The following is a 217,726-nucleotide window of genomic DNA, read 5'->3' as shown; positions in this document are numbered from 1 at the left end:
CAGGTTTATTATTTCTGACATACATTCAGTGACCACTTTATTAGGTACCTCCTGTGCCTATTAAAGTGGCCACTGAGGGTATGTTCATGATCTTCTGCTGCTGTCGTCCATCCAATTCAAGGTTTGATGTGTTCTGTGTTCAGAGATGCTTTTCTGCACACCACTGTTGTTACACATGGTTACTTGAGTTACTGTCGCCCTCCTGTCAGCTTGAACCAGTCTGGCCATTCTTCTCTGACCTCTCTAATTAACAAGGCAATTTTTGCCCACAGAACTGTCACTTTCTGAATGTTTCTTTGTCTTTCACATCATTCTGTGTAAACCCTAAAGACTGTTGTGCATGAAAATCCCAAGAGAACAGCATCTTCTGAAATATTCAAACCACCCTGTCTGGCAACGACAATCATTCTATGGTCAAATTCACTTAGATCACTTTTCTTCCCCATTTCTGATATTTGGTCTGAACAACAACTGAACCTCTTGACCATGACTGCATGCTTTTATGCAATGAGTTGCTGTCACATGATTGGCTGATTAGATATTTGCATTAATGTGCAGGTATACAGGTGTACCTACTTAAGTTGCAACTCAGTGTATGTCAAGAAACTTGTTTTCATGGCAGCAGTACAGTGCAAGACATAAAACATTGCTATAAGTTACAATAAAAAGTAAAATAAATAAATAAAGAGGAATAATGGGGTAGTGTCCATAGACTGTTCAAAAATCTGATGGAAAAATGGAAGATGCTGTTCCTAAACTGTTAACTGTGGTAGTAATGTGAAGCAGACCTCACCCAATCTATTCTTTCTGGACATGTGCACTGCCTATTGTGCAAAAAGCCAGTGATTGGGTACAAATGCAGACAGAAGAAAGAGTTAAGTTGTACCACCGAGGCAAAATTCAAAAGGGCAATGAATACAGGACTGAAGGTGCTGTATTTAAATGCACATAGCATTCGGAATAAGGTGGACAAACTCATGGCGCAATTAGAGATTGCTCGGTATGACATGTGGGCATCACTGCGTTGTGACTGAAAGAAGGCCATAGTTGGGAGCTTAACATTAAAGGATACATTTTGTATCAAAAGGACAGACAGAAAGGCATAGGTGGTGGTGTGAGTCTGCTGGCAAAAGATGGAATTACATCTTTAGAAAGAGGGGACATAGGGTCAGAGAATGTTGAAACTTTGTGGGTACAGTTAAGAAACTGCAAGGATAATAAAACCATTGTGGGAATCATCTGATTAATCAAGAATCCATCAACCTCTGCCTTAAATATACCCAATGACTTGGCCTCCACAGCCGCCTGTGACAATGAATTCCACACATTCACCACTCCCTGGCTAAAGTAATTTTATTGCCTTTTAGCGTGCCCCTTACAAGAGGGAAGGAGGAATGCTTACGGGAAAAGGGAAGCGTATTGAAAACGATGCAGGTCGATCAATGTAGTCGGTCCAATGGACCAACAATTTTACAAATGTTATCCTTTACAAATCCCTCTATGGTCTTGGACCACAATATATAGAAGCAGAATTAGGCCATTTGGCTCATCGAGTCTGCTCTAACATCATGGCTGATTTATTATCCCTCTCAACCCCACCCTCCTGCCTTCTCCACGCAACCTCTGGCACCCTGACTGATCAAGAACCCATCACCCTCTACTTTAAATATACCCAATGACTTGGCCTCCACGGCTGCCTGTAGCAATGAATTCCACAGATTCACCACCTTTGCCTTGTCCCTCCCCACCTCTGTAATCACTCTGGTCAATGCTATGAGATTTTTGCAATCTGCCAATTCTGGGTCCTTAATCATCCCCCAAAACTCCGCCATGGATGGTCACAAGCCCGGAGGTGAAAGGAGGAGGGTTGACCATGGGGCTAGCAACCCCATCCCATAAAACCTAATGCTAAAGAAACACCAACAGAAGCTCCAAAAACCTCATCCATGGATCTCCAATCAGCTACGCCTTGGACAGTGGATATCCCTCCAAGTAGTAGCCAAGATGTGGGGTTGAGATTGCAAAGGGAACTGGAAAAGGCATGTAATAAGGGTAATGAAAAAATGTAATAGGGGACTTCAATATGCAAGGGGATTGGGAAAATTAGGTTGATGTTGGATCGCAAAAAAGGGAATTTGTTAAATCCCTACGAGATAGCTTTTCAGAGCAACTTGTGCTTGAGTCTATTCAGGGAAAGGCTATCTTAACTTGGGTGTTGTGTAACAGCCCAGATCTCATTAGGGAGCTTAACATAAAGGAACCCTTAGGAAGCAGTGATCATAATATGATTGAATTCATACCGCAATTTGAGAGGGAGAGGCATAACTCACATGTATCAGTATCACAATGGAATAGAGGGAATTACCGAGGCATGAGAGAGGAGCTTGTCGAGGTGAATTGGAGGAGGATAATGGCGGGGGTGATGGCTGAAGTTTCTGGGAATAGTTCACAAGGCACAGGATAAAAATAGTCCCGCAGAGGAAGAAGTTCTAAAATGGCAGGGGTAAGCAACCATGGCTGACAAGGGAAGTTAAGGACTGCATAAAAAGCAAGGTAAGGACATATAAAGTATCAAAAATGAGTGGGAAGTTGGATGATTGGGAAGCTTTTAAAATCCAACAAAAGGCAACTAAAAAAGCTATAAGAAGAGAAAAGATGAAATATGAGTGCAGACTAGCCAATAATATAAAGCAGGATACCAAAAGTTTTTTCAGTTATATAAAGAGTAAAAGAGAGGAGAGAGTTGATATTGGACCACTGGAAAATGATGCTAGTGAGGTAGTAGTGGGGGACAAAGAAATGGCAAATGAACTTAATGGGTACTTTGCACCTGTCTTCACTGTGGAAGACACTAGCAGTGTGATAGAGGTCCATGAGTGTCAGGAAGCAGGAGTGAGTGCCACTGCTATTACAGGGGAAAAAGTTCTAGGCAAACTCAAAGGTCTTAAAGTGGATAAGTCACCTGGGCCAGATGGACTACATCCCGGAGTCCTGAGAGAGGTTGCTGAAGAGTTGGTGGATGCATTGGTTATGATTTTTCAAGAATCACTTGATTCTGGCATGGTCCTGGAGGACTGGAGGATTGCAAATGTCACTCTTTAGGAAGGGAGGAAAGCAAGAGAAAGGAAATTATAGACCAGTTAACCTCACTTCAGTGGTTGGGAAAGTGTTGGAGTCTATTATTAAGGATGAGGTTTCAAGGAACTCGGAGATGAATGATAAAATAAGCCAAAGTCAGCATGGCTTCTGTCAAGGGAAATCTTGCCTGACAATTCTGTTAATGTTCTTTGATGAAGTAACAAGCAGCATGGACAAAGGAGAGAAAGTGGATGTCATTTACTTTGATTTTCAGAGTCATGGAGAAGTACAGCACAGAAACAGGCCCTTTGGCCCATCTGGTCGATGTCAAAACCATTTAAACTGCCGACTCCCATCACACTGCATTGGGACCATAGCCCTCCATACCTCTTCTATCCATGTAGCTATCCAAACTTTTTGAAATCAAGCTCGCAAGCACCACCTGTGCTGGCAGCTCATTCCACACTCTGATGACTCCCTGACTGAAGACATTTGTTGAACATAATCAGAAAGCATATGATTCATTCAATAGTGAGATTATATAGTATTGATATTCAAATGCACCAAGGTATGCTTGTACTCATTAATAAAGGCCAAATAAACATTTGTAGCAAGCTAAATAGAAAGGTAAATGATATGTTAGTCTTTATAACTAGAGGGTTTCAGGAGTAAAGAAGTCCTATTACTCTAGTATAGGGCACTGGTAAGATGGCACCAATGACAATAAAGAGATAAGGGGCCCAAAACTGTTGACAATACTCCAAGTTCAGCCTGACTACTGTCTTATAAAGCCTTAGCATTATCTCTTTGCTTTTATATTCTATTCCCCTTGAAATAAATGCCAACATTACATTTGCCTTCTTTACCATAGATTCAACCTGTAAATTAGCCCTCTGGGAGTCCTGCACGAGGACTCCTTAGTCCCACTTCACCTCTGATGTTTGAACCTCCTCCCTATTTAGATAATAGTCCGCACTATTCTTCCTTTTACCAAAATATATTATCATACATTTCCCAACACTGTATTACATCTGCCACTTTTTTACCCATTCTTCCAATTTGTCTAAGTCCTGCTGCAATTGCATTGCTTCCTCAGCACTATCTACCCCTCCACCTATCTTCATATCATCCGTAAACTTTTTTACAAAGCCATCAGTTCCATTATCCAAATTATTGGCAAACAATGTGAAAGCAGTGGTCTCAATACTGACGCCTGAGAAACACCACTAGCCACTGGCAGCCAACTAGAAAAAGCCCCCTTTATTCCCACTCGTTGCCTCTTGCCTGTCATCCATTCCTCTATCCATGCCAGCCAGTATCTTTCCTATAACACCATAGGGTTTTATCTTGTTAAGCAGCCTCATGTGTGGCACCTTATCAAATGCCTTCTGAATATTTATTCTTCTTCATAGATGCTGCCTGATTTGCTGAATCCCTCTTGTGTTTTGTATGCTGTCCCATGATATGTGCATGTGAAATTACTGCCTAACTTTGTCGTAAATATTTATGACAAGAGTTTTCATGAAGTACCAGACAAGATGAGTGGGATGGTTGATCTTTTATCCATGGACTGAATGGCTTCATTCTGTACTCTGGTTTAGTTCTCAAATCCGCTGTGGATTTCAGGACATTTGGGTACAATAGGTCGGAATAGTAACGCAGGAGAGCAGAGAATGATAGCAACAGTTAGATACTGCAGTTGCGAGGAGGTAATCCCAGAGAGATTCCACGTTTGAAGGAATTCATGTAAAGAGACGGCAGAGAAGCACAGCTCCATTGCCCTGGAGTAGCCATGTGGCAGGAACCGACCCGGAAATGTCTCCGTCAGTCACAGCCAATAGGATGCGGGCCTGGTTGCCAGGTGACGTCGGCCTGTTTGAGCTGGGCAGATGGCGGGCGCCAGTCGGTGCGGGAAGCGGGACAGTGGCGGTAGCGCCTCCTCCTTCCCAGGCGCTTACAGCGGGCCGAACTAGGGCAGCTGTCGCTGTCCCTTTGCGGGGCAGCTAATGATCTAGAGCCTGCGCTGCAATCAAACTGCTGGCTGCCCAGAACCGTGCGAGAGCAACAGCCGCGCCCCTCTTCTCAGGCCCAGCGTATCAGCCGCCGCATTTTAACAGATACTGGCGACTCTGCGAACCGGTGCAGTTCTTGTCCTGGTGTCGGCTTGATCTGGTAATTCCGCTGTTCACGCTGTTAATGCTTTTGAATCTATCCTTGTGGGTCCAATTGCAACCTGTTTTCTATTTGCAAGGTTAACTTTTTTGAGGTTTTGTTGATTAAGGCTGCCAGTTATTGTTTGCTGGTCACGTGATTTACTGTCAGTTGTAAATATAACTATCTGCCCAAAAACATGGCTGTTGATAGCCGTTTACACTCTCGTCGCTTCATTCTTTGCCATGTACTACTGTTTTCTTAAAGTGACATGTTATATTTGTGAAGTTAGGCATTTCTGTATTTCACACCACATTAGTATGAGCGAGAGGCAGGTGGAGGCCATTGGGCACTTCGTGTCTGCGCTGCCATTCAATAAGATGAAATATTTAAAATGTACAACGCAGGTAAAACCCTTTGGCCCACCATATTGTGCCAAACTAATTAAATTAGTAACCAAATACCCAACTAAACTAATCCTTTCCGTTGACGTGGTGTCCATATGCTTCCATTTCCTGCACCTTCATGTGCTTATCTAACATTCCTGATAATATGTCAGCTGTATTTGCCTCCATCACCATCCCTAGCAGTACGTTCCAGATACCCATCACTGTGTGTGTGTGTGTGTGTGTGTGTGAATTGTGTCCCACATCAGCTTTGAACTTAACCCCTCTTACCTTCACAGGGCCTCTGATATTAGACATTTCAATCTGATAATCTTAGAAACCTCTATCAGATCCCCCCTCAGCCTCTGCCACTTCACGGAAAACAAATCCAGGTTTGTTTAACCTCTGACAGCATATGTTCTCTCACCCAGTAAGCTTCTTGTGCACCTTTTCCAACACCTCAACCACCTTCCTGTAATGGCACAACAGAAATGGACACTAAGAGTTTTATGAACTTAACTTCCCGACTCTTGAATTTAATTTGATACAGAGTAAGAATGCCATATGCTGCCTTTACTGTATCAACCTATATAGTAACTTCCAGGCAGATTTGGACTTGGACCCCAAGATCCCGCTGCACATCAACACTGTGAGGTGTCTTGTCATTAACAGGATACTGTCTCTTTACATTTGATCTCACAAAGTGCAGTGCTTCATATCTGGCCAGGTTAAACTTCATCTGCCTATTTCTCCACCCATATCTGCAACTGATCTATATCCGCTGTATTCTTTGGCAGTCGTCTATGTGATCTATAATACCACCACCAATGTTTTGTATTGTCTGCAAACTTACTAACATACTTGTATATGTTTTCATCCAGGTCATTTTTATCACAAGCAGCAGAGGACCCAGTACGGATCCCTGTGGAATACCTCTAGTCACAAATCTTCAGCTAGAATAAGTCCTATCCATCACTACCCTCTTTCTTCTATTAACAAGCCACTTCTGAATCCAAATAGCCAATTTGCGTAGATCCCACACACCTTAATCGTTTGGATGAGCCTTCCATGGGGGGACCTAGTCAAATGCCTCACTATAATCTATGTAGATAACATCAACAGCTCTTCAATCATCGTAATCACCTCTTGAAAAGTTCTTACTAAGTTAGTAAGATGTGGCCTGCTTTCCGCCCCTAATTAGAGCATAATTTTTCAAATGTTCATCAACTTATTCCCTAAAAATCCTCTATGTAACTTCCCTTCCACTCATATGAGGTTCACTGGTCTGTAGCTTCCAGATTTATCTTTATTTTCTTCTTGAAGATTGAACTTCATTAGCTACTTCCCAGTCCTCCAGGACCTCACCTGTGGTTGAAGAAGCCCTGAAATTATTTGTCAAGGCCCCAGCAATATCGTATTTTGTCTCTCTCAATAATCTGGGTTATATCTAGTCAGGCTTTGCAGACTTACCACCTTAATATTCTTTGAGAGACCCAGCACTACTTTCATATCTCTCTATCCTCCAAGTCCTTGGTAAATACTAATATAAAATATTCATTTAGGACCTCCCACATCCTCTTGACTCCAAGCATATATTCCCTCCTTTATCCTTGAGTGTTGCTACCTGCTCTCTATTAGTATCGGATCAGATCCCATTCTGATCTATCTGCCTTTTTGCCTTTGCTTTCCTGCATTGCTTTACCTTGACGAAAACCACACCATTTTTCATATGGACTTCTGGACTCAAAAATTCAATAGACAATAGGTGCAGGAGTAGGCCATTCGGCCCTTCGAGCCAGCACCGCCATTCACTGTGATCATGGCTGATCATCCACAATCGGTACCCCGTTCCTGCCTTCTCCCCATATCCCTTGACTCCACTATCTTCAACAGCTCTATCTAACTCTTTCTTGAAAGCATCCAGAGAATTGGCCTCCACTGCCTTCTGAGGCAAAGCATTCTACAGATCCACAACTCTCTGGGTGAAAAAGTTTTTCCTCAACTCTGCTCCAAATGGCCTACCCCTTATTCTTAAACTGTGGCCTTTGGTTCTGGACTCCCCCAACATCGGGAACATGTTTCCTGCCTCTAGTGTGTCTAATCCCTTAATCAGATTCCCTCTCATCCTTCTAAATTCCAGTGTATACAAGCCCAGTTGCTCCAATCTTTCAACATATGGCAGTCCTACCATCCCAGGAATTAACCTTGTGAATCTATGTTGCACTCCCTCAATAGCAAGAATGTCCTTCCTCAAATTTGGAGGCCAAAACTGCACACAATACTCCAGGTGTGGTCTCACCAGGGCCCTGTACAACTGCAGAAGGACCTCTTTGCTCCTATACTCAATTCCCCTTGTTATGAAGGCTAACATGCCATTAGTTTACTTCACTGCTTGCTGTACCTGCATGCTTACTTTCAGTGACTGATGAACAAAGACACCTAGATCTCGTTGTACTTCCCCTTTTCCTAACTTGACACCATTCAGATAGTAATCTGCCTTCCTGTTTTTGCCACCAAAGTGGATAACCTCACATTAAACTGCATCTGCCGTGCATCTGCCCACTCACCCAGCCTGTCCAAGTCACCCTGCATTCTCATAACATCCTCCTCACATTTCACACTGCCACCTAGCTTTGCGTTATCTGCAAATTTGCTAATATTACTTTTAATCCCTTCATCTAAATCATTAATGTATATTGTAAATAGCTGCGGTCCCAGGACTGAGCCTTGCGGTACCCCATTAGTCGCTGCCTGCCATTCTGAAAGGGACCCGTATTCAATAAGAATATAAGTTTTATCTAGCCTTCTGAACTCAAAATTGAATTTAAGAATCTCAGGTAACATGTTCTCTGTTTTAATAGAACTGCTGGTTTTGCTGTCAGTTCTCCATCTGTAACATTAACTCAGTTTTACTCTCACTGCTAATATTGACAAACATCCTAGTTAGTTCTTTTAGCTGTGGCCACTGGTTGTGTCTTGTGCTGTGACTTTACATATTCCTGCAAGAAAAATTATAATGGAAAATAAAAATATGTCAAAACCGTGATGAAATGCAATGGTTTTGATCTTACAGAATTCCTTGTATCTTGGAAGTGTTCCAGTAGATTTGAATGCTGCAAGGTGTAACCCTACTGCTCAACAGTGGAGAGGGAATGTACTACCAAATAGTTAGGATAAAGAAAAATTGAAAGATAAAAGCAATTTTTTTCTGAAAGTAAAGATTAGCTTTATTTGTCACATGTACATCGAAACATACAATGAAATGTGTTGTTTAAATCAACAACCAACACAGTTCAAGATGTAATCCTAACTGAATGTCTTTCAAATGTGGGAGGAAATTGGTGCATCCATAGACATAGGGAGAAAGTAAAAACTGCTTACAGGCTGACACTGTGAAGCATTACGCTAACCGATATGCTAAGATAGATGAGTTGCTGGCACAAATAGAAGTAAATGGGCACAATAGAAGTCACAACTTAAGACTTGGGTAAGTGTAAGGGGTATTTTTTTTACGTCACTGCATAGTCTAATTAAAATGCCTTCTTTGTTATGTTATAATTGAAAGGGCTTCTTTGTTATGTTAACTGCTGAGAAAGTCCTCCTGCTAGCAGTTTGTTTGAATCACGTTACTAATAAGACGATGTTATGAACCATTTGAGATGGTTGTTATGTTTTTGGTGTATCTGTAAGATATTGTATGCGCGCTGTTTTGGGGCAGAAGGCGGGAGAGAGAGAGACAGAGGATGGACCAGGTGCGGTGAGTCCACTAACGGGGTCGGACCCTGGGCGGGGCGTTCGGTGAGAAGAGGAGGCGGAGACGGACTCGTGTGGAGCGTCTGGTCAACCACCGTTGTTGGTCCCGGGCGGCCGGTCAAGGTGGTCTGAGGGGTCGCAGGGTGAAGAAGAAGGGTCCTGAGCTCCAACTGTTTTGTGCACGAAGAGATTGAACTTTGATAAGTGTGGCACCTTTTATTTTCCTTTTATATTTTATTCTCTATTAATTATATAGTTCCAGTAATATCTATAAACTGTAAATCATTTAATCGTATTTGGTGTATTGTCTGTTATTTGGGCAGGGTGGGGTGCATCACACAGCATCTACGCAAACTTATTACCCAGTTTGGCGGGGCCGAGGGCTGTTTCTCGATGACAGGGAGCCGAGCAACCATGAGGCTGGCCGGGGGGCTACATTGGGTGAGCTTTTATCCGGGATTGGATCTACTGGTACTCTGTGTGGTTGCTCTGTTTAAATCAGTAATGTGTGTCTCTGTGGGTTATTTACTGGTTATTGCTGTATGCATGGTGGGTGAGGTCTTTGTTCGAGTTTAGACTAGCGGGTTTGCAAACTGACCACAGCTAAACCAATCTTTATGCAAGAAGCCTGTAGGGAAAATATACGCTAGAAATATTGAGCAGGTCAGACAGTATCCATAGGGGAAAAGCAGTTAAATAGGGTCAGTAGCTTTCATGAGGTTTAAACTAAGTTAGGAAACAAATGCTTTAAACTGTAGAGAAGGGGAATGAATTTCACAGCGAACTGAAGGATCTGTGAGAGAGTGGATTGAATGACTGGCATTGGTTGTCTTGCTTGAAAAAGGATGTTATGTACTAGACAATAATGAAAAATGCACCCAGTTAAGTACAAACAGAGATATTAATTCAGTCTTCTTTCAAGTAAATGAACAGTAAGTTCAGGTATCCTTCAAATATTAAAAAAAAATTTTTGGAGTGTTTTTAAAAAAACATGTTAACAGTTGACAGTACTTCATGGTGACCAAATTGAGTGCTGTTCAGATTATATATAACTTCTCTGCTTTTATGTTCCATTCCTCTTGCAGTGAGCTCAATTTTTGTATTACTATTTCCTTAAAGTGTTGTGAGATCTAGTCCCTCTTGAGCAGCAGTCCCCACCCACCGGGCCGTGGACCAGTACGGGGCCGCAAAGCATGTGCTATCGGGCCATGAGGAAACGATATGAGTCAGCTGCACCTTTCCTCATTCCCTGTCACGCACTGTTGAACTTGAACATAGGGTTGCCAACTGTCCTGTATTTGCCGGGACATCCCATATATTGGGCTAAATTGGTTTGTCCCATATGGGACCGCCCTTGTCCCATATTTCCCCCACTAAGGTAGAGTGTTCCTATGAAACCTTTTGTGCCGAAATAGCGTAAAGCGAAGAAGCAATTACCATTAATTTATATGGTAAAAATTTTTGAGCGTTCCCAGACCCAGAAAATAACCAAACAAATCATACCAAATAACACACAAAACCAAAAATAAATAACACTAACATATAATAAAGGCAGGAATGATGTGATAAATGCACAGCCTTTATAAAGTAGAAATAATGTATGTACAGTATAGTCAGGAAGATGAAGGCAAAAGCGATTTGTGGGGGAAAAAATTGGCACGTACGCGCATGTGCACATCACATGCGTACGTCATGCATGCGCGCACAGGTGCCCGCGCAAGGCTTCATGGTCATGGTAGTCTTTCCTGGGGTAAAGTGTCCCGGGATTTGACTGCTACTTTTGTCCCTTATTTGGGAGTGAGAACGTTGGCAACCCTAACTGTAAAAGACATGTTAGTCATAGTCATACTTTACTGATCCCGGGGGAAATTGGTTTTCGTTACAGTTGCACCATAAATAATAAATAGTAATAGAACCATAAATAGTTAAATAGTAATATGTAAATTATGCCAGTAAATTATGAAATAAATCCAGGACCAGCCTATCGGCTCAGGGTGCCTGACCCTCCAAGGGAGGAGTTGTAAACTTTGATGGCCACTGGCAGGAATGACTTCCTATGACGCTCTGTGCTGCATCTCGGAGGAATGAGTCTCTGGCTGAATGTACTCCTGTGCCCCACTCAGTACATTATGTAGTGGATGAGAGAGATTGACCAAGATGGCATGCGACTTAGACAGCATCCTCTTTTCAGACACCACCGTCAGAGAGTCCAGTTCCATCCCCACAACATCACTGGCCTTACGAATGAGTTTGTTGATTCTGTTGGTGTCTGCTACCCTCAGCCTGCTGCCCCAGCACACAACAGCAAACATGATAGCACTGGCCACCACAGACTCGTAGAACATCCTCAGCATCGTCTGGCAGATGTTAAAGGACCTCGGTCTCCTCAGGAAATAGAGGCGGCTCTGACCCTTCCTGTAGACAGCCTCAGTGTTCTTAGACCAGTCCAGTTTATTGTCAATTCGTATCCCCAGGTATTTGTAATCCTCCACCATGTCCACACTGAACCCCTGGATGGAAACAGGGGTCACCGGTACCTTAGCTCTCCTCAGGTCTACCACCAGCTCCTTAGTCTTTTTCACATTAAGCTGCAGATAATTCTGCTCACACCATGTGGCAAAATTTCCTACCGTAGCCCTGTACTCAGCCTCATCTCCCTTGCTGATGCATCCAACTATGGCAGAGTCATCAGAAAACTTCTGAAGATGACAAGACTCTGTGCAGTAGTTGAAGTCCGAGGTGTAAATGGTGAAGAGAAAGGGAGACAAGACAGTCCCCTGTGGAGCCCCAGTGCTGCTGATCACTCTGTCGGACACACAGTGTTGCAAGCACATGTACTGTGGTCTGCCAGTCAACTAATCAAGAATCCATGATACCAGGGAAGCATCCACCTGCATCGCTGTCAGCTTCTCCCCCAGTAGAGCAGGGCAGATGGTGTTGAACTCACTGGAGAAGTCAAAAAACATGACCCTCACAGTGCTCGCTGGCTTGTTCAGGTGGGCGTAGACACGGTTCAGCAGGTAGACGATGGCATCCTGGACTCCTAGGTGGGGCTGGTAGGCGAACTGGAGGGGATCTAAGTGTGGCCTGACCATAGGCCGGAGCAGCTCCAGAACAAGTCTCTCCAGGGTCTTCATGATGTGGGAGGTTAATGCCACCGGTCAGTAGTCATTGAGGCCGCTGGGGCGCGGCGTCTTCGGCACAGGGACGAGGCAGGACGTCTTCCACAGTACAGGAACCCTCCGGAGCCTCAGGCTCATGTTGAATACATGGCGAAGTACTCCACATAGCTGAGGGGCACAGGCTTTGAGCACCCTGGTACTGACACCATCCAGTCGTGCAGCCTTGCTTGGGTTGAGACGTTTCAGCTGTCTTCTCACCTGTTCAGCCGTGAAGCCCATGGTTTTGTGTGGGGGAGGGTTATAGTCATGACAGCAGGGTGAGGTGCTCTTGTTTCATTTTTTTTTTAAAGGGAAAGTGCACACTTGCAATGTTGAGGTGGTTTAACCCTACTTGAACAACCGCAAACCCCCCCCGGCTTGGCCGGTTCGCAAGAATATTGTCAATGCAGTGCAAAAAAGGTTGGGGACCCCTGCTGTTGAGAATCCTTGTGAATGATAATTTCATATTGTTAGTGTATCTATTCTGTCAGCTGGCTCTATTCTTGTTTGGACTCATTTTCCAGGGAATACATTGCTTCTTTATTCTTCCTACTGAGATGTATTACAATGTCTTCATTGAAAGAAACAGCATCAAATAACTTAATTCCACCAAGTCTGCACTAACTGTTAAGCACCCAATTGTACACTAATCCTGTCCTAATCTATATCATTTCCACCAGTTTCCCACTCTCACCCTCACCTGCAACTTTACACCCACACCCCCACCCTCCATGCCCACATCCAACATCGTTTTGTCTTCTTTAAAAATTATCGATTCTCAAAATCAGAAGACCCTGGACTGTAGACTTGGGTTGCAAGTGCAGTTTCCCTTTTAAAAAAACATGAAATGTGGAATGCGTGCTGGTCTGCAAGTAAGATTGAAGGGCAGAGCCCTTACACAACCATCCCCACACCACCCCCCCCCCACCCGCATACACTCCCTGCTATCCTGCTGGTGAATATACAGTCTCTAGAAAATAAAGTTGAAGCCCTCAGAGCAAGGTTGCTATACCAGAGGGACATGATGGGCTTCTGCATATTTTGCTTATTGGAGATGTGGCTCATTCCCACTATTTCGGATGCAGCGCTGCAGCCCGAGGACTTTGCCATCTACACAGGAAACCGTCACAGAGAGAACATGCAAACTCACAAGCATTACACAAAGTCAGGGTTGAACCTGGTACTAGTAGTTCTATTAGTTGTACCACTGTGCCACCAAGCTCTATTCCAGTGAATCGAGTAAATGAAATTGTATTCAAACCAAGACAGACAAGGAATTCTAATTACTCTGTTGTGTAAATCTCTTGAAGGAAAGAAAGATTTATACTTATTCACCTACTAGCACAACCACAGGCAGTGCCAAAATGCTATAAGGCAATTCTTTAAAGTTATTTTTGTTTGAACGTGAGAAATGTGACAATCTGAATAGCACAAGTCCACAAATAGTTTCATAAAAAAGGGCCTGATTTTTAGCCCAATTGCATTGAGAGACATTCGAAGGAGGAGTAGCCAAATATGAGAGCACTGCAGATTCTATAGAGACCAGGAAGTGATATGCATTTCTAGAGGGAGTTATCAGAAGTAGTGATTGTAGATTTAATGGAGTCAGCATTGGAGGATTGTGTTAAGCGAGAGTTCTGAGCAGATTACAGGTGTGCTGGGTACGGGCATGTGGTGAGACTAAAAAGTGGTACTTGAGGTGAGCAGATTGTGGGGAGAGGGGTGCGTCAATGTTCAACTCCATTTTGCTGATTTAAAGCTTTCATTGTTCACTGATTAAAGCAACGAGGGAGATGGAAACATTGAGGCTAATGTGGAAGATGAGCACCAGCTGTCTGTCTTCTGATTGTTGGTAGGGAGCTTGTGTGGCCTGCCACAGTGCCCAGAGAACGTTATCGAGGATTTTCTGCACTTTTCAGTATGGATTTGGACTATTGCCTATGGACTTTTTTCAGTCTTATAGTTTTTTATATTCTGTATTTTTGCCCATTTTTTTGTGGGAGGGAGAGGGGACTAGGGGTTGATGTTCTTGTTGAATTTTTTTGTTAACTTTACGGGGGGTGGTGGAGTTTGGGGTTGATGATCAATGATTGTGTTGCCGTTCTTCTTTTCTTGGTTTAGTGGCTATCGAGAGAAGAAGAATGTCAAGAGTTGTATACTTGGATAATAAATGAACCTTTGAATCCTTTTGAGGTTAGTGTTCAGAAGTAGCAGGTTGCTTCCTTAAATCCTTTGAGGATTGGCAAGAGGACTGTGGATGGAAGCTATACCCTTTTCTAACATTGAATCAAATTTTAGACTGTGACAATAACTAACTAACTGGTTTGATAAGGATTTGAAAGGATAAAGTTGCTGAATATGTTGTATTAGAGCCAAGATGACAGGACTGAGGTGTTCAAAGAGTACAATGAGAAAACTAAAAGAGGGAAGGTGACAGTGATGAAAGTCATTAGAAACAGCAGCTAAAAGTGCGCTTTGGAGTGGGCACGAGGGGAAACTCTCAAGCTGACTTACGTAGGCTTTTAATTTGTATGTTTGGATGATAAAATGTGATTGTGAGTAGACAATAAGAGAAAGTCTAAAATTAAAGTTGGGCATCCTGTGTTGGAATTGAATTTGTATTGGTATGGTGGAGCCTGCTGGCGCATCACAAACCTGTTGTTTTCGTAAGTGTGGTGACTGGTGTGGTGTTGCAATAACAACCTTGTACTCAACGTCAGCAAGACCAAAGAACTGACTGTAAACTTCAGCAATCGGAAGTTGGGGAACACACATCAATTCTCATTGAGGGGTCAGCGGTAGAAAGGATAAGCAGTTTTAAGTTCCTGGATGTCAAGAAGGCGGCATCCATCATGAAGACCCCTTGCCATCCAGGACAGCAGTACAGTGCAAGACCATACAAACTTTCTATAACTTACAATAAGAAATAAAATAAGTGAGGAATGAACTTGAAGAAATCTGATAAAGGGGAAGAAGCTGCTCCTAAAACATTGAGTATGCATCTTCAGGGTCCTGTATCTCCTCCTTGATGGTAGTAATGGGAAAAGTGCATATCCTGGATGGTGAAAGTCCTTAATGATGGATGCCATCTTCTTGAAGCACCGCCTTTTGAAGGTATTCTGAAGGTGGGATGGCTTGTGCCTGTCATAGGATTGGTGCAGTCTACGACTTTCTGCAGCTTCTTTCAATCCTGTGTATTGGAGGCTCTGTAGCAGGCAGTAATGCAACCAGTCAGATTGCTCTCCAAAGTATACATGCAGAAATTTGCTAGAGTCTTCGGAGGAACACCTGACCACCTCAAACTTCTAATGCAGTATAGCTGTTGGTGTGCCACCTTCATGATTGTATTAATGCGTTGGGTCTAGGATAGATCCTCTGAGATGTTGATGCACAGGAACTAGAAGCTGCTCAGTCTTTCCTCTGCTGCCCTCTCAGTGAGGACTGGAGTGTGTTCTCCTGACTTTCCATTCCTGCACAATATCTCCTGCACAATAAAACATAGAAAACCCATAGCACAATACAGGCCCTTCAGCCCACAAAGCTGTGCCGAACATGTCCTTACCTTAGAAATTACCTAGGGTTACCCATCATAGCCCTCTATTTTTATAAGTTCCATGTACTTGTCCAGGAGTCTCCCAAAAGACTCCATTGTATCCGCCTCCGTCGCCGGCAGCCCATTCCACGCACTCACCACTCTCTGCGTTTTTAAAAAAAACTTACCCCTGACAACTCCTCTGTACCTACTTCTAAGCACCTTAAAAACTATGCCCTGTTGTGCTAGCCATTTCAGCCCTGGGAAAAAGCCTCTGACTATCCACACGATCAATGCCTCTCATCATCTTATACCCCTCTATCAGGTCACCTCTCATCCTCAGCACTACAAAGGTTACTTGAGATAATTTTGAGGAAATTGTTTGTTGAGAGTTCAATTGCTTTTGAACTTGTACTTAAATGTTAAGTAATAGCAAGCAAGTGGTCAGTCTTATGCCAATCGTATTTCTGTACTTCAAAGTTCAAAGTAACTTTATGATCAAAATACATATACTATATGTCACCCTGAGATTCATTACCTTGCAGGCATTCACAGTAAATACAAAGAAACACAATAGAATCAATGAAAAGCTACACACAACAAAGATGAACAAACAACTAATGTGCAACATGCAAAAAAAACATAATTGTAATAAATACCGAGAACATGAGTTGTAGAGTCCTTGAAGGTAAGTCTATAGATTGTGAAATCATTCAGTGTTGGGGCAAATGAAGTTGAGTGAAGTGTTGTCGTCTGGTTTAAGAGCCTGTTTTAAGATGTAGTAACTGTTCCTGAACTTGGTGGTTTGGGACCTGAGGCTCTGGTACTACCTCCCAGGTGGCAGCAGTGAGAAGAGAGTGTGGCCTGCATGGTGGAGGCATGTGCAGCATAGAGTCAGACAAATATTTATATTTCACTTTTTATATTTATTTGACTGTCCTCTGTCAAAATGTCTTTGTATTCCTTGTGTTTCATCAAGTTGGAACAACGAGAGTAAAATAGTGGGTCTCTCAGGCAGCTATTTAGCCTATCATACAATGGGTAATTGTGTTTATTGTTTTAATGACAATAAATACAATTACTCATTGTAGGCATGTCTTGATCAGTGTCCTGTTTAAAGTTCATGAACCCTGAAATGTGATTTTTTTTTATTCCTTAACCTGTGCTGTCCAAAATATATTATAGTGAGAGAATAATATAACATGGAAACACGCCCTTCCCCCAACCCGCCTACTCAGAACTTCTGAATGATATGAGTTGTAACGAGCAAGGTATTAGAGTTCTTTGTATGAATTTAAATGGGTTGTATATATGATCATGTTAAACGTCTTAATGTTTATTCCAGATTGCCTCAACCTTTTGAAAATAGTAATCAGTTTTTTTTTGTAATTCTAAATATAAGATTTTACTTGAAAATAAAGAATTAAAGTTTTATAAATTGTGGCTTCATTGTTAGCCTGAATGTACTATTACTTCAAAACTTATTTTGTCATACAGACTTAAAATCCCATTATTTTAACTGTTTCTAAAGTTTAAGTGCATATTGCAAAATAGAAGTGGATATTTATGAGTTACAGTACTCCGTTTGCAAGTTTTTACCAAATGTTAGCTTTATTTCCAAGCATATTTTGTACAGGTCAACCTTCTCTAATCCGGCACCATTGGGACCTGAGGAGTGCCGGATTAGTGAAAATGCCGAATTACAGGAGGATCACATTAAGCATAATCAGTGCCAGATTATCAAAGGAACCGGATTACAGGTAGTCGGATTAGTGAAGGTCGACCTGTATTTAAAAGGTTTAAGCCTTTTTTTAAAACCTGCCTTTATCATTAGCAAAGAAATACATGGCTGTAGTATATTTGGTATCGTATTGCTGGCTTATTTGGAATGGTGGTTACAATCTTGATAACTTCCAATTCATGTCTTTTTACAGCTATCAGGCAAACAATTAGTGGATAGCAATGGAAGACTATGAGGAGTTCTGCAAGAGGCATTTAGCCAGGATTCAATCAGAAATGATAAAACATGAAATTTCACAATCAGTCTACCAGAAGAACAACTCTCTTATTCGTTTTCATGGAATAGCTGTACTTTCTCCTTTGGTAAGATAATCTGCATTTACTCTGTGGGTAAGAAATTAGACATCATGGATTATATAATGCGAACAATTTACTAATTATATTTTCAATTTTACTCACACTATTAATTCCTTGCTGTAGGCATGTAATTAAGGAATACAGGTGTCCCCCGCTTTTCGAACGTTCGCTTTACGAAACCTCACTGTTACGAAAGACCTACATTAGTACCCTGTTTTCGCTTTCAGAGGGTGTTTTCACTGTTACAAAGAAAATCAGCGCGCGATAAAAGGCGGCGTGCGCCCCGAGCAGCTGCTGTCCCCTGGATTCGGAACGGCATTGCTTAAACACGTTGCATTGAGCAGCCGTTAGCAAAATGAGTTCTAAGGTGTCGGAAAAGCCTGAAAAAGCTCATAAGGGTGTTACACTTAGCGTAAAACTGGACATAATTAAGTGTTTCGATCGTGGTGAATGAAGCAAGGACAAAGTGATTTTGGCTTGTGGAAGCTGACGAAGATGATGTTGAAGAGGTTTTGGCATCCCATGACCAAGATCTGATAGTTGAAGAGCTGATACAATTGGAAGAGAAAAGGATAACAGTTGAAACCGAATGCAGTAGCGAAAGTGAAGCAACTGCGTGAGATTTTCACTGCAATGATAAAGTACGACTTTAATTTTGAAAGGGTACGTAGGTTTAGGGGATATTTTCAGGATGGTTTGAGTGCTTACAAAGAACTGTGTGATGTAAAAATGTGCGAGGCTCAGCAGTCAAGCAAGCCTTCCACATCAGCCACAGCAGACGACGAACCTCGACCTTCGACATCGAGGCGAGCAGTCATAGGAGAAGATGAGCTGCCTGCCCTGATCGACGATGAGATGACACCCTCGTGTCCCACCACCCCAACCCCTGGGCCCTGGACAGATACTGTACCGATTCATGAAGAATGCAACGGTAGCTGGGAGGCACACAGCACATCTTTAAGAAAAAAGCTGAAATACACATGCTAATTAATTAGGTGCCGCCTAGCATGTAATTGTCGGCCCAGATCAGAGATGATGCAATTGGCACTGATCTGCGCCGACATTTACGTGTCGGGCGGCACCTAATTAATTAGCTTGTTTATTTCGGCTTTTTTCTTAAAGATGTGCTGTGTGCCTCCTGGCTATCGCTGCGTTCTTCGCGGCAATGTATTGGTCGGCGGCCTGGAGGGTGGGGGCCACTGCACCACCCCCAACCTGCGACGACTCAGTCTAACACACCATCATCAGTGTGCCCGGCGCTGTTTTCCCAATTCCGGTAAGTGATACTACACTGTAGATACATTATTTCTACTTTATATAGGCTGTGTACTTTTATGTGTTATTTGATAGATTTGGCAGCTTCATAGTGTAAAGGTTACTGGAGAGCACCTTTATGCCAACAGCGCTTGCGTGAGATTTTCACTACGGAGATCTGTGCAGGCAATTGTTGTAGAGAAGTATTTCTACTTTATATAGGCTGTGTATTTATCATATCATTCCTGCTTTTACTATATGTTACTGTTATTTTAGGTTTTATGTATTATTTAGCATGATTTGGTAGGTTATTTTTGGGTCTGCGAACGCTCACAAAATTTTCCCTTATAAATAAATGGTAATTGTTTCTTCGCTTTACGACATTCTGGCTTACGAACCATTTCATAGGAACGCTCTACCTTCGGATGGCGGGGGAAACCTGTATAACACGTTCCTTACTACCATTGTTGCATGACTTCAGAGGACAAGTGATCTACTGCTCCTAATAGAAGTGGCGGAGCTGTGAATTAGTTGCCACTCGTGTTTTTGGTAATGATGGCACTGATGAATCTGAGCTTGATGGAGCTTGTAGTGCTGAAAGAAAAGATCCTTCCTGTAACTGGACATCTGATGAATGAGGTTTAAAGATTTTAATCGACATTTAATGGCTGGGGGGCAGGATAGCATGGAGGTTGGCACAACACCATTATAGCATGGGGTGTCAGAGTTCACGGTTTAATTCCAGTGTCGTCTGTAAGAATTTGTATGTACTCCCGGTGGAATGCATGGGTTTTCCCCAGGCCATCAGTTTCTTCCCCCGGCCCAAAGACATAACATTGTCATTGTAAATTGTCCTGTGTTTAGGCTAGGATTAAATTGTTGTTGTCCAGGGCTGCTGGAGTGATACAACTCGAAAAATCAGAAGGGCCTACTCCACACTATACTGTTAAATAAAATTAAAAATAAATAAATTTGGACAAGCTGCTTCTACCTGATAAAAGTTCCTTATAACAAACCACGTCATGAGCTCTTGTAATTTTCCATCATGTGGCCACAATCTTTGTTGGGATCATTGTATTTGTAAATGGTTATTGCTTTCTCAATGTAGTAGACTGCATCAAGTCTCTTTATGATGAGCTGTCCTTGTGGTAGTGATGTCTTGCCAAAGACTTCCTGCAACGCTTCCAACAAATCATTATTTCTGAGTTCCTTGTCCAGTAACTTTGCCAAGTTATCCTATCGGTTTCATCAAATTCAACTTCATTTAACGATTTGAAAATCTTCAGAGTGACATTTATAAACTCAGAATTATGCACATATTCTGTCCACAATTTCTTGTTTTATCATTTATTACTGCTTGGGTACTATAAATCCAAAAGAGATGACGTAGACCATAGATACCTTAATATTGTGATATTAGAGCCAAAAAGCAACCTGAATGTTGTTAGTCATGTTCTTGGACATCAGTGATGAGCAATTCTCTTTGCCTAATATCATCCTATCATTTGTTGGGGAGATAACCATGGAAAAAATGTTGTTATTCAAGAGTTTTTTTGGTAGACTCTACATTAATGAAAGATTTTTTTTAGAGCCTTGAGTTCTTAGATTAAGGGAGGGTTGAGCTTGTGTTCCTTCTTGGCATACCTGCATGAATAAGAGGAAAACACTCTTTGCTGCCTTTCATGCATGGAGTTGTTTTATAACCTCTCGAGATGAACGTTCATTCAGATGTACTCATGCATGTTTGATTTGGAAAATTTCTCTGCTATCACAGCATTCATATTTGATGGTTTCTCACAGAGATGATTGTCATGCAGGTTCATATGTTTCTTAAAATGTTCAAAACATCTGTGGCTGGCTTAGAATATATGGGCATCTTCAGAAGACCCTCCTTCACCGCTCTCCAATCTTTGTTTTTTTTCAAATTGTGGTAAAACAATCTCATTCTTATCCTGTTCATCATCAGGGATGCGCGCCATCAATTCTAATTTTCTGACTACATGCTTAACTTTTTTTATTCCCCCCTTTCTGTTATAACACTTTGCCTCTTTCAAAATGTGATACATTTTCAAGATTAGTATGTTGCAATTAATGGAGGCTAATTTCCAATAAACAATTGTGGTCTTGCAGCTAATGCAGCTGATGTAGCTTTACTGTCCTGGGGTATGATACTGATGTCGGGTCTTGTTTGTGTTCCAGTTTCTTCCCACACCTCATGTTGGTAGGTTAATTAGCTATTGTAAGTTAACACTATATATGTGGCTAATGAGATTTAAAGTGCATTTATTATCGAAGTATGTATACAGAATACAACTCTGAGATTTTGTCCTCCCGCAGACTAACACGAAACAAAGAAACATCATGGGACTCATTCAAACATCAAACATTTGATATGCAAACAAAAAAAAATTGCACAAGTGGCTGAACATCAAGCCAGTAGTATTCAATTTAATACAGTTCAGCACTGTACCACTACCCAATGCAGGCCACAGGGCCAATCTTCGCCGAAGCACACCAGTCCGCATCGATCACCCCAATCAAACCGCTCAGAAACAGCAAAAAAAAAGTGTAACCAGAATTCAGAAACACATGCAACAGGAACCTCAAAGTTCCTCCAAATGTGTCCACAGCCTCACTGATTATATAGCTGAGAATATATACAAAGAAGTAGGTGGGCATAATAGAATTGTTCTGAGAGCTGACTTTAGATGAATGGCAAAGAAAAAGAATTTCAGGATGTATATTGTATACATTTCTCTGACATTAAGTGTACCTATTGAAACCTATTTCATTAGAAAAATATGAAAAATTGTGTCAATAGTTAATTGTGCCATTAGGCTCCAGTTTGCTTCAATAGGTACTTGTGTCAATGATATATGTAAACAGCAGCCTATTTCAGAGCATTCATCAAGTGGATAGCAACCTTTATTGACACATTTGTGCCTGGGATTTGAATTTTTATTGCTATTATTGATACAATCCTTCTTCCTGGCTCCTAACATTAAGGATTGCTCATTATAGCAAAATCTTTAAAAAAAAGTCAAGGATATGTACCTAAAAGAATCAATTGTGTTATAGCAAAAGTAATTGAGCAATGGGTGGCCTTCAGAGTGAGGATGTTTCTGTTACCGTTTATATTTCTTCCTATGGAGAGAAAATAAATCAAGAGTTTAGGATGGCCAAAAGAGTCAAATTGAACAGAAGGGCATGTGACAGATGCTATGTTATTATGAGAAATGGGAACAAGGCTGATTATGTGGGAAGAAAGGAGGAGAAAGGCAGTTGTATTTCCAATGGTAGCTGTTAAGAGCTGGAGATGAGTGTTTGAGTGATTGATGAACGAACCAAAATATTCTGGAAGGAACTTCTCTGGAATGCTGAAAAATTTGGAAAAGGCTTGATTGTTTGGAGTTAGCAAAAAATGATCCACTGAACCTGGCACTCATAGAGTGCAAGATTATAGTTCTGTATAGGACGGAAGGAGTCAGCAGAAATTTCATTTGTACCAGATCAAGTTAGTGAGGCTAGATGACAAGTTCTGGCAATAGATCCAGTTTGATCCAACCCTGTACATTTTGACTAAATTGCAGTGCCACTGTATTTGTTTACTCTAGTGGATAAAATGCATTCAAATCCAAACCATCACATGTACTCTAAAAAGCAGATTTTATTTGTCATTGGATTACTTTGTAAGCATGGCGTCCTTTAAATCAGTAAAAGCCTTTTGCATAATAGTTAATCATAAGCTTTTGAAAAACTCGTCAGCTGCCTGGATTAAGCTGGTTATTCGATCACCACCTCCAAGCTTCAAGTTACTCATCACCAAACAAATGGACCGAATAAGTTGTCATCACAATAGACGGTGGAGTTACTTGTTCTGATATAGTAAGACTGGGGTTTGAAAATACTTTACTATAGTGAAGTCAGTTATGTTGAAAACTTATAAAACATCAGACTGAATGAAGCTAATTTTCCCTTTTTGTAGATGAAGGCTGAAAGAAAACTGGAAATGCAGCAGTACAGACAAAAGGCCATGGAATTGGAGCTAGGTCGGTACAAAGCAAGAAAAAGTGCCTTACTTACCCGTGTGGAAGAAATTATCGAAAATATACAGGTTAGCTACTTTATTACTTTTGCTTATGGTAAAGAATTTTAAAATTTAAAATGCCTGAGTAAAATCGAGAGTTTACAGGAAGTTATATAATTTCCTGCATTGTCATTCTGGCACTTCAAGATAGTTGACTACTGTAATTCTGATCTAACACTTATCATATTCTGTGCAAATAAGTGATTAGTAACATTCATGAGCTATGTTGCATGGTAGTGATGATAACTGCCACATGTTAAAATAAGAATGCAGAGTGTGAAAGCAATTTTACCTCTGAGTAATTGGTTTAAACTGCTATTGATTGCATAATGCAAGTTTCATTGTCCTGTTGAGACAGCTGTCTTTTTGAATAAGTTGTTGGCTTCCTGTTGGATCCAAAAGATGGTGTGGCTTTTTTTGTGCTTCATCCATTAATGATGAGCAATGTAGATGATTTCATCATTTAGCTCATATAAGTACATAATTTACTACTGGTTTTGTTAGTTTTCAAATAGTTTATGCAAAGTAATTGAAGCTGTTCCCCCAGTACAGTATTATAAAATTAGACACAGTACAAAAAATGAATACTTCAAATTGGTGTTGAGGACAATAACTTGCAGCAGTGAATAAGCTCAGTGAGCATTATGTATTTTTCTCATAATACATTGATATTTTAAAATATTCAGTCTGCAACTCAGATTACTAGGACCTATGCCAATAAATACTGTATATTCTGACTATCGTGCTTTAAAAGATGAGGTTTTCTGCAATTTTTGTAATTTCTAAACTCTCATGACAACTATGAAATATGGAAGTGGTAGTTATGGGACCACAATAAAATGCAGACAATAAAATCACCAATTAACTCTCAACATGATTTTAATGTGAAAATGCCTCTTAACAACGTAGCTGTTTGACGTGTCATCATACCCCAGAGGCTGATTATGGTCTGTGAGGTGTTAAAGGAGTTTTATAAATGACAAGTTGTCATAAATTTCAAAATGAAGATCAAAATTTGGCTTTCTATAAGGAGAAAATGGATAGAACTGATTAACTTAGCTGTTAATTGGTAAATAATTCAATAGTAAGCTTCAAATGTATTATTTTTGAGGCCTCTACTCTCCTGGACTATCCACAATTGATGGGTAACCTAATAAGTGAGCCTAGAAATTCGTTGTTGGAGTGAGAAAAAAATGTGTATTCAATTAGCAAAGTTTAGAACCCTTCTTAATTTTGCTCAAGCTCTCCATCAATAAAGTTGAGGCCCTTGACATGCAACTCTATTCAAAGATACTTTTCCATCATAAATTTCACTTGTAACCTCTGCCCTTGTCTTTCAAATGTGCAGATTGTGGAGATGGGAGGCGCTGATGGAGAAACATCGGTGATTTTTAGATACTGTTTCATAAGTAATATACACTACAGCCCCTGATGCAGGGAGGTAAATTATTGGGCTTGTAAATGAAATGTTCATCAAGGAAAGTGTTTATTCTAGATTGCATCAAGCTACTTGAGCTTTGGGGTGGCACTCATCCAGAAAATGGGAGAGTATTCAGTCATGTAATTGTACTTTGGTGGTGAGGGACTGGGAAGTAAGAACAAGAGTCTGACGACTTCATGTAGCTACGTTACTTATCTAGTTTATCCATTTGAATTTCCAGTCACTGGTGATAATTGAGATGTTTTTTGAGGCAGGGATGATGGTAGTGAAGTTGATTATGTCAATACGATGATCAGATTACATTGTTCTCGATGGTGATTGTTAGATACTTGTGTCTTGAATGATATTTGCATTGAATCTGCTCAGGTTCAATATTCTAGTCTTGTTTCACATGGATGTGGATTTATTCACAATCCATTATCTGAGGAATTGCTAGTACAGCTGTTCAGTTTGCAAGCATCACTGAATAATCCTATTCTATGCATGATAGGTAGAAGGTCATTCATTAGGCACTTAAGGATAATTATGGAAAAGAATCTGCCTGAAGAAATCCATGGAACAATGTTATGACTGAGCTATCCCAAGATCTCTAGTAACCACAATCATCTTTCTTCATGCCGCCTGCTATTTGAGTGTTTTTCCTGATTTCCATTTTCTTAAGTTTCATTAGTATTCCTTGCTGCCATGTTCACTCAAATGTTGATTTCAATAGCAGTCATTGTCACTTTGCTTTTAGAGTTGTTTTGTATTCATACCGGGATCAAGTTTGGAATTGGATTTATATAGTACTGTACAAACACATATACAGTGGCATGCAAAAGTTTGGGCACCCCCGGTCAAAATTTCTGTTACTGTGAATAGTTAAGTGAGTAGAAGATGAACTGATCTCCTAAAGTTAAAGATGAAACATTCTTTTCAATGTTTTAAGCAAGATTGGTGTATTATTTTTGTTTTGTACAATTTTAGAGTGGGGGGGAAAAGGAAAGGAGCACCATGCAAAAGTTTGGGTACCCCAAGAGATTTGAGCTCTCAGATAACTTTTACCAAGGTCTCAGACCTTAATTAGCTTGTTAGGGCTATGGCTTATTCACACTCATCGTTAGTCATAGTCATACTTTATTGATCCCGGGGGAAATTGGTTTTCGTTACAGTTGCACCATTAGTAATTAAATAGTAATAAAACCATAAATAGTTAAATAGTAATATGTAAATTATACCAGGAAAAAAGTCCAGGACCAGCCTATTGGCTCAGGGTGTCTGATACTCCTGTGCCCACCCAGTACATTATGTAGTGGATGGGAGACATTGTCCAAGATGGCATGCAACTTGGACAGCATCCTCTTTTCAGACACCACCATCAGAGAATCCAGTTCCATCCCCACAACATCACTGGCCTTACAAATGAGTTTGTTGATTCTGTTGGTGTCTGCTACCCTCAGCCTGCTGCCCCAGCACACAACGGCAAACATGATCGCACTGGACACCATAGACTTATAGAACATCCTCAGCATCGTCCGGCAGATGTTAAAGGACTTCAGTCTCCTCAGGAAATAGAGACGGCTCTGACCCTTCTTGTAGACAGCCTCAGTGTTCTTTGACCAGTCCAGTTTATTGTCAGTTCGTATCCCCAGGTACTTGTAATCCTCCACCATGTCCACACTGACCCCCTGGATGGTCACCGGTACCTTAGCTTTCCTCAGGTCTACCACCAGCTCCTTAGTCTTTTTCACATTAAGCTGCAGATAATTCTGCTCACACCATGTGACAAAATTTCCTACGGTAGCCCTGTACTCAGCCTCATCTCCCTTGCTGATGCATCCAGCTATGGCAGAGTCATCAGAAAACTTCTGAAGATGACAAGACTCTGTGCAGTAGTTGAAGCCCGAGGTGTAAATGGTGAAGAGAAAAGGAGACAAGACAGTCCCCTGTGGAGCCCCAGTGCTGCTGGTCACTCTGTTGGACACACAGTGTTGCAAGCACACGTACTGTGGTCTGCCAGTCAGGTAATCAAGAGTCCATGACACCAGGAAAGCATCCAGGTTTATCGCTGTCAGTTTCTCCCCCAGCAGAGCAGGGCGGATGGTGTTGAACACACTGGAGAAGTCAAAAAACATGACCCTCACAGTGCTCACTGGCTTGTCCAGGTGGGCGTAGACACGGTTCAGCAGGTAGACGATGGTTAGGAAAGGCCAGGTGAAGCAAATTTCAAAGCTTTATAAATACCCTGACTCCTCAAACCTGTTCCAACAACCAGCAGTCATGGGCTCCTCTAAGCAGCTGCCTAGCACTCTGAAAATTAAAATAAATGAAAGAAGATAGCAAAGCGTTTTCAGGTAGCTGTTCCCTCAGTTCATAATGTAATTAAGAAATAGCAGTTAACAGGAACGGTGGAGATTAAGTTGAGGCCTGGAAGACCAAGAAAACTTTCTGAGAGAATTGCTCGTAGGATTGCTAGAAAGGCAAATCAAAACCCCAGTTTGACTGCAAAATACCTTCAGGAAGATTTAGTAGACTCTGGAGTGATGATGCACTGTTTTATTGTGCAGCGACACCTGCACAAATATGACCTTCATGGCAGAGTCATCAGAAGAAAACCTTTCCTGCGTCCTCACCACAAAATTCAGCATCAGAAGTTTGCAAAGGAACAGCAAGACAAGCCTGATGCATTTTGGAAACAAGACCTGTGGACTGATGAAGTTAAAATAGAACTTTTTGTCCGCAATGAGCAAAAGTATGTTTGGAGAAAAAAGGGTGCAGAATTTCATGAAAAGAACACCTCTCCAACAGTTAAGCACCGGGGTGGATCGATCATGCTTTGGGCTTGTGTTGCAGCCAGTGACACAGGGAACATTTCACTAGTAGAGGGAAGAATGAATTCAATTAAATACCAGCAAATTCTGGAAGCAAACATCACACTGTGTGTTTAAAAAAAACAAAGCTGAAGAGGAAAAGAGGATGGCTTCTACAACGGGATAATGATCCTAAACACACCTCAAAATCCACAATGGGCTACCTCAAGAGGCGCAAGCTGAAGGTTTTACCATGGCCCTCACAGTCCCCCAACTTAAACATTATCAAAAATCTTTGGATAGACCTCAAAAGAGCAGTGCATGCAAGACAGCCCAAGAATCTCACAGAATTAGAAGCCTTTTGCAAGGAAGAATAGGCGAAAAGCCCCCAAACAAGAATTGAAAGATTCATAGCTGGCTACAGAAAGTGTTTACAAGCTGTGATACTTGCCAAAGGGGGTGTTACTAAGTACTGACCATGCAGACTGCCCAAACTTTTGCTTCGGGCCCTTTTCATTTTTTGTTATTCTGAAACTGTAAAAGATGGAAATAAAAAAGTAATCTTGCTTAAAATATTAAAGAAATGTGTCATCTTTAACTTTATGCCTTTTGGAAATCAGGTCATCTTTTACTCGCTTAGCTATTCACAGTAACAGAAATTTTGACCAGGGGTGCCCAAACTTTTGCATGCCACTGTATAGCCAGGGTGCCTAAGACTTTTGCACAGTACTGTATTACTGCTGCCACAAAAAAAATATTGCACAAGTGGGTGATGATAAATCTGATCTTGATTTGAGTCTCTGTTGTGTACTGAGAGTGGGAAGGGGGCAGGGAGGGAGGAATAATAGTTGGGGAAACAGGGGAAGGGAGAGGGAAGGGAGTGGGAAGCACCAGAGAGACATTCTGTAATAGTCAATAAATCAGTTGTTTGGAATAAAATGACCTTGCTTGGTGTCTTAGGGATAGGCGTATTTGCATCTGTTCCTCTATCTTCCACCCACCCCCCACCCCTGGCACTCCTTCTCTGCTACCTGTCTCGCACTCCTCCTTTGGTGCTCAACCCTCTCCATTCCCAACATCCTTTGCTTCTGCCAGACTAGCTCTCTGCTCCATGTTGACAAATACAGTACTGTGCAAAAGTCTTAGGCACCCTAGCTGTATGTGTATGTTTATAGCCCATTCTTTAGTTAGAGCCTTCAGCATTTTGGGCATCGAGGGAGAGAGGAAGAGGAGAGCCATCCACAGTACCACCGATGCGGCAGAGAGGGCCTCAAGATGGCTGTGGCTCAAAAGAGGGGAGCCATGGAGTCATAAGTAGCTAGCCATCTGGGCACTAGCTGGGGTCTGATCAGCCCCGGCTGGGTCACCTGGAGGAGGTTGTATGATGTTGAAAGACCCGAAACACCCGATGATTCCAGGAACATCACTGAAGATGTGTCTCGAAGCATCAAGAGACGTAGGTACACAGCATATATATGTGTGTGTGTGTAACTGTGATAGCACTGTATTTTGTTGGTGTTTGAGCAAACAAAATACAAATGTCTCAAAATTTAGTGCAAGCATAACATTAATGTATATTGCTTGAATATAGTGTAGGTAATTTTCACCTTTAGGTCCAGGATATGGATCTAATGTAGGCAAATGGATTAGTGAAGAAGAACAAAATGTGATTGGCATTGCCACGATGGACCAATTTCTGTGCTATACAACTCTGACTATGACTTTAAGCAGCAAATAATTTTACTATGTAGGTTCAGCCAACTTCAAGTGGACAAATCTTGAATTTCCAATTAAGATGGTGTATAATTCTGCTTTGGTTACGAGCATAGGTGTACCATGACTGTAAAATGAATTGATGTTATTTGCCTTGCCTACAAACCCATGACATCTTCCGCTAAAGACGATAAAGACAGTAGGTATATGTGGACACCATCACCTGCATAGGTTGCACACTGTCCTGATTTAAAAATACATTTCAGTCTTTCATCACTGCAACATCCAAATCCTAGAACTTCCTACCCAAAGTACTGACAGTGGTGGCTTTTACTACTACATTCTGAAGAGCAGTTGGGGATGGTCCTGGCTTTGCCATCAATGCCCAGATCCAAAAAAAACAGAATTTAAAAACGAAATTATGTATTCCTAGTTTTTGAGCTGTTGCTAATATTTTATTTAACACAGAAAGAGTGTAATAAAACAAAATGCATTTCCCTAGAACTCAGATTGGCACTGGGTCTTCACTAGAAGCATGTAATGATTATTCCTAAATATACTGTTATTGACAAGTAGATTTGTAACTAGAGGTATAATTAAAGATGCAGAGAAATTAAATTATCCTAACACTGGATCTTTCACCACATGCTGTATCTTTTTTAAAGCTACGTCATCTGGATGACCAATTTAGTTGACGGTCCTATTACTTGAGCTATTCTTGATAATGACATTTGAAATCCCCCTTCTAGAGTAAATCATGTATGATGATGGAATTCTTCAGTATTTCTGTGAGCTTTTCGTCGTGGAAGATTTACTGATTCATTAGGTGAAGGAGGGCAGTTGATGTTGATCGTGCGATGCTATGGTGTTTGGATTTGGTATTGAAGCCATTTCTCTTGCCCATACCCACTTCCAATGAGCACACAATATCTTTGCACTATCCTGCTACTATGATTAGACAACTTCAACGTCAACAAATGGATGATATTAAATTGAAGAAAAAGTCATTTTGGAAAAGTGGTTTTGGAAATTGGTAGCAGGCCAGAGGATTAAAAAAAATAAAAACTACCAACACAAAGGAAGAAAGTGGATTGAGAGTAAGCATTCTTTTTATATACAAAATTAAGGTAAGTTCCTTTGAGAATGAAACACTGCTATTGATAATAGAAATTAAGCCAAAAGTAGAGATTTTGAACAAATATTTTGTGTCTACCTTGAGAGCACAGAACACTAAAAGCATCCCCGTATGAATAGAACACCTCAGAACAAAAGGAACTTGATTATCATTAGTTAAAAGGTAATAGCCAAACTAATGGATCTTAAGGCTGCTGTTCTCGAAATTTGGTGACTGCTATCTTGGGGTCTTGAAGCGCTCTAGATGCTCTGGAATAGTCCCAGTGGATTGGAAGATAGCAAATGTAATGCTGTACTCAAGATGGAGGGAGGCCAGACAGGTGGCTGGTGGCAGGTTAGCCTGACTTTTCAAAGTTATCTAGGCCTTTCGGGCTATCATGTCCAACATTTTTGCCTATATACACTATTCTATTTCCCTGCATCAGACTGTTTCCTTCTATGCCCTCTATTATTTAAATGTTATTCTAAGTTTAAAAATTCAAGGCTCAAAGTACAAAGTAAATTTATTACAGAAGTACATGTATATCACCATATACAACCCTGAGATATATTTTCTTGTGGGTGTACTCAATAAATCCAGTAACCATAATCGAATCAATGAAAGACCACATCAACAGGTGGACAACCAGTGTGCAAAAGGCAACAAACTGTGCAAATACAAAAAGAAAGAATGATACTAATAAATAAATAAATAATAAGTATCAAGAAAATGACGTGAAGAGTCCTTGAAAGTGAATCCATAGTTGTGGGTACAGTTGAGTGAAGTTAAAAGTGCTGCTGGAACATAGTATTTATATCTGATTTTACCACTTTCTTTGGCAGCTTTTTTCAGACATATACCACTCTGGAAATTGCTGAAGACAACCTTTAAAGGTGTAATATCAGGATTTTAAATATCATGATACATTCTAGTAGAATCAGCATTGTTTTATGAATAGGAAGTTGTGTGTGCCAAATAAGGTTTTTGGAGGATGTAACATGTAGGTTGGATAAAGGAAATGGTGAATGTAGATTTCCAAAAGGCATTTGATAAGGTGCTGTAAGCTAGGAACTCATATTGTTGGTACAAGGGTGGGTAGATAACTAGGCCACTTTCAGCACAGCAAGTTGTTATTACTGGCGAGCCACAGTGTTAATTTCTGGGGCCTTGTCCATATAATTACTTGTAGGAAGGGATAGTGTTTTTTGCAGCCAAATTTATTCACAGCAGAAAATGGGAATGCATGGTATTTGCAGAACAGTCACTGCAGTATGTTAAATAGAAGGACAAAAAATTTTGACAGCTGTAGGGAAAATGAGACCTGAGAAGCTAAACGGCTGACTCCTGCTCCTATTTGTTTGTTAAGTTAGGTATAGGGATGGTGATGATGGGTCTGGGACTTTGAGTACATGGCTAGCTGTTGTTTGGCTAGTTTGTGAGAGTGTTTTCACAAATCTTGGAATAAAACCAAGACAAAATTTGCAGGACTGATTGAGCTGATGATTATTTGTCACTTTGTAATTGGATCCCTAGGTTGAAGCTATAGTAGAGACACAAGATTTCATATGTTGAGATCTGGAGCAAAAAACAAACAAGCTGCTAGAGGAACTCAGTTGGTCAGCCAGCATTTATAGAGGGAACAGTTGATGTTTCAGGTTGAGACCTTTTAATCTGGATGAAAGAGTTGAGGGGAGATGGCGATTATCAGGAGACAGAGGGGAAAGTGGGGCAAGTTCTGACAAGCAATGTGTGGATTCACATGAGAAGGGCTAGATGGACAGATGGAGTTCGGTGAGGGACAGATGGGTTTTGATAGCGATAGAGGCATCAAAGAGCCCTACATTGGTAAGACCAACCACAAACAAAGGGACCTCTTTGCTGACCTTTGCATTCTGCCTGTTAAGCCCATCTGGTTGCAAGCCATTTTAATTCCCCTTACCATTTTCATGCCCTCTTGTCTGTCCTCTGCACCCTCCATTGACAGAATGAGGCTAAACACAGGCTAGAAGAACAATGCTTAATATTTTGCCTGGTTGATACATGAACCTTTAAATTCATCTTTTTGCAGGTAGCCTGTCCCCTCTTTTTCTTTCCCTCTCCTTATTTCCAGGCCCATCCTTCTTTCCAAGCCACCCAGGGACCATCTAGTTTCTTTCCACTCACCTACCTACACCGTGGCAATTGACATGCACTCCTTCCACTGGGTTCCCTCCCCTATTATTCCCACCTGCCCATTATACCTGCGTTATTTAGATTTTTTTCACCTTCCTTTTTTAAGCAGGTTCCTTAATCTGCAGTCCTTTGCCTCCACTATCACTTCCTAGCCCTGTCCTTGCCTCCTCAACTGACTTCTGCCATTCAAACCCTCTTCACCTGGATCCACAAATTGCTCTTGTCCCATCCCGCCCTTTACCTGTTTCACTGGTTACCTACTATATTATCCCTCCATCCTTAACATCTATGTGAAGAGTCTTGACCAAATTGTCTGTTTTGCGGTGCAGATACTGCCTATCTTTTGAGTTCCTACTCTTTGAAGCTTTAGTGCTTTGGTGTATTTACAAAGGCATATTCTGCTATGGAATTAGAATTGGATGTATGTCAAAAACAGTTAACAGTTGATTGGTAGCTTCCCATGATATTAATGCAGAAATTGATCTTTCATGACAACTCTTACTGTACAGATGTTTCCATTGTTACCACTTATGTACCACAAGAGAACTTGGTATATTCAGGTAATCAATTAGCCTTTGCCTTGTGACCACAACCATGTTACCAAAGATTTTCGTCATGAACATTGTCACTGTCTCTTTAAAAAAAATTACTCACTTTTTACAGTAGTAACTCAAGATGCAATGTTGGAAGCTGGTAGAAAGGACTGGATATCACTACTAAGTTAGTTGCATTGTATTGTTGTGTTTACAATTGTTCACTTAGATACCAAAAGCAAAACATTACATAATGTGATTTTATTAGGTTACAGTACCATTGGTTACCAATAAACATTCAAGTGTTACGCTTCACTTCCAATGGACCTCCAGAACATAGAGCTGATGCTTTTCGTATTTGCACATTATTATAATAAATTTAACTTTTTAAATTGTTAAATGTTGTTCAAAGTACTTATACAACTGGAAAATCTTTTAAATAGGAAAGAGAAGTAGCATCTAAAATTATTAAATTTAAAACTGTTGTCCTGATGCTCTTGTTTTAAAACACTTTCTTTTAAAGGTATGTAAAGTGCCAAGTAATGCTGAATGTGCAAAAGATCCACTTACCCAACCTGCAGCAAGTGATTTCAAAACAATACAACATGCTAACCGTTCTTCAGTTTCACCAACGTCTACTAAAAAATCAGAGGATCTTGATCAATCATCTAAGCCATTGTTGGAATTAAAGGAGAATAGTTCCAGTGGAATTTCTGATGAAAGATGTACTCAAATAAGTGAGCTTTCCAAATCAACCTGTAGTACTCAAACTAACGGCACTAGTTCAGTATTTGTGAGCACTACAAAAGAATCAAAGACTGATGTACTGCCACCTGAAAAGGAATCTCCTGATCATTATGCAATGAGTCTCCAGAACCTGCTTAAAAAGTCAAGGGAATACATAGAGAGAGAACAAAATCGACGTAATGGGAAAAACGTTTGCAAGGATGGTACAAATGAAAGCAATTCAGATAAAGAAAATGAAGGTATTAAAGTCAATGACTGGGAAAATGAAAGAAACAAAGTTTCTAAAAGTCAGAGTCCTGTTATAGTTGATAAATCAAGCAGTGCAAGGTCACCTTTGCAATCACAAGTTGCTTCCATGATAAATGAAAGCTTTGAATTGCCTGATAAAGCAGCACTTAGCACATCTATTTCAGATTTACATACAAATTCAGATTTAGCAGCAAAGTCGAGGAAAGGCTCATCTAAAGAAGTTGAGTCAGATGAGGAATGGATAAACAGCTCGGCATGTGAATACGAAACTAGTTTGTTTAAAAGCCTAACAGGATCTTATGCCAAACTGCCCAATCCTGAACCAAGCCGTAGCCCTAAAATACACCAAAGACGTCCCAGAACTTCAACCAATATTGTTATTAATAATCCAGTGAATGCTTATGACCTAAGCCCAAAAGAAAAATTCAGTGGCCTACCTGGGACCAATCAAGGTCAAATAAATATTGGTGGCCTTGATGTAAGAAGAGCTATTCCAAGTGAGCTTCGAGCAATTGCCAATCAAGAAGAAACTGAAAGAAGTGTTGCAAAACTACAAGATCTTTCATTGTCTTTGGGAAAGATAAATGATATAGTTACAAAAAATAATTCACAATATACCTGTACAGAATTTTCTGAAAAGTCTGAACTAAGTAAGATTAGAAATATGGTTGATAATGAAGTTAATTTGCCAATAAGGAGCTTAATTCATAAAGATTCATATGATTTGGAAAGGACTCCTTCATTACTTGCAAGTAGACGAGAAATAAGTCAGCTATCAACAGCCCAGAATGAACTTAATCTCAGTGGCCAAAAGACTAGCAGCCTGATTGAAAAGACTAAACAAGGTTCACCTGTTATTCTTAATAAATCCTATGATGTCAAACATCCATCTCCAGTGCTATTGCAAGCTCATAGTACAAGGCAACAAACTGATTTCTTGCTTGGATCTTCCGAAAGTGAAGAGAGTCCACAAAGCAACATGGACATTAAAGCCAAACGCAAGTTGGATCTGGAAAGCAAACAATCTGCTGCAAAAACTACAACCTCAACTCTCCAGGAGCTGAACATGTTGATTCAAGAAAGGCATCATAGAGTTCCTATAATCAGGAAGGAAAATGAAGTGCCCTTAAATAACCACATCAAGACAGTAGGTAAGGACATTTTTTATCTATGCATAGAGAGAAAAATAATTTTAAATAGATCCTCTAAAATAATACTGGATGTCTGATTATCTCAGTGCACCGGTACTGATGAGGTCAAGTAGATATGTACTAACTGCAAAATAGTACATAACATATTTGTCATCTTTCTATAAAGTAATAGAGATATTATATCCACTGGTTTTAAATGTAATTTATGGAAATTTGGGCACATTTGTATCCATCTATTAAGTAATAATTACTGCTGAACTACCTTTGACCTGTCCTGCTTGGTGGTGCAATAATATCAGTGCCGGACTCCGGAGTGAAGGTTCCCAAGTTCGAATCCAAGTCGGGTTGAGCGTCGAGCTAGCAACTCGGCTTCGTAAAAACAAGAACAGCTTGCTACAGAAACACCATCAAAAGACAGTGCCCCGATAACTCCACTGCCGAGTTAAGGGCTATTCTTCTTCTTCTACCTTTGACCTGACACATTAATTTTATGATTGTTTTCAACAAAGAATAAAAATATTGCTTTTTTAAAAATATCTTTTTAATTCTATCACTAAATCAAAGTGAATAGTTTATTTACTCTACAGTGATTCAAACATAATCTATTTATCAAGATGTTTGGTCCTGAATCATTTATCATATGTCTTTAAAATTAGTGGCAGACAAGGTAGTGATACGTTGGTTTTAATATTCCAAAATTCCCTAGATTAATGGAAAATTCCATTGCAATTGAATAATAGAGACTAACATTATTCAAAAAAGGAGACAAAGTAAGCAATTGTAGAACAGTAAAATCTGACTATGTTAAAAGTTATAATAAAAGCTGTTGTAGCAGAGCACTTGAAAAATTCAAGATAACTAGGTTTTGTCAAAGGGAAATCATATTTGACCAATATTTTAAAGGCGTAATCTGTTGTGAATGAGGGAGAAACTGATAATATTATAAGGTTTTGGATGTATTTGACTAGCTGCCATATTAGAGGAAATAAAAGCAAACAATATAAGGGATAACATACGGATTGCTGACAGGTTGGCTAATAAAACATGGAGAATAAGCATAACTGGCCCTTTCTCTGGTTGGAAAGACGTAATGAGTGGTTACTTTTAATGGGGATCAGTACTGGAGTCTCAACTTTTTACAATGTGTTTAACCAACCTGGTTGAAAGTATTGAAGGTAAGGTTGGTAATTTTGTGGATGACATATGGGTAAATAGGAATGTGTGTTAATAAGGAGCATGTTAGGAAACTATGTAGCAGTTATAGACTGAGTGGACAAAGATCTAACAATTGGATTATAATGTGAGAGGACGTGAAATTGTCCCATTTGGCAGGACAGAAGAAGAGTGTTAATTAAATGGGGAGAGAATACAGACTTCTGAAATGCACAAGGGTTTGGATGCTTTATTTATGTAACGCTCAGCTATATTGGCTCGTATTTATCTAGGGGAAACCCTGTCCGCCATGCAACCGTGTCTCTCGGTTGCTGTGCAATGCCACCTGGTACGACCTCAAACATCAAATATCAGACAGCACACAATGTACACTTTACAGATTACACTTTATAAATCTTACTGGGACTATGAGATTAATAGGGATACAATATAAAAGAAAAAGGCGCCAGACTTATCAAAGTTCAATTTCTTCATGCACACAGTTGGAGCTCAAATGCCCAGGGTCTTCTTTCTTCAACCTGCGATCCACTCCGACCCCCTTGGCTCGCTGCTCGAGACCACCCAAGGTGATTGAACAGGGTGCTTCCAGCACGTCCGTCTTCTCCCGGTCTCTCCTGAGAAGCCCGCCAAACACACCGGTTCCCAGCCATATGAGACAGAATATCACCCCAGAAAAGAATAACATGGACACGCATTGGTTCATTCCCTCCTTATCATTATTGATAACCCAAACAAGCTGCTAGCTGCTAGAAAAAGAATCACTGTCTCAGCAGTTAACATCACAGAGAAACCATTTTAATTATAACATAACAAAGAAGCCATTTTGATTAGCATACGCAGTAACATAAAGGAAGAAACCCCTTACACTCTTCCCCCCCACCAAATAAAAGTCATGCCCTTATCACATTAAAGGAGTTCACCAATGCTCCTTGCAAAACACAAAACCCAACCCAGGTGCATAAAGCAGTGACATAACTTCCCAGGGCACACCCTGTTCTCCTCGCACTGCATAGGTCAACCTCTCAGGGGGATGCCTACTTCTCTGAGACCTTCGTACCTCCTCTGCCGACCCTTCCGGCTCAGACACCATGGGAGACACCCCGGGCCTACCTGTCGGACCCTCACCCTCTCCCTCACTGGGACCCCTCGTCACCTGTGAGCCCTCGATCTCAGGTTCTGGTTCCACCCTTTCTTCCCCCAATGCCGGCTGTCTCTCAGGCTGCTCCTCAGCATCCTCCCTCCTCTCACCTAACTCAGCGGGGAAAGGGTCAGGAGCCTCTTCTTCCAGTACAGGGGAATTAGCGAACGGAAGTAGGTGCCACACATCCGAAACATCGTCTTCCGGTGACGTATCCCTTCTCGAGGTGGGGACCGGCCCCGTCTCCTTCGCAGTGGGCTCTTCCCTCGCCCCGCGCCCTCGCAGAGTCCTCGTACTAGGCGTAAACTCCCATTCGGGCTCTTGGTCTACCTGCACCTCTTGACCCAGGGGCAATAGGTGGTTCCGATGGAGTACCTTGACAGGCCCCTTCCCATCCTCTGGTCTCATCCGGTAAACAGGTAGATTCGGCATCTGGCTCTCTACCACATAGAGGGTGGCCGCCCAGTGATCCCCCAACTTGTGTTTACCAGGTAGTCCTAAATTCCGTAGGAGGGCCCGGTCCCCCGGCAATAGTTGGGAGAACTTCACTTTCTGATCATACCTCCTCCTATTCCTCTGACTCTGCTTGGTGGCTGCCGCCTCAGCCAACTCGTACGCCCTTTTCAACTCTCTCCTCATATCGGACACATACTTCAGATAGGGCTTCGAAGGTAATTCACCTGCTTCAGTCCCAAAACACAGGTCATTAGGCAACCTCGCTTGCTGGCCGAACATCAGATAATAAGGCGAGTACCCCATAGCGTCATTGTGAGTACAATTGTAACAGTGAACCAAATGCCCAATGTGCTGACTCCACTTACTCTTCTAACCGATATCCAGAGTCCCGAGCATGTCCAACAGGATCCAGTTAAATCTCTCGGGCTGAGGATCACCCTGCGGGGTGATAGGGTGTGGTCCTGGATATCTTGACCCCAAGCATACCCAGTAATTCATGGATAAGCCTGCTCTCGAAGTCCTGACCCTGGTCACTATGAATCTGCCGGGGGAGGCCATAATGAACAAAGTACTTATCCCAACACCTTCCCCACTGTAGTCGCTTTCTGGTCCTTAGTGGGAAAGGCCTGCGCATATCTAGTGTAGTGGTCCGAGATGACTAAGACATTTGCGGTGTTGCTGGTGTCTGGCTCAATAGACAGGAAATCCATACACACCAGGTCCATGGGTCCTGCACTCTGCAAGTGGATCAGAGGAGCCACCTGCGCAAGCAGGGTCTTCCTCCGGATGCAGCGACTGCATTTCTTACAGTATTCTTCAACCTCCCCCCTCATCCGGGGCTAGTAAAACTGGTCATTGAGTAATCCATAGGTCTTTTCCACCCCCAAGTGCCCTGAATCATCATGTAGTGCCTAGAGCACAGTCTTCCGATACTTCTCGGGCATGACCAGCTGCCAACGCCGGGGGTGGTCCGGGGGCAATGTGACCCGGTACAAGATTTGGTTCTTCATCTTCAACTGAGGCCACTCCTTCAGTAGTAAGGGCATTGAGGCGTGTTTCGCCTTCTCCGCCTGAGCCATATCCCCCTTTTTAGCTACGTACCAGATAGTGCCATTGCCTAGGTCATCACGCTGAGCTGCCCCCACTTCCTGGGGGCTCAACTCCGGCAACTGCCTGTTCCTCAGAGCAGTCAAATTATAGTAAACAGTGGTAGTGTGTCATCATCAGCCCCCAATTAATCCACTGCCTGATCCGGCCCCATTGGGACTCCTGCTTTAGCATCACTTGCAAATTGACACATGGCCTTCACTCCTGGGGCAGGGATGCTCTCCCACTCCTCGTCCGTGCCCGAACCCTCATGCACCCGATGAGATAAAGCATCTGCATCGTTGTTCCAACTCCCCGAACTCATAGGCAGACAAGGCCGCCAACCACCGATGCCCAGTAGCGTCCAGTTTTGCCAAGGTCAGAATATACGTGAGAGGATTGTTGTCCGTTCTCACCTCAAACTTGGCCCTGTATAAATAGTCGCTCAACTTGTCCACCACCGCCCATTTCAGAGCCAGGAACTCCAACTCGTGAGTGGGGTAGTTTCTCTCAGATGGCGACAAACTTCAGCTGACCCATGCCACCGGCCTCAATTCGTTGCCCTGTTCCTGATACAGGACAGCCCCCAGACCCTCGCGACTGGCATCAGTGTGTAGCACATACGGCTTCCAGGGATCAGCAAAAGCCAACACCGGGGCTTGTGTCAGCGCCCTTTTTAGAGATTGGAACGCCTCCTCACATTGAGCATCCCACCTCGATCCAAAAGGCTCCCCCGGGTTCAAGTATCCTCCTACCTCCGACCCTCAGTCTCCCTTCCTTTTCTCCCCCACAGGCGGATAGCCACACAACAGCTGGTTCAATGGGTGACTCATTTTAGCGTATCCTTTCACGAATCACTGGTAATACCCACAGATCCCCAAAAACGAGCATAATGCACTCACCTTCTGAGGTCTCGGCCAGGTGGTTACTGCGGCTATCTTAGCCGGATCAGTAGCCACTCCATCTCGCGAAATTATGTGTCCAACATAGCTGACCGATGTCTTACAGAACTGGCATTTATCCAGGGAAAGTTTCAACCCTCCTTCCTTCAGCCGGCTTAACACCTTCAGCAGCTGCTCCTTATGTTCTTCCAAAGTAGATCCAAACACTATCAGGTCATCCAGATACACCAACACCTCGAGCAAGTTCATATCCCCCACCGCCCTCTCCATGAGCCTCTGGAAGGTGGCTGGGGGCCCCAATATGCCTTAGGGCATTCGTTTGAACTGAAAGAATCCCAGGGGACAGATAAAGGCCGTCTTCTCTTTATCGGCCTCAATCATCGGAATTTGGTAATACCTACTCCGCAAATCCAATACACTAAACCACTGGGCACCACTCAGACAGGTCAATGAGTCTTCAACCCTCGGGACCGTATACTGGTCTGGGACAGTGTGCCGGTTCAGGGTCCTGTTGTCTACGCACATGCGTACCTTCCCATTTTTCTTCCTAGCCACTACTATGGGGGACACGTAGGGGCTTTGGGACTCCGCGATAATCCTTGCATCCTTCAACTGCCGCACATCTTCCACATCTGCTGGGCCAACCACCATGACCTTTCTCAGAAACGGGGTGTCACTTGTCACCTGGATAGTGTGACGAGTGCTCTTGGAACAGCTCACATCAAACTCGCCCTGAGAAAAGACATCCCCTAGCTTCAGCATCTTCTCCACCAGCCTTCTCTTATACTCTGGCGGTACAGTGAAGTCCTCAAAATTAAAGGCCTCCTCGGTCAGCCGCCCCCTGTTCTCCAATAGTTTTCCTCCAGTGGGCCTCACGGAGGAGCTAGACATCACTGTCACGGGAACAAGTGCACGAGGGGCATCCCGCACTTAGAGGTGATCTCCCTCTCCGTTGTGTTCCTTACAATCACCCCCACCCGGCGTGCCTATACAACCAAGGGCCTCTGCAATTCAGGTCTCACCAGTACCCCAGCCGGGAACCGGGACTCCCCTTCAAGGTCTTCTGGGGTGTCTACTAACAGGGCTTCTCCCGCCAGTACTCCGGGGAATCTGGGGGTCCCCATCACTAGTGCTACCTCCCCTGGCCGTATCACTTTAGGCCTCCCCTGAGTACACCACACGGTCCCTCGTTTGAACTTAGGATCCAGCCCCGTGGGGTCACCCGCTTCTTCGAACACCGCTTGAAACGCTGTGTGTACCGAGAGGGTCTCCAGAAAGTTCTCCCCCGCCTTCTCCTTACAGGCTCCCAGGAGCCATCGCACCAGAGGGGAGTTAGTCCCCACCAGGGCAGCACCACCTGTTTCCACTGGATGCGGACAAAGCAACACCAACGTCTCAAGGGCTTCAGCCACTCCCACATCGCCCTCCGAGAATTCCAATCTCACTGACAGGTACCCATCATACGGGTAATCACCATCACTTACACCACAAATCTCCAGTGCATTAAACGGGGTTACTGGCAAATGTTTTAGATTACTTGTTGTAGAACAACCGATACAATAAGGTAACCTGCGACCCTGTGTCAAGGATGGCTCTTGCAAAGATTTCCTCTATCCGTAGGGACATGCTGGAACGGGGTCCCACTAATCCATCCAGAATAAGGGCTTGGGCTTTTGGGGGTCCCATGGCTGATTTCTGGGAACGTGTTCCACCCGAGACTCCAGTCTGTTCCCTCACTGAGTCTCTCCTAAGTTTCTCGACACCTCTTCCTTCTTAGTTGCCTGGGGGCTTGCCCTCCATAGGGCGCCTTGGCTCTCACAATCCCTCCGAAAGTGTCCCTGTTCCCCACAGCTGTAGCACGTCCCTGGCCGCTTACATTCCCGCCAGAAATGCCCCTCTTTCCCACAGTTATAGCGCATGTTACCCACTGCCCCTCTCCTCCCTAGACGCCTGCCACTCCCAGCCCACTGCGCAGGTCGTCTCCCGAAGGGGGTACTCTCCCTGTCCATCCCCTCAAGTAAGGGGTCCCTATCCCCCTGGGACCCCTTGGGTTTCTCGGTTCTCAATCTGGCCACCACCTCCTGTACCGCTGAGGATCGTCCCCAGTGCCAGAGATTCTAGTACTAGGTTCTGCAAGTAATTAGGAAGCTAACAGAAGGTTACCATTTATTATAAATCCAATTGAATACAAAAATATGCCAATGTTGTGCTTCAGTAATATACAGCATTGAAAAGAACACATCTAGAGTGCTGTTAACCATATTGGTTTCTTTATTTAAGGAAGGTGTAACTCATTGTATCAGCTCAGAAAAGGTTTACAAGACCAATAACTTTATTGGGTGGATTGTCTTCTGGGCAAAGCTTATAATGATTAAGCATTAAGGCTGCAGTTCAAAAGAACGAGGTGGCATGATTCTAACGTGAAAGATCTTAAAGGCCTTCAGCAGCATTAATGTGAGGAGGATGTTTCATCTTGTGGAAGATTCTGGAACTCTACATGAAAGGCCGATGGAAGTAGGGTCTTTGAATATTTTTAAGAAAGGTTATTGATAAAAGGGAAAAATGTTACTGGGTATAGATATGAATGTGGAATTATGATTACCATTATATTGGTCATGATCTAATTGAATGAAAGAACAGGCTCAATGGGGTTCTTTTGTGTACCCTACCTAATTTATAAGTTTGTATGATTGGCTGAGAAGTCTTGCTCTTTCCTGCTGACAGATCCTGCAGAGGATGCCAAATTGAATCATACCCTCAGACAATGGTAATGCCCACTGATGAGCCCTCAAAAGTATTTGCACTATTGTTTATGAAGTGAATGGTGAAAATCATTCCTTTGCTACTAAGAGGACGTACAGATTAATAAATTGTAGATATATGAGATTGCAGATGCTGGAATTTGGAGCAAGAAATAAACTGCTGGAATTTGACAGATAGTTTATTTTAATGTGGGATACAACAAAGCAGCATAGCCACACTGCATTAATGTGAGTTCCAATCAACTTATCTAAAAGGGCTGAATTATCACTTTGGTTTTTTTTTTAACCAGAATCTGAGATCTACCATAAGGTCATATCTCTGATAGCTGTCTGTATAATGCATGTGTTCTTGGGTACCTCAGTGTTTATCCTTTATTGGAATTGGATTAAATGTGTTTTATTTGCTGTCTGATGTAGAAGGTTGTGGGCTATAGCTCTAACTTTTCAATAATTAAGGTTCTTAGTAGATCTGTCTGTTAAGCCATTGCTGAGCGGAGCTTAGTCTGATTAATTCATTGTATTTGAATTGATTTCTTAAGAAGACGCTTTATACCTATCCTCTTCAAAGATCTGTAATGAGATAGTTTCCCCCTATTTTTCTAATTGTGATGTTAGGTCATCTAATTGGTTAGCAGAATTTTTTGCAAACTAATATACTAGATTGGTTTCTTGCGCTCTCTCGCGCTCTTGCTCTCACTCTCATCCTCATGCTATAGCAGCTATCAGACATCCATGCTTGGGTTCTTCCATGTCGAGTCATTGTTGTTATAAGGAATGGAAATCTTGGTTGATGTACATTCTCTTTCCAGTCTTAAACCACTTGAAACCACTCGACTGAATTTATCCAGAGAACTGATTTTCTGCAGAAACTAATTTTCCATTCTGCCTTGAGTTACGATAGCAACTGATGTAAGCTGAAAATTTCTTTATCTATCTTGTTCAGCTGCCCAGTTGATAAATGGGCTTCCAAAAAAATTATTACTTTCAGGGTAGTACTTAGAGTCTCTACTCAGGCCACATTTCCTGATAGATAGCAGATAAGCAGTCTTTAAGAAAGCTGCTCAGAAACTCATAACAGTTCAGTAGGCAATTTGATGATGAAACGCTTTTATTCTCCATAATTCCTGTAGATAAGCTATATAAAATAAAATGTAACTGCTTTTCACTGCATCTTGTTACATGTGACAACAATATGCCAATACCAGTACCAGTTCTATTACTCTGAAGAAAATATATAATTCTGATTTGAGGAGCGACCAAACCTATTTATTCTTTTTTGTCACTATTTGAGCTGCTCAGAATGAGAATTTGGAAGTGTGGTTAATATATGATGTATCAAATCTATTGAAAGTGAAAGCAATCAAACTTGCCTATACCTCTTCCCATCCTGTTAATTGTTTAAAAAAAACTCCACTCCCTTTTCTCAGTTCTTTCATCTCTGCCACATCTATTCCAAGGATGAGGGTTTCCATAAGACCAATAGACCATATCCTTTCCGGACATCAGAAATGTTTTCCTTCTTCAAAGAATGGAGCTTCCCCTTCTCAACCATTGATGTTGCCCTCACCTACATCTCCTCTATTTCTCGGATGTCCTTCTTCACCCCATTTTCCCACCACCTGACAGGGATAGAGTTCATCTTGCCCTCATCTACTACCACATGGACTTCCACATCCAACACATCATCCTCTGCAACTTCCACCATCTTCACCACCAAACACATCTTTAACTCACCCCACTTCAAGACTCTCTGCTTTCCGTAGGGATCACTCACTCTGTGATTCCCTTGTCCATTCTTCCTGGCACTTACTCCTGCAAGTGGAAGAAGTGCTACATCTGCCCATTCACTTCCTCCCTCATCTCCATTCTGGGCCCCAAACAGTCCTTCCAGGTGAGACAACAATTCACCTGTGAATCTGTTGGGGTTACCTATTGCATCCGGTGTCCCTGATGTGGTCTCCTACACATTGGTGGGACCCAACATAGAATGGAGGACCTTTGCTCCACCTGCAACAAACAGGATTTCCTGGTTGTAATTCCAATCCTACTCCCATTTCAACATGTTGGTTCATGGCCTCCTCTACAGACATGAAGAGGCCACTCTCAGATTGGAGGAGCAACACCTCATTTTCCATCTGGGTAGCCACCAACTTGATGGCATGGCATAGATTTCTCCAGCTTCTTGCAATTCCCCCCCCCTTCCCTTTTCTCCTTTTCCCCACCCTGTCTCATCTTTTGCCTCTTCTCTCCTCACCTGTTTATCACCTCTTGGTGCTCCTCCTCCTTCCCTTTCTCCTATGGTCCACTTTCCTCTCCTATCAGATTACTACTTCTGCTCTTTACCTTTTCCTCCTATCACCTCCCAGCTTTTCACTTCATCCTGGCTTCACCAGTCACCTTCTAGTTTGTACTTCTTCCCCTCCCTCCATTTTCCTATTCTGGCTTCTTTCCCATCTGATGAAGGGTCTCAGCCGAAACATTGACTGGTTTTGCCTCTCCTAGATGCTGCCTGACCTGCTGAGTTCCTCCAGCATTTTGTATGTGTTACACTGAAAGTGAAAGCAAGTTAAATTTCTTTGTGTTGAATTTGTTTACTTTGAGTTCAGTTAACTTTCACTTCCCCATTTTAACAGATTTGGAATTTTGAAAGAAATTCATGGTCAACGAAACATGTACAAAGCTCAGTTTTCAGATGCTCCTAGTATAGCATGCTAGTGATGGACTCAGCAGACTGGTCAAGTGGTTTCTGCTGTTATATAACAGGGCTACTCGTCATCAGATTTAGAAACAATCTGTGTTAACAAAGGATAATTTAATGTTGATCTGTTAAACATATTAAAAAGTCCACAAGTTTAAATAATAGAACAGGAACAAGATGTGCCAGGTCACTGTGCCATTTCTTCTATAGCTGAATGCTGTGCAGATATACAATATTATGCCTTCCCTTAATTTTGTTTGGAATATCATTCTTAAGGCCCTCCACCATTGAGAAAACACCTAATGAGGCTAGCTACTGTATAGAAATTGTGTGGGTAAGTGCAGGTCAGAATCAAGGGTGAGTCTCAACCTGACTCCTGAAGCCTTTCTGCTATCAACAGGGCACACCAGGAGAGTGATAGAAATATTCTTCGCTTCTCTGAATAAGTGGGTTCAGTGCTTCTGGCTATGATTGCAAATGTTTTAGCTTTTAATGCTTACCTCTTATTTAATTTGTTTTGTACTCTTTATTTGTGTACTTTATAGTAATTTTATGTCTTTGTAATATATTGTCACAAAAAACAAATTTCACATCATGAATTGGTGATAATAAATCTGATTCTGAATTCCCGTCAGCTATTTATTTGTCCATCACTATTCACTACTAGATGTGGAGATGTGGTCATTTTGGAGAAGTTGGATCTAATCTATTGATTGGATGATCACCTAGTGTGAATGAAGTTGAGGTTCTCTTGGTTCCGAATGGAGGTGATGTAAATGCAAATTACAGATATAAAAAGTGTGTTACTTGGAGCAAGCTCAACAAACTTGATGGATAAGAGTACTGTCCTATTATGACTGATGATCTTCCTCTATATAAGCAATTATTTTTCATTGAATATAAGCCCTGTCTTTTTTAATCTTTCAGATGAAGAGATCATCACAAAACATATGATGGCTTTTGTAGAAATGCGAAAGCAACTGGAAGAGCAACACAGCTTGCAACTCTCTATGCTAATAGCCGAACAAGAGAAGGAGCAGGAGAGGCTGCGAAGGGTAGGGGAGCAGTTCATACATTTAAGTGAGATTTCCCTTTTAAGTATTATTCCATAAAACATTATTTAAAAGGATTCATTGTCAAATGTTGGGGAATTGGTATTTCCATTCTTCAGTGCTGGACCTCAGATGGATAGGACTTTGTTAAACATTCTGCATTGCTAATATAGATTTCTAAAACTGACAGCCGTATTAGATAAGACATAATAAAAATGGGAAAAAGTTTAAACTTTTATATGATACATGGCCTACTTTAATTGTGCCCTACTTTATCTTATTCCTCTACATTGTGTAACATATCACTTTGTGATTCATGCTCCTTACCCCATGCTTTTCTTAACTTAATTTTATTATTTTTCCAGATTAGCAATTTAGGAAGTTTTGATCACAAAAAAAATGTCGCCTTGTTCTAAACTGAAGATTGTTCTAGGAGAGAGAGACAATAGGTGCTTTTGTTTATTCTTGTTACATTTTTCAACTTCTGCACATTTCCAAGTTCTTCATGAGAATAATTACACAGTTTTCAGATAGTTGCTTGAGGTAGTGTTTTTGCTTCTGTGTCATCATTTATTACTGTTAGTAAACAGCCCTAAAACCTTCAAAAATTTTCCTGAATAAGCTGATGTAATTTCATTTCAGAGACAAATGACATGGTAATGTTGGTGAAGTTTCTCGGGTCTCTTTTTCATAAAATGACACAGCTGAGAAATTACACCTGAATTTTCATGCCAATTACTTTTTGGAAGAAGTGAAATTTGATCATTTAAAATAATGTTTATTTAGGCATACAGGCCCTTCCAGCCCGTGCCACTCATCACACACATGTGATCTACTAACCTGTGGAATGGAGCAGGAGCACCCGGAGGAAATCCATGTGGTTACGGGAAGAACGTACAAACTCCTTACAGTGGAATTAAAACTAGTTACTGGCTCTGTAATAAAGTAACGCTGATAACTATGCTACCAGCTTTTATCTTCATTTAATGTATTGACCAGATGGCTGTTACTTGGTAACTGTCTGCATAACGTCAGCAGAATTATCTCCCATCCTCTGACAGGCACTCTTTTTCTCTCCCCTTGTCATCCACCCAGTGTTATGCTGATCTGGGCTAGTCTTCTGGCCAAAGAAATTATGAATGTGAGACATAGTAGTTTTGTTTAATCTTCATCATACATGAGATTAAATTTTTTTGTGTCATGACAGCCAAATTTTACATGCAATTTAATTTTGGTTAAACTTACCAGGTAGTAAATGAATGGAAAGTTTCCATTATATGATTTACACGTTTTTTAAAGAACTTTGAGAAATCCAGTCAAATGTCTGGAACGTGCTTTAATTGTGAAGCTATTTTAGAAGCATTCGGTGTTCATATCCTCATTACTCTTTCCCCCTCCCCCCCATTATCCTCATTAAGAATGCAAACTTAAGCTTTTTCTTATCAGAAATATTAGTCATGTCCTTAATATAGTATATTAAAGAAATGTTAAAACCTAATCAAGTTGAATGCCCATTAACATCAGTGTAGGTTTTGGACCTTCAATTTTTGTATCTAATTGCATATTGGGAATTCTGGTGAAGTGATATTGTAATCTGGAAAACTGACTTGCTGTTATTCATTCTGGAGAATTTTGGAGACCTATGCATTTGGAAGAGGAAACTTCATTGTGACTCGTTTGGAAATGATTTAAAGTTGTATTAAAGATAATAATGAAACATAAATTAGAATGTTAAAGTTCATCTTTCTAGTTACAGACTTTCAAAGTTTCATATTTGGTTAATTTTAAAAAGAAGGAATATTCTTAATCATTGATTTACTTTATTCATTTTTAGGAAATAGAAGAACAAGAAAGGCGACTAAGAGAGCAAACAAGTTTTGTGAGGGAATCTTCTGAAAGCTGTTCAAGTAGAGAAACCTCTTTAGATTGGAAGAGAATTAGCGGAAGCTATCTTGTGTCTTCCCTAGTAAACAGAGTGGATGGCAGTCACTCTGGTAAGGTGGTAATTAGGATTTTAAGTGACAACTTTCTTTCTCCCTGTAATTTTAGAATCTGATTGGTTGCATGAAACTCAATGCAGCTGTGTAACATTTTAATACTATGTTTTTCTAAATAAATTTAAATCAAGTTATTAATTATATTTAAGCATTAAATTTATGTACATCCTGCTCAGTTTAAAGTTTATAAATAGTTTTAAATTAGAGCAAAAATGACATCATTGTCAATTATGTCTGTATTGTAAGTGAATGTTAGTATTTTAAAATTTTGGTGTAACTCAGTTGCAAACACTTTTAATCTATGAGTCAAGACTGCGAAGACTTGAATATATAGTCTGTTGTTGCTGATATTCGGTGTAATACCTGGAGAATTAGAATCGAGTTCATTATAATTTTTTTTATTTACTTAGAGATATAGTGCAGAATAGACTCTTTCAGCCCTTCGAGCTGCATTGCCTTGCAGTGCCCAACAGACCCAATTTAACCCTAATCTAATCCTGGGACAATTTATACCGACCAATTAACCTACCTGGTAGGTCTTTGGACTGTGGGAGTTAACAGAAGAACCCGGAGAAAACCCATGCATTCCACAGGGAGGACGTGCAGAGACTCCTTGTGGAGGGTGCCAGGATTGAACTCCGAACTTCAATGCCCCGAGCTGTAATAGCATCACACCAGCTACTACACTACCATGACGCCATATGTTGTGAAATTTGCTATTTTACAGCAGTAGTACAGTGCAATACATAAAATGTACAATATGTTATAATATGAAATGTATATGCAGTGCATTCTGGTCAAATGGGACCCATTAGTCCTGACGAAGGGTCTCGGCCTGAAATGTCGACTGCGCCTCTTCCTACAGATGCTGCTTGGCCTGCTGCGTTCACCAGCAACTTTGATGTGTGTTGCTTGAATTCCCAGCATCTGCAGAATTCCTGTTGTTCCCATTAGGACCAGTATATTTTGGCCCAATTAAGCAGCTGCCCCAATTAGCCGAAGTTTCATGGAAATAGTTTAGGTGGACGTGCCCCAAATCTCCTCCATTTTGACTTTTCTGTGCTCCAGCTCCAATCCTCAAACATGCCTTGACATCGCTCTTGCATGCACACTTTGACTCTCAACTCAGCCTCGGCTCCGTTCACCTCTTTATTATCTGCGATGATCATTTACCATAATTTCTTTTACAGAAAGTGTTATTAATAAAGTATTTAGTTATATTTCTTGCTTTGAATACCAACAGTAGGTTGTTGCTTGTCCTCAGTAGCGCCATATTAAACTAGATCCAAGTTTAATAATAAAATCATCTTTTAAAATGCTTAGATCCCTAGACTTTAGAAAAAAGTTAGCATTTTTTGTACTGCCTTGACTTTTGAAAGATTTCTTGCAAATAGATAGTGTGTGAAAAACAGAATACTGTTGTGCATTGACATGGTGACCAGTATATTTTTTTTGTGCCAATATTTTAGAACATAGAATAGTACTGTACAGAACAGGCTTTTCAGCCCACAATATTGTGCTGATTGTGTAGCCTACTCCCCAGATAAATCAACCCCTCCCTCCCACATACCCTTCCACTTTTCTTTCATCCATGTGTATATCTAAGAGGTTCCTAAATGTCTCTAATGTGTCTGCTTTTACCACCACCCCAGCAGCAAGTTCCACACATCTACCACACTGTGGCTTAAAAAAAATTCTACCTCTGGTGTCTCTCCTCCCCCTTTACTCCCCACCATACTTTCTTTAAATCACCTTTAAAATTATGTCCCCTTGTTTTAGCCATTTCCACCCTAGGAAAAGGTCTGTCTATTATCTTGTACACTCTGTCAAGTCACCTCTCATCCTCCTTCACTCTAAAGAGAAAAGCCCTAACTCACTCTGAGACATGCTGTCTAATCCAGGCAGCATCCTGGTAAATCTATAATGAGGCAACCAGAACTGAACAGAATGCTCCAAGTGTGGTCTAACCAGAATTGTATACAGCTGTGACATTACCTCACGACTCTTGAACTCAGTCCATTGACTAATTAAGACCAACCCCTTCTTAACCACCCTATCAACCTGGATGTGATTACCCTAATATTTTGATAATGCAACGAATAAGAACAGTTAAAGGAAGTAGCACCTTAGGTTTACAACACATAGAAGGTATGAGTGCCTCACAGAATTATTCAAAACATTGAACAAATTCAGTAATGGAAAAGCTATCCCGAACATTTGGAAATTCAGAGGGTGCAATGTCAGTTGATTTTAAAAATTCTCAATTCTTAGGAAGCATAAAACAATTTACAACTGTCAGAGGCAAAACATTTGGAAGTTGAGTTAATTAACTTACAATAATGGTTTGCACAGATTTTGAGAGTTTTACTTCTCTTCGTCAGAAGGCAAATTGTTCTCTTTCTGCTTCAGCAACTTCATATCTTTTTCTTTGGCGTGTGTCTGCATGCATGCGAGTCTGTGCATGTGCGTCTGTGATGATGTCTCTTTCATGACTTTCACAAGGCGCAGAGCGAGAGAGAGACTGTGGCGCGTCACTCCTCACAGGCACCGATGTCATTGCGCCACCAGCCGGCCCAGCAACTTAATATCTATAGTTCCTTGCTCTTTCAGGAGGGTAGGGTCATTCTCGGAGGCTTATCTAAAGAGTTTTGCACACATATATTGCATTATATGGTGACTTTTTTTTCAGTGCTCACCAGCAATTCGATACGTGCTGACTCTTCCTTCAGTCGTTGGGGTCTTGGGGATGATGAAGTGCAGTCTTCCAACTTCATTGGCAGACTGAGGAGTAGGTGGTTACAGGTGAGAGGAAACTAAATAGTTTATCTTTGTCAGATGTATTCCTAGAATTTGGAAATATACTGAGAGGATTAATAAACATTACGTTCAAGCTGTTCTTGATACCTAGAGTGTTTTTTACTTATGATTTAATAGTCAAATCTCATTTAAAACAATTTGGATGTACTTGTATACTAATTCCATGCAAAATCAAACATTTTAGTATATAAACACAAGCGATTCTACAGATGGTGGGAATCCAGAGAAACATGCACACAACACTGGAGACAGAGAGGTCCTCTTTCAAAGAACAGGGTTTTCCTTCCTCCACCATTGATGCTGCCTTCACTTGGCATCTCCTTCGTTTCCTAGATATTCAAGCTCAACCCATCTTCCTGCTGACTTAACAGCAATAGAGTTCCACTTGTCGTCACGTACTACTCCATGAGTCTCCCCATCCAACACACCATTCTCTGCAACTTCTGCCACCTTCAATGGGATACTATCACTAAACACATTTTTACCTCCCCTCCCCTCTCCCCCAACTGCTTTCGCAGGGAACTCTCCCTCTGTGATTCTCTTGTCCATTTGTTCTCCCCGCTCCCCCCCAATAATCTCCCTCTGGGTGCATATCCCTACAAGTAATCAAAATGCTACACCTGCCTATTCACCTCCTCCGTTACCTCCATTTATAGTCCCAAACAGTCCTTCCAAGTGAGGCAACACTTCACCTGCAAATCTATTGGAGTCGTCCATTATATTGCGTGATCTCAATGCACCCTCCTCTATGTTAGTGAGACCCGATGGAAGTTGTGGGACCTATTGGCCGAGCACCTCCATTCCATCCACAGTAAGCGGAATTTTCTGGTGGCCAATGATTTTAATTGCTATCCCTATTCCCATTCCAACATATTGCTGCATGGCTTCCTCTTTTGCTACGATGCGGCTACTCTCAGAGTGGAGGAGCAACACCCGAGATTCCATCTAGGAAGCCTCCAACCTGATAAACATTGATTTCTACTCCCAGTAATTTTCTTTCCCTTCTCCATCCATCATCTTCTATTCTCCATTCTGACTTCTTTCTTCTTCTCACCTGTCTATCACCTCCCTCTGGTGCCCCTTCTTTCCTTTCTGCCATGGTTCACTCTTGTAACAGATTTCTTCTTCTCCAGCCCTTTACGGCGTTCCCACCCACCTGGTTTTACCTATCACCTTCCAGCTAGTCTTTCATGTTCCCCACCTTTTTACTCTGGCATCTTCCCTTTTCCAGATCTGAAGAAGGGTCTCGACCCAAAATGTTATTCATCTCTGTAGTTGTTGCCTGACCTGCTGAGTTCCTCCAGTGTTTTCTGTGTGTTATTATAGTATATTATTATATTCCATGTGAATAATATGCAGATTTTAACTTGGAGATACTAAATGCAGTGCTTAATTTCTGTTTATCATAGGACAATTTCCTTTTAAGGTACTAAATTTTTCATTGAGATTAAAGAGCATGAAGACACAAGAACTAGTGCTTTTTATTTGTAGTTAACAAAATTTAATAAGTTTTCCTTTTGTTGACAATGCAATCTTTAGAAGTAAACTATATATACCTGATTTTTCAGCACAGAATTCACTTATTTAAGATTATGCAAATAAGGGAATATGACAGGTAACAAGAGAATAAAGTAAGCCATCTGTCAATTCAAATTTTCACCATTTGATAAGATATCATACAGCCATGTACTTTGAAAGTTGTTATTGTACCTGCCTTAACCACAACCTCTAGTAGCGCTCTCTGCATGAAGAATTGGCCCTTGGGTTCCTTAAATGTTTCACCTTTCATTTTAAACCTTCTTGTTCTCTAGTTTTTTTGTTGCCCTTCCCTGGGAGAAAAAGATTGTGCCTTATCTATGCCCCCATATTATATTATACACCTTTATAAGGTCATTCTTCAACATTCCAAAGGAAAAAATACTAGCCTGATCAAATTTTCCCTATAACTCAGGCCTTCAGGTTCTGGCAGCATCCTCATAAATACTCTCTGTACTCTTTCCAGTTTAATTTCTTTCCTAGAATAAGACAACCAAAACTATACACAATGCTTCAAGTGCAGTCTCATCAACATCTTGTACAACTGACAATTTTCTTTAGAGCAAATGAAAAATAGACATTTGTAAGACCTACTAGGTATTTATGATACCATCCATATGAAATAACTGTCTTTCAGATGAATGCACCAGAAATCCATCAAAAATTTAATAAGGTTACAGCTCTGGCAAAAGGATTTCTAACTCGAAGACTGATGAAAACAGTGAAATTAAAACAGCTTCAGCAGACTGTAAAAGTAAGAAATTTAAAACTTACACTATTTTTGGTTGTAGGTAAGAAATTATATTCAAAGAAATAGTTTGATATATTACTTCATTCCCTGTCTTTAACAGCTTTGTCCAGTTTGACACCTTTCCTGCTCTTTCCTATCTAATTCCCTTTTAATATTTTCAAATAGAGTTGGGATAAAACTTTTGTTTTTAAATTTTTTTTTGCACATCAAGATTTTATTGAATTTCTAACAGTGCTGATGATTTAAAAGCTTTGTGTAACTTTTTTTTTGAAGGATACCATGGAGTTTATAAATAACTTTCAGACAGAAGCACCCTTGAAAAGAGGTGCAGTTTCATCACAAGATATTTCACTGCAGGAAAGAGTTGTTGCTCAGGTATTTAACTAAATTGGTTACAAATGAAAGCAATAAGCTTGTGCAGACAACAAGTATGTAACTTTTTCATTCTTTTTCCAGTTGCGAGCTGCACTTTATGAGATACATGACATTTTCCTTGTATTAAGTCCTAATGAAAGAATGCAGATCCTATCTCAAGATCGGGAAATTCGTAAAGAAAAACAACTGAGACAAATGGTAATTTTTTTTTCTGTGAATTACTGAAGAATGAATTTATGCAGGTTAATTGGCTGTAAGCCTATTACTTTAAAAATTTCATTAAATTTCCAAGCATATCTTTTCCATGATATGAAAAGGGAGTAAGGATAGCAGTAAAATGGCCTTAAATCCTTATTAAAATCTTCCAGTCAAGATGGTGCCTGCGCACAAGGCTCCCGTGGTCGACATCTTCTGGTTTGATCATGAAACAATTTATTTCACTACTTTTAAGTCTTTTGCATCTGTTTTTCATCTTGATTGTGATTCTGGAACTGTTAGACACGAGAAAATCTGCATTTGCTGGAAATCCAAAGCAGCGCACAAAACATGCTGGAGGAACTCAGCAGGTCAGGCAGCGTCAATGGAAACGAACATCCAGTCATGTTTCAGACCGAGACCTTCATCAGGATCTTGGCCTGAAACGGCGATGGCTTGCTCTTTTCCATTGATGCTGCCTGGCCTGCTGAGTTCCTCCTGCATTTTGAGTTAATTTGAATGGTCATATCTGGAAGTATCAGAGCTCTGGATGATAATTCAGCTGAAAGTAATGTGAGGCAGCAGCAGAGATGGCCAATTAGTATGTCAAGAACTCTGTAAGCCATTAAATGAAGCAAAAGTAGGTGGTTGACATTCTTTATGTACCTTTTTTGTTTCCCTCGTTCCTTGACAATTTTCTCCTTTCCTGCACAGGAGAAATGGAAGAGTCCTAAAGAAAAAGTAGCCCTTTCAATTGCAACACAGAAATCTTTAGACAGAAAAAGGCAAATTAAGTAAGTGTCAGTAATGTAGTATCTAAATATTTATAGTGACTCATTTGTATTCATGAGGAGCTGATGGAAAAACATGCTGGTGCTCTTGCTTACCAAGCTCTGTTTGAAGAAAAACACACAAGAATGCATTTTATCTCATCAGAATTTGATTGGTTTTGTCTTTTATCTTTAAGAGCTGCTGAAATGGGAATAAATAGTAAACAAAAGCCACAAGGAAAGCAAAAAGCTTCATGTGAAACCAGGTATTAAGAGAAATAAATCTCTAGAAAAATATTTGTTGTACAAAACAAAATCTCACTTTTGTATTACTTCATATTTACAGAATTCTTCAACCAAGTCAGGGACAGAATGCCCCAGTTCAAAGGCTACTACACAGACAAGGGTAAGGGGCAGAATGGATATATTTTAGTTATTTTTCACTTTATTTTTGGTCTGTAAATCAAAAAGCTTTGAAAAATACCATGTGTTCTAGATGGTTTGGCATTTCGTACCAGAAACTGATTACTAATAGATTTGAATGTTACCTGTTGCAAGATAATTTTGTGAACCCTTTGCAAATACTTTGTTTTCTGCATTACTTTACTCATAAAATATGGTCTGATTTTCAAAAAAAGTCACAAAAATAGACAAACACAATCTGCCAAAACTAATAACACACAAACAATTGTACTTTTCATGTCTTCATTGAACACAGCCCAGGCTGGAAAAAGTGTGTGAACCTTTGTAGTTAATAACTGGTAGAACCTCCCTTAGCAGCAGTAACCTCCATCAAACATTTCCTGTAGCTGCTGATCAGACTTGCACAACAGTCAGGAGAAATGTTTGACCATTCCTCCATGCAAAACTGTTTCAGTTCATCAATATTTCTGGGATGCCTTACATGTTCAGCCCTGTTCTGGTCATGCCACAGCAACTGAATTGGGTTAATGTCTGGACTCTGACTTAGGCATTCCAAAACAAATTTTCTTCTTTTGAAACCATTCTGTTGTTGATTTACTCTTGTGTTTCTAATTATTGTCTTGTTGCATCATCCAATTTTAATTAAGTTTCAGGTGACAGACCACTACCCTGACATTCTCCTGTAAAATGTCTTGATACAATTTTGAATGTATTGTTCCTTCAACAATTGCAAGCTGTTCAGGCCCTGAGTCAGCAAAGCAACCCCAAGCCATTTTGCTCCTTGCACCATACTTCACAATTGAGATGAGGTTGGTATGCACTGCCCTTTTTCCTCCAAACATAGTGGTGTGCATTTCTGCCAGAAGGTTTAACTTTTGCTTCATCTCTTCACAGAGCATTGTCCCAGAAGCATTGGGACATCCAGATGGTCTTTAGCAATCTTGAGTCTTTTTCTTTGGAGAACAGTGGTTTCCTCTTTTTTTTAATGGCGTGGACAAATGAACAGAGACTTTAGCAAGTTCTAGAGATTTCTGCAGGTCTTTTGCTGGTATCTTGGGTTCTTTTTCACCTGCTTCAGCATTGCACGTTGTGCTCTTGGTGTGATCTTTGCAGGAGGCGCACTCCTAGGGAGAGTAACAACAGTATTGAAGTTCCTCCATTTGTAGACAACTTCTCTTGCTGTAAACTGGTGACTACTTAGGCCTTCAGAAATGTTTTTTTTTGGGCCTTTTCCAGCTTCATCCATCTCTATAATTCTTCATCTAAGGTCCTCTGAAAGTTATCTTGATCGAGGCATGGTGCACATAAACAGATCTTTCTTGAGAAGAGCAGGTTCTGTCAGTAACCTGATTTGGTGTGCATTTTTTTAGGGCAGGGCACCTCTACAACCCACATATCCAGTCTCATCTCATTGACTGGAGCACCTGACTTGAAACAGCTTTTGTAGAAGGCATTACCCCAGAGGTTCACATACTTTATTGAACCTAGACTGTGGTTGTTTAAATGGTGTAATCAGTATTGATGAGAAGTACAATAGTTTGTGTATTATTAGTTTATGCAGATTGAACTTGTCTAATATTGTGAATTGGATGAAGATCAGACCACATTTTATGAGTAATTAATGCAGCAAATCAGGTAATTTTAAAGGGTTCACAAACTTTCATGCAACTGAATGTTAGACATTGCTATTAATGTAAAAATGATGAATTTTTTTGTCAGTACTTTAACTTGTGTGGGTAATTACTTTTTTAACATTATTTTTAAGTGCAGCTCTGAAATCTTGATTCCTTATTTGGTTCTAGATCAATTCATATCTTAAAGTTTAGAAATGAAAAAGTGTTGGTCTAGAGCTTAGTTGCTCCTCAGCCAAAAGTTGTTGGTTCTGAAATTTCCATTCCCAAATTATTTCGTGCCATGGAAGCTGACACTTAAGCATGGTGCCTGCGTTTATTTCTCAGTTAAGACAAGTTACTTGTTCATCATTTTATTGGTATGCTTAGCTAATAATTACCATATTAGCATATAAAAGGGCCATGACCTTGCGACAGGAGAAATTCATTGCCTATAAAATACTGAGATATCCTGAGCGTGGGGTAGTTGTAGTGTGAATACAGATTTTCGTTTGTATGGTTAAAGATTACTTTCTGCTATCAGATTATCTTTTATCAGTCCTTCTATGTCTATACTTTATAGATCAGCGGTAAAGTTTTCTTCACCTGCTCTTCTATTATCTGGCTCTATATGAAGTCGTGTTTTAAATCAAATTGCCAGACCATGAATGTAATAAGCAAGGTCAAATTGCAGAGTGGATATACTGTTTCCTTGCTTCCTACCCTAAAGTTATCAAAATCTCTATAGTAATTTATATTTTCATCTAAAGATATAACTCCATCTTTATTGATTAATCTGCTTTGACAAATCAAAAAAAATTAACTTCAATTGGTATAAAGCCTCTTAAAAGTATTCACCCACCCCCACCTCCTTGGAAGTTTTCATGTTCTATTGTTTTACAATATTGAATCACTGTGGATTGAATTTGGATTTTTTTTGACACTGATCAACAGAAAAAGACTCTTGTGGCAAAGTGAAAACAGATCTCGACAAAGTGATCTAAATTAATTACAAATATAAAACACAAAATAATTGATTGCATACGTATTCACCCCCTTCAAGTGAATATTTAGTAGATGCACCTTTGAGTCGGTGTGAATAGGTCTCTATCAGCTTTGCACATCTAGACACTGCAATTTTCCCCTATTCTTCTTTACAGAACTGCTCAAGCTCTATCAGGTTGCAAAGGGATCATGAATGAACAGCCCTTTTCAAGTCCAGCCACAAATTCTCAATTGGATTGAGGTCTGTTCTCTGATTTGAGCATTCCAGGACATTAACTTCGTTGCTTTTAAGCCGTTCCTGTATAGTTTTGGCTTTATGCTTGGGGTCATTTTCTTTTTGGAAAATAAATCTTCTCCCAAGTGGCAGTTCTCTTGCAGACTGCATCAGGTTTTCCCCCAGGATTTCCCTGTATTCTACTGCATTTATTTTACCCTCTACCTTCACAGGCCTTCCAGAGCCTGCTGCAGTGAAGCCTCTAAACAGCATGATGCAACCACCGATGTGCTTTACGGTAGGGATGGTGTGTTTTTGATGATGTGAGGTGTTTGGCTTATGCCAAATATAGCATTTAGTGTGATGGCCAAAATGTTCAATTTTGGTTTCTTCAGACCATAGAATCTTCTTCCAGCTGACTTCAGAGTCTCCCACATGCCTTCTGGCAAACTATAGTCGAAATTTCATATGAGTTTTTTTTTCAACAGTGGCCTTCTCTTTGCCACTCTCCCATAAAGCTACAACGGGTGAAGCACCCAGGCAAAAGTTGTTGTTTTCGCACTCTCTCCCATCTCAGTGACTGAAACTTGTAACTCCTCCAGAGCTGTCATAGGCCTCCCTCACTAGTCCCTTTCTTGCACACTCAGTTTTTGAGGATGGCAGATTTACATATTCTTTCTATTTCTTGATGATTGACTTAATTCCAAGGGATATTCAGTGACTTGGATATTTTCCTGTAACTTGTGCTTTTCAATAACCTTTTTGTGGAGTTGCTTGGAGTGTTCTTTTGTCTTCATGGTGTAGTTTTTGCCAGGATACTGACTCACCAGCAGTTGGACATTCCAGATACAGGTGTATTTTTACTACAAACAATTGAAACACCTTGACTGCAAGTGGTGATCTCCATTTAACTAATTACAGGATTTTTAAAACCACTTGGCTACACCAGTGATGATATGGTGTGTCATATTAAGGGGGGTGAATACTTATGCAATCAATTATTTTGTGTTTTATCTATGTATTTAGATCACTTTGTAGAGATCTGTTTTCACTTTGACATGAGTTTTTTTTTCTATTGATCAGCGTCCAAAAATTCCAAATTAAATCCACTGTGATTCAATGTTGTAAAACAATAAAACATGAAAACTTCCAAGGGAGGTAAGTACTTTTTATAGACACTGTTTATTGCAGTAAAGGAAAATTCTGCCTCTTGGATTTGATTTTCAGATAGCCAATCATCTGTGGTGTCTAACTCTCCTAAGCAAATTATTGAGAAAACCCATGCATCTCTTCCTTATCTATTTACCCAGATACAGAGAGCCCAGATTCTTTAAAAAGTTAGGACTCTTAGAATAAACATGGGTGTTCAACCCAATGTCATTTGATTTGCAAATTCTGCTGCATAATCTAACTAGGGCCACATTTCCCAGTTAGGCCTTACTACTTAAGATTATTTGAAAATGAGTGAGAAGCCTGAACCAGCGTGAACCAGGCTGGCTTGTTAATAATGAGTATCCTGTAATGTCAGTACAGGCCTTGATTCCCATGCCGCTCTGCTCCAGCTGCAGCTACTGAAGCTGAATGTTTGATGAACAGCTGGATAGGATGTAAGAGAGCCCTGATGCAGTAAAGTAAATTATTAAAAGAGCAAGGAGGAGAATTTCTGTCAATAGGTCACATTCATTTCACCCGTTTAGGGCATATTTCTCATATGCGAACCTTGGGAATTGATGTGCAATATTTCTGGCTTTACTAATGACAAGCTCATTAAATACTTGCCAATGACAGCAGCTGGCTCTCCAGTCTCCATCCAGGATCAATACTGCAGTAGCTGTGAAAGTGGTTGCGATTCTGCTTGAGTTATTTGCAACAATTATTCAGTTACTGTATTAAGAAGTTTCACAGACATTTGAAATTGTTTTGAAAGCAACATTGGTCCAGATGTGTTGTAAAAAAAATTAAGCCAGTGGTATGTAGCTCGAAAGTGAATTTACTGGGTAATTCTGTGCACATTTCTGATTCAGTACTCGGAAATTCATTTTCCCATTTTGTACCAATTTTAAATCTACATTGTTTATTATGCTGTACCACTTCCCAAAATGATGTGGACAGTTGTATAACATACAGGTTACAACCTTGCTAGTCCTAAAATAATTACATATTTACTCAAAGTAATCAAGCTTTATTAAGCAAAGAACCAACATCCAAAACTGCACTATTAAAGCTCATTGAGATCTCAAACATCTTTCCTAATCTTCTGTGCCTTAACTGGTTTGCCATAGAAATATAGATCGTTTATGTAAGCTTCATAACTTCTGGATCACTCCAGGCTACTTGCTGATTCTCATCTCTCCCACATCTGCTCATTCCTGCACAAGTTCCATTCCCAAGTAGAGAAGATTTTGTTTTCTGTCAGCTCACAGGAGCTGGCAAAGTAGATGCAAGCATTTGCCCACATCACAGACTTCACCGAAGTGTAGGCATTCAGAGAGTACTCAGTCCTGGCAGCTTCCTTTTAGGAACACCTGGTTGTGGCCCTTGCAGATCTCTGAGCCCCTACACCAACCCACCTGAACCTCTCGTGAAATTCTTGCTCTTTGAAACTTCCAAAATCAACCATAGGATGACCCACATCTAGCAACTCTGTATCCCCTTTAAACATACGGTGGTTGGAGGGGTGGGGGGGTTTTGAGATGTGGTGGTGTTAACAGTTTCTGGTACCTGTATTCTGTACTCCTTTAAACTCGCCATATTAACTGGAAAATTTGTTCTACCCCATTTTAAAAAAAAAGTTAAATCTTAGTCAATTAAAATGATGCCATGGTAGCATAGTGGCTAGTGCAGTGCTATTGCAGCTCAGGTGTCTTGAGTTGGAGTCAATCCACGGTATCTCCTCAACATGGAATGCATGGGTTTTCTCTGGGTGCTCTGGTGTATTGGGTAGGTTAATTGGTTTATTATTAAATTAGGGCTAGATTGGGCAGTGCAGCTTGAAGGGCCTATTCCTTGCTGAATCTTTTAAATAAATAAACATTGATAGGAGTAATACCCAATGGTCTGGAATAGCCACCAATTTGACCTCGCCAGTCTCAAGCCTACTGGACTATTTGAATTTTATTCTATTAATATTATCATCAATAATTTTGAAAACTTTACAGTAAAAATGCATGGCTTTCATAGAATTACCAATCTTGAAGTTCTTTTTCTCATAGTCCAAATTATTATAACAATGATGCACCAATTAACTTGAATTCTGTTATCTAATGAACCAGCTGCAATATTTTGCAAACAACCAAAAGAACAATAAGTTATCTTAAGAGATCTTGAAGTTGTACTTTTTCTGCATTTATACTCATTTTCAAAAATATACTGATGGCTTGCAATTTTTTTTACATCATCTTCAAATATCTTAAGTTAGATGGAGACGTAACATAAAGACTTTTACTCCTCATGTATGTGAAGGATGTAAGTAATAAAGTCAATTCAATTCAAAAGTTCATCGGTGTGCAATTTTTTTTATGTAGCCTCTCCAATACCATTTTTGGTTACAGGAGACTAATCTGATTTTTTTTCTATATAAAAGAAAGTGTGGGGAGACAGGTCAGGAAAGGTGATAGATCTACAACGTCAAGAAGTATATATTTTTGTTGCATTTTCAGATTTGTTATTAAAATCAGACTGCAAGTCAGAAATCCAGAATCATCAGCGTAATGTTATTTCTAAGTTCCTGATTGATTGCTTTAAATTATTTTTACTTTACCAAAAATTCATGGAAATAACAAATCTGAATGACCAATAATGTCGACAATTGGGGTAATGGAGAAGATAAAAATTAGTATCTTCCATTTATTACAACTCTTCCAAGGGAGCAGGCTAATATAGCTCATTGTATCTTTCAGAAAGCTTTGTAAACACATCTTGCATAGCACATTAGATATTATTTGTGTCCCCATCTAAACTGAGGAACATGTGTACAGCTAGCTAACAGTGTGCCAGGGCACATTGTCGATATTTTGCATATTGTCTCTTTTTAAAGCAATTATTCAAAGATTATTACTGATTTTTTAAAAAATAAACCTACAGTGCTGTTGTGAAAAAGTTGCTATTAACTGCCAGAATTTCTAGATGAACACTTCTTCAATAACATTTCCAAGAATGCTATGTAAAAGTAAAATGGAGCAATAACTTCGCTGGAATCCATTCTAATTCTTTTGCAACTATTGAATTGCATTTATAGTATCCACTCATATATTTTCTTTATTTGATCAGAGTCCACACTTCTAAAAAGGGGGTGGAACAGAATAGAGAGAGGGACTCAGAAGGCAGATTTCCTAGGAAAACTGGTCCAGGTGTGTTGTTGAGTATTTCATGACATCCAGTCATCTTCTGTTTGTTTTATGCTTTTACCTTGTTAGATTCAATCGACCTACTTATTTATTGCTTCTTACATGTTTCCTGTATTTTATCATTTGCTTTTGATTATTTGAATTTCATTCTTGTTTTTAAATGCTCATTTTGCATGCTGCACCTTGTATAGGCAGGCAACTTTGGCACCACTGTGTTGATTCACCTGCTTAAAAAAGACTATCCTTGGAGGTCTCTTCATTTCTATGGGGAAGTATCTTGTTTTTACTACAAATTATGTTCTGCACTAGTTAATTGACACACTTTCTTAGAGTTACATGCTTATTTTAGTGCCTATTTTACTTGATACATGTCATTTATATTTGTTTCATTTGTTTCTCCTTCAGTTTTTCCCACCCTGCCTTGGTGGGGGGGGGGGTGGATTTCTTTCTTCAGTAGAGAAGGCTCTAAGAAATTATAATTGTTCATGTGTGCATGCATTTCCTATTTAAGGTGTATACCAGCTCGAAATAATTACTTTGATTAACAATAATTACATTGTTAATCTGGTTAGAATTTCCATTGTATTTGGAAATTTTTAATATTTTCTTCATTGACGTTCTGCCTGAATATGCTACTTTGAAGTTTAGAGAAAGTACTAAGCTATGTGATTGCCAAATAGAATTACTATGTGGCTATAAATGCTAAGCTGATTTTGCATTTTGGAATTAGAATTCTTTACTGGGGGATAAGCAACCCAATTATCTGAACCTTAAAATTTTTAAAATTGTTATAAATTATGATATAAATTGCAAGTCCTTAATGAAAACACTTTTTTTTATCAAGTTGTGTTTTCCCAAATCAAAAATAAACCATGCTACATGCTTTAAATGAAATTTGAGGGACTTCCGGAGCAAAGGAGTTCTTCAGTTTTGAAAATTGACCAAGAACTTGCACCTTTTCAACTGAGTTTTGGCTGCTACAGGATAGGCTTCTAAAATTAGCTCTTTGTTAGATCATTCTGGTTTCACTATGAATTGCTTCTTGTCTGTTTTTCAGCATGTACCTTGCGGGAATTTTATGTTTTAGGCTTGGAAGCAATGAGAGAGAGAAGAGCTATTAAATAATGACAATTAGATAGGCAAAAATAAAAATGGTTGTGAAGGAAGTGCAGTTGAGAGAAGGATTGGAGCTCCCAGTGAGAAAACTGTCAAGAAAGCCATGCATCATCTTCAGAAGGTTATTAACAGTACTATTCCAAACACCTGCAATAGGTTTGTCTCTCAGTCATTACTGTGCTTTGTCAAGTGATCTAATTAGATGTATTTTCGCCTACTTGCTTATCAAGGATCTGTACCTCTGCTTAAAAGTACTCATTTTACTTCCACTGGCATTTAAGAAAGAATTTGAAAAAAAAACTGGTGGAGAGTTTGCCTTGTGTCATAAATGCCTCCCACAACCTATCCTGTCAAGCCTCTAACTCTTCTAAATTCCAGTGGCTGCAAACCAAGCCTATCCAGCCTTTTCCCATTAGATACCCTGTCCATTCTAGGTTTTGACATTGTCCAAATTGCTGCCAGTGAATTTTTTATCTTGAATGTACCAATTCTGTACATTTATGATAATTTCCACTTGCACATTAGGGTATTTTGTTAGTTTTCTTAATTACACTGGACAACAAAGATATTGCTTCCAGAATTCTTTTAAGTGTGTCTTATGGATTTTGGGCTGCTGATCATGAAAACACCATTACATTTCCCTATTGAGGACCATTCTGTTAAAATTGCCTCTATTTGTTATTTCAATTCATAATTTAAGTTAATTAAAATGTTACACACTATGTAAGCCGAAGAGTTTTCTATCTTGTCCAGGCAATCCTGAGCATGCTTAGGCATGGGGTGGGGTGGGGAGGGGGGATGCTGCTTGGCTGGGCGGGTTTTAGAAAGGCTATAAATTTCCGTGAAGGATTTTGATATTTAAGACAGATGTTTCCCAGAATAACTGATGCCAAGTTTAAGGAAGGCATTTTTGTTGGTCCACAAATCAAAAAGATCAAAAAATGACAGGCAAGTTGAAGAACCAGAGAAAACTGCATGGAAGGAATTCAAGGATGTTGTTGAAAATACTCTTGGCAACTACAAAGCACCAAATTACATGCAGCTGATTGACAACATGCTTCAAGGATACAAAACCATGAACTACAACGTGTCACTAAAGATTCATTTTCTGCATTCCAGTGTAGATTTTTTCCCTGCAAATCTTCATGCTGTCAGTAATAAGCATCGTGAAAGGTTTCACCAGGACATTACGGTCATGGAGAATCCATATCAGGGCAATTGGAATCCATCAATGCTGGTTGGACACTTATGCAAGAAACTTCAGACACTAAGGACAAATGAAAATCATCAACAAAACCATTTTAGCATAGTTGAATTATTGCAAAACGTCAGCACATTTTGCAATTAAATGCATTATATCTAATAAAAGTTAATTTCTTGTTTCTCAAAATTCCTATGTGATACAAGTAGTCTGAAATTAAATTTGTTTTCAGCTTCAGGCGGTCTATCATAACAAAAATTCTGAAGAAACAACACTTTTGAAAAAAAATTGTTGTCCAGTGTCAGTTGTATCTGTTAATTAACCTTTTGTGAAACATACACTAGAATACCTAAATTCCTCTGCTTTTCAGCTCTGTATTTTCTCACCATTTAGATAATGCTTTTCTATTGTCAAAATGGACATTTCCATATTTTCCCATACAGTACTCCATTAGCAAGATCTTTGCCCACGAACCAGTCTACGTCCCTTTGAAACTTTTTTGTCTTCTGCACAACTTAGGCACAATATTTTTCCTATTTGTCTTGTCATCACTGAACAGGTTTTGTTGTCTACCTTCATATATGTATAATATAGAGCTATATGACACAGAAACAGACCCTTCAGCCCAGATGATCCATTCTGACCATGATGTCTGTCTATGCCAGGGGTTCCCAACCTTTTTTGTGCCATGGACCCTTGCCATTAACCAAGAGGGCCACGGACCCCATGTTGGGAACCCCTAATCTAGGCCAATCCAGTTTGCCTGTGTTGTTGCGATTAACTGGAAACTCACACTTGTTCCCCAATCATGTTTACTTGTACACAAGGAGAAACCATGGCCCCTGTAATCACACTGTTCTGATGTCTGAATGGAGAAATTCGATTTTTATGCAGAAATGACTAGCAGTTATGGTAAACGTGCCAGCCCAAACAAGTAAACTGTGTATGTTCAAATTCCTTACTTTCAAGATTAATTACTGTTCAGGATACAGATGTTAAGAATCAATAGAAACTACTAGCTAACAGCTAATGATACATTGAAGTTAGTAAAGTAATTGTCCCTTAGTTGGTGTGTGTGTGTGTGCCTCTTGCATCTATCTGTTATATTCTTATCTTGTGCCAGTAAGCTAATTTGCTCTGGTAACTTGCTGTAAAGAGGGAAGCTATGCTCTTCAAAGACCTCTCTTGCTTGGGCTGTCAGCACTCTATCTGCAATCTACCTTTGCCTGGACATTGTTAAACCCTTGCCTTGCTGCAACTTGCACACCTGCTTTTGGCTTGACTCCCTCCTTTCCTATCTAAGTACTGGTCTAAATGCCTTTCTAAATTGTAATTATATCTGCAGTAAAGCCCACCATTCTGGGCAACATCTAGTTGAATCTCTTCTGTGCTCTTGCTATTGCTGCCAAATCTATCCTGTAGTGTGGCAACCAGTACAGTTCACAATACCCCAAGTGCAGCATGACTAATTTTGAACCTAGACTGAGTTGTAGAACAGTGATCAATCTGGGATTTTGCTAAATTATTGGAATTTTTTTTTATCAGTTGCAGCATGTAACAAAATCCCTTGTGGAATTTCTATGACACACAGATCTTTATTCTGATGCATGATTGGATTTACTATAGCTTTTCAATGCTCTTATTGGTTACGTATTTCATCTTGACCTTTAATTCTGTGATCTGATGGTCAGTCATTACTGCTGAGTCAACCTAGTCTTAAGCTCTGAGATGCATAGATATTATTTCTGTATTTTACTTGGACAAAATTTGAGGAATCGTTAATTCAATTTTATTTTTCTGTTGTTTTTTTAAAGGAGTATGTCCAGGAAAAGTGCCGAAAACAAAGTCAAACGTTACGACACGCTGAGGAAACAGCACTCAGTCGGGTGAATGGTGCTGCATAGTTGTATAACACTTGAAAAGATCAGTCTTTCAGTAAAATATGCTAAAATGAAATATTGTTACTCTGTTTGAAGAAATTTTGCAAGTGTCAAACTTACTTAACATTGAATAAATGTTAACAATTCTGTACCTCACAAACTGGAAAAAGTCAGGCACTCCATGAATTTCATCAAAGTGCATCATTAACAGCTAAATTATCTTGTTTCTTGCACTGATTTTATATATTTGTGTTCAACTGAAGAGGGACTGTTGTTAGAAATAGTATCTCAAATGTATTGTCTAAATTAATCTTTCTCTTTCTGAACATTTAAAATACAGCTGTGAATTTACTCTTGAAATGCATTGCTATATTTAAGTATTAACATACAGGTTAATTCAGCCAAAACTCTGTAAATATTCCATAAATATATGCATATGAACATTACTTACTTTTAATTATCAAAGCATGCACTTGAGAAAATCTTGTCATTTGTTTCTTAAACATTATGATGAATTCTCACCTAGCTAACTAAAAGACCATGAATTTGAAAGATACCATTTCCAGCTAATGCAAATGAATTTTTCTCTGTTATATAAATAACCTCTTATTTATGTTCAAATCATATTTTGTTGCTAATTTTATTTTTATAATATTTCAATTATGTATTTATGTTGTGCATGTTGCAAAATAAAATGTTTGATTATTATTTGAATTTTTGAAGTCTTTGAAATAAAATACTTAGATTTTTGAACCTAAGTTTTTAAAGTCAAGATTGTACTGACTCAATTTCTGCTTACTTATCACAATTCATGAGTACACACAGAAAACTTATAAAAGAAATACTGACCTTTGAGCAAAAGTTCCTTCGTTTTTTGCAGGTGCAAGCTTGCAATGTGCAATTAATAGTTTTATACTTGTGTAATTTTGATAGTTCAAGATTCCTAATGTCATTTCCTATATACAGGTGTAAAGGGGAACAAAATAATTTTTACTCCAGATCCAAAAAAAGACAAAGAACACAATAATGATAATTTTTAAAAACAATAAATATAAATATATAGCTTACAGTATTGTATGTCCATAAAGTGACACTGGGCACAAGAGCATCTGTACATAAGATGACAGAGAGAAAACGATAAAATAGTGATGTTGGAGGGTGGGTTATTGGGAGGAGGTGTTGATCAGCCTGACTGCTTGGGGAAAATAACTTTGAATATGCTGGTCTTGGCGTGGATGCTACATAGCGTCCTCCCAAATGGGAGTGGGACAAGCAGTCCATTAGCAGGGTAATCCTTCATGATGTTACTGGCTCTTTTCTGGCACCTTTTTGTGTATATGTCCTTGATGGCGGGTAGACTGTTGCTGATTATGCATTGGACAGTTTCAACTGCCCTTTGTAGAGCCTTGCAATGAATCAGCATGTTAGGATGGTCTCTGCTGCACATTTGTAGAAGGACGTTAGTATAGACGTGTGTAGTTCAGTTATTTTGAGCCGCCTTATAAAGTAGAGGTGTTGGTGAGCTTTCCTGACTGTGTAGAATGTGTTCTGGGACCATGACAGGATGTGCACTCCAAATAATTTAAAACTACTTGCAGTTTCTACTGCTGTGCCGCTGATGTAGAGAGGGCTGAGTGTTGCGAGTTCCCCTGAAGTTGATAGCCATCTCCTTCGTCTTGTTGACATTAAGGAAAAGGCTATTTGCCTGGCACCAGGCTGCAAGCTCTTTCACCTCCTCCCTGTAGGCTGACTTGTCGTTGGTGATGAGCCCAATCACTGTCATATCATCAGTGAACTTGACAATGTGATTACTTGGGTTTTTGGCCATGCAGTCGTGTTTGAGCAGAATGTACAGCAATAGGCTCAGCACACAGCCCTGGGGGACACGCGTGTTGAGAATGATTGTAAGGGAAGAGCAATTGTATATCCTGACTCCCTGAGGTCTGTTGGTTAGTAAGTGCAACACCCAGTTGCACAGTGGTATATTTAGATTGAGAAGCAGGGGTTTATTCACCAAAGTCTGTAGGACATTAGTTTTGAATGCTGAACTGAAATCTAAAACCAGCATTCTGACAAATGTCCTTGTCTTTTAGGTGTTTCAGGAGCAGGTGCAAGACAGGATACTATGGCATCGGTCATAGAGCAGTTCTGTCGGTAAACATCTTGTTGAGTGTCCAATGTTAAATCTAGATTTGATGACATTAAAATTTGTTTTAAAGTGGGTGCATCCATGCAGCTGACGATCATTGAGGTGAATCTTGACATTCTTTGTGACTGTTTAGCCAACTGGCATCAGCTTCCATTTGCATTGCCATTTGACTGGTATCTGGCTACTATGGAACAAGACCTAACAGTTACTGTAAGGAAATGCTTTTAGAAAATCTCTCAGATTGGGTAATTCCCTAACAGAGCACATTTGCTTTCAGTCTGCAGCAATAGTTAATGAGCTTGCTGTTGCCTGCCACACTCACTCTGACATATCAGTCTATAGCCTCCTGTACTGTCATAGTGAGGCCCAAAGCAAGCTTGGAAAATAGCAGCACATTTTCTGTTGAGTACACAGCAAATTTTTGGACCTGTATTGAATTCCACAACTTCAGAAAATGTGATTTCTCAGAATGTATCAGTTAACCATCTTTTTCTCTTCATCTTTCTGGGAATGAAGGACAGCCTGACCAGCTGGGCTTATCCTGCTCTGCATTTCTCAATTCCCACATTCCTTTGTCTGGATTATTTTGTCTGTGTCAAATGAATAGTCTCTAACGTGAAATGTTGTTTCTCTTCCTAGTATTGTGGCCCAAGACAGATGAATTTTTTTGGGGATTTTCACTCACCTATGTTTTTGCTCTCTAATTGCTCCCATTTGCTCACTGACCAGATAAACTTGGTTACAACTTAATCCCCTGGTTTTACCCAATCAGAGACATCTCCCTCTAGTTTTACAAGCTGCTTTTCAGTTTCAGGATCTCTAAGTGTTCATTCTCTATTCCTGCAAATTGCCCTGTCCTTCCAAGAATATTCAGCATTTTCTATTTTAGTTTTGGATTTTTTCCACTACTTGCAAGTACAGCATTTTGCTCATCTTGCAATGTCTACAGCTTTTATCCTTATTACCTGTTCTGCAATTCCAGCTTGAGGTGTGTTACGTTCAGGCTTTTAATCTCCTGTTTACATTTATCATGAAACTGCTCTTTAAGTTTCTATGTGTTTGCTGATTGAGAGGTAACTTCCATTAGCTCTCTCAATCAGGGGGTGGTTTAATCTGTTCATGAATGTGGTGAACTGAATTAGCAAATCTGCAGATTACGCCAAGGTGGGATGTAGTGGACAGTGAGGAAGGGTATCGTAGCTTGCAGAGTGATCAGGACCAGCTAGGAAAATCGGCTGAAAAAAGGCAGATGGAATTTAATGCAGACAAGTGTGAGGTGTTGCACCTTGGGAGGACAAACATGACTGGTGCATTGACTAGAAGATTGCTGAGGATCACAGTAGAACAAAAGGACCTGGGAATACAAATCTATAATGCCTTCAAGTAACATCACAGGCAGATGGGATAGTAAAAAGAGCTCTTGACATATTGGCCTTCATAAATCAGAGTATTAAGTGCAGGAGTTGGCATGTAATGTTGAAGTTGTATAAGGTTTTGGTGAAGCCAAATTTGAGTATTGTGTGGAGTTCTTGTTGCCTACCTACAGGACAGACATCAAGCTTGAAAGAGTTGAGAAAATTTACATGTATGATGCTGAGGCTTGGAGACCTGAGTTACAGGGAAAGGTAGAATAGGTTAGGACTTAGTTTTCTGGAACACAGGAGAATGAGGGGAGATCCTACAGTCCAAAGTAAATTGTTTATTGAAGTACATTTATCCTACCACATACTACCTAGAGATTCATTTTCTTGCACACATAGTGGAAAATACATTAGAATTAACAATAAATATACATAGACAGTGACTGACAAACAACCAATGTACCAAAGAAGACAAACAGCAAAATATTAAAAAAAATAAAGAGTCCATGAGTTGTAATGTCCTTGAAAGATTATAGGATCACTTCGGAGTCATAGTGATGCATGCAGGTTCAGGAGCCTGATAGTTGTCAGGTAATGACTGTCCCTGAACCTGATGATATGGGACCTAAGGCTTCTGTACATCTGACCAGATGGTAGTAGTTTGCTACCCTGAGGCAAATCAAAGTGGATAAATCCCCAGGGCCTGACAAGGTGTTCCCTCAGACCCCTCAGGAGGTATTTGCAGAAATTGCCGGGGCCCTAGCAGAGATACAGTATTTTAAACATCCTTTGCGACAGGAGAGATACCAGGGGATTGGCGGAGAGCCAATGTTTTTCTGCTGTTTAAAAGAGGATCTAAACCAGTGATTCCCAATGAGAGTAGTTACGTGTACTAGACCGTCTCCAGTACGGGGTTGGTGTTGATGGCACTGCCTTGAACTAGTTCACACGCTACCTCAAAAGTAGAAGCTTCTCCGCCAATATAGGCAAATTTTCCTCTCCCCCAGCTAGTTTCTCCTGCCGGGTCCCACAAGGCTCCATCCCATTCTTTTCTCTATATACATGCTTCCCCCTCAGTCAAATCATTCAAAAACACAACACTTCCTTCCATTGTTATGCTGACGACTCACAGCTTTATCTCCCCTTGAAACCAAACGACCAGTCAAATCTAGTCAGCCTCATGAACTGCTTTGAGGACTTAAGAGTGTTGGATGGCACAATACTTCCTACAGCTGAATGAAGACAAATCTGAAGTCATCCTATTTGGCTCCCCTGACTCCATCAAAGTGATTACCAACAGTCTTGCTAAGCTGTCTACCCTTGTCAAACACCATGTCAAAAACCTTGGTGTGATATTTGATTCCGCCTTTAAGTTTGACAAGCAAGTTAATGCAGTAGTAAAAGCCAGTTTTTTCCAGCTTCATACTATTGCCAAAATCAAGTTGTTTCTCTCTTTCAAAGATCTCGAGAAAGTCATCCACGCCCTTATATCCTCCCACTTGGACTACTCCAACTCCTTGTATACTGGGATTAGTCAGTCATCCCTGTCCCGCCTGCAACTGGTCCAGAACGCTGCAGCCAGGCTCCTGATAGGTGCACGGAAGAGGGATCATATTACTTCTATCCTGGCCTCTCTCCACTGACTACCAGTATGGTTTAGAATTGATTTTAAGGTTCTCCTGTTTGTTTATAAAGCCCTATATGGGCTGGCCCCCTCCCATATTGTAGATCTTCTAACCCCTTATTCTATGCTTATTTTGACGGTGGTGTCTGAAAAGAGGATGCTGTACAAGTTGCATGCCATCTTGGACAATGTCTCCCATCCACTACATAATTTACTGGTTGGGCACAGGAGTACATTCAGCCAGAGACTCATTCCACCGAGATGAAACACAGAGCGTCATAGGAAGTCATTCCTGCCTGTGGCCATCAAACTTTCAACTCCTCCCTTGGAGGGTCAGAAACCCTGAGCCAATAGGCTGGTCCTGGACTTATTTCCTGGCATAATTTACATATTACTATTTAACTATTAATGATTTTATTACTATTTAATTATTTATGGTGTAACTGTAACGAAAACCAATTTTCCCTGGGATCAATAAAGTATGACTATGACTACTTCCAGGTCCCTCAGGTCGGCTGACTTGGGGCTCCTGGCTTCCCACGATCTAAATTTAAGTTTGGGGGGTGACCGAGCCTTTGCTGTTGTAGCCTCTAGACTGTGGAACAGCATTCCCCTCCCTATCAGATCTGCCCCCTCCATTGACTCTCTTAAGTCCAGGCTCAAAACTTACCTTTGTTCACTAGCATTTGAATCTTCCTGACGTGGCTTATTTTTGGCTTGTGCTTAGGCTCATGTGTTGTTTATTTTGTGCCTATAAGCTGTGTGCCTTGTTGTTTATATCTGTGCTCCTTGTAATTTGTGATTTTAGCTACCTGTTATGGTTTGTACAGCTCTTTGGTCAACATGGGTTGTTTTTAAATGTGCTTTATAAATAAATTTGACTTGACTTGACTTGACTAGGGGGGCATTAGGGGAAATAGAAGTCGTCAGAGTGCGTTCAAGGTTCTTGGGGGTGGGGTGGTAAGTGGCACCCTAACTTCAGGCACGAGACCTGACTGACCATTAGTAGAGCAGGCACTTCCAGAAAAAAAGAATGAAGCACTGGAACCACAGCTCTGCAGATGGTGAGCACTCATTGTCATAATGCATCTGAAACCTCACAATTTCATCCGACCTTACCAATCTAACAGACATTATTAGGGATGTATAAATTAGCAGCCCAACAATTCCCCTGGTCTCATGGCCTGGAACAAGTTCATGCAATTTAACAGTTGGTAAGTCAAGTACACCCTCTCAACTTTCTCTAGAGATCTACGGAAAGCAGGTCGTGCAATGATACAGCACTGGCCAGAACCAAAGGGTGAAATAGAACAAAACAGTGAACCTGCTGACCCTGAGAGTTCCTCATGAGGTGTTCAAAGAGATTCTCTTTTGTAAAAAATTAAAAATAAATATCATTGGAGAATCAACCTATGACAAGCTCAGAATGTGCATTGAGGATGTAAGTATTCCAATTAGGAACATGATTTCTTGTGCCATGCTGGTTTAGTGGCAGTTATAAAAAAAATAAATTCCAAGTATGTTTGCAATCCATTGTATAATTCGTCCTCAATATCTTGCAGCCAAATACCTCAGCCAATGACTTTTTTAAGCATGATTCTTGTAATATCTGCTATCAACAAAATTAAAGTTCATCCATCAAAGAGCAAAATATTTCACCAGTTATGCCAAGATAATGATGAAGAGTTTGAATGATTGCTTCTTCACACTGAAGTGTGTTGGCTGTCATAAGTCTGCTGCTTAAAACGCTTCTGTGATCTTTTTCACACTGTGATTGAATTTTTGCTCAAAGTTGACAAGAGCTTGGGATACAAAATTGAACTTCTACGTGGAGATGTGGCATACCTAGCTGATCTGTATGACAAAATGAACATTCTAAATATGAAACTAGCGTGAGAAACTCTACAGGCACTATACGACAATCCTACTGCCAGGATTAAAATCAATGGATATTTATCTAATAGTTTTACCCTAGAAAGGGGCACGAGACAGGGTTGTGCATGATCACCACCACTCTTCGCATTATATCTGGAACCATTAGCTCAATACATCAGACAAGATGAAGATATCAGGGGAATTACTATTAAAGGGACAGAGCATAAATTGGCCTGTTACGAGGATGACATTTTGATCTACCTAGGGCAACCAACATACTCTTTACCCAAATTGATGCAATCCTTTGAACAATATGGCCAATTATCAGGATATAAGATCAACATAGATAAAACTTTCATATAACTATAGCCCACCAAGAGAAATTGAAAGTAGATATCCTTGGGCATGGCAAACAGAGTCCATCAAATATTTGGGCATCATTATGCCAAAAGATTTGGCAAAATTATCAGAATGCAATTATCAGCCTATATATAAAAAAATTAAGGAAGATATAACAAGATGGAACCTAATTCTTTTTCTTGGTCTCAGTTCAAGTTTTGAATCTATTAAAATGAATATACTGCCCAGACTACTATATCTCTTTCAGACCCTACCAATAGAGATTAACCAAAATCAATTCAATGAATGGAACAAGATGTTATCAAGATATATATGGCAAGGTAAAAGGCCCAAGGTTCGTCTCAAAACTTTGCAATTAGCCAAGGAAGAAGGGGAATGGGGCCTAGCTTCTCTTAGAGATGATTATTTTGCAGCATAGTTGAGAGCTGGTGCAACCCATCATATGGCGCTGAATGGAAAAACATTGAGGAGCGGATACATTCCATCCCCATACAGGCAATTTTGGCTGATAATAACCTACAAAGTTACATAAATAATATTGACAACCTGTGGGTGAAATGGACTCTTAAAATATGCAAAAACTATTATAAAAGAATATAAACTAGAGAGAGACATTGCAATTCTTAAATGGTGTGCATATGACTCAGGATTTACGCCGAATAAACTGGATGCTAGATTTAAGGACTGGACAGCTAAAGGAATAACAGCTATTTGCAATATAATGAAAGAAGGAACACTGTTCAGTTTTGAAATGCTCAAAGAGAAACATTTTTTAGAAAAACAAGACTTCTACCGGTATTTACAGATGCAACAGTACGTTAATAGGAGGGTTAAAAATGTAACCAAGGCAAGTACATGTCTGATACAGCTACTTAGAAAAGCATATAACTCAGACAATGGTAGTAATTTCAAACATTTGTAAGGGTTTGTCAAATCTTAAAACACATTCGACTTCATACATTAAAACAAAATAGGAGGAGGAAGGAGGGATAATAATATCTGAGGAAGACTGGCAATAATATGGAGGTATCAGTGGACGTGTACCAGTTCACAGAAAAGGAGGGAGTTCGGATGGAAAAACTTGATATTTTATTACACCCTCTCAGAAATCCCATTATAATAGTAACCCCCCCTGCTTGTTGGAGAAATAGTGGAAATCAAATGCAAACCATTATCATATTTTCTGGGAATGCCCCGTTATCAAAGTCTATTGGAGTGGGATACATAATGCCCTACAAGACATCTTTAAATGTGAAATACCCTTAGAGAGTAAGACCAGTAAGACCATATATTTTGGGTATATACCTCAAGAATGGTTGAAGAGAGATAAATATTTAATGAATGTACTACTGGTGGCTGGTAAAAAGACCCTTACCAGGAAACGGTTATCTCAGGAGAGCCCAACTTTAAATGTATGGATGGAAATTACAATGGGTATTTACAAAATGGAGAAGATAACAGCATCGTAATCATAAGTTGGAAAAATTTTATTCATACTGGAAAAAATGGTTTAACTACATAACACCTCATAGGCCTGATTTTATTCTCACAAGTCAATGAATCTGTTGTAAAAAAAAAAGATCACTCCCTACTTGTACATAGTTTTCCTCTTTCGATTGGTCTTTCTTTCCTCTCCTTTCTACAAGCGTATACCTCAGACAAATATTACGTGGAGATTTGTGACAAATATGATTACCTGTATACGATATATATGTACAGTATCTGAAATACATCTTATGGAAATGTTTGTTTGATGATGAAATTCAATAAAAAATAAATTACAAAAAAAAAAGAAACTGTAGCGTGAGAATTTCAATTTAATCCAGGCAAAACGTGCAGTGTCCACTTTTCTTGGAAAATTGGAAATATATAAGCAAAACATTGGGAGAAGAATGTTCTCACAGTTTCCCTTCACGGAAAATATGGCACTCTGTTTCAGTGATTTGCAAGTGTACTGCTTACACCTGCAGTCACTGAAGAAGGAATTTCAGAATCGATTTAAGGATTTGAACAATCTGGATATTCCAGACTATGTAATTAACCCATTTATTTGCAAGTCAGAAGAACAGAAAGAAAGCTTGCAAGAAGAAATTATTGAAATTCAGAGTGATGAAGAAGCAAAAATGTTTTTCAAAAATGTCAACTTTAGTGGTATGTGGCTACACTGTCATACAAAGTTTCCTAGTCTTTCAAGAAGAGCCAAACTGCTCCTCATTACATTTCCATCCTCTTACCTTGTTGAAAGAGGCTTCAGTGCAGTGAACCACATACCTACAAACAACTGAAACTGCTTGGACATTATTATGCATGAGGACTTAAGACTTTTGCTGTCACAACTTGAACCAAATATTTCAACTCTTGCTAAAACCCATCAAGCTCAAGGATCACATTGATATCGAAGCTGCTGTACAGTGTACAGGTACTGTGTAAGCAAGATTTAAAGACAAATAAGAATTTAAATCAGAATCAATTTTCTCATGTTAGCATATGTTTTTACTATGGGGGCACGGGAAACTATATATGTGCCTAAGAGGGGCATTGGCAAGTATGAAAGTGCTTTAGGGGAGCATTGGATTAAAAATGATTGGGAAACACTGTTCTGAACAGAAACCAAGAAACTATCCAACGAGTGGACAGTCGCAAGGCTGCGCGACCGGATGGCATCCCGGGTGAGTACTTAGGATATGCGCAGCACAACTGGCAGGTGCGTTTACAGATATATGTAATCCCTGCCTCTCCCAGTGTAGAGTGCCCTCCTGCTTCAAATTATCTACCGTTGTCCCTATACCAAAAAAAGACCGAGGTAGACGCAATAGCCACCACTCTACATACCGCCTTTACACATCTGGAGAAGAAGGATGGGTATGAAATAATGGTGTTCTTGGACTACAGTTCAGCATTCAACACCATAGTCCCATCCAGGCTTGACAAGAAGCTCAGAGACCTTGGCCTTGACCCTGCTTTGTGCAGCTGGATCCTGGACTTCCTTCCAGATCGCCAGCAGATTGTAAGAGTGGGCTCCCTCACCTCCTACCCTCTGATTCTCAATACAGAAGCCCGTTAGGGCTGTGTACTGAGTCCCCTCCTTTACTGCCTGTATACCCATGACTATGTTGCCACCCACAGCTCTAATTTGCTAACTAAATTTGCCGATGACACTACATTGATTGGCTTTATCTCAAACAACAATGAGGTGGCCTACAGGGAAGAAGTCATCTCTCTGACACAGTGGTGTCAGGAAAACAACCTCTTCCTTAATGTCTCAAAAACAAAGGAGCTGGTTGTGGATTACAAGAGGAAAGGAGATGAGCTAACCCCTATTGACATCAATGGATCTGGGGTTGAGAGGGCAAACAGCTTCAAGTTCCTTGGCATCCACATCACTGAGGACCTCACGTGGTGTGTACACACCAGCTGTGCGGTGAAAAAGGCACGACAGTGCCTCTTTCACCTCAAACGGCTGAGGAAGTTTGGTATGGGCCCCCAAATCCTAAGAACCTTCTACAGGGGCACAATTGAGAGCATCCTGACTGGCTGCATCACTGCCTGGTATGGGAACTGTACCTCCCTTAATCGCAGGACTCTGCAGAGAGTGGTGCGGACAGCCCCGTGCATCTGTAGTTGTGAATTTCCAATGATTCAGGACATTTACAAGGACAGATGTGTAAAAAGGGCCTGTAGGGTCACTGGGAACCCAAGCCATCCCAACCCACAATCTATTCCAGCTCCTACCATCTAGGAAGCGGTACCACAGCATAAAAGCCAGGACCAACAGGCTCTGGGACAGCTTCTTCCACCAGGCCATCAGACTGATGAACTCACACTGATTTGAGTGTACTCTATATTGCACTGACTGTACTATTTATTATTAATTATTATGATTGCACATTGCACATTTAGATGGAGACGTAACATAAAGATTTTTACTCTCGTGTATGTGAAGGATATAAGAAACAAAGTCAATTCAATTCAATATAGGCCAGTGAATCTGACATCAGATGTGGGAAAGTTATTGGAAGGTATTCTAAGAGACCAGATACATAAGCATTTGGATAGACATGAACTGCTTAAGGATAATCAGCATGGCTTCGTGTGTGGTAAGTCATGTCTAATCAATCTTACAGAGTTTTTTGAGGAAGTTACCAGGAAAGTGGATGAAAACAAGGCAGTGGAGGCATTTGACAAGGTCCCGTTATGGGAGGCTGGTGAAGAAGAGCTATAGTCCCGGTGCAGGTCATTGGTTGTAGGCCATTTAAATGGTTTTCAGAATGGACTAGATGAGCCAAACCACCCGTTTCTGCTCTGTACTTCTCTATGACTCTGAGGGTGTGTCTCATTTGGTGGGGGTCTTTGATGATGGATGCTGCTTTCTTGTGGCAGTGCTCCATGTAAATGTGCTCTATGGTGGAGACGGCTTTACCTGTAACGGACTGGGCTGTATCCACTGTTTACTGTAGCCTTTTCCATTCCTGGGCATTAGTGATTCCATACCAGGTGTAATGCACTCAGTAAGGATACTCTCCACTGTGCTCTTATAGAATGAGAGAGGTATGAACGGCTATAGTCAGGTTGCAGATTGATGGGATTAGACCAGGCTGGCATGGATAGAGAGGCAAAGGGCCTGTTCCTGTCATGTAGTGGATGATTCTGACTCTATGAACCATCTCCTCCTTAAGGTCTTCTAGAACTGATTTGGTCCACACTTGCTCCTAAGCACCAATCCCAGTAATCCCATTCCCTCTCCTTGCTTCCTTGTAGACCAGTTATTCTAAACATCAACTCCCCATTGATTACTTCTGCCCTTAGCCTTTACTAATTTATATAAACCAATTAAGATACCTGTATATGTCTGGGGAGGTGGGAGAAAATTTAAAAGAATCCATGAGGTCACGGACAGAATTTGTAAACTCTACACTGACAGCACTGAGCTCAGGATCAAACCTGGATCCCTACAGCTGTGATGCCACAGCATTTAACGATGGACTGGAATGTCACATTCTGTTTAGTCTACCAATACTTGATTCTAAACTGTTCAGATAAGAACTTTTCATTGATGCACCAAAATAAAAAAAAAATCAAGTTAATTATGCCTTATTGTTTCCATGTAGGAATCAAAACTATTCTGAATCTAATATGATTCATCTTGAACAAAAAGCACTTCAAATGAAATGAGACTCAACTAACCCCCTTTCAGCATTTTCCTTTTACTCTCTGTGATATCTAATAGCAGATTTTGAACATTACCAAAGGCAAAAAATTCACTCAATCTATCAAGCTTTCTTTTTAGTTTTGACTCACTGGTTTTAATTGGGGACATTTGGGTCTATTAAATTCATTTAAATACTGACAATTTATTTGGGATTGCAGTTGACTTCCTCCAGACTTAAACCAGTGACCATGAGATAGCAATGACTATTATAAACCAAAGGGATATAATATTTTAATAAGAGGACCAATAATCTTTCCGTTAAAAAGTAAATGCATTTTGCAGGTGATTCATTATTTAACACCTCTGTGTTGTTCCGGAAAAAAAAGCATGGCACAGTGAAAAAATAGTTTTCTTAGTGTTTTACGACTAATTTCAGCTGTTAAAATCCCAGAAGAAAATAGAAGGTTGGAAAGATGATCCAATGAGGCCTAAAATTATGAAAGGGTTAGATGTAACCATCAGAGTGATTTAATGCCTTAAGTTTCCAGTTGATCAGGGAGAACTTGCATGTATGTCAGAAGCTTACTGTAGGTCAGACCCACACATGATGATGACTGCAGGTCAAGCCTAACGACTCTTTTTTTTTAGTTTTGTTAAGTAATGGGCATGGAAGGTTAATATATATTACTTTTGGATTATGAGGAGATATTTGATGTAGTCCATCTTAAGAATCTTAAAGCTAAGACACATTATTGATCTCGCCAGCAAACTGACTAAACAGTACTGCATGCAAAGGGCAAATATCCCACAGAAATCTATATTGGTTTGCAACCATTTATCGTATGATCTATTGAAAAAGCCACACACCCACCATGAAACACATATGTTACGCAAACAAATCATAAAAATTACTTCATGGCAATCAAGTGAATTATTATAAATTATAGGCTATCCACTTTCAAAGTTCAAAGTAAATTTATTACCAAAGTAACTATATGTCACCATATGTGACCCTGAGATTCATTTTCTTGAAGGCATTCACAGTAAATACAAAGACACAGAATAAAATCAATGAAAAATCGCACACAAGACAAGAAACAATGTGCAAAAGACAACACCCTGTGCAAGTACAAAAAGCAAAACAAAACAAAATAATAATAGTAATAAGAAGGCGATAAATATCAAGAACATGAGATAAAGTGTCCTTGAAACTGAGTCCATAGATTGTGGGAGCAGTTCAGTGTTGGGCTGAGTGAAGTTAGCCCCTGATGGGTGAAGGGTAATAACCGTTCCTAAACTTGATGGTGTGGGTCCTGAGGCTCCTGTACCTCCTTCCTGATTATAGCATTGAGAAGTGAGCATGGCCTGGATGGTGTGTGCCTTTGATCGTGGATGCTGCCTTCCTGCAACAGTGCTCCTTGTAGATGTGCTCAGTGGTGGTGAGGGCTTTCCCCGTGATGGACTGGGCTGTATCCACTACTTTTAGAGGCGTTTCCATTCAAGGGCATTGGTGTTTCCATACTAAGCCCTGATGTAACCAATCAGTATACTCTCCACTGCATATCTACAGAAGTTTGTCTACGTTTTAGATGGCATGCAAACTTCTAAGAAACTAGAGGTGCTGCCATGCTTTCTTCGCAATTGCACTTATGTACTGAACACAGGACAGATCCTCTGAAATGATAATGCCAAGGAATTTCCCCCAATGAGGACTGGTTCAAGGACCTCTGGTTTCCTCTCTTGTAGTGAATATTCAGTTCCTGGGTCTTAGCGACATTGAGTAAGAGGTTGCTGTTGCGGCATGCAGTCAGAAATTCAATCTCCTTCCTATATGCTGATTCATCTTTGATTCAGCCAACGACTGTGGTGTGATCGGCACACTTAAATATGGCATTGGAGCTGTGCTTAGCCTCAAAGTGATCAGTGTCATGACAGCCCAGTGTATCTGAGTTCAGAGTTCAATTCTGACACCATCTATAAGAGGTTTGTATGTAGGTCCCGTGAAGTGTGTGGGTTTCTCCGGGTGCTGCGCTTGCCTCCCACGTTCCAAAGACACACTGGTTAGTAGGTTAACTGGTCATTATAAATTGTCCAGAGATTAGGCCAAGGTTGAACAAGTGGGTTGCTGGGCAATATGGCTCATTGGGCTGGAAGCGCCGGTTTTGTGCTGCATCTCTAAATAAATAAAAAACTGTAAATGAATAAATAGAGTAGAGCAGGGGTTAAGCACACATCATTGCTGATGGTGATTGTGGAGAAGCTGTTGTTGCTAATCTGAACTGACTGGTGTATGCAAGTGAAGAAATCAAGCATCCAGTTGCACAAGGAGATACTGAGGTCCAAGTCTTGGTGCTTATTGATTCATTTTGAGGGGATGATAGTATTGAATGCTAAGCTGTAGTCAGTGAAGAGCATCCTCATATATACATCTTCACTGTTCAAGTGTTATACTTTATACTTAATTGTCGCCAAACAATTGGTACTAGAACGTACAATCATCACAGCGATATTTGATTCACACTCCCTGGATTACAAATATTAAATATTAAAGATATTAAAAATAGTTAAAATTAGTAAATATTAAAATTTTAAATTATCAAGCGTAAATATTAAATAGAAAAATGGGAAGTAAGGTAGTGCAAAAAAACCAAGAGGCAGGTCCGGATATTTGGAGGGTACGGCCCAGTTCCAAGAGTGAAAAGCCAAGAATGAAGAGTGAAGAGAAGTGATGGTAGACATATCGGGGCGGATCCAAGTCACTCCCTCAGCAGGAATTGACATGTTTCATCACCAACTTCTCAAAGCACTTCATTACAGTTGATGTAAGTTCTGCTGGACAATACCATATTCTTCTTGGGTATCAGTATAATTGAAGCCCACTTGAAGCAGGTGGGTACCTTAGACTGCTGAAGCGAGAGGTTAAAGATCTCAGTGAACCCTCCTGCCAGTTGATCAGCACAGGTCTTCAGTACTAGGCCACCCCATCTGGGTTGAATGCTTTCCGCGAGTTCACCCTTCTGAAGGATGCTCTCATGTCAGCCTCAGAGACTGAAATTATAGGGTCATCGAGGGCTGTGGGAGTTTTGCCGGTCAAAGCAAAGATAAAAGGCATTGAGCTCATCTGGGAGCAAAACCTTGTTGTCACATGTTGCTTGGTTTTTAACTAAAAAGAGCAGAAGAGCATTTTCTAAACTGAATAATTCCAGGAACAGAAGTCCAAAGAGTCTGGGGGAAGGAGAACTGGAGATGAATATGAACAGCTCCGTTAAGTGTTATGAATAAATATAGATAATAACAAAAATATAGTGGAAAGCTGGTATTTTATTCCTTAGAGATTGGAACAAATGAGTTAGACTTATACATCAAGTCATACTAGAATTTTAGTATTATTTCTTGCCAACATATATTCAGGACACATTGGCCACTATAATTTAAACCTGAGAATAGTCATAGTCATAGTCATACTTTATTGATCCCGGGGGAAATTGGTTTTCGTTACAGTTGCACCATAAATAAATAGTAATAAAACCACAAATAGTTAAATAGTAATATGTAAATTATGCCAGGAAATAAGTCCAGGACCAGCCTATTGGCTCAGGGTGTCTGACCCTCCAAGGGAGGAGTTGTAATGTTTGATGGCCACAGGCTGGAATGACTTCCTATGACGCTCTGTGTTACATCTCGGTGGAATGAGTCTCTGGCTGAATGTACTCCAGTGCCCAACCAGTACATTATGTAGTGGATGGGAGACATTGTCCAAGATGGCATGCAACTTGGATAGCATCCTCTTTTCAGACACTACCGTCAGAGAGACCAGTTCCATCTCCACAACATCACTGGCCTTAAATCAAATTATGAAGAGGTTAGAAGATGTTTTTTAAATAGGCAATTTTTGGTTATATTCTCTGTTATTCAAATGTTTAAGTCATGATTTCAGCAGTTTTCACAGGACTAAAGGAAAGCATATAGAATTATTTCCAGTGGTTGAAAAATTAAAATTGTGGCCATGAGGTTAGAAAACAATTAAGCATGCAAAGATTTGTACAAGTTTTGGACATTTTTGCAGATGTCATTTTATGCTACCTAAATGTTTAGGAAACACACAAGGGATATGAGGGAATTAGGTCACAAATGCAGCATAATCTCAAAAAAAAGGTGAAACACACTTAAAGAGCTAAATGGCATACTGCTGTTCCTAATGGGCAGCCCGTAAAATAAATTAAGTTCAATGTGACCCAATGGATCAATTCGGTGCAAATAAAGAAGTGAAGATATTCCCTAATAAGTCTGGGTGTTTATCTGTTTCACGATATTAGCTCCAGTGGATAATGAGAGCTGGTATCACTGGGTACTGTGTAAGGTATCAAAACTCTAAGGAACAAGCTGAAAAACCCACTGAATTATTTATGGTAAGTAATGGATAAAAGCTATACCAAGTAGCTTCTTATCCAGCTTTGTAATTCATTTTAAAACAGATCCTTGATTACAAAAATCCAAAAAAAGTCATGTTTTTATTTGCAAGCATAGTTATTTACTTACTTCTATGTGACCAAGTTCAATGTTTATGCATTCAGTGGTGGTGGGGATTAAAAACACACACAATCTAATTTTCCAGTGGAACAAGATGTCAGAGATAGTTATAGATGTGGGTACTATTGCAATGTTTAAGATCGTATACTAGCTGGTTGCATTACGGCCTGGTATGGAAACACCAATGCCCTTGAACAGAAAAGTCTACAAAAGTAGCGGACACAGTGCAAATAAAGCCCTCCGTACCATTGAGCTCAAGGGGCGTCTTTGCAGAAAAGCAGCATCCATCATCCGGGACCCCCACCAACTAGGTTATGCTCACTTCTCACTGCTGCCATCAGAAAGAAGGTAAACACCATCAGGTTTAGTAACAGTCATTCTCCTCAGCCATCAGGCTTTTGAACCAGAGGGGATAACTTTATTCAACTTCACTTGCCCATCACTGACCTGTTCCTATAACCTACGGACTCACTTTCAAGGACTCTTCATCTCACATTCTCAATATTGATTATTATTATTAATATTATACAAGAAAACTTTCTTAAAGGGCTTAGTAATGCATTTAGTTGCTTTATAAATTGCTCTGGAAATTTGAAAAGGAGGTAAATTTGTTGCGTTTAAAATCACATTTTGAAATCACTGCATTTAATTCAGGATATAATTGCAAAGTTAAGAAATCACACTATTGGGCATATTACCCCATGTACGTTATGTATGTCCTGCCATTTCTGACGATCATGGAGAAGATACCAAGAATGTTCGGGAAACTAAGAACTCTAAAGCTATACAGTATTACAGAAAGTATTTAAAATACTCAACATATACGCCTTTTGTATCAGCAGAAGAATTCCTCCAGCAACAGTATGACTAACTCTTTTAGTTTACATTTGCTCAGATCTGTCACAAGTTTACTCCATTGTTGCGCACACATCTCCGGCAACTCTAATTCCCACACAGAAGTGCGGGGCAGCTGTTATTTGGGTCATTGCCCCGCACAAATATGGCGCTCCCACTCGACGTCATGACAAGAGAGTTCATTGGAGGGTGCGGTGTGGAGCACGTGATTTGGAAGATGGCTTCCGTGCAGTGGTAAGAATCCTTTACAGCTGATTGAAACTTTCCACCGGATTTTGTGTTTTGTTATAAATGGTTACGTTTGGGGAAATTTTCGACGCCCTTAAGCTATAAAATTGCGTGTGCCTCTCAAAATTCATGAGTGTGATCTCAAAATCGATGAAGAGCTTTGTTAAGTGAACAGGTCCTGACTGATCAGGTTTATCTGATCAGTTGCTCAATTGCCTCCCCCCTATTCTGTACCTATAATACGGAGAAAGAATGCTAAAACAAACTTTAAAACAGGAAATCCTGGAATTGTACTAACGTTATTGAGGAGATCAGACAGCGTTGTGTCTTGAATGTTTTGAGGAGGTGAAATATTTTTCAGATGTAAGATGGAGCTGACTTTCTGTAGACAGCTGAATCGGAGGAAGTTGTTCCACTGTTCCTCTCAACTGATGGAGCGAAAGGCATTGGTGAAGTCAAAAAGAAAAGATTACGGGCTGTGGATGATGCTGCTTTCTGCATTTTTCTATCAGTGACCAGGCAGTGAAAATCAAGTGCACGATGCAGCTGGATAGATGGAGTATCCAGTGTAATTAACCCAACTTTTGAAAGGAATTGTGAAAGTCTTTGATGTCCCCTCCTTTTGGCAGACAGCAAGGAGTATCTTCCATGTGTACCACTGTCTGATATGGTGAGCTGAAGGACCTCTTTCTGTGTTGTACACCTCTATGATTATGACTTGCATCCTGACTTGAAGATGGTCTCTGTGCTTTGGTTGAGATTGTAGATTAACGACTGAAACTCTTCACCACCAAATTTTAGGATTTTTTTTGCAGAGATATCATCAGCTCTGAGGTGTTGTTAATTTTAGTTGGGACAGTGTTTTCTTGTCAGTCAGGAATGGTGACGACTGACCCAAATCTGTTGCCGTGGAATGGAGTCAAGGGTATAAAATCAAAATTTTTGATCTACCAAACAAAGACACAGTTGCAGTTGAGGGAGGCTTCAATTTGATCCTCCCAGCGAGAATTGATTGCTATTTTGTTTTCGATGATTTCAACCCCTCTCTTGGTTCTCATTGTGATGGGTTTTGGATGTTTGGATTATAGATGGCTTTCACAGTGCTGAAGAGCTTTTTCATGCCATGGCTATCAGTGAGTTGCTGAACCTTTTGCATTCCCTCTATTCAGGATCATCTTTAAGTTAATGGGATTTCTGTTGAATAACAGCCTTCAGGTGCTTATAGAACTGTTTGTTTTTCCATAAGGAGCAGTGATTCTAATCCAGAAACACCTTGCAGTTAATCTGTTCCTCAATCTCCAGGTCATTTTCTAGTCCTGATTGTTCCTAAGAATCTTTTTGCTGATGCCGAGTATGCGAACTTCAGACTTCACGGTGATTCATGAATTGTGGAGACATTGCTGCTCTTAAGAAGTTGTCTGTGAGACACAGATGAGACTTTACCCAAGGTTTTATTGGAAGCCCACCTTTGCTTCCTTTGAAGCTTCCAAGGTTGAGGTATATGCATTGATGTTCATAGGCTTCAGGTTATGAGTCAGTGTTCGCAGAATTGTAAAGCTGCAAGGGGGTGTTAAGATGCAGAATGCATTCTTGACGCTGAAGCTCACTCTGTGTAGATGCTGTGACTGTCCAACTGCTTTTTTCTTTCTGTAAACTGGTCATCCCCACTAGTCATGGCTTATTTTGTGCCTCTTATCATTGTCAGAGCACCTGAGTTCTTGAATTATTACAGCAGATCAGGTCTCACTGAAGATCAGTGCCAAATAAAGCTCTTGTCTTTTCCACGCTGCTTCTTAATGTTTCTTGACCCATTGTTGCTCTTCATCTACAGCAAACTTCATACAGAAGTGGAACTAATAATCTCTACTACTAATAGAAATTGAGGCAATGTCAGTGCCAGAGCTGCAGGGAGCACTTGTGTTTGCACCTACTTGGAAGCTGAATTCCAAAGCATCATTGTAATGCTTATGAAGCAGAAATGAAGATGGCCTTTATACTTAACATCTACAGTGCAAAAGGAAGAAAGGGATTGCTGATACTGAAGCGGGTTCAAAGGAGGTTCATGTCAATGATTCCAGGATTGAAAGGCTTATCATTCTGTATGTGGAGTGTTTGATGGCCTGTACTCATTGGCATTTCAGAAGTATAAGCAGGATATCTCATTAAAACCTATCGAATGTTGAAAGGCCTCAATAGAGTGGATGCAGAGAGGATGTTTACTATGGAGGGGGAACCTAAGAGCAGATTAGAGGGACGCCCATTAGAATGGAGATGAGGAGGAATTTCTTCAGCCGGAGAGTGGTGAATCTGTGGAATTTGTTACCGCAGGTGGCTGTGGAGGCCAAGTCTTTTCTTATGTTTAAGGCGGAGGGTGATAGCTTCTTAATTAGTTAGGGCATTAAGGGATACAGGGAGAAGGCAGGAGATTGGGGCTGGGAGGGAAATGGATCAGTCATGATGAGATGGTGGAGCAGACTCGATGGGCCAAATGGCCTAATCCTGCTTCTATATCTTGTGGTCTGAAAGTCCTTTACCAACTTGCTCCCAATGCACCACCTATCCCTTTCAAAATAAAATTCATGGCAAGATCTTAGAAAATGTTAAGCACTTTTTCTGTATGTTTCAAGCTATCTCTCTGTGAGAGGAAGGCGTCAGCTTAATGGCTAGCACAGCTGTTTGGTAGATCAAGGAAAATGTATCTGAAGACCGACTTCAGACCTGGTCTGAAGCTATAATGATATCTGCCCTCCAGTGTGCCTCTGAGTGTCTAAATGCAGTAGGCATCTTAAGATGTGGAGTGGTGGGGGTGAAGCCTACTTCTGCTGTCTCTGCAACATCCTCCAATTTCACTGGAGGAATAAGCAACCCAATGCCAAACATCATTTGTGTTTTTGACACCACATCTGTGAGACAACAGACGCTATTCTGAGTTCTGTCATGGGAAGAGAATTACCAGCAAGCAAAAGAAATGACTCAAGGATTTGTTTCAGACTCTGTGAAGAAATGCAATAGCTCATATTGCTCTAAGTAATCTCATGATTGCTCAAAGTGGAAAAGGAATTTTAAAAGTGATTTTGAGAACTTCAAACCCATTGCTTTGGAAACTCACAGAGGCCCTGTTTAAGAAACTGAAAGAAAGCACCACTTTACAAACTACTCACCTATCCACCTGTTCACCCTGTTTGGATCTTATGGAAGAGTTGATGATTCTGAGAATCTTCATTAACCACCTTCAGTAAGTCACCTTGCAGTCTGCCCGTTCTTTTCATTTTAATATTGTTTCATTGTGTTAGCACAGATCTTCCTCCACTTAATGAAGGAGGTTAGATTTCTAATGAATCATGATAATGGGACAGTAAACCCTGGTTTTGGTGGAGGAGGGGTGGATACCAATTGTCAGGTATGGTAAGAAAAGAATTTACAAATTGATAAATCTCTCATTTAAGGATGTAGTTAGTCAAAGTCAACAGTGCTTGTTTTGATAAGCTGAAATTTAAAGTTATTCATCCAGAAGCCACTGCTGGTAGAAGATTGCAAGTGCTTCAGAGTATTTCTTTCTATTGTAAAAGCTTTTTTTTTCCACAGACTTCCTTCTGTAAATATTATGGAAGAGTCTTAAACGTTAGTGGTTTTCACAGATGTGTTTGAATCACAGTTTCCTATGTTTCCTTGCTCTTCCTCGTTCTTTGTTGCTGTGAATGAAATCTTCAATGTGATAGATCATATTAAATAAGACCCTTTATTGTGGTGAGAAGCTGTTAGGTCAATGTTTGCTAATTGGGGAAATGTTAACGGATTATCCCCAATTGCTTTTTGATCATGGTGGATAACTAAACAACTTTTAAATATTAATTTGTAAACTTGAACTTACAGTTCCTGGCAATTCAGTTACAGAATCAAAGGAGGCAAATTACAGTAATTTTTTTTGTGGTTATTTGGTAACAATTGTAAAGGCTGCTTCTGATACTGGCTTTAAATTGAAGTCATCTGGATTTTGCAATGAGAGTGAGTGAGGCTCTTTTCAGCCTCAGTTCCAAATAGTGCAAGTCAGACCAATACTGTGACTTCCTCAATGTGCCATTAAATGAGGAATTCTGGAAGTTGTTGTCTAACCTATCCTCATCTGGAATGACATTCAACTGATATTTTGGAAGGTGGTGTCTAACCTACACTCGCCTGGAATGATCTTCAACTGACGAGAGGACGAGATATGCCAACGAGTGGAATGGTGCACAGCAACAGCCTGGCACTCAACGTCAGTAAGACGAAAGAGCTGATTGTTGACTTCAGGAAGGGTAAGACGAAGGAACACACACCAATCCTCATAGAGGGATCAGAAGTGGAGAGAGTGAGCAGCTTCATGTTCCTGAGTTTCAAGATCTCTGAGGAGGATCTAACCTGCTCGCCAAATATCGATGCAGTTATAAAGAAGGCAAGACAGCAACTATACTTCATGAGGAGTTTGAAGAGATTTAGTATGTCAACAAATACTCAAAAACTTCTATAGATGTACAGTGCAGAGCACTCCGACAGGCTGCACCACTGTCTGGTATGGGGGGCTACTGCACTGGACTGAAAGAAGCTGCAGAGGGTTGTAAATCTAGTCAGCTGCATCTTGGGTACCAGCCTACAAAGTTCCCAGGACAGCTTCAAGGAGCGGTGTCTCAGAAAGGTAGTGCCCATTATTAAGGACCTTCAGCACCCAGGGCATGCCTTTTTCTCACTGTTATCATTAGGTAGGAGGTACAGAAGCCCGAAGGCACACACTCAGTAATTCAGGTACAGCTTTTTCCCCTCTGTCATCCGATTCCTAAATGGACATTGAACCCTTGAACACTACCTCACTTTTTAAATATATATTATTTCTATTTATTGCATAATTTTAATCTGTTCAATGTATGTATACTGTAATTGATTTACTTATTATAATTATTTTTTTCTTTGATATTATGTATTGTATTGAACTGCTGCTGCTAAGTTAACAAATTTCATGACACATGCTGGTGATAATAAATCTGATTCCGATTGTGATATACTCAGTGTGCACATTCATAGTTGAATTTGCAGTATTTATCTAGACTAGTCATTCATCCTTTTGAGTTCATAGATGACTAAGGTATCACTGTTGGCTTGGTTTCTGTGAACTCATGAATTGAAGATTAGGACAATTTGTTATTTGACTGCTTGTGACACTGTATGTGCATTGAACAAGACTTCCCAAGACTCAAGTCAGTGATGCAATACTTGAGGATTAACAGGAGGGTATCCTTGTATTGTTCCTTCTAACTGTCCCGAGAGTAGCTCTGCCTCTCTGCCTCTCTGACTCACTGTAGAAAATCTTCTTTGGCAGCTGCTTATCTGGCATCCTGATAAGATGAGCAGGTTATATCATGTGGAACATTCATGTTTGTAATAGCCCCCTCTGGTCACAGTATCTAGGACCTTATCTTGACATCCTTATCAGTTTTCCTCAGGCAGTTCTTGTGAATGTAGATGAGTTTTATGACATACACAAAATGGTGGAGGAACTCAGCAGGCCAGGCAGTTTTTGTGTGTGTTGCTGGGATTTCCAGTGTTGGCAGATTTTCTCTTGTTTGAGTTTTATGACATGCTGGAGATGCAAGGGACTTTAGATGCTGGAATGTGGAACAACGTATAAAGCACGAGAGGAGATCAGTGGGTCATGCAGCATCCATGGAAGGAAGTGGACAGTTGGGTCAAAATCCTTCATACGGAATTGTGGTGAAAGGTGAACTTTTCCACTTTGAGCTTTGGGCCTACCACCACAGTGAATGGCCACATGAAAGTTTTTCCTGTCTCACAGTGTTGATTAGAAGTTCAGACAATGTTGGTTACTCGTTGCTAATGCTTAAATTCTACCAGCCATTGCTGCAGTGGCATCTGCACTGGACTTCAAGGTGAGTGGTCCAGGGTTCAAATCCAGTCAGTTCCTTGCATGCTTTCCATCTGTGCTGGGTTGAGCGTCGAGCTAGCAACTCGGCCTCGTAAAAACAGATAAAGTGCTAAAGAAATGGCAAGGTTGCCACTCAATGCACAACAAGGCACGGAAAGTAACCATGCCAACAAATGCTTAAATTGCCACAAAGAAAAAGGGTGAAGTTGGATGGTTCAATGGTGTGTGTCTTAATTAATGTTGCACAACCTTGCCACCACCAAAAATCTTGTAAGAGTAGTTTCATCCTTCAGTTTGTTACAGATCTTACACAATCGTAAAGTAATGAGCCAGGGATATAGGCTATTCGACCCAACAAGTCATGCTCACCATAGTCCCTACCCAGCTAGACCCAGTTACCTGCATTTGCTGTATATCTCTGTCAGGAGTTCCCAATCTTTTTTATCCTATGGACCAATACCACTGAGCAAGGTGTCTGTGGACACCAGACTGGGGACTCCTGCTCTGTCCTACCCCTCCATGTACTAATCCAAGTGAGATGATGGTACATGCCTTCACCACAGCTTGTTCCATATACTCACTACCCTCTGCTTAGAAAAAGTTGGCCCTAAGGTCCCTTTTAAATCTTTCCCCTCTCACCCTGAATCTACGCTTCCTGGTTTTGGTCTCTCCTATCCTGGTGAAATGACTGTTACCATCTACTTTATCTCTGCTTCTCATAATTTATAGCATATCTATGGTGTTGCTCCTCATTCCTGTACATCTTTTCTGCACTCTTTCCAGTTTAACCACATCTTGTAACAGGGTGACCAGAACTGTGTTCAGTATTCCAAGACTCAACCTGCAAATTAACCTTTAGGGAAACTGCACAAGGACTTCCAAGTCCCTTTGCACTGCAGCTTTTTGAATTTTCTCTGCATTTTGCAGATAGTCTACCCTTTCATTTCTTCTACCAAAGTGCATGACTATACACTTCCCGATACTGTATTTCATCTGCCTTTTTTGGCTATTCTCCTAATCTGTCTAAGTCCTCCTGTTGCCTCTCTACTTCCTCAAAACTACCTGCCCCTTCACCTATCTTCGTATCCTGTGCACTAAAGCCATCAATTCCGTCATCCATATCATTGATATATAACATAAAAAGAAGTGGTCCCAACATAGACCCCTGTGGAACACCTCTAGTCACTGGCAGCCATGCAGAAAAGGCTCCCCTTATTCCCACTCCTTGCCTCCTGCCAATCAGCCACTGCTTTATCCATGCTAGAATCTTTCCTGTAATACCATGGGCTCATAACTTCTTAAGCACCCTCATGTGTGGCACCTTGTCAAAGGCCTTCTGAAAGTCCAAGTACATCAACCGATCCTCCTTTGTCTATCCTGCTTGCTGTTTCTTCAAAGAATTCCAATGGATTTGTCAGGCAAAATTTTCCCTTGAGGAAACCATGCTGACTACATAATATTTTATCTGGTGCCTCAAAGTACCCCAAAATCGCATCCTTAAAGAATCAACTTCAACATCTTCCCCACTACTGAAGTCAGATTAACTGGCCTATAGTTTCCTTTCTTCTGCCTCTCTCCCTTCTTCAGTGGACTGACATTTGCAATTTTACAGTCTTCTGGAACCATTCCAGAATCTAGTGATTCTTGCTAATGTCTTCACAATTTTTTCATCCACCTTTTTCAGAACCCTTGGGTGTGCTCCATCTGCTCCAGGTGACTTATCTACCTTTAGACCTTTCAGTTTCCCAAGCACCTTCTCCCTAGTAATGGCAACTTCACACTCCTGTGTCCGCTGATACTCTTGAACTTCTGTCATACTGCTCGAGCCTTCCACAGTGAAGGCTAATGTAAAATACTTATTCAGTTCATCTGCCATTTCCTTCCCCCCATTACTACCAAGTTAGCATCGTTTTCCAGGAGTCCGATATCCACTCTTGCCTCTCTTTTACACTTTATGTATCTGAAGAAATTTTTGGCATCTTCTTTAATATTACTGCTAGCTTACTTTCGTATTCCACCTTTACCTTAATGATTTTTTTAGTTGCTTTCTGCTGGTTTTTAAAAGCATTCCAATCTTCTAACTTCCCATATATTTTTGCTCTGTTATATGTCCTCTCTTTGGCTTTTATGTTGGCTTTGACTTCTCTTGTCAGCCACTATTGTGTCATCCTGACTTTAGAGTATTTCTTCCTCTTTGTATGTATCCTGTTTCTTCCGCGTTGCTTCCAGAAATTCCAGCCATTGCTGCTCTGCCATCATCTTTGTCATTTTCAAAGATTTCAAAGTTCATTTTTTATCAAAGAATGCATAAATTATACAACCTTGAGATATATTTGCTTACATTACGGGCAGCCACAAAGCAAGAAACCTGAAAGAACTGAATTGAAAAAAACAACGCCCAATGCACAGAGAAAGGGGGACAAAAACCCACAAATCATACAAATAATTGAAGAGAACAACATTCCAAACCAAAATGAGTTCTTAGATCCAAACCTCGGAGTGGACCCAAGCCTTGGTATCATTTCATCATATTAGTGGGCATGCAGCACATCAGCCAGGGGCAGCCTTCAGAGACTCAGCACCATAGGGAGAGACGTGAACATCACAGGAGAGCGAGTGAAATTGACTCTCGCTTCCAATCCTGAACCCCTGTCTTTCAGGTATATTGTTTAAATTGTCTAACCAGCATATTGTACCTCACCCTAGGGCCTGGACACCGCTGCAGCGGGAAGCTCCAGGCCTAGAACACGCCGCCCAGCGACTTGCTCCAGGCCCAGATTTCACTGCTCGGCCCAAAGTCGCTCTCGATTTCTCCAAATAGGCTCAGCACCCAGAGTGATCCAACCTCACACCCATCAGTTCTGTCAACTTTCCAGTCAGTTCTAGCACCTCTTCTCTCATGCCTCTGTAACTCCTTTTGCTCCACTGTAACACTGATACATCTGACTTCGTCTTCTCAAATTTTAGGGTGAATTTGGCCATATTTATGATCACTCACCCCGAAAGGTTCCTTTACCTTAAGTTCTTTAATCATTCAAATCAGTTATATAAATAACAAGGGTCCCAGAATTGCTCAGCACAGTGCAGCCTACCACTGATCACTGGTCTCCATTCTGTGAACTGAACTTAGCTACCACCTTCTACTTCCCACCTCTGACCAATTTTGTATCCATCTAGCTATCTCTCCCTGGATTTCATTGGACCTAACTGCCCAGTCCAGCCTAGCATGTGGGACTTTGTCAAAAGTCTTGCTAAAATACAAATAGACAACATCCATTGCCTACCTTCATCTACCTTTTTGCTTACTTCTATAAAAAACTCTTAAAATGTTTGTCACACACAAAGCTATGCCAACTACTAATGAGACTTTGTCTTTTCAAATGTTGGTAGATCCTGTGCTTCAGAATTCTATCCAGCAACTTCCCCAAAACTGCTGTCAGGCTGACTAGCCTGTGGTTCTATGGCTTGTCCTTGCTGCCCTTCTTAAACAATGGAATAACCTTCCAGTCTTTGGGAATTTCATTAGCGGCAAATGATACCGTGCATATCTCCAAAGGGCTTTCGCAGTTTTCTGTCTAGCCTCACACAAGGTCTAAGGAATTACTTAGCCAGGCACTGTGGATTTATCAACCTTAATGCTATAAGCCTGTAAATGCCATTTCTCTGGTGATATGAATGTTCTTAAAGCATCTCCATTTGTTTCCCTTATCTTTGTGCAGGCATGATATTTTTCTTCAGTAAATACCTAGGAGAAATATTGATTAAAATTCCCACCTATGTCCTGCTGGTCAAGGCATAGGATATTCTGCTGATCTCGGAAGGGGACCCACTCTTTCCCTAGTCACCTTTTAATATGGCTATAGAACCTCTTGGGATTTTCCTTAACCTCCTGTCCTCTCTTTGCTCTCCTAATCAATCTTTTAAGAGTATTCTTAATCTCAATAAAAATTGTTCAGTTTAAGTTCCAGATTGGATGTGAAATGTTTACTAAAACGACTTGCAGTGCAAAAGCCCACAGAAAGATGGGGCATCGGTGAGTTTAAAAGAAAAGTGAATGTACAATGTTTGCCTCGAACACAAAATCTAGGCAGAGTGATTAGTGCCAAAAATCTTGGTTTATCATTCTGGTTTATAATTCAAATTTCTCTTTCCCTGACAATGATAGTTTCAGACATGGTTAAATATAATTGCTGATAAAGTGTCTTCTCATTTAATCATCCTGATTTGATCTAAATACAAATTTCAATCATTTTGTACAATGTCTTACTTGGGTTTAACTAGTTATGAATGTGGCTGGAATGTATTTTACTTTTGCATTATTTATAAACTATCTTTTTTTTAAGCTAGTTAATTCACTTAGCAACTATTACATTCATCCATTTATAAATGAGACCAAGTTTCTGGTTGTTTTTTAATCCTTGCTATTTAAGTGCCCTTACAGTTGTGCTGTTTTTTAATCCTTGCTATTTAAGTGCCCTTAAAAGAACATTTCATTGAGGTATATTATGTAGCGCTTACATTTATCTGATAATGCCAAACAACTATCTGGTAAATAGACATTAAGCAACTTGAATTCTAGCTTGTTTGAAGGCTGAAGAGAAAAGGATTCTCTTTTTTTTAACATGAAGTGAATTTGATAAGACTTAGAGGAAAAATTCTGGTAAAACAGGACTAGTAGGATTACTAAAGCTGGAAATAAATGAAAGTTAAAAATTGTATTTCTAATTTTATATTTTACTTTAAAGGCATTCCAGAGAGCGGAATTACAAAGCAGAATTGGAAGCATGCAGCCTCGAGGCTATCCCTTTGGAGTTTGGTGACTTTCATCCTCTGAAACTTATTACTGTATGTTCCTCAATAACATCAGTTCTAATATTTTAATTTATCCATAAATGTTAAAGCAAATTTATTAATGAATGATTGAATAAAAGGTAGACAATATGAGTATACTTACAAATGCTAACGTGAAGTTTGTTTGTGATGCTGGCCTCTAATTCTTTCTTTAATATTATCTGGGCTGAAATTCATGTTCTCATTTTGTACATGACATTGTAAGCAAAGTATCTAAGGATTATATATTTAAAGAAAATTGTGCATAAGAGAGTATAATAAATGTGTAAGCAAGCAGAGCATATTCACTCATTTTTCACTTTCAGTGATTCTGAAATATTCAGTAAATTTCTACAAGTTCAGGACTTCCTAATTTGCTTTTAGTTATGTCATGAATCTGTAAATACTCTTGTGCCAGTTCTGGTGAGGAAATTGCAAGGATTATTAAGGATAGTTCATCTAGAGCAGTAATATTTTTGGTAATTCTTTGTAGGTCACTGAATCAAAGACAAAAAAGTTTGCTCGTAAAGGAAGTACTTCATCTACCTCTTCTTCATCGTCTAGCTCAGTAGTGGATCCTTTGAGTAGCGTGCTGGATGGCAGTGACCCTTTGTCGCTGTTTGCTGCAACAGCAGATCCCCTCACAGCTGCATCAATGATGACAGGAAAAAACATGGTATTTTTATAATTATGTCTGTACAAATATATCTCACAAAAAATAGCCAACATTTTAGTACATGAATGTTGTTATCAATTTTACAGTTTATTCTTGCTATTTTGACTGGTTAGCTGCTGGCCAGCCAAGAATGGTTCTGGGATCAATGGTAAAATAGTATTTTTTGCTGTCAGTAATCAATGAGCTAATCTTTCTGAATTAATTAACTCTTCTCGGGCTTCCAGCCAAGTATAAGTATTGATTATTACTGATGTTTCAATGACAAACTCTTCTATCTTCATCACCCTGGGCATGTCTAGTCCAGTGGCATTTATACCCCCATAGTTCAACCCTTCTGATTAGTTAGTCCTCATCAAATCAAATTTCCATTCTCCCACCTTGTTTACAATCAAATTACAATTCTGACTTCGAGTGAGACCTTTGTAACCTTCATCTTTGTTAAAATTCCTTTCCTCTAATCTTTCTGAACTTCAAGTGAAAAGTGGATTTTGGAACATGGTTTGAGTTTGATTGTGTTAAAACTCTGCTGCTTTTGTCTGTCACTAAACTTCTTTTAGCCATAATTGTGAACCATGTTCAGGAAGACTGACTTATCAAGTTTTGAAGGCCACATGGGAGGGACTAAATGATTATAACAATATGTCTTTATTTGCTATTTTTATGTAGTAAAATGTGTGGAACAGGTTCTTAAAATTTTTTTAAATAGTGTTGCATCTTGGTATTTTGTCCTGGAAAAGGTTTCTGATTTTATATATTAAGATTACTTTTGAATTCAGAGGCAAAATAGTAGCAGCGATTGGCAGGTTTTCTGTAGTAAACATAAAAATCCAATTTTAAGAAGCTTGCTTTTTGTTTCTGTCTCTATTAGAACTGATGGCCCTTTCTCTGTGTCATATATTTTGGCTTAGTTGCTTTACTACAATTTTTCTAATACATGCCTGCTGCATGTATCCCAGAACCTTTCTATGAACAACATATAACTCTGATTAAAAAAAGCATAAGGCACTTCCAGTTGCTACTCTTGTCACATTGGCTCATTTGGCCACATCCATTCAGAGATTTCCCTTTATCAGAGTATTCCTCCACTATCTTTCCTTTCCAGTTCTGGCAAAGGTTTTGAACTTGAAACGGTCACTCTTTATCTTTCCACATTTGCTGCATAACCTGCTGAGTGTCCCAGCGGACTCTATTATAGAATCTTAGAAAAGTACATCACAGAAACAGGCCCTTTTGCCTATCTAGTCCATGCTGAAACTATTTAAACTGCCTACTCCCATCGGCCTGCACCAGAACCGTAGCACTCCATGCCCCGATCATCCACGTACCTATCCAAGTTTCTCTTAAATGTCGAAATTGAGCTTACATGCATGATAGGGGTATGGAGTGATGGCAGCTCGTTCCAAACTCTCACTGCCCTCTGTTCTGAGTGAAGAAGTTTCCTCTCATGTTCTCTTTAAATTTTTCACCTTTTTCCTTTAACCCATGACCTCTAGTTGTAGTCACACACAACCTCAGTGGAAAAAGTCTGCTTGCTTTTACCCTATCTATACCCCTCATAATTTTGTATACCTCTATCAAATCTGTCAGTCTTCTACGTTCCAAGGAATAAAGTCCTAACCTATTCAGTTTTTCCATATAACTCAGGTCCTCCAGACCTGGCAACACTCTTGTAAATTTTCTCTGTACTCTTTCAACCTTATTTACATCTTTCCTGTAGGTAGCTGACCAAAACTGCACACAACACTACAAATTACACCTCACCAATGTCTTATACAACTTCCACATAACGTCCCATCTCCTGTACCCAATACATTGATTTATGGAGGCCAATGTGCCAGAAGCTTTCTTTATGACCTGATCTACTTGTGAAGCCACTGTCAATGAATTATGGACCTGTATTCCCAGATCCCTTTGTTCTACCACATTTCTCAGTGCCCTACCATTCACTGTGTAAGGCCTACCATGGTTTGTCCTACTGAAGTGTAATATCTCACACTTGTCTGCGTCAAATTCCAAATTTCCAGCACCTCAGTCATTTTTGCTTTCAATATCCAAAATTACTTTAATAGATTACTAATCTGAGTTATTTTTCAAAATTGACCAGTGTTGGTGTTTTATAATTAATGGTATTAATGGTACATTTACTTTTATTAATTCAAATTAATATTTCATCAAAGATCACTCTTTTAAGAAGTGGATTATATTTCTACCTGTGTCGTGAGTAGCCTGCCCTATTCTTGTTTTGCTGCTTATCTTTTTCATTGTGTTACGTAGGATCCTGGTAAAAAGCAGCGTGACAAAGAAGAGGATACAGGAGTGGGGATCGATTTTGAACCATGGTCTGCGAAGCGCAGTCATATACTTGCTCGATACACAACCACAGAGAAGCTGTCCATAGTAAGGGACAATTTTCTGTTTTCTATATTAAAATTTGGCTTAATCCTTTACTACTGCCTCAAAGTCGAATAATGCATTACATTTAGTCATAGTCATACTTTATTGATCCTGGGGGAAATTGGTTTTCGTTACAGTTACACCATAAATAATTAACTAGTAATAAAACCATAAATAGTTAAATAGTAATATGTAAATTATGCCAGGAAATTAGTCCAATGGCCAGCCTATTGACTCAGGGTGTCTGACCCTCCAAGGGAGGAGTTGTAAAGTTTGATGGCCACAGGCAGGAATGACTTCCTATGATGCTCTGTGTTGCATCTCGGTGGAATGAGTCTCTGGCTGAATGTACTCCTGTGCCCACCCAGTACATTATGTAGTGGATGGGAGACATTGTCCAAGATGGCATGCAACTTGGACAGGATCCTATTTTCCAGACACCACTGTCAAAGAGTCCAGTTCCATCCCCACAACATCACTGGCCTTACGAATGAGTTTGTTGATTCTGTTGGTGTCTGCTGCCCCAGCACACAACAGCAAACATGATCGAACTGGCCACCACAGACTCGTAGAACATCCTCAGCATCGTCCGGCAGATGTTAAAGGACCTCAGTCTCCTCAGGAAATAGAGGTGGCTCTGACCCTTCTTGTAGACGGCCTCAGTGTTCTTTGACCAGTCCAGTTTATTGTCAATTCGTATCCCCAGGTATTTGTAATCCTCCACCATGTCCACACTGACCCCCTGGATGGAAAGAGGGGTCACCGGTACCTTAGCTCTCCTCAGGTCTACCACCAGCTCCTTAGACTTTTTCACTTAAGTGATGAAACAATTCACAAAATAATATAATCATACATGTTTTACATCATATAATTATAATTTTACAGTACAAAATGTATGGCCTTGTTTTTGTGGGCATAATCATAACTTTTAAGATTTAATGTAATCTCTTATTGTACACCAGGGATTCCCAGCCTAGGGTCTACAGACACTCAGTTAATAGAGGTCCATGGCATAAAAAGGGTTAAGGACCCCTTTTGTACACCAATCAGATGTTCCCACATAAGTGAGTTAGGAATGTAAGTAGCATGGATCCAATGAGTTGTTTTTCTAATTGGTATTCATTTTTCTTCAAAGTTTTGTGCATTCTTTTATCAATAGCAATTCATGAGCCTCTACAGAAAAGAAAGAAGCTATGAATGATTGATATTTGTAAAAGACTCATGGCAGTTGGTAGTTTCTTAATTCAACAATTTTCCCTGTGTGACTGAGAAAGTCAACATTACAAGAACAAATTTTGTGCAGCCTTTGCAAACATTATTCTCACATTTCATTGTCCATCCAATGTCTTAAGTTCAGATTTCCAGAACCCTAAAGAATTCATTATTGCATTTGCTTTGTTTTCTACAGTGCAACTGTATTGTCGTATTTTAGAATAGATTCTGCTTTTTACATGTCCTGTTTTTTTTGTTTACAGAATTTATTTATGGGATCTGAAAAAGGTGAGTGGCAGGAGTTTATTTATTGAAATGTTTAATTGTTAAAGCTGCATTGGAGATTTTCAGTGTTTATATTAAATGGATTTTGTTGCATCTGGTAGGTAAAGCCGCAAGTCCGGGATCAGCTGTCTCTGAAAAAGTGAGGACACGGTTGGAAGAGTTGGATGACCTAGAGGAGGTAAATAATACTGTTCATTGAAGACAACCTTTTCAGAATTGTTTCCAATAGAATAGAAGCAAATAAGAGTTCTTGTTGTCTTCAACAATTAATAAATACTGGCAATAAATAATCAGCGAGAATAATGATTGAAGGTTTATATTTTGACCTTGTAGTTTGTCCATTTCAAAATTGTTGTCCTTTGCATTTTATAGATTTTAAATATTTTAACCTTTTTACCAGAATTTCTCGGCTCAGTGGAGACACTATGATATCCGAAACAACTGGATTTGGGCACATAATCGTATATTTTTCTTTGCATATGCTGCAGTGCATATTTTTAGAAAAAGTTTACTGATGGTATTGAGGAAGTTTGCTATTGGTACTATAGAATATTGACTTAGAAATTCTGTGAGTTTGTAAATTAATCTCCATGCATGTTTTAGACATAAAGGTAACCCATGTACCAGTATATTGTATTTTGGATGAGAACTGTCTTCACCATTCTTTTCCTTTCACCCAGCTTGGTAGTTATCTTGCTGTTCTCAGGGCTGTTTGAAATAACTCTGGTGATCATTACAAAGCCTGAGGATTTTTTTCCCCCCAGCTGGGCCATCAGTAGTTCAATGCTGCAGTTAATATTTTTCGTCGTTACCTATAAACTGACTTCCAGTGGATATTCTTCCAATAAACAAATCTTCATTCAGAAACGTTGAAGACTTTAACAGACCTCATTTGGAATATTGTCAGCAATTTTAGGCCTCATATATCTCAGTAAAGATGTGCTGTCATGGAGAGGGTCCAAACAAGGTTCACAAAAATGATCCCAAGAATGAAAGGGCTGACAGAAAAACCAGGAAACCTAGCAACAAGAAGGAACCTGATGCTACCACCTGTTACCCTGTATTTCCACAATTTCTGGGAGGATCACTAGGATCCTGAAGAAATTCTGGATTAACACCATCCACAAACCCGTAAGGAAGCTCAAATCCCAGCTTCTGCCAGTCAATGATGCCCTAGGACTCAGGATGGTTGGTGTTTACAGGATTCCCTGTGAATATGGAGCGGTGTATGTCGGCCAGAAACCTGCCTCAAGGAGCACAGGAGGTGTATCTGTTTGGGTTACCTGGAGAAATTGGTGATAGTAGAACACTACATTTGCAATGACCACAGGATTGACTTTGATGGCACAGAACTACTGTGCTGTGCCAGTGGCTTTTGGGACTGCCTGGTGAAGGAAGCCATTGAAATAAGCCAAGAGAGTAAAAATTTCAACAAAGATAAAGGTCTCGCTCTTAGTAAGAATTAGACAACAATTTTAAAAAAGGTGGGACAGTGGAAACCTGATTGGTTGAGGACTAGCCAAACAGAGGGATGGACAACAGGAGTTAAGTATATATACCCCCGGACTAGACATGACCAGGCATTATCCCTGATGAAGATGGCAGAGTTTGTCATCAAAATGTCGGTTAAAATCGACCTCCAGACCTGGCTGGAAGCCTGAGAAGAGTTTATCTGCTGGGGACTTCCAGTACCAACGTAGCAAGCTCACAGCTTACTAATCCATCCGTCTTTGGGGTGTGGGAGGAAACCAGAGCGTCCAGAGGAAACCCACATAGTCACAGGGAGAACGTATAAACTCCTTACTGACAGCGGTAAGGATGAACCCTGATCGCTGGCCCTGTCAAGTGATATGCTAGCCACTACATGCTATGCTACTTCCGAAGGCTGTAGAATGAAGTTGAAAAATATATCAGTTACAGTTGAATGGTGGAGTAGACTGAATGGGCTGTGTGGCCTAATTCTGCTTTTATGCCTTAGGGTTTCGTGTTACTGTGATTTTCTTTTCTTTGCCTAAGTGTTGGACTGCCCCACAATATACATTTTATAAACATCCTATTTATATGCTGACCTATAAACTTGAGAGCTATTTAGTTATTCAAATAATGTTGTTTATGCAATAATGCATAAGTGTGACGCAGTTTATGTCTGTTTCTATGTCAGTGTCTGCATGCAGTCTAAGGGTGTGAAGATTAGATTAGCTGCAATAAGCTAAATTATGTTGAGGAAATTATGTCATATCTTCAATAATGATATTTTTAAAATTTTGTTTGACTGTTGGAAGTTAGCATTAGATCCTGCATGAGAGGTTGGTAAGGAAGGTTCAGTTGCTTGGCATTCAAGATGAGTTAATAAATTTGATTAGACTTTGACTTCACAGTGGAAGCCAGAGTGTGTTAGTAGATGGTTGCCCCTCTGAGTAGCAGCCTGTGACTAGTGGTGTACCACAGGGATCAGTGCAGGTTCCATTATTGTTTGATCTGGATCAGCAAATCTGTGAATGACACCAAAATTGGGTTTTAGTGGACAGTGAAGAAGGCTATCAAAGCTTGCAGTGGGATCTGGACCAACTTGAAAGAATAGGTTATTTAATCAGTTGTATAAGGTGGAATTTCTTCTGGCTGTCTATATTTTAATGGTGAGATCTATGCTCTTATTTCCATTCGCACTCTTTAGTTACTCTCCACTCATATTGCTTCCTGGTTTGCCTTCATATTTTCAGTAGTTTCCTCTCTCATCACTTTGCATCTATTCTGTATGCATCACATAATCTAGTTTACACAAAAAAAAACAACTGTAATTGTTATTTCCAAACTATGTCACAATTTTGTTTAAATTTAACAATCAAATTACTTGTAAATCAAGCTTCTGGAACTTCAGAATCAGAACAAGTTTCACGACATGTATCAGTGATATTAAACCTGATTCCGATTCTGACTCAAATTAATTTTAAATCTGGCTTCAGGAACTTGTAGTCTGACTGACCTCCCCAAGATTGAAAGTGAAAATTGTTAATTGAACCTTTTGCACAAATTCAGAAAGAACTCCATTGGAGATCGACGAGAGGGATCAGGAGATGAGCAAAACCACTTGAAGAGAGTGAAGGAGGTCCTTTATTAATCCAAAAGAAGAGGGGAAATGGAGAAATTATGTATTAGTATTTGTGGATCTTTTGGATATGCCTTGAATGCTCAATAGATAACTTGAGAGTTTGTTTAACTAATAAAATAGTTTGCTACTTTTTACTTGGCTACTTCAATTTTCTAATAAGTTTTGTAATTCCTAATAAAATTTTAATTCTCTTTGTGATGACTTACCAATGGGATCATGCGATACCAAACTTTGAAATTTAATTATTTTGTAGATCTTAAAGAAAATCCTAATTGCATTAAAGTTTTGCTCGTGTTGAAAGAAAGAAATCTCCCTTACAGTTGTTTACAAAAAGAAGCAATTACCATTTGCAAAGAGTTAACCATTGAAGTTAATTCTCCATCTTGTCATCAAACTGCTTATCTGTAAATTTAGTGTCCTCGGCATTTTTCTCTGTCTGAAGTTGCAATGGTAATTGCCACTCAGAAGTATTATTTTACAAGAATATATTCCCTTGTTTAAAGGGAAAAAATTTGATGTATTTTGGACCGTATGTCAAAGTAGTTTTGTTGATAAATCAATAAATCAAATGCAACTATAAATTATAGCTAAAATCTTGATTTAATTGGTTATCTTGAATGATTCACTAATAACCTTGTGACCTGCACTGGCAGAAAAAATAACCAAGCTTTAATGGGTAATAGGCTAATTTGTAGCAAAATGCACAGCATATTTAAAGTTCTGCGGATAAAGTAGTTATTCTTCACATTCAGGCTGAAAATTAGGTAAATGTAGACCAGTGAATCATCCTTAATTGCATACATGACTACATTCAGTGCTTGTGCATTAAAACAGCTTTCTGTTATTATCAGGTGAACATTAACTTTAAAAATTGAGCTGCTGGTATAATCTCAAAATTTTATAGGAACTATATAATTTGAAATTAACTGTTGCTTTCAATGTAGGGTTTTTTAATTTATTTGTTTGCTAGTGATATTTTTTGGTATATGTATACATTTTATTTTAATTAATTATCATTCTTTTTACTTACACAAGGGTTCACAGAAAGAACTTCTAAACTTGACCCAGCAGGATTATATAAACAGGATTGAAGAGCTGAACCAGTCATTGAAGGACGCCTGGGCTACAGATCAAAAAGTGAAAGCACTGAAAATAGTTATTCAGGTCAGCCTTAAGCTACAAATGTAAATTGTAAATATCCTTACTAATAGGGTCAAACTAAACATGTTCATATCTCTCTTATCAGATTCCTCCTTCTTCCATCCTTACTTTTCCCACCTATCCCTGTCCAACTTCTTACTTCATCCCCCTTCCACTACCCACTTGGCTTCACCCTTCACCCTCTCTCTTGTATTCATTCCCCCCCCCCACCTTATTTTGGCTCCTTCTCCCTTCCTTTCCAGCCCTGATAAAGGGTCGTAGCCCAAAACGTCAATTGTCTATTCCTTTCTGTAGGTGCTGCTTGGCCTGCTGAGCTCCTCCAACATTTTGTATGTGTTACTATGTTCTTATTGTTTTGCCTGTTGGATAATAATATTGTGATATCCTACCTAATGCAATAGTTGTTCATATAGCAATGCATCAGCCCACAACTAGTGTGACTAGTATTGTGGTTTGATACAGCAGATTCAGTTCATTATGTGCTAAAGGGCAGTTTGTGTACAACTCCTCAAGGGCAACTGGGGACACCTGTACATGAGTGTGATCTGACATGGATTGGGGGTCTATCTTGTCAAGAACCTTTGGTCTTTTTGCTGCAAAAGGCAAGAGCTCCCTTGGCCACCTATTTTATTTTGTCTTTGCATTGCCATTCTGATGTGTCTCTCCACATCTTCTACTGCCACAGTGAGTCCAGACTCTGGGTTCGAGGAACATACCTCGTATTCTGTCTGGGTAGCCTATGACCTGATGGCAGGAACATTGATTTTTCTAACTTCTTGTATTTGCTCCCCTGACTCCCAGCTTCTTACTTCAGAGTCAGGCTTATTAACACTGACCTCTGTAAGGAGGTATACGTTGTCCCCATGACTGTGTGAGTTTCCTCCCACAGTCCAAAGATGTACCGGTTTCTAGGTTAAGTAGTCATTGTAAATTGTCCTGTAATTAGACTAGGGTTAAATCGGGGGTGGCTGGGCAGTGCGGCTGGAAGGGCACTCAATAAATAAACAAATATGTTGTGAAATTTGTTGTTTTGCAGCGGCAGTGTAGTGCAATGGATAAAAGTTACTATAAGTTCCAGTAAGAATATATAAACAATGTAAATAAAACAAAAAAGAGGGCAAAGTAATGAGGTAATGCTTATGGACCATTCAGAAATCTGATGGCAAAGCTAAAAATGTCACCTGCCTGCTAGCACTCTTTCTCCTCCCCCCATCTTATTCTGGCTTCTGCCCTTCCTTTCCAGTCCTAATAAAGCATCCTGGCCCAAAATATCAACTGTTTATTCTCCTTTGTAGATGCTGCCTGACTTGCTGAGATCCTCCAGCATTTTGTGTGTGTGTATTGGGCAATAAATGCTAGCATGTCAACAAATCCCGAACCTTGATAAAAAATTTAAAAGTTTATACCACAATTATCTTGTTGTTCAAATATTAACAGCTTCAGTATTTTTACTTTGGAGATAAAGCCTATATTCTGCTGCCCCTTGTGTATTGACATTTGACTTTGTTCTATTTACAGTGTTCAAAGCTGCTCTCTGATACCAGTGTGATTCAATTTTATCCAAGCAAATTTGTTTTGATCACTGACATTCTGGATACTTTTGGTATGGAGGCCATTCAGAAGTTCCTTTGGCATTATTTTCAATACCTCATTTAAGTTGTAAAATAAAAGTTTTTCATATGCAATATTTTGTCATAAGTACAGTAAGTCCTATTTGAAGGCAGCTGGTATTCTCAGTATATTTGTTGTGTGGGGAAATGCAGATAAAAGTAAGGAAAATAATTCATTGAAGACTACAAGTGTAAAAAAATTTGAGTTGATAAACTTCCATCATTAAACATTTTCTTTTTAAACATTAGAATAAGTTTATCTTAATTCTACCTTTTAAATTACTGTATGGCTTAAAAGATATTGCATTATGATGCCTGCAGTGTTTCTAGGAACTGGTTGAATACTAATTTCATTTCAGTAATCACTTTCACAAGGATGTTGATTTAATATGGAATAGAATTTCCTAGTGCTCATAAATTTGTATCTTTTTGAAATTTATTTGAACCATAATATTTGTTAATTACAACAAATCAATTAGATCTTGTTCCTGTGGTTTTAAGTAACCTTACTTAAAATCACAGGAACCTGGAACCTTGCAAATGAGTAATCACTTCAATGTCTGCAGTTGAGTGGAAATTTCAACCTTTCAGATTATAGATTCAACTTTATCACTTTTAAAAGTACTGGTTTACAAATTTTTTATAGCATTTCTGATATGGCTACCTTTCGGGAAGAATGATTAAAAGATTTTATAATGATTAATTTTATTTTCACCTGTACATCGAAACATTGAAACGTACAGTGAAACGTAAGGTATGCTGGAGACAACTAAAAGTGTTGCGGTACTTCCAGCGGCAACGTAGCACGCCCACAACGTACAACGCTCATTTATACCTTTTATATTTGTGCACACATAACATTGTTCAAAGCTGTCTTGATACATGTGAGTACTAGACTTCAAGCCATCTGTCACAGTCTAAGCAAAGTGCACGGAGACTTTATTCTAATATTGAGAATTGTTCTCAGCCTTGTAAAATACTAATTAATTTAATGTCATTAAAAAGGCTATAAGGTTTAGGAGCAGAATCATGCCATTCAGCCCATCAAGTCTGCTCTGCCATTTCATCATGGCTGATATATTATTCCTCTGGGCTCCATTCTCCTGCCTTCACCTCATAACCTTTGATGCCCTGACTAATTAGGAACCCACCAAACTCTGTTTTAAATATATCCAATGACTTGGCCTCCACAGCTGTCTGTGACATTGAATTCCACAGATTCATCATCCTCTAGCTAAAGAAATTCCTCCTCATAACAACAGTCTTAGTGAAGGGGTTCAGTCCAAAATGTCGTCTCTTTACTCTCTTCCGTAAATGCTGCCTGGCCTGCTGTGAGTTCCTCCAGCATTTTGTGTGTGTTGCTTGGATTTCCAGCATCTGTAGATTTTCTTATGGTTGAAATCCCTCCTCATCTCTGTTCTAAATGGGTGTCCCTCTATTCTGAGACTGTGCACTTTGGTCCTAGACTCACCCACTAAAGGAAACATCCGCTCCACATCCACTGTATCTAGGCCTTTCAATATTCGGTAGGTTTCAATGAGATACCTCCTATTCTTCTAAACTCCAGTGAGTACAGGTCCACAGCCATCAAACACTCGTCGTACATTAACCTGTTCATTCCTGGAGTCATTCTTATGCACCTCGTCTGGACCCTCTCCAATGCTAGCACATATTTTCTTAAATAAGGGGCCCAAAATTGCTCACAATACTCCAAGTGTGGTTTGACCAATGCCTTACAAAGCCTCAGCATTACACCCTTTTATATTCTAGTCCCCTTGAAATGAATGTTTATATTGCTTTTGCCTTCAATACCACCAACTTAACCTGCAAGTTAACCTTTAGGGAACCCTGCATGAGGACACCCAACTCCTGTTGCACCTCGGATTTTTAAAGACTTCTCCCCGTTTAGCAAATAGTCTACGCTTTTTTTCCTTCTACCAAAGTGCATGACCACAGACTTCCTGACACTGTATCCCATATGCCACTTCTTTGCCCATTCTCCGAATCTGTCTTAGTCCTTCTGCAGACTCTTTGCTTTCTCAATACTACCTGCCTCTCCACCTATCTTTGTATCATCTGTAAACTCGGGCCTAAAGCTATCAGTTCCATCATCCAAATCATTGACATATAATGTGAAAAGAAGTAGTCCCAGTACTGACCCTTGTGGGACACCACTTGTCACTGCCAATCAGAAAAGGTCCCCTATATTCCTACTCTTCCTCCTGCCCATCAGCTAATCTTCAATCCATGCTAGTGTCTTTCCTGTAATACCATGGGCTGTTACCATGTTAGCAGCCTCACGTGTGGCACCTTGTCAAAAGCCTTCTGAAAATCCATGTAAACAACATCCGGTGACTCTCCTTTATCTATCCTGTCTATTATTCAAAGAATTCCGATAGATTAGTCAGACAAGATTTCCCCTTAAGAACATCATACTGACTTTGGCTTATTTTATCTTGTGCCCCCAAATACCCTGAAGCCTCATCATTAATAATGGACTCGAACATCTTTCCAAGCACTGAAGTCAGACTAACGGGCCTATAATTTCTTTTCTTCCACCTCCCTCCCTTCTTAAAAAGTGGAGTGGCATTTGCAATTTTCCAGTCTTCCAGAATCATTGCAGAATATAGTGATTCTTGAAAGGTCACTACTAATGTCTCCATAATCTCTTTAGCTACCTCTTTCAGAACTCTGCAGTGTAGTCCATCTGGTCGAGGGATGTCTACTTTCAGATTTTTCAGCTACCCAAGCACTTTCTCCTTAGTCACAGTAACTCTACTCACCTCTGTACCCTGGCAGTCTTGAATATCTGTCATACAGCTCATGTTTTCCACAGTGAGAACTGACGCAAAATACTTACTGAGTTCACCTGCCATTTTTTTGTTTCCCATTACTACCTTTCCAGTGTCATTTACCAGAGGTCCAATATCCACTCTAGCCTCTTCTCTCTTCCTTTAGCCAAGCCATTAATGTATATTGCAAAAAGTTGAGATCCCAATAAAGATCTTCTAGGAATGTCATTGGGCTTTATTCACATTCATAAGAGTTTATTTCCTTTGTGCCATTCCTCTGTTCCTTCATCTCGCAAACAATTACCAATTTCTTTAAACTAAATTTTCTGACTTGCATGTTTTCTGAGTAATAATATCCTTTTGAACAAATTAGTCCCGCTTGGTGGCGCAATAATATCAGCATCGGACTCCGGAACGAAGGTTCCCGAGTTCAAATCCAAGTCGGGTCGAGCATTGAGCTAGCAACTCGGCCTCGTAAAAATAAGAATAGCTTGCTATGGAAACACCATCATGATGGTGCCCCGATAACTCCACTGTCGAGTTATTCTTCAATGAACAAATTAGACTTTAGTGACCTTTTGGAAGACTGCTTTACAATCTTTTCTTAATGGAAAAAATTAAAACGAGTTAATTATTTCTCACGTTTTGATTACAGGTAAACTAGTATATGAGCGGATTTTGTCCATGTGTACAAGGAGTCGAATTTCCCTTTCTGGAAACTCTGTGTCAGGTAGTTTTCATAGATGTATTAAATGTTTGCTAATATATGACCTTTTTAAATCATTGCACAGTTTGACATGATGCATTCGTATAATGGATGGATATTCTAGTTCTGACTTTTATGCAAGCATGCCTGCAGCAAAGATGCTTCCAAATAAGATTATACAGGTGGTTTGTACAAAAATTGAATGTGACCTAGTTGTTTGAAATAGAAACATCTTTTGTACAGAATATCTGTGTGAAGGAATATAGTTCTATATTTCAGCCTTTTATAACTAAATATTATATTTGAAATACAGATAACTTTTGTCAAGATGATGTGAATGAAACTGCAAAAGAAACCTGTCTGAATTGGTTCTTCAAGATTGCGTCGATCAGAGAGCTCATTTCAAGATTGTATCCTTGTACAAATGAACTTCTGTGCCTATTGGAATGGACAGACAGTAACACACAACTATCTACTAATAGAAGCTTTATAAAATGAGCTTGGAAAACTGAGGATAGTAGCATTCTACCTTTATATACACCATGTCTTGGTTGAGAGTCATTCTGATAGGTGATTACCATCAAATTTGTTGTACTGTATTCATTTGTAGCTAAAGGAAATAAAAAAAAATTGTTCCTTTGATTTCAAAATCTGAATGAACATCAATAAGTTGTGCAATTTTCCAGTCAATAGAACTAAATTTGCCAGTAACACTGGATTGCTCTGCCATGTTTTGAGTTTATCATGGAGAGCCTCCCACTTAAATAGTGAACGGAATTATAAATATCCAAATCAGATTTATTGTCACTGCTATATGTTGAGACATGTCTTATTTGGCAATATATAAGAAATTACTAAAGGTTACAATGCAAAATATAAAAATTAATTCAATTAAAAAATAGTGTAAAAATTATAAGGTGGTGTTCACGGGTCTATGAAACATTCAGAAATTTGGTGGCAGATGTCACACTCTTGAGTGTGAGTCTTCATGCTCCTTTACCTCCCCTCTGATGGTAGTGATGAGAGAACAGGTCCCAGGTGGTGAGGGTCCTCAACGATGGATGCTGCCTTCTTGAGGCACTGTCTTTTGACATTGTCCTCAATGGTGGGGAGACTAGTGCCCATAATGGAGCTGGTTGAGTCTACAACCCTGTGCAGCTACTTATGATCTTGTGCATGGGAACCTCCATGCCAAGTGGTGATATAGTGGGTCAGAATGCTGCCTATGGTACATCTGTAGAAATGTGTCTTTGGTGAGATACCAAATATTCTCAATCTACTAATGATGTGTGGCCACAGGCATGCCATTCTTTGTGATTCCTTCAGTCTTGAGGCCAGGGTAAATCATTTGAGATGATGATGCTCATAAAACTCTTGATGATGGAGGCTGTATTAGCAAAGAAATTTGTGGAATGACAGTTTGGGGAAATGATGAAATAACCAGTGAATGGGAAAGTGAAGAATGGAAGGTTGGAGAGAGAGATACTGAGAGCTAGGGTGATCTGGAGTTGGATACTTGGAATGTGAGGGATGAATGTTTTGAACATGGCAAAGATTTAAGTGTTGGAGAGAAAGTGGGTAATATGGAAGTAGGAATATGGATTTGTGGGGACTGGATTCATGGGTAGTTGAGAGTATGATCAATAAATTGGGGTTTTGCAGAGAGAGAGAACAATTGAATAGGAGCTTTCAGGGAGGGGAAGGAGACTTAATATTGGAGAGAAAGACTAAGGCTGTGAGCATATCCACAATGAGGGCATAGGCCTTGGGGTCTAGAGAAAGGAAAATGGGAAATGAATTTGGTGTGTGACAGGGAAAGGTTGGGGCTCTGGCAAAAATAGAAATTGGAAAGAGGTAGATGTGACTGGGGAAGTCTTGATGGGAGAGGGACTTGAGTGTGGGAGACACATAGAACTGGACTTTTTTGGTAGGATAAATTGGAAGTTTTGGGCTTTAAGGGCTCAGAATTAAAGTTTAGAGAAAGGCTAGCTGGGGAATATAGGCTAGGGACTGGGTGAACAGGCTTGTGAAAAGATGATTGAGGAGTAGAGGCTCAAAGAAGAAGATGGAAAGGTGACAGGATGCTTGGGAGATTAGAAATTGGAAAGAAAAACAACTTGGGAAACAACATTAGAAAAAGGTGACTGGGTACTTGGAGAAAGTGGTTAGACAGTTTTGAGCAGTTGTCTTGAATCAAGGGAAGAAAGAAAGTGGATGAATTAAAGAGAAGCATTAAATACCTTTTGTGGTTGTGCATCAGGTTAGCCATTTACTTCTTTTCATATGATGAAAAAGTTATCTACCTGAAAATTATCTTAGCTATGTGGAGGTGGCCATATTAAAGTGTAATACATTCCTTTCCAAAACGTAAGTATGCTTGAATTTTTACTTTTTCCATTTCGGTACCTTCAAATCAAATGTATTTCTCATAAAATGTTAGTCAAAATTTTGATCAAAGTGTTATGATGAAGTTGTTCACTTGAAAGTTTTTCATTAATTTTCTTTGGTTTTTAATACATGGTAAATGCATCTTTATCAAGTGATGTATCTACTTTTTTTAAGTGGTATCTCTGAGACACTTCCACGTTTGACATCCATGATAAGGGGCATTGGTGATCCATTGGTTGCTGTTTATGCTCGAGCTTATCTTTGCAGGGTAGGCCACAATGTTTTCAACTTCTTAGATTATCTAACAAAGTTTGTTTTTGGCTGATTTATACACACCTTACATCTTGGCTTTGATCTTTTGCTTTCTCCTACAGGTTGGAATGGAGGTGGCACCCCATCTGAAGGACAGCTTGAATAAGAATTTTTTTGATTTCCTCTCCACGTTTAAACAAGTATGAAAATAGTTTAGACTGTTGATGAGTTAAAATAATTTTAGCCTTATTGCATTCATTGCTCAGCCCTGATTATGATAAAGTGTAGCTACTGATCTCTGAGCCTCTCTCTGTATCAACCACACCCGTTTGAATCAGAGTGAACCATTTTACATTACAGCTTTCTTTGTCTTATTATTCCTGAAGTTGCATGTATTTATTTAGAGAATCTGGAACTGTATGATCAAGTGTTTCTCAAGCTTTATAGGAGCAGAGGCATAGGAACTTAGCAATCATTATAAATCTCATTTATTTCCACACTTTTTCCAACTTATTATCTCTACAGCAAGAACAGAACCTCCCTTTTGTATATTTTATTTGTCAGTAATTACAGTATATCCTCATTATTTTCAAGGTAAAGTTGCTGCCTTTTGGCAGGATTGTTTAATTATAGCAAAGTTGTTCAACTGGGAATTAAAAGTTGTCATTTAAAAAGTATGATTTTAAAATCAGTGCAGCTCACGTAAACTCATGGAGGATTGCAGCAGGTCAGGTTAGGCAACATCTATGGAGGGTAGTGAACTGTTGACGTTCTGGAGTCTTGAACCAAAATGTTGACTGTTCATCTCCTCCATAAATGTGGCCTGAGCTGCTGAGTTGTAGCAGTACTTTGTGTTTGTTGCTCAAGGTTTGCAGCATCGGCTGAATGTCTTGCATCTCCATTTTAAAAATCAATATTTGACTTTTAAGATGTTAACTAAATTACCTGTGATGTACACCTGTGTATGGTAAGCTGCATAAAATTTGTGTACCTATTTTCTGCTTTGAAATTTCTTTCAAAATGCTTTAAGACTTTATTATTGTGGGCTGTTGTGCATTATTTGAAACCTAAAGTGGCACATTAAACCCAATATCCGTTACAATATGTTGGCTCTATAATTAGAATGCATCTTTTCATTGTATAGTTTTGACTTAATGTAAAGTCAAAGTAAAAGTCAAAGATAGAGTAAAAGATTGCAAGGTTTATGTGACTTGTAAAACAAGTACTTCAGATTAATGAAATCTTTGCGCTGACATAGTGTCAACAGCATTTTAAAAGTAACATTAGTTGAGGATTGTGATTGCTTTGCTATGTCTGTGCATCATGAATATGTTTTGGTCAACCTATGCCTCATTTTGTTATCTTGCCTCTAACAGTCGCACTGATTCTGAACTGTCACACTGGTAGACATTTTAAAACTGCAAAGGCCTGTATTGATTTCAAACTGTTTAAACTTTTCATATGATTTGAGGATGGACTTTTCATAATTAATAGTGACACTGGTACAATTGAAAAACTTAAAACATTGTAAGATATTCTTGCTGTTTATTTAGATGAATGGCAGAACAGCATCAGCAATCAACAGAATGGCAGATTCAAAATCAGTCACTTTTCCTAAGCAGTATTTGTGATCAACATCTCCACCTACTAACCCATCCCTCCATGCCTCCAACCATTTTGTGTCAGTCACCTTATGTACAGACACTCCTGTGCCTAACATCACTTTATGGATATGAATCAATCTATGCCATATTAGTAGGCCTCCACACGTCAGGGTCGACTACGGATGTTGCTTCCTAGCTACCTAGATACGCAAGCCAGGATAGTACAATATGGAGAGCAAGCTGTTGTCCATGTAGCAAGCTTCCCCTCTCCACGCATCTGATGAGCCCAAAGGAATGGCAGGACTGCTTCAGGAACTCCAGCTCTAGATTTTCCCCTTGCGGTTTACTGTTGACACCTTCCCTATGAGCGGGTATGGCCACAAGTCAGTGAAGGTTTGAGATCTGAGCTTTTTTTTCTCGTAGAAGGGTTGCCAATCAAGGCTAACGAGCCCCATCTGTCCGAAGCGACTGGTTTTAAGGCACCAGTAACCCATTTTGCCCCTTCTCCTGTCAGTCGAAGCAGTTCCACCGGACTTAGTAGCTAAGCCACACGTGAAGGTGAGGAGCTGGTCTTGGTTGTCAGAGGCTACTTGAGGCGCATACCATTGAGAGTATTTAATAGGTAGTGGGAGTTTGTCCCCATCACCACCCCCTGGCTATAACAAACTTAGAAACCAATTTATATCAGAGAGTCATTGAAAAGTACAGCACAGATACAAGCTCTTTGGCCCATCTAATCAGTGCTAAACCATTTAAGCTGCCTACTCCCATTGATCTGCACTGGGACCGTAGCCCTCCATACACATGTACCTATCCAAACTTCTCTCAAACGTTGAAATCAAATTCGCATGCACCACTTGCGCTGGCAGTTCATTCCACTCTCTCATGACCCACTGAGTGAAGAAGTTTTAAACTTTTCACCTTTCACCTTTAACCAATGACCTCTAGCTGTAGTCCCATCCATCCTCAATAGAAGATGCCTGCTTGCATTTACTCTAATTATACCCTTCATAATATATAAGCTAGTTTATGTATTTATATTTATTGCATTTTTAGAAATATTATTGTGTTTATCTTTTATGTCCTTTTTTATGCTGCATTAGATCTGGAGTAACAATTATTTCATTCTCCTTTACACTAGTGTACTGGAAATAACATGAAAACAATCTTGTAGCTGATTTTTACCATGGCATCATTTGCTAGTTTATGATTTATCTTGTGTAAAGAGAAAAAAATTGCAACTGTCACCATTCTCTGGTTGTTGCAGATTAAATCCATTTGCACCTAAAAGGTTGCATTGATGGTCACGTTGAATAGAAGGTCTTTTGTTGAGTGTTTGTAGTGTCACGGTACAATTTTCTATGAGTAGTGCATTACTCACACCTTTCCTGCAACATGAATCATGGAGTCTCTTAATGTCACTCTTGTTTTCTTCAGCTTTCATGGGACTGCCAGATTTAGTCCTTGTTTTACTCACAGTTGTAGCCAGAATATTTCCAGTTTAGTTTCTCTTCTAAACCTTGCAGTGTTTGTTTGGGAATCATGAATAATCCACCATTGACCGTTTCTTATTTAAATGTTTGACTGCGGTGAGATTTCAATTGTTTAGGGCAATGGCATGTTTCACATTATTTCTTGACCTCCTACTTGTGAAGTGGTTGTGTTAGTAAACACAATATAACACTTAAAATAGTTTCAGAGGGGTGAAACTGATGCTGAAACAGTTAGGAAAAAGTAATTAGTGGGATGAGAAAGGATTTGAGAAAGTTTTTTTGACTGAGCACAGCATGAGGAATAATTTAAAACATAACTTCAGGAGAAATTTATTCTGCTGAAAGACAAAACAAGTTGAGCTTGCCGTTAGTGAAACAAGGTGGTGAACAAAACTTGTGCTTAAGGGAAAAACTGCATCACATGTAGAGGTTCGGAAATACACACTTTCTGACAAAGAGCGAATGAAGGACTAAGATCATGGTAAGTATAACCAGGTGTACTAGAAAGACAAATAAATAACAAGGTAAAACTGCATAGCAATTTAAATTTAAATGAAGGTAGCGTGATTAACTTGGTACACAGAAGTCCTGTTACTTTGCCTCTGTATTTATCTTGGAGACTAGCAGGCAGGGTATAGTAGGAACAAAGAATTTAAGATAGAACGAGGGAAGCTAACTATTCTCTAAACTCTGAGAGAATATAACGCATGATTCAGAAGGATAGCTTGAAGTGAGATGAGATGCACTGTCCCACCTGAGCTTGATTGATAGTTCATTTGTTTGTCCCTTTCCTCCATTGTTATAAATAGTTTTGATACTTTTATGTCACATTCATCTCTGGTAAATGGAATTACACCAGAGGACTCATGGATACCAAATGTGATTTGGGTCTAGTCAATTTAACAGCCAGTTCAAGAAGAAAAAAGTGGAATGGTTCCTAATGAAGGTAAAAAGAAATGGCATAAAGACTACATTTAAGACCATAAGAATTAGGCCATTTGGCCCATCGAACCTAATCTGCCATTTCATTGTGTCTGATCCATTTCCCTCTCAGCCCCAGTCTCCTGCCTTCTCCCCATATTCCTTCATGCCCTGCCTAAGCAAGAATCTATCAACTTCTGCCATAAGTGTACCCAATGAGTTGGCCTCCACAGCTGCTTGTGTCAACGAATTCCACAGATTAACTGTTCTCTGGCTAAAGAATTTAGTCGGTTCATTTAGAATTGGGACAAGTAGCAAAAAGCTTAGGAATCTGAAATTTTCCGTCAGAAAATTGCCATAGTTTACCTGTAGTGAAACTGAAAATGTGCAAAATTTATTTCATTAGGGTGGTGCAGAGCCATTATACTTTATTGTCGCCAAACAATTGATACTAGAGCGTACAATCATCACAGCGATATTTGATTCTGCGTGTCACGCTCCCTGGAGTACAAATCGATGGTAAATATTAAAAATTTAAATTATAAATCATAAATAGAAAATAGAAAAGGGAAAGTAAGGTAGTGCAAAAAAAAATGAGAGGCAGGTCCGGATATTTGGAGGGCATGGCCCAGATCCGGGTCAGGATCCGTTCAGCAGTCTTATCACAGTTGGAAAGAAGCTGTTCCCAAATCTGGCCGTATGAGTCTTCAAGCTCCTGAGCCTTCTCCTGGAGGGAAGAGGGTCGAAAAGTGTGTTGGCTGGGTGGGTTGTGTCCTTGATTATCCTGGCAGCACTGCTCTGACAGCGTACGGTGTAAAGTGAGTCCAAGGACGGAAGATTGGTTTGTGTGATGTGCTGGGCTGTGTTCACGATCTTCTGCAGCTTCTTTCGGTCTTGGACAAGACAACTTCCATACCAGGTTGTGATGCACCCTAGAAGAATGCTTTCTACTGTGCATCTGTAAAAATTAGTGAGGGTTTTAGGGGACAGGCCAAATTTCTTTAGCTTTCTCAGAAAGTAAAGGTGCTGGTGGGCCTTCTTGGCAGTGGACTCTGCTTGGTTGGACCAAGTCAGGTCATTTGTGATATTGACCCCAAGGAACTTAAAGCTTTTGACCTGTTCCACTTGCGCACCACCGATGTAAATGGGGTCGTGCGGTCCGCTATTCCTTCTGAAGTCAACAACCAATTCCTTCGTCTTTCTGACATTGAGGGATAGGTTATTGTCTTCGCGCCATGCCACCAGGTTCTTAATTTCCTCTCTGTACTCAAACTCATCATTACCTGATATATGGCCTACAATTGTGGTGTCGTCAGCAAACTTATATATTGAGCTTGATGGAAACTTGGCTACACAATCATGGGTGTACAGTGAGTACAGCAGGGAGCTGAGTACACAGCCTTGTGGGGCACCAGTGCTCAGAGTGATTGTAGAGGAGAGCTTGTCCCCTATTTTTACAACCTGGGTCCTGTCTGTGAGGAAGTTGAAGATCCAGCTGCAGATCTGAGTGCTAAGGCCCAGGTTCCGGAGCTTAGGAATCAGTTTATTTGGAACGATAGTATTAAAGGCAGAGCTGTAGTCAATGAAAAGGATTCTTACATATGGGTCTTTATTCTCCAGGTGTTCTAAGGAGGAATGTAGGGCCAAAGAGGTGGCATCTGCCGTTGACTTGTTGCTCCGGTAGGTGAATTGCAAAGCATCGAGGTTGACCGGTAGGCTGTGGTTGATGTGTGCCATAACCAATTGCTCAAAGCACTTCATAGGAATTGATGTCAGAGCCACAGGTCGATAGTCATTCAGGCATGCCATCTCGCTCTTCTACAGCACCGGGATTATCGTTGCCTTCTTAAAAAATGAGGGGATCTTAGACTGAAGCAAGGAGGAGTTGAAGATGTCAGCAAACACTCCAGCTAGCTCGCTTGCACAGGCCCGGAGAACCAGTCCCGGGACGCCATCTTGGCCCATCACCTTCCTTGGATTTATCTTCAGGAAGGCCCTTCTAACATCCTCCTCGGTGACGATGAATCTCGATGCCACCAGGTCCGGTTCATCTGGAGGGAGCGGGATGCTCCTCTTCTGTTCGAATTTTGCGTAGAATACGTTAAGTTTGTCAGGAAGAGAAGCGCCACAGTTATTGATATTCCCAGCCTTTTCTTTGTGCCCAGTGATCTCATTTAGACCCTTCCATAGTCTACCGTCATCCCTCTGGTTAGCCTGGGCTTCCAACTTGGCTTTTTATTGCCTCTTGGCGCCCTTAATGGCTTTCCGGAGTTCACGCCTGGATTCTGTGTAGCGACTGGTATCCCCAGACCTAAAAGCCGCAGCTCTAACCTTCAAAAGGGACTTGGCCTCATAATTCATCCAAGGTTTCCGGTTAGGGAATACCCGGATCATCTTGCGATTTAATGTTTGGATTTGTATTTCTGATTTCCAATTTCAAGATTTTATAGATTATATCAGTTTGGAATGGACAGATGGTCCAAATATGTTAATAAACTTTCAAAATGGGCAATTATTGGAATTAATTTTAATACAGAATATAGAAGTACATCAAGGTAAGAAAAATGTCACTTTTTTTTGGGAAAATTAATAGAGTGAATAATTGGGAAGGCAAGAGGTATCCAGGTATGGATAAACATGTATCAGGTTTCTGAGGTAGACATGAGAGCATCCTTCAGGAGGGGGAACTCACAGAAAGCATCCAGCCCAGGTGGGATACCTGGCCGAGTACTAAAGACCGGTGCTGATCAACTGGCTGGAGTGTTCACCGCTATCTTTAACCTTTTGTTTGGGGGGTCTGAGGTACCAATCTGCTTCAAGCCGTCTTCAATTATAATGGTGCCCAAGAAGAGGTTTGAGAGGTTGGTGATGAATTATATCAACTGGGTTGGCAAGTTTGCAGATGACACAAAGGTTGGTGGTGTTGTGGATAGTGTAGAGGATTGTTGAAGATTGCAGAGAGACATTAATAGGATGCAGAAGTGGGCTGAGAAGTGGCAGATGAAGTTCAACCTGGAGAAGTGTGAGGTGGTACACTTTGGAAGGACAGACTCCAAGGCAGAGTACAAAGTAAATGGTAGGTTACTTAGTAGTGTAGAGGGGCAGAAGGATCTGGGGGTACATGTCCACAGATCCCTGAAAGTTGCCTCACAGGTAGATAGGGTAGTTAAGAAAGCTTATGGGGTGTTAGCCTTCATAAGTCAAGGGATAGAGTATAAGAGTTGTGAGGTAATGATGTACTCTATAAAACTCTGGTTTGGCCACACTTGGAGTGCTGTCTCCAGATCTGGTCACCTCACTGTAGGAAGGATGTGGAAGCATTGGAAGGGGTACAGAGGAGATTTACCAGGATGCTGGTTTAGAGAGTATGCATTATGATCAGAGATTAAGGGAGCTAGGGCTTTACTCTTTGGAGAGAAGGAGGATGAGAGGAGACATGATAGGGGTATACAAGATAATAAGAGGAATAGATAGAGTGGATAGCCAGTGCCTCTTCCCCAGGGCACCACTGCTCAATACAAGGGGACATGGCTTTAAGGTAAGGGGTGGAAAGTTCAAGGGGGATATTAGAGGAAGGTTTTTTACTCAGAGAATGGTGCCTGGAATGCACTGCCTGAGTCAGTGGTGGAGGCAGATACACTCGTGAAATTTAAGAGACTACTAGACAGGTATTTGGAGGAATTTAAGGTGGGGGTTTATATGGGAGGCAGGGTTTGAGGGTTGGCACAACATTGTGGGCTGAAGGGCCTGTACTGTGCTGTACTATTCTATGTTCTATAACTCCTGCCTGAGAATTGACTAGGATCCAGTCCAACAGGTCCACAGCAGATTCCATCTCATTGGCTCTTCACTCAACCCTGGAACACTTGGACAGCAAAGATGCATACATCAGGATGCTCTTTATCAACTATAGCTCGGCATTCAGTCCTACCAGCCCCTCGAAACTAATCAGTGAGCTTCCTCAATACCTCATTGTGCATATAAATCTTGATTTTTCAACAGTTGGTTCAGATTGGCAATAACATCTCCACAGTCTCCATTAGCACAGGTGCACCACAAAGCTGTGTGCTTAGCCCCTTGCTTTACTCACTTTACACTTATGACTGTGAGGCCAAGCAAGCTCCAACGTCATATTTAAGTTTGCTGATGACACCACTGTCTTAGGCCGAATCAAAGGTGGTGACGATTCAGCATATAGAAGAGAGATTGGAAATTTGCTGAGTGGTGCCACTAACAACAACTTCTCACTCGATGTCAGCAATGTCTTCAGGAGGAGGAAACCGGAAGTCCATGAGCCAGTCCTCAATCCGGGGATCGATCCTGGGCCCAGCACATAAGTGTAATCACAAAGAAAGCACAGCAGCATCTCTACTTCATTAGAAGTTTGCGAAGACTCGACATGAAATCTAACTCCTTGGCAAACCTCTATAGATGTGTAGTGGAGATTATATTGACTGGTTGCATCATGGTCTTGTATGGAAACACCAATGCTTTTGGATGCAAAACCATACATAAAGTTGTAGATATGGCCTGGTCCATACAGGTAAAGCTTTCCCCACCATTGAACACATCTACAAAGAGCGTTGTTGCAGGAAAGCAACATCCATCATCAGGGACCCCTACCACCCAGGAAATGCTCTTTTCTCATTGCTGCCACTAGGAAGAAGGTACAGGAGTCTCAGGCCCCACTCCATCAGGTTCAGTAACAGTTAATACCTCTCAACCATCAGGCCCTTGAATCAATGGGAATACTTTCACTCAACTTTGCTCAACTTCACTTGCCCCTTCACTGAACTGGTCCCTCAACTTATAGACTCACTTTCAAGGACTCCTCATCTCATTTTCTAGATATTTATAGCTTATTGATTTGTTGCTTTTCTTCTTTTGTATTTGCAGTTTGTTGTCTTTTTCACATTGTTTGTCTGTCCTTTTGGGTGCATCCTTTCATTGATTATGTAATGTTACTTGGATTTACTGAGCATGCCTGTGAGAAAACGAATCTTAGGGTTGTGTATGGTGACGCATATATACTTTGATAATAAATTTACTTCCAGCTTTGAAGTTTGAATAGTAATTAATTTTTAGGCAGTTTTTAAAAAAAGTCAATAATGTACCTGAGCTCATTTCTAGATAGACAGAATTGAAAAGCAGAAACAAAATGTTACATTTATCTAGAACCTTAAAACACTTTTCACAATTCAGGTTTCCATATTATGAATTCTTAAAAGTGCAAAGATGAAGGAAAGATTGAATAGACTGCCACTTCCCAGTATATAAAATTATATGAGTCATAGAGAGGGTAGATAATTGGAGTCTTTTTCCCAACAGTGAAAATGTCTAATACTAGAGGGTACTGTATAGGTTTAAGATGAGAGAGTGAGCATTTTAGGAGACTATCAAGACAAGAATTTTTGACTGGTAGGTATCTGGAATATGCTGCCAAGGGACGTGATAGAGATATCATAAAAAATATTTAAGTGGTATTTAGACAGACATGAATAGACAAAGCTTGAGGGATATAGGCCTTTGCTGATCTGTTCCTTTATTCAAATGGGATAATTTAAAATTGTGAAAGGCTTTTACTGAATAGACCTAGCAAAGTCATTGCATTCTCCCATAAAAATAATAGTCACTGACAATCTAGTAAGGAATTTGCCGGGAAATGTTCTCTACCCAGATGCTACATATGCATAGGATTAAAGTACTGAAAAAGTGAATAGATTTTAAACAGGAAAGGAGTGGTAGGAGCATAAATTGTTGCAAACATAGCTCGGACAAAGTGAACACTAAAAAATAGTGGACGGTAGAATCTGAAACAAAAACTCAAGGCCAATCAGGATCTGTGGAAAGAGAAACTAGTCCAATTTTGGGGTCAGTTATCTGCCCTCGGATCTGGGGTGGGGTGGGGTGAGGGGAGAATGACAGGTTTACAGTTTAAAAGCAGAGCTATGGGAGGAGAGGGGTGCAAGACAAAATCCTGTATGGAGATGGATCAAGGCATATCAGCTGATTAGGAGTATGAGTATCACCTTCAGTTTGGGTAGACATATAGAGAGGTTGTACTGTGTTTTGTGTTGATTGCTTAGGTGATTAGTGACAGACATTGATTTCTGAGCTTGCTGGCTGGACATTAAATTTAATAGGTTGGAATAGTTATGATAAAAGAATAGTCAACACAAAGTTTATACTGGCTGTATTTACCCCCTCTGTTCCTTATGAGTGGATGGGACTTTCTTGAACAGAAGATCATTTATATGAAACTGTAGAATAGTTTTGTTTGTGGTTCAGTGGTTGTAGCTCTATAATTTTCTGTAGCTGTGGAACTGTAGAATATTTCCTTGTTTTCCCTACCTGATGATTTGGTTGTGGAGATTGTGTGTTGCTGTAAGACCTTGGGCAAAGTTACAAGTGTATTACATTGGTGGCCTTAATTTGAGACTTTGCATGTGGCAGCTCCTTTATTTTCATACAGTGACTCTGGGAGGGATGTATATTATTAGCAGTCCCAAGGGCATCAATAGCAAAGCCTTTCTCAAATTGCCTTCAAGCCAGGGAATTTACTATTGTTTCAGGAGTTATGAGTGAACCATATGCTGTGCAGCTGTTGTCACATGTGAGTCTGAAATACAATGGGAGATATCTGTCCCTAAAAGCCATTGAATTGGTTCAGTAGTTGTATGGCCATATTTAGTGGTGTAGCTTTTTATTTTTGGTTTTTATTTCATAACTGAATTTAATTCCTTCATTATTGTCCAGTCTGGAGTTACTTCACACCTTTGGATAAGGAGAGTTAGTTTGTTTTTCCCAGTATCTTTGAGATGTTGAAGCTCCATGTATTGTGGTGAGCCTTTGGGTAGTGTTGTAACGTAGCTTTGTGCTTGCTTACGGATTGTTTTCAGTGGTTAGGCCATTTGGGCTTGCATTTTCAACCACCTTTTCAATGCATATGCATTGGTATTTATTTATCGAGTATTATGTTTAGGGTCTGATTTAGCTGAAAGACCGATTGGTTTGGGCATGGATGCAAGGGAATTGTTGATGAATGCTGTGGAGAACCAGCCTGATTACTGTTGTAACATTTTGTGTGATATCTATTAAGATTATGTGTGACACCAACCTTTTAAGGCGTTATATGTGATGGATTTGCCTGATTTGGAATCATAGATCTGCACAGTACAGAAACGGGCCCTTTGCCCCAACTCATTCCTGCCAATTGTGATGCTTATCTATACTAATCCATTTGTCTATATTCGGCCCATATTCCTCTAGCCCTTTCCTGTCCAAGTACCTGTCCAAAAGACTTTTAAACATTGTAACTACATCTACCTATACCAGTTCCTTTGGTATCTTATTTCCATATATTCGTCCCTCTGTGTGTGGAAATACTTGCCCTTTAGATCTACCCTAATTTATTCCATTCTCACTGTAAACCTTTGTCTTCTAGTTTTAGATCATCTAGGATTTACCATCCAGAGTGATACTGTCACTCTGCTTGGGTCCTTGCTTTTAGTCGTAAACAAAAATTGGGATTCCTATATTTCTTTAGATTTCTGCTCCATTGTCAAATCTCGTCCGAAGTGTTTGGAACTAGTCACTGGTCCACATCATTGGCCATTGCAAACCAATCTAGTTTTTTTTTCTCACAATTTCTCTATCTACTACCTTATTGGTGTAACAAAATTAATATTCCCTTCGTTGAGTTGACACTGTTCATAGAATCTGTTCTCTGAATGACTTTGGATTGTGTGTATTGTAGTTGATAGTTTTACATCAGGCATTCAGTATTTCATTTCACTGGTTTGAGATGGATTGGTTGAGACTGATAAAGGGCCATCATAATGAATACAACAAGTGGATAATTAGCAAGTGTATTGGCATGTTCTGGGTGTTCATGTACATCTCTTAGAAAAATCAGGTTAATAATAAATACAGTGTTCCCATATACTGAATACTTCTGTTAATTTTATGGCAGCAACAATATAATTCCTTAGTAACTATCATTTTATTCATACAGATCCATGGTGAAACAGTTCAGAACCAGTTGGCTGTGCAGCGGGTAGAGATTCCAATTTACCTTACGTTGTATTCTCCTGCTATAGACTGGATTCTTCAGTGCATTGCATACAGAGCACCTGAGGTTCATTTTAATTTTCTTTACTTTTCACAATAAATCATACTTAGCATTTCTGTTTTAAAAGTTTATTGAATGTCTTTTTTTTTAATACTTTTAAATCATGTTGTAATTGACACTGCAAAAATTAGAAACATGGGATTCTTTCTTTCCCCTTCTGTGAGTGAACATTTGTCGATGTGCGCACTGCCATAACCTTGGCCATCTTTCCTCTTCTCCATCCCACTGCCCTCCTCCCCAGGTCCTAATGTAGGATCACATACTTTTGTCTTCACACGTGCTGTGTGACCTCCTGAGTTCTTCAAGAAGTTTACTTTTGTTCCAGTATCTGCAGTTTCTTTTAACTGTTCTTTATCTCAGCTCTTTGCTTCTCCTCATTCCTTATACCGAATACACTACTTGTCATCTTACCAAGTTTATTAATGTTGTCATGTGTTCTGCCACATGCACTTCCTGATTTATTTATTGTACCCAGCTTTGAAGCCAGCTGAAATTTTTCGAAAGTGATCTTCTGATTTCTGGGACCAAATCAGTCATGATAATTATGGGTGGCAGTGATCACAACACTGAATTCTGTGATTCTCAACTTCCGAACTTGTTCATTTCAACCTTGTTTTCAATTCTGCATTTTGTTTTCGAACCCACATAATTTGACTCCAGTCTTTAGTTCACTCTGTAGTATCATGTTGAAAGTTTTATGTATTGTCTTTCTGTATTTTCCTTGCTACTATTTCTTACAAATCAAAGAATTCATTTAGGATGTTCAAGCAGAACCTTTCTGAAACCCAGGCAAACTGCTCTTTGTACTTTCAGACACCAGATCCTTTGCTGAGTAAATGTTTCATAACTAATGTTAAGCTAATTAGACTATAATTATGTTTTATTTCTCTTTTTCAATGTATTCTCCAATAAAGTTTTCAGCATGCACGAGTTGTGTTCAGTAGATAAATTTGCCTGGTATCCTAATCTGATTCTTCAATTGAACAATATAGTTAATAAGGTTAATGCATTTTTTTTATAACCTTAAAATATATTGTTTTAAAAAGTTATGTAAGGTAGTGAATAATGTAATGATTTTGAACTAGAAAGATTAAAATAATACTGAAATGTAAGTTATACTTCAAAGATTAGCTGCTTGGAGAATAAAAAATATTATGGCTGTTTACAGGCCTTACTTACAGAAATGATGGACAGGTGCAAGAAACTTGGAAATAAGTAAGTAACCCAGAACATTTCTGTGCATGTAGTATTTTATTTTGATGTACAAAATCATGGCTGTCCTTTCCTCATGAGTTTGACCTTTTGTTCTATAATTTCTAATAGCGCTCTGCTGTTGAACTCTGTAATGTCAGCATTTAGACCGGAATTCATTGCAACAAGATCTCTGGATTTCATTGGCATGATAAAAGGTTGTGAAGAATCTGGTTTTCCCAAGGTAAGGAAATATGCAACATGGAAAAACAGCAACTCTTTCTTGCAGATTTCCCCCCTTTATAATAGAGCTTTGAGCTATTAATCTATATATTTTGGCACTATTTGAAACAGAGTTGAGAGCTTTTCCGGTGCCTAGACTGCATTCTTCAGAAACATCAAAAAAGCCAATTACATCGATATTAGTTTCATTGCTTGCTATGCTCAACCTGACAATAATAATTATACTGTGAAGATAATTTTCATAAAACCATTTGAGGTATTTTTCAAAATAATATGTTACATATGTAGCAAGCTATTCTTTTCAGTGAATGGAATTTCAATCTACAGTATGTCAGTTTGTTTGAAAGTAATCTAAATTTAGGGATGTTTTGTTGGTTAGGTAATTTGACAGTTGTTACCATTGGAAGAGACATAACCAGCCAGCTTGTTTGGAGAATGATTACAATCATCTTGCCTTAGAAAGTGCAACAAATATAACATTATTTAATTTGGTTTTGCTATTAGATTATTAGTATTATAATTTATCTGTTTATTGGAGAGGTCAGTAATATTTTTAATCCTCAATTTGAGTGTTCTCAGAAGATGCAGAAATTAAAATGTTGGCATGTAAACTGTGTAATGAGATTGCTGGCATTAATGAAGTTATATGTTTTGTTTTGTGATTTATAGTTGTGTTAATTGTGGTTTCTGGGTAATGTGGATTTCTGAAGTTAAAATTTCAGGATCAAGTTCCAGAGCCTAAGATTCAACCTGAGGGAGATGCGGTGTTGGACAAGACCTCTTTCTGAGAGAGTATAAGCTGAGGACTTGGGTGGATATATGACATCTTGAGGCAATATGTCTCTTAAGTGTTTAATAGGATAGCTTTATTTCTCAACCAATGAGAAGAATAGTCTTTCTGGTCATTGTCCATTATTGATTGTGGGACATACATGCACATTTCTACATTATATCAGTGACTACTCATCTCAAGTATTTTCTAGTGGCTGAAAGGTACTTTTAGACTACAAGGCTGTGATAGCTACCATATAATTGCATACATTGTTATTGCACTTGTAGTCATAAGCCTTGTGTGTTGATACTGCTTGAAGGCAGTTGAGGATAATTTACTATGATCTTGTTTTTGATTTCTTTTGTATTGCAGCATCTTCTTTTCCAGTCCCTGGGGTTGAACTTGGCATTGGCTGATCCCCCTGAGAATGACAGGCTACATATCCTTAATGTGGCATGGAAAGTTATTACCAGACTGAAGAATCCCCAGGTCAGTTGTCCATTCAGGTGTCCTTTAGAGAAAGGAAACCCATTTCTGAACCAAAGACGTGTGAGCCTCTTATTACATGTAGTTACAAATGAAATATTAATGAATTGGATCGGCATAAATAGGTAGCATGTTTTGTGAAGGTGGTCTATAATTGTTAGAAGATAGGTTTTATTGAAGTAACAGAAACTCATTTGAAAAGTCCCAAAAAATGCGCTGTACTAATTACAGTACAAGAAACATAACAGTTAGTGCTGCCTATGCTGATCACGATGGCTTCTGATGTAGTCAGCACTAACCACACTATTGATTGAATGCACACACCAAAGAGGGATTCAAAATCCATACTAACTAGTATTTCTCAAGCTTCTTAACACCTCATAAAAGAAAGATGGTAGGAGTTATGCAGGGAGTTAACTTGTCAGAATGCAGTGACAGATCGCACATTTTGGCAGGAAAAAGTTGACTCCCATGTTTTTTTAGTGCTACACCTGAACTCTTGGACACGGTGGAAAAGATGGAGGTGCCCTTTTTTCATGATGGGACAAAAGGCCCTCATTACAGAAGGTCAGATAGCAATGGGAACAAATAGAGTAAGAGTTAGTTGCATTCATTCCTCCCGAGAACGATGAGAAGATGGTGCTTCTTGCAATGTGTGATTGAGGTACCTAGCATAGGTGCATTTAAGGGGACATTCTAAACATAGAAACATAGAAAATAGGTGCAGGAGTAGGCCATTCGGCCCTTCGAGCCTGCACCGCCATTTATTATGATCATGGCTGATCATCCAACTCAGAACCCAGTCTTCCCTCCATACCCCCTGACCCCTGTAGCCACATGGGCCATATCTAACTTCCTTTTAAACATAGCTAATGAACTGGCCTCAACAGTTTGCCGTGGCAGAGAATTCCACAGATTCACCACTCTCTGTGTGAAGAAGTTTTTCCTAATCTCGGTCCTAAAAGGCTTCCCCTCTATCCTCAAACTGTGACCCCTCGTTCTGGACCTCCCCAACATCGGGAACAATCTTCCCGCATCTAGCCTGTCCAATCCCTTTAGGATCTTATACGTTTCAATCAGATCCCCCCTCAATCTTCTAAATTCCAACGAGTACAAGCCCAGTTCATCCAGTCTTTCTTCATATGAAAGACCTGCCATCCCAGGAATCAATCTGGTGAACCTTCTTTGTACTCCCTCTATGGCAAAGATGTCTTTCCTCAGATTAGGGGACCAAAACTGCACACAATACTCCAGGTGTGGTCTCACCAAGGCCTTGTACAACTGCAGCAGTACCTCCCTGCTCCTGTACTCGAATCCTCTCGCTATAAATGCCAGCATACCGTTCGCCTTTTTCACCGCCTGCTGTACCTGCATGCCCACTTTCAATGACTGGTGTATAATGACACCCAGGTCTCGTTGCACCTCCCCTTTTCCTAATCGGCCACCATTCAGATAATAATCTGTTTTCCTATTTTTGCCACCAAAGTGGATAACTTCACATTTATCCACATTAAATTGCATCTGCCATGAGTTTGCCCACTCACCCAACCTATCCAAGTCACCCTGCATCCTCTTAGCATCCTCCTCACTGCTAACACTGCCACCCAGCTTCGTGTCATCCGCAAACTTGGAGATGCTGCATTTAATTCCCTCATCCAAGTCATTAATATATATTGTAAACAACTGGGGTCCCAGCACTGAGCCTTGCGGTACCCCACTAGTCACCGCCTGCCATTCTGAAAAGGTCCCGTTTATTCCCACTCTTTGCTTCCTGTCTGCTAACCAATTCTCCACCCACACCAATACCTTACCCCCAATACCGTGTGCTTTAAGTTTGCACACTAATCTCCTGTGTGGGACCTTGTCAAAAGCCTTTTGAAAATCCAAATATACCACATCCACTGGTTCTCCCCTATCCACTCTACTAGTTACATCCTCAAAAAATTCTATGAGATTCGTCAGACATGATTTTCCTTTCACAAATCCATGCTGACTTTGTCCAATCATTTCACCGCTTTCCAAATGTGCTGTTATCACATCCTTGATAACTGACTCCAGCAGTTTCCCCACCACCGACGTTAGGCTAACCGGCCTATAATTCCCCGGTTTCTCTCTCCCTCCTTTTTTAAAAAGTGGGGTTACATTAGCCACCCTCCAATCCTCAGGAACTAGTCCAGAATCTAACGAGTTTTGAAAAATTATCACTAATGCATCCACTATTTCTTGGGCTACTTCCTTAAGCACTCTGGGATGCAGACCATCTGGCCCTGGGGATTTATCTGCCTTCAATCCCTTCAATTTACCTAACACCACTTCCCTACTAACATGTATTTCGCTCAGTTCCTCCATCTCACTGGACCCTCTGTCCCTTACTATTTCTGGAAGATTATTTATGTCCTCCTTAGTGAAGACAGAACCAAAGTAATTATTCAATTGGTCTGCCATGTCCTTGCTCCCCATAATCAATTCACCTGTGGATGAGGATGAAATGGATAGAGGTTTGATTGATGCATCTAAGTGATTACATACTTGGGCATAATCCCTTTTGAGTTGAATGGCCTCTCTTCTGCTTTAAATATTCTTAGTAATTTCTGACTGTAATATATTCGGACCATATTACTGTCTATTGGTTGTAACTTTGACTTCTGATATTTTGCTTAAAATTTAAATAGTTATGCAGTTTTTTAATAAAATAGCCAATATGTGTGGTGCACACTTAAGACTAAATAACAAGCTGAAATAATACTGTGAATTTTCTTCATGGTGTTCAAAATTAAAATAGTCTTTGTAAGCTTGAATGAACCTCCCAATCCTAGAAAAAGCACCTTTGGTAATATATGGAAGTACTGCAACTTTCTTTTAAGTTTTGAAATTAATATTATTTTTGTCTTTTTTTAGGATTATATTAATTGTGCTGAGGTATGGATAGATTACATATGCAAGCACTTTACAGTAAGTAGGATTTCAGCTATTACGCAATTGACATTTTCAAGCCAATATTTTATCTGAAATAATGCTAACACAAAGATCTCTCATTTGACAGAGACATGAAGTCAATACTGTGTTAGCAGATGTCATTAAACATTTAACTCCAGACCGAGCTTTTGAAGATGCATATCCACAGGTAACGGGGAAAGAATTTTGAAAAATACCAGCAAATCAGTTTTTATTAAATATATAAAATACTGTTTTATTATGTTATCTTATAATTTTTATCCTTTTTCTTATGTCATAACACTTGCTTGTAAAAATACAGGGTGAAATCACATTTGAGGTATGATAAAACTCTACTGAACCTAAGTGAACTTTTTACTGAAATCTAGGCCACATCCAGCGACTTTTGTTCAAAGTTACAGTCCATTTCGAAGACTTATTCTAGTGGCGTCTACAAAGCATATTTCACCAGGAAGCCTGCAATATTGTGCAAACTTCAACTGTAAGATGCATTCAATGGCCACTTTATTAGGTACATTTGTATACCTGCTTGTTAATGAAAATAAATCAGCCAATCGTGTGGCATCAACTCAGTCTATAAAAACGTGCAGACAACTCAAGAGATTGAGTTGTAGTTCTGACCAAACATCAGACTGTGGAAGATATGTGATATTTGACTGTGGAATGATTGTTGGTGCCAGGTGGGGTGGTTTGAGTTTCTCAGTCGCGCACAACTGTCTCTAGAGTTTACAAATAATAGTGCAAAGGACAAAAAAAAATTCAGTGAGCGGCCGTTCTGCGGGCTCTTGTTAATGAGAGAAGTCAGGGGAGGATGGCCAGACTGGTTCAAGCTGACAGTAATTCAAATAACCATGTATTATAACAGTGGTGTGCAGAAGAGCAACTCTGAATGCATAACACCTTGAACCTTGAAGTGTGTGGGCTACAGAAGCAGAAGGCCACGAACATACACTCAGTGGCCACTTTATTAGGTACGGGAGATATATGAATATAAGACATAAATAGTTCAGGTAATTTTATTCTATAAGATTTCTCTTTCCTCTTTTGCAAACCATGTGAGCTGGAATCAGTTACAGTTCTCTCCGAAGTATCATCCTAATCAGTTAATTTTTTGCACTGGGGACCAAACCTGGGAACTACTAAAGATCAAACTGATACCATCTAAAGTGTTGGTGACTCAGAACATTCAGCTAATAAGTTTCTGTAACAGTGAAAAAAATACCATTCCAACTAAAATGCGGTATTACAATAATGACTTTGCTATTTATAATGAAGGCCATTTATGTCTGAATGTGCTTGTAGATTGAAAAACATTACTTGCTGTAAATTTCACTTTATAAATTCCTACACCCACATTTGCAGTAGAAATGGCCAATGTAAAGTATAATTGCAACCTTTGAGCACTGTTATCACTTTTGAAATGATGTGCAAATTTCCAACTGCTTAAGATAGATGAAAAAGCAAGTTAAATGGAAGTTGCTGAAAACACTCAGCAGGTTGGGCAGCATCAATGTTTCTCTTTTCAGGGATGCTGCTCGACCTGTTGGCTTCCAGCATTTTAGATTTTTGTTTTAAATTTCCAGATTTGTAAAATAAAAAGTGTATAATTTGTTATGAGTATATTTTTAAGAGTTCAGATGTCCATAGTGCCCTAATGATATATTTTGGTGTTTGATATACCAAATCAGACATGTGTGCTATGATTCAAAAACATGCGTGAGCCTCCCCTTATCAGCATAAGAGATTGACAAATAGCTAATGACATCTTAGTAATAGCTATCAAGCTATTTTCTAGTTTCCTGCACCTCCACAGTATGTTATAAGATTTTAATATTTGCAAATTGTTATTGCCTGTTTTGGCAGTGCATTCCAGATTCTAACTCTGCAACAAAAATTGTTTTATTTCCACCTGGTTTACCTGAAAATTCCCACGTGGTTTTCGTAAAATTTGTGCTGTGCTCCCAGCAGTTTGTTTTATGCACCCACTGCAAAGGCTTAGTTCATACTGTCTTCCCTCATTTTCACTCTCAGAAGCTTCAGTTCACCCAGTTCAGTCTGAATTTTTAAATAACTAGTATCTGGGATCAATATCATCCAAATATGTAATGAGAAAAGACTAAACTGTTAAAAACATTTTGTAGTATGTGTGGTATGATTCTTCCTTGTATCTCTGCTGTTGGCTGACATTTTTTGTTTTATCTTTCAGCTTCAATCAATTATAACAAAAATACTAGATCAATTCCATGATTTTGCAGTTTTATTTTCAATGGTAAGTGAACGGAAATCTTGCAATTTGCTTTCTGTCTCAACGTTAGTCATCGTACAGGAACAATAGCCATGTTTATTTCTAAAGTGTACGTTATTAAAAAAAATCGATCAAATGATCTAAGCTGAAGTGCTTTGTTAATGCTAGCTAGGTATCCTATTTTGGTCTCTCAGTGTATTCTAACTGTATGTTTCCTGTCAAAGAGTTAGTTGAGCAATGGGTACCCAATGCTTCTGCACTCTTTGCACACTGATCATAAATCCATATCAAGCACTTTTCTTGTTAATAACATGTGAAAGTGACTCTGCTTGAAAATGTGTGCTGCTTGATTCTGTTGACACAACCGAGACTCAGAATTGTTATATAGTTGAGTAGAAGGCAGCTTTATCAATCAGCATTATCCAAGCATCACCAGCCATGCTTGGTTCCATACTCTTAACGAATACTCCTACTTTTAATCCCATCTCTTAACGAATAAATCACGACCCTTTGGACCTGCTTCTATACTTCTCTTTTTGGCGTATCCTTAGATCTTAGTTTAGCCTGTTTGGTCACAAGACAAGATCACAAGACAAAGGTTTTGTTTTGAATTGAAGCTGATAAGGTAATTCCATCACATGACCTGACCAATTAAGAATCTATCAACCTCTGCCTTAAATATACATAAATACGTGGTCTCCACAGCTGTCTGTGACAAAGAATCCACTCTCTGGCTAAAGAAATTCCTCCTCATCTCCATTCGAAAAGGACGCCCCTCTATTCTAAGTCTTAGACTCTCCCACCATAGGAAAGATCCTTTTCACATCCACTCTATCAAGGCCTTTCATCATTTGATAGGTTTCAATGAGCTCACCCCTCATTTTTTTGAATTCTAGTGAATACAGGCCCAGGGCCATCAAACGCTCTTCATATGACAAGCTATTCAATCCTGGAATCATTTTTCTGAACCTCCTTTGAACCCTCTTCAGTTTTGGCACATCCTTTCTAATGGGCCCAAACCTGCTCACAATACTACAAATAGGCCTCACTGGTGCTTTATAATGCTTCAACGTGACATCCTTGCTTTTATGTTCTAGTCCTCTTGAAATTAATGTTAACATTGCGTTTGCCATCCTCCCCACCGACCCAATCTACAAATTACCCTTTAGGGAAGCCTGCACAAGGACTCCAAAGTCCCTTTGCACCTCAGTTTTTTGTATTTTCTCTTGACTTAGAAATAGTCAACCCTTTCATTTCTTCTACCAAAGTGTATGACCATACATTTCCCAACTCTATATTCTGTCATTTTTTTGCCCATTTTCCTAATTCCTGTAAGTCCTTCTGTATCCTATCTACTTCCTCAAAATGACCTGCCTCTCCATCTGTCTCCATATTGACTGCAAGCTTTGCAACAAAGCCATCAATTCCATCATCCAAATCATTGACGTATAATGTAAGAAGAATCGGTCCCAACACAGACCCCTTTGGAACACCACTAGTCACTGGCATCCAACCAGAAAAGGCTACCTTTATTCCTACTCTTTGCCTCCTGCCAATCAGACACTGCTTTATCCATGCTAGAATACCTCCTGTAATACCATGGGCTCGTAGCTTGTAAGCAACCTCGTGTGGCACCTTGTCAAAGGTGTTCTGAAAATCCAAGTGTGCAACATCAACAGATTCTCCTTTGTCTATCCTGCTTGTTATTTCTTCAAAGAATTCCAACAGATTTGTCAGGCAAGATTTTCCCTTGAGGAAACCATGCTGACTATAGCCTATTTTATCATGTGCTTCCATGTACTCTGTGAGCCCATCTTTAATACTTGACTCTTAACATATTTCCATCCACTGAGGTCAGACTAACTGGCCTATGGTTTCCTTTCTTCTGCCTCTTTCCCTTGAGGAGTAAAGTGACATTTGCAATTTTCCAGTTTTCCAGAACCATTCCAGAATCTAGTGATTCTTGAAAGATCATTACTAATGCCTCCAAAATCTCTTCAGCCACATCTTTAAGTACCCTGGAGTATATAGCACCTGGTCCAGGTGATGTAGCTACCTGTAGACCTTTCAGTTTCCCTAGAACCTTTTCTCTAGTTATGGTAACTTCACATACTTCATCACCATATTGCTACTGCCTCCCACAGAGAAGAATGATGTAATATATTTACTCAGTACTTCTGCCTTTTTCTTGCCCCCCATTACTACCTCCCCAGCATTGTTTATCTAGTGGTCCGATATCCACTCCCACTTCTTTTACACTTTATGTATCTGAAGAAACTTTTGGTATCCTCTGTAATATTATTGGCCAGCTTACTTTCATATTCCATCTTTACCTTAATGAATTTTTAAAATTCCTTCTGTTGTAATATGTGGATTTCTTTGCCACGTGCAGCTGTGAAGGCCTAGTCTTTATGTACATTTAAGGCAGAGATTGGTCAGGGCATGAAGGGATATGGGGAGAAGACAGGAGATTAGGGCTGAGATGAAAATTGGATTAGCCATGATGGAATGATGGAGCAGACGTGATAAGCTGAATGACTTAATTCTTATGGTCTTATTAATCATAAAATGGAAGAGGTTATTTTCTATAACAACCCTAAGTTTTCTTTATGGAAGTGTATATGTGCATTTTGATAGAATAAGGACAACAGAAAGATTGACCTCCCATTTAAGGAGGTGTTTAAATTTCATGTTATACTATTACTTTGTCATAATTTTTTATAACAAATTTCTTTATTTATTTTTTGTGCATGAACTCTAAGTTGATATCCTTCAGCATGGAAGCTGTTCTTAGATAGGATACAAAAATTAGAGTTTGGCCAGGATGGTCCCGATGTAAAGCAACTGAACTTATGTGATTTCAGTGCTAGATTTATGTTGGCTGGTGTTGACTGATTTTGAGTACTGCGACCAATCTCATAGTTGAACTAAAACTGAACTTGAAAACAAATTGGGAATGCTCTCTGAAATTTTAAAGTTCAGAGTAAATTTTATCCAAGTATGTATACGTTACCATATACTACCATGAGATTAATTCTCTGGCAAGCATTTAAAAGCAGGAGAAAGGAAATACTGTGGATTTTTACAAAAAAAAATTATACATAAACAAAGACTGACAGGCAGCTAATGTGCAAAAAAAGACATTGTGTAAATAAAAATAATACTGAGAGCAGGAGTTGCAAAGAGTTCTTGAAAATTAATCTGTAAGTCATATAATTATTTCAGTGTAGTAGTGATTGAAGTTATCCATGCTGGTTCAGATTTAAATCAGAAGGTTGTCCTGATTTTATAATTTCTATGTTATTGGCATGGTTTAGTGGGCTTCATAAATGTTACAGGACTGGGGAAGATTGAAGTATTAACATCATTCAGTTCAGTTCATTATTAGCTTAGTTACAAGTCAGAGTTGTATAGCATAGAAACCAGCTGTTCAGTCCATCACATCTATGCTGACCATCTTGCACGTCTTTACTAGTCCCACACCTGCATTAGGTCAGTAAACCTCTATGCCTTACTCATTCAAATGCTTCTTAAATATTGTTGACATTCCTGCCTCCCTCCACCACCTCTGGGAGCTCATTCTTGAAAACAGTTACTGTGTGTGTGTGTGTGTGTGTGTGTGTGTGTGTGTGTGTGTGTGTGTGGGGGGGGGGATGTAGTTACCCTTCAGATGCTCTTTAAGCTTCCCCCTCATTTTGAATGCAAGAATTGATTAAACATTCAGAACTATTAATAGTTTGTAAAATGTAAAAAAGGCTTTATAAATTGCTTTTGCAAATTTATTTAATTTGTAATATTTATGATATCAAGCTGGGTTGTTCTTAATATACAAGTGTGTTCACTTTCTAAATTTGACTGAATTATTTGATTATTTGAGTTTTTTACATTGTTTACAAATTAATTCTAATCATTGTTCACATGCCATATTCAATGTTAGCAGTGATGATTCAATTCCAGTGTTTTTTTCAGCTATTTTTAATATTCAGGTGCTGTTATAGTACAATTGATTTTATAATTATTCAGGTTTATCTAATTTCTTCACAGTGCAAGTCTATGCAAATGTTTCCTCTGACCCTGGGTTAATCTTCATTGTGTATTTGCATTAACTACTAGATTACAGAGTAAAGCTTCACTTGGAGCTCTTCTCATCTTCAGCACACATAGGTGGCATTTTACCGGTGCTCTATGCCTGCCACCTGTACAAGTGTGCATTTCCAAAGGTGTCAGTTTTTGAACCAGAACCAATTTAAATCAGCAATCTGAAGGGTTAGTTTGAGACTTGACACAAGGTGAATGTGCTGCAGGATTTTTAATGACCTTGTATACATTGGGGCAGAGAGAGAATGGGATGAAGGAGGTCAGCTGAGAATGGAAAGGAAACGTTAAGTTCAGCTCTAACAAAATAGTGGATGATATTTTTAGCTGCACTTGAACTGCTATAGATGTAGTGTGTGCCTGTCAGACATGGAAATTTTATTTGGTCGAGGGATTAATTTGGTCTTGACGTTGGCAGTTTTGGGTGGTTACTGGCATTTTCAAGGCATTACTCAAACAACATACATTCAATCATGTACTTGAAGGGAGACGCCAAGATTTAAAGGTATAATCAAATGGAGAACAGAATTATAATCTTGCACTTGTATTGACAGCACAATTTACCAAAATGAAAACTTTGCAGTTAGCAATTAGAGTCCTTAACTGTTGCTTGCATATCTATTATAATGATATTTTTATTTTAAATATATTTCATTAAGATTGTGTCAGATGTGTTTGTTTATATGCTCCTGAACTCTATCCATCGTGAGATAAAACCCAGCAAGTTTCTTTTGATTTTTTTTATGCATTGTTCAAAATATAAAAGCAATTTCCAGAATTACTTTTGAAGTCTGCTATAACTTATTGCAGGAAACTCTTTACTCAGCAGCTGGGTTGTACAAAAGTTTCTTGAAGTGGTTCTGTGTGATGTGCAGAACAACAGCATCAACATATTCAAAAGTTTATGCAACTTTCCTGTATATAAGACTTAACATAAAAGACCCAGAATCTCAAGTACAAATTAGATTGAGGCAAAATCAAATTCCTTCAGTTTTTTAAAGCTGGTGTAATCAGCTGTAATTTTGGATTTTAGTTCTGTCCACAAAAATGATGCTGACCATAAACTGAAAGAACAAATATGGCATTATAATTAATTCCTATATTTCAGGGGCTCTTCAAAATAAGTTAATGTAAGTGCACAGGCCAGAATGGACTGGTTCTGAAGGTAGTAAAATTTTAAAAGAAAATTATTTACTTGGTAACGGTAAATGCAAGGCTGCTTTACTTTTCTAGTTGTATCACTGATTTTTAAAATCTGCTTAGTTGATGAGGTATTTAATTTCTTATGAATTAATTTTAAAGTATTAATAAAATGACATCAGGTTTTAACTTAACTATGTTAGAAGGCAAAGATGAAAAACACACAAGTTTTATGCTGCCCATTTCTGATAATAGACAATAGACAATAGGTGCAGGAGCAGGCCATTCGGCCCTTCGAGCCAGCACCGCCATTCACTGTGATCATGGCTGATCATCCACAATCAGTATCCACTTCCTGCCTTAACCCCATAACCTTTGATTCCGCTATCTTTAAGGGCTCTATCCATCTCTTTCTTGAAAGCATCCAGAGACTTGGCCTCCACAGCCTTCTGGGGCAGAGCATTCCATATATCCACCACTCTCCGGGTGAAAAAGTTTTTCCTCAACTCCGTTCTAAATGGCCTACCCCTTATTCTTAAACTGTGGCCTCTGGTTCTGGACTCGCCCATCAGCGGGAACATGCTTCCTGCCTGCAGCGTGTCCAATCCCTTAATAATATTATATGTTTCAATAAGTTCCCCTCTTAGCCTTCTAAATTCCAGAGTATACAAGCCCAGTCACTCCAATCTTTCAACATATGACAGTCCCACCATCCCGGGAATTAACTTTGTGAACCTACACTGCACTCCCTCAATAGCAAGAATGTCCTTCCTCAAATTTGGAGACCAAAACTGCACACAGTACTCCAGGTGTGTTAGTTAGTGGGGGATGAATTTGTGATCTGATATTCCTGATTAAAAAGAAAAATGTATAAATTTGCAGGTTCCTGCTGGAAGCTGCAAAAACCACTGGGGAAATTTGCCTTGGTGTAGCTTTGAATGTTGAAATAGCCGCCTGCATCATCAGGACTATCATGAGGATAATTAAGGAAAAACTTGACAGGCTGCAAAACAACACCTGCCAGACTTTGATGGAACTGTCAAATTCCCAAATCTTTTACAAAAAAAAGTATAAATATTTATCAGAGATTCAAGAACATGTAAAGTGTAAAAATAAAAATTTTGAAGAACTTGTAGATAAGCATAAAATCAAAATTACCTTAAAATTCTTTTTTATATTTTTCAGTTTTCAAATCATGATGAATAAAATATCTTAATGATTAAAAGGTTTGTTTGGTAACTAATAACCTCTCTAGTAGGATTTTTTAATGACCAAACCTTTTATCTGAAGGCCCCACAATCATCCTTTCCATTCAAATCAAAGTGAGAATTCTCCTTGTATCTCCTTGGACTGGGTGTTGAATCCTCCAGTCAAATTGTACTGCAAGTGGGGGCATTTGGTCAAAGATCCCTCTCTTAGATACATTTCCAGTGTTAAGCTCAGCCCATTTCCAAGTGATGGGTTTGTGACGAAATTTCCTGTTTACATGCACAGTCATCCCAAGAGATTGCTCTGCTCTGTTGCATAACCATAGCATTAGGCTTGCATGATTTTTTAATCTTTCAAATTCCAGTTCTTTAGGTTCGTGACTGTGCTAATGAATTTAAAGTGAGATTTGAACTACAATGTTATTTGAAAACCAATGCAATTTCATGCTGGTCAAAAGTGCCATTTCTATCCAAAATGGAAATTTTATTCTAAAAAATGGAACTCAGTACATTCAGTGTGCTTGCATTTGAACTGACTATCATGAATATGTTTTTTCATTTTCCTGCATGATAGAAAACTTCAAAATGGGACATTAGACCAGAAATATTAGGTCAGTTAAATATAGGCAGCTAGGTTTTTTCTGTGCCCTACTGAAATATATACAGTATTGTGTGGATTTGGGAACTTATCAAATCTGCAAAATAATGAATTACGTGTGCTTGATTACTTTGCCAAACTGAGGGTTGAAGTTAAACGTAGAAACATAGAAAATAGGTGCAGGGGGCCCTTCGAGCCTGCACTGCCGTTCAGTATGATCATGGCTAATCATCCAACTCAGAACCCTGTACCAGCCTTCCCTCTATACCCCCTGATCCCTTTAGCCACAAGGGCCATATCTAACTCCCTCTTAAATATAGCCAATGAACTGGCCTCAATTGTTCCCTGTGGCAGAGAATTCCACAGATTCACCACTCTGTGTGTGAAGAAGTTTTCCTAATCTCGGTCCTAAAATGCTTCGCCTTTGTCCTCAAACTGTGACCCCTCGTTCTGGACTTCCCCAACATCGGGAACGATCTTCCTGCATCTAGCCTGTCCAATCCCTTTAGGATTTTATACGTTTCCATAAGATCCCCCCTCAGTCTTCTAAATTCCAATGAGTATAAGCCTAGATGATCCATTCTTTCATCATATGAAAGTCCTGCCATCCCAGGAATCAATCTGGTGAACCTTCTTTGTACTCCCTCTATGGCAAGGATGTCTTTCCTCAGATTAGGGGACCAAAACTGCACATAATACTCCAGGTGTGGTCTCATCAAGGCCTTGTACAACCGCAGTAGTACCTCTCTGCTCCTGTACTCGAATCCTCTTGCTATGAATGCCAGCATACCATTCGCCTTTTTCACCACCTGCTGTACCTGCATGCCCACGTTCAATGACTGGTGTATAATGACACCCAGGTCTCGTTGCACCTCCCCTTTTCCTAATTGGCCACCATTCAGATAATAATCTGTTTTCCTGTTTTTGCCACCAAAGTGGATAACCTCACATTTATCGACATTAAATTGCATCTGCCATGAATTTGCCCACTCACCTAACCTATCCAAATCACCCTGCATCCTCTTAGTATCCTCCTCACAGCTAACACTGCCGCCCAGCTTCGTGTCATCCGCAAACTTGGAGATGCTGCCTTTAATTCCCTCATCTAAGTCATTAATATATATTGTAAACAACTGGAGTCCCAGCACTGAGCCTTGCGGTACCCCACTAGTCACTACCTGCCATTCTGAAAAGGTCCTGTTTATTCCCACTCTTTGCTTCCTGTCTGCCAACCAATTCTCTATCCACATCAATACCTTACCCCCAATACCATGTGCGTTAAGTTTGCACACTAATCTCCTGTGTGGGACCTTGTCAAAAGCCTTTTTAAAATCCAAATATACCACATCCACTGGTTCTCCCCTATCCACTCTACTAGTTACATCCTCAAAAAATTCTATGAGATTCGTCAGACGTGATTTTCCTTTCACAAATCCATGCTGACTTTGTCCGATGATTTCACCGCTTTCCAAATGTGCTGTTATCACATCTTTGATAACTGACTCTAGCATTTTCCCCACCACCGATGTTAGGCTAACTAGGCTAATTCCCTCTCTTGGGATCCAAAATCAGCACCAACCTGATTTTCCCAATCAACCTGCATATTGAAACCCCCCTTGATTATTGTAACATTCACCCTTTGACATGTATTTCCTATGTCCTATTGTAATTTGTAGCCCAGATCCTGGCTAGTGTTTGGAGGCTTGTATATAACTCCCATCAGGTTCTTTTTACCTTTGCAGTTTTTTCATTTGTAAGGTCTCTGACTGAATCTGAAATATTCATTTATCTCTAAGGCTACGATTCTGTCAGTCTTCAAGGATAAGCCAATCATCGTGAAGTGTGTATATAATATGGATTTTATTTTGTTGGGATAAATTGTATGATGTGTGTGTGGACACTATAATGCTGACATATGTTCGTTGCTAAACATAAGCTTTCCTCCCTTCTTGCCAAGCTTGGTCAACTTCATCTACAGTCAATTAATGGCTCTACTCTGTACGTGGTGCTGATGGATATAAGTTAGTGGTTTCCAGGACTTCTAATGTTCATCGATTTTTTTCTGTGATTGGCCAATATACTTCTGTACTTGGCATTATTGTTTTGGAGCATGTGCAATCTGCAGTGTTATAAAATGTCTGTTTAAAATGAAGATGTAATTCATTTGCAGCTAGTTTTTTAATTGTACATTGAGCAATTTTGACAAAGAAATGGCACTTAATGTAAAGTAGATGTACAGTGCTGCACTTTATATTCAGTGTATTATAGAACTCATGGTTGATTTCCATGCGCTCCATTCTCAGGATAAATTCCTACCGTTTCTCGATATGTTCCAAAAAGAGAATGTCAGAGTGGAGGTATGCAAATCCATTATGGAAGTCTTTATTAGGTAAGCACTAGCTTACTAGAAATATCAATATTAAAATTTTAAATGTATTTTCTCAATGTGTTTTATCATAGACCCCTACCTCCCCTCTAATCTGCATTTTCCATAAAGTTGCCAAAGTTTAGGATGAAAACAATAATATCCCACATGTATTTAGGAATGAAATTTGAGAAGTACAAGTATTAAAGAACAAGATGCTTTCATTTACTTTCTGCAGCCCAGTGTCATTGATAAAACAATTTAGAAAGATGTCAAATGTGCTGCAGTGCAAGCAGAGTTCACCATTACTGATGCATTGTTCTTTTAAATAAACTTCTCATATTCTCAATTGCTTGTTGAATTTATAATTTAATGTTTGCAAGTCTTGCTGTAGTGATATTTAGGACCAGTAGGCTATTACCCCCTGGAGCTTAGGGCGGCAGTGAAGGTCCTCCATCTCTCTCTCTATCCTTGGCCATCTTCTGTATTATGCCCCAGGTTTGGTTGTTATTTCATGGTTCGTACATTTCAAAAAACAATTTGGTTTTGGTCTTGGTATTGTTCAGGGCTTCCTTCATCGTGCCAGTAGCTTCCTCTTGGTTTTCCCTGCTGTCAGTCATGCAGATCCCAGGTGGATACTCAGGAATACCGTTGCACACAGATAATGGGATTCTACATTGCTGTTTCCTTAATAATTTTCTTTTGACAAGCCAGGGTTGGAGCCCTGAGCTGAACTCCCAAACCTGGAGGACCAGTGTACCATTTTCAGTCTGGCCTTGACCCTTTGACCTGTTTGGCATGGGTGACCCTACCAAGAGTCAAAGCACAAGGCCGTGACTCCAGCCAACATAGCTCTCCGGGTCATTGAGACACTCATGCCTCCAAATCCTATGACAAGGTTGTGATCCTTTCGGAGGATATCCTTCAATATTGTCACCTAAATATAATCCATTTATCTGAATGATGGCAATTTAAATTAATCTATCATCTATGGCTGCTGGATGAAACATTCCAGGTTTTCACTGCTCTGTGGGTAATAAGGTTTTCAATTTCACATGAAACTGCTCCAGACCTAATTTTATTTGTTCAGGATTTCTCAGTCTATGAAAGTATACAAAACCAACTTTTTGCTTCAGTACTTAATTGTTTAAACGTTGATGTGATCAAAGTCCTAATGGGGTGGCAAGAAAATGCACGAGTACGAAAAAAAACAGTAATTGAAAGCCAATTTTGAATGTTACCATTTGCTATATGGGAGTGCAATTAGATTTTTGCCCCTCAAAAACAGTGTTGACTTAAATTAGTCTTATTTAAGGTATTGTAACAATGAATGCTACATGCTAATTGTTTACAAGTTTTGCAATGGAATTATACTATTTTAAGATCATTACTTTTAAATTGCCTCACTTGAGGGTACTAGCAAGACATGAAATTGAGTTATGAAAAATCATTAGCAGTCAGTGATAACTAAAATATTTTAAAGAATATATATTATATACCTATCAATGGTTTAAAAGTGTGTACTTGTGAAGGGGAAGGTTTTGTGGAAGTTAACTGATTTTTCAGTACCTTGATTATGCCAAATTGATTGATTTGTTCATCTGACAGAATCAGGTTTAGTATCACTGACATATGTTGTGAAATTTATTGTTTTGAAGCAGCAGTACCTTGCAATACATAATTTAAAAGAACTATAAATTACAATAGAAATGAGTGTATATATATATATATATATATATATAGATATAATAATTAAATTAAGAAGACCAATGGTGAAGGGGAAGAAACTGTTCCTGAAAAATTGAGTGAGTGTCTTCAGGCTTCTGTACCTCCTCCTTGATAGTAGCATTGAGAAGAGGGCATGCCCTGGGTGATGGGGGTCTTTAATGATGGGTGCTGCTTTCTGTCATCATCTTTTGAGCGTGCCATGGATGCTAGGGAGGCCAGTGCCCATGATGGAGCTGACTGAGTTTGCAACTTTCTGCAGCTTTTTATGATCCTGTGCAGTGGCCCCTCCATACCAAACTGTGATGCAATCAGTCGGAATGCTCTTCTCGGTACATCGCGGTACAGAGGTGCATGTTTTGGAGTTTGTTGATTAGAACTGAGGCTATGATTGCATTGAACGCTGAGCTGTAATCAATAAACAGCAGCCTGATGTAGGTATTGCTGTTGTCTGGGAGACCCAAGGCTGAGTGGAGATCCAGTGAGATTCCATCTGCTGTAGACCTATTGTGACAATAGGCAAATTGCATCGGGTCCAGGTCCTTGCTTAAGCAGGGGTTGATTCTAGTCTTGACCAACCTCTGAAAACACTTCATAACAGTAGATGTAAGTGCATCTGGGTGGTGGTCATTGAGGCAGCTCACCCAGCTCTCTGTGGGCACTGGTATGATTGTCACCCTTTTGAGGGAGGTGGGAACCTTCCAACTGCAGCAGTGAGAAATTGAAGATGTCCTTGAACACTTCTGCACAGGTTTTCAGTGCTCTACCAGGTACACCATAAGGGCCTGTGCATTACGAGGGTTCACCTTCTTGAAAGATGTCCTGGCACTGGCCTCCCACTCTTCCATTATTGCCATCACTCTCCTCACGTCCAGTGCATATGCAGGCAATGCAGTATCTTACCTTTCACTGTCATCCTTCCGACTTTCCTAGACTGCAAGTAGTCCTTCCAGATTTAACAATAATTTATTTTAACATTGCTCATGTCATGGTCATCTGTATGTTGAGGAGATGCGTTGCAGATTGTATTTTGATGACAATCTGCCATTGGTGAACCAGGTCTTGACCTGTTAGCTGTACACTCTAATCCCATTATGAACTTTGCAGTTCTCTGCTTCCCATACTGCTTCAAAAAAACACTAATGGAAACATGAGGAGTAGTACCCTGTCTTTTTAAAATTTTACGCTTGATAAGGTGTGTTTTTTTTAAAGAATCAAGTCCTATTAATTACTCTCATATTTTGGACAGCAGCTGCTAAGCATGATTTCAACTATGCTGCCGTCTTCCCTCCTCTACCTACCATAAAATCTGTTTTATTTTCCAGTTCTGACAAAATGTCACTGACTTGAAATTTCTCTACACTGATGCCTTTTGGCTTGATAACTGAACTGAATGTGTTTCTATTTGTATTCCAACAGTTAGCTTTAAGTGTTGCTCGGCAAGGACACGTATTAATTTGTTTTTTTATGCTTTAGGCAACAGCAAGAGCTGACACGTGACCCTGTCATACTTAATGCTCTGATGCATATTTGCAAGACAATGCATGACTCTGTCAAGTAAGCTGCCTTTCTTTGTAGAATTCTTTATAGTGATTGCCCTTATTAAAATATTAAGATGGATCAAATGTGCTAGTGCTTCTGTGGGACTTGCCTACATTTTCATGTTGGAGCCCCAAAGTCTAGCAAGTAGAATCTGACATTTTGATTGGATAATAATTTATCTGTCTACTTGTTAGAAAACCAAAGTTTTGATCATGGCTTGCCAAACGTGGGTTGTGTAATGTTCTCGATACATGATTTAACTTTTTGTAGTTTGATGTAATATTCTCAAGCAGGATATAAAATGTTATTTTGATTTATATGGTAGATAAATGCAGGTACGGCAGTAATGTAATTCCTAGATTGGGCTGGCTAAGATGCAGAATTTACAATGAATATATTCGATTATAAGAAAGCCCCAACAAATATAATGAATGCCATTTTTTATGAATTGCTTAATGATGATCATGTGAATCATGTTCCAACAATAGCAATTTACTTTTGATATCTGAAGTACAGAATTGAATTATTTTTTAATTAATTGGCTTATCAATAATTAAATCTGTTCCAAATTTTATAACCAGTTGTCATAGAATTTTGTTGTTGTCTTAATCAGCATCTTAGGTTAAAATAAGATTCCGTTGTGATTCTGTTTGTTTTGCTTATTTTGCCCAGATAGTAAGTTATGAATTAATGGTGATAATTATTATAAAGTATTGTGAATACTTTCTGTCTTTGAAGTGCTTTAACATTGGAAGATGAAAAACGGAGTTTGGCTGCGTTAATAAATGGATTTATCAGAATGGTGAGTGGTGAATATTAATTTCCTGGTTATGGATGTTGCTTGTACGGTTAGCATTTATTGCTTATTGAGCATGACGATTTTAGCTAGCCGCCTTTTTCAACCTTTACTATCCTTCTGTTAAAACTACTTTCACAGTGAGTTCCAAGTTCCAAGATTTGTTATTAATCTGAATGCAGAAAAATAAAATTCAATACCTTTTTTATAGCTGCAATCCACATGTAGAGTAACTTCTGGAAATAGGAAGTGATTTTTAAAGAATACATATCATTTGAACTCCTGGGGGTCTTTCTCTAGATAATCTCACATTAATGTACATCACAAAATTTCTATTTAATCTTTTTTACAACAGTTCCTAACAACTCGATAGTGTTGCTCTTATTGACAGGTTAATTTTAACTGATGAGGTGTATTCTACTATATTGTTAATTGTGATTGATCTCTATTCACAAATAACAGGTTTTCAAGCACTACAGTAATCCACAGTCAAGAATCAGAAATAACTGCATTTTTCTCTGTAGGTTTCATTTGGTCGGGACTTTGAGCAACAGCTAAGTTTTTATGTAGAAGCCAGATCAACATTTTGCAACTTGGAACCTGTTCTTATCCAGCTGATCCATGTAAGTAGAGATGCATCATTTATTTATGTCAGTTTAGTTAAGTCTGCATTCGAGCTGAGCTACTGTGAGTTCCATTAAATCTTAAAGCATGGCTTGGCTATGCCAATTCCTGTTATAATACATTTGATATGATTTTATTTTCAGGTTTGCACATCTCAATTATTGCAGGAGGGGGCGCTGTTAGTCATTGTTTTTATTCAGGACAGCTTTGTTTACTGAAAATCAGTGCCTTCTAATGTTATGAAAATGTTGTGAATTATAAATCCCCATTCAATGAATAGTTTCCATTTGACATTCAATTTATATTTGGATTAAATTATATCACTTATGTTCTGCTGTTCTATTTCAACTGATGAGCAGCTAAAGCAATTTTTCATCTTTATTTAAATTTAACATAACTGTGGTTTTGATTTGATAGATTTAAAACCACAGGATATGAACTATCCATTAGAAAGGCATATAGATGATTTATAAGCTGTTCATATTTTTCTGTAGAGTGTGAATCGACTTGCGATGGAAACAAAGAAAGTCATGAAAGGCAGTCATTCCAGAAAAACAGCAGCATTTGTAAGGGTTAGTACCAAGTTTAATTACTGCTTTCAGGAATATTGTCAGTTTAAATTTTGCTTTGAAATGCAAGACATGTAGCCTTTTTTTTTTAACAACTACTTTATTTATGTGACGTGATGGTATATTCTGTACGCATCTCAAATCCAGCTCTCTACGTGTGTTTTTTAATTATTCTAAATAGATATTCTCCATATATCTTCCAAATAGTTCTTCATCTACATGCCTGCCACAGGTCTACACAACCACATGGGTCATCACAGCTGAGTCCTCTCCATTTTTTGCTTGATCACTATACATGAACACTTTCTGAGAGGAATTGTAGAATAGCAGTCTTCTAGGCTATGATTTTATTTTTGTATCAGAGTGCAGGGAGGAGTAAAGACAATGGATCTGATTTCAATTCTTGTAGCCCCATTGCTGTCCTGATTGAGGTAACCTAAGTACAGGCTCAAGATTAAAACTCGTACAGAGGATAATCACTGAAGGGAAGGATTACTCCTCTCTCTACCCTGTGTCTCTTTCCTTCCTCAAGAAGTAAGCAAAACTGAACAAATAGTCAGAAAGAAGAGAGGTGCTGCTGTTCCTGTTTTGGAGTCATGGGAACAGCTGTGCATTCCTGTCTTTCCCCATCCCCCAACCCCCCTTTCTGTAGCCTCAAGTTATTTTTCTGACTAAGCATGATTAGTAAATTAATAATCTTGCTGCAGTGGCTGGTGTAGTAACAGACACAGGGTGACCTTGAGGTCCTACAAACATAACAACTAAGGTACAGAGCTGTGGAGAAGTGGGGGAAAATAGAAGTGTGTAGATCTGACAGTGAGTTGATCTTCATTTTAATGGTGTTTGTATATATCAAAATTTATTTTTAATTGTGATCACTCTATCTGAAGTTGTAGTTACATACTATATTGCAACAGTTTCTGTCCTTTTTAAAAAAAATGTATAGTGTTAATTTTAAAAAAACTTGCTTTCAAATCTAGCAATTCTCCAGAGAATGAATAATGAATTGACTAGATTAGAATCCCGATTGTTAAATCAGGAATGTTATTGAATCATCAATTTCTGAGTTATTTAGTATTTTAACATCAGACTCAGAAAATAATGAATTACTTTAACAAACATAGACAATACAAATTTCATATCCGTTTAGTGAGTGGCATGAAAAGCACATAAGACTGATGAGAAATAACAACTGAGAAAAGAAGGTTCTCCCAGTGACTGTGTGGGTTTCCTCTGGGTGCTCCGGTTTCCTCCCACAGTTCAATGATGTACCATCTGATAGATTAATTGGTCGTTGTAAGTTGTCCTGTGATTACGCAAGGATTAGATGGGGGACTGTTGTGTGGCATGGCTGGAAAAGCTGGAAGGGCTTATTCTACACTCTTATCTCAATAATAAATGAATAAAAGTGGAAAGGGACAGGAAGCTAGTTGATTGTGGAAATAATGCATGTACATAGTTCGAAACTTCTGTATTTAATATTATAGGAATTCATTAGTATACAGAGGGTAACCATAAGTTGAATTTTCCTTACCTGGGGAAGGTCTCCATTGTGTTATCCACTCTAATCAGCAAATAGCTTTTGAAGTTCTTCATTCTTCACTATCTTTAGAAGTTCATTATTCTGAAGTAGGATATTGCACATTTTTCCAGATTTTCCTCATCTAAATAAACTTTAATAGATTGAGTCAAGGAAAATGGAAAGCAGTTATGTTATAAATATTAATAGAAGCTGAAAGGACGATCAGAAATACAGCTGAATTTTATTTTCATTTTCAAAACAAAGAATGAATATATGTGAAATCTGAATGAAATATTAAGAGTTTTTTCGATATACAAAAACATCAAAGGTTATCAAAAAATCTGACCCTTCCCTAGCATCGACTTTTAGTCTGCAGATGACTATTATTATTAATTTTCATTTGTTTGGGAATACAATATTTAGGGTTTTTATATGAATTTGGTCTTGGATATGAGAAGGAATATTAGTGTTCAGGTCAAACATTGACATTCATGAGAATTCTGAAAGTATTAATGAATATGATTTACTGCCTATTAAAATTGATTATGTTTTGTAATACTAAGTTTTTCTTTAATTTGCTCACAGGCTTGCGCTGCATATTGCTTCATTACCATTCCATCCCTGACCAGCATCTTCGCACGTCTCAATCTGTACTTGCACTCAGGCCAAATTGCTCTTGCAAACCAGTGCCTTTCTCAAGGTAAGATGGAAGAGCAGAAAAAAGGCTACTGATGTATCTGTGTGTAGCAAAGAATATATCCAGACACTGGTATCTTCTCAAGGAAGTGTAACAATGATTCAGTTGTATATATCTGAGTTGTTGGGTTTTGAATGAATCTAGATAGGCAATGTAAAAGGATTTATGGTGGACTATTACAGGTTAAGAGGATTCTTCATAATCACACTAACAGTATTTATGATTAGTTTTCTTTGAATGTGTCCAGTGTAGGAACTGCAGCAGGCCCTGAGATTGCTGTTCCTCAGGTATTGAGTGATTCTTGAGCCAAAAAAGACTTTAGAAGTACTCATTATATGTGGGCCAGACATTTGAGTTATCATTATGACTTTTTAAACCATTTAAAGATTCTAGTATTTAAAATTTGAGAGCTGGTAATCCTCCATTTTAGTGACACAAAGAAATTCCAACTTTATCAGGATTATTCTAAATATGTGAGAGATTATAGTTGCAGTCTAATGACTGTCAACTGAGCAAGTAGATTAATAGTGAAATTGATTCAATGTGTTTTCATCGTGTACATTTAGTGCCGAGTAGATCACACAGGAATATTATTTATTTAAATGTAACACAAGGAATGCTGATCTAAAACTGGATTCCAGTGAACCAGCATTTATATTGAATTTTATAGCGTAATCATAGTAAAAGGATATTGTGCGTTGTTTAGCATTGCCAATTCATTATAATATGTGTTAAAACATTCACGCAAACCCGCACAAAATAATTTATTTGAATGCAGACTTCAGATGTGCTTGCTGATATTAAAAAAAAATAGATTTACACACACATTCTATTCTAGGAACTGCCTTCTGGTGCCTCTTTGGTTCCTAAAGAGCATCATTTGAAAGTATGTTAGATTAATATATTTGATTAAATCTCAAGCCAACTGGTAACAGTGTAGAAATAGGTTTTTAACTCAAAGTGTGGTACTTAGTTTCTCTGAAGTAATACTATTATGAATGTATTTGTAATTCTTAAATCCTGGGTCAACCCAGGATGGCAACATACGCAATTTACTTGCCTTCATAGATGCTGCTTGAACTGCTGAATTAGTCCAATTTTTACACTATCTACAATGCCATACTACACTATCGCAAGACTACCAACTTTTATGTCTTCTGCAAAACCTGCACTTCCTCATCCAAGTCATTTATATAAATCACGAAGAGCCAGGTTCCAGAGCAGCTCCCTGCAGAGCACTACTAGTCCCTGACCTCCAAACAGAATGCACTCTATCTATAACCTTCAATGGGTAAGCCAATTCTTATCCACACAACCATATTTTCATGGATCCCATGCCTCATGACTTTCTGGTTGAATTTACCATGGGGAACCTTGTAACAGGTATACCTAAAATCCCAATAAACGACATCCACCACCACTGTATCAATTTTTTTGTCACCTCCTTGAAAAACTTAATTTAGGCTCATGAGGCACAACCTATCCCTCACAAAGCCAGTGAGACTATGCTTCTCAGAATGCTCTTAAATTTTGTCCCCAAGAATTCCCTCCGTAGATTGCCTACCTCTGAAGTAACGCTCTCTGGACTATAATTCTCAGGATAATCCCTATTACCTTTCTTGAACATCAGAATAACATTTGCCATTTTCCAGTCCTCTGGTACCACTCCTGTGGACAGGGAGGATGCAAAGGCCAGCATCAAAGCCACAGTGATTCCTTCCCTCTCTCCCTGTAGTAACCTGTGGTATATCCCGTCCAGCCCCGGGGACTTACTTATCATAAAATTTTTCAGAAGCTCTGACACTACCTCTTAATCTCAACATGCAGCAGGAATAAGCCTTTTTTACGCTGTCCTCATATTCATCAAAATCCTTCTCATTGGTAAACATCTCTAGGCACATTTCCCTTGTATCCCTGAACAGTTGAATCTTTACTCAAGGCATCTTCCTATCCTTCACATACATGTAGAACGTCCTAGAGGTTTTCCTTAATCCTTCTAACTCTCCTCAGTCCCTACTTTAGCACCTTCTTATCTACCTTATAATTCTCAAGAGCCCTGCCTGATTTTAACTTCCTAACTCTTAACTATGTTTCCTTTTACCTCTTGACCAAATATTCCACCTCTCTTGTCAAAAATGGTTCCTTTACCCTACCATCTTTTTTTCCTGTCGCAGGGGGACAACCCTATCCAGAAACCCATGCAAATGGCCCCTGAACCACCTCCACATTTCTGCTATGCATTTCCCTGATAACATACTCACAGTTTTTCCTTCCAAGTTCCTGCCTAGTTTCATTGTAAGTAGCCCTCCCTCAATTAAATACGTTTTTGCATCGTCTGCCCTTCCCTTTGACCATGGCTGTGTTAAAAGTCTGGCAATTGTGGTCAATTGTTTACCCACTGAGTGGTTTATCAACTGACAAGGCTCATTGCTCAGTACTAGATCTAGTATAACCTCTCCTCTAGTTGGCCTGCTTACATACTGTGCCATGAATCAAGTCAAGTCAAGTCACTTTTTATTGTCATTTCGACCATAACTGCTGGTACAGTACACAGTAAAAACGAGACAACATTTTTCAAGACCATGGTGCTACATGAAACAATACAAAAACTACACTGAACTACCTAAAAAAAAAACAGCACAAAACTACACTAGACTACAGACCTACCCAGGACTGCATAAAGTGCACAAAACAGTGCAGGCATTACAATAAATAATAAACAAGACAATAGGCACAGTAGAGGGCAGTAGGTTGGTGTCAGTTCAGGCTCTGGGTATTGAGGAGTCTGATGGCTTGGGGGAAGAAACTGTTACATAGTCTGGTCATGAGAGCCCGAATGCTTTGGTATCTTTTTCCAGATGGCAAGAGGGAGAAGAGTTTGTATGAGGGGTGTGTGGGGTCCTTCATAATGCTGTTTGCTTTGTGGATGCAGCGTGTGGTGTAAATGTCTGTAATGGCGGGAAGAGAGACCCCGATGATCTTCTCAGCTGACCTTACTATCTGCTGCGGGGTCTTGCGATCCTAGATGGTGCAATTTCCGAACCAGCCAGTGATGCAGCTGCTCAGGATGCGTCACTTTCTACAGTACAACCTCTGTAGAATGTGGTGAGGATGGGGGGGGTGGGAAATGGAGTTTTCTCAGCTTTCGCAGAAAGTAGAGACGCTGCTGGGCTTTCTTGGCTATGGAGCTGGTGTTGAGGAACCAGGTGAGATTCTCCGCCAGGTGAACACCAAGCAATTTGGTGCTCTTAACGATCTCTACGGAGGAGTCGTCAATGTTCAATCAATGTTCAGCAGAGAGGTGTTCCGTGTCCTCCTGAAGACAACAACCATCTCTTTTGTTTTGTTCACACTCAGAGACAGGTTGTTGGCTCTGCACCAGTCCATTAGCCACTCCACCTCCTCTCTGTATGCTGACTCATCGTTCTTGCTGATGAGACCCACCACGGTCGTGTCATCGGCGAACTTGATGATGTGGTTCAAGCTGTGTGTTGCGGAACAGTCGTGGGTCAGCAGAGTGAACAACAGTGGACTGAGCACACAGCCCTGGGGGGCCCCCGTGCTCAGTGTGATGGTGTTGGAGATGCTGCTTCCGATCCGGACTGACTGAGGTCTCCCAGTCAGGAAGTCTAGGATCCAGTTGCAGAGGGAGCTGTTCAGGCCCAGCAGTTTCTTCCTTCCAGTCAGGTGCTGAGGAATGATTGTGTTGAATGCTGAACTGAAGTCTATAAACAGCATTCGAAAGTACGTGACTTTTTTTATCCAGGTGGGTGAGGGCCAGGTGGAGGGTGATGGCAATGGCATCGTCTGTTGAACGGTTGGGAACTGCAGGGGGTCCAGTGAGGGGGGCAGCAGGGTCTTGATGTGCCTCATGATGAGCCTCTCGAAACACTTCATGATGGTGGATGTGAGCGCAACGGGACGGTAGTCGTTGAGGCAAGGCACTGAAGACTTCTTCAGCACGGGGACGATGGTGGCGGCCTTGAAGCATGTAGGAACAATGGCGCTGCTCACGGAGTGTTGAAGATGTCAATGAGAATATCTGCTAGCTGGTCTGCACATCCTCTGAGCACTCTGCCAGGAGTATTGTCTAGTCCAGCAGCCTTCCGTGGGTTGACCCTGCACAGGGTTCTCCTCACATTGTCCACGGTAAGACACAGCACCTGGTCATTTGGAGGAGGGGTGGTCTTCCTCGCCGCCTCGTCATTTTCCGCCCCAAAACAAGCGTAGAAGTTGAACGTAACTTATCTTTTTTACAAAACTTATCTTTTTGAACAGAACAAAAGAGCGTAGAATGAGCGTAACTTATAGAATCCTTCCATAAGTTAATCTTTACCATTTAGAAGATTATCTTTAATAGTATTATGGTCTTTGCTAAAATATTTTTAAGTTCGGATTCTCAGCAAGGTAGGTAGATATAACTTTCTGTAACTAATAATATGGTGAATATATTCAATGTGGTCAATATCAAATGTCAGAAATGGAAAATCTTAGCCCTGCCAAAACAAAGACAAAAGCAGATGTGAGCAGGAAAACATGCTGGATCCCATCTAATGTAATTTTTTTCTTGCCAAATAAGTTCATTATGTTGTCTTTTCAATTTGCCTTCCATTGATTACATGGGTGTGACTGCCTTCACGTCCATCTTTCTCCAAGTTGTAGTTTCTTGTTCTCAAATGAACTGTGGGGAGAAAGTAGACAGAGTTGGTGCAGTATAACTGTAAGATTAGTAAGTTGCTGGCAGATTCAGTCTTTGCCATGTGTTGAACATCTTTTAATTTTGAGACAAATTAATATTTAGTTTTCATTAAGCGACTGGATAAATAATTATTGCATATCTATCATCCTTGATGGCAGAATTATGCTTTGTATCTTCTAATGCCACAAATCATTTGTATATCATTTAAGGAAAAGCTCTGGTTTAGAGTACACATTGTAGGCATCTTTTTAAGTATCACAGGTTAGACATTGCTAAAAGCATTCACCCTTGCTCTCTCTTATTCTACAATGTTACATTTCTGATTCAGCCATCATCCACCTTTAGATTTTAATTGCAAAGTGTGCCTTAGTTTACATTTGCAGTGTTAACATTTATAAGACCATTAGATATAGACGCAGAATTGGGCCATTTGGCCCATTGAGTCTTCTCTGCTATTTCCTGATTTCTCCTCACATCCATCCCTTAGTGCCCTGACTAGTCAAGAATCTGTCAACCTCTGCCTTAAACATACATGAAGACTTGGTCTCCACAGCTGCCTCTGGGAAATAATTCCACAGATTCACCACTCTCTGGCAAAAGGAATTCCTCCTTATCTTCATTCTAAAAGGATGCCGCTCTGTTCTGAGGCTGTGTCCTCTGGTCTTAGACTTTCCCATCATAGGAAACATCCTCTCCACATTCACTCTATCAAGGCCTTTCACCATTTGATAGGTTTCAATGAGGTCACCCCTCATTCTTCTGAATTCTAGTGAATACACGCCCGGAGCCATCAAACGCTCTTCATATGACAAGCCATTCAATCCTGGAATCATTTTCGTGAACCTCCTTTGAAACCTCTCCAGTTTCCACACGTACATTCTAAGGTAAGGGGCCCAAAGCTGCTTACAGTACTCCAAGTGAGGTCTCACCAGTGCTCTATAAAGTCTCAGCACTACATCCTTGCTTTTATATTCTAGTCCTTTTGAAATGAATGCTAACATTGAATTTGCCTTCCTCACTACAGACTCAACCTGCAAATTAATTTTTAGGGAACCCTGCACCAAGACTCCAAAGTCCCTTTACGTCTCAGTTTTTTGTATTTTCTCTCCATCTAAGTCAACCCTTTCACTTCTTCTACCAAAGTGCATGACCATACACTTCCCAGCCCTGCATTCCATTTCTTTGCTCATTTTCCTCATCTCTGTAAGTCCTTCTGTAGCCTCTCTATTTCCTCAAAATGACCTGCCCCTCCACCTGTCTTTGTATCGTCTGCAAACTTTGCAACAAAATCATCAACTCAATCGTCCAAGCCATTGACATATAATGTCTTTCTTTTTAAATCTTTTTATTGAGTAAGTATACAAAAAAGGTAAGCCATATAAACATTAATACAATGTTAAAGTATAATAAAATTCCAAAAGATAACAATACCAAAAAGAAAATACTACAAACAATGTAATTTAAGCATAAGAAACCAAGATAACATAATAGTATACTAGATTTTATATATATCAATGGAAAAAAAAAGAAAAAAAAACCCCCAAAAAAAACCCACCGTGCAACTAACTAAAAGCAAAGCAAAGCAATGGGCTAACTTGAAACCAAACAGAGTTAAACTTAAAATCACGTCCTCAATCCCGACCTCCATTAAAACAGTGAAGAAAAAACAAGAAGGGTAAATATTACATTAAATGAAAATATCGAATAAAAGGTCCCCAAATCTGTTCAAATTTAAATGAAGAATCATAAAGGTTACTTCTAATTTTCTCCAGATTCAAACATAAAATCGTCTGAGAAAACCAAAAAAAGGTAGTTGGAGCATTAAGCTCTTTCCAATGTTGTAAAATACATCTTTTCGCCATTAAAGTAAGAAATGCAATCATTCTACGGGCTGAAGGGGAAAGATTACTAGAACTATAATGTAAAAAAAAATCAGTCCCAACACAGACTCCTGTGGAGTCTGGCAGCTAACCAGTAAAGGCTCCCTTTATTCCCACTCTTTGCCTCCTGACAATTAGCCACTGCTTTATCCATGCTAGAATTTGTCCTGGGCCTGTAGCTTGGGCCAGGCTCATGTGTGGCACCTTGTCAGAGGTCTTCTGAAAATCCAAGTACACAACACCAACTGATTCTCCTTTGTTTATCCTGCCTGTTATTTCTTCAAAGAGTTCCAACAGATTTGTCAGACAAGATTTTCCCTTGAGGAAACCATGCTGACTATGGCCTATTTTATCATGTGTTTCCAAGTATCCTGAGACCTCATCCTTAATAATCGACACCAACATCTACTACAACAAAATTGACATCACTTCCCGGTGAGCAAAAAAAATTCTAATTTGCTTACTGCTTATTTCTCACTAACAGTGACAAAAATCACTTTGTTTTCAACATAAACACACACACATGATGTGATTTAAAAACAGTTCACTCTAAGCACGATGTAGTATCTAACGGCCACACAAGCACATGACTGACGCTAGTTAGAAATTATTTGACAACAGACTCCTGTCGCAATTAAACAGCATAATGTCCCAAGTAAGCAGCTGCCCCGATTAACCGATGGCCCATTTAACTGGAATCCATGGAATTTGTAGTTGGAAATAAAAATGCAATTGCTTCTTTGAGTTTGGGACCAGCTTCTAGGATCGATCATCCACCAGTTTCTATAGGTCTGTACTGCTCTCTAAAAGGCTTTACAGTTACTGCCTGCATTTCTGTGAATTGACAATTAGTTCATTTGTTTGCTGAAGAACTGCTGGTGTTCTTGTATGTTTAAAATGAGTTGGATGAGTTTTTTTTAGTGAAACTATGATATGTAATGATTTTCAAAATATTGGAACTTAGTACATGTGTCTTACCTTTGTAAGTGCTTTACAATTCCTTTCTGAGTGAGGATGAGTATCACATCTGTGAACTTAAAGCAGTGTATTAAGTTTAATAAAATCTATTCATTCTTGTCAGTATCATTGGCTGGAGCAGTATTTATTGCCCAAGCAAAACTGTTTCTGAATTAAGTTGTTAGAAGAGTCGTGCAGATTTTATTCCCTAAAGAACAACAACAACCCAGAAGAATATTTACAATAATCTGGCAGTTTCATGTCACAACACCTGTTACTAGGTTTTCAGTCCAGGTTTATGTAATTACGTGCATATAAGTTACCCAGCTGTTATTGATTCAAATTTCTTCCTCATAGTCATCTGGGCCTCAGCATAATGGTCTAGTAAATAAGCAGCAATATCAGGATAACTCATGTCTTTATAAGGTAATAATCTGTGAGTTTTGTTTTTAACCCTGCAAAAATGTGAAATGTAAGAGCTAATATGAAGAACTTCGTTATAAAAATAGCAGTGAGGAAATGTCTAATTCATCTGGTGCACCTTTTATACCTCAGAGCAGTTGTATGCTATCGTGATAGAAGATCAATTTGAGCCTGTATTTGCATATATTGGCTACTTTGTTGATGAAAAGGAAAAGGCAAGTATATGCTTCAGTACATAAAACTTTTTTTAAAATAAATTTTTCAGCAGATCTGAATCTAATTAGATGGCTCTAACTTTACCAATCCTTTTTCACTGAATAAAAGTTCACAGATGTTAAAATTGGCATTTCTGATCTGTTATGAGGGTTAACATGTGAGTCATTTTAAAAAATATTTTCTATCCAGCTGCAAAGCACTGTGTAAATGTCAGCTAATTTGCAGTTTGGTATGGAAAAAGCTGATGTAGAAGTTAGCTCTATTGCTCATTGTTCAAACTTTTGTTCACTGTGTTATCCGAAATGCATCCCATAAAGTAGGGATTATCTGTGTTCAACTAAATAGCTGTGTTTCTTTTTTCTTTGTGGTGTTAAATATCATGAGTATTGAGATAACTGACTGCAAAGCAGTTTTTGTTTAGCAATGAGTGGAGTAGTTGCTCATATTTATCCAAATGCTGACTGCTGTGACATGATGGAAATTTGCATTTTGATAAACGAAGTTGAATTTGAAGTTATTTCCTATATACTTTTTGTAGATTCTTGGCTTAATCTCTTTATTAAAATATTGTTGCCCAAAAATTGAATTGTCTAATGCAAAGCAATATAAAATCCCTTGAAAACTTTAGGTCCTTCTATGGTGAAGTTCTGAAAGTTTGGTTTCAGAATTTCATAATGCCTTGGCAACGATCCTGTACTACGAAAGAATACAAAGAGATTTTGGTTCACAAATTGAATCACTAGATTTGAAGGAAGATTTCTTTGATCTATGTAAAATAGTTTTCCCAGTAAGGTTGTATGTTAAATTTCCATTGGAATAAAGTTCCATTGAAATGTGTGGAATACTTCTTATGACAGCAGCTCAGATTGAATAATTGAATCTGACAGTAACGGCCTTCATGGTATTGAAATCTGAGATTTTTTGTTAAGCCATCTCAGGCCTAGAAGTGACCTCATTCCAAATATCTAGTTCATGTTCTCATAAATGCTGTCAAGAGACAATTTTTGTCCTTTTTTTATGGAATGTAAATCCATACTACCAGTACTTTGTCTTACGTGCAATATAGTTAGTCCCACTCCTCTGCTCTTTATAGGCCTACAATGATGTTCCTTTTGGAATACAGGAACTCCCCTGCTTATGTTTGACCTGTGAAAATCTGACCTTATCTAAATATTTCAATAGTTGTACTTACTATTCATCAATGACGGGATATAGTATATATTCCATTGATTCAATTTTAGGTAGTAGGCTGAATATTCATTGAAATTAAAGCATTATGGTACTATGCAAAAATCTTAGGCACATGTATATAGCTAGGGTGCCTAAGACTTTTGCACAGTACTTCAGTAATTTTATGTATGGCACTGTACTGCTGCCACAAAAAAAATTCATGTCATGAATGACGATAAACATGATTCTGATATGGGTCGGTATTGTGGACTGAGAGTGGAAAGGGGGCAGAGAGAGGGGAATCATGGTTGGGAAAAGGAGAAAAGACAAGGGAGGGAGTAGGAAGCACCAGAGACATTCTGTAATGATTAATAAGCCAATTGTTTGGAATCGAATGACCTTCCCTGGTGTTTCAGGGCTGGGAGTGCCTGCACCAGCACCAGCCCTTACCCTGCCTCTGCCACTCCTTCTCTACCACCTGTCCCACAACCCTCCCACAGTGCTCCACCCTTGACATTCCCAACATCCTGTACTCCTTCCAGATTTACAAACTCATTCTCCACTCCATTTGTTCAATGGTTCCATTTAATATCAGAGAATGTATACAATATACAACCTGATATTCTTACTCTCCTCAAAACAGAAGAAACCCCCCTCAAAGAACGAATGACAGAAAAAAGATGTAAGAACCCCAAAGCCCCCTATCCTTCTCCCACACACAAGTAGCAGCAAGCAGCGTCAACCTCCCCACTCCCCTCCCCCAAATTACTTTAGCATAAAGCGTCATCATGCCCACCATCCACCATGTAAGCAACAGCAAAGCCCCCAAAGAGAGACCATGTGCTGCAGTCCATCAAAAACATACTCCAGTATTTCAACATCACACAGGGTCTCTCTCTCACTAACAAGGGAGAGACAGATATCACTCCTTCCACAGCAATAGGACAGACAACAGTCACTGCTTCAATGTTACAGTCAGTTATGGGGTTAAATGGGATCCAGGGTCAACCATGATGAAATAGTGGAGCAGATCGATGGGCTGAATGGCCTAATTCTGCTCCTATGTTTTATGGTTTTATGAAACGTTGTTTTACTCTTTCGAGTTCACCAACTTGAGAATTGGCAAATCGATTACCGAGTGCAGAGCCCTCCAACAGCTACTCTCGCTGTCTTTGATGTTCCGACTCCTACTATGCTTCAGTATGCAACACCGGACAGAATTCGTGTTCACAGGGCCATGCAGGCGCCCGACTTCGGGCTGAACCTGGACATACTGAAATGTGGCTGATCAGTGAGCTGTTGTGCAGAACTGCAGTTTTCGAGTGCCGCTGTAGATCAAAGATCCTGATACAAGAAATTCTGCAGATGCTGGAAATCCAAAGCAGCACACATTAATTGCTGGAGGAACTCAGAAGGTCAGACAGCATCCATGGAAATGAACACTCAATTGACATTTCAGGCTGAGACCCTTCTTCAGGACTGGGAAGGAAGGAGGAAGATGCCAGAGTAAAAAGGTGGAGGGAGGAGAAAGAAGGTGCTAGGTGAAGCCAGGTAGATAGGAAAGATAAAGGGCTAGAGAGGAAAGAATCAGATAGGAGAGGAGAGTGAACAAAATGAGAAAAGAAAGGAGGAGGGAACCGGGGGGTGGAGGGGGGGAGTGATAGACAGGTGAGAACAGATGAGAGGCCAGAGTGGGGATGGAAGAAGAGGGGAGGTGGGAATTTTTTTTAACTGTAAGGGGAAATTCATATTCAGGTTGGAGGCTACCCAAACAGAATATAGGGTGTTGTTCCTCCACCCTGAGGGTGGCCTCATCATGGAGGAGGCCATGGAGCGACATATCAGAATGGGAAAGAAAATGGGAATTGAAGTGTTTGACCATGGGGAACTTCTGCTTTTGGTGGATAGAGTGGAGGTATTCCATAAAGCAGTTCCCCCATTTACGATGTCTCACCAACGTAGAGGAGGCCATATCAGGAGCACCAGACACAATAGATGTTCCCAGCAAATTTGCAGGTTAAGTGTTGCCTCACCTGGGAGGACTGTTTGGGGACTTGAATGGAAGTGCGGGAGGAGGTTCATGGGCACGCGTAGCACTTTGGTCGGTTGCAGGAAGGAGATTAGTGGGGAGAGGCGAATGGACAAGAAAATCATGGACGGAGTGATCCCTGCCGAAAGTGGAGAGAAGAGGATGAGGTTTGGTGGTAACATCCCTTTGGAGATGGGGGGAATTGCAGAGAATGGTGTATTGAATGTGGGGGCTCATGGGGTGGTAGGTAAGGGCAAGAGGAACTCCATCACTGTTAAGTGGTGGGAAGATGGGGTGAGCAGCGACATCCAGGAAATGGAGATTTGGGTGAGGGCAGCATCAATGGTGGAGGAAGGAAATCCCAGTTCTTTGAAGGAGGACGACATCTCTGATGTCCTGGAAAGGAAAGCTCCATCCTGGAACAAATGCCGCAGAGATGAAGGAACTGAAAAAAAAAAGGATTAGCATTTTTATAGGAGACCGGTTGGGAAGAGGTATAGTCAAGATAGCCGTTGGAGTCAGTAGGTTTATAAATGATGTCAGTTGACAGTTTGTCTCCAGAGATGGAGACAGAGTTTGAGAAAGGGAAGGGAGATGTCAGAAATGGATTAAGTGAATTTCAGGGTAGGGTGGATGTTGGAGTAAAGTTGATGAAATTGATGAGCACAGCATGGGTCCATGAAGCAGTACCATCGCAGTTGAAAACAGAGCAGAGGAAGAGGAAGGCTTCAGACTTGGACTGGTCTACGTAGCCAATGAAAAGGCAGGCACGTGCCTAAGGCTACCCTACATGTCTGAAGAAAATGGGAGGAGCTGAAGGAAAAATTACTGAGAATAAGGACCAGTTCAGCCAGGTGGTGGAGGGGAACTGGTTGGTTCTTTTATTAAGAAAGAAACAGAGGGCTTTAAGGCAGGGTTTCCCAACCTGGGTTCCACGGACCCCTTTATGCTACTGGTCCATGGCATAAAAGTTGGGAACCCCAGCTTTAAGGACTTTATGATGGGGGATAGAAATGTATTGGGTCTGGATATGCATGGTGAAAATGAAAAGGTCATGGCAGGAAATTGGAAGTTAATGAGATCAAGAGCATGAGACGTGTCAAAGATGTAGATGGCAGGGGTCTGAACAAAGTGGGATAGAATGGAGTTGAGGTATGAGGACACGAGTTAACTGGGTCAGGAGCAGGCAGAGACAATGAGCCTACCCAAACAGTGGGGTTTGTGGATCTTGGGTATGAGGTAGAAGCAAGCGGTCCAGAGTAAGGGAACTATGAGTTTGGTGGATAAGAATTTGATAAGATCAGTGACGGTTATGGTGTCAGAGACAGTTTTCTGATGGTCTGGAGTGGGGTTCTTTTCAAGGGGTAAGTTAGAGGAGGTGTTTGAGAATTGCCATCTGGCCTCAGCTAGGTCAGTTCACCACACTACAGCTGCACCCCCTTTCCCGGTGGGTTTGATGGTAAGGTTGGGATTGGTGCAGAGAGGGTAGTGGGCAGTATGTTCAGAGGGGTAAGGTTCAATGAGGAGTGCTGAAGTTGAGCCAGTTGATGTAAAACATTACAACAGTACCCCCTAAGTGGTGGTTTTTACGTTATGGAAAATGGGTGTATGTACATTGAGAAAGCTACTTGCAGACTGTTCTTGGGAATGGGATGCTTTTGTAATTACTTGTATATTCACTCCTTTGGCCAGTGAATTATACACCATCGAAGGTGGCTATGAAATTCAGAGTAAAAGCTTCTAGTTGTCTTTGTTTTTTACAGATTTCCTGGTTGATAATAGTTGTAATGATGATGTAGTGCTAGCCTTAATTACTTTGTCCTTTGATTCATGTATCGTTATCCTTCCAAGTCTATCATCCTGTGAAACAATAGTACTCATTCCTTACAGGATTGGTGGATATAATGTTGTATGAACTTGCAGTGGTGTTCCTCACTTTTTGGTATTCTACTGTATTTAATTTTGTTGGACTTCTATTGTCTCCAGATTTCACTGCCTAAAGTTTGAGCATCTTGAACATTTGTGGTTTGGTAAACTAAACTTATAGCTTTTCAGATGAATTCTCAAAGCCTTCATCTCATTTTCTGTTCCAATTTTGAATGTCAAAGTTTCAAATTTTATTTCTGTCGTTCAATTGCAAATTACAAAACCCCAAAACTCTATTTATCCCCCACATTAATGCACATGGATACTTGAGAGAGGAAGTATCATTGAATCTACAAGAACAGTTCTCAGAAAAAATCAGCAGCTTCTGAGAGAGTTCTGAGAGGAACTAAATTTATGACTGTCAATGGAAACATCATTTGTAAAATTATATGATTTTGTTAGGAGCTGAACAATAGTTGAAGTGGATTCTTATTGTAGGCAACACACATCAAAGTTGCTGGTGAACGCAGCAGGCGAGGCAGCATCTCTAGGAAGAGGTGCAGTCGACATTTCAGGCTGAGACCCTTCGTCAAACCTGGAAGTTGATTATAGTGTAATTAAGTACCTGACAACCTGAAGGCTTTAGCAGAACATAAATTTCTGTTCATATGTAATTCAAAACCTTTTAATATATATTTGTAATCTATAAAGTACCTTTTATATGAATCAGATTAATTTGATATTTAACAAAGCATGGTTTTTCAATATCTGGCTTGTCTATACAATTTTGAACCAGAACACTCTGCTTATGTTGCATGATTTGTTTGTTGCTGGGTATCCACATGTTGTGCAGATGTGGTTACCATAAGACATAGGAGCAAAATTAAGCCACTCAGTCCGTCGAGTTTGCTCCACCATTCCATCATGGATTTATCATCTCTCTCAACCCCACTCTCCTGCCTTCTTCCTTAACCTTTGATGCCCTTACTAGTCGAGAACCTGTCAACTTCTGCTTTAAATATGCCCAATGACTTGGCCTCCACAACCATTTGTGGCAAAGAAATCGACAGATTCACCACCCTTTGGCTAAAGATATTCCTCCTCATCTCTGTAATAAAGGGACATCTTTCTGTTCTGAGACTGTGGCTTCAGGTCCTAGATTCCCCCCTACCACAGGAAACAGCCTCTTGTCAATCACTCCGTCTGGGCTTTTCAAGATTTGATAGGCTTCGATGAGATCCCCCCTCATGCTTCTCAACTCCAGCGAGTACAGGCACAGAGTATTCAAACGCTCCTCATACATTAACTCTTTAATTCCTGGGAGTTCTTTCATTCATTCTCATGAACCTCCTGGAGATAGTCTGCAATGCCAGTGCATCCTTTCTCAGATAAGGGACCCAAACTGCTCTCAATACTCCAAGAGCAGTCTGACCAGTGCCTTATAAAGCCCCAGCATTAAATTTTTGTTATTAAGGTTCAAAGTATATTTATTATCTAAGTACATATATGTCATCATATACAACCCTGAGGTTAATTTTCTTGTGGGCACAGTTAATAAATCTATAATAGAATAATAATGATAATAGAATCAATGAAAGACTGCACCAACTTGGGCATTCAACTTGTGTGCAAAAGACAACAAATAAAGAAAGAAATAATAGTAATTAAATAGGCAGTAAGTATTGATAACATGAGATGCAGAGTCCCTGAAAGTGAGTCCAGAGATTGTGAGAACATTTCAGTGATGGGGCAGGTGAAGTTGAGTGAGATATCCCCTTTGGTTCAAGAGCCTGGTAGTTCACCTTCCGGATAGCAGCAGTGAGAAGAGAGCATGTTTAGGGTACTGGAGGTTCCTGATGGTAGATGCTGCTTTCCTACAACGATGCTTTGTATAGATTTACTCAATGATGGGGGAGAACTTTACCCGTGATGGACTGGGCCGTATTCACTACTTTTCGAATCTTTTATGAATTAACACAATTCATATTAAAAGACTTGTATTTATATTGCACCTTTCCAATCCCTCTCACTGTCTCAGGCATTTTATGGCATACCAAGTACCGAATTGTAGAGTAGGTAATGCAGCATTGTCTGTTGGCAGCAAGCCAGCAAACAAGTAATAATTTGATAATTACCACCTGGGAATTATTGGCAAGAACAACATTTATTGTGTTTGCCTTATTACCCTTGAGAAGGACACAGTGGGTCATCACCTTGAGGTACTGTAGTTGATGTGGTGGAGGTTCTCTTAAAGAGCTTTTAGAAGTAAGGGGTGGGGTTATCAACCAGGGAGGAAAGGGAGGCTGTGATGTATTTCCAAGTCATGCTGAAGGTTTTGCAGTTCAGGTATATGTTTCCCTGTAAACAGAGTGACAAGTAGACAGAATGGTGAAAAAGCTTTTGGCACACTGGCCTTCAGCAGTCAGGATACTGAATGTTGAAATTCGGAGATTATGTTGCAGTTGCACAAGCCACTGGTGACACTGCACTTTGGAGTATTGTGTTCAGTTCAGGTCACCCAGCTATGGGAACAATGCTGTTAAACTAGAAAGACTGCAGAAAGGACTGACAAGGATGCTGCCAGGATCTAAGGAACTGAGTTATAGATAAAGGGTGGACAGTCACAGGCAAATGGGACCAGCTTGGATGAGCATCTTGATCGAGTGGCTAAGTTTGTTTCTATGCTGTACGACTTTGTTGTGTTCTTGTGTGCCTACTGCCCTGTCCCCGGGAACAGAACTCAGAGGTTTTGGACGTACTTTTGAAGAAACCTTGACAAGTTGTTGCAGTACATATTGTAGATGGTGAAATGAATATTTATGTAATACACACACCATAAATGTTCACAAACAAGAAAACATCTGCAGATGCTGGAAATCAAATTAACAAACGCAAAATGCTGGAGTAGCTCAGCAGCTCAGGCAGCATCTATGTAAAAGAGTAAACATTTGATGTTGCGAGCTGAAACCTTCATCAGGACCTGATCAAGTGTTTCGGCCTAAAATGTCGTTTATTTATTCTTTTGCCATAGAGGGAGTACAAAGAAGGTTCACCAGGTTGATTCCTGGGATGGCAGGACTTTCATATGATGAAAGACTGGATCGACTAGGCTTATATTCGTTGGAATTTAGAAGATTGAGGGGGGATCTTATTGAAACGTATAAGATCCTAAAGGGATTGGACAGGCTAGATGCAGGAAGATTGTTCCCGATGTTGGGGAAGTCCAGAACGAGGGGCCACAGTTTGAGGATAGAGGGGAAGCCTTTTAGGACTGAGATTAGGAAAAACTTCTTCACACAGAGAGTGGTGAATCTGTGGAATTCTCTGCCACAGGAAACAGTTGAGGCCAGTTCATTGGCTATATTTAAGAGGGAGTTAGATATGGCCCTTGTGGCTAAAGGGATCAGCGGGTATGGAGGGAAGGCTGGTACAGGGTTCTGAGTTGGATGATCAGCCAGGATCATACTGAATGGTGGTGCAGGCTCGAAGGGCCGAATGGCCTACTCCTGCTCCTATTTTCTATGTTTCTATGGTGTTGCTTTAATACACTATTTTAAAATCAATCCTTCATAGTAAATTTTACCTAAATTTGTATGGCCATTTTGGTTTGAATGGGATCAAGATATAGGAGGCAAATCTCATTGACTGAGTTTGGAGGGGTTATAAGGTGGTCTTCCTTAAAGCATAGTGAGTTTTATTTGGAGAAAATCTCCAATTCTTATGTTATTTTGACATTTGGTAGGTCTTAAAAAGTCTTTATAGAATAGTGGATTCCTATTATCTGTTGGCAATCCTTTTCAATCACAAGTGCCAGACCTTGAGTGGCTTACAAAAGGAGGAATAAAAATTACAGTTGAACATGCATGAAAAATTGAGGATATACAGAAGCCAGCAGAGCAACAATAATCTGGAAGTGAGCACAAAAGGAAAAATTGTTTTATAGTTGATACCACAGTCAGAAATATGTTTTAGTTTCTCTTCCACTTTAAAGAACAACAGCCAACAAGATCAAAAATATTGAAGGAAGCTTCTTTTATGACAGTGTAATTGTTATCCTTTCCTCATTGTACATTTTCTCTCAATGGAGAAATGTGTTGTTCAGTATAATGTTATAGTTGAGTCACCACAGTTCGCAGCAAGATAGTCAATAGATGATGCTGCATGAGAATAGATTGCAGTGTGAATTTGAAAGACTGCCTTTCACCTTGAAAATTGAACTTAATTTGTGTCTTTTATTTACTTGAACTGTCTTGTCCTGAACTAAAATAAATCCTATTATGAGATGCTGGAAAGTGACAAGGTTTGACCCTTTGCCTTGGAGTTTTTTTTTCTCCATTTTAATAGTTTGGCCAAAATTCAGAACAAGCCATGTGGGAAATTAACAGTCCTAATTTGTAACCTATTAAAATATTGCATCAATGAAGTATAAATCTGCATATTTAAGTCAGCCAAAAGCATCCAATCATGCAGTATATATTTATGTATGCTGGCAAATCTTCCTTGTCATTTTAATTATACGGCTTTGGATATTGACCCTCTGGACAGCTACTTCTCCTCATGCCGAAGTTAATCTTCCCTCAAAGTCAGAGCCTGTGTACTGAGTACTCTTGCTTGCTAAGTTTCCCCTTGCCCTGCTAACAGCAATTACTTAACTCCTGTGCTTAAATTGTTAGAATGCTCTCACAATATAAGCACAAAAATTGCTGGAAATACTTAGCAAGCCAGGGTGCATCTGTGAAGAATAAAAGAGCTAACATTTTAGGTTTCAGGAAAGGTTCACCACACTTGAGGAAAGAATCTTCATCTTGGCTCTAAATAAGTTCCCTTGATTCTGAAGCTGTGCCCTCCATTTCCATGCCTTTAGCTGAGGAAACATCTTCCCGCACTTTTCTTGTTCAGTTCTTTAATAACTGTGTTTCAAATGCAATAGAAGGAATTGCAAGGAGGTGGGCTTCAGACCTATCCCCTCCTGCTCTTGCCTTTATTCTCCTCATTTTTCTTTCCCTTTTTGTATTCACTTGAAAGTTCACTTGAAAGACTGGGGTGTGAGCTTGAAGCAGCTATTGGTGAAAGAACAATATAAACTTAACTGAATTTCCAATCATTTAAAACAATTTTACACAGTTTTGAACAGAGATCTTGTTCTGGCGCCACACAAGCAGGACTTGAATCTTGCTGACACTCCAAGGGTGATGTGGTCACTTTTGTGCCAAATCCAACTACTCTTCCCTCATCCATGTGATTGTTACTGATTGATTTAGTTGTATTGTGAGCAGAAAGAGTGGGATCATCAGCAAGCTTCATTTGTGTCCGCTCACTCTCTATTTTGAGCACAAGTAAGTACAGGATTCTGTAGCCTCATTTGTTCAGTTATAGGAACATAGGAAAAACGAGGAACCTATTCAGCCCTTTATCTCTTCTACCATGCATTTGAATAAAGTCTGACCCTTGCTCGCATCTCATAGACCTCCTTTGACACCATAATCTTATTGATTCTAATCCTATAGATTCATCACTCCCACCCTGCACTCATTGGCATTTAACTTTTGTTTTTGATGGATTGCAAGATGTATAAGGAGTTTCACATTCCCATCTTTGTGTGCATGGAGGTGCATTGAGAAGAGGGAGAGAAGAATATGTGCCAGACAGATGGAGCCATTTTGGTTTAAGCAATGTTATTTTCCTCAATAATCTCTCAAGGTATCCATAGTGGGCCTATGAGGGGCTTCTTCTCCTCAGTTCAGCAGTTCATAAAAACTTAAACTTTTGCGAATAAGGGAGTTTAAACTACAGTAACATACACCAAATGCTGGAGGAACTCAGCAGGTCAGGCAGCATCTATGGAAAGGAATATTTGAGGACCAAGAAGGTTTGGACAAGGGAAGCACAGGAGCGCCTACAGGACTGCTTTGAATCGGTGGACTGAACTGTATTCAGGGATACATCTGGATGAGTATGCTGCAGTTGTTACCGGCTTCATTAAAACTTGTGTGGGTGAGTGTGTGCCTACAAAGACTTACTGTACATTCCCAAACCAAAAGCCATGGATGAATCAAGAGGTACGTCGTCTGCCAAAACCTAGATTTGTGGCATTCAAGTGTGGCAGCCCAGGCCTGTACCAGAAAACCAGGTATGATTTGCGGAGGGCGAAGAGACAATTTTGAATGAAGTTGGAGGAAACATTGGATGCACGGCAACTCTGGCGGGGCCTGCAAGACATTACTTCCTATAAAGCAAAACCCAATAGTATGAATGGCAGCGATGCTTCACTACCAGGTGAACTCAACGCCTTCTTTGAAAGGGAGAACACAACTACAGCTGTTGAAGATCCCTGCTGTACCTGAGGACCCTGTGAGCACCGTCTCAGAGGTCACAGTTATAGTCATAGAGGTCGATGTTAGACTGTCTTTAAAGAGAGTGAACCCTCCCAAGGCAGAAGGTCCTGATGGAGTACCTGGTAAGGCTCTGAAAACCTGTGCCAACCAATCAGCGGGAGTATTCAAGGACAATTTCAACCTCTCACTGCTACAGGCAGAAGTTCCCACATGCTTCAAAAAGGCAACAATTATACCAGTGCCTAAGAAGAATAATGTGGGCTGGACCCATTGCAATTTGCCTATCGCCACAATAGGTCAACAGCAGACGCAATGTCAATGGCTCTCCACATGGCTTTAGACCACCTAGACAACACAAACACCTACGTCAGGATGCTGTTTATCAACTATAGCTCAGCATTTAAATACTATCATTCCCACAATCTTGATTGAGAATTTGCAGAACCTGGGCCTCTGTATCTCCCTCTGCAATCGGATCCTCAACTTCCTAACTGGAAGGCCACAGTCTGTGTGGATTGGTGATAACATATCATCCTTGCTGACAATCGACACTAGCGCACCTCAGGGGTGTGTGCTTAGCCCACTGCTCTACTCTCTATATACACATGACTGTGTTGCTAGGCAGAGCTCAAATACCATCTATAAATTTGCTGATGATACAACCATTGTTGGTAGAATCTCAGGTGGTGGCGAGAGGGCGTACAGGAGTGAGATATGCCAACTAGTGGAGTGGTGCCACAGCAACAACCTGGCATTCAACGTCTGTAAGATGAAAGAGCTGATTGTGGACTTCAGAAAGAGTAAGACGAAGGAGCACATACCAATCCTCATAGAGGGATCAGAAGTGGAGAAAGTGAGCAGTTTCAAGTTCCTTGGTGTCAGGATCTCTGAGGATCTAACCTGGTCCCAACATATCGATGTAGTTATAAAGAAGGCAAGGCAGTGGCTATACCAGTACTTTATCAGGAGTTTGAAGAGGTTTGTCATGCCAACAAATACACTCAAAAATTTCTATAATTGTACCGTGGAGAGCATTTGGACAGGCTGCATCACTGTCTGGGATGGGGGTGGGGGGGGGGGGTTGCTACTGCACAGGACCGAAAGAAGCTGAGAGGGTTGTAAATCTAGTCAGCTCCATCTTGGGCACTAGCCTACAAAGTACCCAGGAGATCTTTAGGGAGCGGTGTCTCAGAAAGGCAGCGTCCATTATTAAGGGTCTCCAGCACCCAGGGCATGCCTTTTTCTCTCTGTTACCATCAGGTAGGAGATATAGAAGCCTGAAGGCACACACTCAGCAATTCAGGAACAGCTTCTTCCCCTCTGCCATCCAATTCCTAAATGGACATTGAAGCTTTGGACACCACCTCACTTTTTTTTAATATACAGTATTTCTGTTTTTGCACATTAAAAAAAATCTATTATATAAATACATGTAATTGGTTTACATGTTTATTTATTATTTTGTTTTTTTTTCTCTCTCTGCTAGATTATGTATTGCATTGAACTGCTGCTGCTACGTTAACAAATTTCACGTTACATGCTGGTGATAATAAACCTGATTCTGATTTTACTGAACATCTTCCATGACACATTTTCATGCTTAGTAGATGATCTTCCAGGCAGATTTGAATTTAAACATTAAAATGATGGATCTTGTTAGTTTAGATCACTCTTGACAGTTAACATAAAATAGAAAAATAATTGACATTCGTTTTTGTCCCACCAATAACCCTTCCTCATTTTCCTCTAGTCCAGGGATTACCAAACTTTTTTATGCCATGGACCAGTGCCATTAAGCCAAGGGGTCTATTGATCCTGAGTTGTGAACCCTTGCTCTAGACCATGCTTACAGAATTATTCTGACCCTCCTGTACCAGCAGCTCAGGGTACCACTTTTCCAACCTTAATTCATAGTCTTGCTCTTCTCATCTCCTGATCTGATTCTTAGAGTGGGTCTATAAGAATGAAGCTGTAAATCTGTACAATTATTCGTGTTAGATTGCCTCCTCACATATTTAATTGGTTATAAGATGGAATGGGCTTGAGAAAATGACATACACAGGTACCATTTTCTCCTCTAGTAGAACTAATGCAGAAATTTTACCACCATACTGCCTTTGATGGTGAACACTATAAATGTTTTATAAACAAAAGATTCTTGCCTTAATATTGGACAACTGGCTTTGCAAATAGTTTTAATACTTATGGGGAGGATAACAGCATTGTGCCTGAATCTACTGTAAGTTCTCAAACAAAAACATCTGCTATTTGGTTTCCTTCCCCTACAACATCATCCTTATTTATTCGGTTTTGGAGCCTAATCTCTGGATAGACTCCAGCTTGTAATAACAAAAGCAATACATTGCAAATGACGGAAATCTGGAATGGAAAAACAAAAGGCAAAAAGTACTCTGGTCTAACAACCTCTGTGGAGTTGAGAAAACATTTCTGGGGCTTTGTAACTTTATTGATATGTCAGGAAAGAAGTGAAAGAGCACGTTACATCTTCTGCATTTCCTCAGGATGATATCATGGAGCCAGATGTATCAGCTAGTTGAGTGGACAGGCGTCAGATATATCAGCTAGTTTAGATTAGATTAGATTATGAGGACACACAGTCCTCTTTTATTGTCATTTAGTAGTGCATGCATTAAGAAATGATACAATGTTCCTCCAGAATGATACCACAGAAACACGAGACAAACCAAGACTAAAAAAATGACAAAAACCACATAATTATAACATATTGTTACAGCAGTGCAAAGCAATACCGTAATTTGATAAAGAACAAACCATAGGCACGGTAAAAAGAAAGTCTCAAAGTCTCTCGAAAGTCCCATCATCTCACGCAGACGGTAGAAGGGAGAAACTCTCCCTGCCGTGAACCTCCAGTACTGCAAACTTGCCGATGCAGCACCCTGGAAGCACCCGACCACAGCCGACTCTTGAGTCTGTCTGAAAACACTCCCAACCAGCCCTCCGACACCAAGCACCGAGCACCATCTCTGCCGGGCACTTAGTTGACTGGTGTCACAGCAATGACCTTGCACTCAAGTCAGTAAGACTAAAGAACTGATTGTGAACTTAAGAAAGGGTAAGACGAGGGGACACACACCCGTCCATATAGAGGGATCAGAAGTGGAAGATGTGAGCAGTTTCAAGTTCTGGTTGTCAGCATCTCTGAGGATCCATCCTGGGTTCAAAATATCAATACAGTTACAAAAAGGGCACAATAGTGGCTATATTTCATTAGGAATTTGAGGTGACTTGGTATGTCATCAAAGACACTCGCACATTTCTACAGATGTACAGGTGCCCTCTTCTCATTGTTACTGTCAGGAAGGAGGTACAGAAGCCTGAAGGCATATACTCAGCGATTCAGGAAAACCTTCTTCCCTTCTGCCGTCTGATTCCTAAATGGACATTGAACCCATGAACACTACCTTTTTTAAATTTCTGATTTTGCTCTATTTTAAATTTAACTTTTTAATCTACATACAGTCAGCCCTCCGTATTTGCGGGGGTTTGGTTCCGGGACACCCCCCCCCACCCACGCAGATACCAAATCCCGCGGATGCTCAAGTCCCATATATAAAATAGCGTAGTATTTGCAAACAACAGGAATTCTGCAGATGCTGGAAATTCAAGCAACATACATCAAAGTTGCTGGTGAACGCAGCAGGCCAAGCAGCATCTGTAGGAAGAGGTGCAGTCGACGTTTCAGGCCGAGACCCTTCGTCGGGTATTTGCATATAACTTATGCACATCCTCCCGTATACAGGTGTCCCCCGCTTTTCGAACATTCGCTTTTCGAAACCTCACTGTTACGAAAGACCTACATTAGTACCTTGTTTTCGCTTTCAGAAGGTGTTTTCACTGTTACGAAAAAAAATTCAGCGCGTGAAAAAATCAGCGCGCGATAAAGGGCAGAGCCCGCCCCGAGCAGCCGCTCTCCCCCGGATTGGGAACTGCATTGCTTTAACACGTGCCTGTGAGCAGCCGTTTGCAAGATGAGTTCTATGGTATCGGAAAAGCGTGAAAGAGCTCGTAAGGGTGTTACACTTACGGTAAAACTAGACATAATTAAGCGTTTTGATCGTGGTGAACGAAGTAAGGACAACGTGAGTTTGGTTTGTGGAAGCTGACGAACATGATGTTGAAAAGGTTCTGGCATCCCATCACCAAGAACTGACAGATTAAGAGCTGGTGCAATTGGAAGAAAAAAGGATAACAATCGAAACTGAATGAGTAATGATAAAGTACGACTTTAATTTTGAAAGGGTAAGTCGGTTTAGGAGATGTTTGAAGGATGGTTTGAGTCCTTATTAAAGAACTGTGTGATAGAAAAATGCGCGAGGCTCAGCAGTCAAGCAAGCCTTCCACATCAGCCACAGCAGACGACGAACCTCGACCTTCGACATCAAGGCGGGCAGATATAGAAGAAGATGAGCTGCCTGCTCTAATGGAAAGAGACGACGAGATGACACCCCAGTGTCCCCCCACCCCAACCCCCAGGCCACGGACAGATACCGATTCGCAGAAAATGCAACCGTAGCCGGGGCGCGCACAGCACATCTTTAAGAAAAAAGCGGAAATAAGCAAGCTAATTAATTAGGTGCCGCTGACGCGTAATTGTCAGCCCAGATCAGAGACGACGCAATTGGAAATCGGCACTGATCTGGGCCGACAATTACGTGTCAAGCAGCACCTAATTAATTAGCTTGTTTATTTTGGCTTTTTTCTTAAAGATGTGCTGTGTACCTCCCGGCTACTGCTGGACCCCTGCGTGCTTCACGGCAATGTATCGGGTTGGCGGCCCGGAGGGTGGGGGCCACTGCACCACCCAACCTCCGACTCAGTCTAATACACCATCATCAGTGTGCTCGGCAAGATAGCTTCCCAATTCCCGTAAGTGATACTACACTGTACATACATTATTTCTACTTTATATAGGCTGTGTATTTTTACGTGTTATTTGGTATGATTTGGCAGCTTCATAGCTTAAAGGTTACTGGAGAGAGTGTTATTGCCAACAGCGCTTGCGTGAGATTTTCTGCCGATGGCGCTTGCGTGACATTTTCGCTACGGAGAACAGTTCAGTAATGATTGTGGAAAAGTATTTCTACTTTATATAGGCTGTGTATTTATTATATCATTCCTGCTTTTACTATATGTTACTGCTATTTTAGGTTTTATGTGTTATTTGGCATGATTTGGTAGGTTATTTTTGGGTCTGCGAACGCTCACAAAATTTTCCTATATAAATAAATGGTAATTGCTTTACGACACTTTGGCTTACGAACCGTTTCATGGCTATGTGCTTTCTTGGCTATGGAGCTGGTGTTGAAGGACCAGGTGAGATTCTCCGCCAGGTGAACACCAAGAAATTTGGTGCTCTTAACCATATCAACGGAGGAACCGTCAATGTTCAGCAGAACGTGGTCACTCTGTGCTCTCCTGAAGTCAAGCACAGCAGTATCTCTACTTTCTGCGAAGGCTGAGAAAAGTCCATCTCCCACCCTCCCCATCCTCATCACGTTCTACAGAGGATGTATCGAGAGCATCCTGAGCAGCTGCATCACTGCCTGTTTCAGGAATTGTACCGTCTTGGATCGCAAGACCCTGCAGCGGATAGTGAGGTCAGCTGAGAAGATCATCGTGGCCTCTCTTCCCGCCATTAGATATTTACACCACACACTGCACCCATAAAGCCAACAGCATTATGAAGAACCCCACGCACCCCTCAGACAAACTCTTCTCCCTCCTGCCATCTGGCAAAAGGTACCAAAGCATTCGGGCTCTCACGACCAGACTGTGCAACAGTTCCTTCCCCCAAGCCATCAGACTCCTTAATACCCAGAGACTAGACTGACATCTATGCCATTTATTGTTATATTGTAATTTGTCCTCTACTGTGCCTATTGTCTTGTTTATTGTGCTGCCCTGCACTGTTTTGTGCACTTATGTAGTCCTGTGAGGGTCTATAGTCTAGTGTAGTTTTTGTGTTGTCTTACATAGTCTAGTGTAGCCTTGTGTTGTCTCACTTAGTCTAGTATAGTTTTGTGTTGTTTCATGTAGCACCATGGTCCTGGAGGAACCTTGTTTCGTTTTTACTGTGTACTGTACCAGCAGTTTATGGCCGAAATGACAATAAAAAGTGACTTGACTTGACTTATCCAGGACATTTTCAAGGAGAGATGCCTCAAAAAGGCAGCATCCATCATAAAGACCCCCATCACCTAGGACATGCCTTATTTTCATTGCTACCACTAGGAAGGATGTACAGGAACCTGAAGGCACACTCTCAATGATTCAGAAATGGCTTCTTCTGTAATTCACCATTTTATTATATATTACAATGTACTGCTGCCTCATAACAGCCATCTTCATGACATATGCTGATGATAGTAAACCTGATTCTGATTCTGGTGACAATGAAAGCTGGCACCAGGGGCAATAGAAAATGGGGCTAGGATGTTCAGGATGGTAAAATCCTTATTGGAATCGAGAGAAAATCTGCAGATGCTGAAATCCAAGTAATACACACAAAATACTGGAGGAACTCAGCAGGCCAGGCAGAGTAAACAGTAAACATTATGGGCCGAGACTCTTCATCAGACCTGGAAGAAAAAGGACAAGAAGTTGGAGTAAGAATGTGTGGGGAGTGGATGAAGAAGTACAAGGTAGTCGGTGATAGGCGATAGGTAGAGAGAGAGAGAGGAGAAAAAAAGTCACGGAGAATTATGTGCTGGATGCAGAAACTTGGTAGGTGAGGACAAGAGGAACTCTTATCACTAGTAGAGTGGCGGGTGGATGGGGTGAGGACAGGCATGTGCAAAATGGGAGAGATGTGGCTGAGGGAAGTGCAGCGTCCTTATTGAAGTGCTGGTGGAATAAAGTAGGCTGCAATTGGTGACAACATTGTGATGGAGTAGAAGAAGATAGAGAACCTGCACCTTGTTTCAGTCGGACACTTTATATCCTCTAAAATCAACATTGTGTTCAGTAATTTCACAGCATAAGTAAAGTTCCCTTTTTTCCCTAGAAAGCACTCTGCCACTTGCTCCTTCTCTGGACAGATCTTGTTTACATCTCCCATTCCTACCCCCATTCCCCTGTGACTTTGAATCTCTCCTACTTTTCACCCCTATCATAGACCTTGCTCTGTGTTTTTGCCACCTCTGCAGTCCATTTCCTGGTATCTTTACTTATATCCTGTTCTAGTTCTGACAAAAGGTTATTGACCCGAAACATTGTTCTCTGTCTCCAGATGCAGCCGGATCTGCATATCTTCAGTCTTTTCTGTTTCCCTTTTCAGCTTGTGGAATTGCATCCTATAATTTTAATACTTTTAACTTGTTTTTGTTACAGTATATCATTGCTCAGGGTTGACTGAGCTCTATGTATCATTTCCCTGCTTTAATTACAAGAGATATTGCTCTTTGCATAGGTTGCTTTTGGAAAGACTTGTGTTTCTCCAGTAAGCATATTCATTTCAAAGTAAAATCTTTCTTGTGCTATTTTCAGTATAGCTGGTCATTATCTCCAGATGTGGCTGCACTGTGGTCATTTGCTGAACTAATAATCCAGAGATCTGAAGTAATGATATGATGATTAGTTTGAATCCCATTAGCAGAGGAATTTAAAATCAGTTAATACAGTATCTTATCAGTTAAGGTGACCATGAAACAACCAGATTGTCTAAAGTTTAATTTGGTTTACTAATGCCCTTTTAGGAGAAAAACTGCCCTGTTCATTAGTCTAGGTCACTTATTGTTTCCACCCCAATATCCTCTGAAATTGGCTAACAGGCAGTTAAGTAAATAGCTATAAAAATTAATAAAATAAGATAAATCACGGAGTATATACATAGGCACTGAATTCTAATGCACTAATTACTCAGCTCAGTTAATTTCTCATTAACTGGAAATAATTTCTCATTATCATTTTTAAAGTTTTTTCTGTACTTTAGTCATTTGGTAACCCAACATAATAGTCATACTTATAATATCACATCTTCCATCAACAATCCAGATTTCTGTTACGTCACTCCTCAGAAAGGCCCCGAGATCTTTCAGCATCAACTCTGAACCTAGAAGGCATCAGATCATTTCTCAGGAAAACCTATCTGCTGTTCTTCCTTCCTAGGCTACTGAGTCACTATTCTTCCATGTTGAACAGCACATGAATGTCGTGGTGGTGATCACTTGAGTCGAATATAATGTTCTTCCAAGGAGTTGTCTGTTGGTGGGTCCTCAGCTGGCTGTAGAGGCCAATCCAGGATCTACATATCCTGGTGCAGTGGGGGCAAGAGTAAGTGGTGGTTGGGTTTTTTGGTTCTTCAGTCTCTCCTTTCCAGCTGCCACTTGTTCTTTGCAGTACAGCGGAGGTTGTTCTCATGCAGCAAACTCCGTCTTGAGCAGATTTCCTCCCGTCTATTGAGTGCAGTGCCTTCCCAGCTTTTAGATATAATGTTGAATTTCTTCAGACTGATTTTGATGTTAACTTGGAAGAGTTTCCTTTGCCCACCTAGGGCTTGCTGACCTCCCTTCAACTGGGAGTAAAGGATCTTTAGGATGGTGATCTGTAGACATACACTGTCGCTCGTTTATGAGAACACAGACTGGTGGTAAGGTGACATGATCCATTGTTGCTGATCTTGGTACATGAAGGCCAAGAAGGACACCGCTTTGACTGGGACACCACAGAGTCTCTGGCACAGGCAAATGAGAGGCAGCTACAAGAGTTTTTAGAAATGTGGTTCTCTTAGAAAACATATCAAAATTAACGCCATCTACGACCCCTAAAAGCCAAAGAACCATGAGCCAATAAAATTCAAAGGTCAACTGAAGGGATAGCCAAACAAGACCGAAGCAAGAAGGGGTGGGGGAGAAAAACACCAACAACTGTGCACTGAGGATGTCATCTCAACTGGTAATGAAAGATCTGGAAGCTAATCACCAAGCTCAGCAAATGCTGTAACATCAAAGTAAAGGATCTGTTTGGGGAGACATGTTGATGGACGGCATGGGATTCTGAGCAGTGTTGATGGAAGGCTGTTGATATTCTGAGTATGACTGTCAGTTTACTAAATGTCTGAAGGTACCAAGGAGCAATATGGACATGTGCAGCCTGTGTGTGGGACTTCCAAGTTAAAATTATGAGAGACTTTCAGAATCTTCTTCCCAGGGTAGAATGTCAAGTACTGGAGGGCATGGCTTTAAGGAGAGATGAGGAAAATTTAAAGGAGATGTGCAGGGCAAGTCTTTTTTTTTTAAACCAAGTATGATAAGTGACTGGGACGTGCTGCCAGATGGTGGTAGAAAGCCGCTGGTCGTGGAAGCAGATATGATAGTGGAATTTAAGAGTCATTAGAAATAGGCATGTGAATATGCAGAGATATACATCATTTACAGGCAGAGAGGATATTGTTCGTCACAGACTTGGTGGGTCAAGGGGCCTGTTCCTGTGCTATACTGTTCTTTGTATGTTCTATGAGTAATTTGGTTGCACCATGATGAAATGGCCATTTCTCAAAGGACATTGTGACAGCACTGAGCAAAAGGCAGATTGTGAGTAATCGTGTGAAACCAACACCATCATTTTATCAGCATTTGCTACAACAGCACAAAAGAAATTTGAGTGCTTTCTGAACTGTCATCTTTCCTAACTTCAAGCCTCTCCACCATCTATGCACCGCAAGTCAGGGATGAAATGAAGTACTGTAGTCTCTGATAACTGCAGCTCTGCCTACACTCTGAACCATAACTATCCAGTATTAAGCAATCCATTTACCAACTTAACCATTAAGCCCACCAGCTCACCAAGAGTTCTTAAGCAGCATCTCTCAAATCCACAACCTTGTCTGCCAAGAAGAACAAGGGCAATGGGCACTTGGCAAACCAGGTTTTCCAGGCTGTGCACTAATTCAGAATGATCACTGTTCTTTTATTGGTGCATTTAAAACAAGGTCCTGCACACTCATCATAATGGCATTGTGGTTGCCAGTAACACCCACATGAGAAAGGGATTGTTAAATATTTCATTGGTTAAGGAAATAGTGGCTATAAAACAATGTTATAAATTATACAAATGTAGTAGAGCCACAGGATAACACGAGCAATATAGAAATTTTTGTAGTGAAGTAAGTTCCATGCTAAAATCAGTATACCCTGGTTCCCTTAATGTGAGTTGTTGCCATAGTGAAATTTGCTTTAATGGCTCATCATGTCAAAAGGTGGACAGCTGTAAAAATAAAGCAGTCTTGTTTGTGTGGATAAGACCTTGAAATTATTTTCTAGGGTCAACATTAATATTTCCAACACCAACGGCTTTTAATTGTTCAACATCCATTTTTTAAAATAATTTGTAGGAAACGTTAGAGGATCAAGGATCAACTTTATTCACCATACACATTTACATGTTTTAGGAATTTACTGTGGTGTGTTGGCATGACATGCAACAAAACAATATTCAACAATTATAAAGAATAATGAATTATATAAAAACAAAAAGGTTAAATTAAGGATATGGAATGAAATGTACACAATACCAGCCTGTACAGTGGATTCCAGCTAATTAAAACACATTGGGTCCAGCATATTTTGCCCAATTAAGTGGCTGCTCGAATTAGCCGAAGTTTCATGGAAATAGTTAAAAGGCAGAAAGACAAAGTACTGTTAGCTGAGTAGGAAAAGTGCATTTAAATGAAATACAGAACAAATACTACTACAATACTATGAAACTGTGTATTAGTTCCTAATAGTCATCGATGGAAGAATTCCTTCCCTGTATGCTGCTGTGTTCTTTTGACTATAAATGAATAAAATCAGCACAGACACCTAGTATAGATAATGGATTGCCTTCATTACCTTCCTGCATAAAATCGAAATTAAAAAATGATCAAACTTTACTGATTTTTGATTAAGCGTCAATGGCACAAATGGATAACATAAGACAAGCACGTGCAATGACCCCATTTAAAAGCTATTCAGTCCGTAATGTCTCATGGCCATGAGCAAGTGTACACGACTGGTGCTAGTTAGAAACTAACAACAGTCCCCTGCCCCAATTAAGTGTCATAGTGTCCCAAATAAACAGAGGGAATCTTGGCCATTTTCTTGAATAGTTTTTGCTCTTTAAGAGTTGTTGCAAATAAGTGGCTGCCCAATTAACTGATGACCCAGATAACTGGATTCCACTGTATTTACAATGTAAACAGCATTATAAAAATGATATAATGATATCATTATAAAAATGATGAGATTTCCAGGAGTTAGGAAGGAAGCTGAGAAGCAGGACCTCCAGGGCAGTAATCGCAGGATTGCTACCTGTGCCACATGCTAGCAAGGGCAAGAATAGTAGGATCAGGCAGATGAATGCGTAGCTGAGAGACTGGTGCAGAGGGCAGGGCTTCAGATTCTTGGATAATTGGGATCGCTTCTGGGGGAAGTATGACCTGTTCAAAAAGGACAGGTTACACCTGAACCCAAAGGGGACCAATATCTTGGCGGGAAAGTTTAATAGAGCTGTTAGGGAGGGTTTAAACTACATTTGACAGGGGGATGGGAACCGGAATCACAGAGTGGAGGAAGGGGAAAACAGAAATAAATCTAAGTTAGTGAGCAGTAAAGATGTCAGGAAAGACAGGCAGGTGATGGGGCAAATTTGTAGCCATTGGGATGAGTTGTAGTGCAATAAAGTTGCAGTGAAATCAAAGCGAAAAGTACCAAATACTGGTCTTAAGGTGTTATACTTAAATGCATGCAGCATAAGGAATAAGGTGGATGATCTTGTCGTACAGCTACAGATTGGCAGGCATGATATTGTGGCCATCACTGAGACGTGGCTAAAGGATGCATGTCTCTGGGAGCTGAACATCCAAGGATACACGGTGTATCAGAAGAATAGGAAGGTAGGCAGAGGGGGAGACGTGGCTTTATTGGTAAGAAATGATATTAAATCATTAGAAAGAGGTGATATAGGATCAGAAGGTGCAGAATCTTTATGGGTTGAGCTAAGAAATCGCAGGGGTAAAAGGACCCTGATGGCAGTTATTAATAGGCCTCCAAACAGCTGCAGGGATGTGGACTACAAATTACAACAGGAAATAGAAAAGGCTTGTCAGGGCAGTGTTATGATAATTGTGGGGGATTTTAACATGCGAGTGGATTGGGAAAATCAAGTCGGCACTGGATCTCAAGAGAGAGAATTTGTAGAATGTCTGCAAGATGGCTTTTTAGAACAGCTTGTTTTTGAGCCCACTAGGGGATCGGCTGTACTGGATTGGGTATAGTGTAATGAACCGGAGGTGATTAGAGAGATTGAGGTGAAGGAACCCTTAGGAGACAGTGATCATAACATGATTGAGTTCACTGTGAAATTTGAAAAAGAGAAACAGAAATCTGATGTGTCGGTATTTCAGTGGAGTAAAGGAAATTACAGTGGCATGAGAGAGAAACTGGCCAAAGTTGACTGGAAAGGGACACTGGCGGGAAAGACGGCAGAGCAGCAGTGGCTGGAGTTTATGTGAGAAGTGAGGAAGGTGCATGACAGGTATATTCCAAAAAAGAAGAAATTTTCGAATGGAAAAAGGATGTAACCGCGGTTGACAAGAGAAGTCAAAGCCAAAGTTAAAGCAAAGGAGAGGGCATACAAGGAAGCAAAAATTAGTGGGAAGACAGAGGATTGGGAAGTTTTTAAAACCTTACAAAAGGAAATTAAGAAGGTCATTAAGAGGGAAAAGATTAACTATGAAAGGAAGCTAGCTAATAGTATCAAAGAGGATACTAAAAGCTTTTTCAAGTATATAAAGAGTAAAAGACAGGTGAGAGTAGATATAGGACCGATAGAAAATGATGCTGGAGAAATTGTAATGGGAGATAAGGAGATGGCAGAGGAACTGACCGAGTATTTTGCATCAGTCTTCATTGAGGAAGACATCAGCAGTATACCGGACACTCAAGTGTGGCAGGGAAGAGAAGTGTGCGCAGTCACAATTACGACAGAGGAAGTACTCAGGAAGCTGAATAGTCTAAAGGTAGATAAATCTCCCGGACCAGATGGAATGCACCCGCGTGTTTTGAAGGAAGTAGCTATGGAGATTGCAGAGGCATTAGCGAAGATCTTTCAAAAGTCGACAGATTCTGGCATGGTTCTGGAGGACTGGAAGATTGCAAATGTTGCTCTGCTATTTAAGAAGGGGGCAAGGAAGCAAAAAGGAAATTATAGACTTGTTAGCTTGACATCGGTGGTTGGGAAGTTGTTGGAGTCGATTGTCAAGGATGAGGTTACAGAGTACCTGGAGGCATATGACAAGATAGGAAGAACTCAGCATGGATTCCTTAAAGGAAAATCCTGCCTGACAAACCTATTACAATTTTTTGAGGAAATTACCAGTAGGCTAGACAAGGGAGATGCAGTGGATGTTGTATATTTGGATTTTCAGAAGGCCTTTGACAAGGTGCCACACATGAGGCTACTTAACAAGCTAAGAGCCCATGGAATTACGGGAAAGTTACATATGTGGATAGAGCGTTGCTGATTGGCAGGAAACAGAGAGTGGGAATAAAGGGATCCTATTTTGTTTGGCTGCCGGTTACCAGTGGTGTTCCACAGGGATCAGTGTTGGGGCCGCTTCTTTTTACATTGTACATCAACAATTTGGATTATGGAATAGATGGCTTTGTGGCTAAGTTTGCTGACAATACGAAGATAGGTGGAGGGGCCAGTAGTGCTGAGGAAACGGAGAGTTTGCAGAGAGACTTGGATAGATTGGAAGAATGTGCAAAGAAGGGCAAATGAAATACAATGTTGGAAAGTGTATGGTTATGCACTTTGGCAGAAAAAATAAACGGGCAGACTATTATTTAAACGGGGAAAGAATTCAAAGTTCGGAAATGCAACGGGACTTGGGAGTCCTCGTACAGGATACCCTTAAGGTTAACCTCCAGGTTGAGTCGGTAGTGAAGAAGGCGAATGCAGTGTTGGCATTCATTTCTAGAGGAATAGAGTATAGGAGCAGGGATGTGATGTTGAGGCTCTATAAGGTGCTGGTGAGACCTCACTTGGAGTACTGTGGGCAGTTTTGGTCTCCTTATTTAAGAAAGGATGTGCTGACGTTGGAGAGGGTACAGAGAAGATTCACTAGAATGATTCCGGGAATGAGAGGGTTAACATATGAGGAACGTTTGTCTGCTCTTGGACTGTATTCCTTGGAGCTTAAAAGAATGAGGGGAGACCTCATAGAAACATTTCGAATGTTAAAAGGCATGGACAGAGTGGATGTGGCAAAGTTGTTTCCCATGATGGGGGAGTGTAGTACGAGTGGGCATGACTTAAGGATTGAAGGGTGCCCATTCAGAACAGAAATGTGAAGAAATATTTTTAGTCAGAGGGTGGTGAATCTATGGAATTTGTTGCCACGGGCAGCAGTGGAGGCCAAGTCATTGGGTATATTTAAGGCAGAGATTTATAGGTATCTGAGTAGCCAGGGCATCGAAGGTTATGGCGAGAAGGCGGGGGAGTGGGACTAAATGGGAGAATGGATCAGCTCATGATAAAATGGCGGAACAGACTCGATGGGCCGAATGGCCGACTTCTGCTCTTTTGTCTTATGGTCTTATGGTCTAAAATGTGCAAATATACGCTTTTCAGTAACCCATAGGACTTGATTACTTTATTTTTTAATCATCCACTTTTTGTTACTGTTTTTCGGGAATGCAGTTCAACAGCTTTGTTTTGATAATCTTTTGTCCATCATCTGTTTTACCAAGAGAAAAATACATTTTGGCACAACATTTGTTTAGGCAAACTGAAAAAGATTACTTGAATGAAATAATCCACATTTTATTAATGCTTGTAGTGCTATTATCAATACACAATAATTATCAGAAAACTTCTCTTAATTTTTATAGTGTTTAGCCTTTGGATACATTCAGTTCAGGGTTTGTCCCCTTTATCCTCAACACTTCTAGTGGTACAGAGTATTGAAGTGAATTATGTATGTCAGGACTTTTGTGTGAGCTGGCAGTTTAGACTGATCTAGGACAGATCACTGAAATTGAGCCTACGGCAGAAAAGGCAGAAGTAAGCATGAAGCATGGGCAAAAACTCTTATTTCTCTGGGGTCAAGTGAGGATTTTTCTGTTGATTCAAAAACATGTTGGCTCCCATCATATCTGCAGGACAAAATGTCTTCAGGGTCTTTATAATGCTGGAAATGGTTGATGGTGAGGTAAGTTTGTAACAAGTTGAGAAAGTTGTAACTGTGAATTGCTGCTGCATTAAAATAACAAATGAGTTGGGAAGAGAGGAAAATGGAGCCAAATCATTTTAACTGCTCTGCTTTCTCATTCCTACCAGTGGAGAGATCCAAATCTGTCTATGTACTGTAGTTTCCTGAAGGGAAAATTGGCTTGTATGTTTTTGCTAACAGCAATGATTAAAGAACCTCTACAGTTCTAGTGATAACAAGTATTTGTGACTAGTGATAATTGTTTTAAAACTGTTGAAAACAAAACTATATGATGAACTAACCCACATTATAATTTCAGCCTTGGTTGAGCTATTAGTACACCTGGAAGGTATTAAGTGAAAGGAATCATGTCGAGAGGGAAGGTAATTTATATTGCAGCAAAAGTCGAGAAGTATTAATTAAGAAGCCTCTGTACGTCCTCCCTGCGGAATACGTGGATTTTCCCCAGGTGCTCTGGTTTCCGCACACAGTCCAAAGACGTATCGGGTAGGTTAATTGGTGATTGTAAATTGTCCTGTGATTAGGTTAGGGTTAATTGGGGTTGCTGGAGCTGTGTAGCTCAAAGGGCTAGAAGGCCATACTCCATGCTGTATCACTAAATAAATTAATTGCACTTTTTTCTTTTAATTAGCTGATGCCTTCTTTAAAGCTGCAATCAGCCTTGTTTCAGAAGTACCAAAGATGATAAACATAGATGGAAAGATGAGAAATTCAGAAGGATATCTCCTTGAGTTCCTAAATAACTTCTTTTCAACATTGTTGATAGTGCCTGTAAGTATCATATAACTTATTTAAAATATGAAGAAGAAACTTATGGGTAGAGTTTTGGTTACATGTGAGAGAATAAATGGCTGCTATTAGTAAGAAAATGGGGTTAGGGAAATAAAATTGATTAACGACTGCTAAATTCTCAGAGAACATTAGTCTGTATCCCAGAGTACTTAAAGACGTGTCTCCAGAAATTATGGGTACATGGATGGTCACTTTACAACATTCTTTAGACTCAACAGTTCCAACAGATTAAAGGTCAGCTAATATGACTCCAATATTTTTAAATTGCTCAGAGAAAACAAGGAACAAAAGACTGGCTAGCCTGACATTAGTAGGGTAGAAAATGCCATGGTCATAATAGAAGATTTATTTCCAGAGCACGTGGGGAAGAATGACAGGATTGGATAAAATCAAGCTGTGACTTTTCAATGAGCAGTGTAGAGAAGGGAAAACTAGTGAATCTGATGCATTTGGACTTTTTGAAAGCTTTTAATAAGGTCCCACCTTAGAGACTAGTATGCACAATTAAAACACACAGGACTTGGGGTAAGGTCCAGATATGGTTGGAGAACTGTTGATTGACAGGAAATAGAGCAGGAGTAAATGGATCTTTCTTCAAATGACAGGAAATGCCTTATGGGATACCACAGGGATCAATGCTAGGACCCCAGCTATTCACAACATGTATTAATGACTTGATGAGGGAATTAAATGCAATATCTGTAAATTAAGTTGGAGAGTGAGCCTTGAGGAGGATGCAAAGAATTCCCAGTTTTATTTGGACACATTGCAAGAGTGACAGCTGAAGTGCAATCTGGTTAAATATGAAGTTATTCACTTTGGTGGCAATAGCAGGAAGGCAGATTTTTATCAAAATGGCAACAGGTTTGGGGAAGCTGGAAAAGAGAACTGAATTTATTGAAACTATTGAACTATTATAGAAAGGCTGAATGACATGCTGGTTTTTTTCCCATGTTTCAAAACAAATGGTTGGGTAGCTGATTTTTGTATTGTTCTTAAATGTTTTCATACTTCAGGATCATCCAGAACAGGGCGTCCTTTACTTAGTGAGAGGCCTTTTAAATGTCATCCAGGATTACGTTTGGGAAGATCATACTGATACAAAAGTGCGGATCTACATAAATGTTTTGCATTTGCTGGCTGCGGCAAGTCAAGAAACTTACATCTACCATGTAGATAAAGGTACACAGAATAATTTCCTATTATTGTGGTTGTGGTTTGATTGTTGTATATCCCACGAAGTAGAAGTTAAGTGCTGCATGGTTGTGGCAAAGAAATCTCTGTGGGAGAAGCATTCAAAAATAACAGGCTGTTCTTCCCTAGAAGCTGTAATTTCGTTTCTCTCGCACATTTCAAGCAGTTCTCCAAGAATTCATTTAACATAAGTTGTATTGGCAGGGATGACTTTTTCACTTAAACCTATTGAAAAATGAAAAAAGCAATCTGCTAATAATAAATGACAGCCATGCAGAATGAGCATTTTGTTTTCATAATGCTGCATTTGGCATTTAAAATACACACATACTCTATTGACCAGTCTCTCATGTCTCTGGAGTGACTGTGTTGAAACAGAAATTGTAGAATGAAAGTTGGTATGGGAGTTGAGGGAAGTAAATAGATATATGTATGATTACATGGAAGCAATTGAAGTTTTTGTTGAAGTCAGGGAGATTTAATTCTAGAACCTGTGTCAAGAAGCAAAACTCCACTCTCCAAGCAAGCAGCTAACAGCTTCACTAAACAAAAATCAAGTATGCACTGTGACTGACAGGATCTCTTTCTATGCTAAGCCCATTTCTTGTTGGATTGTAAAGTAGGCCTGCCTCAACTCAAGCATGTTGAATAATGCATGAAAAATGATAAGATCTACAGAGCCTTTAAAGAAGCAAATTTTAATGTGAGCCTTTATAACCATGTACAACAAATGGCAGGGGACCTGGACATCTGTGTAATATATTTGAAACCACATATCAAACCAGATCCATGCTGGATGATTTGCCCAAAAATCTTTAAAATAATAGCTACTAGGGAGCAATCAATCTAATGCAAAGACTATATTGGAAGCTGTGATTTTTTTTTCTTCCATTTAGTGAATTTGCAGTAGAAAGTGCTCTCTATGAAAAAAACATTAGCCCCATTTTCTTCTGATCCTATCTAGCTATAAATGCAGTAGCAAAGCAGGCAAATCTGACTATGTGAGGCTTTGAGTCACAAAATAATCAATATCAGTTCAGGAACATTCAGATGCTGGCTTCCCCAGATGAAAGTTCCAGGCAGCAGCCAGAATCACTTTGACAGCAGTGCTGTCCTTGATTTATTAACTTAACAAACTTTACATTTGCTGATGTTGATCTTTAATCTTGCCACACTCACACCTTTTCAGATTCAAACTTCAAACCTTCATCCCTATAATTTAATTTTGTACAAAGCAATATATTGTAAGTAAGACATTCCCTGTGCTACATTGAAAGTGAATCTTAATCTTGGAGTGCTATTGTAAAACATTTTTATTACACAATGTCTCTGCAGTTTGCCTCATTTATCCAAAGGCCATTTCAGTTTTTTAAATTAAATTCATTTAAATGAAAACCTAAATCATAGAGAGCATTTTCTATGCTAAATGCACCAAAAGAGGAAAGAAATTCAGAAGTTCCACTATTAGATTAGATTATGAGGACACTCAGTCCTCGTTTATTGTCATTTAGAAATGCATGCATTAAAAAATGATACCATGTTCCTGCAGAATGATATCACAAGAAACATAGGACAAACCAAGACTAAAACTGACAAAACCACATAATTATAACATATAGTTACAACAATGCAAAGCAGTACCGTAATTTGATAAAGAGCAGACCATGGGCACAGCAAAAAAAAGGTCTCCAAGTCCCGATAGCCTCATTATCTCACGCAGACGGTAGAAGGGAGAAACTCTCCCTGCCATGAACCTCCAAGCACCGCAAACTTGCTGACGCAGCACCATTGGAAGCACCCGACTGCAGCAGACTTTGAGTCCGTCAGAAAATTTTGAGCCTCTGACCAGCCCCTCCAACACCGCCTCTCCGAGCACCATCCTCTGCCGAGTGCCCCGACCACGCCCCGGCCGCCGAGCAACAAGCTAAGCCAAGGACTGGGGGCCTTCCCCTCCGGAGATTCTGGACCACACAGTAGCAGCAGCACCGAAGCAGGCATTTCAGAAGTTTCACCAGATGTTCCTCCGTGCTCTCATGTCCGTCTCCATCAAATCAGGATTGTGCACGGCAGCCTACTTGACAAATAACAGGCATCACCACCGGAGTGGCCGCTGCGAGCTGCGTCACGCCGCCATCTCCTCCTCCTCCTCCACTATTATCTTTGCATTAGAATGATTCTTTCCCAATGACAAATTTTCTTTAAGATTTCTGGGGAAGTAATCTATCAGTCACAGATCTAGTTTGATATATGGTTTCAAATGTAACACTTTCCAAAAATTAGATGTCCAGGATCTCTACCATTTGTTTACCACAGTTATATTTAGGTGTTATTTCAAACTTATGGCATATTGTCACAGTACAAACATTTAGCATAGATAAGAAATCTTTAAACTTTTAACTGTACAGATATTTATATGAACCTTCTGCTATTTGGCCATTCCAACGTGCACTGCATGAGTCAATATTCTTTAGGATGGATAACCAGATGAGCTGTATTGTAGGACAATCATAATAGAGCAGTTACATAGCCTGAGATGTTTATTTCAATGAGTTCTGAAAACAATAATTCCTTATTTTAGGAACATTTGCAGTGTAAAGTTGTATTTAAATCAATGAAATTGAGTATAAATTCTGCAGAAATTAATATTAATTTCAAGGTTCTGTGCATTGATATTTTTAAATAGTTTTGAGCTGAAGCTTGCTGTAAAATGATGGCCCAAAAGTTGATTAAACAAAACAAGATTAAAGCGGTCTTAAATGAAAAGGCCTTTTTAGAAAAGAGGGTGCTATGTTTTAAAAAAAAGAGTTGTTTTGCTCTGGGCTGTTGGACAGGTGCAGTGAACATATTCTTTTCAATTTAATTTCGATGGCTTCATTCAAGTATTGTGCATTCATTCTATTTAAAGTACTGCACAAACCCAGGTTATACCAATTGTTGGAAGCAACTCTGATTAGATCAGTTGTATGTTTCTTTCTGCTGTAGAATAAAATAGATTATAGTTTGATTTGAATTTCATCACAGCTTTTTCACCTTCAGAAAGATTGCAATAAGTTACTTGTGAAAGTCATAGATAACTGCTCGGGAACACGGTATATCATTGTCACATCACCGGGTTGTGTCGTCACATAGGTGAATTTCCACAAAATATAGGCTCACACAGTGTACAAGAATTAGCAGTTATACGTAATTACACTACTGGTAAGATGGTGGCGTGTTTGTACACAGCGGCCTCTGCGGGTCCCACCAAAGGAGTTTTTAAGCATTTTTTTATGATCACAAGACACTACTGGAATTAAGAACTTTATTTCGGGCCGAGACCCTTCGCCAGGACTGGAGAGAAAAAAGCTGAGGAGTAGATTTAAAAGGTGGGGAGAGAAGAGAGAAACACAAGGTGATAGGTGAAACTGGGAGGGGGAGGGATGAAGTGAAGAGCTGGGAAGTTGAAGGGAGGAGCATCAGGGGCAGGTGACGGGCGAGCAAGGAGGTAGGGTGAGAGAGGGAAGAGGGGATGGGAAATGGTGAGGGGAGGTGGGCGAGGGACATTACTGGAAGTTTGAGAAATCGCTGTTCATGTCATCAGGTTAGAGGCTATCCAGACAGAATATAAGGTGTTGTTCCTCCAACCAAAGTGTGGTCTCATCACGACAGTGGAGAAGGCGATCGATAAACATGAACAATGATTTCTCGAACTTCTGGTAATTCCCCCCCCCCTTCACCATTTCCCATCTCCTTTTCCCTCTCGCACCTTATCTTCTTGCTCACCCATCATCTCCCTCTGGTGCTCCTCCCCACCCCCCCCTTTTCTTTCTTTCCCCAATGAACTTCACAGCTCTTTACATCATCTCCCTCCCTTCAGGTTTCACCTATCACCCTGTGTTTATTTTTCCCCTCCTCCCCCACCTGTAAAAGCTTTTTTCCTCCAGTCCTGCCAATGGGTCTCAGCCCGAAATATCGACTGTACTTTTTTCCACAGATGCTGCCTGGCCTGCTGAGTTCCTCCAGCATTTTGTGTGTGTTGGGTTTCCAGCATTTGCAGATTTTCTCTTGTTTGTGATTGAAGAACTTCAACCCATCATTGAGTTGCTCGTTGACAGAGGAGTTGGACTTGGTGTAGACCGTGTTGCTGCCTGATACAGAGAAGTTTCAGAGTTGGTGCACGAAGCGGGTGTGTAGTCTAACAGCGAGTGATTGTCTTGGACATTTTTCTTGTGATTGCAAGATGCTGTTGGACTTTGGTAAAGTGGAATGCTGCAAGTTTGGATCACTGGACTGTTGGCGGAACCAACAGCTGGAGAGCTGCATGGCCTTGGTTGTAGCGTGGACTCGATCTCCTGCTGCGGTGTCGTCTGTTGCAGCTGGCCCCTTCCAGTGTTCACTCAGTGAAAGACAAGCTGGATTGCATTTGTCTGCCGATGGCTGGGGCTTGTTCCTGCTGACAACATCCATGGACTCAGGGATTTCGGCTATATTATATTCCTTTGTGTGTTTCTGTTTGTTAGTATACTATATGTGGTATATGTGCCTTGTGCTGTGTAAGACTGTTGGAACAATTTTTTGTATTTTAGCCCCAGAGGAACATGGTTTTGTTTGGCTGTATTAATTGGTATTCCTGTATGGTTGAATAATTATGAAACTTGAATTTGAACAATGTTATGCAAGTGTCTATTGCCTCTGACTGGAGCACCTTAAGTAAAAATATATTGGCATCTTTTTCAATGCAAGAATTCTAAACATTGCTGTCAAATAATGATCTATATCACATTATAAAGCATATCCAAACACTCTTATCTTCCAGTGGATTCTAATGATAGTCTCTATGGGAGTGACCCCAAATTCTTGGCAGAAATTAATAAGCTTTCTGAAACCCTCATTGGACAAATCCTTGACCATCTCAAGACTCTCGGAAAAGAGGAGGTATGAGATTAATTGTCTGATGTTAACAATGTTTTAATGTAATGTATTTAAAGTCTCATAAAAGTACTTGATATTAATGTTTCTTTGTAGAGGCCAAGGACTTTATATAAGATGAGTAATATTTTAGCAAGCAGGTAATTGTTCTCTATATTTTATATTACTGACCCTGTGCTGCTCTCATTTTCATAATTTTTGACAGGAGCTGAAATTGCATGCAGTTATGAGCCATTATTGAATTGTTTAGAATGTATTTTATAGGGGATGAAAGATTTACGAGGTTATGTCTCTTCACAATTTAATTTTGAATCCATGCTCAAACCCTGCATGGTTAGGGAACTGGGGGAATTGGGAATCTGAGAGATATTTGCACAAAACTTAAAACATTTTATCTCTTTGTGCATTTAAAATATTCCCTTGAAGTTGAGATTATTTTTATTATCTACATTATCACTTACAAAGGGCTATTTAGCCATTGCTACCAGCTTCCAGAATATTCAAGGTGTTCCAATGGCAGTCTTCTATGGAAAATCCTTGCTCCAGATCAGAACTGCATCAGCGCACTTGTAGAGGGAAAACAATACAAGACCATAAGACTTTGGAGCAGAACGAGGTTATTCAGCCCATTCGAGTCAATATCTACCGTTCCATCATGGCTGATTTATGCATGCATTAGTCATTTATTCAGAATACTATATCTTAAAGCACCTTAAAAGCATTAATGTGTCAATGTATTTTGGTTGCTTTGAGCATTTTTAAAATAGAGGGCATTTGTATTGTGCTGCAAGTACATAGAACATACAATATACTCACAATTATACTAATACAGGCTTTATAAAAGTTATGGGGATTGATACTACAGTTGTGAAAGAGGGTTATGGACAATAGAGGAAACTTGAAGGATAGCTGTTTCTTAAATCATTTCCACTTAGTGATGAGTGTAGGATTTAATCAGGACACAGAAGTAAAGAGATTACACTTCTGTCTATATTAGCTATCACACTTCTGATTCTGTCTGATATGATTTTCCCCCTCCCCCCCCACTCATGCCATCTGCTCCCTGAAGCATTATTGTCAACACTTGCTTTCATCAACTCTCTCTACCTCCCTGAACTCTCATCTCGCATCCAAGATATTTTCCCTTATTTCCCAGGAAATCAACTGTGGTCACGTTGATTATGATGCTGTCAGAGTGCTAAGAACATTGCACCTTGAAACGATATTATGTTATTACTTTATACTTTATTGTCGCCAAACAATTGGTACTAGAACGTACAATCATCACAGCGATATTTGATTCTGCGCTTCACACTCCCTGGATTACAAATATTAAAAATAGTTAAAATTAGTAAATATTAAAAATTTAAATTATAAGTCATAAATAGAAAATAGAAAAATGGGAAGTAAGGTAGTGCAAAAAAACCTAGAGGCAGGTCCAGATATTTGGAGGGTACGGCCCAGATCCGGGTCAGGATCCGTTCAGCAGTCTTATCACAGCTGGAAAGAAGCTGTTCCCAAATCTGGCCGTACGAGTCTTCAAGCTCCTGAGCCTTCTCCCGGAGGGAAGAGGGACGAAAAGTCTGTTGGCTGGGTGAGTCGTGTCCTTGATTATCCTGGCAGCACTGCTCCGACAGCGTGCGGTGTAAAGTGAGTCCAAGGACGGAAGATTGGTTTGTGTGATGTGCCGCACCGTGTTCACGATCTTCTGCAGCTTCTTTCGGTCTTGGACAGAACAACTTCCATACCAGGTTGTGATGCACCCTAGAAGAATGCTTTCTACGGTGCATCTATAAAAAATAGTGAGGGTTTTAGGGGACAGGCCAGATTTCTTTAGTTTTCTCAGGAAGTAAAGGCGCTGGTGGGCCTTCTTGGCAGTGAACTCTGCTTGGTTGGACCAAGTCAGGTCATTTGTGATACTGACCCTGAGGAACTTAAACATTATTACATCTATCTGAGGCAGCACTTGTTGAACATGTCAGCTGATAGGAAATAGCTGTTCTAGGATAGCAAGCAGACTTTCTCAATAAAATAATGTTTCTTTAGAAAATCATACAATCTGAATTGCCATGTCTGGTAAGGAGATCTTAGGAAAATCTTGCAGATATGTCCAAAAATTCATCTATTTTAGGTTTTCTTAAAGTAGAAGGTTAATCTTTGGACATAACTGCAAGTTACCTGGGACAAAACTAGAATTCACAGCTGCAGTTTGCGCCATTATACATACTCTGCTTATTTGCAGGGGATTAATGTTTTCAGATGATTGTCACTGTTGCAAATCGACAGGTAATGATTGACACAAGCCTAACCTTTACAAGAGATATTCTACTGTTTGTGAGTTTTGACCAAATTTCCATGAATGCTTCTAGCTAGTGATAATATTTGATGTTCAGATTATTGTCACAATATACCTGATACAGAGCACTGTTTTAAGAGGTAGAAGTTTCTGAGTAATTCATTGAAATTATCCAAGTGAAAGGACTTGTCCTAAAATGTAAACTCAGATATTTACTCTGTAGATGCTCCCTATCCTGCTGACTATTTTATTTCTGGCCCCTATATATGTTTCAGGTATAAAGAATATTTATTTGCACTACGAAAAATCTTCTTTATTTTACAGACTTTGAAGCGACAGAGTACCTTAAGCTTGTCCTTATTTAGCAGTATCCTTAGCCATGGAGACCTGAAGAACAGTAAACTTAATCAACTAACGATAAATTTGTGGAATCTTGCTCAAAAACATGGGTTTGCTGACACAAAAACCATGGTAAGTACAGCACTATGCTGTTATGCATCCTCGCTCTCCTTTACCACAAATTTGCTTCTTGTTACAGCAGCGGATTCGAAACGCAGCATTCTTTCTATTGTCATTTTATTTTCTCTTGAAATATTGGAGATGATTTGTTAATGCCTGTAGAATGTTGCTATTCTGGGAAAGAAGGAGGGGTAAAAGAGAGGTAGAATAGGAATACAGTGAATTATCCTCTAGAATTATAGCAGAGATTGTTTTATTTTGAACTACTTAAAAGGAATTTTAAATAGGCTACTAAACCATCGCTTGTCCTCTTGACTTAGGAGAAACATTCTTTTTTTCCTACAAAATGAACTGATTTTTGTACCTGTGGTTAATATTCTACTAGAGTTATAATGGATTTTTCCTTGGCAAAGTTATTTGATTTGAACGTAAGTGAAAAGAATATTCACTGTGACACAGAAATAGTTCATGTTTGAAAGGATGGGTCCTAGAATAGTTGCAGTGCAGGAGCTACAATTCAGCCTACTGGTTCACCACTAGAGCAAGCAGCGTGTTCCATCCATTACCTCTTTCTCTGAGAGCTTGCAGTTTCTTCTGCGCCATGTTTATTGCGTTTCCTGATGAAGGAACATGCCGCCACCACTTCTGCAAGTTGTGCATTCCAGATTCCATGATAACATATAAACGGTCTTCCTCATGTCACTATTAATTCCCTTCCCCTTTGCTCTGCATCCTTCCACCACCGGAAACAGCCTCCTCATAGCACTCTGTCCAATTGCTTCTCTTTGTTTTTGAGGTGGCACGGTAGCGTAGTGTAACGCTATTACAGTGTCAGCGACCTGGCCTTGACGGTAAGGAATTTGTATGTTCTCCCAGTGACCACGTGGATTTCCTCCAGGCACTCTGGTTTCATCCTGCATTTTAAAGATTATGGGTTATTGGGTTAATTAGTAACAGTGGTGTAATTGAGTGGCGTGGACTCATTGGGCTGGAAGGGCCTGTTACTGTGCCTAATCACTTAAGTACTAAGTGAGTATTTAAGATGCTTCTAACAAATCTCCCCTGAGTCTTCTCTGCAGGGAAAACAGTCCCAAATCTGTTTGATCTGTCCATGTAACTTTAGTCCCTCATTCCATGATCCATTCTTGTCAATCTTTATTGAAAATCTCTAATGCCTTCACAACCTTCCTGTTACATGGTGAGGAGACGTGAATGCCATATTGAGGTTGGACTAGTGATTTATAAATTTCAGTACATTTCCTTGCTTTCATACCCAATGGGTTCATCGATGAAGCTCTGATTTTTTTTTTGTTTTACTGACTTATTAACTGCTTCCTTATCCTGCTCTGTCACTTTTTCGGGACTCTGTCCTTTTTAGAGCAATTTTCTTTCTTCCACATTGCTTCTCATTCTTTGTAGACCAGCTTGTTAATATCCTGTTGCAATCCATCGCTATTCTTTTCACAGTTCACCTTACTTCCATGTTTTATATTTTGTGCAGCAAATCGTAGTCTGCAACTTAGTCGCCGCCACCCCTGTCTGGTTCATCAATATAAAAGAAGTGAATGGTCCTCAACCACAGGGAATAGCACAATTCACCTTTATCCACCAGAGTTTTCAGTTGTCCCGTCATTTGTCTCTAATTAGTTCAGCAAAGATTTTAAGTGATGTTGCCATATTTAAGACTATAAGATTAGGAGCAGAATTGGGCCATTTGGCTCATCATGTCTGCTCTGCCTAACATTTTTTTTTCTCGACCCCATTCTCCCACTTTCTCCCAAAACACTTAACTCACTTCCCATCAAGAACCTATCAGTCCCCACTTTAAATACAGCCGATGACTTGGCCTTCACACCCTTTCATGGAAACGCATTCCACAGATTCACCACCATCTGGCTGAAGAAATTTCTCCTGGTCTTAGTCTCAGTAGTGTCCCTTTAATCTGAAGCTGTACCTGTTGATAATTAAGACAATTATAACAATGCATTCTAGGACCAACAATTAGGTTTAAAAATAAGTAACAAACTGGCTTATAACCTAACTAGTAGATGAACATTTTCCCAAGATATCATAATATTACATTTTTAAAGAGAAATGCAAAGCTTGCTTTTAAGTTTTTAGATTTTAAGACTAACTTCAGTGGAATTAGTAAACAGAGAAAACTCAATGGGTTAAAAGACGTATTAGTGGGGTTACAAGAATAGCATAAAGATTGAGGGATTCCCACTGCTAGTATTTTTTTTAGCGCGTTGGTTAATTTCTAGCTCTTAATTCATTTTGTTGCAATTTCCAACACTTGGAGTGCTTGTCCGGGTTGATTTGGTCTAAGTTTTTAAGGTGGAGTAAAATGGAGAGGAGCTATTTCTTCTGACTTGGTAGATGGTTTAAAGGTTTGAGTCAGGCTGCTCAGGAAAGGACGCTGATGAATTCTGGGTCTAGAGAAAATGTGGAGCTGTCATCTGCGAATAGCAATTAATGCAATGGCTAGCTGTTAATTTTGGGGCTGAGATTGATGGAGTTTTGTTAATCATAGGTATTAACGGACTGAGATTCAGATCACATACTAACTAAGATCCTTTAAATGTTGGAACGAGATGAAGGCAACAACCCTATTGTTACTTCTATTTGAAATGGGGACTGATGTTAAAACATCCAAACTATAATTTACACTGGACAACAAATGTTTTCAAGTGTTGCTTCTTCAGAATTTTATTTTGTTTATGATAGACTGCTAGAAGATGAACATAAATATAATTTCAGACTACTTGTATCACATAGGAAGTTGGAGAAACAACAAATTAACTTTTATTGAATGTAATGTGTTTAATTGCATAATAGTGCTGATGCTTTGCAATAGTTCAACTAAGTTAAAAATTTTTTGTTAATGATTTTCATTTGTACTCGGTGTCTGAGGCTTCTCGCTTAAGTGTCCACCAATAATTCGCCAGCATTGATGGATTCCAGTTGCCCTGGTATCTTTTCTCCATGACCGCAATGTCCTGGTGAAGCCTTTCACCATGCTCGTCACTAATAGCACCAAGATTTGCAGGGAAGAAGTCTAAATGGGAATGCAGAAAATGAATCTTTAGTGACATGTTGCATTTCATGGTTTTATATGCTTGAAGCACGCTTTCAACCAGCTGCATGCAGTTTGGTGCTCTGTAGATGCCGAGAAAAATTTCAGCAACTTCCTTGCATGCCTTCCATGTGATTTTCTCTGGTCCCACTAGAAATTCTTCAAATTGCCTGTCATTGATGACCTGTTTGATTTGTGGACCAACAAAAACGCTTTCCTTAATCTTGGCATCAGTTATTCTGGGAAGCATCTGTCTCAAATATCAAAATCCTTCATAGAAATTTTTGTGCAAACAACAGGAATTCTGCAGATGCTGGAAATTCAAGCAACACACATCAGAGTTGCTGGTGAACGCAGCAGGCCAGGCAGCAACTTTGATGTGTGTTGCTAGAAATTTTTGTGCCTGGTGATAGCAAATTCCATCCTTACAGTCCTGAACCCAATAATTATTACTAAAACCTGTCCTGCCATGCAGCAGCCACACCGCCTAAGCATTCCCAAGCATGCCTGGACAAGATAGGAAACTTTCCAGCTTACATTGTAGGCAACATTTTAATTGACTTGAATTATGAATTAAAATAATAAACATAAGTGATTTCAAAAAATGGTGCGTGATAGGGAAATTTCATGGTGATTATTAAGGGATTGGACACGCTAGTGGCAGGAAACATGTTCCCGATGTTGGGGGAGTCCAGAACCAGAGGCCACAGTTTGAGAATAAGGGGTAGGCCATTTAGAAAGGAGTTGAGGAAAAACTTCTTCACCCAGAGAGTCGTGGATCTGTGGAATGCTCTGCCTCAGAAGACAGTGGAGGCCAATTCTCTGGATGCTTTCAAAAAAGAGTTAGAGCTTTTAATGATAGCAGAGTCAAGGGATATGGGGAGAAGGCAGAAACGGGGTACTGATTGTGGATGATCAGCCATGATCACAGTGAATGGCAATGCTGGCTTGAAGGGCCGAATGGCCTACTCCTGCACCTATTGTCTATTGTCATGATCAGTAGCCCAAAATTCATAAGATACACCTAAGGATATTCAGGAAGCAAAATCTTTGTTGTCCAGTGTTACTGACATCCGATGAAACTGATGTTTTGGATGCAGCATATCCGTCAATGATATTATATTTGGAATTATAATCCATCATCTTTTTAATATAAGGTTTTAAGGTAAATAAGTGTAAGATATTCTCTTGCTTTTTTAAAAAATTTACATTCTTTTGCTAGTAAATGAAAATCAAAATACTACACGTACAGAAATCTGAAATATTATCATATAATGCTGGAAACATTTAGCAGATCAGTCTGTGCTGGTGGTGTAGTGGCATCTGCACCAGACTTTGGAACAAGTGGTCCCGGGTTCAAACCTGGCCGGCTGCTTGCATGAGTTCCATTTACGCTGGGTTGAGCGTCGAGCTAGCAACTCGGCCTTGTAACAGAAGCAAATGCTAAAAAAAATGGCACTATCGCTGCCCAATGTGCTAAATTGGTGTGGGGAGTTTTAAAAAAAACTCAGCAGATCAGGCAGCATTTGTGGAAAGAGATACAAAATTAATATTTCATATTGAAGATCCGTTGTCAGTTTAGTCAGCTCTCGCATGGGTTGTTTGACCTGAAATATTAAGTCTGCTTCTCTTTCTACAGATCTACTGGGCTTTGCCGTCATTTTGTATTTTTATTATACTTTTTTATTTTCCAATTTAATTAAGAGCAGAGTTCTGCTAAATGTCAGGGACAGATTTTGCCTCCCACCTGCGTCTGGATTTTAAAAAGAATTATGGATAAACATGCTTTGATGCAATTAGAATACATTTTTGTAGTCAATTTTGTAATCACCTTCACTTGTTTTAGAGTGAACTATCTGATGAACATTTCTTGCATTTTCTTTTAAGGTGAGGACATTAGAACACATCAAACGCCAGAGCAAACAACCAAATATGAGTCATTTTGCAGATCTAGCATTGAGACTTCCACTACAGACACGAACATAACATAACCTCTTGTTCGTGTCACACAAATTCACAACTGCCAATGGGAGATGTCTGCCTTTAGTATGGAACAATTACTTCAAAAGTGTGTTCATTATTTCATCTCATTATGTCTGCTTCTGCTAAAAGCCTACACTTAAACGAAGAAGAAAGACGGCTATGAACAAATGAAGACGTGAATCACGGGCACAGAATGGACTCTATTTGATCTAGCTGGAGAACATGAAGGCTTGATCAGCAAGGGAAATAAGCTTGTCTTGGTTTTGTGTTTCTAATATCGATTATCAGACCTATACGAGAGAACTAAAAACAGGTTGCCTATATTTCTGATGCCCTGGCACTCATATGAGACCTAAGAAAAGAGGAAAATTTATGTACTTAGAGGTATAACGAAGATATGTAAAATTAGAAACAATTACCCAGCACTTGAACAACTTGAAAATAATATTGGTCAGTGAGACCAAAGCACATTTACTAAGAGTGGAATAGTTCAGTTATAGTTAACTTCATTACATTATGTAATATGATCTCCTAGCTATTCAGAATAATTGTTGGACGTTGATTCCCCCTCCAATACATTTAGTACTAATGTCAAACTTTGGTCCTGAAATTTCAAGCTCTATAATTGGTGATGCAACATTTATTACTTTGGCTCAGATAAGTACAGAGAGAAAATAATTTTGTTTGATTGTTGCAGATTGTTTACTGTTAAGAATCTCCTTTTATCACCACAGCCATCAGACTGTTAATAAGTGGTTACCTATGAAGCTGTTTGAAGCAAACGGACTCTTTGACCATTGTTCCACACAGCATTCCAACTGATGTCTGAGCTAAGTAACGTTGATGCACTGTACACAGTTTTGAATTAAAGACAACAGTGAGATACACATTTACTTGAGGTATGCAAAAATATTATTTGATTGAGCCATTGGATTCCATTTTATTTGCGATATATGTGAATTGAAATAATCCTAGGCTATTATATGTTTGTCCAGTTTTTGATCATTTTATATACTAGTCTACAATTCATTACAAATTGGGGAAAAATAAATTTTCAGTACTGTCATTTAGGGAAAAAATTGAGATTATTTTCATAGGCAACTGTGTAAGAACTTGAAAAGATTATTCATATTTCTTCATATTGGGAATGTCTAATACAACATATTTTCTGGAAAATGTTTAACAGTTTCAATGTAACAATATTCTGTGCTTGCTTTCTAATCCAAGCTCCAGAATTGGTACTTAATGCATATAATACAAACTAAAACTGATGAATTTATCAATAGCAGCATAAAAAGTTTATTTGCATTTTAGATTAATTTAAAGCAAGCAAAAATAATGTCTTGAATTTTTGTAGAATTGAAGCAAAGTGCAACTGTATCAGACCTGTTGGGTAAGTTCAAAGTAAAATGTAGGACAGATAAACTTTGTCCATCTTATTTCTAAAATAACTACTCATTACATGATGACTGAGAAACCAGTGAATATTGCATTCTCAATGTGTCCTTGCCTTCATTTTTACTTGGTAAATAAAAACAAAGAACAATTAAAATGTGTGATAATTTAATGTCAACATTCCCCGTTTATTTATCCCTGTTTTTATTTCTAAGCATTTCTTTTGACTAGCTGTTTCACAAGCAATTTTCATTATGAATTTGTTTTCCCTTCTTGGTCATCTCAGACTGCTGTGAACCTAATTTTCAGTCCTTTCAAATCTGAATAAAATTAAATAAGCTGAAGATACCCCCATTAAAGGAATCTGAATTCCACTCAATAAAAATGTGATGTGCATAATGGGTCAGCTGAGATCCATTGGCTGCATTTGTGTGTTCTATGGTGAATATTGGACGCCTCATGCTCCTGCTGCTTGAGCTCAGCGCTCCCTAGTTTAAGGAACAATTGGTTATTGCAGGGCATACAGGGAGCAGAGTTTTCCCTTGATTGTAATGCCTAGGTAGTGGTCATTACAGCTGAAAACAACTTTGGAAAATTGTAACTCCAAGGCCAAATATCAGGGTAAGAAAGAGGTGGGCAAGCAGTGCAGGAAATACCCAGCAGTTGAGTTTTTATTGGTAAATAACTGAAGGGAATATCACCTTGGTGGAATGGGGTCTGGAATAAACAAAGATTCAAAAACAAACTAAACATAAGACAAAAAATAGAGGTCATGGAAGTTTCAACAGTTGAGAGATATATCGGCATTTGTTTCCGCCACCAGGCTGGCTTGGGAATATTGCCTCTCTCAGGCCAGAGTAAAGGACATCATGGGTGACATGTACAGTGTTCACTGGGGCACAAGAGAATAGCCAGAGGTTATGGCTCTTGCACCATATCAATTTATATTCCTGGAATAATGGAAGTTTGGCTTGAAAAATGGAAGTGAGACTTTAGTATCCCTGGCTATAAATTACTGGAAAATATTACAATTGGGGAAGGGTGGAGTGTATTATTGTGATGATATATTATTGATGCTATTTAACCAAAATACTGTGAAATGATTTTTATTTGATTTAAGGTCAGAACAATGCAAGTAAAAGCTTTCAAACTCTTGTAAAAGATGGTACTTAATCCAGATTTTTTAAAAAATCATTGAGCATCTGCAGTCATTAATGGTATAAAAATTCAGTTTGCACCATGTCTGCCCCAAATGTTAGAAATAAGGAAGATGACAGTTTTTTCTTAGTATTATGCACATTTGAAGTGGTATTCCAACTGAGGGTTATTTTCTCAGGAGTGTAAGCAGGTTTAAAAGTTTAGCAAATCTGTCAATTTGGTGAAAGAATTGACAAGTATCTTCTGAAGAAGAAGAGATTTTAGACACAGATTTTGTAGATGCTGAAAATCTTGAGCAACAGATGCAAAATGCTGGAGGAGCTCAGTAGGTCAGGCAGCATCTACGGAAGGAAATAAGCAGTCCTGATTTAAAACTTTTTATTTTCACTATCTTTTACTGTGAAAAGTGAACTTACTTCCATTAAATTTCTTTACTTTTGACATAAGCCTGATCAGGTTATTGTTAAATATAAGGACTTTTGAAGACAATTCAATTAAATGATACTCTTGCTAATGGAAATGCATTACAGAAAATTTTGTTTCATTTGTATGGTATCTTTTACAATATCAGGATGTTGCCATGTATTTTACAGCTGCTGGTGCAATCACCATTCTAAGTTAGGAAACACTGCAGCTAATTCATAAATTTAAAGCTTCTCTAAACATTCATGTGATATCAGACAGTTTACTTCTGCTGATTGAGGAATAAATATTAGCCATCATCATGTGAACAACTTCTCTGTTCTTCAAATTATGCCATGGGATCTATTATTTCAACTAAGAGAGGAGCTGAGTTCTCAGTTTAACATCTAATCTGATAATTCTTATACTGCAGTATTCAGTCCTATATTTGAATGTCAACTTGTATATTTTTTTCTCCTCAGTCACCAGAGTTGCATTTGAAACTGAACTTCTGATTCAGAATTAATTGCATTAGCCACAAAATCATGGATGACTGGAGCTACTTTCCAGTCCTTAAAGCGGAAATTTCAGCCAATCCATGTGGGATACAACCTGATTTACTGGAAAATGGACAGGGTGGGTGCTAAAAGGCCTTTTCCTTACTGGGGGTTATCTAGAACAAGTGGGTATAGTTAGAGAATATGGGTTTGCCTGTTCGAGGTAGAGTTAAGGAAGAATCTCTTATCTGAGAGGATTGTGAATCTATTGGAATTCTGTGCACTGGAGGGCTGCAAGCTAAATTGGTATCATTTTATTGAATTATGGAGTCAGTTATGCTGCATAATTGCCTAATCCTACTCCGAATCCATTTGTTTTCAGAGTTTGAAAATATTCCATTAGGTATTTGACATAATACCACATAATTTATAGCCAAATTTAGGTCTATTCAGTTAAAGGTAGCAGATATAGAAAACTGGTTACAGAACTGAAAATAAATATTTGTGATGAACAGCTGTCTTTCAGACTGGAAGGAACCATCACATCCCTCGAACCCCATCTTGCTTCTGTTGTTTGGATACTTGCCAAGCCTTGGATGAGTCATAATTTCTTCCAGTTAAATATTGTGAACAGCAAAGCCCTGGCCATCAATCACTGCCAGGAAGTGTATAGTTTTGTCATTAATTTGCCCTCCTCCTTGGCCACTGAACCAGAATGTTCACAACTGTTTTTATTTGGCCAGAGGTAAGGTTATCATCCTATGTAAACACCATCATCAAAGTGAACTATCTTCATCTTTGATATAGTTTGCCTCCGTGGATTTTTTTTGCCCATCCACTGTGAACAGTTCTCAATGCATTTGTCAGCTGTTGCCAGCACTCTCCTGCCTGGACACTCATTCAGTAAGCTTCAGCTCATCCTGATACCCGTTGTCCTCACTGTGCTCATAGGTCTGCAAATGCAGATTTTCATCATTTAGTTTTCTCAGTGGCCTCCCCCACCCTTGCATCCCTATTCTGAATCCTTATCGTCTCGCATCGTGCATCCCTCCTTTCTTTTAGATCACAGTTGCCTAAACCGCTCATCCTCTAAGATTGTCCTTAAAGATGACCTCTTTGTCCAAGCCCTTGGGCTTTCAAGCAGATACCTTCTTTTGCTTAGTGTCTGTGAATTTCTGGTTATACATGTGAAGTGCCGTGGGATGTTTTCTTTGTTAGAGGCTCTACATAAATGTGAGCTGACACCTTAGAAAACCAGGAGACTCTCTAGAGGAGGTTCTGTCACTCCATGTCACATCAAAGACCAGTTATAGTTTTAACACTTGATGTGCATAGACAAATAATTGGCAGAGTGCTTTTTGAACAATGTTGCAAATTAGATTCTGTGAAGGTAGGCACACTTAATTCACTGAAAAATGTCTCTTGATCAGTGCAGCTTGGATCTTTAAAAATTTTCTTCCATACCCTCCCTCATGATTTCCTTTGTATTCCATCTGCACTCTGACCATTGACTTGTCTGTATTATGTTTGACCTTGCATGGGTCATATCATCAGAAAAGGTGGACACTTTATTTTGAGGTCCTTACCTCAAAAAAAGCTGAGTATTGATGTCCTATATTTTGAGGTCCTTACCTCATAATTTGTTCACCTTAAAATAAAGAGGTCCTTACCTCTTTATTTTGAGGTCCTTACCTCATAAAAAGCTGAGTATTGACCCTTCACTAATAACCAGCTACTTAACAGCTTCTTGCAATTCTCTCCCTTCTTTCCTGAAGAAAACAGTGCTGCAGTTACTCTGTGGTCTGAGTGGAACCTTTCTGAATTAAGCAAACTCAATGAGTTACCTCGTGAGATAGCCATTTCTTTAAAATCCTTGAATATAGGTTATTAGGTCCAAGGGATTAGTCAACTTTGGATACCATTAATTTCTCTGTTATTTTTTTTATTAATACTGATTTTAATTTCCTCTGCTTCATCTCTGGAGACCTTTTGTATTCTGAAACCTTGTCCAACTTTACAAGTTTGCTACAGCACCCTTAACCGCTGCAGTCTGTTTCTTCTCTACATTTCTGGAGTTCTGAATTTGATCAATTAAAACTATTTACTACTATGTCTACAGCTGTATTCAAACCACCCAGCTTGCATTCTTCCATCCTCAAAATTTACATTGGCTGTCATATAGAAGTTTTTTGGCGTGTCTTTAATGTTTTCCTCAAAGTTGTTTGTGGAACAAGCCGCCAGTGGAAGTGGTGGATGCGGGTTCGATTGCAACATTTATGACTCTTATAAAATACAGTGTATACTTAATGATTAAAAATGTTAGAATGCAGTACACATTCCAAAATAATGCAGGAAACCTTCAAAATTAGAGGTATAATCAGACTTCCTGGTCAGACAAAATAAAGCCACTTAGGAGAATTATACACATGTGCAACACCATCAGATGTAGACTTTGTTGTACTTTCACTTCATTTTATCCTTATCTGGCTTGTAGATATAACTGGTGTAACCTGCATTTACTTGCACTTGATCTTGAAGTCATGAGCTATCCTTCGGAATTTTTATTGTAGTCTTTCTGTTCAAAGTACTCTCACACAGTTGTTGGGTTTACAGATCCAGCAACAATAATACAAATATGATTGATTTCCATGTCAGGTTACAGTGACTCTTGCAGGTGGTGGCATTGTAAGTGGTAACGTTTACGATTCTGGAAGCTGCAATCAATACAGCTTTGGTGGGTTGATGCAGCAGATTTTGCGATCATATGCACTGCTGCAGTGGGATAGGGAATAAATGAGTGCCAGTCAAACTTTGCTTTATCCTGGTGCTCAGGTTCTTGAATATTGTTGATACTGCACATATTTTGCCAAATAGAGAGCATTTCATCACATACTGATTTGTGTCTTGTATATGATAGGATTTAGAAAGTTGTGGCTGATTGCCGTACTACTCTGCCCCCAATGTGGACTGGGAGATTCTTGTAGATGAGGCAATGTAATATTTTCAAAAGAGATCATTTCAGATCTCCCCCTCCCCCTCCCACTTTCAAATCTCTTAGTAGCTCTTCTTTCAGTTAGTCCTGATGAAGGGTCTCGGTCGGAAACGTTGACTGTACCTCTTCCTAGAGATGCTGCCTGGCCTGCTGCGTACACCAGCAACTTTTATGTGTGTTGCTTGAAATTCCAGCATCTACAGATTTCCTCGTGTTTGCGTATTTTCAAAAGAGATATAGCTGATAACTGTGAACCCAGAATTAGAATCAGGTTTTTGTCACTGATATATATCATGAAATTTGTTGCTTTGAGGCAGTGGTACAGTGCAATACAGACAATATACTATAAATTACAAGAAATACATATAAATAATAAAATACTGCAAAAATAGTTCACTGGTTCATTGCCCATTCAGAAATCTGATGGCGGAGGGAAAAAAAGCCGTTCGTAAAAAAAAAGTTTGAGTCTTAAGGCTCCTGTGCCTCCTCGCTGATGGTAGTACTGAGAAGAGGACATGTCCCAGGTAGTGGGTGTCCTTAATGGTTGATGCCACCTTCTTGAGGCATTGCCTTTTAAAAATGTCCTTGGCAGCAGCAGGGTTAGTGCCCATCATGGAGCTAGCTGAGTTTATAACCCTCTGTAGCTTTTTCTGATCCTGTGCAGTGCTCCCTCCATAGTAGATAGTGATGCAACTGGTCGCAGGAATTTGCCAGTTTTTGATGGCATACCAAATCTCCTCAAACTTCTAAAGAAATATAGCCGCTGGCATGCCCTCTTCAGAATTGCATCAATATTTTGGGCCCAGGATAGGTCTTCAGAGATTTTGACAATCATGAACTTGAAACTGCCCACCCTTTCCACTACCGACCCCTCGACGGAGACTTGACTTCCCCTTCCTGAAGTCCACAATCAATTCCTTGGTCTTACAGTTGTTTAGTGCAAGGTTGGTATTGCAACATCACTCAATCAGCAGATCTATCTCACTCCTGTATGCCTCCTCATCACCATCTGAGATTCTGCCCAAAACAGCTGACATAGGCAAATTTATAGGTAGTATTTTGGGTATAGAGTAGAGCGGCAGGCTAACCACTCAACCTTGTGGTGCACTGGTGTTGACTGTCAGTGAGGGCACTTGTTTAACACAACTGAACCATTCAATAAGCTTATATTTTTGCAGATTACGTGAATGTCTTTGTAAATGTGGAAAAAGAAGCACAGTTAAGTTTACTATCAGTCCATCTTTGATTGTTTTTAATGGTATTCCATCACATCCCTGAATTGTGCCTTGTAGGTGGTGAAGCAGTTCTGGAAAGCCTACTGTGTGATCCAAAGAAAGCCCTGCCAATGACATAATATGGAGATTTTCAAACACATTGTCATAGGACTTGAGACCAATCCAATTAAAATAAAGGATATTTGGATCAAGTGCATTAAAATATTCAAACTGTTTTAATTCCAAACATCAATGGTGTTTGTGTTAATTTATAAATTATGACACTATCTCCATGAAAAGGATCACTGATTAGATCAAATTTACTAAATCGATACTATGGAGTCACAAACCTTGCCCATTTACTATGGTGAAAAACGTTGTGATGCATCGTTTTTGAGAATGCCTATCTCATACTACTTCCTGCAGATTTAGTGCAAACAAGGGTAGATCCTGATGGTTTCTTTTCTTAAACACTAAATTTTGAGAAGCCCAAGTGCTATGAGTTGTAAGCCCATCTTTTCTTTCTGTTCTGTTTTCAAACCTGTTTCTACTGTAGAAAGATTTTTCTCCTTTGTTGTTATTTAGTATGATTTACCTTAGAAAATTCTTGGTGAATTACCTTCATTTGCGAAGTTACATCTTTTTCTTGTTAGAAAGATAGAAATAAAGTTACACAAGGGGGGCTTAAGAACAAAGGCTGGTAAATTCAGCCCATCAACCAAATGAATGTTAAGTTATTTTGCTGAACATGCACATTGGACTTTGAATATACAAAAAACACACACATGAACTGTGATTGCAATACTGTAGATAGAAATTAATCTGAGCAGTGTCCATTTCTTGGGTTAAAGAGGCTATCATTTGGTGGGACTGAACTTAAAACCACTGTACTGCTAAGTTAATTGGCTACATTTTAAGGTTACCCTGTGGATTCTGAAATAGGTCAAATGGATATGAAATACCTGCTAGGGAATTCAATAATGAGTGTTCCATTAGGAAGTTGGCAAAGGTCTTTGCAAGCCCCAATAAAATTTAAATAAAATCAAAAATTACAACATTTCCAGTCAGTCAAAGAAGGAATGTGCTTCCAGGTTTCCCAAGAGTCCAAAGTCTACTGCTCTGCATCCTTTCAGTCAGATCATCTCTTACTTCAAAGACCTACCTGAGGTCTGCATCCTAAAAATGTCTGCTGAGTTGATTGGAACTACACCATAAATGTTTACACCCTCCTGGCCTTCTTTTGAGTTAATTATGAGCACCAATTTTAATCTGCAATCAATAATCTGAATATCCTTGTCCTCAGGGCTTTGAGTCTTAATCCATCCCTGCGGAACACCATTAGTCACTGGGAGCCAATCAGAAAAGGCTCCTTTTATTCCCACTTTTTGCCTCCTGCTAATCAGCCAATGCTCTATCCATGCTAGTATCTTTCCTGTAATACCATGGGCTCTTATCTTGCTAAGCAGTGTCATGTGCAATGCCTTGTCAGTCGTTTTGAACCTTCGCTGATTCTTCTTTGACTACCCTGCTTGTTATTTCCTCAAAGAATTCCAACAGATTTCTCAGGCAAGATTTCCCCTTAAGAGAACCATGCTGATTTTGGCCCAATTTAACATGTACCTCTAAGTACTCCAAAACCTCATCCTTAACAATCGATTCCAACATCTTCCCAACCACTGAGGTTCAGCTAATTGGCCTATAATTTCCTTTCTTCTGCCTGCCTTGAAGAGTGGAGTGACATTTGCAATTTTTCAGTCCTCTGGAGTCATGCCAGAATCTAGTGATTCTTAAGATCATCGCTAATGCCTCCACAATCTCCTCAGCTATCTCTTTCAGAACCCTTGGGTGTAGATCATCTGGTTCAGATGACTTATCTACCTTCAGCTGTTTCAGCTACCCAAGTACTTTTCCCGAGTAATAGCAACTGCACTCACATCTGCCTCTTGACACTCTTGAACATCCGGCATACTGCTAGTGACTTCCACAGTAAAGACTGATGCAAAATACTTATTCAGTTTGTCTGCTATTTCCTTGCCCCCCCCCCGCCCCATCACTACCTCTTCAAAGCCAATTTCCAGCAGCTTGATATCTACTCTCACCTATCTTTTACTCTTTATATATCTGAAAAATCCTTTGGTATCCTCCTTAATATTATTGACTGGCTTACCTTCATATTTCATCTTTTCTCTCCTGATGACTTTTTTGTTGCCTTCTACTGGTTTTTAAAAGGTTCCCAATCCATTTATTTTTACTCTATTATATGCCCTGTCTTTGACTTCCCTTGTCAGCCACAGTTGTGCCATCCTGCCTTTAGAATACTTCCTTTGAATGAATCTATCCTCCGCCTTCCGAGTTGCTACTAGAAACTCCGGCCATTGCACCTCTGCCATCATCCCTTCTAGTATTCCCTTTCAATCAACTTTGGCCAGCTCCTCTCTCATACCTCTGTAATTCCCTTTACCCATGTAATACTGATACATCTGACTTTACCTTCTCCCTCTTAAACTGCAGTGTGAATTCTATCATATTATGCTCTTTGTCTCCTAAGAATTTCTTTACTTAAGCTCCCTAATCAAATATATTTCATTACACAACACCCAATCCCCTAGTGGGCTCAACCACAACCAACTCTAAAAAGCCATCTCATAGGCATTCTACAAATTCTCATTTTGGGATCCAAAATCAGCACCAACCTGATTTTCCCAATCTACCTGCACATTGAAATCCTGCATGACTATTGTAACATTGCCCTTTTGACATGCATTTTCTATCTCCTGTTGTAATTAGTAGCCCGCATTCTGGCTATCTGTCAGAGGCCTAATTATAACTCCCATCAGGGTCTTGTGACCCTTGCACTTCCTTCACTCTATGTACAATCTACATCTTCCAATCCTATGTCACCTCTTTCTAAGGATTTGATCTCATTTTTTTTTAAACTAACAGAGCCATGTAACCTCTCTGCCTGTCCTTTTGATACAATGTGTATATCCTGGAATGTTAAGCTCCCAAGTACAATCTTGTTTCAGCCATGACTCAGTGATGCCCACGATGTCATATCTACCAATCTCGAACTGTACTATAAGATTGTCTACTTGTTTTGTATTTTGCCTACTTATTTTTTCAGTTTTGTCCCCTACTACACTGCCACTCATTCCACTGACTGCAATTTTGCCCTATCATCTGCCTGTCCTTCCTGACAGTCTCACTGCACACTGCCTCTTCTTGTATACCATCTGCTCCATCCTCAGTGCTATCACCCAGTTTCTCGTCCCCCTCCTGCCTAATCAGTTTAAACCTTCCCAACAGTTCTAGTAAACAATCCTGCAAGGATTATTAGCTAATGTGGAGCTGTTTTTAAAATATATATGCATTAAAATACAAATATTGCTGTTTTATAAATGGCACACAGTATGAAGACAAAATTAATGACAAATTTATGCAAAAGAAAATGAAGTCAATTTAACCCAATGCACACATTTTAGATGCTCTATTGAAATGATGTTAAAATCAAACACACAGATTCACCAGAAAATTATGACTTAAGATAGTGAGGCATGTTCAATTAGTGAACAGATTGATAATAGGATTAAAAATTAATAAGGATTCCTAAAACTTTAAAGCGATTTGGAAAAATGAATATAGAAAAGACTTTGTTGTTGGTGTTGTAGATTTGAAATGATCAGAAAGCAACCTGTGCAGTTTGTTGGAGCTGTTATACAGAATACCCCAAGGGTTCATTCTCTCTGTGGACTGTCACTCAACAAACTGAGCTGTTATATACCCCTCGGGTTCATTTTTTCTGTGGACTGTCACTCTAAAATGCTGAGAGAATGAGACTGACTTTTGGACACTGTTGGATTTCTGCTGATTGCAAAATTGCTTGGTTACTGTGGTGAGAGAGGTGGAGTTGTTTGATGGACAATGAATGCTTATGGTTTCTCGCGGCTTGTTTTGAATAGAAACATAGAAAATAGGTGCAGGAGTAGGCCATTCGGCCCATCGAGCCTGCACCGCCATTCCGTACGATCATGGCTGATCATCCAACTCAGAACCCTATACCTGCCTTCTCTCCATACCCCTGATCCCTTTAGCCACAAGAGCCTTATCTAACTCCCTCTTAAATATAGCCAATGAACTGGCCTCAACTGTTTCCTGTGGTAGAGAATTCCACAGATTCACCACTCTCTGTGAAGAAGTTTTTCCTCATCTCGGTCCTAAAACGCTTCCCCTTTATCCTCAAACTGTGACCCCTCGTTCTGGACTTCCCCAACATCGGGAACAATCTTCCTGCATCTAGCCTGTCCAATCCCTTTAGAATTTTATACGTTTCAATCAGATCCCCCCTCAATCTTCTAAATTCCAGAAAGTATAAGCCTAGTCGATCCAGTCTTTCATCATATGAAAGTCCTGCCATCCCAGGAATCAATCTGGTGAACCTTCTTTGTACCCCCTCTATGGCAAGAATGTCTTTCCTCAGAATAGGGGACCAAAACTGCACACAATACTCTAGGTGTGGTCTCACCAAGGCCTTTTACAACTGCAGTGGTACCTCCCTGCTCCTGTACTCGAATCCTCTTGCTATGAATGCCAGCATACCATTCGCCTTTTTCACCGCCTGCTGTACCTGCATGCCCACTTTCAATGACTGGTGTACAATGACACCCAGGTCTCGTTGCACCTCCCCTTTTCCTAATCGGCCACCATTCAGATAATAATCTGTATTCCTGTTCTTGCCACCAAAGTGGATAACCTCACATTTATCCACATTAAATTGCATCTGCTATAAATTTGCCCACTCACCTAACCTATCCAAGTCACCCTGCATCCTCTTAGCATCCTCCTCACAGCTAACACTGCGACCCAGCTTCGTGTCATCTGCAAACTTGGAGATGCTGCATTTAATTCTCTCCTCTAAGTCGTTAATATATATTGTAAACAACTGGGGTCCCAGCACTGAGCCTTGCGGTACCCCACTAGTCACTGCCTTCCATTCTGAAAAGGTCCTGTTTATTCCCACTCTTTGCTTCCTGTCTGCCAACCAATTCTCTATCCACATCAATACCTTACCCCCAATACTGTGTGCTTTAAGCTTGCACACTAATCTCCTGTTTGGGACCTTGTCAAAAGCCTTTTGAAAATCCAAATATACCACATCCACTGGTTCTCCCTGATCAACTCTCTAGTTACATCCTCAAAAAAGTCTATGAGATTCGTCAGACATGATTTTCCTCTCACAAATCCATGCTGACTTTGTCCGATGATTTCACCGCTTTCCAAATGTGCTGTTATCACATCTTTGAAAACTGACTCTAGCATTTTCCCCACCACCGATGTCAGGCTTACCGATCTATAATTCCCTGGTTTCTCTCTCCCTCCTTATTTAAAAAGTGGGGTTAACATTAGCCACCCTCCAATCCTCAGGAACTAATCCAGAATCTAAAGAGTTTTGAAAAATTATCACTAATGCATCCACTATTTCTTGGACTACTTCCTTAAGCACTCTGGGATGCAGACCATCTGGCCCTGGGGATTTATCTGCCTTCAATCCCTTCAATTTACCCAACACCACTTCCCGACTAACATGTATTTCCCTCAGTTCCTCCATCTCACTAGACCCTCGATCCCCTACTATTTCCAGATTATTTATGTCCTCCTTAGTGAAGACAGAACCAAAGTAGTTATTCAATTGGTCTGCCATGCCCTTGTTCCCCATGATCAGTTCATCAGTTTCTGACTGTAAGGGACCTACATTTGTCTTAACCAATCTTTTGCTTTTCACATATCTATAAAAGCTTTTACAGTCAGTTTTTATGTTCCCTACCAGCTTTCTCTCATAATCTTTTTTCCCTTTCCTAATTAAGCCCTTTGTCCTCCTCTGCTGGACTCTGAATTTCTCCCAGTCCTCAGTTATGCCGCTTTTTCTGGCAAATTTGTATGTTTCTTCTTTGGAATTGATACTATCCCTAATTTCCCTTGTCAGCCACGGGTGCACTACCTTCCCTGGTTTATTCTTTTGCCAAACTGGGATGAACAATTGTTGTAGTTCATCCATGCGATCTTTAAATGCTTGCCATTGCATATCCACCGTCAACCCTTTAAGTATTATTTGCCAGTCTATCTTAGCTAATTCACATCTCATACCTTCAAAGTTACCCTTCTTTAAGTCCAGAACCTTTGTTTCTGAATTAACTATATCACTCTCCATCTTAATGAAGAATTCCACCGTATTATGGTCACTCTTACCTAGGGGCCTCACACGACAAGATTGCTAACTAACCCTTCCTCATTGCTCAATACCCAGCCCAGAATGGCCTGCTCCCTAGTTGGTTCAGAAAACTATCCCGCATACATTCCAAGAAATCCTCTTCCTCAGCACCCTTACCAATTTGGTTCACCCAATCTATATGTGGATTGAAGTCACCCATTATAACTGCTGTTCCTTTATTGCACGCATTTCTAATTTCCTGTTTAATGCCATCCCTAACCTCACTACTACTGTTAGGTGGCCTGTACACAACTCCACCAGCGTTTTCTGCCCCTTAGTGTTATGCAGCTCTACCCATATCAATTCCACATCCTCCCGGCTAATGTCCTTCCTTTCTATTGTGTTAATCTCCTCTCTAACCAGCAATGCCACCCACCTCTTTTTCTTTCGTGTCTATCCCTCCTGAATATTGAATATCCCTGAATGTTGAGCTCCCATCCTTGGTCACCCTGGAGCCACGTCTCTGTGATCAGAAACTATATCATATTCATTAATAACTATCTGCACATTCAATTCATCCACCTTGTTACGAATACTCCTTGCATTGACACACAAAGCCTTCAGGCTTGCTTTTACAACACTCTTGGCCCTTAACAATTACGTTGAAAAGTGGCCCTTTTTGATTTTTGCCCTGGATTTGCCAGCCTGCCACTTTTACTTTTCACTTCACTACTTTTTGCTTCTATCCTCATTTTACACCCCTCTCTCTGCATTTGTTCCCATTCCCCTGCCACATTAGTTCCAGTCCAACCCAGGTCAGATGATCCTCTCACAGACACACATAGAGAGACACATGCTCAGAGTTGAGATGGCTTCGATGAATGAAAGACACCAGTGAGTGGGGCCGCTGGTTTAAACTTTCAGTAGACCAAAAGGGGTGAGTTGAGATCAATCCAGAATAATGATAATTGACTCTCACAAGTGCTGCAACTAGAAGAAGTTGGCAGAGAGAGGAGCGGAGAGGAAGATTTGAAACAGAAGAAACCTACTGACAAAGAGGTCACTGTTTGGACTCTAAGTAGCCCGTAAGTGTGAGTTTGATTCCATTCGAATACGAGAGTGTGATTGTCACATAGTTAATCCACAGGAGTGGGTTCTCTGGTGAGGGGAGACTTTTGTGAATACCACGTGTGTGTTTACCCTTTGTCTGGGTGTGGTAGTTCACTGAAGAAAGGCACCCCCGTGGTAAATCACTATTGGAATTATTTCGTATGTCATGGAACTGGATAAGTGGCTTGTGTGTTTGGGGTAACCGTGTAGAATCTACCGGTGTCTACTCTTGCCTGGGTGATGGTTCCCTTGAAGATGACCCCCTTTGTGATAAGCTACTGTTGGTGATACTTCCATGTGTGGAGTGGATCAACTTCAGAGGTAAAACCTACTGCTATTGTTATTTTGTATTGCTGTCATGGAATCTGTGGAATATCGACGTAATTGCCTTCTCACAACATTCACCTTTGGATTACAAATATCTCGCATTAATTACCTTGAGGATTAAACCGAACTTTCTTACATACCATTGAAAGACTGTAACTCCTGCCACCTGAGCTTGAATAAATTCGGGAACTTTATATATACTTTTATCTATACACCTATATATGCATAAGACTGCTAACTTTTGATCACCTGGTTAAGTTACTATATTTAGTAGTTACTAATAAAGGTAGTGGATTTTAACATCAAAAACAGACTCCAGGTGTGTCCTATTGCTGCTGATAGTTTTACAGTGTTGCATGCATGTAACCGGTACTTTCCCCAGGGTTGCGTGTACGTGACAGGACAAAGAACAAAATATAATACATAAGATTTTAGAAACAGATCATTTGCATCTTTGAAGTTGCAGCTGGAGGAGGGTATAGATAGAGTATCTTGGCACAGGTTGAGAATGTCTGTATTCCAGCAAACAGCTTTGTTATTATGAGTTCATTTTGGACATCTCTGAGGTGTGTTGGGGGAGAGATGATGCCACATCCTAAAACTGTTAAATTAAAAGGTGGGAATTTGGGGCAGGGCTTAATTTCAAGTCAGTGTGGATGTGTAAAGACACTGCAGTTTAACAAGTTAAAAGTTCATTGAAACAAACACAAAAACAAGAATTCTGCAAATGCTGGAAATCTAGAGAAACATACACAAAATGCTGGAGAATCCCAGCAGGTCAGGCAGCGTCTGTGGAGGTGTATAAACACTCGGCATTTCAGGCTGAGACCATTCTTCAGGACCCAACTTTTCTTTTAACATTACACATAAAGCACACAGTATTCCACTGGACATTATCCAACTGGTTTGAAGCTACAGTTCAACTGTGCTATCCACTAATGGTAAAAAGTATGGAACTACATTAGACAAATTTAACCTGTGATTATTTCATCTGATGGTTCCAATTTATTTTTCCCCATTTTCATGTATAAAAGCAGTTGATGAGTCAGTTGACAGTTGAATTTAATTTTCAGGAGTTTCCATGCACTTAGGCATTTAATTAGTGACTTAACTACATAATCTTGAAAGTCTTACCCTTTCACAGCTACTTTATTAATACAGCTACGTGACACTTTTTACATTTTGACTTGACTACTCCAGTGAAATCAACTAAATACTTGTACATGACATCTGAATCATATGTTCTGGAGGCTGACAGATGTAGGGTTATGGTGCACTGCACATCCACAGAAATTGCATTTGGAATATGACAGGAAGACCCTTATTTCCAATGCTTGTAAATAGCATCTTCCCCATCCTCCAAAATGTATTAAGTAAAATCTGCTTGCAAATATTTATAAATAATTAGTTCCAATGATGCAAATGCCTCAAGAATCAGATGATTATCCAGATTCCAATCTTCAGTTGAGTTACCCAGAGAAATTGAAGTCTCAACCCAAATTCTTGAAGTGTAAAAGGATTCAGATGAAAACGGAGCAAGTGATTAGAAATGAGATTATAAATGGCAGATGCTAATTAAACAAGTTAGAAGAATGTACCCACAAATGTGTATATGCACATATATATATGCAGTCCTCATCAAGTTTTAGAAATGCACTATAAAAAGCATCCTCACTGGATGCATCGCAGCTTAGCATGCAACTACTCTGCCCAAGACCCACAAGGAATTCCAGAGTTGTGAATCTATCACAAAAAAGAGCCTCCCCTCCATTTGACTCTACACTTCCTACTGCCTCTAGAAAGCAGCCAACATAATCAAGGACCCCACTCATCTCATTCATTCTGTCTTCTGCCCCCCCTTCGAAGGTAGCAGATACAAAAGCTTGAGAAAGTATACCACCAGGCTCATAGTCTCATAGTCAATTTGTATCCTGCTGTTTTAAGATTCTTGAACTGATGAATTCCTGATCTCCCGATCTACCTCATCTTGGCCCTTGCATTTTATTTGTCTACCTGCACTGCACTTTCTCTCTCCTTTTGTACTACTACAATGTACTTTTGTATGAATTTCCCCATCAGGTTGGCAAGCTTTTCACTGTATCTCAGTACATGTGACACAATAATTTGGGACGGCACAATAGCTTAGCAGCAGGTGTAATGCTATTACAATGCCAGGGATTCTGCCACTATAAAGGGTTTGCACATTCTCCCTGTGACCGCATGGGATTTCTCCCACATTCCAAACACATATGGATTAGTCGGATAATTAGTCAGTTTAGTGTAATTGGGTGGCGCTGGCCTGTTGGGCCAGAATGGTCTGTAGCCGCTATTTCTAAAAAAAATTAATTAAACAGAAAAACTGCATCCAAGAACGACCACGGGTCCAATATTTTAATCCCATATGACAAAGTAGTAAGTGCCTACTGGATTCAAGATAGTGCAGAAAAAAAAGCTTATACAACTTCAGAGAATTATATTTAATTATAAAATACATAAAGCATAGTAAAAGGTTAACCAGGTCCTCAATTATAGTTTGGTAGAAGTGGAGTAGGAAAGAAAATGTATAATTTTAAACCTATAACCTATAACTCTTAGATGTAGCAGCTCAGTCCATTACGGGGAAAATGCAATAAAACAGTGTGAAAAGCCACCATCAGAAGCAAGCAAGTGCAAAAGATTGAGGAGAAACAGTTCAATATCACCACTGGATATAATGATTTTGACAGAAATCACACAACCTAGTTTGTGAGTGCACAATGAAAGCAATGGACTTAGCTGAGGCTGCTCAGCTGAATAATGTCTGAAGAGACACAGTCAAAGTTAGTACAAGACAAATGGCTACCTGGGAAGTGGGCTTGTAAAAGAGAGGGACAGCCTTCTAATTACACAGGAAAGAAATCTTGGACATATTAGCCCAGATTTTTCCATTACATTATTTTACCTAAAGCAGTAGCCCAAATCCTGGTATTGAGTTTCATGATAAATCAAAGGAGTGTGATTTCCTGCTAACTTTTCAAAAGTGGACCTTTTTACCAACCCAATTAGAATTAAAACGAATTTTTAACATCATTTTTATATTTGAAGTACTTCATTGGAAATCACATAATCGGTATATGGTTATAGTACTAAAGAAAAGGGTCACTAGTATTGTTCTCGATTTAAATACATTTATCATTGCTGTATACAGGAGATTAAATCATGGCATGGAGTCAAATAGGATATGAAAACTAAAGAGGTTAGTTCCTCCATTGACTCCTCGAATAAGATCATGACTGAATCGATTGTGGCCTCAAAATCAGCTTCCCACCCTCTCTTCATATCCCTCATCTGCCACGTACTTCAGGTGTCTGTAGTCTTTTGAAAAGTTTAGACCAAGGAGTAAACTCAGACAGGATCAGTGGCTAAAATATGGAATTTGTGATGAATACTAAAAGGCAAGTTTTAAGAAGTCTATTAAGCTGGAACATGGCAACCACGTGGTGTTGGGAGAAAAGCAGTGCACATTGGTCAAAAATGAACAAGAATTGTATCTGCTTATGGGAATTACTAAATATTACTGACAAGGCTACGATTTATTTACCGTCTCAAGATGCT

The 217,726-nt window shown here is 39.8% G+C and overlaps 2 protein-coding genes and 1 long non-coding RNA gene across 12 annotated transcripts; 2 read left to right on the top strand and 1 right to left on the bottom strand.

The window, feature by feature from the left end:
- Positions 1 to 4,966: 4,966 nt before the first annotated feature.
- LOC134352009 (centriolar coiled-coil protein of 110 kDa-like) lies at positions 4,967 to 67,615 on the top strand. Of its 6 annotated transcripts, none has more exons than XR_010019324.1 (15): positions 4,967 to 5,250; positions 17,996 to 18,164; positions 23,398 to 23,526; positions 33,785 to 35,408; positions 46,551 to 46,678; positions 48,510 to 48,669; positions 51,362 to 51,474; positions 53,663 to 53,779; positions 54,050 to 54,151; positions 54,233 to 54,349; positions 55,061 to 55,140; positions 55,314 to 55,382; positions 55,463 to 55,522; positions 58,602 to 59,526; positions 66,846 to 67,615. XR_010019324.1 is itself a non-coding variant. In XM_063059043.1 (15 exons), the coding sequence occupies exons 2-15, from the start codon at positions 18,024 to 18,026 to the stop codon at positions 66,896 to 66,898; spliced, it is 2,973 nt and encodes a 990-aa protein (XP_062915113.1). In that variant the 5' UTR covers positions 4,967 to 5,250; positions 17,996 to 18,023; the 3' UTR covers positions 66,899 to 67,613. The 6 variants fall into 6 exon arrangements, 5 of the variants coding, with proteins under 5 accessions (XP_062915113.1, XP_062915114.1, XP_062915116.1 ...); XM_063059043.1 differs by lacking the exon at positions 58,602 to 59,526 and adding an exon at positions 62,638 to 62,717 and having other exon boundaries at positions 66,846 to 67,613; XM_063059044.1 differs by lacking the exon at positions 66,846 to 67,615 and having other exon boundaries at positions 58,602 to 58,666; positions 59,452 to 59,526.
- LOC134352011 (uncharacterized) lies at positions 64,650 to 84,906 on the bottom strand. Of its 2 annotated transcripts, XR_010019326.1 has the most exons (4): positions 84,779 to 84,906; positions 67,980 to 68,020; positions 67,761 to 67,867; positions 64,650 to 65,097 (listed from the first exon to the last, which is right to left on the bottom strand). It is a non-coding gene; the product is annotated as an uncharacterized LOC134352011 (long non-coding RNA). The 2 variants fall into 2 exon arrangements; XR_010019325.1 differs by lacking the exon at positions 67,980 to 68,020 and having other exon boundaries at positions 84,779 to 84,885.
- A 119-nt stretch (positions 84,907 to 85,025) lies between these two features.
- Positions 85,026 to 200,402, top strand: vps35l (VPS35 endosomal protein sorting factor like). Of its 4 annotated transcripts, XM_063059040.1 has the most exons (32): positions 85,037 to 85,048; positions 94,913 to 94,989; positions 95,702 to 95,801; positions 96,280 to 96,462; positions 98,737 to 98,859; positions 100,332 to 100,356; positions 100,455 to 100,531; positions 104,498 to 104,626; positions 106,142 to 106,226; positions 109,681 to 109,755; positions 110,045 to 110,141; positions 112,051 to 112,098; positions 112,294 to 112,387; positions 112,494 to 112,571; positions 124,404 to 124,526; positions 125,689 to 125,735; positions 125,844 to 125,955; positions 127,099 to 127,215; positions 130,111 to 130,164; positions 130,256 to 130,336; positions 132,374 to 132,436; positions 141,757 to 141,842; positions 145,020 to 145,100; positions 145,824 to 145,887; positions 146,406 to 146,504; positions 147,000 to 147,077; positions 149,182 to 149,296; positions 184,756 to 184,895; positions 185,933 to 186,098; positions 190,906 to 191,024; positions 193,639 to 193,785; positions 198,737 to 200,402. In XM_063059040.1, exons 2-32 carry the CDS (start codon positions 94,937 to 94,939, stop codon positions 198,833 to 198,835), a joined length of 2,958 nt encoding a protein of 985 aa, XP_062915110.1. In that variant the 5' UTR covers positions 85,037 to 85,048; positions 94,913 to 94,936; the 3' UTR covers positions 198,836 to 200,402. The 4 variants fall into 4 exon arrangements, with proteins under 4 accessions (XP_062915111.1, XP_062915110.1, XP_062915109.1 ...); XM_063059041.1 differs by lacking the exon at positions 94,913 to 94,989 and having other exon boundaries at positions 85,026 to 85,048; XM_063059039.1 differs by lacking the exons at positions 85,037 to 85,048; positions 94,913 to 94,989 and adding an exon at positions 88,063 to 88,277.
- Positions 200,403 to 217,726: the final 17,324 nt, after the last annotated feature.

Source organism: Mobula hypostoma, chromosome 9 (genome assembly GCF_963921235.1).
Source record: "Mobula hypostoma chromosome 9, sMobHyp1.1, whole genome shotgun sequence".
Lineage (NCBI taxonomy): Eukaryota > Metazoa > Chordata > Chondrichthyes > Myliobatiformes > Myliobatidae > Mobula > Mobula hypostoma.
This window is presented reverse-complemented; position numbering and strand designations above follow the sequence as displayed.

What these genes read in the sequence shown, in the direction of transcription:
- LOC134352009 (XM_063059043.1), top strand. Translation starts at nt 18,024, where the DNA reads ATGGAAGACTATGAGGAGTTCTGCAAGAGGCATTTAGCCAGGATTCAA. An exon ending in TAGCTGTACTTTCTCCTTTG is followed by an intron (nt 18,165 to 23,397) that starts GTAAGATAATCT and finishes CCCTTTTTGTAG; the next exon opens with ATGAAGGCTGAAAGAAAACT. An exon ending in AGCTTCAGCAGACTGTAAAA is followed by an intron (nt 53,780 to 54,049) that starts GTAAGAAATTTA and finishes TTTTTTTTGAAG; the next exon opens with GATACCATGGAGTTTATAAA.
- vps35l (XM_063059039.1), top strand. Translation starts at nt 88,078, where the DNA reads ATGATTGCTCAAAGTGGAAAAGGAATTTTAAAAGTGATTTTGAGAACT. An exon ending in TTGAAGATGCATATCCACAG is followed by an intron (nt 130,337 to 132,373) that starts GTAACGGGGAAA and finishes TTTATCTTTCAG; the next exon opens with CTTCAATCAATTATAACAAA. An exon ending in CATCTACCATGTAGATAAAG is followed by an intron (nt 186,099 to 190,905) that starts GTACACAGAATA and finishes CTTATCTTCCAG; the next exon opens with TGGATTCTAATGATAGTCTC.